This window comes from Dunckerocampus dactyliophorus, chromosome 10 (assembly GCF_027744805.1).
Source record: "Dunckerocampus dactyliophorus isolate RoL2022-P2 chromosome 10, RoL_Ddac_1.1, whole genome shotgun sequence".
Classification (NCBI taxonomy): Eukaryota; Metazoa; Chordata; class Actinopteri; order Syngnathiformes; family Syngnathidae; genus Dunckerocampus; species Dunckerocampus dactyliophorus.
Genome location: NC_072828.1, coordinates 24,908,943 through 25,197,300, shown reverse-complemented (window position 1 = coordinate 25,197,300; position 288,358 = coordinate 24,908,943). Strand labels below are relative to the sequence as shown.

At 39.9% G+C, this 288,358-nt stretch overlaps 13 protein-coding genes across 31 annotated transcripts in view; 2 read left to right on the top strand and 11 right to left on the bottom strand.

The window, feature by feature from the left end:
- kank3 (KN motif and ankyrin repeat domains 3) overlaps positions 1-4,941 on the bottom strand; it is a 38,212-nt gene extending 33,271 nt beyond the window's left edge. For 2 of the 3 annotated variants that reach the window (XM_054790183.1, XM_054790181.1), the window contains exon 1: positions 1-113. This exon is cut by the window's left edge and continues 21 nt beyond it. The gene's annotated coding sequence lies outside the window, so the exon portion shown is untranslated. Of the gene's footprint in view, positions 114-2,638; positions 2,831-4,809 lie in introns of those variants that run through there. The other variant, XM_054790182.1, reaches the window with a different exon arrangement.
- Positions 4,942-19,789: 14,848 nt separating this feature from the next.
- Positions 19,790-24,395, top strand: LOC129188894 (angiopoietin-related protein 4-like). The gene is made up of 7 exons (XM_054790023.1): positions 19,790-20,231; positions 20,309-20,419; positions 20,501-20,588; positions 21,923-22,036; positions 23,262-23,357; positions 23,445-23,729; positions 23,809-24,395. Exons 1-7 carry the CDS (start codon positions 19,806-19,808, stop codon positions 23,985-23,987), a joined length of 1,299 nt encoding a protein of 432 aa, XP_054645998.1. The 5' UTR covers positions 19,790-19,805; the 3' UTR covers positions 23,988-24,395.
- Positions 24,396-26,597: 2,202 nt separating this feature from the next.
- LOC129188893 (dipeptidyl peptidase 9-like) lies at positions 26,598-41,480 on the bottom strand. Of its 3 annotated transcripts, none has more exons than XM_054790021.1 (21): positions 41,332-41,400; positions 39,786-39,982; positions 39,561-39,651; positions 39,203-39,447; positions 38,879-38,991; positions 36,781-36,954; positions 36,500-36,668; positions 36,309-36,419; positions 36,087-36,215; positions 34,910-34,971; positions 34,742-34,842; positions 34,422-34,608; positions 34,170-34,329; positions 33,902-33,981; positions 32,760-32,930; positions 32,345-32,480; positions 32,058-32,203; positions 31,761-31,907; positions 31,463-31,615; positions 31,234-31,376; positions 26,598-27,647 (listed from the first exon to the last, which is right to left on the bottom strand). In XM_054790021.1, the coding sequence occupies exons 3-21, from the start codon at positions 39,614-39,616 to the stop codon at positions 27,299-27,301; spliced, it is 2,832 nt and encodes a 943-aa protein (XP_054645996.1). In that variant the 5' UTR covers positions 39,617-39,651; positions 39,786-39,982; positions 41,332-41,400; the 3' UTR covers positions 26,598-27,298. The 3 variants fall into 3 exon arrangements, with proteins under 3 accessions (XP_054645996.1, XP_054645995.1, XP_054645997.1); XM_054790022.1 differs by lacking the exon at positions 39,786-39,982 and adding an exon at positions 30,002-30,113 and having other exon boundaries at positions 27,410-27,647; positions 41,332-41,480; XM_054790020.1 differs by lacking the exon at positions 39,786-39,982 and having other exon boundaries at positions 26,612-27,647; positions 41,332-41,480.
- Positions 41,481-42,128: 648 nt separating this feature from the next.
- dazap1 (DAZ associated protein 1) lies at positions 42,129-81,037 on the bottom strand. Of its 5 annotated transcripts, XM_054789096.1 has the most exons (14): positions 65,973-67,801; positions 64,431-64,471; positions 58,478-58,644; positions 58,032-58,097; positions 55,818-55,925; positions 55,601-55,649; positions 51,642-51,724; positions 49,182-49,329; positions 49,019-49,051; positions 48,623-48,772; positions 47,778-47,942; positions 44,328-44,420; positions 43,205-43,244; positions 42,966-43,112 (listed from the first exon to the last, which is right to left on the bottom strand). In XM_054789096.1, exons 1-13 carry the CDS (start codon positions 65,996-65,998, stop codon positions 43,225-43,227), a joined length of 1,149 nt encoding a protein of 382 aa, XP_054645071.1. In that variant the 5' UTR covers positions 65,999-67,801; the 3' UTR covers positions 42,966-43,112; positions 43,205-43,224. The 5 variants fall into 5 exon arrangements, with proteins under 5 accessions (XP_054645070.1, XP_054645072.1, XP_054645069.1 ...); XM_054789097.1 differs by lacking the exons at positions 43,205-43,244; positions 44,328-44,420; positions 65,973-67,801 and adding exons at positions 68,638-68,706; positions 74,678-81,037 and having other exon boundaries at positions 42,133-43,112; XM_054789099.1 differs by lacking the exon at positions 44,328-44,420 and having other exon boundaries at positions 65,973-66,547.
- Positions 74,698-79,508, top strand: gamt (guanidinoacetate N-methyltransferase). The gene is made up of 6 exons (XM_054789101.1): positions 74,698-75,043; positions 76,599-76,744; positions 76,821-76,884; positions 76,987-77,054; positions 78,365-78,475; positions 79,270-79,508. Exons 1-6 carry the CDS (start codon positions 74,863-74,865, stop codon positions 79,408-79,410), a joined length of 711 nt encoding a protein of 236 aa, XP_054645076.1. The 5' UTR covers positions 74,698-74,862; the 3' UTR covers positions 79,411-79,508.
- A 154-nt stretch (positions 81,038-81,191) lies between the features above and the next one.
- On the bottom strand, positions 81,192-87,227 carry ndufs7 (NADH:ubiquinone oxidoreductase core subunit S7). Its single transcript, XM_054789100.1, has 8 exons — positions 87,169-87,227; positions 86,653-86,689; positions 86,255-86,326; positions 85,873-85,993; positions 83,757-83,936; positions 83,628-83,674; positions 83,424-83,512; positions 81,192-81,494 (listed from the first exon to the last, which is right to left on the bottom strand). Exons 1-8 carry the CDS (start codon positions 87,182-87,184, stop codon positions 81,397-81,399), a joined length of 660 nt encoding a protein of 219 aa, XP_054645075.1. The 5' UTR covers positions 87,185-87,227; the 3' UTR covers positions 81,192-81,396.
- Positions 87,228-89,102: 1,875 nt separating this feature from the next.
- On the bottom strand, positions 89,103-105,939 carry LOC129189184 (uncharacterized). Of its 2 annotated transcripts, none has more exons than XM_054790600.1 (5): positions 104,030-105,939; positions 98,532-98,811; positions 94,469-95,017; positions 92,619-92,832; positions 89,103-90,895 (listed from the first exon to the last, which is right to left on the bottom strand). In XM_054790600.1, the coding sequence occupies exons 2-5, from the start codon at positions 98,791-98,793 to the stop codon at positions 90,640-90,642; spliced, it is 1,281 nt and encodes a 426-aa protein (XP_054646575.1). In that variant the 5' UTR covers positions 98,794-98,811; positions 104,030-105,939; the 3' UTR covers positions 89,103-90,639. The 2 variants fall into 2 exon arrangements, with proteins under 2 accessions (XP_054646575.1, XP_054646576.1); XM_054790601.1 differs by lacking the exon at positions 104,030-105,939 and adding an exon at positions 100,782-100,828.
- A 137-nt stretch (positions 105,940-106,076) lies between these two features.
- ctdspl3 (CTD (carboxy-terminal domain, RNA polymerase II, polypeptide A) small phosphatase like 3) lies at positions 106,077-115,531 on the bottom strand. Of its 3 annotated transcripts, none has more exons than XM_054790602.1 (11): positions 115,221-115,531; positions 113,946-114,051; positions 113,718-113,858; positions 110,886-110,994; positions 110,629-110,740; positions 110,169-110,255; positions 109,787-109,849; positions 108,064-108,143; positions 107,851-107,977; positions 107,656-107,751; positions 106,077-106,543 (listed from the first exon to the last, which is right to left on the bottom strand). In XM_054790602.1, exons 1-11 carry the CDS (start codon positions 115,350-115,352, stop codon positions 106,478-106,480), a joined length of 1,119 nt encoding a protein of 372 aa, XP_054646577.1. In that variant the 5' UTR covers positions 115,353-115,531; the 3' UTR covers positions 106,077-106,477. The 3 variants fall into 3 exon arrangements, with proteins under 3 accessions (XP_054646577.1, XP_054646579.1, XP_054646578.1); XM_054790604.1 differs by having other exon boundaries at positions 115,149-115,284; XM_054790603.1 differs by lacking the exon at positions 109,787-109,849.
- An 11,746-nt stretch (positions 115,532-127,277) lies between these two features.
- On the bottom strand, positions 127,278-192,514 carry arid3a (AT rich interactive domain 3A (BRIGHT-like)). 2 transcript variants are annotated; one of them, XM_054788650.1, is made up of 9 exons: positions 192,077-192,514; positions 170,747-171,343; positions 170,391-170,673; positions 140,880-140,952; positions 137,306-137,489; positions 134,051-134,298; positions 133,610-133,894; positions 128,995-129,084; positions 127,278-127,552 (listed from the first exon to the last, which is right to left on the bottom strand). In XM_054788650.1, the coding sequence occupies exons 2-9, from the start codon at positions 171,079-171,081 to the stop codon at positions 127,407-127,409; spliced, it is 1,644 nt and encodes a 547-aa protein (XP_054644625.1). In that variant the 5' UTR covers positions 171,082-171,343; positions 192,077-192,514; the 3' UTR covers positions 127,278-127,406. The 2 variants fall into 2 exon arrangements, with proteins under 2 accessions (XP_054644625.1, XP_054644624.1); XM_054788649.1 differs by having other exon boundaries at positions 133,610-133,897; positions 192,077-192,512.
- Positions 192,515-193,946: 1,432 nt separating this feature from the next.
- Positions 193,947-206,865, bottom strand: r3hdm4 (R3H domain containing 4). Of its 3 annotated transcripts, XM_054788651.1 has the most exons (9): positions 206,648-206,865; positions 204,974-205,131; positions 204,540-204,664; positions 204,278-204,395; positions 202,809-202,894; positions 202,319-202,404; positions 200,745-200,804; positions 200,549-200,604; positions 193,947-198,308 (listed from the first exon to the last, which is right to left on the bottom strand). In XM_054788651.1, exons 1-9 carry the CDS (start codon positions 206,686-206,688, stop codon positions 198,205-198,207), a joined length of 834 nt encoding a protein of 277 aa, XP_054644626.1. In that variant the 5' UTR covers positions 206,689-206,865; the 3' UTR covers positions 193,947-198,204. The 3 variants fall into 3 exon arrangements, with proteins under 3 accessions (XP_054644626.1, XP_054644627.1, XP_054644628.1); XM_054788652.1 differs by lacking the exon at positions 200,745-200,804 and having other exon boundaries at positions 206,648-206,864; XM_054788653.1 differs by lacking the exons at positions 193,947-198,308; positions 200,549-200,604 and having other exon boundaries at positions 200,612-200,804.
- Positions 206,866-207,075: 210 nt separating this feature from the next.
- LOC129188558 (phospholipid-transporting ATPase ABCA1-like) lies at positions 207,076-258,819 on the bottom strand. Of its 4 annotated transcripts, none has more exons than XM_054789271.1 (51): positions 258,701-258,819; positions 257,835-257,936; positions 257,083-257,176; positions 256,300-256,441; positions 255,899-256,035; positions 253,210-253,331; positions 251,695-251,889; positions 251,511-251,606; positions 251,135-251,372; positions 248,520-248,659; positions 248,216-248,332; positions 247,007-247,204; positions 246,720-246,925; positions 246,313-246,486; positions 244,569-244,791; positions 243,060-243,281; positions 242,781-242,985; positions 242,419-242,532; positions 240,611-240,782; positions 240,215-240,346; positions 239,885-240,024; positions 239,664-239,801; positions 239,336-239,559; positions 239,149-239,206; positions 238,866-239,068; positions 236,942-237,059; positions 236,822-236,845; positions 234,433-234,578; positions 234,232-234,356; positions 231,778-231,879; positions 231,466-231,658; positions 230,965-231,059; positions 228,494-228,526; positions 228,312-228,414; positions 226,630-226,704; positions 226,323-226,492; positions 224,871-225,048; positions 224,093-224,208; positions 223,745-223,889; positions 220,905-221,028; positions 220,012-220,141; positions 219,788-219,914; positions 219,611-219,673; positions 219,087-219,193; positions 218,850-218,991; positions 217,866-218,000; positions 216,331-216,434; positions 216,091-216,183; positions 215,555-215,807; positions 213,032-213,215; positions 207,076-212,911 (listed from the first exon to the last, which is right to left on the bottom strand). In XM_054789271.1, exons 2-51 carry the CDS (start codon positions 257,898-257,900, stop codon positions 212,880-212,882), a joined length of 6,873 nt encoding a protein of 2,290 aa, XP_054645246.1. In that variant the 5' UTR covers positions 257,901-257,936; positions 258,701-258,819; the 3' UTR covers positions 207,076-212,879. The 4 variants fall into 4 exon arrangements, with proteins under 4 accessions (XP_054645246.1, XP_054645243.1, XP_054645245.1 ...); XM_054789270.1 differs by having other exon boundaries at positions 207,077-212,911; positions 213,020-213,215; XM_054789268.1 differs by having other exon boundaries at positions 207,076-213,215.
- Positions 258,820-261,757: 2,938 nt separating this feature from the next.
- Positions 261,758-272,906, bottom strand: LOC129188961 (amyloid-beta A4 precursor protein-binding family A member 2-like). 2 transcript variants are annotated; one of them, XM_054790130.1, is made up of 7 exons: positions 271,766-272,906; positions 271,171-271,683; positions 270,007-270,037; positions 269,784-269,929; positions 266,374-266,553; positions 265,805-265,984; positions 261,758-262,339 (listed from the first exon to the last, which is right to left on the bottom strand). In XM_054790130.1, exons 2-7 carry the CDS (start codon positions 271,309-271,311, stop codon positions 262,238-262,240), a joined length of 780 nt encoding a protein of 259 aa, XP_054646105.1. In that variant the 5' UTR covers positions 271,312-271,683; positions 271,766-272,906; the 3' UTR covers positions 261,758-262,237. The 2 variants fall into 2 exon arrangements, with proteins under 2 accessions (XP_054646105.1, XP_054646106.1); XM_054790131.1 differs by having other exon boundaries at positions 271,171-271,542; positions 272,816-272,896.
- A 6,496-nt stretch (positions 272,907-279,402) lies between these two features.
- LOC129188759 (serine protease HTRA1-like) lies at positions 279,403-283,513 on the bottom strand. The gene is made up of 11 exons (XM_054789730.1): positions 283,426-283,513; positions 282,394-282,474; positions 282,091-282,256; positions 281,899-282,013; positions 281,739-281,828; positions 281,439-281,624; positions 281,268-281,300; positions 281,062-281,161; positions 280,935-280,989; positions 280,650-280,745; positions 279,403-280,545 (listed from the first exon to the last, which is right to left on the bottom strand). The coding sequence occupies exons 2-11, from the start codon at positions 282,419-282,421 to the stop codon at positions 280,377-280,379; spliced, it is 1,038 nt and encodes a 345-aa protein (XP_054645705.1). The 5' UTR covers positions 282,422-282,474; positions 283,426-283,513; the 3' UTR covers positions 279,403-280,376.
- Positions 283,514-288,358: the final 4,845 nt, after the last annotated feature.

The following is a 288,358-nucleotide window of genomic DNA, read 5'->3' as shown; positions in this document are numbered from 1 at the left end:
GTCACACTGGGACTGATCATGCCTTTCGTGGAACGCAAGCTAGCAAGAAAAGTTTGGGAGGGCAAGAAAGAAAACTCCCCCGTCCCCCTTTTGAAGTTCATCTACAGCGTCAAGTGCTGCATGTGTGAGTGGTGTTTCCGGTTTGTATTTTCAAAATTAAACAAGGAAGCGCATGCTCTTGTCGGTCGTATGGCGACGTTCAAGTTATAATAAATAAAAAAAGATGTCAGATGTCCTGTTTTTTGTAGACTTCTGTTGACAACATCACGCATTGTATATATTTATTTATCTTTTCTTTTTATCCACTAGGCTCTTTTAAAAAGTTTGTATCAATTGTTATTGTATCATTGTCATTGTTATTAAGATAACTTTAATCATTGTATTAACCTGCCAAGGCATTACGGTTGTAAATCACAAGCTTTTAACTGTAATATATTTCAATTTGTATTTTATACTTTAAAAAAGCAATGAAGGCCAAACAGATATTTAAAATCCCCAATTTAACAAATAATTTACATTTAATACCCGCTAAATTAATTTAGATTTTAAAAAATTGTTAAAAATAAAAATACACAAAATTATGTACTAAATGTATACCGTAAAGCACCGTGTATAAACCGCACTTTTTTTCCACTGGTAAGAAGCAAAAAATCAGGGTGCGGTTTATACACAATGTCAGGTCTGTGACCAGATGCAGAAATGGACAAGAAGTCCATTTTAGTATAGCCGTCTGTGGGTCAGACAGTTGCTTTGACTTTAGCGCCCTCTGCTGTACAGTTGCTGAAAATGCTAGTGTATGCAACTAACTTATCTGACGGCTGTCTGTATTTTCACACAGTGAAACGATCTCTATATACACTGAAGCTAACCTAAGCTTCCATTAAAACATTGCAGATGATGTAAAATACAATACAATGTTGGAGTTTATTCAAATTCACACTGAAGCAATGCAATAAAATAATAATAGAGAAAAAGAGAAGCAGTGAAAGATATCAAAACATCTCTGAAAATTGCAAATTTCTTTATTTTGAATTTTTATTATTATTATTATTATTATTAATCTGTGCTTAGCCATAATATTAAAGATCTAGATGCCGAAGTTCAGATTTCTTTATTCTTCTTTTCGAAATCACTTAGTACCTTTACGCATGTTGATTTGAGATGAAGAGGTGGCAAGCATTTATGAACTAAAAATTTTTTTTTTCCCCACCATGAGCCTGAAAATAGGGGTGCGGTTAATACACAGGTGCGGTTTATACACGGTGCTTTACATTAATTATTTTAAATGTACTGTACTAGTTATTTAACGTGCGTTTTTCCTTGGGCAGCCACAATATATGCATGACAAATGAAGCATTAGATATTTCAATAGAATAATACTGTATATGAATCAAATACTTCAATTTGTATTTTATAATTAAAAATAAAGAAGGCAAAACAGCTACATTTTTAAAATCCATAATTTAAGAATATTTACATTTGATACATGCTGAATTAATTAGAATCTAAAAAACAGCACCAAAAAAAAAAGAAAAACAAACCAAAAAGTACACAAAATGATGTACTGAATGTATAATAATTTAAAATGTATTCAAGTTATTTGATGTGTGTTTTTCCTTGGACAGCCACAATATATGCTGACTATCAATGAATAAAATAAGAGAAAAAGAACAAATGAAGAATTCCTAAAAAAAAAAAAAGCAAAGAAGGCGAAACTGTTTTTTTATCCCCAATTTAACAATAATTTACATGAAAAAAATAGCAACAAAAAAAAAACAGGAAAAAATACACAAAATTATTTATTACATTCAATTTTTCCTTACCTATGCATGATGATAAACAAATAACGAACAAATAAAAAGAAGTGAAAAAGAAATGAAAAATCATATATTTCGATAGAATAATATAAGAATAATCAAATTCAATTTGTATTTTATACTTAAAAAATGCAAGGAACCCAAAAGGGATGTTTTTTTAAAATCACCGATTGAACAATAATTTACATTTAATACGCGCTGAAATAATTTTAATCTGAAAAATAGCAACAACAAAAAAATACACATAATTATTAACTAAATGTATAGTAATTTAAAATGTATTAAAGTTATTTGATGTGCGTTTTTCCTTGGACAGCCACAATATATGTATTTATATGTATTTATACATATATTTATTTATACATGCATTTATTTATATATTTAGACATATTTTATATTCATATTTCCGTATTATATACAGTAGTTATTTATACATATTTAAATATTTCAATTTTTATGTACTTAAAAAAACAATTTAACTTTCATTTACATTTAATACACACTCAATTGATTTTAATCTGAAAAGCAGCAAAAAAAAATTGGAAAAAACAAACAGAAAAAATAATTTATTAAATGTGGAATCATTTAAAATGTATCGTTCGGTGTTTCTCCTTGGACAGCCACAATATATGCTTGACAATAAATAACAAAATAAATACAAATAATTGAAAAGAACACGTTTATTGCATCCTCCAATTCCCTAATGGCTTTTCTGTGACGTTATGCTACTTTAATAATTGCTCCAAACAACATTACAAATGTATGAAATCAACGTTTGTCTGCTTTTATTTTACTAGCATATACAGTAATTATTTACTTACTTCCTGGAGCATGGATGTGTCTTTTTTTGACAGGCAGCACCATTCACCAATGAGAGTGAAGAATCCAGTGTGTCGGCAAGGGGGGAGGTCATGCACCCTACCATCAAGTCATGTGAAGGGCTGCATGGAGCTTGCGGTAATGGCGTACGCGCCGGTTAGACAGGGTTGGCGGGGTAGCAGTCAGTCACATGGCTGACATTTGGAGACACACAAAAGCATTAGCAAACACTAGTTCACCCTTAATGGAACATACATGTTAGAACAGCACCGTGGTGCTTGGAGAGCGGGCCTGTTATCACTGCGCTTTCTGTGCAGCCTCTATAGAAGCCTAGCATGTGTTGGATTTGAACACGTTTTAACTGCGTGATATACGGTATCTTAACGGCATGTGCATTTCACATACAGTATAGCATCCAATGCTGGTAGAGCACTGTTTAGTATCTGAGATGAGCTTTGTACACATTTTGTATCGTCTGACTTCCTTGAATTGTGCTTTCCAGTTAGGATGGCTGTGAAAGATTGGTGTCTGTGCTGATAAGTGGTGTGCACAAATATTTGAATATTTCAGCTGCAAGATAACCCACAAGGTTTCGGTGTTTTTCACACACTGCACTGTACTTCTGTCATCGCAGCAACAGAGGGCGCTGTTGTCTCTGCTTGTGGTCTTGTGCCTGCCAGGCAGCCCTGACTCCACGGTGAAACTCACAGTGTCTTCCAGGGATGGATAAATCACCTTATCATAAAAAGCCACACGAATAAGACATAATCATTGAGAAAGAGATAAATGGAAATTGAGTTGTGCAGTAAGGGTAGGCGGACCGTTCCAAATGTCAAAGCTGTTGATACCGAGGATAGTATCAGTGTCAGGTCGATGCTGGCGTGATGAGATCGGTGTTTTTCAGTTCTCTTCTGTGTTTATTTTTTCGCGGGTGGTCTCCGCATGTCGAAAAAGTAATTAAAAAAAAAAAAAGTAATTTATATGTCCATAAAAATGTCTATTTTTCACACATGGCGCAAACCCTCCTGCTACCTTGACATCGATGTTCTCCTCCGATTTCACATCAACATTTGCAATAAAAGTGACTGTTGTCATGATCAGATTAGCTTCAGCTCCAGAGCCTGCCCCTTCTCTCTTCAATTGCCATCATCCACCATCCTTATGTGAGACATGAACACATATGTCTTTATTTTCTGTGCGTTCTGATGATATAAAAACGGACAAAAATGTCATTACTGCATGTATGGGACATACTTATTCCGCCTATGAAGTCGTCGGAAAGGTCTCGAAAAAGCGGCAACAACGCTCCATTTACATATAACATCACGTGCCCATTAACCAAGCTAAAGCGACATAGTTATTGCTATTATTGGTCACACTTTACAATAAGGTACACAAAAATACAGTAGTTACTGAGTAACTAATGAAGAACTAATGAGGAACTAGTGACTAAAGCACATACATTTAGACCAGTTACTGAGGAACTAATGACGAACTCATGAGGAACTAATGAGTAGTGGTTAGGGTTAGCTAGTGTAATTTTGTGTACCTTATTGTAAAGCGTTGCCCTATTATTAACATTGTTATGCTGATCGAACTACGTTACTGGCGCACTGACACTTAGTCATACCAGCACTTAGCATTTTCAGAGGTAGGCACTCATATAAACACTACTACGCTATTATGCCGAGTGTTAGCATACTAACATTGGCATTCTTTAAGCCATTCAAACCCTTCCATGGTATGTTTCCATGGTCAAGGAATCTAAATATGCAGATAAAATAAATGTAGCGCTAATATTTATGGTGTAAATCACAATACGGGTGCTTGGCGGAGGTCTGCACTCTCCGAGTATTTTTCGAATTCGTCATGTTTTTATCTTACGAGATCTCGTAACACCCCTGGTATATGCGAGGGGGTCGTATAGCGATGTAATTGATCTCACTTAGTATGTATTGTGTAAAACTAAGACAGGAACAGCATCAAATTAAAAGCACAAAGTGAATACAGCCTCACCATCCACCATTATAAGCTTGGAGTTTGTTTTTCAGAGAGAAGATTAGCGCCGCTGCTTGATGTGTGTGGTAACAGGCACTGTGCTAGCATGAATTAACTTGAAGCTGTGCACACAACAAATATACACATTAGCACTCAATAACGTGTCAAACTTTACCTTTAGGCATTCCCACAGAGTATCAGCATTTGGGAGCAAATATGAAGTGAAAAAAAAAACGATAAAAATACAGTACAGTTGACAATCTGTGCAGAGTTGGAGAAGGCTAGCGCACGTACAATGGTGCGTTCAAGGACTGACATACAAAGTGGGACACTCGCAACAAACAACACAAACATGCAAAATCTTCAAACTATATTATTTTTATATTAAAAAAATGGCCCATATTTCCAAATTGATATGCATTTACTTAAAATTGTATTTAGTTATTTACAAAAGTATTTTTTTTTGTGTGTGTGTATTTTTTTTTTTTATCGTTGCCTGAAAGGTTTCCTAGGCCCAGTTCGGCCCCGCCCACGGACCAGTACTGGGCCCCGGCCCGGTGGTTGGGGACCCCTGATTTACAGCCCATGGCTGTTTTTATATTGGCCATCGGCACATTCTAAAAATACAATTTAACAAGAAAACTAAAAATAACATGTAAATAAAACCTGCAAAAATGTAAAAAAGAGCAGTAATTAAACGAAAATTAAAAACAAAATATTAGGAGAATTAGGTCATAATGTAAAAAAAATAGTATAAAGTTAATATTAAAGACTAAAACATGTAATTAAAAAAAAAGTCATAATATGAAAAACAAACAAAAAGAACAAAGTTGTAATTTTAGGAAAATTTAGGTTGCATAAAAGTCAAAAATTCAAAATATTAGGAGAATAAAGATACAGTAAGAGAAATAAATGTACGAGAAAAAAATGTTCAATATTTGTAAAAATAAGATAAACACATAAAAGGGAAAAACAAGGCAAGAAGCGTAACAAAAAGGAGAAAAAGTTCATTCATACCAACACTTAGGACACCCTTTGTCATCGACAACAGTGGCCCCCGCATCCTTTGACCTTTCAGTACGCAGCCCTCGGTGGAAAAAGTTTGGACACCCCTGCTTCAAACCCATTTAGCCCTGCATCTCCACTTTGAGGAGCATGTGGGAATCAAACGCTGAGCGCGCGTGTTGTTGCTAAAGACACGTCAGACAGGAAGTCTTGTCTCTCCTGTGACCCAGCACAACAATGCAGGGTTTGGCAGGGCGCTGTGACCTGGCAGAGACAAAAGGACATCTTAGAAATGAATCAGTCACGAACAACCCACCATCAGACCACAACAGGAAAAGTGATGCCTTTAACAGTTTCTTCCTCCGTGAAATTTAATTTTTACCATGACCGCTCCTTTCTGCAGCAGTGTGGAGGATCGTGCGTTGCACTTGCTGACTGGTGACCTGGTGACCTATGAGTCGGCGTACAGTTCCTCACAAGAGCAAGCATGTGATTGGCTAATCAGTGGCCGGTGCTTGTACTGTTTATTTATTCTAGATTATAAATATATAAATGTCATCACTGCTTAAGAGGACACTAAGCAGTTCACATGGAAGCTTCCATCATCTTTTTCCTCACGGTCAAGCTGACCTCTCATCCAGATGTTCTCCAAACCACACCCAAACACCACTGAGGAAGCTTTTCATCACAGCCAGCCAAAATTAATCTCACTTGGCTCGGTAGCGCCCTCCCTTTTAAAGGTGGAGTGTGTTTGAGGAATGTTCAGGAAAGAAGGAAACTAACAGTTCGTCAACACCTAAGTTGTACTGTCCGTGATTCTTGTCTTGGTGGGAAGACGCAGCATGACTGTGGGCCGGTGCCCAAAGAAAGCTCCTTAATGGAAGGCTTGGAAGAACTTTTCTTCTCTTCCAGGTGCAGTGAACACATCGTCCAACACTTTTGTCCATATCAATCAAAAAAAGTGTCTCGCTGACCATAAGTTGTTGGTAATTTATAAATATGTGCTAATCCAGGCAAAACGTCCTGTACAGCATATATGGACAACTGTCAGAAAGCCTGCTATTTTTTGCACGTTTGTCTTTATGCTTCACTGATCATGTTTTTTTGTCACACTTTGTCGTGTAGTCCTTGAATGCACCATAGTGTGCTGTTTGTTTGGCCACAAAAGCACAGTAATTCCCCGTTTATTGCGGTTAATTGGTTCCAGACCCGAACATAAGTGAATTCTCACCAAGTAGGATTTCTTATTTATAAAAGGAAAGGATTTTCATAGTTAGAGCATAGAAAACCTGTTTACGACCTTCTAAATACACACATTTTAACATTGTTAGAGCCCTCTAGACATGAAATAACATATATAGTAGACATAATAAAAGCAAATAAGCTGTAAATATGACGTCGTGCGCGTGTTGTTGTGTTCAATAAGGGAGCCTGACAGGAAGTGACGTAAGGGGTTCAGAGTTGAGTTTCAGGTTGGCGTGGGTTACGGCCGCAACAGCAGCCCGTGTTTTTATTAGGGGGTTTTATTAGATATATTGTGCCTGTCATGAGATAATTCAAACCTGCAATAAAAGCCTGGGGTTCCGGTGATCAAGTCTGGTGATCGAGTGTCTTCCCAAACATCACACTAACATTACTGACACCTTGTCACAAGTTTACAACACTACGTCAACGTCTTTTGAATGCCTGATGAGGCGGAACTGGCGTAACACGCACCTGTTACCTGTCACCGCTGATTACCTACCTGCTCTTAAGCTGTGGGAAGGCAACACTCGAGCGCCAGATTGTTCTCTGCTCTACGCCTGCAACCCACGCCAAACCTGACTTCCTGTTTCGCTGCTTATACCTTGTGTGTTCTTTCTAGTCCTTGGTAGTGAACACAACTTGATATATTATTGTAAGTCGTTACTGGAATTACAACAGGCAAGCAGTGTGGCTTGAAGAAACGCCTTCTCTAGCCTTTAGCCTGGCGACCAGGCTAAAGGCTTCACCGTGAATCTGGTATCCACCTGTTCATGAATTACTTACACTATCATACATTTTATACTTTAAATGTGTGAGGCACAGTTAGGGCTTTGTGTCGTGAGTGAACAATGGCAACTGTAGAGAGAAGGGCGGGGTTCTGAGGCTGAAACTAATCTTTTATTGCAACTATTGATCTGAAATCGGAGGAGAACGTCAAGGAGGGTTTGGAGAGGGGAGTGAAACGGCTGTCACTAGATGACCTGCATTCCCCTGCTTCGTGACACTTTGTACATGATGACAGATACTATACAGGCCAGACCTTGTCGGAAAAACAAAGTCGGAGGCCAAAACACCAGCAGATCTTTATCAGAACAATAAAATCATTTCCCCACTGAGCGCTACCACTGCTGTGCTGACAGGATGGAGATAGCGCAACAGCTGTCTGTCACCTCTGAGTGTGCATCAAAGTCCAGAGATGTTGGCAGCAAAACATGTTTTGGCTTTCCTGCCATAGAATCCAGGGCTCGAATCAGGAAGAAGTCATAAACACCTTTATATTGGTTTCAAGGTCAGCGTGCACTCAAAAAGGATAGAGTGGATAAAGCAGCAATAATTACGTACTGTAGCTGCATGTAACCAATAAGGCCAACGTTTTTACACAACTTTATCTAAGATCATCTGCGGTGCTTGGCCCCATGTGAGGACTTTTGAAATATAACAAAAAGGTAACACAATAAACAATGTAAGCTTCTGCATATAATGTGAACACAGAAAGTTGGCAGACCCTGTAAAATTCACATTTTTAACGCTAAAAATGAGAAACACCTTAAACCCCTTCGAATTCTGAGATTTTTTGGGGCGGGGGCTGAAACGCAAGTTAAAGTTAAGTAAAAGCAAAACTGTCCTTGAACTACTTGGAGTAGAGGTATGGGATGGGGTGCCACTTTTTATTGGCACGTAGCTTTGTCCCACCGTCACACCACACAGCCGTCAAAACAGCACACCTCCGGCCTTCAAAATACAACCACTGGGCGGCACATCCTGTCAGACAGCACGTGACACAATAAGGGTCTCAGAAATACAGCTTTTGCTGATAATGTGAGGTGAAAGTAAGCCATCTTCCTTTAATTGGTCATGATTCTTTTTTAACATTTGGCACTTTTTCTATAACATATTGCAGTACTCATCTTATTTTGTACAAACGGTGTTTACTTGTGAAATGCATCCAACGGCATCATCGTAAAAGAAGCATCACGTGTTCATTTATTCCAGTAATCCCTCATTTATGGTGGATTTCTTATTTATAAATGGGATATTTTCGTAGTCAGAGCATAGAAAACCTGTTTACGACCTTCTAAATACAGCTTTCAACATTGTTAGAGCCCTCTAGACATGAAATAACACCCCTATAGTTACCTTTACACTCATATTACCCAATATAATAGACATATGAAGACAAAATAAGCCATTTCAGACAAAAATAAAACTTGTGCATGTGTTCTGCATGTGTGGAGGACAGAACGTGACGTTGAGGGTTCAGAGTTGACTTTTTACATTGGCATGGAACAATAGCAACGATAGCCCGTGTTATTATATTGGATGATTTCTTCTTATTATTATCATTGTGTTATTATTACGGTGCCTGTTGCGAGATAATGCAAAGCTTCAGTAAGAGCCTGTTTGTCTTGTGTGTCTCAGCAAACATTACAGTAACATTACTGACACCTAGGGACCAGTATAGAGTACTACATTTCATAATTTGAACGCGTCTTCTGATTGCCTTATATTTGTATTTTCATTCATTTAGCCATTTTCATGCTTGAAAATGCAAAACTTCAGGCCACTTGGACACGGGCCGGGGTCTGATCAGCCTTTGCTGGGTGTCTGCTGTATGACCCGAATATCCTTTTTTTTGTTTTGTTTTTTTTTTACTAATAAGCCGTATTAAACCACGAAACAGCAAGATTTATGAATTGATGATGAAAAAGCCAAGAAGAAACAGAAAGAAGAAAATAATTCAGCATTAAAAAGTGTTTCAGAGAACCTGTTGTGTCCCACAAGGACATCTCCTGAAGTCAAAGTCTTTGCTTTGGGGAGGACTTTTTTTTTTTTTTTCATTTGCGCTGGTGTGTTTTATATTTGTTTTCTGTTTGGAGTTTCCACGTACACGGAGGCGGGGGTGTTGACTTTATATGTCGTGTGCACAGCAAAATATGTGAAATGATACCAAATAAGGCAACGGAGAAGCAGTGACATGTGAGAAAAATATGATTTTTTTTTCACACATTCCTTGGATTTGTGATTTGTAGGTAAAAGGTGAAACTGTGTGAGGGGAGGGGTGTGACCCGCCTCACAGCAAAGGTCACGGCCAAACAGAGTGTTAAGTTATGGGATAGACGTGAGGCCGCTGACCACGATAAGTGAATTTCTACAAAGTAAGAGTCCATATTAATAAATGTAATACGTTTGTAGTTAGAGCATAGAAATGACTTTCTAAATGTGAGTTTTAATGTTATTAGAACCCTGTAGACATGAAATAACACCCCTATAGTCACCTTTACACTCTGTTTTTCTTTGTTTACACCACTTTGCGCAGGCTACGGGATCACTGCACGGACAGGGAAGAGACGGCCGCCGCTTTAAACATAGCATGCTAGTGAGCTCACTAGTTAGCCTGGAATTTATCTATTCTAAATGTAAGAAAGGGTTTCGAACGGAGTGGGGAAGAAGGACAAGGTAAGAAGCCAAAAACTTACCACTTCCACACAGAACGGGAGAACTTTTTCATGTCGAACATGCCATGGCTGACTCCATGCAGTTTGAAGGTAATGTAATCTAACGTCTCATCAATGTAACATTACTGACGTCTAGTGACGAGTAAACCGCATATGATGTCATGATCTGGGTTGTCGCTCTGCTGCCGCCTTTCTGCCTTGTGTTGCAGTGAATGCGGTCCTGCTGAGGTGCAGCTGCCGGCGCACACCTGTGGCCACCTTCTTATACTGATTGTTTGCTTCTGCTCAGCGCCAGATTGTCCTCGTCCCTCGCCTGCTACTGTGCCTACCTGCCTAGTATCGTGCTAACCCTAGCTTTCTCGCATTTTTAGTATTCTCGGTCGTGAGCATTTCCATGCTTGGCTACTTCCAGCAGCACCCTCGTTTTTTGTGTATTTATTGCTCAGGTTATCGTCACCCGCTGGCTTGTCCGCAGTGATTTTTTATTCCTCGTACCCGTATTTAGATCCGGCAGCCTTTTGCTCGCTGTCTATTTTTGTTCTGCCTTTTTCCTGTGGTCTTGCCCTCCTGTGCCCTGATTTTTGTTGTCTGGACTCTGCTCTCAGTTTCTGTATTTATTTACTTTACTTTTTATTTACTTTATTGTGTGCATTGTGGGGTGCCAAACTCAGCCAGTTCATGACATATAACTTGTCTTTCGATGTTTTTGGACCAATAATAGTCCGTAGTCAACCAGGAAACAGCGGCCGTTTATTAATATATTTTTGGAAATAAAGCAAAAGAGTGAGAGAGTGATGTTTGAACCGCAATATAGCGAGGGATGACATATGTATTTTGGTTCATTTAACTATTCTTATGCTTGAAAACACTTAATTTAGGCACAAATATTTAAAATTTGCTTCAAAATGTGCATTTTTTATGATCAATAATAGGCCATATTCAACCAGCAGCATGATTTATCAATTATATTTTTGATAGAGCAAACTTGTGAAATTCAAACTGCAAAGTGTCTGGGGACGACTGGAAGGAAATGTAGGAAATTTGAAAATGAAAGGAAAAAAAAAAAAGAAAAAAATGACTGACTGTGCTACGCGATTGAATAAAAATGTTGACGGCAAAGCTGTTAAATGGCAAGCATTAGCATTTTGCATGGTATATCTATTTTTGTACTTTTGAATTTTATTTGTCGGAGAATTACCTGTCAGCAGTTTGCATTTTTTTTTATGTTTCATTTTCAAAATGAAACAGTTCTGCAACTGTCCTGTTTACTGTTCGAAAATGAACCCAAACCATGACCTTAAAAGTTGGGGTGCACCGATATACGGGAACATAAAAGTCCCACTTTATCCAGCCGTAGCAACAGAACAACATTCTACCCGTTGACTCATCTTGCAACGGGCAACCGTTGTTGTGATTTCAGTTGCGAGTTGCGTCATTTTTTTAATTTTTTTAATCACAGTCGGAATGCTGTTGACATGAAAGTTATTCCAAGTCAAGACGCGACTTGGCCCAGTGTCCTTCATTGACTTCATTTCTGTTTCACCCTTGCGGCTTAAACCGAACAACAAACACAAACAGAAATGGAAATACTTGGCAGTCAATGTGCTATTGTAGTACGTTAATATTCTCAACACTGTGTGCTACATGACAAACTGTCCAAGGGTGTACTTCAGGTGGAGAGGTTTCACACCTTAAACATGTTTACAGAGTATAGCACAGGCCGTAAAGAAAGAAAAGTACAGTCCTGCGCTCTTTTATCAGCAAGAGTAGATGCCTCAGGCAAACAACGTTTTGCTTTCTGGGTTAAAGTGCAAGCTGGAGAACAGGATTGTAAAAAAAAAAAAAAAAAAATGAGAGAGAATAGGTCCTAGAGCAAGCTGGGACACAAGGATACATACTCTGTATGTGGAATCTGGGTAAAAGGTCGTTACAATGGGAGTGAATAAGGGAAGACTCAACGTTTGGAGCGTAAATAACAGCTGCATTTAGTGCCAGGAGGAAATGAATGGCACATGGGAGCAACGCGTAACAATGCCATTTCACGTGCATCACGGCTGGATGTTAAAACAAGCAGAGAAGCACCTGAAATTACCTGGGAATTTTCTTCAAATATTTGGACGAGTGATTAAAAAAGAAAAGGCCGCTTTGCGCTTCGTGCTTTCACTTTATCAAGAACATATTCATTAACAAATCATGCTGTTTCGTGGTTAAATATAGCCTATTATTAGGAAAAAATGCAAATGTTACATATATTTTGCCTAAATTAAGCATTTTCAAGAACACAAATGGCTAAATGAAGTAAAATACAAATATAAGGCATTCAAAAGACGCATTCAAAGATGACACACTGGTCTCTAGGTGTCAGTAATGTCACTGTAACGTTGCAGTGACATTACCATTAACCTTCTTTTGCGGCCATTACCCTTGCAGAGCTGACACTCAACTTTCAGGTCCCACAGAGAACACATTTATAGTAACACACAAGAGCATGAGTCTCTTTTCTATCTTAAATGGCTTATTTTCTCGGAATATGTCTACTATAGTGTGTAATAGGAGTGTAAAATTGTCCCTTGAGGAGATACAGCATAATAAAATTGCATAATGTTTGATAAAGTATGTTTGATGTTGATACTGGATTATAAAAAAAACATTTTGGCCACGTTTTGTATTAGATGTCATTGCCTTGTGAGTGTGCAAACTTAACGTTAATGCAGATCCAGCTGCAGCACGTGTTTTCATCAGTTTGAGTTGCTTTCTTTTTGTGTGTGTCTGGTCACAAAAACGGGTGTTGCGGGGGAGGAATGGGGGGGGGGGGGGGTGCGGGGGTCTGATGCAATAGAGTAGGCACGTGACAGCAGGCTAACCTTTCGCACACTAACCCACTGGAAACATTGTATAATCTCCCCAACAGAAAGCAGCTCGTGTACCGTGCATGTGCAGATGTGATTAGACATGTTGCGTTGTTGTGATCCACACAGCAGCCCGGCGGATCGTTAACACCCCAGGAATGTTTTGGGACGTGTTAGAAGATGAAAACTGTCAAGACTTCTTTGAAAGTGTTGACTGTTGCGTTATCATCGGCAGTAAAATAATGATGGTTCGAAGAAAACGTCAAAATCACATCAGAATCAAATAAACATTCTGATTTCTAAATGTAAAGAAAGAATATAACACAAATAACACACATTTATGAACTGTGTTTCAGATAATCAAATGTAAATATTAGTCAACGACAACAACAACTGAGCACAAAATGCAGTTAAAAAAAAATCCAAACCTACATGGCCCTGTGTGAAAAAGTGATTGCCCCCATTAAAACATAACTTAACTGAGATTAATTGAGATTTATCAGTCTGGAAGAGGTTGTAAAGCCATTTCTAAAGCTTTGGGACTCCAGCAAACCACAGTGAGAGCCATCATCCCCAAATGGCCAAAACATGGAACGGTGGTGAATGTTCCCAGGAGTGGCCGGCCGACCAAAAGGACTCCAAGAGGGCAGCGACAACCCATCCAAGAGGTCACAAAAGACCCCACCACAACATCCAAAGAAGTGCAGGCCTCACTTGCCTCAGTTAAGGTCAGTGTTCATGACTCCACCAGAAGAAAGACACTGGGCAAAAACGGCCTGCATGGCAGAGTTCCAAGACGACAACCACTGCTGAACAAAAAGAACATTAAGGCTTGACTCAATTTTGCCAGAAAACATCTTGATGATCCCCAAGACCTTTGGGAAAATACTCTGTGGTCTGATGAGACAAAAGTTGAACTTTTTGGAAGACGTGCGTCCCATTACATCCGGCGTAAAAGTAACGCTCCATTTCAGAAAAGGAATCATCGCAAAAGTAAAATATGGTGGTGGTAGTGTGATGGTCTGGGGCTGTTTTGCTGCTTTAGACCCTGGAAGACTTGATAAATGGAACCATGAATTCTGCTGTCTACCACAACATCCTGAAGGAAAATGTCCGGCCATCTGTTTGTGACCCCAAGCTGAAACCAACTTGGGTTCTGCAGCAGGACAATGATCCAAAACACACCAGCAAGTCCACCTCTCAATGGCTGAGGAAAAACAAAATTTGGAGTGGCCTAGTCAAAGTCTTGACCTGAATCCCATTGAGATGCTGTGGCATGACCTTAAAAAGGCGCTTCATGCTGGAAAACCCTCCAATGTGACTGAATTACAACAATTCTGCAAAGATGAGTGGGCCATAACTCCTCCACAGCGCTGTAAGAGACTCATTGCAAGTTAACGCTTGATTGCAATTGTTCAACCAGTTATTCGGTTTAGGGGGCAATCACTTTTTCATAGAGGGCCATGTAGGTTTGGATTTTTTTCCTCCCTTGATGCGTTTTATTTAAAAAATGCATTTTGTGCTCAGTTGTGTTGTCATTGACTGATATTTAAATTTGTTTGATGATCTGAAACATTTAAGTGTGACAACATGCAACAACAAAAAAAAAAGAACTCAGGAAGGGGGCAAACACTTTTTCGCACCACTGTACGTAGAATAAGTAAAGATCCTTGCAGGTTTGGAGAATGTGTCAAATATACTATAAATATATATATATATATATATATATATATATATATATATATATATATATATATATATATATATATATATATATGTGTGAATGTTGAATTCTGCGATTGACTGGCGACCAGTCCAGGGTGTACCCCGCCTCTCGCCCGAAGTAGGGTCCAGCACACCAACGACCCGAGTGAGGATAAGCAGCATAGAAGACGGATGGACGGATGAATGATTCACTGTATTTAACTTAAACATCTTTAAACCATAATCACACTACATGCACTTCTTCCTGAGGTTTTGTCCACCATAATCACAGATGTCACAAACATCTCCAGACGCTGTGCAGCGCTTGAAGTCATCAGAGGAGAAGAGGTTGGAGGGTACGTGCGGAGCTGCAGCTGCAGCAGGGAAACGTGCACAGGATCACCAAGCCATGTCCTCAGCACACACACGAGTAAACAATATGTCCAGTATCAACATGGGGTACTGCTGAGGGAACTGGAGTACAATACAATTACAAAACCCAACCAGCTATGTTTGTTTGGCTTAGCTGTGTGATACTTCAAAGGGCTAAAAATACTGGGCAAATGTTGTACCACTTTTGTATTGCGAATGAATGTTTTCTAGTAGGGCATACAATACGATACCAGTGGTTTAGATGCTTACATTTAAGTATCAAGTACCATTTTGCATGCTCATCGGTCAATGGGGCATACTGTATACGTGTATAATTGATTCATTTTCTAGCATTCATCCCGTTCAAGGGCATAATGAGCTGGAGCCTATCCCAGCTGTCAGTCAGATTTTACATTCCAAAGAAGTGAAAACAGGTTTCATCTAGTATAAGCAATGAAGCAAAGTGGAGCGCAACAAGAAGTGACAGCACCCCACAGCATAGGCGAATAATAGCTGGACTAGCTGAACTCGCGGGACCAAATGAGGGGGTAAGTGCTCCACTCCACTGCTGATGGGGTGGTCATACAACTTCATGTGAAAAAAAAAAAAAAAAAAAATCCAAACTATCCCTTTAATATTTAGGCTGAAAAAAAACAAGTAAACATTTGGAAGCATTTCTCCCCTCCTTTCTCTTCTGGCAGCCTGATTTTTTTCTTTGCGGTGTTGGTCATTAGTTGAGTAAGGGGAATTGATGAAAAATAAAAAGAATAATGACAACATAACAAAATAAATTCAGTCGTCCCTCGCCACTTCGCGGTTCAAATTTTGCAGCTTGAAAAATCCCCCCCAGCAAATTTACATGTTATAGACCCTGTGTATAGCAGTCACCTGTCCAACGCAGCCAGCAGCCACCCATTTTGTCTCCCTTGGTCAATATCTGACTGCATATAGCAGCCAAATTACCGACTCAAGTAGAAGCTTCATGCACGAAAAAGTTTCATTTTTCAATCAATGAAGCCGTCGTGTGTAGACTTTAATTACTGAGTCCTAGCTCAGTCACAATCATTCACAAGATCCACACAAACTGTCAGTTGTTCCACATAAAAAAGCCGTCTTCTTTTGAGCTTGCTATTTCCTGGTCAAACATGTAACTTTAAGAGCATTTGCACCAAAACATTACCGCAAAGTAGGCTGGGAACAGGACGTGCTCCCAGCGACGCTACAATAAAAAAAAAAACATATGCTAGCATGCATGCGGCAGTGGGAGCAAAACTGAGCTCGGTTGTACTTAACTGAAGTATTTTATCAGTTATCAGTTATTATTAAACCTCTGGCTTCCTTTTAGTAAGTAAAAACCTTGGCTATGATTGCACTACATTGTCATGTAGACCTACAAAGTACACTTGGAAGAACAAGAGGTGAATAAATGTATTGCAACTGATGTGAAACTGATGAGGGGTAGGATTAAATAAGCTTTGCTTCTTCCTACTCCTTTTTGGACATGCAAAATTGTGAATTGTACTATGTGATGTGCTACTGTTTGACTCATATGCATGTTCAGGATGAATTAAAACCATGAACCATGATAATAACAAGCCTAGTAGTGCTGTACAACTTTTATCAGCAGTCCGCAGTGCCATCTACTGGTCAACATTATTATTATTATTATTTTCCCTTTTTTTTCCTCTACTGGTCAACATTCAAACTGGACGCCAACCTGTCTATAGAGGCCACCTGTCTGTAGCAGCCACTTTTGCAGACTCCCTCTCGTGGCCGCTATAGACAAGTTTGACTGTATTAATGAATAAATCATGCCGTTTTGTGGTTGAACACGAAAAATATGCATATTGAAGCAAACCTTTACGTATATTTTTGCCTAAATTAAGCATTTTTCAAGCATAAAAATGGCTAAATCAACTAAAAAAACTAGTATAAGGCATTCAGAAAACGCATTCAAAGACGCTGTGAACAATATGTAATATTCTACAATGTTCAGCAGGGTATCATTTCGCTGGAACAATAGGCTTTTATTGCAGTTTTGAATTCCCTCACAACAGGCACAATAAACCCTAATAAAAATCCCTAGTAAAAACACAAGCGACTGTTGCGGCCGTAACCCATGTCAAGCTGAAACTCACCTCTGAACCACTGACGTCACTTCCTTTCTGCCCGCCACTCATCTCAATTAGGGAAAATATTTACAGCAACACACGAGCACAAGTCTTGTTCATGTCTTAAATGGCTTTTTTACTCTTATTATGTCTACTATATTGGATAATGCAAATGTAAAGGTGACGACAGGGATGTTATTTCATATCAAGAGGGCTTTAATAATGTTTAAAAAAATGTATCTAAAAATGCTGGGCCCACACAAATATTCAATTTATAAACAAGTAATCCTACTTCTCGAAAATTAATTTATCATGGTCGGGCCTGGAACCAATTAACTACCACAAATGAGGGCCATATTTTCCCACGAACATAAGGTGGAAAAGCCGTGCAGCTGACAAATTCTGACTGTACAGTACTCCCCCTCTACGTAAGTCCAGCACTACACACCTTCATTCATGGTACGCGCTCTGGGTGGAGCAATCCTAAAATGGGGGCATTCCCTGTCAAATCTGGCCTTGTGTGTATTCTCACATCGGCTTTTTACTTTTATGCCTGCCAGTTTCTGTTAGCATGTCGCCAATAGTATCATGTTGCAGAAACATCTATTATACACCATGACTGTAAGTGTGACATCGTTATTTTTGCTATTCGGTCAATAAAATACAGAGAAACATCATACGCTGAGGCGCTGTAGTACTCGCCTCAGCCTGAAGGGGTGAGGGCATGCGTGAGCTGGGGGGTGCTTGTCACTGCCATCCTTCCATAGAGAGGAAAGCCAGCTTTTTTCTTTTTTTTTTGACAGGTCAAATGCATTAAAGACACGTTTGTGCTCTGCTGAGTGAATGGATACATTTGATAGCCAAGATGTAAACTATCAAAGCGTTTCCTGGAGGATATGTTGATGTACAGGTAAAAGGTTAAAAACTACTACTGTGTTCATAGTGTTCCTCTATGTTTAGAAAGCTGAACATTTTTTTTGTGTTTTGTTAAAAAAAGAAGGTTTAACTGGCTTACCACGTGTGTGTTTCAGTGATTTGCACAGCATCTGTACTGTGTCTGCAAACCACGTGACTTGTGTGTGCGTGTGTCCTCATGTGCATGCGATTGTTTTGGATTTTGATGAGTTCGTAAGAAGCCCTGCGGGATGAACTTTCCCCTACTTCTCACAAGGATGCATTCCCGATTCATGCTAGAAAACCAGCAACGACTGATCAACCCACCCCCACACCTACCTACACAAGTTCCCATCTACTAACAAATTGTTATGTTTTGATAAAGAGATGAATAAACTTTACAGTACAATCTAATATCATCGCTTATTGCAACATAATGCAAAAAAGGTTGGAAGTTTTACAGTGAACATTAGACACTGGATTCATAATATTTTGATAAACAGTGGAACCTTGGTTAGCGTCATTAATTGGTTCCAGAAGGTCCGACTCTAACCGAAACATACACTTTTTTCCCAGAAGAAATAACATAACACGTTTTTATAGTTTTACACGCAGAAAACACTTTGAAATGCATAAAAATCAGGAATGAAAGGGATAAATGAACATTTTACGCCAATTATTTTACGCCAATTTATTTTTTTGCATGTTTGTCACACTTAAATGTTTCAGATCATCAAACACATTTAAATATTAGTCAATGACAACACAACTGAACAAAAAATGCAGTTTTTAAATGAAAGTTTTTATTATTAAGGGATGAAACAAATCCAAACCTACATGACCCCGTGTGAAAAAGTGATTGCCCCCTATTTACTGTAAGTTAACTGGGATTATTTGAGATCTATCAGGCTGGAAAAGGTTATAAAGCCATTTCTAAAGCTTTGGGACTCCAGCGAACCACAGTGAGAGCCATTATCCATAAATGGCGAAAACATGGAACAGTGGTGAACCTTCCCAGGAGTGGCCGGCCAACCAAAATGACCCCAAGAGCGCAGTGACAATCATCCAAGAAGTCACAAAAGACCCCACAACAACATCCAAAGAACTGCATATATGTACTGTATACACTGTATATATAGAGAAAGAGACTTTAACAGACCGTCACTTTGCAGGCTTCACAGGTTTTACTTACCGTGTGCGTGTTTCAATGATTTCATGATTTGCAGAGCCATCTGTATGATAATCTAATAGTGTTTTAAAAAAAGAAATACTATAACGTATTGAAACAAGAAAAATGCTTGACATTTTTTTGGAATTCTTTTAACATCCCAGTGTCTCTGCCAGAAATTCAGAGCTTTCATTGCATCATCATACAACTGGTGGCCATGATGAATTGCTCCACGCCCCAACCTCCCTCTGTGCCCACCTCCAAACCCCTCCTCCGGCCAATCAGCAGAGCCCTCAGCTGCAGCGCTCAGCTATAAAGTCTTCCCAACAGAAACCAAGAGCAGCACTGAAAATCCAAAGAGACCAAAGATGAAAATGCCTCAGCTTGTCCTCCTCCTCCTCGTGCTGATGAATGCAGCAGCAGGCTTCCCTGTGGACAGAAGGGACAAGCAAGCCTCCTGGGACGACGTCAACGTGGTGGCTCACGGCTTGCTGCAGCTGGGCCAAGGTCTGAAGGAGCACGTCGACAAGACCAAAGTCCAGATGAGGGACATCACCGGCAAACTGAAAGCCTTCAACAGCACCATAACTGCACTTGAGAGAAAGCAGCAGGAGAAAGATGACGGCCTCAAGGTGGAAACCACTGAGGTGAAGGCCAAGGTGGAGGAGGTGATGAAGCAGAACAAGGACATCCACTCCCGCATGGACAGACTTGAGGAGAAAATGGAGGAAGCGCTTCAAGTGACACCTAACGCCAGCTTCAGAGATGCCAACTCAGCGATGCCATTTATTCAGGTGAGAAAAGCCTTGATTGATGACAGACGACAGGAAGAAAACAAATCATCCCAACTGTCAAAAACGTGCGTTTGCAGAGAGTCCTGGCTGCTCAGAACAGACGTATTGACCAGCTGGTGGACAAGATCAGGCAGCAACAAGACAAGCTGGAGAAGCATAGCTTACACCTGCAGGCGCTGCAGGACAAGGTGAGTAAAAGTGTGTCTCTGCCGATGCCTTCGCACCATCAACCTTCTCCAAAAAAAATGACAAGAGTGCCATTCCTCCAGGTTGCAAGCAAGAGGGTAAAATTCCACAGGCGGAGGGATGAGGAGACCACTCTGCGGGGCGACGCGGCACCAAGTGACACCAAAAATGGTACGTTATCAAACCACTGTGAAAGTCTTTTTCAGGTGGTGATACACCTTGCACTAACAATATCTACTCTGCACCAGTGCGCACCTTTGACAGTGTGATAAAGGTTGTGGATGAGAAATGAAACAATTGAAGGATGCAGGGGGGTCACTTTGATACATTTTATGCATTGAAGATGCGAAAAGGTGCATCTCAATACATTTGAATACCATGTTAACCAATAGTTTACAATATTGAAATTTTTGAGAATTTTATGATACTGAATTTGAGGTTTTTATTAGCTGGAAGCTGTAATCATCAAAATTATTAGGAAATACATTCTGGAAATATTTCACTCTGTTTGTAGTGAACCTATAGAACAGGGGTGTCCAAAGTGTGGCCCCTGGCTGTTTTTTTTTTTATTGACACACGGGACATTCTAAAAATGCAATTAACAAGAAAACAGCAAAAATGCAAAAAACAGCTGTAATTTTATGAGAATAAAGTCTAAATATTATGAGATAAAATAGTCGATAAGATAAAATAGATAAAATAGTCGTTTTAGAGGGGGGAAAAAGGTATTTTATGAGAATAAAGTCATAATATTATTAATTCAATTTTTAGAACCAAGTTGAAATACTTAGAAAAAAAATGTCAAATGAAGTTGCAAATTTAGGAAAATTAGGTTGGGGAAAAGTTGATATTAACAAAATAAAGTAATAATATTATGAGAATAAAATTGTCATCTTACGAGAAAAAAACACGTAATTTTATGAGAATAAAGACATACAATTTTGAGGAAAAAACACAATTTCTTGAAGCATGCAGTTGAAATATTAAAGAAAAAAGTTGTTATTGTCTAAAGTCGTAATATTATGAGAAACAAAACAAAGAATGAAAATTTTCAAAAATGTGGTTGGGGAAAAGTTATAATATTAGAGCATAAAGTCATAATATGATGACAAAAAAGTTGTAATTTTATGAGAATGGAGTCATAATATTCAGAGGAACAAACATGTAATATGCTATACTGGAGAATATAAGAGCGATCACGTTTTGAAATGAATCCCTGAAATAAATTAACTTTTATCAAAACATCCACATTTGTGTTACAGGTAACAAAGCAAATTGAGCCCCTGGGCCACAATTTGCCCATCCCTGATTTAAAGTGACAAGGTTAAAGAAAAAATTGACTTTGCTCCTGAGAGAATAAAAGTTGCCTTGTTGGCAGTGCTGTTTGCAGACGGTCCAAAGATCAGGAAAATGAGAGTATTGGCTTGACAGCACATCCACTCTTATCTTTCACACTGTCGACAACTTGCATCCTCTGATCAGAGTGTTTGTGTTGTTTTGCTCAGGCGTAGGCCGAGATTGCCACGACCTATTTGTCCACGGGCAGCGAGCCAGCGGCATCTACACCATCCAACCGCTCAACTCGCAGCCGTTCAACGTCCTCTGTGAAATCACCTCAGGTGAGTCGAGAAGGAACCTTATACAGTAATCCCTCGTTTATTGCGGTCAATTGATTCCAAATCCGACTGTGATAAGTGAATTTGAATATTTTTGTCACCTTTGTGCCTTCTAAATACGTTTTTTAACATGATTAGAGGCCTCTACAGTAGACATGAAACAACACCCCTCTAGTCAACTTTACACTAGTGTTACCCAATATAGTAAGTTTACAAGATAAATAAGACTCGTGCTCGTGCATGTTGCTAGAAATGTGTTCCCTTGGGGAGCTGAGTGGCAAGCGGACGACAAGTGACATCGGGGGTTCAGAGTTGAATTTTAGCTTGGGTGTTCCGCTGATGAAGTCTGCTGTTTTAGCGTTTGTCATCGAACATTACTGACATCGAGTGACCAGTGTAGAATGCTACTTCTCATCAACATCTTTGAACGTGTCCTCTGAATGCTTTATATTTGTATTTTAGTTCATTTAGCCATTATAGTGCTTGAAATTGATTAATTTAAGCAAGAAATGTCAAATTTGTTTCAATATGCATTTAGGGATGAGCCTTTTTGCCGAGTACAAGCATGAAACGAGTACAGCTCGTCATTATCCAAAATCGTGATGAAGGGAAATCCTCAGTGGGTAGCTACTTACAATATGTATTCACTCTTCACGTTCTGTGATTGGCCAATCACACACAGCGACCGCCCCTCCCTAGACAGACTCCCTACAGCCAGAGGACTGTGCAGTGCATTTGACAAGACAGAGCTGTAAACTTCGGTCACTGTCGGTGTTTTTTTTCATCTGCTTGCTTCTAATTTGGCTGGAAAACTGCTCGTAGTTCTGAATGCGGTGCTTTTGAGGAAACTACTGTGAACACGTCTGACAGATGATTTCACTTACACACATATGCAGTACATATATAGCTGAATAATAAACAATAAATAGAGCAACTTCTGATCAATCCAGTATTTCATACTTAAAATAATGTACCGATTTAAGCCCCACCCATTTTCGGTGAAAAAACAACACCCACGTCCGGCTTATGCCCCGCCCACTCTGAGTACAGATACGGATACAGATAGTGATGTACTAACATTATCCAACCACTAAACAAGCATGATTTATGAATATATTTTTGAAAAACCGTGCTAGTGAAGCACCAAAATTTTAACCATGAAGTGGTGCGGGATGCCTGTATCCTGTGTTGACTTTAGAATGACAAACATTTTTTTTTACCTTCACAGAGGGTGGATGGACCATCATCCAGAAGCGTCTTGATGGATCCCAGAGCTTTAATCATCTTTGGGAGAGCTATAAAAAAGGATTCGGGAGCCTAAACGGTAAGGACAAACTTTGAATTACATCAGAAATTTATGTCACAAAACTCCCGTGAGAAAATTGAATTGAATTCAGTTGTCCTCCCTCAGGTGAATTCTGGTTGGGCTTGGACAACATTCACGCAATCGCCCAACAAGGCCAGTACCTACTACAGGTGGAACTCTCCGATTGGGCGGGGCAGATGCAAGCGACTCGTTATCAATTCCGACTTGATGGAGAGGAGGAGAAGTATGCTCTCCACCTGGAACAGGAGTCTACATCAGGAGCTGGGGAGGAAGAAAGCATCCTGACAGGCGCCTCAGGTCTTCCCTTCTCCACAGTCGACAGCGACAACGACCTCGCTGCCGACGCCAACTGTGCCGAGCTTCACTCAGGTACGCTCATCATCTAATGTGTTTGCGTGGAGCGTGACACGACACACGCATTCTAAACCACCAGGTCATTTTCTTGTAGGAGGTTGGTGGTTCAGCGGCTGCGGCGCATCAAACCTTAACGGCAAATACCCCAGAAGGCTCGGCCTGGTCAAGAGGTCGCAGCCGAGGAGGATGTTTTGGGTGAACACAAGGGGAGAAAACAATCCACTGAGGACAACCCTTCTGAAGCTTGCACCCACGTCCATAAACCAACAATAAAGTCTCAAGCACGAGGCGCAATTAAATACTGGGAAAAAAAGCTGCCAAAGTTAAACCTGCACATTTATTATGTATTTATTTATTTATAAAGCTGTATATTATTCTCTTCAATAGTTTAATGCTGCAAATATATTATTTGTAAGAAATGAATGAAAATAAAGTTCTTTAAATAAATAACACACAAAAAGGAATACATAAGGCACATTTAGATTCGTAGATTTCGTTTTTTGTGTGTTATTTATTATTTATTTTTTTGTCATTGTTGGTTGATTTATTATGTTTTGGATATGTGTGTATTTTTTTATGGGGAAAAAAAAGAAGCAATGTTAAAGGATAAGATAATATGTAATCCATGTTAAGCTCATTGCAATAAAGTAACAAAAAAAGAAAATAAAGTTCTTTAAGTTATGTCTGTGGCCTTGTACACGTGACAACAAGTAAAAACCATTACAAAGAAAGGCATATTAAAAAAAAAAAAAAAAGTAGTGTGTGAGTCATAAACGAGTCGTTCAAAACGCACAAGTTAAAAAAACAGTTAAGGTGCCATTAATGGTGCAACTGTTACATTACACAAATGCAGTCTCAAACCAACTCTCCTTTCCCCTTCCTGCCCAAGCTGCATCGTGGGTGCTCAGCTAAGCCCCCTCAGCTAAGCCCCCGTTCACACGTGAATGCTCCTGGGTTTGGCGAGTTGAAAAAAAGTTGAAAAAACAAACAAACAAACAAGTAAACAAGTCAGTCAATAGTTGGGGTATCAGAAGACACTCAGTTCACGAGACGAGACAATACACGAGATTGGTTAAACGAGAACAAAACGAGACGAGATCTTAACACTACTTTTAAGAAAAACACAATGAAAAAATATGACAATATATTGCAATGTACTCATTTAATTTCTACTATGTTACACTCTTCTGCACTCTATGTGCATGCTAGCGGCCCCGCCTCCACCCACGGAGACAAAGAGATTATAACTGAAAAAAGTGCTCACTCCGTTCATGCCGTTGTTCTATGGAACAATAGTCCCAAGATGCTGTAAGCAATGCACAGAGTGATCCCTCTTCCTGCCTGTTTGGAGGCGAGAGACAAGGAAAACAGACATGCATGCACAAGGTAAAATACTGAGGCCGGCAAAATTAAAGACACACAGAAACACGTGACAACAAAACTTTAGAAGAAAAGGCACTGGCGCATAAGGTCCATCATCCATCCTCCGCTTGTCGTGCTCGTCTCGACCGACAACGAAGTGGAATTACTTGTACAAGTTACTTTGTAGGAGAAGACAATAGAATTTCAGGAGAATGTCGACTGGGAGTCGAAAAATTCAGATAATATGTTGGATTTTCGGCAGCAGTACACAACCGCTCACTACTGGCGACGTCATCATTCTCAGAACGTAGTGTTTTGCTTGTCCACGTGGCAACGACAAGCGGCGTTGTCAGATTTTCCCACCCTGGAAGCCATTTCCAAACACTTCCATTTCAGGGCACCCAGAACAGCGTCGTCGTGTGAATGAAAGGCTGAAACTATAAAATACTTTGCTGTTTCACCCTGACAACATTCCCTATGGATAGGCCCGAAGACTCGAGTTTCACTGACTCTCAGGTAATTGACAAAGGCACGAGTTTGGCTCGCCGAGCATCTACACCTCAACTGTTGAATTCAGCTGGTCCTTTTCATGTCATGTCTTGTTGACTGACTGTTCTGGTATCATAGCGTCTTATTATTCTCTCTTCTGCATGGGACAACTCTATAAAATGTATTTCTGTGGTAAAAATAGGACTGCAGTATTTTTGTTCCGACACAACAACAGTATTTGGTCACAGGTATGTATCACACTGGTATTTTGTAGGCTATTTCCACTTAACCCGGGGTGGCCAAAGTTTTGCCACCGAAAAACCTAAAAGGATGTGTGGGTGCTCTTTAATACATTTTGCACATTAAAGATGCTAAAAGCAATCCAGTGTAAAGCAATATATGATAAACTATTTGAACAAGGTTTAGCTTTGTGTTATAGGTGATAAATCAAATGAGTGGAATACAGTGGAATCTTGTTTGTTGTTAATTTGTTCCAAAGGGTCTGACAAAAACCAAAACGTATGAAAACCAAATTAATTTTTCCCATAGGAAATCATGTAAATGCAATTCATTTGTTCCCTAATATATATATAAAAATTTTTTTTATAGAGAACAATTATAGTTTTACATGCAGAAAACAAAGCAAAATAATTACAAATGCTGAATAGATAGAACTTATTGTTGATGTGAATTTCAATCGGCCACGCAGACACCAGTTTCGTACTTTGCCATGAGTTCTATCCTGAATTCAATAGTGTTTCTCACCTCGCAACTTTCTATGGCCCCGTGGCGGGTTATTTAGCAGCCGCACTCAATAAAAAAATGTACGGCCATTAAGTCAGCGACGTGTAGGGTGCTTTGTTTGAGAACTCGATTCCACGGAATGACACAATACAGGGAAAACACTACTTTGTTACGTGCTATATTGTACGAAATCAACGGCAAAAATTTTACTAAAATTGAATCATACAAAAGCTAGCGCGTACGAAAGCAGACGGTTGACTATATCTAATATATCTCATTAAATAAAGAAGAAATTGCATTTTTAGAATATGCCAAGGACTAATTAAAAATGAGCTTTGGACATCTCTGATTTTCTTTTCCCAAAAATAACACTGCATTAAAAGGACAGAAACAATGACAAAAAAATATTTTGACATGTATTATTTTTTGTAACACTCTTACATGTGCACATATTTTATAGCTTTATTTAAACATTCAGCAAAATATTTTGAAAAAAACCATCTGGAGTTTAGTATAAATCCCCATAATAACAAAGCCAGTGAATGTATTTACAGTTTATGGGCATCAGGCACAAATACAAAGCAATATAAAGCAATTATTTTAAAAAGTGGCACGTGTTTTACACACACTGCATGTTACATGTGACACATATGTGTCTTTTATGATTCAATCGCCTGTGAAATAATCTTAGGCAATACAGTAATGATTTTAAACAATAACAAAAACTACTGCCGGGTTACAATATGGTTATGGAAATTGATTAAAATATCATAGATGTTCCTACTGACCAATAACAGGACAGAGGTAAAGGACTCATGTATCTTCCATTTCCATTTACTTCTCAACTGCACTGTAACATCCACTTTAAAGAACGTCAAACAACAAATGGGGGACAAATGTGTTATCCTTTCACCAATTAGTTGGTTTGCTGATAAGTGTTTTTGAAATTTTAACTGAAAAATCTATCGATATTTATTTGCATGACATATTTATATAATACCTACTAAAAGTTGGATATAGGAACAAAAAAAAGAAAACCAAGACACTGCAGAAGACTGCAGACACAATGTAAACGATGCATCTTTGCCAATGGTTGAGACATTAAATAAAGGACAAATGACCAGCTCACCAAATCCATATAATGGAAGAACAAACCAGAATGCAAAGCAGTCGCCCCCTGGTGGAAACTCCGCAAAGTGAAAATTGCGCAGGCAGAAGTCAAGGGTGCTTGTAGAGAGAGGCCTATCAGAGGTTCTGCTGGAGGAAGTGGAGCAGTGTGATCTCGTAGTGTTCTCCAGACTCTGGACACCTAATGCTGTGTCGTTCATTGGGATACACCTAAAAACCAAAAAAATATTTTAAAAAGTAATATTACCACCATTAAATAATGTTTTTTGATGACTAGTGCATTTTACAACACCAATACCTTTTGTTATGATATAATCTGATCCACCACTCTCATACAAATAACAATTTTATAACTGATATTATGAATGCAAAGTAATTATTTTAAGTAGTGTGACGACTGTCCTTTGGGTTTTACAGACTATTTTGCCAAGTATCAGTCCGATGTTTGATGTGTTAGTCAGCAAATGAGCAGACTTGTACATAGTTCCCATGTTGGGTTGAATATAATATTCAGTCAAGTTTGTTTATGGCTTTGCAATATTTTCTTGAATTCAGTACAAATCCCACTCAGTTCCGATCTGCCTTCCAACAAAGGCCAAACTAAAGTAAGTGCAGTGTGCCTTCCTTCACCACAGCTTCGACTGCCGCGGCGATTTTGGGGGGATAAATTCACAATTTCACCGATTTTTTCAACCGCTAGTGCGTTTCAGCAGAAAAAGATGTGGCTCCGGAGGAGGATGCCCTCAGAAGAGCTGTAAATGTAAAACATAGTTCATTGATACTGCACAATGAATTTATCATCATCATCCTCACTCATACCTTTACCGGTGAGTCCTCATCATGGATTTAAAATATCTGTATTTTTATTCCATTATGTCATGTACAGGTGGTTCTCGGTTTACAAACGACTTCCGTACCTAGACTGTGATTTGAGTCAAGTTTTAGTTTAAGTCGGAACTTAAACGTAAATTAACTCCTATGTCACTCATTGTGTACATAGAACACATGAAGGACATACAAAATAGAGTAATAACTTTTATCCCTGTGGTTGTCTTGCCTTTTTAAATTATTGTTGCAGGCTGGTCTTAAAGGATAACCTCCGCTTCACCTCCTACATCTCCTTGTAACAGCACACAGAACCTAGTATTCATTAGCATTCAATATTATTTATCCTTAACTCATTCAATCCCAGCGTTTTTTCAAAAGGCAACCCCTTCAGTTTCAGTACTGGCCATTTTAGACGATTCTGACTCATTTTCAAGGCACACAGAATATTGTGTTCTATGGCTATATAAACATGGCACCTACCAAAAGAAAGAATAGACCCCTGTCTTTCATCAGAAAAAAAGGTTTGTTTCTACCTTTTTCCGTTCTTTAGTAATCAGCCGTAGAACACAGGTAAGTTTCAGGAAAATATCAGTTGCCGACCAGAAAAGGGAGAAAACTAGCTTTTTTTGAAAATATACATTTGAAGCATAACTTTCACTTTGACACAAATATTTTTTGCTTTTGTGACAGCTCAAAAGCATCGCTCAAATATCTAAACAACTATACCAACATAAACAACAAAAAAAGGGTTGTTTTACATCTAAATAACAATGTATTTACAAATATAGCATAACATGAACTATTTACAATTTTCACATTTGGAACTGAACTACGTGTGTGTGTGTGTGTGTGTGTGTGTGTGTGTTAAAATTCCCCTACAATGCATAATTTTTTTTCCCGTGTGGTACGCAATGTAACAACTGCCTTTATGCACGGGCTTCCTCTTCCTGTCGTGTGTTTCTCCTTACTCTCATGAAGCACTTCTGACACCTAGTGGCCGGTTTTATGGCATTAAAATTGCTCTCAAGCCTAATCCATTGGTGAGTAGTTGAATCATCACCTGCGCTAGCCTCGTGCGCAAAAAAAATTTAAACGACGTGTAAATACGTTGTTGGGATCTACGTCTTTGGTATTGAATCAGTTAATAGTGGTTACGACAGTCGAGCGGTTGCAACCAAAAGAGCGACCAATATTGGTGGGTGTTTCTCTTCTCTTGGGGCTTTTTATGATGTTCATTTTTGACTTTCATGGTGATGGCTTTCCTTTTATTTAGCGCACCGCCACTTGGGAGATAAAATGAAGTGCAAAAAGTTAACTACTAGGTGATATTATTCTTCCTCAGCGACACTGCATTCTTGCCAACTGCCATGTAACTAGTTGTCGAACGAGTCTCGTATTTATGTATCAAAATTAATTAAATCGTTTTTAATTAAATTAAATTAATTAAATAGTAATTAATTAATAGTTTAATTAATTTATGGAACCACGTTCGTAACCACGAAACACGGCACCTCGTAAATCGAGGACCACCTGTACTTTACATTTTCGTTTATGTTGATGCTTTCGTTTACCTTAAATGCGCTTAAAACCATTTTTCCGAGGGGTTATAAAGGCTGAAACTCGTCTTTAATGTGGGTGGTAGCTATTTCATGGATTTTCACAGATCTCTGGTGGTTCTGGAATGAAACTTCCGCGATGGAGGAGGGAACACTGTCCATTTAAGACAACTCTCCTACCTGAAGGCTGTATGGTTTCCCCGCCCGGATAAGTTGGGACACTAGGAAGTTGGTGTGAAAAAAGTGCACATTCTCATCTAGAAACCCATGCAGGATCAGCAGCCTGTTTGGTCTGTGGGGATTAACAGCAAGAAGTGATGTTTTATACATGCATCGCTCTAGAACAGTGGTGTCCAAAGTGTGGCCCGGGAGCCATTTGCGGCCTGTGCTTGGTTATTATTGGCCCGCGGCACATTCTAAAAATATAATTTAACAAAAAAACTCACAAAACAAAATACAACAGCAGCTAAAATGGAAATATCAGCAGTAATTTTACAACAATAAAGTAAAAATAAAACATAAAAAAGATGTATTCTAACAAGAAAAAGTTTACATTTTACGAGAACAATGTGGAAAATGAGGAAAACATTTTAGTAGCATAAAGTTGAAATATTAAAGAAATACGTTATTTTTTAAAGTCATAATATTATGCAAAGCAAACAATGAATAAAATTGTAATTTTGGGGAAAATTGTGTTGCGGCAAAAGTTAGAATGTAACAAGAATAAAGTCAAAATATTGTGGAATAAAGTACGAGAAGAAAATTTACAAGAACAAAGTTGAAAACCCAGCAGAAATAATAAAAAAAAAAACAGCTGTAATTTTATGGGAATAAAGTCTTGAAGATAAATAATAAGTCGTATTCTATCGAGAAAAAAATGTCGCAATTTTACGAGACTAAACTAGTAGTATTATTATTATACTAGCGTTGTGTTTAAATATTTAATAGTTGTAATGTTGAAAGAAACAAAGCAAAATAAAAATTAGGTTGGGGGGAAGTTATAATATTATGGGAATAAGGTGAAACTATGGGAATAAAGTCATAATATTAAGAGAAGAAAATTTACGAAGAAAGCTGAACTATTTGGAAACTTAAAAAATAAAACAAAAGCCAAAATGGGCAAAAAAGAGGAAAGACCTAAATTCATACGAATAATAGGCTGTTTTATCATTATCACAATGCAGTTTTTTTCTTGAAATATATTAAATGTTTTAGCATATCTCCACGTTGGTTTACAAAATATTGAAGTGGCCCTTGCATCCTTTCATTTGTCAGTATGTGGCCCTTGATGGAAAAGGTTTGAACACCACTGCTCTAAAAAGAAATCTGAATGATAGTGATAGCAGAAACTAATAACATGTTTGCAGCAAAGATTTGTGAGTGTATGTGTATGCTGAAATGACAGCTCTTACTCATTGGGGAACTTGTTGACATGCAGTGCAACAGAGCAGGCCTCGTAGCCCTTTTGGTTGTTTTCGGGGGTGTCCAAGTATCGCTCCGTGTAACCAGTGTCATAAGCCATCCACAAAGTCACTGGCGCACCTGCGATGGCAACCTGAATGAACCATAACAATATTCTCTTCATCTAATCTTTAGTAGCGAGTGAAAATTCAACAGTTTCTGCAAAAACATAGTATTTACCTTGAAGATATCGGGTCTATGAATGAGTCCCATGAGTGAGAGGAAGCCTCCATATGACCACCCATGAATGGCAACTCGATTCAAGTCCACAAACTTGTACTTGTCTGCTACGTAGTGTAAACCTTCCACCTGGTCTTCGATCTCCACCTGACCCTGAAAACAAGATAATACACCGTACAGTAGATGGATGCTTTGATGGCACAGTCTCTGTGTACAGAGATACATGTGTGCACCAACAAGGAAAAGCAAGCAAAAATAACTGACAGGTTGCCTGTAATTGAAGGAGCCAGCTAAATACCATTTTGTCCTTCACAGCTCCTTCAAACTTGAGTCCTCGCTGACAGGAGCCCCGCCCATCGATGATGAGCACAGCGTAACCAAGGGTTGCCAGTATGCTTAGCTGCTGGTACTTCACACCTTTATACGAGTTATTGACCAACTGGACCTGGCAGAAAAGGAATATGTCTCTGATAAAACACAAGCAAAGCGCATTCAACTGTCCATCGTCCCACAGTAAACACGCAACAGGTTCTTGAATAAATGATGACAATAATCAAGATACAAACAATTTGAAATTAGAATAATGAGCTCAAACCTGAGGGCCACCGTAGACAAAGACAACAGTGGGATATTTCCTCCCTGGGACCAAGTTGTCTGGTTTGTACAGGAGGCCATAAATCTGGAAGCCAGACTTCCCTAAGAAGCTGAAGATCTCAGGATGAGTGTAGTTGGGTGGGAAGCCTGTAAGTAAAAGTGGATGTATAGGAGAATGTCACTGTAACATACATAATAGAAAGTGTGTTAAACAAAACAGTACATGCTGACATGGAGAGAAAACATGCATATTTCATATATCATAAGTAATATTTATTATTTTAGTACCAGAGGGCTCCATCAGACTTGCCCAGAACTCAGGCTCCTTGTGCAGTGGGTTGTCATCAGTGGTATTCAATTTGTAGACATGCACACAGGGTGTGCTGGTCAGGCTGCTGTAGTGGCTCACAAACATGTCAAATGTCTGTGCAAATGGACAAAAGGGAGACTTAAAACACAAATGAAAGCTGTTTACACCGCCACGCTCATCACTCTGCATTTTGATGAAATCAGAGGACAAACTGACGAAATTACATTCTGTGCTAATATGGTGTCTGTGAATAACGTTTAGTATGTGCACCATGCTACAGTACCAGATGGAAAGAAGTGGAAGAAAAATAACCACACTTCATTGTGAGAGGAAAGGATGATTCATTCTGCAACGCAGCGTTATGCCTCTAGGAGCATGTGTGTGCGTACGTACATGGCTCACAGAGCAGCTGTGGGAGAAACCAGGCTTGGTGAGTCGCACAATTTCTCCCGGAGACTCGTAGCTCACGACATACAAGTGATGCTCCAGAGGTGAGTCTTTGGTTCCCTGGAAGTATACGAGCTTTTCTCTCTCATCCACCCAAATCTGAGGATTGGATGACCGCTGCAGCAAAAACAAACAGTACAACATGAAATAGAGGTCATCAGGATCTCAATTACTTTTTCTTTTGTATTATTATTATCTTTATTAAGCCTAGGCCTGTCAAAATACCAAATTTTGCTGGACGATAACTGTCCTACAAATTAGGATATTATTGTCATTGATGTAATAATACACTACTCACAAAAGTTAGGGGTATGCACAACTGTGATGCAAGAGAACAGCAAGTTGTGCATTATGAGTTATGTATTGAACATGTTGGAGATGTGCATGCAAAATTAGACAAGCTCAAATTAAGTTCACCTGTAAAGGTTATACTGTAGTATATTTTAGGTTCATCCTGAAATGAATCTGAAATATCCCTTACTTCTTATGAGTAGTATAAAAAAATATTACATGCAAAATACTTCAATTTCTCAAGAATATGAGAATGTCAAGAGCTTTTAAATAAAATCAATTCAACAACACAATAAACAAACAAAAAACAACAAAAAGAAAATGGACTCTCACGCTCCTTTAGCTAAAATTGCACTTAAATAAAAATCACAATCATAATATTTCTGATTTTCCCTCAGTGTCACTTTGATTATTGCTGAATACTGACAAATAGTATTGACAGTATTATTGACAGAAATAACCTGGAAATACTCTGAAGTTGACATTGTGTGTCAATGCAGACGCAGCTCATTTGCATATAACTTACATTACATAAATCATATACACTTCCTTGATTCACTTTTAGCAACATTGTGTGTGGAATACGCCGTGTTTGTTTAATGAAGTGTAACGTGTTAGCAGAGTTTGGTCGAAGTACATTTGGGATGCGGCAAAATGCATTTGGTGCACAATGAGGTCTTAGTACTTTGGGAATCCCAGCAGTTGAAATGTAACACAAGGACCACCTGTATTTAGCAAATGAATACATTTTCATGACTGCTTAATTTACACCACACAAAACCATATATATACACAACCTTTGCGCCTTGAGTGGCCAACACCTCCCACTCTCCAATGGTTAGTGCCACCTCCTCCTTGATTGGACACTTGAAATTATCTGGAGAAAGCATGCAAAACCAACATAGAACGCAATTCTTGGTTACATGGACAAAACATGTGTAAGCCTGTAGCACAAAGTAGATCTTAACCAAGTACACAAACTGTGGGAGACATAATCAACATGGTGTTCATTTAAATTTAGATGTACAGTATCTACAGTATATACACTTGCCATGAATAGTATACCTTCAGAGTGTGTGTAGCCTTTGTTCCAGTTGTAACTGCCGCGCTCTAACAGTGCGGTGACCTTGTACAGGTGGCAAAACCCTGTTTTGGACTCGTTTACTGTGATGAATGTAAACTCCTCATCACTGCTTTGGATGAATGGATGGAAGATATCATGGACCTAAAACAACACACATAATACATGACTTCCTTTCCATATTACCCACGTACACATGTGATTTTGATGGAAGTCCATGCATTCCATTTACAAACATTAATCCAGATGTCACTGGTCTGTTGGTAAATGATGAGTGGGTGAACAGTGTCTCCCAGACTCTCAAGGCACTGCACACGCTCAGGCCCAGTGGTCTTCTCCTGGTTCACAGGGATGAAAAGCAAAGGAGGCAAAAGGACCAACTTGAGATGCTGTTGGCGTCGGTCCATCATGGCTGCCCATGCACTGACAGAGGAGACAAAGTGTCAGCATATGATCTTGAGTATGTTTAGTGTTCTCTTCAGTATTTTGGAGCACCAGTTCATAGCAGGGACTACATAATCACAAGTACGTTACACTTTTATGTGAAGAAACTCACTATCGTCCATCTTTAGTCCACCCAGCTCTAGTGATGTATTCGGCACCCGGGAACAAAGTGGCGAAGGGCACAGGCAACTCTTTTTCCTGCGTGCTGACAATCTGGTGGGAAACAAAAGATTGATGAAAATAAAAACCATCCAGACTTCTGAAACGAGTGAGGACTCACTTTGCCAAGATTATCAGTCTTGATTTGAAGTAATTTCAGGGTAATTGCAGGATTCTTGCTGCCTGGAAATAAACAGTTTTAACTGCAGCAGAGAGTAGTTGCGCCTCCGTGTGGGAAAATTGGTGAATTACAGTTTCATTAAAACCTTTTCACAAAACAATCAAATTGACTAAGAGAGAGGTGTCCAAAGTGCGGCCAGCGATCATTTTTGTAATTGACCTGTGCCATGTTCTAAAAATACAATTACAAAAAAAAAAAGAGAACAGCAAAAATGGTGAAGAAATGAAAAAAAAAATGCTTAATGAAAGGAGAAAAAGTTGAAATGTTGATTCTAAAAGCTGACATGCAGGGTTTTTTCTTTAAAAAATACATAACTTGTTGGATGGATTTGTTTCAGCCTTTTGTGCAAAATGACACATAAAAATGGCCCCCACATCCTTTGATTTTTCAGTATGGGGCCCTTGGTGGAAAGTTTGGACACCCCTGGACTAAGAGATACAGTTTTAGATGTTGATGAGCTCTCAGTTACTGTATAAAAACCAAAGAACTTTTAAAAAGACATTCCAAATAAGAATGTTGTTCTGTACAGTGGCAAAAAGCAGCAACATCTAAACGCTCCAAGCACAGAAATGATCCAAAAACACACAAACACGCAACAGAAAAACACTGCAGGATCAAAATTAAATGCCAGAGAATAATTCTGCAAATGCCAACACACATACAAACCCCAAAACAGTTTCATGAGAGAAATGCAGCAAGTTCACAAAACAAAACAGAAGTTAGCTGGCAGTTAAAATATTATGTTTTCAGCCTTGAGAGACTGATATCTGACTGATAGGTCTGGTGCCCCCGGTAACCTGGCTAACTTCCTGGTACCCTGACTAACTTCTGTTTTGTTCCGTAAACTTGTGAACTATTTCTTTCATGGAGTTGTTTTTGGGGTTTTGTGTGTGTTTGTGTGGCATTTGCAGCATTTATATTTGATCCTGCAGCATTTTCCCATTGCATTTGTTTTATTGGTGTTTGTGTGTGTTTTCGGATTTAGATCATTTCTGTGCCATTTGCCCCTGTTGGTCACTATAGTGCTGCACAGAGAGAAAAACAAAAAGACGAGAGCCCACAGGAAGAAAGAATTTAACAGTAAGTCAACCTAAAACTGAAAGCTTTTACAAAGTACCTGCACGTGGATATCGGTACACATCGGTGTTGCACTCCTCCAGAGCTGGAGATGGAACGTGGATGACGTCAACCTCAGACTCATCAACTTCCTCATACAGAATCTGCATTGCTTTTCCACCATCTGACTCTGGGATGGGAATATAAACAAACAGTAAAAAGCCAAACAGAGTTTGAATTGCAACAAATTAACAAAGACATCATGCATATGCAGATTACTCACCATCCTGTGCAATTGGGGACCACCAGTATGCCGTGAAACGATTAAATTCTTCTTGAGTGACAAAAGAGGCAACACCAGCTGTTTTGGCATCCTCATTTGGTTTAGCACTCCCTAAAAGGTCATTTCCAACACATGAAACACATGAAATGTACAGTTGCAGAAGTGCAATACTGCAAGACTGAATTTCTGACCTTTATGGCAAAAGGTGAGCCTTTTTTCTTCACTCGTCTTGATGTTGGTCACCCAAATGTCATTATTGTGGATAAAGCTGATAACGTCGTCATCAGCGGGGCAGATTTTGGCATCCATGCGCGTGCCTGAACACTGGCTCCTTATCTCAAAAGGATCCATGGGAATCTTCTGCGTAGACACAAAACTGAAATCTTTGAACATGTGTAACCTTGTTTGATTACGGTAAAGGTAATCGATGAGATACTGTCTGAAAATATGATTTTACAATTTTGGAACTCACGTTGGCATCATTATTCAAACCATCAAAGCACCAGTACAGACTATTGTTGGCCTGGAACAGAAAGAGGCCCCTGGATGGGTGGTAGTCATAGGATGTGATGCCAGACACCCCCAAGCGCTTCCTCTCTCGCAGAAGCTCCTCCTCCCGAGAGATGGTCTTGTTGCAAGGGCTGGTCTGGGATCAGTAGTTAGAGGAAACACAAGTGATAGAAAACAATGCAAAGAAAAAAAATGACATGTTAAGGGTTCTGATAAATTAGCCGTCATGCTCAATGTCTTCATTGTGCAGGCATTGCTATACAGTGTTCCCTCGCTACAATGCGAGATTCACTTTCGTAGATTTTTTGTTCTGCGATCTAGCTGCTAGCGAGCGATCATACATGCTGAATGAAGGCAGAAGTTACGTGGCTGGAAGATGCCTAGAATACCGTAAATGAATCTTTGGATCATGGAAGACAACAAGGAGGAATATGTTTTAACAAGAATACAAAAACGCTACAGCCTAACGGTGCCAGGACAAGCCACAATCAGAGAAGTGAATACGCGTGAGTCACTTAATTTCTTGTATTGAATCTCGTAAGTTCATCATTTGAGAGTGTTTAAACAAGAGAGAAATGTGATCAAATGTCTCAGAAAAGTGTATCAAGTGTATGGTGACGGGTTTTAGAGCCTTAAAACATATATAATAATTGTACAAAAATATAGTTGGATACTTCACGGATTTCACTTATTGCAGGCTATTTTGGGAACCTATCCCCTGCGATAAACGCGGGAACACTGTAATAGATTGCTGGCAGTGACTATGAAAGGATCTGTGGCCGGTGGGCAACAAACAGTATGACAGGAGTAAATTCATAAATGTCAATAATCGACGCTGACGGAACAAAAAGACGGAAAATGAAAGTGCCGCCAAGACAGTTTATAGTGCTGCACCTAAGCGTAAGACGCTACCAGAATGGCTGAGCCTAAACTCCGACTCGCACTCGCTGGATTTAAAGCGAGCATCTGGGAGCACTTTGGCTTTCACGTAGTTGAAGGTAAAAATGAGCTGGACAAGAGCCAGACAATATGCAAGCTTTGTCATGCAAGCGTAAAATATTTTGGGATAAACGACAAATATGAGAAACCACATAGCACGTTTCCACCTGAACCAGGAGGAAGAAAAGCCAGCTGAAGTTGCTGCCAACCAGAGAACCATCGAGCAGGTGATAACTAATTTCCACCCAACTCGCAAAAGGCGAAGCGAATCACAAAGTCAATCGCAATTTTTAGTGTGAAGGATTTGCGGCTGTGTTCGACTGTTGAGAAGCAGGGCATTTGCGCTTTCTTGTGCACTTTGGAACCCAGATACGACGTCACAGCGCAATGTTATTTCACTGACGCTGCAAATGTGAATAAGAGCAGCCTAGTTTTTTGGGTTATTCATGATATACTGACGTCTGCAAGCATTATTCTTGTATGAGAGCTGCTGGTACAGAAATCTATATTTTGTATGAAAGCTGTTTTTGACTTTGCTATACAGCAAAAATCTTATTTTGTCAAAGATTCTATGCTCAGGATTTTAGTTTTAATTCCGAAGTCTGTTATTTATTTGTGAATAATGGAAGATTTTTATGTTGGTTACTCAGAATATGCTGGAGTTTGTGAATTTTTACATATGCTGCTACTGATGCAGTTTACTTTTCCTGCTGGTTCTGTGCAATGGGAAATACTGTATGTTGGTAGATGTAACCTTCCAATTATTCAAAGATAATGGAAGTAAATTAATCTGCTTCATGTTTACATTAATTGTGGATCATTACAAATATGGTTTGTTGTACACAGTGAGTAAAAATAAATTATATACAGAAAAACATTATGCATTAAAAAACTGACAAACTGTTGATCACTTAAAAAGATACATCAATAATCATTTTATAATCACATCGCAGGCCTCTGAATCATAATCGCATCGAATCGTGAGGTGGCCAGAAATTCCCACCCCTAAACACTATACGGACAAAAGTCTCGGGACACAGCTCTTGATTAAGTATAGTGTCCCAATATGTTTACGAAAGAATGAAATATTCCTAAAGTATTCAAGAAGCAAGCATGCACACCTTAAAGTGATCCAGAATATGCTTCCATGACAAAATAAGAAGGGCTTCTTTGCGTATCTTCCTGGGAATGTCGGAGTAGAGTAATGAGTTTTCCCTCCTGGGGTATGGCATGCCTACAGTCAGAGACAAGGGTTCAAACAATGACAGTGACTGTAAATTCAAGTAGCTGAATCCGCAGCAAACCACACTGAGAGCACCTAAACAGTCAGGCACATTTATGTTTTAACTCTTTAGAGCAACCTGGCATGCCATCACTCCTGCTTGAGAAGGACCAATCATTTCAACAATGTTATGACAGCCCAGCTTTTTGTCCATCCAGATTACCAAGGAAGTAGATGCGGTGGGAATGTGGACTGGCCTCGTCCTTCTGTACAAAGTGGAATTCATGTGGTGCCTTGCTGACGAGCAAGCTCGTGTTCTTGCGGCTCCCGTGAATGATTTTTCGCAGATCTGCCCACGTGTGCTTTTGCACCTGGAAGGGGGCTGAATTCACATCCTCCATCTCCACCACTTCTGTGCTCTCAGAGAGCTCGTCCAACACCGGCATGCCTGCCAGCGCCTCTCTGATGCTGCAAACACACACAGTTGCACTCAAAATTATTTTTAAACTTTGTGGTTTGCAGTACACCAACAAAACCAAAACAATTAAAATTGACTTTTGGTATTAAAAATGATTCCAAACCTGTCCTGGTTGTATTCTTTCTTGTCTTCAGTTTTCAGCCTCTTGACAAGGTGCATAAACCATTCGATAGCCTTGAACCAGTCTTGGCTCCCTGAAGAACAGACAGTTCATCAATGGAAAGGAGGCTGTCGTCAACTCAGCAAAAATAATCAGCATGACAAGAACCTGATCTAACTGAAAAAATAAACATTGATTGGGGAGAATAACACCCTAAACTAAGCTCACATGCTATCGACAGGTAAACTGTTGCTGTTACTGGGATGATGGGCCCGTTCAGAAAAGATATCCGTATGCTGCTTCATCGTGGAGCTGCGGCTCTTCATCCAACCACTGCCAGAAGTCCCGCAGGTTGATCCTACCAAAGAGTCTCACTGCGTGTGACTGCTGCATGACGCAGACACTTCGACGTCTGTGTCAGTATGCTGGAAAATGTCACATGCCCATGCCACATTTTACTAAGGCCTGTATACTGCAAGCTGTTTCGTTGCCTGGATCTACAAGTTCCATTCAAGGTCATTCCCAGAACAAACAATTGATGTGTGATCAGATCTGCCAAAAAAAAAAAAGCCTAAAAAATGGCAATGACTGTCCTGGAGGTCAAACTTAGACCTATAAACGTAAAAGACTTGAAAAGTGCTCCAAAGTGTATCATTGATGACGTTTCACACTTGTTCGGTGGTCCTTGAATGCACCAGTGTTGTGCTGTGATTGTACTAGATGACTCCGATTCCATCTATTCCTCGGTCATCTTACATGATCATTAATTAGTAGGGCGTACATATATATTTTATAATTTAAATGTGTTTAAAGTGTGTGAGACATATTTAGGGCTTAAACCTGGATTGTGGGTCGAGTGAACAATGGCAATTCAAGAGAGAAGGGGAGGGTTCCGGAGCTGTTGTTATAGTTGCATTGTATATATACTGTTGTATTTATATATTATTAAACTGTTCACAAATATGTTTGTTGAAAATAAATATTTGTGCTTTGTTTGCCGAAATTCTTTGTCTTGTGTTTTATTCAGGTTAAAATGATCAACAAATGAAAGGGTAACAAGTATCAGTAATACTGGGCCTGTACTCACTTGGTATCGGATACCAAAATTAGCAGTATGCCCATCCGGACTGACCGGCGGCTGGATGCCATCTTTAGCGAAAAGAGCAACATTGCGATGCATCACGGGACATGTAGTTCGCGGTCACTGTGACGCAGCAAAGACAATATTTTTTTTAGATATTTATATTGTTTGCAAACGTTTGTGTGCCCAATAACGAATCAAAAGGGAGTATGTACAAAGTACAGTATTTACAGTTATCATTACTAAACATAGACTAACAGTTGCTTTCAAATACAGGGTTTTGTAAATCTTTACAGTTCTGTGTAAAGTAGAAACGCTAGCTATTTCTTCAACCCGTTTATTTGATGCTGCTTCATAGTATTTATAAGGTTGTTTCGAGCCAGCCAAGAAACTTCTTGTTGTAATTTCAATTACCTGACACGGCCTACATAGCAAAATACGCCAAAGAGTGGTAAATGGCTCCCAAAACAATGTTTCGTTTTTAAAGTGTTCGCACTTGGCATAAACTCGTGGTCTGGTGGTGGCGTCGCTTTAGTGTGCATGTCTCAACAACATATGCTAACATGCTAATCTACCAAAACACGACTTTGAGAAGACATTTTTAAAAGTGAACCAAATTCTGGTTTTGCTCTCACACACTCCGAAGACTACTACTCCTACTCCTACTGCTCCTACTCCTAATACTATACTTACTCGACGTTGTCGTGTTACAGGTTGACGTCTACTACTGACGTCTGAAGAATTCACCCGAACACTCTATAAGCAAAATAAAGCAGGAAGTTCATACTGGAAGTGGACAGATTGATCCGAATATCGATATTGTCGATAATAGCTCAGTAGCGGTCATAGATCGATACTAGCGTGATGTGATCGATATTTAAAGCGCGAGAATGGTATTTGCTTATGCTCAGTTGTATGTAATGAAAATGGAATGGCAGTAGCGATTATTTTGTTGACATTGTTACATGTTCTTATAGTGTTGTATTCAATTGTGTTAAATTGTTGTTAGTGTGATGATACAAATATTGTTTCCCTAAAATCTTTTGTCCTGTGTTTTGTTCCGTTTATAATCATGAAATCAAATTTAAACGCAAAAATCATTCAAAGGTCTTCAAAAACGTCCACGTAAACAGTATCTGTATCGTCGATACTGACCCTGCATTTACTTGGTAACTGATCAATAACGACATTTGCATCACCCACCTCAATGGTTTATATCAAGGGTGTCCAAATTTTGAGATTTTTAAAAGGGATTTAAAAAATGTATATACACTGTGTATATATACTGTGTGTGTGTGTGTGTGTGTGTGTATATATATATATATATATATATATATATATATATACACACACACATACACATTTAAGCCTTTTTACAAATCCAAACATATGTATGTATATATAATTACATGTATAATTATATATAATACAAGATTTTTTTGCTATTAAAATAAATATTTAAGCCTTTGTCTCTTTACATTGAGCCTTTTTGCTTTATTTTTCAAATTGTTGCTGTTTTTTGTTTAATTAAAATTCTGCTATGTGCCGTGGATCAACTTCTGTGGACCCTATTGTCTGTTTTTTTTTTTTTTTTTAAAGATTTGCATTTTCAAAAAAGCAGCAGTTCAGTCAAATTCATTGGACAGATCATATCCTTAAAACATTTATTCTTTTTAAATAATTTGTCCTTTTTGCATAGTGCAAAATGCACCCAAAACAGCCACCTGAGGGAAGTCTACAACTTTAAATTAAAAAAAACAAGCAAAGTGTACATTTATAGTACAAAATTCCTTTTTAAAAAATTGCACAGTTTGTGTATAATATATATATATATATATATATATATAATCTCAATTTCAAACAAACTTGAAAGGCTCAGAAAGTAAACAATATTCACCAAATAAAAACAATTTCCCTAGAATTTAAAGCTGAGGAAATTCAAAACCCTGTTTTCATTTTAGTCAACCATAAACATACATATTTATATGAGAGTCTCTTTCCGTATAGTCTCTGTGCTAGTGTTTGACAAGACAATCAAAATTATTGCAAAGTAGTTTAGTTCTACTATAAAATATGGTTGGGGGATTGGAGATAAAAGTATCTTTCTGTTAAATTTTCCATAAATTAGGCAAACAAAAATATTTTTACAAGTTTTTCGACATAACCTACTTTCATTGTGGTTTCCATACCACAATGTGCATTCAAAAATTCCCATAGAACAATCTATCACACATTTCCCTGACATTTTTGCCCAGATTGTTTTTTGTTTGAACTTTACACAGGGCCCCTGCGACAAAGCGAGGGTCAACGTCGATATGGGTGGAAGCCTTGTACGTTGTGGTTCTGCCCTCTGCCAAACGCGCTGGCGGCGGGCTGTGGAGCAGTGGCGGGCTGTGCTGTCGGTGCCCCGTATGCCGTCGACTGGCTGGGGTCTGCAAAGGTGTGGCTAAAGGCCGTCAAGTCCTGGCCGTACCCTGGGGTGGATGATAAGATGTGGGGCGAGAGACAAAAATGAGCTTACTACTAACATGGATGTAAAATAGATGTTAAAAAATGACCCCCTTACCAATTTTGTCTGTGTGTACTTTATAGCCAGTGTTTTGTAGCTAGAAAGAACATTCAATGGTGGCGGTAAATGATTTGAAAATACACACTGACAAATTGCATTACAAGCATTCTGAATAAGCAGTGTGACAGTCTTCTGCTTGGACACTTGGTGGCACTGTCACTCTGTAAATGGTGAGGAAACCCTTAACACCCAAGAAAGCAAAACAATGAAAAACCTACAGCAGGGGCCACCAACGTTTTTTCTTGAGAGCTACTTTTAGAAAATGAAAATGGCCACGAGCTACTCATTTTTGTAAAAATGATTTTCATACCTTATATCAACCCAAACAAATCAAATATGCTTGTTTTACCAAAACATTCACAAAATGCTGGTATCCACAACTCACATTTTATGTTTCAGAATACATTTCTTTCTAGTGTTCTCACATTAACTGAAAACCTGAATGAAAAGCAGGCCTGCGGGCACCTCATGTGGTCATGGGGGGCTACCTGGTGACCGCGGGCACTGTGTTGGTGACCCCTGACCTACAGCCTGTAATGGCACACTACCACATTGATTTCTATGACCAACACTAAAATGAGGGTAAATGCAACAAACAAATATTTTTTTTTAGACTTTCTCATCTCAAAATTTGACTCCAAAGTACGGAACAGCTAAACATAAACGCATTGTGTCCTCTAAACTGAACTACATTTTTTGTGGCGCAAGGAGAAGGGGAGACCACTGGGTAATAAATAGGCTGTTGATACATACACACAACTGAGCCATGAACATATTTCTGACAATTAGATCATCCTTGTTTAAGCAGCAAAGCAATGCAGACAAGAGCAAAAAAAAGAAGAAAAAAATGGGAGGTCAAAGTTCATCTGAGTATAGTAAAGCAACAGCCACAGGGGAAGACACCTGGAGCGCTGACAAAAAAATGCGATGTCCTTTGAAATAGCTATGGCCGTGTTTTACTATACACGCAGCAATTTGTATGTACAGTGCATGCAAAATGTACGCACAAAATACTTTGCAGAGCAAACAAGATGCAAATAACTAGGTTGCAGCAGTATAAACACTTCAGTACTGAACAAATGCTACTTTGGGGGTTGGAGAATAGGATGCTGGCACCTACCTGCACTATATCCTCCCTGTTCATCCTGACCATAACTGTGAGAAGGACGCGTTGGTCCGTAGGCAGAGGGGTCCTGAGGGTAGTTACCCAAGCCTATCAGGGAGACGAGGAGACCAGGTTGACTGAACCCAGATACTGCTGGCTGGCTGACTAATTTGCACCCCCCTTTACCACGCTGACAAAGTCTCACAGTGCTACTCATTTACTGCGTCTACATTTGATCTCACCACGCCATTACATCAAAATATAGCGTGCACATGTCAGTAATCAGTTGGACTGGTTGCCTGCCTTTACTGTCACGCCAGCCTGGTCTCATGATTGTTTGTGAAATATGCAAAATAAAAAATTGTTATTTTAGAGAAGCATGATATGATACTATGCCTCAAAGTTAAATTCATGAGATGTATATTTCAATTAAACTTATACATCAAGGCTTCTTGACAAAACTTTGCTTTTAATGAAGTGAAACTTCCAGAAAATTATTAACAGCTAAGGGACACTGTACATTTGATCATTTTCTCCTACAGAGCCAATGTCTTTGTTGAGTATGGCTGCACAGAAGACTTTTTGCTGGGACCTGAATGTTGCTGTCTCTGCAAGGTTCTGGGAGTTAATTACTTTTAGGGCGGAAGGGCATTGAACGCGCAAGAGATAACTGGTTTGTTTAGGAGGGAGAGCTCTGGGTCTGTATTAAAAAGCATCTTTTGAAACTGTGGATCATACAACGCTACGCTGGGGGTGGTAATCGCAAATGTTTGCTGCATGTTTCCCAGTCAAAGATGTCTATAATACCTGTCATGGGTAAGTATGTTAGTCCTTTTAGTGCATACACACATCAATAGTATGAATATTTTGCATATTTGACCAAAATAAAACAGGCTGTTGACATTGAATGCAAAAAGCTGAAATGGAGCAAAGCAGGAACGAGAACATGATGGGCAACCCAAGACTGATAGGGGATAGCCACATCAGAAAAGAAAAAAGTCAGCTGTTAAAGTGGAATGTGCAGCTTAGTTATCCATTTGTCCCATTTGGAGGTGTTAAAAATTGCCAATGCTAATCCCTAAAGCGTAATGTAAATTCGATTGAGCTAGTGCATTTACTTAAATGCATTTAAGTTTGTGTCGAACTTCACAGAGAAATTAGTTTGTATCTTATGTAAATTATAACTGACATGCTTTCTTTGCATATGTTGAATTTTACAGTGCATCAAAATGAAGCTTTGGTAACTTATCTGTCTGCTGAGCAAGAGTCCAAACGTTAGCGGGAGCAAAATACAAAACCTTTGCAGACACAGCTTGTGTTGTGGATAAAAATGTATTGTTCTTGAAATATTCATTAAACTTGTTTTGTGCTGGCACACTGTTATCTGTGTGTTATCCACACTGGTCACTAGGTGTCAGTAATGTTACTGTAATGTTCAGTGAGACACACAAGCATCAGACTTGATTGCAGGTTGGAATCATCTCACAACAGGCACAATAATCCCTAACACAGGCTACAGTTGCAGGCGTAACCCACGCCAAGGTAAAACAACTCTGAACCTCCAGCTTCCTGTCCATCCCGCCACTCAGCTCCCCTCGCACCGGAACAAGCAATACACACGAGCACGAGTCTTATTTATGTCTTAAATGGCTTATTTTCTCTTATGTCTACTATATTGGATAATATGAGTGTCAAGGTGACTATAAGGGTGTTATTTTATTTCTGGAAGGTTTTCTATGCTCCAACTACAAAAACATTTGATTAATATACTTTGCTGTCGGAAACAACTAACCGCAATAAACGAGGGATTACTGTAGCTCAAATTCAAACTGCCCTGTCTTTTCATTAAATATAAGATATTTGAGAAATTTGAGTTGAAAAATGTCCACAATTTGCATCATGGCTTGCCACTAAGGGGTGATGCTGCGTCCAGCCAAGCCAGTTGAGAACCACAGAGTTAGACGGGACCCACGCATTTGATGTAAAATTAGACAGTCAAGATCAAAGACCACAACAGACATTTGTCAGAAAGTAATATGTATTAACACATTAGCCAAAAAATAACTTGGTTATCTATTTAAAATTTGCATGCATTGAAAAAAAAAAAAAGACAAACATCTGCATTTCAGCTACACAAGTGCAAATTTCTGGTATGAACAAATCCCAGACATGTTGAGAAATGCTGAAAGGCATTTAAGCAAGTTGAACATGCCTGACTCCAGAGGGCTTCATGCTGGTGCTGCTTATGGCAATCATGCCAAACCCCCACAAAAAAAGCCAACAAGGCTCTCAACAAGGAAGACAGAGGTGTTAGGGACCAGGAGGAATAGGTGCAGTATGGTTGGGCTTTCTTCAGTAAAGAATGAACACAAAAGCTAAGACAGCAAGCATTGCAAGGCAGGATGATCTAATTTAAACAAACGTCGACCAGTCTTTTTAACAATGCACAGGACTGCTGGAGAAAACTGACAAAAAATGAAGAACCCTTCACAGCTCAGTTGCGAGTAGGCTTCATGTATGCAAGAAGCATGTATGAATGGACTCAAGAGCAAGCTCCTGCTGGATTAAATGGGAGTAATAAGGAACTGTGGGTGTGACCAAAAAATATTCAGTGATTTAGCCTGGGCTCAGAGGTGCGTAAGGGTGCGTTCACACTTAGTCTGGTACTGTGCTCTGAAACATAGACACTTGGTAGTCACTTACAGTACAGACCAAAAGTTTGGACACACCTTTCTCATTCAATGCGTTTTTCTTTATTATCATAACTAGATTCTAACTGAAGGCATCAAAACTATGAATGAACACGTGGAATTATGTACTTAACAAAAAGTGTGAAATAACTCCAAATACTGTAGGTCCTATATTTTACATTCCTCAAAGTAGCTTTTTTGATCGCGCTGCAAACCCTTGGTGGTCTCAATGAGCTTCATGAGGTAGTCACCTGAAATGGTTTTCACTTCACAGGTGTGCCTTGTCAGGGTTACTTCGTGGAATTTTTGCCTTATTAAAGGGGTTGGGGCCATGGGGTTGTGTTGTGTGTGTCCAAACTTTTGGCCTGTACTGTAAGTGCGGTCTGGTTTGCGTTCACTCGCGTACTTTTGTCAGTGGATGCAAATGAGGCTCTCGGAGGACGTATGTGACGTGTACATTGTCCGACTACATGAAGTCTTCCATGTCACATACACTAGAAGGCCGTGCCTTTCTATGGCAGATTTTTACCAGCTGTGACAAAGAGGATACGTATGATATAAAGAAACAGGCAGGCAGACAGAGACCCAACTCTCAGGCAGTTCGGTCCTTATGGGCCTTGACTGCGTTAACACTTGACCAAATGAACTGGACTAGCAGCTCAAACGGACTAGAGTCAATTTTAACTTGACAAAAATTGACAAGTGTGAACGCACCCTAAAACTACAATGGAAAGAAAGGGCCATGGATGTGGTACTAACACAATACTTTTCTTACCATACTGGCTATACGGAAATTCAGGCTGCCCAACGGAAGCTTTGCTCAAGTCCTGAGTTGGTGTAGTGGTGGGAGCAAAGCCCAATGTTGCAGTTCCTGGAGTAGTAGGTGGAGGAGGAACCTGTGGAACATACTGGTCGGCTTGAGGAGTGCCAAAACTGTAACCTGTTACACAATAAAAAGATCATCTCAATTACCTTTCTCTAAACATGAATTGTACATCAAACAGCATTTGAGACAAAATATGAAGCGAAAGAAAAACTGTAAAAATCCAGTAAAGTAGTCCAACTGTGCAGCTGGGGAGAAAGTTAGCACACGCACAATGGTGCATTCAAGAACCACCAAAGTGGGACGGGTCACCGCTCGCAGCACACAAACATGCAAAAACTGGGAGTTCTAACTGTACTTTTAAAAAAGTATTAAAATAATGGCCCATATTTCCAACATTGATATGCATTTACAGAAAATGTTATGTCATCATTTGCAAATACATTTTTTGTACATATAAATATATATTTTTTTTTATCAATGTGCCTGAAAGTTTCCCACAAACTGTGGGAGGGGCCGAATCAGGCAACAGCCCGATGGTTGGGGACCCCTAATTTAAACAATAGGCAACATTTCAGCAGTAATGTTAAAAGTCAAAACATGCACATATTTATATTGTATTACAGATATTCTTTGATTATTGGCCACGAACAGTTTATGTCCCCAAAGTAGTCGAGCAGAAATGTCAGAAATTACTATAAATCTATAGTACTTCATTGTCTCTAGCTGTCATACTGTTTAGTATGTAACCACTGTGCATGTGGTTGCAACGTCATGAGCATGTTGGCACCACTCACCAAACTGAGGTGCTGCACTGAAGCCCTGCTGAGGGTAGCCCTGAGGTGCAGCAAAGCTGCCCGCTGGGGTTGTGACCAGGAATGCACTAAAAGGTGAAGGGGGCTGTGTGGGGGTTCCCCGGCCCGCTGATAATGGAGGTCCATAACCACCTGATTAATTAAAGAACAGGCAATTTTATGTATTTCTTCATACAATGTGGCACTAATTACAATGTGCACATTAACTGGTATGGCTTGGAACACTTAATGGCTAGTAGCCATTAAATGTCAACCTTTTCAATATATGAATAGGTATGCAATTTATTTCACAATAAATAAAAAAATGTTGATTATTTACCTATGGCTAAATAAAACAAATATAAATTAAAATAGGGCAAATGGATCCTGATTTCTTACCTATAGGCTGGCCGGCAGTCGCCACCCAAACTCCTTTTGGGGGAAAAACATTAAATTAATAAATAAGAGTGAAATGGCAATACTCTCAAATGAAAAAGTACACTTGTTCAGAGAGTAGCTTTTACCCCAAACACAACTGATGTAATTTCCCTTTCGCACTCACCCTGTGGCCCGTAAGGTTGTTGCCACGTCTGAGCGGGCTGCGCTGGCCAACCATTAGCTGCACTTAGGATGCTTCTGGGTGCCCACTGGCCTGGGCCAAGCTGGCCAGGAGCTTTATCGTCACGAGGTTCAGCCTTCTTTACTTCAACCTGGACAAAGGACAAGGAGAACACCTTTGGTAACACCAGGTAACAGCCTATCAAGTCCCTCACCTAATCATACCTGCCCTAACACAAATTTTAGGATTAATATCATATCGTTTGGGGCCAAATTGAATATTCACTTTTGGAATACAGCATGTTACTGTGTAACCAGGTGGCAAATACAGCTATGTGTATCAGGTACTACCAACCAAATGATAGTCACAATCCAATGGAGTTGGTAATGCCAAAGAAGTCTGAAACAGGTCTGAACATGTGCCTGTGTACCTGAACTGTACCTGACAAACATAGATTTGTTGGGGGTTTTTTTAATCAATGAACTGCCCTCTCTATATAAATATAGATGATAAATATCTAATGGAAAGTTACAACTTACCTTTCTCCACCTAATGCTTACAAAAAAATCTCAATTTATTCTATTTGGAATAAGTTTTAAGGGGGAAATGGATGTAAAGAGGAAATTGTATTTCAAATCTAATAGAATATCAAGGTAAACATGCAGAAAGAACAAATGAACAAATATTTTAAGATTGAATCTTCATACTGTGTCAAAAGAAAAAAATTCAAAAACTCCTCTCTTGAATTTAGGTTTTCTTTTTGTTCATTAGTTATGCCTCCTGGTATTTATTTGCACCATACTTACACTTATCTATTTCTTTACTTATGATTATCCTACTGTCTGGCCTAAGCGGGAGACACATTTTGTAAGTATCTGTGTGGCAAGGCACAGCAACAAACAGTTAACCAACTTAGGGAAACGGGTGAGACTAAGGGGGAGCTGACCAAAAATAGACTGAAGGGTTGAGTTATTGGGGTCACCTTGCAGGAGGAAAATGAATCACAAATTCCATCCAGCTATAAGGTGTTGCTAGCAACCCCAGCCTTCTCTCTTTTTTTCTCTGTCGACCCAATTACGCGCACATGTCTGGTACTGTAGTGGCCCCGCCGCCGCCGGCAGCTACCGCAGCGCTTTCTCCCGTGGGCATCACAGCTTCGTGTGATGGATACCATGACTTCTGTACAGTCCCCAACAGCAGAACTGGGATTTGCTTCACAGTTTGATGTGCTCCATTTTCTAATTTTGTAACTCATATCTCCCAAGCTCCCACAAGTCCCAGTGTCAGGTAATGTCAAGCCAAGAACAATGGATTAAGATGAGTCTAGATGCCTGCTGAAAAACCAGGGCAAAGTCAAGAGGGTGTCAAACTGGAGAGTTTACAGGTTGACCTCAATTCATTAACAATAAAATGGGATTAAATGGAAAAGTAGTATTTTAATGATTGAGTCATTCATTTAATGATAAAAAATTACACTCAATTACCTCTTTTATGTGTCACCCAGTGTTACCCAGAATCTATTTTTGTGCAATAGCCAGGATATAATGGATATTGCATTGCTGCAGTCTAAATGTTTCTTTAACTCCAAAGTGCTTCCCATTTGGCGCTAAACAAGATATAAGATACAGATATTGTAGTGTTTTACTCAAATGTGGTTCCAGGTGGGTTATGTTTGCTCCACAGAGCAGCCGCAATGCCAGAATCTAAGGCGGTGCACTTAAATATTACACAATGGTGAATTTATTTACTTTCTCCCAGTTGGGAAGCTTGCCTTAAACTGAATTAAAATTAACTGTGCACTGTAAACCTCATCCATCTGCCACACACACTGAGAAAACATGAAAATAATAATATTCTATTCTACTGTGATTTTAAAAGAGACCTGCAAATTGTATTTATAGAGCTGGTGGACACAGTATGGAGATTCTTTGATTGAGGTCACTCAGATTTATTTTTTTTTAAATGTAAAAAGAAGACATGTTGAAGTGAAAGTGACCTGACAACCAAATATAAAAAAAAAAAAAAAAAAAAAAAAAAGAGAACAGCTTGGACCAATCCTTTCGGAGAATTATATTCTGTAATACAGTATGTTGTGAATGACATCTTTTTTTTTCATTACAAATAAGTATATACATGTATAAATGTACAGGTATATTATTACTTATTTCGTTTTTCATTAAATAAATTGAAATGTAAGTCGTTAAAATTAGTACATCCTAAAGGAGTGGTCCGTTTTAAACAGAGCCTTGGGCGACAAGATCTGAAATATATAATAGTTATTCATGTATAACACAGAAATGAGTAAAATGACTGCAGAGTAAGATGTGTTTAGTCAGAAGCCTAAATGTGAGATGCTGCAGTGTGAGTAGAACGTGAAAAAAAGAAGTATCATGTTATATTGTAATTTCAGTCGCCCAAGCCTCTGTTTTATCAGAAGGTTAAAATAAAACTACAACTACACACTTTTTTGCCCATGATGTCGTGATAATGCATGTTGACAGCCTGGTCCACTGATTGTTCGGCCTCGAAAGTAATAAATCCAAAACCTAGCCAACGACCAAGAGTGAATCAAGGTAGCAGGGGGGTTGTGACAACACAAGATGAAGAACAGTATTGGGCTTTGGCAGAGTGAGGATCAGTCAAGACTGAGCAAGAGGCACCTGGGGTTCGGAGGATGTCGCACAAATTTAGAGACAAATAACAGAGCAGGTACACCATTTGATTTCATGTGAAAAATTAAGTTTGAGACTGACTGATAATAAATATCAGGTGATCCAATTCTACAAGACGCGGTTTCATCCAAACCCCACCTTGACTTGTCCTGGGTATTTTGCTGTGGAGCACACACGTGGCAGCTATTGTTAATGCATCACAAAAACATGGAGAAACACAAACTGTAGAATGCCTAAAGCTTTCTCCAAGCTTTCCCAAAATGTCATATTCTCTTTTTGAGTCAGCCAGGATAAGCCAAAATTGAACAATTAAAACACTGAAGATGGTAACACAAAGATATAGGCCATAATTGGTCTCCTAAAGTGACTTGCTGTTGAGTTGTCATGGGGAATATACAAAGATCATCATCAGGAGCCCAAAATACAGTCAGAGGGATGTGAAGATTAAGTTGAACGCGTCAGTCCCACAGATTCCTCAAACATCTGACAAACGGTACTTTTCACAGTGATCTACTTTCAAATCTGATTTAACTTCCCACTATTGCAGAACTGGGTTGTGTGCTCATCTCTACTTGGGGACCTAACCTGAATCTGCTTAAATGTCCTACGAGAGACAGATTTTAGAGACCTCCAGCCAAACATACCCTACATTCATGACCTATTGATATAATTAACATCTGTCAGTGGCCTGTCCTTAAGCTGAATTTAGATTAAGACATGCGCAATCTTTGTTACGCTACTTTGTGTTGACATTCAACTTGTTGCTATATAGGGACTGATTCTGTTACATTATCTTAATACTGCAGTTTTGTTTTGTCCATTATACAGTATATCAGTGCTTTGACTTGAAATATGTTTGGTTGGTAACCGCTATTCAGTATCCAAATAAAAAGCATCAGAATAAGTAACATTTTGCTAAACCAGACGCATTTTTGCTACTAAACGGTTTTATGCAAAATTAGTACTCTTCGGGACTGTGATGTAAGTCGTGTTTTGTTCTGAGTTGGATCATATGACTAAATTATAGCTAAATTAACTCCTAAGTCACTCCTACTGCACACACAACACATGAAGGACATAAAATACAGTAATAAAAATAAATAAAAGAATTAAATGAAACAGTAATACAAATAAAAAATAAACACCAGAGCACTAGCAGCCTTTCCACCTCAATAATAAGTCCACTACACTGCTCCTCTCAAAACAGAAGGATGCCTAATAGTTGTGTGTGTTTTGTGATTTTCGACCGGCCGTCAACATGACAGGCTGAGCCCTGACTGTGTGTGTGTGTGTGTTGCAGGTGGAGGATGGCTGCATGCAGAGAGGACAGTTGAATTTGCTGACGCTGTTTTGGCGCAGTTCGGTCGAGAGTAGCCCGTTTTGCTTTGCAATAAAGAGATTGTTGATCGAGCACGTTTTCGTCATCCTTACAACATCCGGGTAGATGTTACAATACAATCCTTATCGTTAATGACGACAGACACGAGTGAAGTGTCGAGAGCGGTGTGGCTCCGCATGAGTCACACAGTGTCTTCTTTCATTGCTGGAAGTAGTGCTCCAGTGACTTTTACTTTACAGACCAAAATTAAGTTTTTAATTAATTTATGAGAGTGCGTACGTAACCACAAAACACCCAAACTCTGAATGCCATAAACCGGGAAACACCTGTATAGGCAAACAGAAATAGTATGAGATACAATATCTAATATGACAGGATACAAACCTTCAGCCCAGTTTAAGAGAACTTTGTGTACACCCCATTTTTACTAATTGAGGCTGAGGAGAGTTTAAAAACTTTGGCCTGTACCTCTGTGGTACCAGTCAATGTACAGTAACCTAAAGGAGAAAAGACAGATCTTAAAAGACACAGTTAATCACATTCAAACAATTCACAAGGAGAGGGAGGACAGAGAAAAGAAAAATAGAAAGGGCTTACTTACAAAAATACTTAAGTTTCTACATATGGGGAGAACACACTATGCCATTTAAGCTACATGTATCATTTATGTGCAAAATTAGGGTGAAGAAAACTTATTCCAATGCTGAATATCTAATGATTTTAATGTTGTAAAAAAATATGTTATCAAATAATGTGCAATGGTGGTTACTGGTGCATTACATCATGTTAAATTCCAATGACAAACCATTCTGGGTTTCTCCCAACAGAGAGTAAATGAAGAGCCGGAGGAGGAGCGGTAACACAGAACATGTTGTGGGTCACTGGTCGCAGCACCATTGCAATGTAGGACAAATGTAGATGAAACAGATGTGACTGGAGCTCAGCAGGCAGTGGCTGACACCAACATTGCCGGTGGCGGGTCTGATTCCCAGTGTGGCCATTCACGCTAAAAGTGTCACTATACATACGAAAGAATGAAGATTTAACTAGCTGTAATTCTATGAGATGCTACTTCTACTGTCACGAAGTAAGCAGGGAGGTCTTTTTAAGTAGCAAACACATAAACCCTTGTTCTGGTGAAATACAAGATAACCTTCATCATTTAGGCCACTTTGAAGGCCAATCCCCCTTTGGAACGCAAACTGTTTTCAGTGCCGTTTGCATGTTGACCATCTGGCTGCCTCTAATTTTTCCCCTTTAAGTTGATGCTTTGCCTCCCAAAGCACCTGCAAATGACTTTCCACTAACTGTTTGCATTTTATATTTTTCCTGAGGTTCTCTAGCAGACAGAAATAAGGACAGGACTTCTTTAAAAAATGAATCTTTCTTAAACTTTTTTTTTTTTTTCAGAATAGCAAAAAGCTAATACTGTCAAACCTTGGTTTTTGGCGCAAATGTTTGCTAAAATTTTGCCTCGGTTGTCCTACAATATCGCACAACATGCCGACTCCCTGTCCATGCATTATTTTTTTTTAAACAAGTGTGACGACTGCTAAATAACCCACCATGGGGCAAAAAAAACTGTGATAGGTGATAAACATATCACATTGATAAGGTGAGAAACACTATTGAATTTGATCTCGCCAGGATGAACAGGAAGTCCGCATCAACAATAATTTCTATCCAGTTGTCATTTGTAATTTTTGCCAATTGTTTTCTGCATGTAAACTATATGTATTCTGCATAAAATTTATTTTATTAATATTTTTGGGTGTCTGGAAGGCATTAAATTGAATTTATATTATTTCCTATAGGAAAAATTGCCTTGGTTTCTGTCTGATCGTTTGGAACAAATTAATGACAAAAACCAAAGTTTACTACTGCATGATGTGTTTTGGGTGGAGTTTTATACCTCTCTAACTTGAATGCTGACGGTTAAATACTATTGCATAATCCAACAATTGTGAATTTAAAAACAGTTCAAACACATCGCTCACAAGTCAAATGTTTATGACGATGAATATTGAAATGGTTAATACATTTACATGAGGATTGTGAGCTAAAAAAAAGTTCAATGTCAATACAAATATTGAATAAAAATATATTGCATTTTCAGATGGCTCTCAGAGAGGCCAAGACATGCTTTTGTGATACCTTTTGACGTTGAAAAATGTAAAACATACAGTATGTACAGTATAAATGATACTTTCTATTTTGTGTATAAGATGTTTGGTATGATCTCAAACGCAGTGCCAATAAACATTAAGTGAAAATTATGAGCTGTGAGCAGTGATTAAAATGAATGTGATATCTACGTTTGAATGATCCGTTTCTCTAGAATAGTTTGTCATGAGATTTAAGATGGTTAGGTATGGAGAGGGGAGGAAAAAAAAAACGGGATCAGCTTTTACCTCGGGGCCTCTGCTTCTCCGCATCATACATCATTACCACCTCTGTGACCTTGAATTGGACAAAAGGGAAATAGTGGTTCCACTTAGAAAACCAGACAAGGCCCTTCATTTTTCCAATTAATTATTCTACCTTGATTAAGACAAAAGTCTAATTGACTTTCCCATTCCCCAAAATTTATAAAACCAATATGAATTTTATGTGATTGACAATACTCACCACTCCAAATCTATTGAAATAGTCCTTGAGTTCAGGCTCGCCACAGTTATGGGGGATTCCACCTACAAATATCTTCTTTGATTTATTGCTATCAGCTTTGCTGCCCTTCTGAAAGAAAACAGGGAGTGTATGGATTTCAGTGTCTGTTAAAGAATCCCTCTGGGAAGGGCCGGTTAGCCATCATCTACTCAGACAGTGCAGAAGAAATTAGGTTCTCCTCTTGCCCAGGGGTATAATTCTTAACATGTCATGTCAATGCAAACACTAGTCTCCACAGATCAGGGAACACGGCTTCCTCCACTCATTCTCTTCACAATTGCAAAGCACTGCATTCACACTGTAAAGGCTAGAGGCTGTTCCCCCAACAAAGATTTTAATCAAATGCATCTTTTGCTTTGTCGGTAAAACATTGAGTGCCAAAAGGGCCTCACTCAAAACACCCTTTGACATCCAAAGTCGATGCTTACTGCCATATATGTGATTTTTCTTATTGACAGCAAAAGGAACTGCTCATCATGGGCAAACCAAAGCACTGTGCATTCATTTCCATTTTTACGAGAAAACAAGACAGCAATAATGTTATATAAAAGCAACTGTATTATATATTGTCACTTTGATTCAGGTTGGTAAAACATTTCTGTCATGGCAGGGAAAATCAGTCCTTGTGTGTCAGACGCAAGCCAGTGCAGGCTGTTTCAGAGATGCGCTGATATCGCTTAGTCCTTTGGTCACATTTAAATATAGTAATACAAGTCCACTCTAGACACTTGCCGTAACATTAGGTATACATGCACGATCTGAGAAAAATTCTGCCTTTACAAAGATAATGTGGTTCAATAACCATCATTTTTAAAACATGCTAAGTGCAGTACAGTGTCGTTGTACACCACTTCAAACTACTTTAAATGTTTCCCTATACTGTACATTCATTTATTTGTGGCGTTCTGCCACAAATACATTTGGCGCTGCCTGTTTGCCCTCACTCATAAACACATTATAACACATCTGGTATGCCAGAGAATAAAGCCTGTTTTATGCTTTCCACACCCGCGAGGTCCATGCTGACAAGTGACGTCATTTTTGCAGCCACGCCCCCTCGAGCGGCCCTTTTTATGCGGAATATTCCCGATTCGCACACCTCCAAATTTTTTTAACAACGCGGATGGAAACACATGTAAAAATGGCAGACAAGCAGGAGATCCTCGCAGCTGAAGTACAAAAATATTGTCAGTTATATGAGGCAGCCTACCCTGATGCACAGCAGTTTAAGCATAAAGAAAAACTGAAACAAGCTGTGTTTTAAATCAAGTTGTTTGGTTTTTCTTTTCTTTTGCAGTGTTCTGCATGCCTTTTGTAAGCACATTCTTCTGCCGGGGTACATGTCCCTGTGCTGGGAGGAATGACGAGCTGCGATTGCAGCACTCCTATTCAAAAGGACCAGTGGACCACCTTCTCTTCCTTTTCAAAATCAAATAAATACAACACAATTCCTTTTCTTCAAGGAGTAGATGCGCAAGTGTCGCCATGTTGGAAGTCAAGTAGTCAAGTAATGGCAAACTATTTCCGCTCTAGTTTAGTACCGTGGTAGACGTGTGTTTTCGATACACTGCCCCCTGCAGTTTGGGAGCAGACGCCGTACGGAGTACAAAGTCACACACCGCCGCTCGAGCGGATTTCCGAGCGACTCGTTCGAGCGGAGAGTTTAACACAGCCTTAAGAAGACAGAGCAGGAGGGACCAGTGTTACCAACTTAGCGACTTTGTCACTATATTTAGTCACACCCTTTCAGATACACCCCCCCCCCCATCTAAAAGCACTAACAGGCGGATCTGTATTGTTTGTGACTTTAAAAGAAGAGACAGAATAAAGTTCACTTGTAGTTCTAAACATATTTGTTTTGCTTTTTAGCACTTTTTGCTAATGCGTCATAGCCAATTACGATTACGAGATTACATCACCCCCCCACCGCAATCCACCATCGCCACAAGTAGATTGCAGCTCTGCGGGAAACACTGATGGCCAACCATCACACAAAATGTAGCCTAGGTAGGTAGTAAATAGATTGACGCAAATATGGCGATCTACATTTTAGCTTCGGGGGACTCTACCAAGCGCCACTGGAATTATCTTTGTCCAGGCAGATTGTAACATTAAGTCTTACTCCAGGAGAAACACCTAACACTGTCTCACCAGAGGAAATCCAATTTTTCTTACCCATCCTTCTTTAGTTCGAGACTTTTCAGGTTGCATTCCTCGAGGAGTGCATGGCTTTGGGTCAATCTGACAGGAGACAGAGGACAATGTTTGACCATTGTTAAGGAGTCGACCAAATGTTCTCTATATACTTTGAGTTGTCTGAATTAATGGATGAAGAAATACTGCATTCATTGTGAGAAAATACTGGATAGAATTACAGAGTACTATGTTTCCATTCATCTGAATTCCAACAAAAACGGCCAATTTGACTTTGAACTGGTAAGGCTTGTTGGGTAAACAAATATCAGTCTTCACAAAGGGAAGCATCTGTACTAGTAGCTGGAGGCAACTACACAACTTAACAGCTAGTGACTGTGAGTAATGAAATGCAGTTTTCCTTCCTTCACAGTTGAGAAAATATGCACACATATTGTTTCAGTTGTCCTTTCATAAGAAATACTCACATTTTTCCCATCTAGAATGTGGGGCTTTGTCTCCAGCACTGCCCGTGCACAATTGGGGTCTTTGAATTTGACAAAACCAAAGCCTCGCGACTGATTAGTAGTTTTGTCCTTCATTATAACACAATCTACTACTTCCCCATACTGTGAAAAGTAGTTTCTCAGGGTCTCTGAGGGAAGAAGATAAAAAAAAGAAAATAAAGACAAAACAATAACACTTACCAAAAACAACACAGAAACACTGCAGTTATGAAAGATGTGACTCAGCCCTGTTTGCCTCCAGAACACAAGGGGTAGATGTACACTTTCGAAATGATAAATGATGCTTGGAAAATACCTTCAGTGTAGATGTTGAAAGGCAAATGAACAATTCATAAAATTATAAGGTTTTGTGCAGTATGAACTACAAAATAATATTTTAAAAACAGGTTATATCCAAACTCCTAATGCACAATGTCATCTTCCATAGCACCAAGCACAGCATATACACCACAGCATTGAGATGCCGGCCCACACCCACTGAGGCAAATGCAAGTTTGAACAAATGAAGAGTCTGTAATTGCTTTTTCTCATAGCTGGGAAGCCCTGCGGGCAATGCCAATGGAACAAGCTGAGTTTCAAAGTGCTGTGCTTCTGATCTGTATGGTACAGTGCTGTTAAGACAAGTCCAAAGCTACACAGTGGTCAAACAAGCACCAATGCACCATGGCTGGACACAGGCTAGACCAGGGGTCGGCAGCCTTTACACCGTGAAGTGCCAATTGAAAAGCTCCTTTTAAGTTAGTGTGCCACAACATTTGATATTATCAGTTCTTTAATTATGACACATTATCAAAAATCTAAGTCTCCAAAATGTATGTAAATGTATATGGAATGTCAGCAAAGTGCATAGCAACATGCCAAGTCATTTTTCTCCAAAAAGCAGCACACTGAACTAAGGCAGTGGTTCCCAATTGTTTTCTATCAAACCCCCCTACCGGATAGAAATCTTTACACAACCCCCTCGTCACACACTACAGACATTGACAAACACCTGAAAGAGGCCCTCCGATTTGTTTAAATAATTCAGGTGAGTAAGTTTCAGTTTACTATCACTTGCGTCATGTTATACATCACCCAAATATACGTTCCGTTATTTGGGCTTGAGAGCCAAGTCAGCATACTATGCTTGAAGAGGCGCAGGCTTCTGATACTCGCTCGCCCTTACATGAACAGAGACTGTTAACTAATAATGTAACAATGCTGACATTATACATGGCATTGCTCTCTTAAAGTCTCTGAGCTTATGTTATTTGAATGAAAACTTTATTTTTCCTTGACATTGTAAAGCAGGTGTCTAAAACTCGCAGCCAGACCATATTTTGTGGTTCCCTACTTGACATCAAAGTTTAGTGTAAGTGCAACCCGCGCACCCTTGGGAGTTGGTGAGAGGCACTTTAGCTTGCAGGAAGGCGGCTCTTTAATTGGGTAAGCAATAACCAGCACTGAACTTGCAGGGGGTTTGTCACTCACTGAAACTGAGGAGTTGGATCGCGGATCTTTTCTCAGTGGGTCGCGGGTTTTTGCCTGGTGGAGTTGTGATTTTGACGAACGAATCGGGCTGCAAACTAAATCACCCAAAATATTAATTGAAATATTTCACTCTGTGTGTAATGAGGTCCAATTTGGGTCGCTACTTGTCATTAAGGGGAAAGAGTGGGTCCCATTACCAAACCAGTTGCAAACCACTGGTATACAGAATAGTGCCCTCTGCCTCTCACATTATTATTATTATTATTATTATTATGACAATATTAAGAATCAATTGTTAATTTGATTGAAAATGTATTCGACTACCCATCCCTAACTGAAATTACATAACTACACAAAATGCACCCTAAAAATATCAAAATCCTAAACCTGAAAAATGAAAGCTGTGATGTTTAATTTATGGAAAGTATACAATTTTCATTTCAACATACTGTTCTTCTCCCTTCTGCAATGACTGCAATTAAATGATTGCCTTTGACGTTTAATATTTTCTTATCAACCTGTTCCACACAGTTGTATTGTGTTAGTTAAATACAAAATATCGAGTTGACTTAACATTAGCTTATTTTTGTGTTTAACATGTAAACAAGAAAATATTTAACTCAGTTTTCTGAGTGAAGCCACATTATGTCTGAAGCCACGTTTGCTCACTGCACGTCACTCTGACTGTTTACATAACACATAATGTGAATGCAAGAGAGGGAAGATGCCCATTTCAACTTGGTAAGGATGATTTTGCTCTCCACGACTAATAATTTTACATACTTTTGCTTTTCTATTCTTAGGCCATTGTTGACACCAACGTTTATGATTGCCAGCCCCTGGGCGAGACCATCTCTCAGAGGTCCAAATGAGGAGGTTGCATAAGCAGACTAGATACACACTGTAAACAGGAATACGGATCAGCAAAATTCCTGGAAAATACAACTGGACAAGCAGTAAGATTTTAATCATTTAAAAGGTCGCACATAGATGTAATCTGACGTGCTGCAAAACAATGCTCAACACATTAAAGTGCTCATGACACCAAAACACGTTAACCTTGTTATTTCCTCCGTGAAAGATAACATTGAAAGGCATTTTTTCTGTGTTAGATGTGTGGGCAAATATTGAAATTAGGGATGTCCGGATCAACATTTTTTGGCTTCCGATCCGATCCGATTTATTTTTTCAATAGTCTTGCCGATCCAATACTGACAAGCTTATTATTTTTAAATAATACATTTTTGTTACAAACATAAATTTGCGGAATTGAATATGGTTATTAAAATAGCTCTTGAAAGCATTAAAAACAATGCAACCAAAGTATTGCTGAATGTACATTTTTATTACACAGCATGACCAACAATATTGTTTGGCTTTTGTAGCAAACCTCTTTGAGTCAGGTCCCTAACTGAATAAAAGATCCAATACAAATCCATCCAATAAAAGATCAAAGTTGTTAGGGTAGGACTAACCATTTGACATGGTTATGGATCAATTGGTGGTGTGATTTAGAATATGACTTTTTTTTTTACAAACTCTGTTCAATGCAATAGTAATTTATTAGCGGTCCCTAGTATAAACACTTGTGGTCATTTTTTGTGTGTGTCATATCATAGTTATCACATCACAATATCAGTGAATGTTATTGTGTTATTGTTGTGAATATGTCACATTCTTGGCTTTGGTGTGAGTTTATGGTTGCAAGCGTTTGAATGCGGTTCCCGGAACGTAGCCTGTCAGTGACATCACAACCAAGATGGCGTTGGTTCAGAACACTCGCTGTCAAAATAGTGTCAAAATCACCATTTCATTTAACTTCTATTTCATAGTTGTTTATCTATGACAGCAATACGACAAAAATGTTACATCAAGTGAGTACTTTCATTTTGTTATTGTTTTTTGGGGTTTTTTTGGTGTCTTGAGTACTTGAAGTGTTTCCAATAAGATTATATGTGGTGGGATTTAGTCAGACTCAGGCCAAGTCAGGGGTGAGTGCTCAAGTGGTATTTATTGCCACAATCCCAAAGTGCAAAACACAGCAAAACAATGCAAAATATTAACAGTAAAAAAAGAGCAAGAATGTCCAAAAATATTTACAAGTACAGTATATACAGATGAGCCAAAAAAATAGTATAAAAATGAGTACTGCAATTACTCACGATTAACTAAAAAAAACAACAACAAAAAAACATTAGCCACGTTACCTGCTGTGTAACTCCATCTAGACTCTCCTACCTGCCTGAAAAGGCTCCCTCCCCTTTTACACCCCTATAAGCCCCTCTTATTGGGCGTCAACCGTTTCGTATAAAAAAAAAAATAGACATTTACATTGCAAACATTTATTTAGCAAAATAACAGGTATGATGGGCCAAATATACAGCTTACATAAATAAGAAATCAAAAACAATCAAAGTCCTTGTGAGGCACTGGAAAAACTTATTAAACGCGTCACATCACGTGATCGTCATGAAACTTGCATATTTAAAACACCCTGGAAATGCTGATGTGGTTTGGACGGGGAACACGACAAAGGTAAGTGACGTGTGTGCGTGTGTATCGGCAATAGAAGACAAATTACTCCCAAGTGTGTACACTTGGTGTATTTTATCAGCGGGGATGAGGGCAAAAAGATGCAGCATGTGTTTGTAGGGTAATGAATGGGATAGCGACATGGTGGGGGAAAACTAGCGAGGAGAGTAAATGTCGTGAGTGTGTGTGTGTGTACGTGTTTGTGTAAATGCAGCGCCGGTAGTTAGTGACGGCCGTGCTCCTTCACATTTTAGACTAGATATAGGTTTGGCGCTACCTGTTCGCCCTCGCTAAACACATCATAATGGGACTGACTTAGCGAAGAGACTTTTGGAGACGGCTCTCAAAAGGGTGAGATGTCTCCTGGGATTTAAAGGATTTAAGGGGTATAGAGCGTCTAGAAGTGCGTGTTCATGGTAAAGAACTCGTTTTGTCTTCTACTTGGCGGATTTATTAAGCTGTTGCAGCGTGGAAGAAGGTTATGTACAGTACTCGTTTATCGCAGTTAATTGGTTCCAGACCCGACCGTGACAAGTGAATTTCCACAAAGTAGGATTCCTTAATAGAGCCTTCTCGACGTGAAATAACAGCCCTATAGTCACCTTTACCACTCGTATGACCCAATATAGCAGATATAATAAGAGAAAATAAGCCATTTAAGACATAAATAAGACTCATGCTCATTATGACAGGAAGTAATGTCCAGGGTTCAGAGTTGACTTTCAACTCTACATGGGTTACGGCTGCAACAGTAGCCCGTGTTTTTATTAGGGATTATTGTGCCGGAAATATTTCAAACATGCAATAAAAGCCTGTTGTTCTGGCAACGGAATCTGGTGCTTGTGTGTCTCACCGAACATTACAGTAACGTTACTGATATGCAGTGACCAGTGTAAAATACTACATATCATCACATCTTTGAATGCACCATCTGAATGCCTTATACTTATTTGTATTTTAGTTCATTTAGCCATTTTTATGCTTGAAAAATGTTTCATTTAGGCAAAGAAATATGCAGCATTTGCTTAAATATACATATTTTTGGACTAATAATAGGCAGTATTCAACCATGAAACAGCATGATTTATTACTTAATATATTTCTGATAGAGTGAAGCCGCAAAATTCACAGGGCAAAGTGGCAAGGGATTACTGTATAGGTTTCAATTTCGCATCTAATCGCACGTAACTGGTGTGTTCAAGGACCACGGAACAAATGCTTAACGAAAAACATTAGCACCAAAACAAAAACATCAACGGCAAAATTGTGGGTTTTCTAAGAGACTGACATGAAAGCACGCACCGCTCTTCTCAGCGAGCAGTGAGCGCTGTTGTGGGCTGCTCTCCCATCTCATTTGTGACATTTTTAAAAAATGACAAAATGAAGCGACAGAAGAAAGTTCCTTTGTACTTCTAAACATATTTGTTGTGCTCTTCGCCACCACCACAAATAGATTGCAGTCCTGTGGATAACACTATTATTCCTGGTCCTCTTCAATACAACGTTACTGCCGCAGTCATTTGTGCTTTACCTGACTAAGACTGCATTAAACAAAACAGCTATTCAAATGACACTATATTCACAAATTTCACAATTATTTTCATAAGCCAGAAAAGCAAGTCCTGTAAGGTTAAGATCCTATAGCACACATTTGTTTATCGCCATTAGAAAAGACACATTAAAAAGTGCACATTCAGCTATGCTTTAAGTTTCTTTGCAAAAATGAGATACAACAATCCCTTATGCTTTTGTTTAACCTTTCACAGTCCTGGTAATCATAAAGCCAGCTCCTCCTGTAAGACAAACTACATCTCCATGTCCTGGAGACAAATGCCTGTTTCTTCACTGACTCCACGTTGCATACAAATGAGCTGAGGATTCACCTGTTTAAAAGGATATTTAATATACTTACCTTGTGTGGTGCTCCAGTCCAGTCCACCAACAAATAATTTTCTAACAAAAAACAAACAACAAAAAAAAGATCAATGAGCATCACAGTAGGAGAGTTCACGCACACTGAATAGAAAGAGGTGGTGACTGAATAAAGATGTACACTCGGGCTGCACGATTCTACATAAAATGTTAAATCACAATTTTCTGGGATGATTTTTTTCCCAGTGTGAGCGCGCACACACACACACACACACACACACACACACACACACACACACACACACATACACACACCATGTTCAAGGTCATGTGCTTTCATTTGAAAGAAATCACACTGTTTTTAATTATTATTATTATTATCCTCCTCATTGTCTTGTTCTACTTTAAATAACTTCTAATTGTCTTTTTTTAAATATAGAAATGATCACAAACTGAAAATAACCAAGTCAAAAACATGGCATGCTTGTTCATTCGACAGTACATTTATGCACGTCAAGTCAAAAGAAAAGTCAATGAATTAATGCAGTTGCTTCTCCTGCGAGCTGGTGAATGACTGACATCAGCGGGTAGAAGCAGGGCAGCGGAGCCAACTTGCCCTGGACGGCAAGGCTCGCAGTGTGGGTCCTTGAGCAAAACGGCAGCATTAAGTCAACAAAAACGTAGCCATTCAGAAATTAGATCTCAGGTTAGTGTGACTCGAGATCACATTTTTGTCGATTTTTTTGTGCAGCCCTAATGTACGCAGGTATAAGCAGCCAAATAGATGAGTTTACACAGTTAGGTAAACATGGGGTAAACTGTCAAGTACACAAATACTGTATAGTGTACCAGTACACAAATGGTGACAACATAAGGTGCCATCATAAAAAGACAATTATTTGAATTAAACTGTCACATGTTCTAATGATTTTGTATAGCCACTAAGGTATAAGACACAGTCTTTGGCCGAGCATGGTCCCTCCGGAGCGGAACAGAGAGGAGAGGTGCTCCCGGTATGCGGACCGGTTCACCCGGATGCTGGTTACCGTAGCGTATTGTACTTCAGCAGCTGTTTAGTCCGCTGTCAAGTTTCCTTATGTAGTCTCGTCATCAGACAACAGGCTTGACGGCTGTGCCAAAAGTGGAGGACTAGGGGGGAATAGGATGCTCCATCCTCCAGCGGTGCCCGCTAAGTGTCCTCTCCACCAAGTCCGTCAGACTTTGGCTTCGCGGGCAAGCGTTAGCTAGGCTAGCTCAGGAGCTGCCATAAGTGACTAATGTAACACTTTTGCACATTACCGTGACACACCTCGTGGCAGAACGCCAAGCCAAAGTAAAGCGTTTCTCCTTAAGCCATCATGTACGCGACTTCCATCAAAAGTTTCACTTTTTGGGCCGTCTTTGTCCCGGCTAGCGGTCCCGCTACCTTTCTGGAGCTAAGCTACTGTAGCTTGCTAGCTAACGCTAGCTGTCAAATGACAGCTTGACAAGAGGGCTGACAGAGTGCAAGTTGCAACAAAAAGAGAACAATTGAAAAGGACAAGACATCCATTGCAACGACGCTTCGTCAGAAGGAGCTTACCCGACTTCATCGCCGACTAAGTTCATCTCTGAGGCTAAAGCGGGGGCTATGGGAGATGTGGCCGGCTTCTCGCTTGAGTGCTGCCCCTCTCTCAGACTGAGAGCGGAGGAAGGTCACTCCGCTTTTTGGTTCAAACTGCTCTGCGCAATGACGACGCTGTAGGGCGCTGCGCCTTTAAAGGAACACTGCTCCTTCACAATGGCACAGCGACATGACCACATTAGCACTGAATCCTCAACATCATACAGATACTCTACTGACTCAATGGCAGGAACTGTCAATTGAAAACGACCAAGAGAAACCACATAGTATTGATATTAATTTCATATTAAATACCTTTTCTTGAATTGAATTGTTGAATCTTAACTGTGTCTTGCAAAGAAAACATTTTGCCCTTTGTACTGCAGTACATTAAATATTTTTACATTAATACGTTTTTCAATTTGTGGCAGCCCACCACAAATACATTTGGACCACTACAAATAGATTTGGCACTACCCGTTTGCCATCCCTCATAAACAAACATTACAGTAATCCCTCATTTATCGCAGTTAATTATTTCCAGCCCGACCGTGATGGATTTCCCCGAAGTAGGATTCCTTCTTTATAAATGGAATATTTTTGTAGTTAGCGCAAAAAAAAAAACAATATAGAGTAGCAGACATAACAACAGAAAATAAGGCACATCAGACACCCATAAGACATAACATAGACTCACATGTTAGCATTGGGAGAGTTCTTGTTTCTGGACAGCGTACTTCCTGCGGTGGCTATTGTCTCATCAATGTAACATAACTGACACCTCGTGACCAGCGCAGAACACTACATATCACGTATTTGAATGCGTTTTCTGAATTTTTAATGCATGAAAATGCTTAACTGGGAGCAAGAATAAGTACAATTTGATTAAATTGTGTTTTTTTTTTTTTTTTACTAATAATAGATCATAGTTTACCACGACACAGCAACAATTTATTTATTTATTTATTTTGAAAAACTGTGATAGAGTGAAGCCTCGAAATTTGAACCGCAAAGTGGCAAGGGATGACGACTGCATTGGGAACCGTCTGTAATGTAGCTTGTCGTTCTAACTCTGTACAGTAGATGGCATCGTAACTCTGCTTATCAACACACCTCAATCAGACCCCTCTAGATTGTCTTTTTTTATTTTAAAAACTACAAATGTAGTTGACACTGTTGGATTCGAACATGAAAGCATGTACTGCTCTTCTCTATGAGCAGCGGGTCCTGCAGTGCCCCCGCTTCCATCTAAAAGCATTCATCGAAGGGTCCATCTTGCTTGTGACATAAAAAAACTACAAAAAGAAGAAACAGAAGAAAGTTAATTTGTATTTCTAAACATGTCGGTTTTGTTTGTCATGTGTTTTGCTTACTTTTTGTCTCCCGCAGCATCCATAAAAATTACATGCACATTAGATGATGACATCATCTATTGAGTTTGTCATGGTCTCAAGAGTCCAGCTTTCCAAGCAGTCCGCGTTGGTATTTTTTTTCTGGGTCTCAGGAGGTTCAACAGTGAATCTACTCAGAAGAAATGTGATACCGAAATCACCACAGCACCGACCCTGCTTGGGAATCTAATGTTCTTCTTTGGCTGAGTGTATTTCCAAATAAAGTTAAGATCAAATCGTTATAAGAGACGGTGATGCAAAGACTGTACAGCTCTGAAGCCTTTGGAACGGGCGACAGGTTATATCGACCAGGGGTGGCCAAAGTACCGCCCAAGGGACATTTACGGCCCATAGCAGTTTTTTTATTAATTGGCCCACGGCACAGTCTAAAAACATAATTTAATTTAACAAAATTTTTAAAAAGGAAATATCAGCAGTCATTTAACAAAAATAATTTTAGATTAAGAGGAAAAAAGTGGTAATCAAACACGAAAAGTCGCAAATTTACAAGAATAACTTCGTAATATTGTGATGAAAAATGACCATTTTAGGTCATTTTAGTGCCATTTTCGTAGCATCAAGTTGAAATATTACAGACAAAATGCTGTACGTTATTTTAAAAAGTCGTAATATTCTGAGAACCAAACAAAACAATAATTAAAGTTGTCATTTTTGGAAAATTAGGTGGCGGAAAAAGTTATAACATTACAAGAATAAAATCAAAATATTGCGTGAATAAAGTCCAAATTACGAGAAGAAAATTTATAAGAAAGTTTAAATATTGGAAAATAAAAAAAAAAAAAAAACAGAAATTGAAAAAAACAGCTTTAACTTTCCAAGAATACAGTCGTCCCTCGCTACATTGCAGTTTCAATATTGCTCCCTCACTCTACTGCGTTTTTTCAAAAATGTATTAATGATCGCAGTTTCCCAGTTGACTTTAGCCTATTAGTCAAAAATATTGAAAGACAAGTTATATGTACGTAGTATTCTGGTCACTAGGCGTCAGTAACGTTACATTGATGAGACGTGTGACATTACCCTCACACTGCATGGAGTCAGCCATGGCATGTCTGACATGATAGACTGAGAAAAAGTTCTCCTCCAATTCTGTGTGGAAGTGGTACGTTTTTGGCTTCTTTGTCCTTTTCCCACTCGTTTTGAAACCCTTTCTTAAAGGGATATTTCTGATTTTTTGACATGAAGTTGTATGACATCCCCATCAGCATTGTAGTCCACTAACAGCGACTTACCTGCACTTGGCCTCCTAAGTCCAGTTCTGGTCAGATTTCCGTGATGAAGAACGTAGTTCCACTTAGTTACTGGGGACAATTAAGTAAAGACTTTGGCTTCTCAAAACAATATGCGTTCAAAAGATTAATAAATTTGCATCACAAAAATGTCTTCTCAAAAAAAATCAGAACTCACAAAACGCTTGGCGTTATACATTTGTCTCCCGCCGTATTCCTGCACACTGTCGCCTGCGCTTTCATGTGTATGTGATGAAGACGCTATTTATCCATTTTGTTATTTTAGTAGCATACATTCAAGAAAAATAAGTCATAATATGAGAAACAAAGGACAAAAATAAAGTTGTAATTTTTTCAAAAATACGGTTGGGGAAAAAGTTATAATGTTATGAGAATAAAGTCAAAATATTATGGGAATACAGTTGGAATATTAAAGAGATGAAAATTTACAATGATTATTTAAGAAGAAAGAAATAAGAAATAACAGCAAACATGGGGGAAAAAAGGACAGAAGCTCATACAAATATGCTTTTTCACCTCTGTCACCAAGGTGAGATGTAGTTTTTTCTGAGCATATCTACATGTGTTGGACTACAAAATATCAAAGTGGCCCTTGCATTCATTTTTCAGTATGTGACCCTCAGTGGAAACAATTTGGACACCCCTGTTCTAAAGACAAATCAGAGTCTGTAGCTTGCCTGGCATGGCTACGACCTGTGACCCTCCTCCTTCAAGGTCTCACCGAAGGCTACTGCCGCCTAGTGGTCAATTTTGTAATGTGCAAGTTAAATGTTGATATTTTTTTTATTATGCTCTTTTTATTATTTGGATGAGTGTGATGAAAACCAGCTTATCCTGCAATTTTAATGGTGAGATTTACACTATTTTTTTTTAACAGACAATCCACCGTTCAAAAGCATTTTTCTACTTTGACACAGCTTGTGTGGTGAGGAAATCCTCTGAAAAACACAAGGAGGTGATAATGATTATCTGGTTGCCCTTTATCACTAATTACTGGACATTATCTTTGCTTTGAGCTGGACAAAACATTGCTGAGGACACTAACATGTTAAACCTTAACCCTATAGGAGGGGAGGAGGATAGTAAAATATCTGTAGTAAAACATTAGAGCGTCCCGAGAACAAACTACGATATGAAAGAGCAAATAGGGGCTGTTTTGAGGTACACAAGATTACAGTAGTTAATGAGGAACGAACCTCCCTAACCCTAACCACTACTCATTACTTACTCATTAGTTCCTCAGTAACTAGTCTAAATTTATGTGCCTTAGTTCCTCAGTAACTACTCTACTCATTAGTTCTTCATTAATTCCTCAGTAACTAGTCTAAATTTATGTTCCTTAGTCATTAGTTCCTCAGTAACTACTGTATTTTTGTGTACCTTATTGTAAAGCGTGACCGAGCATATTTTAAAGGGATAGTTTGGATTTTTTGACAGTTGTATGACATCCTCATTAGCATTGCAGTCCATCAACAGTGACTTACCCCGCATTTGGTCCCGTTAGCCCAGTTCTGATCGGATTTCGGTGACAAGAAATGTAGTTCTGGTTAGTTATTGGGGTTACTTAAGTACAGAGTTTGGCTTCTCAAAACAATATGCGTTCGAAAGACTAATACATTTGCATGACAAAAATGCCTCAACAAAAATAAAATCAGACCTCAAACATCGCTCAGCTTTACTTTCTCGGACGTCATATTTATGCGCGCTATCGCGCTACGTGATGAAAATGGCTGCGACCCTCGCATCTTCATCTGCTGTGGAACACATATGTAAACAAGATGGCTACAACGTCGCGGCGGATGCATCTTCATCACACACACAACAATGGACAGCCGAAAGCGGGCATTAATACGGCATCAGAAAAAATAAAGACAAGCGATTCGTGAGGTCTGATGATTTTGGACGAGGCATTTTAGTCATGCAAATGTATTGCTCTTTCAAACAAATATTGTTTTGAGAAGCCAAACTCTTCACTTGAGTAGCCCCAACAACTAACAGGAAGTACGTTTCTCATCACCGAATCCGACCAGAACTAGGCTCACGGGACCAACTGATGCACTACACTGCTGATGCGGATGTCATGCAACTTCATGTCTGAGTGTGTTCTTGGCCCTTGTATTTTAGAGTAACGAACACTGGGCGAGAGCAGAATTTTCTGAAAAAAAGATAAAAGTAGATTTTTAAAAAGGTATTAACCTGGGATCTCCTAATGAACTCATTTCAAATTTTTTTTAGATTGTTAGCAACCGGCTTTTATGGCAGGTTTAAATTATCTCACAACAGGCACATTAATAGTCGATGGCACGACTACCACGGGTTACTGTTGTGCCGCCATAGCCCACAACAAGATAAAACTCAACTCTGAACCCCTGACATCGCTTCCTGTCCGCCGTCGATTCTGCTCCCCTTTCAGGTGAAATGTTTTAAATGGTTTATTTTCTGATTATATCTCCTATATTGGGTAATATAAATGTGTGTTAGTTCATGTCTAGATGGCTCTAATGATGTTTAAAAAATTTATTTAGAAAATCGTAAACACGTTTTCTATGCCAAAACTACGAAAATATTCTATTTATAAAGAACAAATCCTACTTTGCGGAAATTCACCTTTCGCGGACGGGCCTGGAACGAATTAACTGCGATAAACGAGGGATTACTATATAGCTTTACTATCCACTGAAAATGACAAATACACTTAAGAGTACATTAAGAGGACAATACAAACGAGGCATTCTTGAAGGCGAATCACACTGGCAGAATTACAAGGGGTGGCTTTCTTTTCTTGAATTTGGAGAACTGAATAGGGGGAGCAATTAAGGACACGACGTCTTATCATTTAACATTCATATGTCATTCAAAGACAACATATTTTTGCTGTGATGACGTTAGGTTTTGCCGATTTCACTGGAATTAGTTGTGAACCATCATGTCACAACATGAGACCGGCATAGTTTGTTCCCATGTCGATATTACTGCGTGAATGCAAGCTCTTACATTATTATTCAAAGCAGTGTGACTGGAGAGGCCCCAGTAAGAGAGGTAGGTGGATATAAATCGCTGACTGGATGAGGACCCTCAGTGAGGAGTAAACCCCACTCAGCCTCAGCTAATGCGACTCAAGTGCATGATGGGTAACGGTGGTAGAGCCGATGTGAAGCTGCTGAAGTGATCTGTTTTGGGCCATGATAGTCCCATTGTGTTGCATGTCATGTTGCACACATGAAAAGGTTAAGAATTAGAGACAGTGAAAAGGTTAGCTTACCTGACAATTAATGGCAAAAATATTACTGCACAGATCAGCACTACTTTTTGGTACTAAATTATATAGAACTGCAGATAGAAGATGGGTTTTAGTGCACAAGTACGCTGCTGCTGCTGCAAAATAAATGAGTCAAACACCTGCAACATTTATGTTTGCAAACATAGCAGGGTTATTATTCTTGCACACAGAGGGGAGGCATTTAAACAGCTGGAGCCTGGAACAAATGGGTAGTAAGTCTGAACTCTGTGGCCTACGCTTACTTTTGCATTATACTCTGCAACAGTTCAGCAATATCAGGTGCTATTGTAAGTGTATATTGTTATGTATTGGAATAGAATTGTTAAAAAAGGTATGTATTGTATCGTCAAGCTTTGTTCAGTTCATCAGGCTGCCCCAACCAACCGTGTTATGTAACAAGAGTACAATATATGTCTCTGTGTAGAATCCAATGGGGAACTTCAGCTGTCCTTGCTGCACTCAAAGAGCAAGAAAAGTGAATGAGTTCTCACTCTGATGCAAGTCTACAGACCATGAAGTTATCTGCTCTGGTGTTTTTATGCCAACGCAGAAGTGCCTGTGGATGTGTTTTAAGAGTGAATTGTTTAGTTGCAATTCCAAATCCAATATAATCTAAAACAGGGCTGTCCAGTGGCCATTTGCGGGCCGCAGCTGTTTTTAATGGCCCTCTGCACATTATAAAAATACAATTAAACAGGAAAAAAATAAAAAAAATAATAAAAAAACAGCAAAAATGGAGGAAACGAACAGTAAATTGGCCTTTTTGGCATTAGCAGTATTTTGAAGTTGCGCCATTTTCCCGTTGCATGTTTTTTTGTTTTGGATAATTTCTGTGTTTGGACATTTGACCCTAGTGCTTGACCTAAAAACAATACTGGAGTCCACAAGCAAGGGTGGATTGGCCATCGGGAGTACCGGGAGTTTTCCCAGTGGCCCAACCAAAAATGGGCCGATGGACGGCCATTATTTATTTATTTATTGCTGTGCCTTGCTGTTGCGCTACATTAAATTGAAATTTAGGACTAGGACCAAACCGAAAACGGACGCTCAAGTTGAAGACCGCCGACAAGCTCATCAATTGGCTTGCTAACGTGTGATTGGCCGTCATGCCATGAACCCATGAACATTCTCACAGCTGTTTTGCTATTTGCCGAGGTGGTCGTGTTCATCTCAGTCTGCACATTGTTAACATGCTGGCCGTTTGTTCTGTCTGGGTCAGGTCAACTAAACTGATTTTAATATCAGAGGTTTTATTTCCATTAATATTTGAATCTGTGTGCGTCCGTGTGCTTGGTGGGAGAAAACCAAGGTGCCATTGTAAATGGTTCCAAATTCTTGCTTAACTGTCTATGAACTTTACTTGATTATAACACCGTACACAGCAAACATGAGGTGGTGTGTTAGAACTAACTCTAGTTAACTAAACACAGTCACCCCTCGCTACATCGCGGTTCGAATATCGCTCCCTCAGTCTAACGCGGTTTTTCAAAAATCAATTAATTAATTAATTAATTAATGAGCCCTGTATTGAGGTTGACTATTGCCCATTATCAGTCCAAAAATATTAAAAGGCAAGTTATGTGTAGTATTCTGGTCACGGTGGGTCAGTAATGACTCAAAACGTTGTTGAGACATGACATTACATTGCATTACCTTTACACTGCATGTAGCCAGCCATGGCATGTCCGACATGATAGAGTGAAAAAACGTTCTCCTATCCCGTGCGAAAGTGGTACATTTTTGGCTTCTTTGTCTTTCTTCCCCAGTTCGTTTAAAATCCTTTAAGTTGAGAACAAATAAATTGGAGGCTAACTAGTTATCTCGCAGGCATGCTATGCAGCCGTGGCCGTCTCTTGTGCTACTGCAGTGATCCCATAGCCTGTGAATTAGCAACGTGGTGTAAACAAAGAATAATAGGGTAAAGTTGACTATAGGGGTGTTATTTCATGTCTACGGGGCTCTAATAAATGGTCAAATAAAGAGGTTTTCTATGCTGTACCATTTATTAATATTGCATCCTACTTTGCGGAAAGTCACTTATCGTGATGAACAGCGATAAACGAGGGACGACTGTATTGGAAAACAATAAGCATACCATACTGATTCATTGAGGAGTTGCTTTAATGAAGCACTTAAGTGATGCTTTAATCAAAGGATGCCACATTGCACATCTGAAGCTTGCATTTTCACACTTTGTAATAATTTCTACCTATAACGACATCCCCCAATCATGTCACCTGCAGAAATCAAGTGTTTAAAGTGTCAACATGCACCTTTTTTAGTGCCCGCACTTCAATTTGCGCCATGAAGGACATGACGTAACAATTTAAACAATATGTTTTACGTATTTTTTCAGCCAGTGTTAATGGTTTATTGTCCTTTCAATAGTTTCACATGATGCAGTTACAATGAATAAAACGCTACTGTAACAATAATAAAATCAAATCAGATGGTTATATTATTGTTTTCAAAATCCTGGGCCAAATATTTGTCCCAGTCCACCCCTTTCCGCACAATAAGTTTGAGAACCACTGATGTAGGCTATTTCTAGTTTATATAAAACCATTAATATAATTTGAAAGGCATTATGGTAGCATGTGAGCGCTTAAAATGATTATTGTCATGATTAATTAATTCACTGGTACAACTCGCAATGCTTCAACTGTGATTGATGGCATCTTTTGACCTTTGGTTTGCCAGGGCTCCAACTGACAAATTATTCACCAGAGTGAAGCATCTTACTTGGAAACAATCTTTGGCTGAGCGACCACCGTTCCCTCTGTTGAGCTTTTGACCTGTCGCCCAACTCCCGCAGTGTCAGCACGGCGCAGCCCAATATAAACCCCGGCCTCTCGCTTTTCGCCCTCCTCGCTGTGAAGACACAGTTTGGCGAGCCATCTCCCGGAATCGAAGCAGCGCGACACAAAATGACCTCCGCCGCCGGCCAGCCTATATTCTCAAAGGGAGAAGATTGCAAGTCGTCATGGCATGACGCCAACGCTGGCTACAATGACGCCGACACTCACCTGGAGATCATGGGCAAGCCCGTGATGGAGCGCTGGGAGACCCCCTACATGCACTCTCTGTCGACGGTGGCTGCCTCCAAAGGTAGTTGTGTTCGTCAGTTTCCATTATCGGACAATGGCGTTGTTTGACAGCGTCGTCCGATATTTGGTGTAGTTTCTCACAATTTGACCATGTAAAGTAACATTATGTGTATAATATGAATGAAACCTACTTTCATCACTTTTGATGCACTGTTTTGTGTCATATGCTTAGTATACGACGATTTAAATATGCATATTAACAAAGTTTTGCTTTTTTGCTGAACCCTCTGGTGGGGGTGGGCAATACTGCAGATTTTGGTATCAATCTGATACCAAGTAAATACATGGGCCAGTATTGCCGATACTAATATTAATTAGTTACTAATATTCCATTTGTTTTCAATGCCGCTTATCCTCATTAGGGGGTGTGCTGGAGCCCATCCCAGCTGACTTCAGACGAGAGGCGGGTTACACCCTGGACTGGTCGCCAGTCAATCGCAGGGCACATATAGACAAACAACCATTCATGCTCTCATTCATACCAATGGACAATTTAGAGCCACCGATTAACCTAACATGCATGTTTTTGGAATCTGGGAGGAAACCAAGCACCCGGAGAAAACCCACGCACGCACGGGTAGAACATGCAAACTCCACATAGAGATGCCCAAGCGGAGATTCGAACCCACATCTTCCCGATCTCCTAGTTACTAATATTATTAGTATTAATTAAATACCAAAAATTACACAATATAAAATACAACAAATGTAAGACAATGCAACAATATAAAAAAACTCTTTTATTACATACAATTGTGCAAAATAACTCTACTATTGGCTGTCATTCAAATTCTTTGGCTGTTTGCCCCCAAAGCCCTCCCGTGTCCAAAAACGTATTCCCCGAGTAAGTAAACAATATAAGAAAATCAACAAAAAATATATACATGTAAAATAAATGTAGAACATAATAAATACTGCTTGGATCAATTCGGCCACCCCTCCCCTGCGGAGCACATATGTGAAAGCGAGCTGCACGGTGCTGGGAGAGTACTCCAGCAGCTGTCACTGTGCTAGTGGAGGTTGGCCAAGATGTCTGCAGGGGGGAGGACGGCAAACTCATCTTTGCTTTGTGTGAAAATAGACCCTTACACACCCCTGTGTGTGTGAACAGTCAGTTAAGTCAGTACTTTTTATTTGACTGTCTTATCTTTATCATCCATGTATACATTATGCTGCAGATATTAAAGGTGTGACGATTTCTTTGAATATATTGTACTATTGTCTGCACTACAGTCTCAGCTCAGTGCACATTATATTGAAATTGCAATTACCAGTGTAAATGGTTGAAGGCCAATCAATCACAAGGAGCCGGGCAACGACAAATCTCAGGCCTCTACTCACATCTATTTTTATATTCTTGAAACCCTATGAGCTTTTCCAGCCATAGCCAACCAACTGGTGTGCCTTAAAGACACAGGGAACCATAAATCAAACATTTAAATCCGCCTGCTTCTTTTGTGTACTGCATGCACTGACAAAATGAAGACACAACATAATAAGGCTGCCAATTTAAATAAACTCCACAAGAAGGTTAAGGTGGTTATTTTCTCCAATAGGCGGTCGCGTTTTGGAGATCGGTTTCGGCATGGCCATCGCTGCCACCAAACTGGAGTCGTTCCCCATCGAGGAGCACTGGATCATCGAGTGCAATGACGGAGTCTTTGCCAGACTGGAGAATTGGGCAAAGTGTCAGCCACACAAGGTCAGTAGCACTCCACCAATATGCTTGGCGGTGAAACACGTAAAGGTGAGTGGAATGAGGTTGTGTGTCTCCGCAGGTTGTTCCTCTGAAGGGCCTCTGGGAGCAGGTTGTGCCCACCCTGCCAGATAACCACTTTGATGGTATGAAATCACTGCGTATGCAAATAACGGATGAATGTGGCTGCATCTGTTGACCTGATGGAAGTAGAAATGTATGTGCAAGCATCTTCCCCTCTTTTCCAGGTATCCTTTATGACACTTACCCTCTGTCCGAGGACTCCTGGCACACTCACCAGTTTGACTTTATCAAGGTTGGTAGAGAAACAGCTCAAAGGTTCAAATGTTCTGGCAGTACAGTAGATCCCTGCATATTCATACATTCTGTGCTTACTATCTTGGCCATTTATTTATTGGCAGAAAAACCCATCTCATTAGCCCTGCATTAGTAAAGCTTGCACAAAAAGTTGTCTGGGGCAAACTTCAACTTGCTTCAATAGGTGTTCTTTATATTTACACTCGCAAGCCAACAGGAGCTTATAAACCGCAAATGGCTAACTCACTCACGGTGCAATGAAAAATAATGTGTGGAACACACAATGTAACTGTACCACACGGACAATGTAGGTATTGAAATTAGGGCTGTCAAATGATTACAAATTTTAATCAGATAAATCACGGTTTTCAAATTAATCACGATTAATATCCATTTCACACTATGTAAACCTTTTTATATTACCATATCAATTTCCTATGCATTTTAAACTAGCAAAGAGTACATTTGGAATATAGGAAGTGATCACATGTATTGCAATTGATGTGAAAGGGATGGGGGGGTGTCTGAAAATCTATTTACCTAACACTGGTTTCTTTAATAGCAAAATATTTGAATCAGACTTTAACTGCGTTGTTACGAGAAATGAGGAGTTGCGTTCAAAGACACCACGTCATTTAAATTGTATTCACGTTTTGAGTGACTTTTCTGGGATGTCCGAGCACACTTAATTTCAGCAAATTGTACTTCTGCATTAAGAGTTACAAAGTGAGTGATAAGAATATCCACTTATTGACGTACGTGCATAATGAAAACGTTGTTGTAGTGTTCGGAGTGCCCATGAACGCATCTCGCGCTGTCTCGTGACAATGAGGAAGTGTTGTTGCATTGAAAGGACTAGAGACATGTTTGTCTGGAGTAGGAGATACATATAAGGTGTTGGAATTGCACTGCTGTTGATGTGTTCAGGTAAGAATAAAGTTATAAAAGAGGGTCAGACACTGTATGACTCTGTGGGGAGCTACACTGTGCTGTCGTCATAATAGAGAGCTGTGGCTTGCCATAATGTGTGTGCGTTAATTACGCTAAAAATTTAACGTAAATTAATTAAATATAATAGGTACCGCCGTTAACGCGCTATTTTGACAGCCCTAATTGAAATTGATGCTTACACACAAAGATACATGCAACACCATGCCGCGCACACTTCCCCAACAGGAAGTTACCCAGCATGCCTTTTGGTATGTCAAAATAGACATTTTGTTTGCCATCTGTGGGTGGTCCCGGATGGTAACCCCCTGGCAATCTACTGTACTGTACATGTCTGAATTGTCTTATGCATCTCTCTAGGGTCACGCACACAGGCTGCTGAAGAGCGGTGGCGTCCTCACCTACTGCAACCTGACCTCCTGGGGAGAGCTGCTCAAGAGCAAATACGACAACATCGAGACCATGTTTAAGGTCGGTTACCTTCATCAGCAAAGCGCCCAAGCGGAAAGGAGCCTTATAGTGAGATGTTGGGATCGTCACAAGCTGCCAGCTTTTATAGCCTCCATCTCCCCTAGCATTTCTGCTTGGTTGCCAAAATATCTGGGCCGCACTGTGGGGTCCCAGACATGGTAGGGCAGTTTATAGGGTGGAGCTAGACATGCTCCTGCCCATTGACTGGTTGACAGAATGAAAAAATATACAAATAGCATTTGTGTTGCTTGTTTGACCAGGTGAAGAAGTGCAATGCACCTTATACTAACAGATGTAATGGTGGTAGACATGTATAAAACAAACAAACAAACATGAGAGTCCACTACGAACATGCATGCATGCATACCGGTTTGTCCTATATGGGCCACTTTTCACCCTTCACAAGATTAACATGCTTATATAGGACACGTGTCAATGTCAGCAACTAAATGACCCAAAGCAAGACAAAGTCCAGTTTTGATTAGGGTTTTTTTTAAAGATCCCGTCGGCTGAACTATGACCCTGAACAGTTGGAATTCCACTGATTTCTTTTTAAAAAGGTTAACAGACTATCAGGAAAGTCAGTTGCTGTTTTTGCATGTTGCAGTCGATCAATATTGCATTTTCCAAACTGGATTGTTGTGTTTTATGATCCCCATTAAGGGTTCGTGCAGTGCACATTCATCCACATTGTAACATACAGCGACAATTTGAAGGTTATTGATAAATGTGGTGGCTGAGGCAGATAACGGCGCCTTCTCACGTGACTGAGCGACTCTTGTTAATGATTTCAGGAGACCCAGGTGCCCCATCTGCTTGAAGCCGGCTTCAAGAAGGAGAAGATAAGCACTACCACCATGGACATTGTACCACCCACTGAATGCAAATACTACTCCTTCCATAAGATGATCACCCCCACCATTATCAAAGAGTAAAGTGCAAAACACTGCTGCACCTTTTTTTTTTTTTTTTTTTACTACTACAGTATGTGCCTTTTCCTCTGACCGGTCCTAATAAAACCAAGTCTATTCCAGCTGTTTGTGCCTCCTTGGATTTCCAGGAAATGAATAAATGCACATAAAAAAACGTTTAAATCTTCAAAAATCTTATGTCACCTAACATCTTTTGTTAGCATGCGTGTGTAATAGGCCTCACACAAGTTACCAGATATTTCATGCATTTTCAGTGTTTCATGTGAGATGAGTTTGTAGCATCTTACTAGGCTACACAAAAGACAACAAAGTTGCCTTATTATATACACTCCCTTGAAAAGATAAGAGTTCATGTTAACACTTGACTCATTAAAAAGTGCTTGTGTGTGTGCCTCAAATAATAGTACAGTAACATTACTGACACCTAGTGACCAGTATAGAATACTACATACTGTACCAGGCGTGTCAGAAGATCTTGCGAGATTAAAACATGACAAGATTTCTTGTTGGTGGGCACTAGACCCGGGATGATAATTAATAAATCGCACAATAAATGAAAATTAACTTGATGATTTTCTGTCTGTTTTCCTTGTGTCCCGCCTCCAAACAGGCAGGAAGAGGATTCACACTCTGTGTACTGGTTTCAGCACCTTGGCACGTTTAGTTCCATAGAACAAAAGCATGAACAGAGTGAGCAGTTTTGTCAGTCTTAGTCTTACACACAGAGTACAGAAGAGCGTAACGTAGTAGAAATTCTATTAGTAGATTGCAATATCATGTCATATTTGCCATATTGCCATATTTCTCATTGTACTTTTCTTAAAAGTAAAGTGAAAATCTGATTTGTCTCGTTCTCGTAGACCCAATCACATGTATCGTATCGTGGCACCCCTACCACTACATACCATCCCAGTGTCTTTGAATGCACCTTCTGAATGCCTTACAATTGTATTTTAGTTCATTTAGGTTTAGTTCATTTTTATGGTTGAAAATATATAAAATTTACTCAAATATGCAATTTTTTGCCTAATAAGTATTCAACCATGAAACAGCATGATTTATTCATATATTATTGAAAAAACATGATAGAGTGAAGCCGCAAAATGGGGAGGGATGACTGTATATACTGTATTACGGTGGTAAGTTGGTTTATATTCATTAACGTTAAAACAGCAATATATAGTACTGTGTGGATATGATCTTTTACCGATGCTTTAATGTCTAAAATGTCACTCAAATTACTAACTTCATTTATTTCTATTGTGACCTGAAAGCATTGCTTTTTAAATGGCCAAATAACCACAAAAAAACCCCCCAAAACATCAGTCGTCCAATAGAGATCTCTTTTTTTTGCAGTAAAATTGGTTCTGGATCAAAAATGAACTAAATCTAATCCCAAACAATCTTAAACAAAAGGCAGGAAATTAGAGTATTGCTTGAGAACCTCTTCAGCTGCACAGTGGAGTATAAGATAATTCCCTTTTTGTGTTTGAAGTGAAAGACTGTGGCTGACATTTTTTTTTTTTACCAAAAGGGGGCTGAATACTTGCTCAATATATAGAGAAAAGTTATTGTTGAAAGCCTTATTTTAATTATTTAAAAAAATACATTTTCATATTGTTTGCCTGTATTTGTTAAGAGTGAAGCTCAAATGTAACATAAGGCGCCATCTGGTGGCTGAGCTTTTAGGTGACGTCACAGTCTTCGCATCATTGCAAAAGACGGTCCGTACAGTATATCCACGAGAGTAACAACGAACCGTATCCATGGAATAACACTGCATATAATTTGGATGCATGTTTTAATTAGGTGCTTATTATTATGGTCCAAACTTGCACAGTTGGCGGTTATGTTAAATAACATTGACTTTATTCAGGTGATTTCTTCACAGCTCTACATGGAGAAGAAGCTATATCCCAAATGAAACCAGAAATAAAACACTTACAGCCCAGGTATACGCACACTCATACATACACTATAAAGACCCAATCACTTCCGATACCAAATTGCCAACTTCTTCTCACGTTTGATCTTCTTCTGCAACTGCAAAGTTCCATACAGGAGAGCCTCTGCGGTTGGGGGGCAGCCTGTTCTCACACACACACACACACACACACACACACACACACACACACACACACACACACACACACACACACACACACACACACACACACACACACACACACACACACACACACACACACACAAATAATCCTCATTTCACTGCCAACTTCAGATGTTCCTACAGTGGCTCACTGGTTTGTGTACAAAAGACTTCAAAGATTTAAAAAAAAAAAAAATGATACCACTCCATGTGATTACCTTGCAGAACATTTCTCTCCAAATACATGATGAGTATCATGCAAAATGCAACCCCCACGGCCTTAACTGTACTCATGAGTATCTACATCATTTAAATTCCAGTACTTGTGAAGTTCAGGCCTCCGGCTTTGTGCACGTATTATTTCCACAACATGGAAGCATAATGGGTGGCAACATCGCCTACACTCCATCCATTTTCAATGGAACCTGCGCAATAGGGCGATTGTTGTAAATTAGCGTGCGTCATCGTGCACATGCTGGCTTGTGACGCGATCCCAGAAAGTTGAAACATTTTCAACTTTTCATTGCTGTCATCCAGACCAAGACCAAGCAGCGGGAGTTTCATTGATCGACCAATGAGAGGACAGGATGCTAATAAGTATGCTATACTTGCAGTGTCAGATTTCCCGGAGCTATTTGCCATTTCTACAAAAGAATATAGAGATATAAAGAAAAAGAGAGGCATGGAAACTCGTCTGTGCCAGAGTAAGCATAGCGGGTAAGTTTACATTAATTTACACAGACATTTATGTAAGTTTATCTTCAATACTAGCAAGATCCGGTACTACTTGTAGCAAGAGTACTCGATCAACACCGGCCTCTTTGTCTCCTCTGAACTACTGTGCGACCCCCAAATTCCCTCTACATCTAACAGCCAATCAAAACCGTGGGAGACTCGTACAATTCGCTGTAGATGTGAACACGTCGCTCACAGGCCTTGCTGGTCACAGACGCTTGTCGCCTCCCGTGTGCATGGTTCGCAACACGTTGGCGATGAGTTTCGCCAATCGCGGTCGCCTCCCGCGTGTGGCGCCCATTGAGGCGACATCGCCTCTACTCCGCTCGTTTTCAATAGAACCTGTGTGATAGGGCGGTTTTCGTGACTCAGCCAAGCGACACGCAAAATTCGTGCGTGTGAAAGTCTGCTCTGGTGCGTGTCACCGTGCACAAGATGGCTTGTGACACGATCCCAGGAAGTTGAAAAATGTTCAACTTTTCATCGCTGTCGCCCAGACGAGGACCAATCTGAGGGAGTTGAATTGATCGACCAATGAGCGGACAGGATGCTAATCAGTACGCTCTTGCAGGTAAACATGGGGGGTAAAGTAATACCTATTTGACATTTCTAAAAAAAAAAAGAATACAGTATATAAATATAAAGACAAAAGCAGCAGCATACACAGACATTTATGCAAGTTTATCTGCAATACTAGCCAGATCCGGTACTTGAGTACTTGATCAACACCGGCCGCTTTTCCTCCTCTGAACTACTTTGACACCCCCAAATTTGGGGAGTTGGAGAAGGTTAATTTTTATTTCTAAAACATATTTGTTTGGCTTTTCATGTTTTTTTTAACTCTCTTTCTCTCCCACAAAATGAAATGATTCCTCCCTCGTACAGTGTCCGTTACAATTACATGCACCTGCGTCATGGCCAGTTATGCAAATTAGATGACAACTTTCTCTAGCCCCCCCACCCTCCACAATATACACCTCCAAGTTTTGTTTTATATCCATTCAGTGGTTATGTTCTTTTACTTAAAACAGTGCCTATGCCGTTACTAAAGGTTGTATGATGACAACACTTGCACTGAACCAGTGTGGATTGTGTTTAGCCCCAGAGGTTACTGTGTGGTAACAAATGCACCGATTGTAATCTATGAGTAATCTATGAGTGCAGATAATCTTACCTGGAACATAAATGTCCACTGGTACAATGCGGTCACAGCCTCTGACGACAGCGTATGAGTAATGATAGTAGCCTCCCCCATTGGCACAGCTGGATGAGCAAAGTCGTGACAACCATGGGTCAATATTTTTATATATACTGTAAGCTGGAAGACTAGATATTCAGTAAATGGTGCTTTTATAAAGTCTTCACGTCGTCGTCGTACCTTCCCATGGAAATTACGTATCTTGGCTCAGGCATCTGGTCATATACCTGTTGGAAACAAGTCGCTTTATAATCTGTCATCTAAAAACTAATTGAAACAAGCATGGAAATAAGTGTTCTTCCCCCTCACCTTTCGCAGAGCTGGAGCCATTTTGTTGGTCAGCGTTCCGGCCACAATCATGACATCAGCCTGTCTGGGACTGGCTCTGAAGACGACGCCGAAACGGTCCATGTCGTAACGGGGCGCCGCCATGTGCATCATCTCCACCGCACAGCACGCCAAGCCAAAGGTCATAGGCCACAGGGAGCTCTGAGAGTGGATGGATATTTCATTTATCTCCAAGAGAAATCCACGTTTGGTAACAACAGCTCTAAAAGATAGCTTGATGGTGACTAAACATGCATTGTATGGATTTACTTGTCACTTCACAGAATGAGCACTCTCATGCAACCTGCCCTGATGTTACAATAGAAACTTGACAGAAATCACCTAATGGGACTTAATACAAGAGCCGTGTTAATAAAAAGACAATAATGCTCATTTATGGATGACAATGTCAGGGGGTTACTAATATAACAATAAGACTCTTATTGTGAAAAATTTGTTAAAAAAAAAAAGCCTCCAACAATTGTCGAATGTGGAAAAATAATGCAGGATATTCACAGTATGGAACAAATGACATTTTCTACTGAAAATACTGAAAAAAATCTTACTATGAGCTCAAATGTTGATTCTGCTTCGACCTGTGACTGATCTAGGTATATATAAGTATAAGTACTGTATGTATAGTGTAAGTATGTAAGTGCTTATACGTACAGTATGTATGTAGACATGTGCATATGCCATGTGCACTGAGCGGACCACTATGGACTCAAAAGGCAAGACTCATTGAGAAAACGATTGCACACATGCTGTAACACATCTCTGCTCATCACACGTCATGTATCTATGTAAAATCACCATTGGATGCTGTCAATTTAATAGTTACAAATGTCTGCCTGATTATTATTATGTTCTGATTATTTAATTGTTACCTAACAAGTGAATCATCCCAACGCTCTTATACTGCGATTGTTAAGAACATTAAGCATCATTTAATATTGTACCGTTTTAATACGCACATCTTTGGCATGAAAAGCGTCACTCTCAGCTTCATCTCTATAACTACTGCATTCTCTGCGGCTGACGCTGACACTGAGCATCTGGCTTGCTGTCGTCGTTTGTCGTGAAAAAGGTTGACCCCTTCGGTAGTTTTGATAAAAACTGTTTGTTTTCCTCTCGCCTTTCCACTGGAGTAACTCTGCTTCATTTTTCTCCAAACCGCACCAACAACTTTGCTTTACTACAGTCTTCCTGAATCAGTCTGCACATGCGCAGTAACACGGAATAGTCCATTACATGAGAAGGGTATGTCTGCCTTGATTGTGCATTTAGCTTGTTAGCGTCTGTGGCTAGTGAACAACGGCAATTGAACAGTGGGGGGTTCTAATCTAAATCTAATCTCATCTCATCTTTACAACCTTCTCTTTAATGGAAATCTTTCATCCCAAATCAGAGATGCGAGCATCTTTGTCAAATACACATGAACGCACTGTCGCCTGTGGGTAAGTCGCTGTTATTGGACTACAATGCTGATGGGGATGTCATTCAAATTCATGTCAAAAAATCCGAACTATCCCTTTAAAGTAGAAATACTCGGAGGCTGACTCTTTGATTTTCTGTATTTCAGTGTGAATGTATTTTGGACATTTTTCCTTATTTTCTCATTTTGTGCAAATAGTTTCGCACCCATGTGGGATGTTTTTACACATTGGAACAAACATCATCTGAGCACTCAGTTCTGACTTCCGCCTGGAGCTGAGCTGAGCCCCGCCACAGTCAAGCTAACTGGAGGGTTCTGGAGGGAGGAGTAGTGAGTCGTCTGTTAAAAACGCTTTTTTATGGATGTATAATGAATTTTCGCCATTCGCTGGAAGCTTTGGAACATAATTCCTGCAAGAAGCAGGGATCTGCTGAATGTGGAAAAATATATGACAAATGACTACATGTAAACAACAACAAAAAGCATTATCATTGTACATTTTTGATACAGAGCTTTCATTTGATCTCATGAGATGGTGCACATGTACCTAATGTTGTGGCCTGTGAATGTATGCCAGGCATAAGATTGCTGTTAGCTGCGACGTCAGTCCCATCAGACAGCAATCGCAATGCTGAAATTCGACAAACGTAAAAGACTACTCACCCTGCGTGCCCAGTTCACCAAATCATCCAGCTTGGTGATGACATACTCGCCCTTGCTGCTGGCTACAGATGTTGGTTTGGCAGCTGCCACCGCCGTGCTCTTCTCTCTGACAGGAACCACACTGCAAACGGATCAGTGAGACAAGCTTCACTCGCTGCGTGCGAAATGTTTCAAAAATCAGTCTGCATTTATGTGGCATTTCTTCCTTCAAGGCAACGCTTTTACAATGATGCTTCATTCGTACAATGCAAGACATGGAAGGAAAGCAAACAGCTCACACACACACACTGATTATGCAGCATCAGGAGAAAGTGAGTCACAAGATACTTGCTAGATGGTCACATAACACATGGTGTTTCTCATATGAGCACCAGTAGCTCACCTTGCAGTGGTGTTCTGGCTTTTAGCACTGTCGTGCAGGTTCCTCTGCTGAAGAACTAACACTGAAATAGGTCTGTAGAATGGAGAACAGGTACATAGAGTCTTACACACATGTATTCTAGTTACAAAGACGCTACATTAGAATTATTGTGCATGATTTAAAAAAAAAAAAGCCAATGCTGTTGCAGGGATGCTTTGAGTCGCTTGAGGTAGCAATCACATCTGTCATAATGACAGAAATGAACAAATAATTGGAGCAACCTAAGGTACAGTTAGCGGGAAAAGTAAAAATGGCATTTAACAGAATATGCAGTGAAAAGGGGGAGAGTTTTGTAACATGCTAAACAGGGGAATACCTGAGCAAAGGTGTTTTTTAAAAAAGGGGATTCGAGTCCTTACCTCTTACAGAAGTTGCCAAACATGGCTAGGCGAGGCACTGCAAAACAAAAGCATTGAACACACTCTGTAGTTACTCTGTAAGTATTTCATATTTATTGGTGTTATTGGATCAAAATTCCGTAATTGTCAGGTTTTGGACAAAGCCATGAATCAGAAGCATCACATGAAACACATTGCATGATGAGAAATAAACCCAAACTTGACTTGGATACGAACATACTCGTTTTTTGGAGTAGTTTATCAGGTCGTTTGTGTGGTTTGTCTGTTTATAACATTACCGTCATATTACAAAATGACCATCGTCAACCTAGCCTAGTTGTTAGCTTCCATGCTAACACAGACAGAGCAAGGTCAGCGTGCGTATGTACAAAAACATACTGCTCCGGATACCAACCAAGACCAAACATAGTACTGTGCTCTTTGGTGTGCTCGTTTTTAAATATAAACCAGAAACAACACATAAATAGCTCGATAAGGTTCACAAAAGTCTATTGTTTTTGCCAAAACATTACTTACCCACCAACGCCGCCATCTTTGGGATTCTGATTGCGTCACAGTCCTTTTGGCGTGAACTATCCGCTAGAGGGCGCTTCCGTAAATACCAACATATATATAACATATTTGGTCAAATACATTTTTTCAGCAAATACACAGATGGGCCTAAGACAATTAACTACATAAATAACAGCAAATACATACTTTTTTTTTATCGAAACAACGTCTTAGTATATAACAGTTAATCACAATAGGTCTTTGTGTTACGCCCCCTCGTGGAAAACAAGACAATGGCCTGCATGTAGAAAGGGTCAATTAATTCTACTGCAGTTCATCTATTGTAATTTTAAAATATAGATATTTTCTGTCAAATTTTGAACACCTTGTGTACTGATACAAGGCAACTAGCTAAATATAGTAAATATATGTTATTATTTGTAAATGCAAAAATGAAAAATAATATAGATTCTGTTTTGGGTAGAATGTTGTGGCCCGGTACCATCTTCGTAAAGTATATATAATATATATCAAAAATAATATGGCTGCTAAAAAACGTTTTAACAGCCATAATTCAATTTATTCATTAAATATCTTAACATACGTGAACAACACAATGCATGCGCAATTACAGCATTCCCACAGAGTAGCACAGAGTCTGACGCTCTTTTATAACTTTATTCTGACCTGAACACATCAACAGCAGTGCAATTCCTTGGAACAACACTTCCTCATTCTTCACCACACTCGCTCGAGGTGCATTCAATACACTCCGAACTCCGAACATCACAATATCGTCTTCATTATGTGTGAATGTGTGGTCTAAATAAACAGAAAGACAAAGAAAAACTGTAAGTGGAGATTCTTATAACAAACACTCAAAGTAGCTGAGTCTAGATGTAAAACATAATAATTAAACTCACATATTGGTTCATATAACGCATATAACACGTCCATAATTGTCTCCTTTCTTCCTGTCAGAGGAAGACCTAACTAGCACTGTGCTCGCCATGCTGGCCAGGTGCTGGCGACATGATGATGCATTCAATCACACTGCGTAACTTAATGCGGACGTACAATTTAAGTATGCTCGGCAACTCAACTTAAATTACGTGCTGTCTTTGAACGCAACCCCTCATTACCCGTAATAACACGGTTAAAGCGTGATTCAGATGTCCTGTTGCTTAAAGAGACTAGTGTTAAGCAAATAGATGTTCAGACATTTGTGGTAACTTTTAGTTTGATTAACATTTTCACATTTTGTTTGGAGCTGTTAACACATACGAGTATAATCATTTCCTGTCATTTACCTTTATGTTAAAATACAGTAAAAATTATATACATATTATTTACATAGTTATTAATTATTGACATATTACATAGTTGCAAATGGTGATTAATCATGATTAACTACAAAACTGTGATTAATCTGATTACAAATTTGAATCATTGAAATCATATTTATCGATATTAAACACATTTCCTTTGTCAACAACAAAAAGTCATCCTCACTTTTTCCACTGTGCCACATAATGAAAAATAGAAGAATGCAAGGCCCACTTTGATATTTTGGAAACAAATCAATGTAGATTTGCTAAATTTCAAGTAAAAACTGCATCTCAGCTTTGTGTATTAGATGAAAAAGTGTATTATTAGTATGAACTTCGGTCTTTGTTTTTTTTTCACATTTTTGCTGTTTTTTTATATATTTCAACTTTCTTTGTAAATAATCTTTGGAAATTTTCTTTTTTTAATATGACTTTATTCCTATAATTTCATAACTTTTTATCAACGTAATTAACTACAACTTTGCTTTATTAAGTTTGTTTCTCCTAATATTAAAACTTTTAAAAGATAACATATTCACATTTAATATTTCAACTGTATGCTACTAAAATGACATTTTCCTCATAACATGAAAAGTTTATTCTCGGAAAGTTGCAACTTTTTTTCTCGTTAGAATATGACTCTTCTCTTCATATTTTGATTTCACAAAATGACAGCTGTTTTTTTTTCCAATTCTGCTGTCGTTTCTTTCTTTTTATTTTCCAACTACTTCCTTCTCATACATTTTCTTCTCGTAATTGTGGCTTCATTCCCACAATATTTTGATTTTATTCTCATCACCTGATGTTTTCTGCAAACAAATTTTCCAGTGATGTACAGCTTTATTTGTTTTGTTTTGTTTGTCCTAATATCAGGACTTTTCAGAAAAATAACAGGTTTTATTTCATATTTCAACTTTATGCTACTAAATTGACATTATTTTCTTTCTTTTTATGTATGCATGTGGTCCTCGCTGGAGAACTTTGAACACATCCGGTCTCGGCAAAGCCTCGAAAGTCAAGACAATCATAAAGACTGTGTTTAAAATTGTGTCCACAATTCATCCATTTTCTATATTGCTTTTCCTCATTAGGGTTGCGGGGGCATGCTGGAGCCCATCCCAGCCGACTTCGGGTACAACCTGGACTTGTCGCCAGCCAATCGCAGGGCACATATAGACAAATAACCATTCACACTCACATTCATACCTATGGACAATTTAGACCGGAGTACCCGGAGAAAACCCACGCACGCACGGGGAGAACATGCAAACTCCACACAGAAATGAGATTCGAACCCAGGTCTTCTCGATCTCCAGACTGCGACTGTGTGGCCAACATGCTAACCACTAGTCCACCGTGCGGCGGGCCCACAATTCAAATGTTGTCAAAATGTGTCGAGAAGGGAGGGAGGTATAACACTTTGAAGCGGTTTAGTCAAGTTTGTTTTAAATGGTTGCTTTCACTTTACTGCTCCTTGGAAAGCGCATGCAAACCTACTTTTAATGCGTAACTTGAGTCAGAATAATTTTCTGCTATTAAGCTTATATTTTTATTAGTCTTCTGTTGGCCTCCTATTTTTGTTCTGGCCTCGTTTTGTGTGCCACATACACAGAGAGCAACATCAGTAGCAGCAGGGAGGAGGGCAGTTGCAGCATGATGGAGGGCAACTTGGAGAGCGCATAATGACAGTCCCGACGCTGCGCACACAAACACGTTTCTCCTAGAATAGCTCCTCGGTCGATGCCAAAGCAGTCAGCTTTTTTTTCTCCACAAGTGGATTTTATTCTGTCTTCATCAGAACAAACATTTTGTACTTTTAAAAACTGACAAGGAATAGTGTTTCGCCCACACATATAGTGAAGCTTTTAAGCTACTTTTCAAGTTCAAGGCATTAAATATATTGAAGGTACTGGAAAAGCTTGAAAGGACACGTGTTGGAAGACTCGGGCATGGTTCAAAGGAGTCCCCCCACCACAAGCAGGCAAAGAGCTCTCGAGTTTCAAATGATAAACAATAAAAAAAGTCCAGTCTAGGAGGAGTTAAATCACAAGTCGTCAAGGACAAAGAGGTTATCGTGGCAACATGTGTAGCTTTGCTGGACTGCAGACCACAGGAATGACTTATTTTTGTAACCATCTCCTCCTTTGAAAGAAGAGAGCACACGTCCTCACTGGGAGTCCAGGAAGTCTGTGGCCGGCACGTCTGGTTTGCCACTCGGGCTCTGTGACGTCTCCCCCGTCCAGGAAGACGGGGTGACCTGATTGAGGAGGACGTCCTGGGAGCCGAAAAGCGGCTCCTTAAGATTCAGGCTGTACAGGAGAAACAAGTTGAAAGCCACCATGGCCAGGAGAGGGAAGACGGTCAGGCCAGAACCGAAGCCTCGCCAGGAGCTGCACACATTCAGGCTTGCCCAGTAAATGAGCCTGTTGCGGGGAAGAACAACAAACCACAAAATGAACTGATAAGTGAAGAGTAAGATACATAAAAGCATTGACTCATTCTCGATCCCTTTCTCTCCCTGTTAGAATCCAGGAACACAGGAAGTGACCACACTTTCAATGGCAAAATGTAAAGCATATGCATTGCGTGTCAACAGCTGAGTGTCTGCATGTAAAAGAAATGGTGTTAATGAATTACCACTAATATACAGTACACAGAAAAGGGGTAGGATTGAATAAGCTCTGCTTTTGCCTACTCCTTTCACAGCAAGATCTGCTGCTCGTTGAGAAGAGCGATACGTGCTTTCGGGTTTCAAAATAAACAAGACCAGAAAAAGCCGCCGGATTTGTCGCTAGTCGCTTTATGGAAAAACTCAATCCAGAGGGGTCTGAATACTCGCAGAGTATCGCAACAAGGTCGCTAGCTTGGCAACACTGATCACTCCTGCTACGTCTTCTTATTCTCTGGCAGAACAGGTGTGAGGAAGCAGAGGTACCGTGCCATCTATTGTATGGAGTTATTACGTACTAGGGATGCTCCGATCAGGGTTTTATGCTGCCGATTCCGAGACCGATCACATAGATGAAGTGTACATTTTTAAATTTACTATTGGCTATATGATATGAAAAAGGAAACCATAAAATCACCTTCATTTAGACAAAAACACATTTGACTTGGGGGGTGGGGGCGGGTTTGTACATTATAGCAATCTAATTTATCTTATTTACGCACAATGGACATGCGTCAAGTGAGACGGATGTGACAGAGAATCCGGCCACTTTTCAAGATAAAACATTAAAAAAAAAAAATTGAAATAATGGCAATTATTTTTTCTTTCAGTCCGGTCCGCTACCAAATGACCCACTGATCTAGTCCGATGAATTCATTTATTTTTCAGGCTATTTGCTTTAGACTTCTGACTGTTACGCACATACGGTTGAGTGTCCGGCGTTGGATCGTGAGCCTTGAAAACTCACCATACTCGGTCAAGTGTTTGTTATTAAATTAAAGCTTTTTAAAGTGCTGTGCCGGGGAGATATTTTTTGTGGCGGTTATATCACTCACAAATGACAGGTAAGTCCCACATGGCAGACATGATTGTTTTAGGTTTGGCACATCCGCGCGGTGTGAAAGGAAGGAAAAAGGGCGGGAGACGCTCGCTACAGGCTGCATGCTGCAATAGTACGAGTCACAGGTGATCGGCTTCTGTGATATGCGTTGAAAGGCATTTATCGGCATATGGCAACCATGTGCTTTTTCACGGAAATCGTCCGATTTTGATTGGTGGCTGATCGATCGGCGCATCCCTAGTTATAACGACAAGCTCCATTCACAGACAGTCCCATTATAATGTGTTTATGAGCGAGGGAAAAAGGCAAAAAATATGTATAAAATTTGCTGAAATATGCATTTTTTTCTAATAAAAGGCAGCATGATTGATTAATTAATATATTTTTGAAAAACCGTGATAGAGTGAAGCTGCGAAATTCGAACCGCGATGTGGTGAGGGATTACTGTATGTACATTTCGAGCTAACAAGCTAACGAGCTAACAAGCGTGCTTATGGGCAAATGTGATCCCAACTGCTGAACTGGTGCAGCAACTCAAATCGTTCAAAAAAGAACACAGTATTCATATTGCAAATACCAATTACAGCATTCCCCATATCTTTATTGTGAGGTCATTCTGAACACTTCTAAGCCTTACCTTCCCAGCATGAACATGGCGACCAGGATTGGTACCAACTTGAGCTCATGCTGAGGCAGCAAGGCCGCCATGACAATGAGGTTGACGACGTAGAGGAACAGCAACTCCAAGGAGGCTGTGACAAACAGCTGCTGAACTGTGTGTCTCCTGGGTGGTGACTCCCTCCAACTGAAGGAGGCGCTGCAGAAGCGACACGCCGCACCTGCGAGCATTGCTGGACGGCGAGAAAGGGGCGGAGCGACGCAAGGGAAAACATGTTAGCAGACAGCAGTCATCGAAACCAGCTTTGAATAGACTTTAAATGGTAACGGGTCCTATTTTTATTGGGGTGCCAATCTCCTGTCCATTTTAATGGCTTTTCTTTATCTTTAGTTTATATCAGGGGTGTCCAAACTTTTTCCAATGAGGACCACATACTAAAAAATGAAAGGATGCAAGGGCCACTGTGATATTTTGTAAACTAATATGCAGATATGCTAAGACGTTATATATATTTAGAGGAAAATAAATTGATCTCAGCTTTGTGATGTACTGTAGGTGAAAAAGCGTATTATTAGGATACATAATAACTACTAATAACTACTAATAAAAACTCAATGTTTTTGCTTTTTTCCCCCTCCATTTTTACTGCTGCTTTTATTTCCAAATAATTTCAACTTTCTTATTAAACAATCTTTGTAATTTTTTTCGTACTACCGTATTATGACTTTATTATTACCCCCAAACTAATTTCCCCAAAATTTTAATTTTAACTTTATTTTGTTTTGTTTGCTTCTCATAATATTACTTAAAAAAAAACATTCTTTGACATTTTAACTCTATGCTACTAAAATGACTAAAATTATCAACTTTCCTCATAATATTATGACTTTTTTCTCGTAATATTTTGACTTTATTCTTGTAAAATTACAGCTGTTTTTTTTCATTTCTGCTGTTGTTCTTTTTCAAATTTTTAAACAATTTCAAGTTTCTTCTTATATAATATTGCGACTTTAGCCCCTTAATATTTTGACTTTACTCACGTTACATTATAACTTTTTCCGCAACCTAATTTTCTAAAAATTTAAACTTTTTTTGTTGCTTTGTTTTTCCATCCATCCATTTCCTATGCCAGGGGGGGGTATGCTGGAGTCTATCCCAGCTGACTTCGGGCGAGAGGCGGGGTCCACCCTGGACTGGCTGCCAGTCAATCGCAGGGGTTTTGCTTTAGTTATTGCAAAAATATTAGAAGTTTAAAAAAAAACAAACATCTTTCTTTAATATTTCAACTTGATGCTACTTATGAGATTCTTGTAAAATTACGACTTTTTCTTGTTAAATGACAACTTTTCTCTTAGTTCATTTTTCCAGTTTCTCCATTTTCGCGGTTGTTTGTTTTTTGTTAAACTATATTTTTAGAATGTGCCACAGGCCAATCAATATGGCCGCCAGGGTGCGCTTTGGCTTATATCATCTATATGTAGAGACATGAGGTGACACATGTCTGCCTAACAGCTGAGTGGTTCTGCGTACAAATCAAGCCTCTGCAGTTTGACAATGTCAGGAAACGATGTGAAGCTGCCCCCTCTTCCTGACTGAGGTTGGAAAATTTGTCCAATATTCCGCAACAATTAGGCCCGAGAGACCAAAGCGTCTCTCATTGTAGTTTCCATTCTAAGTGGCATGCAAAGCAAGAAGACGATGCTCCTCCCCGAGAGGCGTGATGAAGCGTCTGCTGCGTTGAGGTTGAAAGTGCACCAAATTAAAGGGGACATGAGACGCTGAAACATTCCACGACGAGGCGGCCAGACAAAGTGAATCCTTTCATAATCTTATATGCTTTGTGTGTGTCTGTTGTGAATGGTGCCTACCGAGCAGGACGGGGAGGGCGGCCACCACGCAGCAGCAGAGCGTGAAGACGACCCGGCTGGCCACGTCAGGGCAGTCGGGGGGTGTGATGTGGACGTAGAAATAGAGTGCATAGAGAATCCCGGCTGCACACAGGAGAGACGCCAGCACTGAGATGAAGGCGAGAACTCTGCCGCTGTGACAGCATCGACACTTGCAGCAGCATGTTCCACCAGCTGACGTCTCATGTGCACCCTCACAAGTGTCTACCGCGCCCCCTGGGCTCCACACCGTCAGCTCCACGCTGTCCGGGGGTAGGCCTATGAGGGGTCGACCCTCATCCGCAGTTGAGTCCAGATGAGTGGATTCTGGACTCCATCTCGGTGTGTCTGTGCCGTTGGGAATGTCTCCATGAGAAGCCAGGGTTGGAGTGCTGATGCAGTTTTCCGTGGCGGCGTCCAAATTGTGCTGTGTGGTGATCGGAGTGGAAAGAGTTTGATCCAGCGCTCCCTCGTCTGTGTCGCCAGTTTGCTCCTCGTGGAGGCCATCGTCGGGCCGCTGGAGGCAGGAGCCTGTTCAAACCAGAGCGACATTTTCATGCAGTGTCCAAAACCAAACAGTGGATTCAGCCCTTTGCAGGCTCGCACTCACACACAACAGTCACTGAGTTATTCCAAATAGACGCTCACTTCACATTGTAGAAGGGTGAGATCAGCTTAGAGGCCAAAAATGTTGGATACTGGAATATAATTATCACATGTTTACTCTGATTTCATGTGTTTGTGATTGTTTCCCATTACAACATCTGGCAAACCTTTAACATTTGCCAGCAATTGTATTTTAAGCACCTAAGTGCCCAAAATGGAAGTTTGAAACAGCTGTTGCCATGCCCCTGTAGAAAGTGAAAGTTAAGCTTGTGTTGAAGTGAGAGTTAAGCTTATGTGAGTGAGAACAGTGCCTCTATTGCCGTCTGTGTCTTCCAGTATTTTTCCCTCAGTCATATGTAACCGTGTAACTGCAACTCTGATAGTGCTACGCAAGTGTATGTGTGTCAAAGCCAGCTTCACTGGGAGGACACTGAGGCTGTGAGATGTAATCCCTCCAGCGTGTCCTTGGGCTACCCCGGGGCCTTTTCCCGACTGGGCATGCTCGGACCACCACCGGCATCCCGACTCGACGCCTGAGCCACCTCAGCTGGCTCCTCTTGATGTGAAGAAGCAGTGGCTCTACAGTCGCGTCGCGATGACACAAGTATTGGGTTTTCACAAAGTTTGCCGCTTCAGTGTTTTTAGATCTTTTTGTCAGATCTTACTATGTTGTTCCCCAGGCCACTTAGTTATCACTTTTTCTTTGGAAAGGCATTGTTCGTCACTAAACTGTACTTGGATGGTTGAAAGAAGTTGCTTTCAGAGGATGTTTTGGTAACATTCTTTATTCATGGTGCTCACCTTTCCTTCTCTGGAGGAGCATTTTTCTGGATGCCCCAAACAACCAGAAAGGGGATTCATAAGAGAAAATGCTTTTACCCCAGTCTTCAGGAGTCCAATCTCTGTATCTTTTGCAGAATACCAGTCTGTTCCTGCTGTTTTTCTTGGAGAGAAGTGGCTTCCATGCGGCCTTCATGACACCAGGTCATCTTTCAAAAGAGCTAAATCAACTTTCGGAGACAGTTCGGGCGCTCGCTGGACTTTCTTAGGTGCCCTGAAGCCTTCTTCACAACCACTGAACCTCTCTCTGTTGAAGTTCTTAGTGATCTGATAAATGGTTGGTTTAGGTGCCCTTCGACTAGCAGCAATATCCTTGCCTGTTCAGCCCTTTTAGTCCTAAGCAATGATGACTGCACCTGTTCCCATGCAGGTAACCACGGTTAACAAAGATTTATTTCAAGCACCATCCTCTCTTTTTAAAACTTTAGAACTTAATCAGTTATTCACGCTCAATCAGGATGGTAGAATCATCTCCAGCCTTTGTCCTTGCCGACACTCTCACCTATGTTAACCAGACAATCATTAACATGATGGCAGATGGTCCTTTTGTGGAGGGACTGGAATGCAGTAGATTTTGGGGGGAATTAAGTTCAGGTTCATTACAAAGAGGGACTTTGCATTTAATTGCCATTCATCTTATCATTCTTCATAACATTCTGGAGTATATGCAAATGGCCATCACAAAAACTGAGGAAGCAGGCTTTGTGTATCCGCAAGCTCGTTCTTTCGGTCACAACCCAAAGCTCATGACCATAGGTGAGGGTTGGAACATCAACTGGTACTTCGAGAGCTTTTCCCTCCACCTCAGCTCTCTTTTCACCACAACGGTCCGGCACAGCGACTGCACTACTGTAGACACTGCCCCGATCTGCCTCAAGCCTTCCCTCACTCGCGAACAACACTCCGAGATACTTGAACTTTCCCACCTGGGGTAAAACCTCAGTCCCGAAGGGTGCAATCCACCCTTTTCCAACTGGGAACCGTGGCCCGAGATTTGGAGGTGCTGAGTCTCATCCCAGAAGCTTCACACTCAGCTGCAAAGGCGTATTCCTTCAATACTTCTAATCTAATATCGCAACTCAAGAAGAATCACTCCAAGTCGCTCGCATTATTTTGGTACGTTTTTTCCACTGGAATTGCATATTGAAGTATTTGTCTTATTTTGCACAAACTCTTGCATCCAGTCAAAGAAGGATGATGTGTTCATTACGCAACATTAGTTTGAGGGAAGAGCTGCTGCCTTCACGGGCATCGGTAAGAAAGCCAACACTGAGCATCTCCAGTTACAAATGCATCCTGGAATGCTGTATTTCCATCTAATCACAATGAAATAAGCTTTCCAATTGGGACTAAAACCCAGACTTTATCATGAAATTCGTAGTGTCTGAAAGTCTATTTGTGTAACATCGATGTCTGTTATAAGCAGAACATTTGTAGCCTTTTCTGTGATGATGCTGATGAACGCAGCAGCAACTTGTTCCTGGGAGGTACATGATGCACTTGAATGCAGTCTTCTTACAAAAGGAACTAGCTGAGCACTGGTAGCAGTTTTGCTAGCATGAGCTTGCTTCCCATGTGGGGTATGAAGTGTCCATCCTTGGTGTGCGTTGTATGACTCAACAAGGTGAGTTTGATGATTCTTTTCTGCATTTCTGCATGATTTACGCTGTGTAGGAAGCTAAACGAAAGGTGGTTTGTTGGATGTGGTGTGATTGGGGGTACACTTCTGAGCCATGTGTTTGTGGTTGTTTGCTAGCTGGCTCAGTGACTAGCATGTGTGCTCTCACCTGTCTATTTCTTAGCATGACTTGATATGTGTATACTGTGCATGCCTTTATTTGTGTCATGTGAGTGCTATTGGGCTGCTTTATTTGGAATTTCATGTGTTCCTATTGTTTAGACCACACACATACAAGCCTTTGGACACACATCTACTTGGACAAACCCAATTTCAATGGACTAACACACATTTCTAAAGAGCCCATCCACCTACATAATTAAGATGATTAAATGATTCTCTTACCGGAATCTTTCCATGGTGTCCCAACTCTAAAAGAACCACTACCCCTTTCCCACAAGTAGACTGACGGCCAGAGGTGAACATTGTCATAAAGCTTTAATGCCCTACACTCGTACCAACTGTACCGGGAGGGCGGCAGGGTGTTGTTATGCACCTAGCACTCACTGGTTTCAAGTCAAAGTGAGGTTAAATGAATGGCTGACCGCAAAGATGGCCGTCCCAGCCATGTGCTCTTCTGAGTCGTCACAGAGTAATGTGATTCTGACTAATATGCGGTACATGTGGCTTTGACCAGCAACGTGGGGTTGTCTGCTATTTTAAAACAAGATACATAAAACATTTCTGAACTTGTCTTTTAACGTTCACAACCCTATGACCTTTTTAATACAAGCTGGTGGATTTAGACAGCGGCCCTTGCAGTAAGATCCCGCTCAAATCACAGCATTTTTTCCTCATAAGTTTAGATTTTGTTTTAAACCTATTTGGATCAAGTTCACCCGAGTTGACCTTTCTACCGTTTTCCTTCCCTCAAACCCCCAGTGCTCACTCAGACAATAAAAAGCAGCAGTAATAACTCACTCTTTGGCTCATCAGCCAATGGTGGAGCTTCAAGGGAGCGCAGCGAGCCGGAGGACGAGTGCAGCTCCTCCACTGAGGACTCGGGGCTGTCGGACACGGGGGCCATGCAGATCTGAGTGTCCAAGTCCAGGAAGGGGGAGAAGGAGAGTCTGGCGGGGTCGATGTCCTGGAGCTGGTTGATGATGTCACTGATGGATTCCTTCATGCTGTCGAGCTCCTTCGCGTTCTGCCCGTCGCTGGCCTGAAGCCCTGAGGTGCTCATAGTCACGCAGCCTGGCACCTGGCAGAAACAACACAAAGCTTTCAATCGGTCAGTCAAACTTTCAGTCAGCCTGGAAATGATGAACAAAAATAGCTCATTTGCTTCCAGATTCAAACATTTTTTACTTTCTCAAACGTGCGATGCAACACCGGAGCGATAATCCCAGAGAATTTAATAGAATATGAAAAACTATTCACAGTGGAGATGTGCTAATTAGGTCATGTGACACACGAAGTCCTCTATGACAGGTGTTCTCAAATGGTCTCAAACTCGAACCTACATTTTCAATCGTCATTAAGTTGGGACACACTTTTATTAAAGTCGTCTTTCATTTTTATTTTTATTATTTTCAACACTTTTATTTAAGTAATTTTTATTTTTTTTACACTTTAAGTCCTTTAAATTTGTATTTATTTGTACGATTTTTTTTCATTATATATTTTTTTTAGGTTTATTTAAGTCATTTTTATTTTATTAATTTTTTACGTTTATTTAAGTCATTTTTATTTATTTTATTTATGTATTTATTTACATCGTTTTTATTTTTATTTTTTTTATTCCTTCATTTATATATATTTTTAAAACTTTTAAGCCAAACCAAATTGACAAATGGTCTAAGTTTCGACCCGCTTCAGTTTAAGTCATCTTTAATTTTTATTTGATTATTTTTTAGACTTTTATTTAAGTCATCTTTAATTTTTATTTATTTGATTATTTTTTATAGACTTTTATTTAAGTCATCTTTAATTTTCATAACGTGATTACTTTTTTCCCCAGATTTTAATTTGAGTCATTTTTATTTGTATTTATTTATTTATATTTTTTTACCATTTGTATTTTTTTTTTTTTTAGACTTTTATTCAAGTCGTTTTTAGTTTATTTACTCATTTCTTCCTTTATGGTTATGGTTTAATTTATTTCGAGCGTGCATAGAGCACACATTGAATGCTTCATGTTACAAGTGTCAGTTTCACATGCCCGAAAGGAGTAGGAAGAAGCAGAGCTTATTTAATCCTGCCCCCTCCTCGTATCATATGGTATCGATTGTTAATACATACATATGTACACATACAAACGCACACATACTTACACACATATACCGTATATATAGATACACGAGTTCTTCTTAATTGCGCTGGCCCTTGCAACAATTATATCGAGGTTACTGTTATTGAAAGTAGTCCTTCTGGCTGCATTGGTCCGTCTTGTAGGGCGTGTCCGCCATCATCCTTATTGTCATGGCCATATGATCTTTGATATGTCTTCCATTTAGTTTGATGAAGATTTTAGCGTTGGTGCGCCAACTGCTTTGTATCTTTCCCCGCTTCCTCAAGTCTCGTGCTTTCTCTGCGATGCCGGCATTGCGTTTTGTCAGAGGCTCATTCGTGTAGACGTTTGTGCCTCTCAGCTTCTTTCCCTGTTCCAGCAGTGCAGTTTTGAATTCCCTGTTAGTGAACTTAATGATGACAGGTGTGGTGTTGTTTCTGGACGCAAGTGTCAATACTGTTGATATCTACGTCCACCTCCTTTGATTGTAGGAAGTTAGCAATCTGTTGCTAACTTGATAGAAGGAACATCATTCATTCGTGCATTCTGATCCATCTCGTCGATTTATATTTTCAGATTTACAGTTTTACATTTTCTTTGATATTCTCCTTTGCTTCTTTCTCTTCCTCAAGGGTGGTGCGAAAGGCAGCATTATCCTCCAATAGTGCCTTGATATCATCCTGGAGAATGTTCAGGATATCGTTACATAATGCTCTATTTTCTTCCGTGGGGTCTTTAGCGTCCTTAAGATCAGCACACGAGGCAGATTCCATAGGGTTTATAGCCTCCTTGAGAGCAGTGCGCAAGGCAGCGTTGTCTTCCAATAATGCCCTGATATCATCCTGTAGAACCCTAACATCCTTACATAATGCTGTATTTTCTTTAGGGGTTTCAGCTTCCTTAAGAGCAGAGCGCAAGGCGGCATTGTCGTTCAACAGTACCTTAATGTCGTCCTGCAGAGCCTTGATATCTTCCGTAGGGTATTTAACCTCCGTAAGAGCAGCGCTCCAGTCTGCATTTTCATCTTGCAACTCCTTGATGTCTTTTCTTAGTGCTTTGATAGCCTTGCTCTGTGCTCTATTTTCTTCCACAATGTTTGTGACACCATTACTGACATCCAGTATGACTTCATAGAGGCTACTGTAATCACATTTAATTTCTGTTTCCAGAATCGATAGATGCGTCCTTATAGTTGTACATGAAGTGAAATGTTTCTTTGATATTGAATGCAGATTCTCAATTGCAATTGTTGTTGTTGCTGCTGTTGTCCTAGTCTCTTGTCTCTCTTTTTTTTGTTTTTGTCCCCTCTCGCCCCCCCCCGTTTCCTTTTCTCTTCTTCTCTGTCCCCTCCTGCTCCGGTCCGGTCGCTCCAAATTTGCTTTATAACAAGCATCAAGGTCGAATAAATTTTGTATGACAGGGGAAGTATATATCACACTTCTCTCTGGCAGAGTAAATCTGTTGAGCACTTGACGGCATTTAGGTATACAATTCTATCTGCTTTAAAGGCTGGACAGGACAGAAAAGAAAAAAAAAAAAAAAAAAAAAAAAAAAAAAAAAAAAGATTCTCAATTGCTCCCATTATTTGTGGTAGAGGAATGGTGTCTTGCAAAAATCGTCAAATTCTGGAATTGTTATTATTTATCCGAGTCCTCTACAAATCATGGAGCCGGTATCATTTTGCTTTGTGTTCGGCATTGTTGCTAGGCAACTTCTTTGGACTTCAGCAATTCACTCGTTAGCTTGACTTGCTAGCAGGTATCGACACTTGTAACTAGTTTATTTCAAGGAATCTGTACCTCTCGCCTCTCCAAGTTAAAGTTGGGGGATTCAGCAAGCAGCGCTGATCTTGTGTTCATGAAGTGCAGTCAGGAACGTACCAAAGAACTTCACATTTCCAAGATCTTCAACAGAGCTCCTACCGTACACGTCCTTCCCAGTCAAGGAAACAACATTTTTTTTTAAATGATATTTTATGCTTTTTTTATGCTATTTTATGCTTATGCTTTATGCTTTAATATATTTTATGCAAGTGTATTTGCTTTTAAATTACCTGTTATCTTTTTCAACATTACTAGGCATGATTACAGGTCCAAACTGCATTTTAGAGGACTTTGTCAATGTATTTTGTCAAGGAAATGAGGAACTCATGATAACTGCATGCGTACAAATGACGCATCAATACAAATTAAATAAGATATTCCACTTATAATTTTGCAATGAACATATACCAAGGAGGAAGATGACTCAAATATTGCTCAATATGACTGAGAAATAAGTAAGGCATCAGTTGTATGTTACATGTTTTCATGTAATGTTCGACTTGCTGTCTGCGACCCACCCAGAATCGAACCGCGACACACTTTTGGGTCCCGTCCCACCAGTTGAGAACCGCTGCATTATGGGATTAAAAGCGACTCGTTAGCACCCCCACACTTTTTCCACAAGGCTCGCATATTGAAAAGCCAAAGTATATTGCCACTCTTTCATTTTGTTAGTCTAAAAAAGGTCTAAAAGTGATGTTAAATATGGATGTTTCCCCGCAGGGCTGCAATCTATCTGTGGTTGATGGTTGCTTTTATGGACCAAAAGGTGTACAACATGAAATGCAAATGAAATATGTTTAGAAATACAAATGAACTTTCTTCAGTTTTTTTCTGTTCGCTTTGATGCATTTGGTACGTTGAACAAGCGAAAACCAATCCATATACGTATGCTGCATGGACATCTTAGCTTTATGTGATAGCTGGCAAAGCAAATTGCAGTCATGCCTCACCATTTCGACCTTCGAATTTCACGGCTTCACTTTTTTAAAAAATATATTAATTAAAAAAATCATGCTGTTACCCGGTTGAATATAGCCTGTTATTAGTCCAAAAATATGCATATTTAAGTGCATTTTATGTATGTTTTTGCCTTATTTGAGCATTTTCAAACATAAAAATGGCAAAATAAACTAAAATCCAAATATAGCAGCCATTAAGAAGACGCATTCAAAGATATTGTGATATGTAGCACCAGACTTGATCACAGGCACAACATTTTGCGGGCTTGAACTATCTCACAACAGGGACAATAATAAAAGTAATACAAAAACATGGGCAAGTGCTGCGGACGTAACCCACGCCAAGCTAAAACTCACCTCTGAACCCCTGACGTCACTTCTTGTCTGCCCGCTATTCTGGGTAATAGGAATGCAAAGGCGACTATAGGGGTGTTATTTCATGTCTACAGGGCTCTAATAATGTGACAAAAAAGAGATTTAGAAGGTCGTAAACATGTTTTCATTGCTCCAACTATGAAAATATTTCATTTATAAATAAGGAATCCCTGCAATTGGCTGGCGACCAGTCCAGGGTGTACCTCGCCTCTCGCCCGAAGTCAGCTGGGATAGGCTCCAGCATACCCGCGACCCTAGTGAGGATAAGCGGCATAGAAAATGGATGGATGGAATAAGGAATCCTACTTATCACAGTCAGCCATGGAGACAATTAATCGTGATAAACGAGGGGTTGCTGTAACTCAATAATTGTTTATAATTAATGTTTTAGAATGAAGAACAAGGTATAAATGCCCCCCCCCCCCCCCCCCACACACACACACACACACACACACACACACTTTGGGCACCACTGATGACCACTTGAACATGAGACTGTCCTTTGTTAAATCTTTTTAAACTTGTACAAAATAACTCAAGTCACAAAAACTTTTTTGTTGGTTTTCGACTCCCCCCCCCCCACGCTGACTTTGATTGACATGTGCTTCTCACATTGCTCGCTGACGTTTTTGGCGCACAGTCGAGCCCCGCGCCAAGAAGAAAACCTGCGAGCAACTTTTCAGCAAACGACCTTGTCTCGAGACCATTTAGCAACACACAACTGATGAGGTATTGCAGCGCATGTGGAAAATGTGCATTTTCTCGTGCTGCGAGCGGGGTGGGGGGGGATGACTTTTCCCGCTGCCGTGCGGCTCTTGCAGGCATGTTGTTGCAATTCCAGCAAAAGTGGAGCTTTACTGGGGGGTGGTCTACATTGCTCGGGCTCCAGATCAATCAAAATGAACCAGTTCGTGTGCGTAAAGTCATAATTAACGCGGAAAGAAAGTCACAATGAAATGAAACAACGACACTTCTATTCGTCAATCACACGCACACACAACCACACACACGCGGAATAAACCAACTTACCTTTCCAGCAGGACTATTTGTTGAGTTACAAGAAGAAAAAAAAGCCTTTCTTCCCTCCCCCTCTCCAGTTAGCTTTTTGTCTTCCAGGATCCTGAACTTGTGAATCAAATTTCAGGACGGACAAAATACAAGGCTTTTCCTCCGCCCACACCACTCCACTCCCCCCACCCCCCCGTTCTGGGTACCATGTCAAACACCATATGGAGCAAATAAAGCGAAGGGGCTGAAGGAGGAGGAGGAGGGTAGAGGTGGGAAGATCGATACACATGTAGGTATTTTTTAATCGGACCGATACAAGCATGATGTGAGCGAGAACTTCAGTTTTCTTCTATGTTTATTTTCACAGGTATCTATTTTTTGTTGTGTTCATATTTTGTTTGCAAACTCCATACTTATGTTTATTTTGCATTATTGGCTTTATTTTTATGATATGCAGTGTTGCCTCGTTCTATGGCGGTTCGCCTTTCACGGATTCGCAGAACTTTTTAGACCAGTCCAGGGTGTACCCCTGCACCCCGCCGGTCACCCGAAGTCAGCTGGGATACCCCCGCACCCCCAGCAACCCTAATGAGGAGAAAAAATGGATGGATGAATGGATAATATTGTGAGAAAACAAAAAAAAGTTGTAATTTTTAGAAAATTAGTTTGAAGAAAAAGTTACAAGAATAAAGTCAAAAATATTATGGGAATAAAGTCAACATTATAAAAAGAACATTTGCAAGAAAAAAGTTGAAATAGTTGGAAAGTTAGAAAAAAACAACTGCAGAAATGAAAAAAACAGCTGTAATTTTATGAGAATAAACTCGCAATATGAGAAAGATTAATTTATCATTTACGTAGAAGACTTGGAATATGAAAGAAAAAAAAGACATTGTTCTTTTAAAGTCGTAATATTCTGAGAAACAAACAAAACACAATAAAGTTGTAATATTTGGAAAATTAAGGTGTTGAAATAGTTTTATAATATTATGGGAATAAAGTCACAATATTATAGGAAGAACATTTACAAATATTTGAGAAGAAAGTTGAAATAATGGAGGAAAAACACAGCAAAATGGGGAAAAAAGGCTACTGGAGCTATTGATTGGCTACAATAATTGATCATAATTAGATGAGCGTCATGTGACTCACATCTAAAAGGTGGCATACAGTAACCCCTTGCCACTTTGCTGACTTGAATCTGTCACTGTTTTTCAAAAATATATGAATCATGATTTATTAATATATTCTGCTGCTTGTGTCCACCTGAGGGAGCCAAAGGAGCCCAGAGGGAGGCTGACATCATTGCAGCGCCTGGGCAGCAATAACCAATGAAATGCTTTGTTTGAGAGAAAATGTATTATGGGATGAAGTTAAAATAGTTGTTAATTTTAAACTCGTATTGGTACTCTCCTTGTATATTTCTTACTTAGCTTTTGAGTGTTAAGTTGCTGTATGCTGATTTTAGCGTTCTTTGTAAGATGACACCGAGAGTCAGACTGTTATATTAAGTCACGACCTCTTCATTCGTGATTGGCTTATGTCAAGGAGCTGCCTGGTCCTCACAGACTTGTGCGCGCCACAATATGCCATTTTGTAACATGGACTTGTGTGGCTTATAGTCCGATGTGCTTATATATGTACAAATGTTTTTCTCTCTAAATTTAGTGGGTGTGGCTTACACACTGGAAATTACAGTAGTCATCCATCAAGAGTATTAAGCACAGTGACCTTGAGGGTACTGCAGTGACAAGCCGTTGTACTACTGAAGGTGCATAAATATACATTTTCCCCCCACCTAACTTTTCCATTAGCTCTCTCCTGCTGTACAGGAAGTGAGGTTTTATTTTTTAGAAAGCACCACAGCTGAAAACCCAAGTGAGAGGTCAGGAAAGTGTAGCAGCAGCAGCTTGAGAACAATTATGACCTACGTGCGATAGAGGATGGGGGGTGGGGGGGATGATGGCTGTTGAGAGTGACCACTTTCACTTTTATGAGCTATGTTGCTAAATGCCACAAATATTCCATATAAACACATGGGGGGAAAAAAACAAAAGTGAACTGAAAGTTGGAATTATTCCCCCCCATTAGGGTTGTTTTATTGCATTAAAATTGCATCTATAAAACATCAGATAATATAGGTGATTTGCAATATAATTAATAAATTAAAAGGAGAAGTATCTACAGCACATTTCAAGTTTGATCTCAGGGTGCATTTCCCTGTGGAATGAGTCGTCGGACATTTTTGGGATTTTTCGGGTGCTCAACAGCATGTTTGAAACACCCAGGTGACGTCCTTTAAAGTCATTAGGAGGCATGCGCGTCCACCACCGTGCAGCAGTTAGACAACTGCGACCGGATTCTGCTTTCAAAGCCAAAGCAAGAAGAACGCAAACGTAAGCTGCGAGAGTCCAATAGGGTTGTTAAAGTGGTGGGTTGGGTACGTGGGTGAGGGGGGATTTGGTCATGTCAGTCCTCTGACAGCAGCCGGTGGAAGTGATCCTTCCTCTTCTTCAGCACCTCCCGAAAATCCTCCTGAAAAAACACAGGAGATTGGATGACATGTGGAAGTGGAAAAGCTGCTGCAAGAGATAACCTGCTGTTGTATTCACAACTGGCTGGCAAAACCGTAGAGAAAAAAAAAAAAGTTCAGTGAAGTGTAAAGAGCGTAGATTTACAGATAACCGTTTTGTCACCGGGTGTAAAACATGCTAAAAGTGCAGTAAACACGTAGATCAGGGGTGCCTAAAGTTTTCCAATGAGAGCCGCATACGGTAATCACTCGTTTATCGCAGTTAATTGGTTCCAGACCCGACCACGCTGAGTGAATTTCTGTGAAGTAGGATTCCTTATTTATAAATAAAATATTTTCGCAGTTAGAGCCTAAAAAGCCCTTTACGGCCAAAACGGCCATGTTTTTTTTTAAACATTAGAGCCCACTAGGCATGAAGTAACACCCCACTAGTCACCTTTACTTTCATGTTACCCAATATAGTAAACGTAATAAGAGAAAATAGGCCAATTCAGACGTAATTGTTGCTATATACTCTGTGTTCCCTAGGGGAGCTCAGTGGAAGGGGGGCAGGAAGTGATGATTTTAGCTTGTTTTTAGAATGTTTTTATTGAGATTATTGTGCCTGTTGTGAGATAATCCAACCTGCAATAATAAAAAAAGGTCACCTAGTAGCACCTAGTTATCTAGTAACCAGTGTGGAATACATATCAACATCTGAATGCGTCTTTCTTATTTGTATTTCACTACATTTAGCCATTTTATGCTTGAAAATACTTAATTTTTGGAAATGTTTTCACAAATAGGCTGTATTCAACCACAAAAACAGCATGATTTATTATTTGATATGTTTAAAAAAAAAAAAAAAAGTGAGAGTGAAGCCGCAAAATTCGAAGCACATAGTGGCGAAGGACAACTGTAATGAAAAATCAAAAGGATACTGGATGCACTTTTTAATTTTGTAAAAAGGCCAAAAAATTCTGTATGAATATGCATTTTAAATACATTTTGTGTGATTATTAATATCAACATCCCATCCTTTTCTCTTGACACTGAATTTTTGCTCTATTTTTGGTTTGGTCCCCCCCCCACTTTGGACACCCCTGGTGTCGAGTGAATATAAAAACACACAAACCGCTGTAGACAGTTTCTCCATGTAGGGGATGATCTTCTGGAGTTCTCTGTCCTCTGACTCACCAGACCAGCTCTTGATGGGGAGAGTATTCATCAACTGCAAAACCAAAATGACACGTCCAGCTGAAACAAACTGGAGGAAAATCAACTGGATGGATAAAAACAAAACAAGAAGGAAAATGTGTGTACTGCTTACATGATAGGGGTATGTGTGAGGTGCGTTGTCCAGAACCACAATCTTAGTGAGATCCCTCCCGAGGATGCTGAGGTCTTTGATGTAGTGCCCGAGGACGCAGGCACACTCATCCTGATATAGACGGTGGCTGCAAGGACAACAGAGTTATGTGTTACATACAATATGTGAGGGGTTTATTAAAACAAGTGGAAGCAGATCGTCAGGGAGTTCTACCGAAAGAGCTTCCTCTGAGGGTCCAGGATGTCTAGAATCTTCTCGGCGTACTCCTTCTTTGCACAGGTGTACACAAAGAGCTGGAACACAAGAATACATGGAGACAATTCCACATCAGGAAGACTAGAAGAAGCTCAAATTTACTGCCCCAGAGATTATTCTATATACAGTATTGCTCTAGGGTCCCCCCTATAGTTGAGAAGGTGGCACATCAGTGTCAGAAGCAAGGAATCAATGAACGTTTAATCGTTTGAGCAAAGCTGGCACCTCTCTGACCACAGTGGCACGAGCACCAACATGAGGTCAGACCACCAATGTTATGCAAAACTAGATAAAGCAATTTCAGTAGAAATTACGTGCGAATGCTGAAGCTGAACTGAAATGTAGAATGAATGTTGAAATAGACTAGAAATGTGTTGAAATCAATTCAGCAGCTGATGATCGAAGCAGCAACCATCAGGATGGGCGAGAACCACGCTACCACCTGAGTCACGCCCCCGTGCACAGAATAAGCACAATGTGACATGTAAGGTTGAATGTAAAATCGATTTCCACCAATAGGGGCCGACATCAGAATTGTCCAGTTACAGTCACCTTTGTTTCTTCAGTTTATTGATCATTTTAATGCCTGGTACAACTAAAAGGTACATACATAGACAAAGCTACCACCGAGCCTTGTCATCCTGTCCAAACTTTTTCCACAGAGGACTGCAACATGCCGCGGGGGCCAATAAAGAAACTGCGGGGCGCAAATGACCCCCGGACTGCAATATGGACACCCCTGCTGTAAAATAAGTAGAATGTTAGAGTAATGTTAAATGTCACGAGACTTTTCACCAGTAGGGGGCACCATTTAACAGGTCCATTTGCTTTAGCAGACTAAAAACAGAGGAAATGTCAGGAAAGTAAAAATGCAGACGGGATGTTGAAATGTATAAATAAGTTGCATGATTACACCGGAGGAATGAGGATTGAACCAGCAACCATCAGCTTGGGAAACAACTACTCTACCAACTCAGAATAAGCAGAATATTACAGTAAAGGAGTGGTTCGCAATTATTTTGTCATGACCCCGCCCAAGGGGACAGAAATGTTTTCACGCCCCTCTGATTTGAAATACTATTGAGAAAATGATAATATCTATTTACTTATCTGTACTGTACACACTGAACTCGAAACTGAAACCAGGAAAATGCAACAAAATGGGGAGCAGTGAAGTATACACGCATATTCAAGACTCAAATTGTATGCCGAGTACAATAAATTTGTACATGTTGGCAGGTCTGCAGTCACATTGAAAGTACTCTCTGTTTCCCACACCCCCCCTGACAGACAGTTCACCATGCCTGCAACCCCACTATTTGAGAAGCACTGCAGTGAAGTAAAATGGGAAAAACATTTTCCACCAGTAGGGGGCTCCAAATAAATTCATTTTCGGCCCAAGTGAGGACAAGCGGTATAGAAAAAGGATGGATGGATTTTCCAATGGGAAAATTGTCATAGAAAATAAGGTAAATGTGGAATTGAAAAGAAAAAAAAAAGTCCTGATAGATACTACTGAACATTTTGACGTTAAATTGGTTTGGATCGGCTGACAACTGTCAGAATCAGTGGGGGCACAAATAGAAGGCTGATTTTGGCAATATTATAGACATAAACACATTGAGAATGTGGTAGACAGCCACGCGTGGTCATTACAGATCCAGGGAACTTAAAAACGTACCTCATACACTTTTGCCATGGACTGCAGAAACTCCTTTACATGCGGTCGCAGGATCACGTAAACCTGTTCGTGACATATCAGTCAGGACAGCGTTTAGCATACATTTCTTCATTTATTTATTTGTGGTGGTCCGCAACAAACACATTTAGACTTGTTCGCCCTCACTCAAACGCATTCTAAAAGCAATGAAAGATGGCTCTGTCTTACTTGTCTTACAAAAACAACCAAAAAAAAACACTAAAAAGAAGCGACCTAAGTGCTCATCTGTAGTGGTCTTGTTTGAATCCTGTACAACCATAAGCTCAACAACCACCACCAATAAATTGTTGAAATTACACCTCACGCTGTCCAGTCCACCTGAGTTAGCGAGTGGGAGGCTCACCTTGTACTGATTATGCTGGAAAGCTGTGTAGAAGGTGTATTCTGCATTGTCAATCATATTCAGAGAGCTGAACATCAGTGTTTCCTCCTGAAAGCAGAAAGAAGACATTGGTTTTAACATGATTGGCAGCGTTTCCCATACAGTCACTTGTGGCGCCACATATAAATTTGGCGCTACCCACTTTTCTTTTCTTTAAAGATTTGGCGTTACCTGTTCTCTCTTGCTCACAAACACATCATCATGGGACTGTGTAGCTTGTCTTTCCAACTCCAAATAGTAGCATTGTAACTCAAAAAACATACTGGCTGCAGTGAGTTGTAGGTCAACATGCCTATTATCCATTACAAATTGTACCGTGAAATGATCGCATGATGGCTGAGGAAAGAAAATCCCACATTCCGTCGAGTCTCTAATCAACTTAAGGCCTCTGCAGGTACCTCTTGCAGACGGTGGAACTCACCAGGTCTACCACAAGTGTGGCCTCAGGGGTGCTCCTTGTCTTTGGGGGGATGTCAGGCACTCTGGGCTGGGAATACTGGGACTGTGATGGCAGGTTCTTAATGAAAGTGAAGCTGAAAAGACAATTATCATTAGATGTGTTGGGGGAAGTGAAGTGATAAACACCATTCAATACAAAAGCATGCTTGGAGCTGGAAATGTCACATCATGAATCTGCAATTATGCTTCTAAAAGGATGTGTCTAAGTGTTACACTTACGGACTGAAGATGTGGTCGTCCTCGTCTCCCACCAGAAGGTCAATGGAGCCATAACCAAAGACCCCTTGTTCGGGGCTCATCAACACATTGTTTCCTGCGCTCTTGTAATCTAAATTAAAAACAATATTCACAGAGTGAAATGATAAAACAAAGCATGTTACTAAACATTGACCTTGAATTCCAATCAAGTTTTTATATTTCAGATTTCAAACGCGGTATGTTTTGACCAACGGAAGAACGTGTACTCCTCGCCAAACAGGCATCTTGATAAGGTCGTAGATGGACAGATGTGCTGCGGCAGCGATTTGCTGAAAAATTCCCAGATAAACCTGTTCCACATCACAATGCAGTTCGGAGGCGTGTTGATCATTTTAAAGAAACGGTGAATGATGCCGAGCTCTGTGGAATAACACCTGGGCGATAAACCAAAAATTTACCGTTGTCGAAATTGACAACAATAACAACAACCGTCATGGGGGGTATGCTGGAGCCTATCCCAGCTGATGTTGGGCGACAGGCGGGGTACACCCTGGACTGGTTGGCAGCCAATCGCAGGGCACATACTATAAACCATCCACACTCACATTTATACTTATGGACAATTTAGAGTCTCCAATTAACCTAACATGCATGTTTTCGGAATGTGGGGGGAAATGGGAGTACCCGGAGAAAACCCACACACGGGGAGAACATGCAAACTCCACGCAGAGTCTTCCCGATCTCCAGACTGTGACTGTGTGGCCAACATGCTAACCACTAGACCACCGTGCCGCCCCAAGTCCATACAAAGTGAATCAAAATAGAACAACATTTTGACACATCTGTATATAAATCTCTACAAGTCTCCTCCAACTTTTCTTGGTTCACATCGGCAATTTGCGTTGACGCTCGATGACATCTCAGCCGTACAAGCTGCACTCGCTGACGTAGCTAACTAGCTATGTTATCAGTTGGCTACTGTAATGCTACGGGAAAGATGACTGCTCTCTCTGACGTACTGTACTGCTTTCCCACTCATGCGCTAAAACACTTTTTTTTCCTGTTTGTTTGCATCGTAACGCCACTCCGAATGATACTAAAAACTAATAACACAAACACTTGACTTTAAATATATAGGTTTTAAGAGCCTTTAAAAAAACCAAAATATGTACATCATGGCCAATGATTTGGCCAATTGACAATTCACAAATAAAGAACAAGAAAATAAAAACATTATAAAAGCATTTCTATAGGAAACCATGATTCGTTTGCTGTTGGCCGTAGTTTTTAAGGATTCACGAATAAATGGTCACATGGCTACGAGAACATGTGAAATTCTCTTTTCATTGTGTAAATGATCATTTTGATGACGATTGATTTATATTGGGTTCCGCAAATACGATGTTGAGCAAAAGACAACGAAATGCAAAGCGAGTATGTAACCGAGTTGTAACCACCCAAAGCACATTATGTAAATGGAGCATTGTTGGCGCTTTTTGGAGGTTTTTTCAGAAGCTTTATAGGCGGAATAGGTGCGTCCCATTATGTGCATTATATTTCATTGAAAGTAATGTGTGCCAGTTGGTCAATAAATCAACGAAAAACAGTTAATTTGCATTTCTTGCAATTATTTTCAGATGGCAAAGTTATATAGTGGTCGGGGATTTATCGTGCATTTATCGTTATCGAGGTAAAACTGCCCAATTTATTGTGATATTGATTTGAGGTGATATTGCACAGCCCTAATATATATATATATATATATACATATATATTATATACACACACCCCTTGATGGGGTGCGGGGTAGATACTGCGCAGGTTCACGGCCTAGACCAAACATCTCAAATGTTTTTTTTTTTTTTGTGAGAGCTACGTTTACAAAATGAAAATGGCCAAGAGCTACTCATTCTTGTAACATTTATTTTACTAGCTTATTTCAATCCAAACAAACCGACAATTTGTCCTTTTTTTCAATATCTCCTCCTCCTCCTCCTCCTCCACCACAACGACGTATGCTCAACCACTCCTCTTCAAAGGTAAATATCATTTATCATTACGTATTATTACATAATTTTTATTATTGTTTTTTTCATTAATTATCCTCGTTTAACATTACTACTGCATCCAAACTCATATTTACATACATACGCATATACTGTATATATGTATACACGTACATGTAGTACCTATATCATTGGTAATATTCCCTTTTCCCCTACTTAAGAACAATTCGACTAGCTAACGGTCGTCTGGAACCAATTGTGTTCGTTAGTTGGGGACTTAGTGTTTGTTTTACCAGAACATTAACAAAATGTTGGTCTCCACAACTCACATTTTGTATTTCTGAATGCATTTCTTTCTCGTGTTCTCACATTATTAACCGAAAACTTGAATGAAAAGCAGGCTTGCGGGCGCCTCATGTGGTCATGGGGGGCTACCTGGTGCCCACGGGCACCGTGTTGGTGACCTATGCTCTACTGTAGTGTCAAGGTTCGATATTTTTTAAATCCAAAAAAATAAACTTTCATGCGTTTCTATTCTATTTGATTAAAATGACCAACATTTGTTTTAACTCCAAGGTACAGTTTGTTTTTAAATTCAGTGTATCTGGTAAAGTCTGTGTCACTGCATCTTGAGGATTATTTTGGAGGTGCAAGACTCAACTCAAAATTTAAACCGTCTAACAGTATTAAAAAAAAAAACACCCAACAAAATCACTGTATACAAATTTGATGTACTCATGCTGGGAGCTTACCACTAGCTACAAGAAAGGTGCTGAGGCCTGATAATGTGTCTTCAGTGCACGGTGGTAAGACTGTTTGAAGAAAAACAACTGTGCCTTCTACTCACTCTCTTTGCTTGGTGTGAGAAATCGTGCAATGGGTGTGTAGATCTTCCTGGCTGTTGAATTCGGAGGAGAGACTGGGTCTATCTCAGACAGTACGTGCTCATGGCGCAAGATAGGCCTGGTCGGAGTCTTGAAGGCTGAATCTTGAAGAACGGTGTCAGGACGTGAGCAAAACAATCAGTGTACAATCGCAATGTCAAAGCTTTTTTGGTGGCGGGATGTGTAATCACCTGCTTCTTTGTCATCCGCAGCAATGGCTCTTTTTCTTGGCCGACCACGGGGCAGCAGTCGCCTCGTCATTGTGGGAATTTCTTCAGCATTAGGTGTCTCTTCAACCTACACAGCAAGTAGATGTTACTTTTGGTCACTGACAACTTATTTTCATTTCACAAACACTTACGCCAACACAATAATTGCATAATAAAAATAATAATTGCCAGAACATACTGTACATCGCATTGTGACCGGCCCTCGCTCATAAACTCATAAAAGGAGCGTCTGTGAATGGAGCTTGTCTTCCACCTCCGTACAGTAGATGACATCATAACTGTGTTGCTTAACACATCTCATATGCACTGAATCGTCACTGAAACGGGATTATTTGTACAGTGTATGAGCAATTTATGCATGTAAAGCAAGTATGCAAGTTTGAGTGTAAATAGATCACATTCATTACATGCTGCAAAAACATTTGCTGTAAAATGTCACTTTTGCACTTTTGTATTGTAAAAAGTAAGACAATATACTGTAAGTATCTCATCTTTACAGCATGTGTCTGTGTGTGTGTGTGTGTGTGTATTACTAGTGCAGCGTGCATGGCGACCTACTTACTGGGACCCTCTCGTAGATCTGGACTTTTTAATCCTGTTCCTGTCTACACGCCATGATGCTTAACACTAAACATAGCAACGCCATCAACAGAACCACAGCAACCCTTATAACATGTAATAGCACAATATAATGTCATTTCCGGGCATGAGCTTTAACTAGATCTGATGATGAGAAAGTGACGACATTGAATGTTGTCTTTACTGTAAATTCAACGACACAACACAAAGCAGAATAGAAGGGGCACAACGTCATGGGAATAATTGTAATATTTTCACATTTAGCATCTATAACGACAACCTTAAAATAACACAAAGATGAAATGAGACGCCTCCATCGGTGAGGTAGATGCAGCTACTGTTGATCAGTTGTGAGGAGTCGTCTCGGTCTCATGATGTCAAAATGTGAACAGCGGTTCTCAATTTTAATTGGACCAGGGAATTTATTTGTCGAGTTACTGATGACACACACTTGTTAACTTCTCGGCCCAGCCATTAAATCTACCTGCTCGAGGTCACAACATTAGCATGCTAGCAACAAGCTACCTAGCACGACAAACAAAACATCAAACCAGGTTACAGTAAAAAGTAATGTATGTATCTTACGTTTGGAGCGAGTTATTTAGGTTGGCGGTGGTGAGAATGGTCGTAATAGCAGGTAGTAACAGTTTACGTTACCGTGTCTTCGAATGGACTTTCTGGCACCGATAGCCGCAGTCGTTTCGGTGTTGCTTTGTTACTGGACGGCGTGCGGGTTTTCCTCGGCGTCTCTGTGGAGGCCGTGATGGTTCTCTGAGACCTAAGTCTCATTTTTGCTTAACAGGTAAAGTTATTAACCACTAAATAAGCACAACATTACCGTTAATACTTCCTGTTCTGTGTTTTGCTGTATTCTGTTTTTTTTTTTTATCATTTGTTTCGACGAGTTCCTTTAGGCCCGCCCTGCTCATCCGCGCTTGGTCTCGAAACGTGCGCTCATTTGTGCTTGTTTAAATATGCCGGAGTGCGATTGGTTATGGACTGCTGACACTTTTTTGGGGCGGTGCCTCAGAAAAGCCCTGCTTCAACGTGAAGGCTCAAATTTGGTGTGGGCGATACTGCAAATTGTGGGGTCAATCCGATGCAAAGTAAATACTGAACGAGTATTGCCGATGCCAAAATGTCTGGCTTGTTTTCATTTTTAGAGATCAGTTGGTCCACATTTCAGTGTGCTGGATCACATATTGGTGACTTTAATAGACGGTAAATTAGGGACAGCTAATGGACATCGAGATCGGTCGTCTAATTGCCTAATTTGCATAATTGTCCATGACTTAGTGCATGTATTTTTTAATGCAAGCTGAGCAGTGAACAACAAAATGCAAATCAAAACGAATAACTGTATGTTTAGAAATAGAAATGACCTTACAAATGGTATTGTCAAAGCATTGGATTGGGACGATTGCTTTTGAGACATCCCTAATTTGCGGTGGTCCAAATTTATCCATGGCGGTCTGCCACAAATAAATAGTTTGGGAAACACTGGACAAGAAGTACACTTTAAAATGTGTTAGTGTTATCTGAGTCTAACATTTTGATATAAAAACAAATTGTTGAATCTAATTCTTTAATGACTATCGTAATACACAAACAGTACAGTAACTCTACATTTATCACGGTTAATTGGTTCCAGACCCGACCGCGATAAGTGAATTACCACAAAGTAGGATTCCTTATTATTAAGAGAATATTTTCGTAGTTAGAGCATAGAAAACCTGTTTATTACCTTCTAAATACAGGTTTTAATATTATTAGAGCCCCCTGGACATTAAATAACACCCCTATAGTCACCTTTACACGCATATTACCCAATTTCGTAGACATAAAAAGAGTAAATAAATCATTTAAGACATAAATAAGATATGCTCATGTGTGCTATGTATTCCATTGCTAGGCGAGCAGAGTGAGAGGAAGTGAAGTCAGGGGTTTAGAAATGAGTTTTAGCCCTGCGTAGGTAACTGCAGCAACACTAGCCTGTGTTTTTGTTAGGGATTATTGTGCCTGTTGTGAGATCTTTGAAAGCTGCAATAAAAGCCGATTGTTCCAGTGGTCAAGTCTGGCGGTTGTGCGTCTCACCGAACATTACAGTAACAGTACTGACACCTAGTGACCAGTGTAGAATACTACATATCATTCACAGCATCCTTGAATGAGTCTTCTGAATGCCTTATAGTTGTATTTGAGTTAATTCAGACATTTTTATGTTTAAAAATGCTTAATTTGGGCAAAAATAGGTCAAATTTGCTCCAATATGCATATTTTAACTAATAATTGGCTGTATTCAATAAGACAACTGAATGATATATTAATATATTGTTGAAAAACTGATTGAGTGAAGCCATGAAATTCCACTCTAAAAGTGGAAAAATTTAATCAGGCATTTGTTTGAAAATTGCGTCATTTTCAAGTACACAATGGAAACACAGAATTCCACATTTTCCCCAGTTTTACGCTTATCTCCAAACCACAGAGAAAAGTTTATTTTTAGACATACACCAATTACGACGGAGTATTAGGGCCACATTGAAAAGAACACAAAAAAGCATCAGCGATTTCAGCAAAGTCGGAAATTTACAAGAATAAAGTCGTAATATTACGTGTCAGAGGCAAAGTAGAGCGTGTTTACGTGTTTTTTCTCCAAAATGTACGCCTTTATTCTCAAAGTCGCCGATTATTTTAATAACAGCCTGGGACAGCTATGAAAAGCGGGGACAATTGTGACCTTTGGCCTTGGGCAAAGCTAACATTACGACTTTATTCTCGAAATATCCGATTTTTTTTTTCTCCAAATGTGGCCTTAATACTTGGCCGTAAACACTATAGGGTTACTGTGAATTGAAATAAAAACACAGTTTGAACAAGTGGCGACATTGAAGAAAGGTGATATTTTATTAATTTCAGATTCAAAATGAAAGTATTCACACAAACACATATTGAGTAAAATAGGCAAGAATAAATCTTCACCCATCAAAAACAAAGAAGGAAACAGTTGCGTTGGCTGCCCACTTCACTGTTACCGTGGTTACTAGGAAACCCATTCATCAAAATCATATCTAGGTAAAGAAGGAATAAGCACACATTAAGTGAACAGACTGAAAACTACTAGCAGTGCTAAAACAGCAGGACTGTTGAGCTGTGGGTTCCCTGCTGTTGGTCCTGGCATCAGCAGAAGCGTTGAGCTGTAACACGCCCTCTTTACGTATGTACCCACTAAACTTTAACATGACACCTGAATGCATCAAACTGGAGGTAGAGGTAGATTTTCCTGAGAAGTTTCAAGAGACAAGACACAAGGCCTCGCTTCCCATCTGAAGTTAGCTGAAGACGTGAGGAGAGAGCACGCGCTTCCAAAAACAAAACAAAACAAAAATGTCACATTATCATCATCATCTCTAAATGAATAAATCTGCTCTAAAATGTAATCTCTGTGTGCTGGATTGCTACGGCATACTCCAAAACAAAAAGCAAAGAAATAGCAAAAAACATACACGATATAAACCCCTAAAAAGCCACATCTATTCCATGAATCTTAGCAATACAGGTTAATTCATACAATTGTCACAGCAGAAGGCATCTTGTTATACTTTCTCATCATCAACATCATCATCATCGTTTGCAGTCCGCCTGTCAGAGTCAGCGGTGAAGCGCCGCAAGCACCCCAACCCGTAAAAGCCGTGGTGAATGGATTTACAGCAGTGACATGTCTGCAGCAACACGGAGCAAATGGATACAGTGACGGTGATTCATCTCCGACAGCCCTTTTGTTCAACTTCTGTTGTTCTTGTCCTGTTCCAGAATGTGGGGGTGGGTTGGCAGTATGGGGGGGGGGGGGGGGGGGGGGGCAGAAACTTTGCTATACAGAGTTAAGACTATTTTCCCCAGCAATGTTTCACGCTCACAAAGTCCTTCTTCATGCGTATGCACTGAAAGAGCTCTTAAAGCTGGGGTGTCCAAACCTTTTCCACTGAGGGCCACGTGCTGACAAATGAAAGGATGCGAGGGCCACTTTGATATTTTGTAATATACTGTAGATATGCTAAGAAGTTACATCGATTCCAAGAAAAAGAAAAACTGCATCTCAGCCTTGTGATATCAGTGAAAAAGCGTATTGTGAGTATTTTTGCTGTTTTTTCCCCCAAAAATATTTTCAACTTTCTTCTTAAAAAAGGTGCTTTTTATACTTTGTTCTTGTAATATTTTGACTTTATTCCCAAAATATTTGGACTTTATTCCCATATTATAACCTTTTCCCCAACCTTTCTTTTGTTTTGTTTGTTTCTCAAAATATTACAACTTAAAAAAAAAACGTTAATATTTCAACCCTGTGCTCCTAAAATGACATTATTTTTCCTCATAATGTTACGAGTTTATTCTCATAAAATTATGACTTTTTTTCCTCATTAGAATGCGACTTTTTTACCTTAATATTGTGACTTTATTATTGGAAAATTCCATCTGTTTTCCATTTCCGTCCGTTCTTTTCCTTTTCATCTACTTTCTGCGCCGCTTAATCCTCACTAGGGTGGCAGGAGGATGCTGGAGCCTATCCCAGCTGACTTTGGGCGAGAGGCGGGGTACACCCTGGACTGGTCGCCAGCCAATCGCAGGGCACAAATAGACAAACAACCTTTTCAAAATGTTCAACTTTCTTCTCTTAAAAGTTCGACTTTATTCCCATAATATTAGATAATTTTTGTAAAATTACTCACCTTTTTTTTTCCCAACAATTTCAACTTGGTCTCAAATTTTCAACTTGTACTTTCGACTTCACTCCCATAATATTTTGACTTTATTCTTCTAGTATTCTAACTTTTTCCACAACCTAAATTATGCTGCTAAAATTCTTTTTCCTCATAATATCGCAGCGTTATTCCTGTAAAATTACTTGTCATTAGATTACAAGAGATTTTTTCTCTTAATATTTTTGACTTTATTCTTGAAAAAGTACTGCTGATTTATTTATTTTTTTTATATTTCTTGTTATAGTTTCAGAAGGTGCAACGGGTCAATTAAAAAAAAAAAAACAGCCGCGGGTCGTACAAAACCAACATCTTAGCTGTGTGTTACTGGTGACAAAGCAAATGAGTGTGATATCAAACCCCATACAGTATCTCATTAATAAAAAAAACAAAACAAGCTCTGGTCTACAAATGGCTCCCGAGGCCGCACTTTGGACACCACTGCCTTGAAGCGTTTGAACGCTTTAATTGCTGCTTCCAGACAAGAACAAACACTGATTGTAATAATAAGGACAAAAGGTCGGATGTTCAAACCACTTTGCACTCAGGCAGGGCTGTCCAAACGTTTTCCATCGAGGGCCGCATAGAGAAGAATATGATGTCAACGGGGGCCCTTTTATTTGATATTTTTGCGCTTTTATTGACTTAATTGCATGCTAAAACTAATGCAATGCAGGTCCAAATATTTTAACTCAACTTTGTGTTATTGCTGACAAAGCAAATAAAGTGGAACCTCGGCTAGCGCACGCCCCGATTAGCGTATTGATGGTTTTTCGTCGCAAAATTGCCGCAAACATCGCGTACATACACTGCGTGAGTGCAGCGCATTAGAACCGGAAGTCATTGTCCCCCAGTTCCGTTGTTCGTCTATGATGCCATCAGCGTTTGACTCTGGTGTTCTTTGCTGACTAACAGTTACGCCAAAAGCCACTGCATTTTTTTTTATTGGTCACAGCTGCAAAATAACCCACAATGGAGTGGCAGCATTTTGATAAACGTGAGAAACGCTATTGAATTGAAGAAATAACTCATAGCAAAACACGAAGGTGGCGTCAGTGTTGATCTCGCCGCCTCGTAGCCGTCTTTCTCAACAATCACGTCTTCAGTGAAGGTAAAAGTCATGTTTAATGTTCATTTGTCCACTTCCTGCCACATTTACATGCATTTTGAATTGTTTTCTGCAAGTAAAGCTATATAAAAAAGTGTTTTGTGGTAACATTTTAGCTGTCTGGAACGTATCAAATGGTCAAAATTGATTGTGTTGCGAGTCTGACTTAATGACGCCGACCGAAGTTCCACTGTAGTTTGTGATTATTTGGATAACGGGCCACGGGCCAATAAAAAATGAAGCGGTACTGTGAACACACCTGCACTAAGGTTCCCTGCAGGTGATTAACATGCCCCTCAAAGTTAGGTTGGTTTGTGTTTCTCCAGCGTCTATTCGTCTTTGAGGTAGAAAGGTGTCTAAACGGTGGTTGAATGGATGTTCAAGAGTGTTTGGAGGTATGCGGTGTTGTCAGAATATTAAGCAAAAAGAGAGAGAACATAGCCGCTCGCTGTTCAAATACTTCACACACAAGAAACAGATCTATATGAGGTGGGGGCACATGCTCAAATGTTGCCTCAGGGGACAAAAGGTCAAGAAAAAAAAAATCTGAATCTGATCCTTTAGATTAGAATTGATTGAATTTTGCCCCCCCCCCCCCCCCCCCCCCCCCCCCCCCCCAAACAGATGCTTTTAAGTAGAGCGCCTTGATTTGATTGTCAGCGCTTTTCAGCACCGGTGACGTCTGCCACTCATGCTTTGTGTGCAGCGACTGACTGACAAAACCACAACTTTTTCCCATATAATATACAATATGTCTTCTTTATAATGTCACACGAAGAACCGAAAGCCTGTACTACCGCATGTGTACTATACTGTAGTAGCTACTTAGAAGGCACTTAGATTCTACATGGAGAATCGGACCCGTGACACCGCCTTTGTCACACAAGGCATATCATCATGAGGCTTATTTACACTTTAAAAGACAAGCAGGCGATGTTTGATTAGTCTTCCTGGCATCAAGCGCTAGCAATTAGCAGTTTATCCAGCTAATCGTGTATTTTTTTTTTTTTGTGCGTAAATGCACAAATGTGTCCCAAAAAACTGCACTTGTTAATCCCATATTGTTGGAACCTGACAGCTTAATCGGTAAAAGATGACAGTACTGTCGACTGAGCAGCAGAAGAGACAAAAAGTCACTAAACCGTATTCATCGGAACTCTGCCGAAGGCATGGAGAGTAGCTGGGAAAATAAATAGATTTCCAAATGCCTCACAGTTAACTCTCACAAAACAGTTGGTGTCGTTCTAACATAGGGGTGTCCAAAGTGTGACTCACATTAAGAAATAAAATTAAACACACAGAAACTAAAAAAAACAAAAAAACAGCAAAAATGGGAAAAATAAAGCAAAAAGTCACACTACCACACACTACACTACTCACAACAAGTAAGGGAGATTCGACTTTCGGTTGAAACTTCAAGATGAACTTAAAAAGCACTACTGTCCTCGCCACTTCGTGGTTCAAATTTCGCTGCGTCACACTATCCCGATTCTTCAAAAATACATAAATTAATAAAGCATGCTGCTTCATGGCTGAATACGGCCTATTATTAGCCAAAAAATATGCACCATCTAAATTAAGCATTATCACGTATAAAAAGGCTAAATGAACGTAAAGGCGTAAGGCATTCTGAAGACGCATTCAAAGATGCTGTGAGGCTATTCTAAACTGGTGTCAGTAACAAACGGCAGACTCGATCGCTTTTATTGCAGGTTTGAATTATCTCACCAAATCCCTACTAAAAACACGAGCCACTTATGTTGCAGTAACCCACGGCAAGCTAAAAGTCAACTCTGAATCCCCGACATCACTTCCTGTCCAACACCGGAACACATTCACAGCAACACACACAAGCACAAGTCTTATTTATGACTTAAATGGCGTAGTTACTTTTTTTATGTCTGCTATATTGGGGAATACACGTGTAAAGGTAACTACCGGGGTGTTAGTTCATGTCTAGACGGTTCTAATGTTAAAAATCGTATTTAGAAGGTCATAACTACGAAAATATTCAAACTATAAACAAGGAATCCTACTTCACTTATCACAGTTAGATCTGGAACCACAATAAATGAGGGATTACTGTATAACCTTTACAGGTGAACTTAATTTGACCAATTTTTTGATGCTTTTCTGTGACTCTTGCAGTCTCTCATGTATTACTGTTGCAATTTGCAGCTGACGCTGGAAGCTCTCTGTTCTCGTGACGTTTTCATGGCCATGAGCTTCGAGAGTCTTGACGCCTCATGATGTAAAAATGTGAACAGCATGATGAAGACGACCGTTTCAATAAAAATTCTAATCGAACCAGGGCATTTACTGGTTCATTCGAGGATCACACACTTTTTCTGTCCAGCTCCTTGTTAGGGAACAGCAAGTTGTGCAAAAAGTACTGAAACATTGAACAGTTCGACAATAAAAAGCTTAGGGGAGTTCAAATTAAGTTCACCTGTAAAGGTTGTAGTGCATTTTACATTGATTCTCAAAAGCTGATTATCCCTGACTTTTTGTGAGTATTTTACCATTTTGTAAAATTACAATATATATATATATAAAAATATCAAAGTGGCGCCCTGCATCTTTTGATTTTTCAACATGCAGCCCCTGCTGGAAAAAGTTTGGACACCCCTGAGCTAAAACTTGAGGGATAATGGAACTCATCATGTTCAATCAGTTCTTGACTTTTAGCCGTAGGTGGCACCTCATGAAATGTGACACCTGAAAAAGACACGAAAAGACTAATTATGACATGAAGAAGCAGCTGTGGCAGCCATGAGCAACTGCAGTTTATGCTCCTCATGCTCACATCTGGTCTGGCCATGACTGAACAGCGCCCCTTGTGGACAAGTGGCAGAGTTTCAAATCTAAGTTACTCGACAGCGCCCCTTGTGGACAAGTGGCAGAGTTTAAAAGTTCCCGTGAACAAGTTCTGGAGGCCACACTGAAAATCCAAAAGTCCCACCAAAAAGCAACAGAAAGAGTCAGTATTACAAAAATAGTCATCATGAATGTAAAATATTCTCACAGGAGCGTAAATTCAACAGTCTGAGTTCAGCGGCTACTGTTTCTTCTTCAATCAGAAACCCATGAGAAAATATCATTAAATATGTGGTTGATGACCGAACAAACCCAACAAAAAAATGCATTTGCATTAAACAAGGGGTGTCCAAACTGCGGCCTGTGACTGTTTTTTTTTTATTTTTTATTGGCAATTAAAGAAACCTGAAAAAAGGGGAAAAAGCAATAATTTTTGGGGAATAAAATCAAAATATATATTTAAAAAAAGTTTTAATATCAAGGTCCACGAGGATTTTTTTTTTAATTTAGCAGAATAAATTGAAATAATAATAAAAACAAAAGACATACTTTTTAAAAGTCAAAATATAAAAAGTAGGTTGGGAAAAAGTTAATAGTACGAGAAGAAGGTAAAAATATTATGAGATTTAAGTCACAATTTTAGGAGAAAAAAAAAAATCACAAAAAGGATGTTAAGATAGGTATACAATTTATAAAAACTGCAGCAAAAATGCAATGTAAGGAAAAAAAGTTCATACTATTTTTCCCCCCAGAAACCACTGCAGAATGATCATTTTCTCTAATTCCAAATAGAAAAAATATTGTCATGTAGAGCATTTATTTCCAGAAAAAGAAAAAACGTCCTTTATTTGCATCTTCATTTTTAAACAACCCAATACTAATGTTTCAACTTTGAGAGTTCAAAAATCAATACTTCCTCACCACTGGGCTCTTAGATTTCCCCACAGCAGTATAGAACTTCTTAGCATATCTACGTGGGTTGTTTTTACAAGCTGTAAGATGTTGCAGTTTGCAGCCCTTGGTGGACAAACATTGGACACCCCTGGTTTACAAAATCTAATTAAACCGCTCATACAGATGGTTGGCGGTGTTGAAGTGCCAAAATATTGCAAATTTCATTGTTTGTAAACTTAACCTGAGGACTGTTGAGGATTTTGTCAAATTGCACATTTAGTTGAATGTGGGCGTCCTGTTGTGTGCCTAATATTTTGACTTAATTCTCATAATTGTACAACGTCAAGTGTGGTCCTCCGTAACTTTCCCTGAAGTCATAAAACAAGTAAAGGCAGAAGTTCCAATTCACGTGTGAGCAGCGCAGCATTACTTTTGGAGCAACTGGTGGTGGTGGTGGCGGCCAAGGCCAGTAAAGCAAGGCCCCTGATCAAAGCGATCTGGTGATATTTGCCTGGAACAGTGAAAAGTGACTGCTGTACTCTTTAAGGCCTCCAAATAGAAGCTACATGCTTGAGCAGGAATGAGGTTGTTTGGCATAGTGTGGTATGGGATGAGGGACAATCTGAGGTAACAAAGGTTACAACGTTGAAAACGGAACTACTTCAAACTGCAAAGACATTGTCAAAAGCGCCTTTTAAGCAATCTCTACGCCTGAGAATGCTCTCAGACGGACATGGTCCTCCAGACAGCACAGGATATAAGAAGCACTTGGATCAGAAGCACAAAGTCATGCGGAAGAAAACAACAACAAACAAATGTATCTGACATCTACAAAACACAGAAAGCGCCAGATATGAGCTAAACTACCGTCAGGTCCTCTGAAGCACATCTCGCGCCTCCTGACACCTGATTGTCCAAGTGAGCGTCTCCACGACAACACAAATTAAGCAGATTGAAAGGAAATCACAGTTTCCTTTCGGCTTTATCCACACACACACACACACGCACACGCATCTGACCTTAAGACAAGCACTTCACGAGAAAGACGAGCTTAAAAACAGACAATGTAAGATAGAAACCGATCTTCCCGCGTAGCAAACGCGCCAGACACCTGAGAACATTCTTGGTACATTGTGTGGAACAGTGAAGTTTGCATGAACGGTCATCCAGCACGCCATTGAGGCCAGCAAAAGTGACAAAAAAACAAAGGCTTCATTATGCTACAGCGTCACAGCTTGCTGCTCTCCCCCCAAACCCTCCGGTGCAGCCTGGCGTGTACCTCCAAAAAATTCCAACCTTGCGTCAATGGCGACGCAGACCGCAGAGCTGCGATTGGTCGGCTTTTTTTGTACATCACATCCTTTTTTTCCCTCTCCTGGGAAAGCGTCAAAAAGGTCAGGTAGAACAAAAACAGATATGCAGTACAGTGGAACCTCTGTTAGCGTATGCCCTGGTTAGCATGTTTTTCGGTTTACGTCAAAAATGTAAGCCAAAACTTTCCCCGTTCGTGTACACTTAGCGTACAATATGGCGCGCGTCTTGTTATGTTATTAATACACTGCAAGAGTCCAACAGTGTTGTCAATGTATTTTTAATCACAAAACGTCCTTGTTGGCGGCATATTAGCACGCTAACAAAATGGAAGTCATTGTCTCCCAGCGCCGTCGCCAGTGTATGATGTCATCAGCGGTTGATTCTGGAGCTCTTCGCCGACTAACACAGTTACGCCACAAAAAGTCCCTGCTTTTCTTGTTAATCACGGCTGCAAAATAACCCAACAGCGGAGCCAAAGAAAGTTGCAAGTGCCAGCATTTAGGTAAAGACAGTGAGAAACACTCCTGAACTCAACAAATAGCTCAAAGCAAAACACGAAGATGGTGTCCGCGTGGATCCCTCTTCTCCTCCCTCGCTGCTCATCAACGCCGTCTTCGTCAACAATCAAGGTAAAAGGTGACGTTGAACGTTCATTTGTCCCCTTCTTTGGTCATTTCTATGCATTTCCAACTATCAAGCGATAAGAACACGTTTTGTGTTAATATTTTTGGCTTTCTGGAACAGATGAATTGGATTTACAGTATTTCTATCAGCGCACGTTTCGGTTTGAGTCGGATCCTCTGGAATGGATTAATGACGCTACCAGAGGTTCCACTGTGTGCAAATGTGAGCAGGTCTATGAATGTCCACATCGACCAGCTCCAGCTTCAGGAAGCTAAATGGGTAGTCCATGAGAGTTGCGGTTGTTCACTCTCAGGAAAACACTGCCCCTATTGTCTTGGCATGGAACTGCAAGTCACACGCTCAGCCCCGCCGTAGACCTAGAAGAGGACCAAGAAGTGACTACCCTTTAGCATAATTCAGCCTTAAGCTTGATGTACCCTACTGCGGAAGTGGAGAAAACAACAATGTACGAATTCAGCAGGGACGTCCAGCTACCACCTCGTCTGGTCGCCAGCACAGGAACCAAATATATTAATAGAATAAACATTAGTGCCGGCAGAATCTTCAAAAAAAAATCCTCCCGCTGGAGATTAGAGACATGTGGTGCCGATAGGACCGCAGGTCTCGTTTCCCAAAGCAGGAGACTGCTCTGTAACGGCTGCCGTGTGAATCTGGTTTTACACAGATGTAGGTCACAATGGTGCATTGTTATACGCCCCGAAGAAACCCTATATTACTTTTAAAGCTTTTCTGATTAAAAATAGAAGATATTCTGTACTTTTTTTATAGACCTCTAAATATATAGATGTTTTCCTGCAGTGAGAGGATTGATAAAGATTTAAATGATAAAAAAAACAATAATGAGAATAAAAATAATATAAACGACAAGTAAAATAAAGAGAGTCTAAAATATTACTGTCAGTCAGTAGCTGTGTTTGTGAGTGTAAACAGTGCATTACCCCTCCTCTGGTTATTACCTTCTCTTTTGTTCTTCCATAAGCTGTACATGTATGCAGAAATAAATAATTCACAGGTTGGACATACATACGTTTTTTTTTTTCTTAAACATATACTGGCTCTCTGTTGGGATAGTTTCCTCCAAAAATGATTGTGGCTATGAAGAACAAAAGAGGTGAATTGATGACAAAAAACCTGAGTGTGTAATTCAAGTGGCTGAGTTACAGTTTGTGTCCGTGTGTATGCTTTCTTCTTTTTTTTTTTCTTTTTTCTCTTTTTTTTTGGCATAGACTATGTAGAAAATGAGGTTGTTTTTTTTGGCTTCACTTAGCATGACCATTAAAAAAATAAAAGGGAAAGGCGGAGGCTTTGTTAAGACACTGGGTTGTTGGAGGTTGAGGTAGGTATGTTCTGCTGCTGCTGCGGCGGCTGAGGAGCGACGCGACTGCCCACAGCTTTGCTGGAGAGGGACGCACCCGACGGGGCTGACCCAGCTGCTGCCTGAGCAAAAAGGACACCTGCAAGGCAAAGAGAAGTTAGAAACCAGGAGGCGTTTACACCAAGTGAAATGATAATTTATCTATCAGCATATACTGTATATTGTATCAACGATGAGAGCTTCTATATGCTGTATATCAACAATAATTTATTATCAATCGGAAAATGATCACAGTTAACATCTTAATGTCATCTAAAGTAATCCCTTGTTTATTGTGGTGAATTGGTTCCAGTGATGGGTGAATTTCTGCCAACAGGGAATATTTTCATAGTTACAGCATAGAAAACCTCTTTTACACCCTGTAACATTGTGAGAGCCCTCTAGACATGAACTGATTTAACATATAAATAAGACTCGTCTTTGTGTGTTTTGCTATAAACGTGTTCCCGAGGAGAACAGAGTGAGTGGCAGACAGGAAGTGACGTCGGGGGTTCAGAGTTGAGTTTTAGTTTGCCGTGTTTATGGCCGCAACAGCAGACCGTGTTTTTATTAGGGATACTACTGTGCCTTTTGTCCATCCATCCATCCAACTTCACTTATCCGGGTCGGGGTTACGGGGGCAGCAGTGTCAGTAGGGAAGCCCAGACTTCCGGTCTCGGACCACCTCTCCCAGTTCCACCGGAGGGTGACCAAGGCGTTCCCGGGCCAGCTGTGAGACATACCGTAATCCCTCCAGCGTGTCCTAGGTCTGCCCTGGGGCCTCCTGCCGGAACACCTCACCAGGGAGGCGTCTGGACCAGCTCTGGGTGATTGGCCTGCAAGTGGCCGTGCATATTCGTTGTGTTTCCACTATACTTAACTTTTGTGAAACAGTTTTTGCATATACAGTAGCAAAGTCCGTTTCCAGCTTTGTTCCACCATCAGTGCTGTAAAACCCGAAATGCGTCCACACTTTTGACTTGTAGGCTGCCGGTGCATCTTTCAACTTCTGTTTTTCGCTCGTGTCCGCCATGTTCTCTCCTGTTGTGTGTTTACTTCGCCTGTCGACTTCCGCCGACAAACCAGCCGCTCCCGCGAGGCGGGCCCCTAACGGACCACCAAGGAATTGCACAAAAGGAACTAATAATGAATGAGGCAGTCTATAGCGAACCTACGTAAATCCAAATTATCGATACTTGGCGGGCGCATATCGATAATCGATCGGGAGATAAAATATCGCGATATATCGCCATATCGACATATTGTCACACTCCTACTCGTGTCGACAGGGGTTGTCAGCTTCCTCATTATCACTAAGCAGCATGAAACGACAACATAACTCCTGTCTAATTACACAATATTAAAAACGTACACACTGTGAAATGATCGAGTACTGGCCGAGTCGCTCAAAACTCACAGTTTTTTTAAAAATTTTTTTTTACTGTATTTATTGTATTATTTCATGTTGATAAAATCCATCTATATTGAGAAGAAAAACAGCCGTGAACAGGACATTCAGTGACGTATGATGGAGCAACTCACCAGCGTACATGACTCCGTTGAGCTCCACTGACATGCTAATGCTGTTTGTGCCATTGGTGGTGAGGTTCATGGCTGAGTCCTGTCTACCATCTAAAGCACAGAACAGGAAAAGATGTATTAGCACAAGACATGGACTTAGACGTATATGTAAAAAAAAAAAAAAAAAAAAAAAAGAAGTCTGTATTAAATGTTTGGTTTTGACAGATCAACCCAAAAGAGAATGTGTTGTGTCAAAGACTCAATACGGGGTGTAGATTCATAAAAGTCAAATCTATACTGAGACAGACATCTGCAGACGTGAAACCAACAAGTGAGAGGGAGGGAATCTCCCTCAGACACGCGTGTTTGCATGTTGGTTTGCACGCCTGCTACTTCTATGCGCTAAACAGGTCAACATAAAGGCCCACTAGTTCACCGTCAGGTGCTGAGGTCTGTGGTGACATGTCAAGCATGTCTTAGACTTCAAGATACCAACTGAAACCAACCAAAGAATGTGTGAACAGCAGGTCACAAAATTCTGAGGTAAAATGGCAAAAAACAACAACAACAACAACAACAACAACAACAAAAACCCCTAAAGCTCCATTTTTCTGTTACCATTCTTTCTTGTTAGTTGTGCTCTCTGATTGAGTACATGCATAAGGAAGTTCAAACAGTTAAAGAAAATACCCTGCAGTTTCTCTTTCATGCTATTCATTTTCCACAAACACAGTTGTACTTTTTAACCGTTTCTCTCAAACCGCATGACAACACGCTTGGACGTAAAACACAGTCGTTCCTTGTCACATCACGGTTGGAATTTTGCATCACAGTTTTCAAACATGTGTTAATTAAATCATGCTGTTTTGTGGTTGAATGAATACGGCCTATTAGTAGTAAAAAAAATAAATAAAAAAAAGGCGTATTTAAGCAAATTGTACTTATTTATTGCCCAAATTAACCATTTTCAAGCATAAAAATGGCTAAATGAACTAAAATACAAATATAAAGCATTTATAAAGGCCTAATACAAGCATTCAAATTTTGAATGTAGTATTATATACTATATTGGTCACTAGGTGTCAGTAATTGTTCTGTGAGACAAGTACCAGGCTTGATCTCTGGAACAACAGTCTTTTATTGCAGGTTTAAATGATCACAACAGGCACAATAATATAATAATAATAATAATAATAATAATAATAATAATAATAATAATAATAACGACTAGGGCTCTCAATCGATAACATTTTTAAATCGAGATTCATTTCATTTTGTCCATAGTTAACTCAATTAATTCCAATTAGAGCTGGGCGATAATTTTTATATACCAGTATAAATTTTTCCAATGATAAGAAAATGACTTATACAGGTATAAATGATAAACGTAAACAAGCCGAGCTGATGACTGCGCACCGAGGCAAACTGTATTTACGTAAACGGTGCACCACAGCCTGTAGGGCCGTATGTTTACCATGTTAACGGAATCACAGAATTGGCCAATAAAAACGGAATTTACTGTTAAACGCGGAATGTCGTGGAAATTGACACAATGTGAATGAAACGCTGTCATCGTGAGGAGAAGGAACATTTGTGTGGGGAATTATTTACTCGGCGGACCGCTCAGTCGTGGCATAAAATCATTATAAACACAAAACCACCTCGTCCCGAACTAAACAGGTTGAAATGGCGATAAACGCCGGCGAAGGTTGGCGTGACTTCCTCTTGCGGAGTGTGAATGGAAGCTAGCGGGTTTAGCTTAGTTTAGCATGCTAGCGCGGTTGTCAATGTGTGCGACTCGGGCTGGATGTGTACATAATTCACCACGCTGTGTTTTAACCGCTTTAATGTAAGGAGCGTTTTACAATGCCCGATGACGACATGCAGGTTCTGAGTGAAAAAAGACGGGAAGCACGTTTATAATAATAATAAAAATATATTAAAAATATAATAAAAACATTGTAAAAGTGTCTCTATAGGACAGACAGACAACATGGTGGAGTATCTCCAGAGCCTTAAAGGCAACAGTGGAAGCAAACACCTCTTCACTGGCCATCTGATCCAGAATGTGGGGCCTATTAGATCACCTGGGAGCAAGTACTACATCCCCGTTCAGGTGCAGGAGTCAGACTCATACCCTCCCTACTGTGGGGGTGGGGGTTTCCTGCTTTCAGGCTACACAGCTTTGGTCATATCCAAGATGTCTCGCTCCATTCCCCTTCTTCCCATTGATGATGTTTACATGGGGATGTGTCTGGCCAAAGCAGGACTTGCACCAAGCTCCCATATGGGGGTGAAGACAGCAGGACTGCACATCCCCTCCAGCAACCAAGATGGATATGATCCGTGCAACTATAAGGAAGTGCTGCTGGTCCACAGGTTTCTCCCAGCTCAGATGTATCTGATGTGGCACAGAATACATGACTCCGCTTTGAAATGTGGTTCCTAAGTCCACTTCTGGATAAAACTTTATGGTCCTGGGATTCAACTGGATAGGATTCTCAAGAACTGAGCCTCCTCATCTTCACATGGATGGCTTGAACTGAGCTGGTGAGGCTGATTGTCGTCATTGGACTCTGTTAATGGACATGGACAATTTAATGTTGACAGCTGTCACTAGAGTGACTCAAGTCAACTCCTTCTCATGATAAATTAGTAGACTTGGCCTTGCTGACTGCTGTCAAGGTGGACAAGCTCCCCCACAGACTAAACACAAGGGCGCAACATCATTTGTGCACACCATTCCTCTGGCATCTCTCCTTGCCTGCATCCCTTCTCTGTGTAATACATGCAACACCATATACTGTACACAGAAGAATGAGGCATTCTAATTCGTACAAAAGTTTTAAAATAACACAAAAAGCCAGTAACTACATTTCAGACATGATTGTCCAGCAGCAAAAGCCCCACCAGGAACCCCTGAAGTCGAAAAGCACTGACAGTAGTAGTAGGAGGAATTGTTACCCAAAACTTTGCAAGATGTCAACATATCTCATGAGAGCTCAGCACGACAGGCCAACACGTCATATCCGTTGATGTTCTTCTTGTTCAGGTTTATGGCGGGTCGCAACCCACGTCTCGGTGCATACCGCCACCTGCTGTACCGGAATGTAGACGCGGTGCCCATATGTTGACGCGTTGTACACATGTGCAGTGACAACCCGGTAGTCAGACTGTTCAATCATGAATTCATCTGGCGGTCTTACAGTAGGAAACAGGGCTGTTTCGGATAAGACGACAATCAATGAATGTGAGGTGAGACGTTGCAGACATGAACATGAAAAGCTGAAGCAAAGCAAAAAGACAGTAAAAGCTTTCAGAGGTAAGAAAAGATTGGATAAATACACAAAAGCCAAAACAATCGCCACCGAACAGAAGATGAAAGCTTTTATAGGTGGACCATTGTGGTGTCTCAGATTTATGAGACGAAAAGGAAACAGTTACAAACTTCCGGATATACACAAAGATAACCGAGAATTCCATGTGACAAGATTACATAAATACGCAGGGGGCGGTTCTAGCTATGGGGCACATGCGCAATTGCCCAGGGCAGCATTCTGCATTCTTACCAAGAAAGGTGAGTCAAGGTGAAAGGTGAAAACAACTGGACACGAGAGAACGCATTTCACATTTGTTCTGGCCTGCACAGCATCTGGACAAAATTTCCACCAATTTTTTTGATGACGATGCCAAAAGAAACACATTTGGAAGAAATTGTTGTAAAAGTAAACAATAAAGGGTGGATGATGGAAAGCCGAGAGATGCCGAGAGCGGTAACCAAAGAGAGAGAGAGACCGAGAGAGATCGGCGGCGTATGTGAGGAAGGAATTATGATGCTGTTCAGTTCAGGTTTTAGTTCCCAGGATGACGGCGGAGAATGTCCTTTCTGGTAGGCTACTGTTATTTATGTTCCACGCACGAGGCACTGCTTAATACCGTAGCCGTGTCCTGTTTTGAAATGTTTCCAGCTGCGGTGTTTACCAGTAATTAGCCTTGTCCTTAGTCGTGTTCTGCACTGTTTGGCAAGCACTCTTTGGGGGGAAAACACACTTATTAAAAGTTTAAATGAGTATTTTAACTCAGTAGTCTTCTGCTTCTTCGTATTGACTCGTATTCAAAGGGTATTATAAGAATTTATTTTCATGTACAGTGTATCCTGTGTATATCGATGCTTTTATTTCATACAGTATATCAGCCGTTACAGCCGTCATCGGCCAATATTTCAGATAACGGCCTGTGTATCGGATGTCGGCATGGGTTACGGCCACAAACACCAGTGTAGAATACTCCAGATCATCACAGCGTCTTTTGAATGCCTTATATTAGTATTTTAGTTCATTTGTACATTTTGATGCTTGAAAATGCTTAATTTAATTTGACAAAAAAATGTAAATTGGCTTAAATATGCATATTTTCTGACTGACAATAGGCAGCATGATTAATACATTTTTGACAAACTGCTAGAGTGAAACTGCGAAATATGAAGTGCAAAATAGCAAAGGATCTCTGTATAGTGTATATTACAGATGAGGAATAATTGTAAATCTGGATTTTACACCCAATCTGCCTTTTTCCAAAATTTCCCAAATATAAGCACAGATGCTTAAGTGCACTTATCACGTGCTGTGTGCAGTACCTAGTTGGTTGATGCGGACGTTCATGGGTATCTGTGCTGTCATGGCCAGCAGGTTGTGTTGCAGTGCTCTCTGCAGTAGCCGATGGTGTTCCTCAGCTGGCAGTGCCATCTTCTTCTCCGGTGGCTCTCCGGCCTCCAGTTTGTCCCGCAGCTGCTCCAAAGCTGCCACCTGAGCTGCCATGGCCGCCTGGGCTGCCGCCGCCTGCACAGCAGCCACCGAGTGACCTGCCAACGCTCCTGCTTGTAAGCGAGGCACACCAAGCCCCACGAGAGGTTGACCACCCTCTTCTAGTCAGAAGAATAACGTTGTGTCAACACAATGTGTCAGAAAAGCTCAGAGGTACATCAAAATTGTCCTTGTTACAGAAGGAAAATATGTTACTGGCTATGATTTGATAAGTTTAAATCACAAGAATGCATTTAAACAAACAAGGTGTTCACCTTTCTTGATCTTCTGAATGGTGGTGAGTGAGGCCCCATTGGTGCCAACTGTCAAGCCCATAGTGGGTGTGGAGAGCTTTGGTGACGACAGCATGGTTGGTGTCCCGTTGGGTGAGTAGGTGAAGAGGGAGCCACCGAAGCTCTGCCGGCGGCCTTCCCGCCGATTGCTGTCAATGGCCGCTTGGAGTTCGTTGGGGTTGCTCAGACCCCTCTTGTCACATTCATATGGGTACAGGTACTTCATGTACCTGAGTGGAAAAAGCAGAGTTATTAAGAACATTTTCGCTTGGAAAACTGACTCGTAAAAATGCTGCCAAAGCTGATGGAAATGGACTGAACCACGGATAAGAAATCCAGTGACTCATGTAAATGATAAGTGATTGCAATCAAATAAGATGAGGGGACGGGAACTAACTACACAAGATAACTGAGTCAGGTGGTTCACATCTAATAGACACACGTTTTTCCATACGTAGGTGAGAGGGTGAATGGCTGTCATGTGACTGGCTGGCAACCACTCCTGGGCGGGTCTGGAGCCAATTAACCACGATAAACGAGGGATGACCTTACAATTAAAGACCTTAAGCCCACATCAGAGCATTACAAAGGTTTGGCACAACAGTAAAAAGAAACAGGTCTCCAGGAAAAGTTAGCATATCATTGAATGCATATGTTGACCTACAGCGCTTAACAAATGTATGAGGTCACCACCTATTCATCCATTCATTTTCAAATGTAGTTTGAGGGAAAAAAAACAGATAAAATAGCAGCACTATAAATAGTAGCACATTATTTTTTCTTTATAAATTGTTATATACTTGAATTCTTGAACAGAAAAAGCATCTCAAGCCATTAAAATTATACATTTTTTGGTTGCTATTCGTGGCAAACGACTACTGTGTTGCTTCAGTTTTCTTTCCAAATAAATAACCATAATATTTCTAGTCTTAAACATGTTTTGATATTTTCCACGTTTTCTCATGTGGCCTTCGGTGGAAAAAGTTTCTAACCTCTCTCTACAATTTTAATAAAGTTGGTAAATAAAGGGGGCAGGCCCGAGTGAGGTATTCTGCCCCCTTTTTAGAGCCACAACAGTTAGGTTTCATTTCCTCATTTTTTGAGGACTTTTACAATCGGCGAAGTGTATTCATCAGCACGGGTTTTACACACAGAAGAAAATGTTCTAATATCTATATTTTGTTGAGACGTTGATGTTTCTCTAAAATTTTGTGGATTCCATCAACTTCCCTAAATGCAATACATTGAAATGCACATATAAGGACTAAACGGGAATACACTTAAGGTAAGAGAATGTACTCGCAGCAGGCACATAGAAGACATGAACTTAAACCAAAAAATACAAATAACCCCCCCCAAAAAAACTGCCTACAGCAAAAATAAATTTTAAAAAAGGGCAGGGGCAGGGGCAGGGGCAGGGGCAGGGGTGTTGTAACTACAACAAGTAGAAATGTTGATACGAATATAACTAGAGAAGCAAGCACCATAGTTTCCCCCGTATTGTGATTCACACCAAAATAATAATCCTACATTTTTTGGATCAGTCTTTAATATTTTATAGAACCTGGTGGAAACTTTATAACAGCTTCTTTTTTTTTTGTGCTCTGACCATTTTTTTGTGGAGTTATATTCACAAATGCCGAAAATGGTCCTCTCTCGCAATGTTAAAGAATCCTTTAAAAAAAAAAAAAAACTTCCTGGATGCAGACGGTGATCCGGATCACCCCCAAAATTTCATCAGATCTTCCATATCCCGTTTCCGACAATTCTTGAAAATTTCATCCAAATCCATTCAGAACCTGAAGTTATTTTGAGCAAAAACAAACTGATAAACGCCGGCAAAATCATAACCTCGGCGCTAGGTAATAATACACTTTGTCAACTACAACAGGAAGCTGGCACAAACTTTGGTTTTGAAATATATATATGTACTTTTTTAAAAACTGCAGTAAAAATTAAAAAAGCAAAAAGGCGTAACGTAACAAGAAAAATAATGTTGACACTAACACTAATAATACGCTTTGTCACGCTTTAGAACACAAACCTGACAAAGGTTTTGTATTGAAACAAACGCAAAACATGTGAATTCAATTCAGTCTGCGGTGTCTTGGAGCACAACCCCTCCACTGCTCATAACACGGTCAAAGTGTGATTCAATGTTGTGCTGCTATTAAAGAGACTTGTGTTAGGCACATGTGTCATGTCTTCTAGCTTGATTTCAATTTTCAGTTCATTTCGAGCTGTTGATACACACAAACATAAATAATCCTGTCCTGCCATTTAGCTTTCTGTTCATAAAATACAATATAAATGGGAATATTTCAGACATACAGTAGTTGCAAATGGCGATTAATGAATACGGTGATTAATTTGGTTGAAAATGTTAATCATTGGAATGCGCTTTTTTGGGAATTTTGCCCATTATCCACAATCCTAATGTAAGACATGAACACATACCGTATGTCTCTCTTTTTGTGCATTCTAAAAGACATAAAAACAGACAAAGACAGCTCAGTGCTGCATGTAAGGGACCCACTTATTCCGCCTATAAAGCCTTCTGAAAAAGACTCCAAAAAGAGCTAACAATGCTCAATTTACATACAATGTGACGTGCATATTACCAAGCTACAGCAACATTGTTATTAACATTATGCCAATCGAACTACATTACTGGCGCATTGACACTTCACCACAGACTCGGCCGCAGCGCGTCAGCGTCGCGCTCAGAGCGCCTCATACCACTACAAAAAAGGTAAGGCTACATATTTGAGCTGACACCACTGCTGCTGTGTTATTGTTTGGAAAAGTTAACGCTAGGTGTAGGTGTAGGTGTAAACACTTAAGTATTGCATGTTGTCATGAACGTACCTGTTACTACATGTTCACAGTATGTATATAAAACCATAAAACCTTGTTAAGCTGTCTTTTTCTTTTTATATCTTAAGAACGCACAGAAAAGAGAAAGACGTGTGTTCATGTCTCACATAAGGACTGTGGCTTGATGGGCTACATTTTTTTGAAAAGTGCAGTCTTCCTTTAAATCTAAAATGTCTTTTTTTTATTTTTTATTTTTAGCCTTTTTCAAAATACGGTTTACTTTTTGATTTTTCAGTATGTGGCCCGTTTAGACACCGCTACTGTATGTGAAGTTGAATACAAGTTAAATGGCAACAAAATCTAGTCATGGAGATGAGTTCACACCAAGTAGATGGGAAACAAGGCTTTGTGAATACTGACTGTGTGCGGAGGGTGAAGGCTGCGCTGGTGATTGAGGTAGGCAGGTTAAGTCCCTTGGTGATCTCCCTCCACAGTTTCTTGTTGATGACCTCCACCAGGCCGCCCTTCTCTGTCACCAACCTGTACAGCATGTACAGATCCAGCACCTGCTTGGCCATGATGGGAATACGATTCACCGGGGTGCCTGCAGCAAGATATATGAAGGTAACCTCATTTTCCACACACAATAAATTGGGCTGATCACGCGCACATAACACATTTGAACCTGCAGAGGGCGTACCCAGCTCCTCCGAGCAGGCTCGACAGACCCGCCCAGCTATGGTTAGGGCGGTTGTGACACAACATGTAGTGGCAGTTTTTTTCATTACCAGCAATTGTCTCACATCATCTATTGCTGGCTCCTGCTCGATGTCAGCCATGAATCACCAACTTGTCACACTAACAAAGCACCTGGTATTTATGAAGGGGGACTCATCTACACGGAACCCTCCAGCATTTCTGCTACCAAACTGGAAAAACACTGCTTATTTTTTTGCCCCAGTGTAGAGACAGTGTTTGAACTGTTGGGTAGGATGGTAAAACAATCCCTTCCCAGGAGTTGATAACAATGTATTCGCTTCAGTTTGCGCCCATCCTGGGAACCAGACTGTAGGACCATAAAGCAATCATCTCTGAATTGAATGAAAACCCCACCCATCCGAGTGAAAGATGAGCACATAGTTCTGGGTCGCCTCTGTGGCGGATCACCCTCTCTGTATCAGACTATAAAGAGTCACGGTATCTCTGGGACAGTGCAGGCTGCACATAATGTGAGGAGATCATATGTGACAAGATAAGAATCAGTTTCAGTGCTGCCATGCCAATCACACAATACTGCTTTCAGAATGGCACAAAATCAACTCAAGACACCACCGCTACAAATAATAAAGCAGGAAAAAATCTAATTTCTATTAAAAGAGCTTCAATTACAGCTCCACTTTTAATCTCTCCCCCCCGCTCCAAAAAAGTTAATTTCGATACATATTGTATATCAGTGTGTTCCGGCACAACTATTTAGGTTGTCCAATGGATGTGTGATATACAAAATAAAAAAACTGTGTGAAACGAGGGCGCCGCCAAGAATTCTGGGTCCCATGAAAACAAAATTACATAGGCCCCCACTGGGCAGCTGTGGTCACTACATCACTAGGACTTAACTGATTGTTAAAAGCTACTTTTATGTCATTTGCTATTTAATTTGATTATGCTATTTAATCCTATTGGCATTTTACTATTTTTGATTCTCACGGTAATATGAGACAAATTGCTTCCCCTTTGAACTCAAAACAGGACATGTACTTTTGTTTCTAAATACTGGATGATTCAGTTTTTCAACTATCCAATCTCCTTTTGCATTTCTTCCCTCTCCTTTCTCACTTTCCTTTTTGAAAACCAGATTTGATTTTAGTACTTTGCACCCATTTCATGCAGACACAGGAGGGTGGTCGGTTGATCAATATGGATGTTTACTTTTTGATCAATGTGGATTTAACTTTTGCTGCCAAATACAAGTAAAAACAAAGGTATCGCTTTAAGACTATATTTGGAAAAAAAAAGTATCTCAACACAGATAGCAACATCTTATTTTAATTTGGACCTATTCTTGGGCCCACTGTCAGTCAGGGGCCCTTTGAATAGTCCTAATAGCCCCTTTATGGCACCCCTGGTGTGAAACACTTAAAGGGGACCTATTATGCTTTTCCTCTTTTCTGACCTATAAATGTTACAATGTTGTATTCTCGTGTTAAACAATGCCAACACGTCAGATAATGAAGTTTGCGCATTTGGAAGTGAGACATGAAAGCAGTTTTGGATGCACACTATGTTTTACAGAGTTTTTTTAATTATTATTTTTTTCTAAACACCAAGTTCCATTGACGCTAATGCAAACCCGGACTTCCTTATATGGGCATGCCCAGGCAAACGCTGGAAGCTTGCCCTCCCTCCGCTCTGCTTCGCTCTGCTCTGTTCAGCGTGTCAACACATATGGCTCCCAGGAAATGTTTGTTCGGGTGTGCCTAAAGAAGCAAGTATCAGGCAGAAGTGATTGGAGTTGTTGATTCCTGTATTACAATTGAACAATATGGTGTACACAAAGAATAACAGGAGTGTAAAGGTGATTACAGGGGTGTTATTTCATATCTACAGGGCTCTGATAATGGTAAAGATTGTATTTAGAAACTCATTAACAGGTTTTCTATGCTGCAACTATGAAAATGTCCCATTTATTAATATTGAATCCTACTTTGTGGAAATTCACTTACCATGGCTTAGTCTGGAACCAAATTAACCGCGATAAACGAGGGATGAATGTACATAAATCTAAAAAGTCAGCCACAAATACATTTGGTGCTATCTGTTCGCCCTTGCTCCTAAACACATTATAATGGGATTATGTGAATGTGTGAATCAAATCAAGCCAAATTAAAGTTTATTTGTATAGCGCCTTACAACATCCCAAACGGTTGCTCAAGGTACTTCACAAAACAAATATGAACAGTATAATTGGTATAATTGAATAAAACATACATCTTAGCTCACTAGAACTCTGTACAGTAGATTGCATCGTAACTCTGCTCCTTAATACACGTCATACGCACCTGGTCTGCCAGAGAATAAGATCAGTGTTCACAATTTAGCAAGTATATTTAGCGAGTATTTAGACCAGGGGTCACCAACACAGTGCCCGCGGGCACCAGGTAGCCCCCCACGACCACATGAGGCGCCCGCAGGCCTGCTTTTCATTCAGGTGTTCAGTTAATAATGTGAGAACACTACAAAGAAATGTATTCTGAAACATAAAATGCGAGTTGTGGATACCAGCATTTTGTGAATGTTTTGGTAAAACGAGCATATTTGATTTGTTTGGGTTGAAATAAGGTATGAAAATCATTTCTACAAAAATGAGTAGCTCGTGGCCATTTTCATTTTCTAAAAGTAGCTCTCAAGAAAAAACATTGGTGACCCCTGGTTTAGACCCTTCTAGACTCTCTCTCAAAAAAGCAACTTGAGACAAATCTAGTGAATTTTTCTGATCTTATCGGACACCTTTGGAGACTAACGTGAAAGCATGCGTCGCTCTTCTCCACAAGCAGCGGGTGCTGCTGAGCCCTACCCATCCAATCTACAAGCACTCGGTCTGCTTCGTGTTGTTTGTGTAAAACAAAACACAAAAAGAAGCAACAGACGAAAGGTCGTTTGCATTTCTAAACATTTTCGGTGTTCTTTTTTTTTAAATGTTTTTTTGTTCACTTTTTGTTTATCCCACAGCATCCATAAAAATGACACGTGTTGTTGCCAATTGTGCAAATTAAGACAATGACTTCTTCCTCCTACTTTTTGGACATGTTGAATTGTGCAACTCAAACCATGTGATGTTGCTTCATGTAACTTTGTTAGGAATGTCCAAAACAAATAAACCAAACCAAACCACATATACACACACACACACACATACATACAAGCATAGCTGCAAAATACTGTATATATTTAAATGATTAACATTTAGTCCAACATGGCCCCTCTTTCTGCTTACCTCTCTTCTGCATGAAGCTGAAGAGGTCATCCAGAAATTCTTTTCTTTTTGGGTCTCCATCCAGTTCATACAACTGTGGAGAGGAAGAAGAGGGCGACAGATGAAGATGAAGTGTTTGCACTTAAAAAAAAAAAAAAAGACAACGGGATACTATGAAAAGCAGAGCAATAGCAACAACAAAACAAAACAGAACAGAACATGGTTGTAATTAGGCGTGAGCGGATCGATCCAAATATCGATATCAATCAAATATTCGATCATTACGAGCATGATGGGATTGATATTTTTCAGTCCCCTTCTATGTTCATTTTAGTATATGTCTTTTTGTTGTCTTGTTCATATTGTTACATTATTGATATTGTTATTTGCAGTATATACGGTTATATTGTTCACAAAAACTCACAAGAGAGCTTTGGGGCAAAAATGAATCAGAGCCAATCATAGTTTTTGTTTGGTTATTTTTCCACTATTGACTTACTTTGGACAAACAATTGTGTGCAATAAAAGTGAATAAGTGTATTATTTTATTAATACTGTTAAATTGTCTTATTGGCATATTTACCGTATTTTCCGGAATATAAGTCGCCCAGGAGTATAAGTCGCACCAGCCAAGAATGCACAATGAATAAGAAAAAAAACATAAATCGCACTTTATTTTATAAAATCAGAGCCGAAGAACAGACGTTTTCTGTTAACGGCTTCTGATAACGTAACGTGAAAAGGTGATATGCTAACGTAACATTAAGTTATTCCGATAACGATAGCCTAAACAACATAACATAACTAGTTTACTTGCAGCTTGTAATCTGCAGAATAAGATTTTCTTTTTGGCGGCATTTGTGTTCGGTCTTTCTCAGTTGTCTTTATATGTTCATGTTTACATTGGGAATATTCAGTGGTACAAGAGTGATAGGATTAGCAGATACTGGCACACAAGCCTAAAGCACCGTCTCGTGGCTGTCAGTGTGGGGGGGAAAAAAAACATTTAAGTCGCTCCGGAGTATAAGTCGCAGGACCAGCCAAACCATATAAAAAAAGTGTGACTTATCCACTTATCCTTGCGGGTATGCTGGAGCCTATCCCAGCTGACTTCGGGCAAGAGGCGGGGTACACCCTGGAATGGTCGCCAGTCAATTGCAGGACACATATAGCCAAAAAAAAAACAAAAAAAAACATTCACACCAATCGACAATTTAGAGTTGCCAATTAACCTAACATGTGGGAGGAAACCGGAGTACCCGGAGACAACCCACACACGCACGGGGAGAACAAGCAGACTCCACACAAAGATGCTCAACGGAGATTCGAACCCAGGTCTTCCCAATCTCCTGACTGTGTGGCCAAGGTGTTAACCACTAGGCCACCGTGCGGCCCTGATTGTAAATATGATCAACAAATAAAAATGCAAAAATCATAAAATCACTCAATGATCTTGCTACATTTCAAGTAAAAAGCATCGGTATCAGTTGCGGTATTGGCAAGACTGGTCCTGTATTTACTTGGCATTGGATCGATACCAAAATTTGAAATATCCCTCATCCTGAGTTGTAATACCACAGTCGGCACTGTGGCAACCAGTGTCAACATGATTGCAAAGAAATGCACAAAAGAACTCTAATGATCTGAAATGATTTGGACCAGCCAGATTTGATGAGAACCTCATGCGGCTCCAGCTGCTGGCAGGGCCCCGAGCTCCGGAAAGTTCAGTGAAAGTTTGCAGTAAAAGTGGGGCGCCCACTTTGAGGACTACAAGGAGCCTATTGAGTCCACGATTGTTTTGACCGGTCCAGTTTGGCTGTGCAACCAGTAGTTATTGCGTGGAGAGACGTGTGGTGCTCAACCTTTTTGTCATGTTTTTCTTTCTCATCAACGACTAAGTGATGGCAATGGAGCCTCATGCTGACCCACATGCGCAAATATCACAGGAAGACATTAACCTCTGACCATACATGACACAACCCACCATTAGGCTCTAGAGCTGAAACGACTATTGATTTTCCGACTGATGGAAAATTAATCTTTTATCAACCATTCTGATGGTCAATGAATCAGTTTTATGCCAATTTCCTACACACACTCAGCTTCTCGCATCATTAGTGTATTATTACTCTCATCTACCCTCAAATGTGTCAGGGTTTTGTCTTAAGTTGTGACAAACATCACATTATAAACAGAATGTTAGGCAATAAATTCTGGAAGAGGATTTCACGTAATGATTGCTACTCGGTTAATCTTTGCCCTTGTGAAATGTTCATTACGCTTCCACGTGTATATTGAGCATATGCACATGCAACTATGACACCAGTGAAGCTGAAGAATGTTTGATAGATTTGCGAGAAAAGGAAATAAAACAAAATGTTCAACAACTCTAGTCTTTATTTAGCAACTGAACCTTTCTTGTAACTGAGGCATTGCACAGAGTTACCAGCAAAGTAAACCCAAACGGGTCATTTATGGGAGGAAAGGAATACTTGGAGTTGCATATTAGGACTTCTGCCTTTTATGTCTGGGAGCACAGTTAAGGGTTGTGTGCTCGCCTAAAGCTGCCACCAAGAGAAAATGAAAAGCTTGTACAGCTAAAGTTGTGTAGGATGTGACAGAAGTGACCTCTAACCAGTAACAGACTGGCCCTCATTGTGGCATTCAGCCCTCATTAGAGACTTAGAGCTGCCATCAGATCTTATTATCTTGTGTGTGTATGTGTGTGCGTGAATGAGAGGGGGGTTGTTGGATTGAAGAGGCCTAAATGAGATGGGGTGGTGGGGGATTCCTGCTAATGTACAGGGCTGCTGGAGACAAGGGGGAGTTTTAATTACAGGATGCATGCATTTTGTGAAGTGCCGCACCATAAATCTTGGAAATGACCCCCTCACACCCATCCCCCACCGGCCAACTATTCTTTATTTGCTCTCCATCCCTCCCTCTCTGTCCTAATCACACCGAACAAATATTTCCCAAGTGGCTGCTGGTTTTGCTGTCACATGGAGACATGCCTGAGTGCTTAATGCAGGCTTATTAATCTATTTAAAACATGCAAAAATAATGCATGTGTTCTGTACAATTAGATGGGAGATTGAGCCTTTCATACATCAACCGGTCACAGCACTAAGTACAACTGCACAATATAATGTGATCCAGTAAAAGACCTGTATAAAATTACAAACATAATAATGCTCGGATTTGATACAGTTCACCAAATGGTTTTTATTGTGGTTGTAATTTGCAGTGGTGTAGAACTTTGCCGCATCATCTGGACAACTATTGTTACCATTTTTATACCATCGTGGACTATACCCACAATATTAAAAATATACATTAATCCCTTTTTTATCTAAGTTAATTGGTTCCAGTCCAGACAGTGGTAAGTGAATTTCCGTGAATTTCCTGTAGGCATGAAATAACAACCCTATAGTAACCTTAACACTGGTATTAACAAATATAGTAGACATAATAACAAAAAATAGCCAATTAAGACATAAATAAGTCTTACTCGTGTCTGTTGCTAAAAATGTGCTCAGGTGTGGACAGGAAGTGACGTCGTGGGTTCAGGGTTGAGTTTTATTTTGCCGTGGGTTACGGACGCAACAGTAACCCACGTTAGGGATTATTTTGTCTGTTGAGAGATCATTCAAACCTGCACTAAAAGCTAGTTGTTCGGGTGATCAAGTCTGGTGCTTGTGTGTCTCACCGAATACAGCAGAACTGGCTGCTGGTTGGTGGTTGGTGAGAAAAGAGATACTTGATTTCATGTTAGAGTCTCCAAAAGTAGATTAGAGCAGAAAAAGTCACTACATTTAAGTCGCTTTTTTGAAAAACAGAATCTAGAGAGTCGCTGTGTTGCCACCACTGATCCCTCCTGCTACATCTTCTTATTCACTGGCAGACCAGGTAAGTATGAGGTGTGTTAGGAATCAGCATTACAATACCATCTATTTGTTGTTGTTGGAACTACATGCTACATTCACAGACAGTCGCAGTATAATGTGTTTATGAGGAGGGAAAACTGGTAACGCCAAATCTATTGGTGGCGGTCCAAATTTATTCGTGGCAGGCCACAAATAAATTAATATTTGGGAAACACTGGAATTAATACCATACCCGACAGTGTCCATCTACTAATAAACATTATGATTTTTGTATCTATATTTATTCATGAGTAGGCGGTCGGTGTATGATGAACGGTTAGTTTGATAAGAAGTCAAGTGTGTGAATCGCACAGTATCCCTTTAGTTCTGTATCCAGTTTCAAGCACCATTCAGTAGTCACTGTTAACCCAGACATGGACACGCATCCTGCTTTGTGTCGGACTACATGTGACAATAACAGAATGCTAAACCAATTAGGCGGTAACAGAGCCGTGAAAATGGAACATCCGGAACGGTGGAGCATTTCATTGACATTGTTGGCTGTTGTTCACCTCTATTAACAAATGTCGGATACATTCTGGGACTGCAGTTTGCCGCCAGTGATTGACTAGTTATGCGTGAGCTAGTGAGCATCGTGGTAGGCTCGATTTTACACTAATGTTGGTGTATTTTGCATTTAATTGAGGTGAGTAAATGATAGATACTATCGAAAAAAGAACTGATCGATAAATGGCAGGGCTGGGAATCAAAGGGAAAGTATACTTGCAATGCAAAAAGAAAGACACGGTTTTAATGCAACGTAACTGTAAACAAGATTTTTTTTTGTGGAGAAAATAGTTCCACTATTTCAAAACAGACAGAACACATGAGATGCAGAATCAAATCAGATCAAATCAAATCTATTTGAAGTTTCTATACATTTTGTATAGTAAATGAAGTATTTTATGCTTGAAAAACGATTAATTTAGTAGGTAAAAATCATCTTTTTTATTAACTCATTCAATCCCAGCCATTTTTCAAAAGACAACCCCTTCAGTACCGCCCATTTTAGACGATTTTGACGGCTTTTTCAAGGCAAACAGAATATTGTCTTTTATGGCTATATAAACATTGAACCTACCAAAAAAAAGATGAGACTCTTGTCTTTCATCAGAAAAGCATAAATTCAAGCATTCACTTTGACACACATTTTTTGCTTTTGTGACAGCTTAAATGTCTAAACAGCTATACCACAACATTAACAATACAAAAAAAGGTTGTTTTATATCAAAATAATTTATTTACAAATATAACACCATGAACTATTTAGAATTTTCACATTTGGAACTAAACTGTGTGCACATATGTGTGTGTGCGTGTGCAAGCGTTAAAATTTCCCTACAATGCGTAACCTTCTTGTACTCTACACTCCTCTATGCTCTTCCACTTCCTCCTTGCTGTCAAGTGTATTTTTACATGTAAAAGATCCATGCCGAGCACTTAAATGCACTTCTGCCACCTTACGGCCGTTTTTATGACTTAAAACTGCTCTAGAAGTGACAACTTTTAGTGCGCAGTTGCATCGTCACCTCTTTTTGCCTCTCACGCAAAAAAACATAGTCTTTGGGATCGGGTGTTCATGTTTATAAAAACATAAATACGTCTTTGGTATTCAATAAGTTAATAATCAGCCATATTCAACCACAAAACAACATGATTTATTAATGAATATAACTTTTGAAAAACTGATCGAGTGAAGCCATGAAATTTGAACCGCAAAATGGCGAGGGACAACTGTACTGTGGTCTGAACCAAAAATTGAAAAAAAGATACTCAGTGGTCACATTAATGCGGCCCAGTTTGCGTTCACACTTGTGCTTTTGTCAGCGGACCAAATAATTGCCTGATAACACTTTACCAGCTGAGATGTAATAAAGACAATATGAATGACATAAAGACACCAAAAAGGTTACCAAAGATGTGCTGCAAGGAGACGACTTCACTGAACTGCAATGAGCAACACAACCCCTTTGTTAAAAAGAGCCAAGTATGTTTAACTACTGGATTTAAGCTTCTGGGCTTACATTTTGGATGACTTGGATGATTTTCACTCAGCTTTTTGTTGGGTGTTGCAACCCACCGCCTGCTTATGCTCGCATTTGGTGACATGGTCATGTTGGTGCGGCCGGCGTTCATAACTGCCTCACTCAGGACTAGAGTCCACTGGCAGGCAGGCCGAGGCAGTCTGAGAGATGGGTATCTTTGGCCCATACCTGTCAACCCTCCCTTAAACGTTGATAAGTGGAACCAGCTAGCTCCTTCTCGCCCTAAATTATACAGATAGGACAATCAGAGTGGGACATCTGGTTGACCAAAGATAACCAATCAAGATCGTCCTTAACAATTCAACTCTCAACCCTCAACTTTTCTAACCACTAAACGTGCATGTCAACCTATTGCCTGCCTCTTTTCTTTTATATTCCTTTTAGCTTCCCTTTTGTCTGCTTCTCTTTGTATTTTCCATTTGTTCCCTCACCGCTTTATGTTGCATTCTCACCAGTTCAGTGACTTTAGATTCAAGATTCAAGAGTTTTTATTGTCATATGCACAGTAAAACTGGTGGTTCTGCTATGCAATGAAATTCTTGTTCTGTTCATTCTCCCAAAAAAGAAAGAAAGAAAAACACAAGAAAATGAATAAGAACAGAAGAAACATTAATACCAATAAATTAAGCAACAACACAACAACAACAACATAAGAGACATTAATACAAAAATAAATAAAGTGCTATGAGTATGTGCCCCTGATGCGCATTTAAACCTGCTTACCACCACCTACACCCACCCAGCACAAATACCCACACACATACTTTATAGCTGGGTGTGGTTGGTGTCGGCTTATATAGGTTTTCATGTCTCTAATGCAGAGGCCCCACCTGGATTAAAGCTCTGCTATTCAGATAAACAAGAAACTAGCTGAACGACTAGAAACTGGGCCAACTGGTATTGCCTGGAGTCGGTTCATGTCCCTTCAAGAAATGTATTAAAACATGAAGAACACAGCACACGTGAATGGCAAAAAAGACGTCAACACTGCAAAGGCAACATTCATTTGCTGTCATTAGATGCATGTGATTTTAATGTGATTTTTAGAATTGCATCAAAGATGGTGACAGCTTGGTGGCAATTACGACTGCACAGCTACAGATGAACAAGAATTTGGTGTAAAACAGGCTGCTCGGTTCCCACCCTGGCTGTGTATGTAGGTCAGCAACTACTTGTCTGCTGATAATTTATGAGGAAGCCTCAGACCCAGAAAACAAAGTTGTTTTATGCTGAAAATAATCAGAAACTACATGTTGCTGGAAGATAATACATTTTGGGGGGGGGGGGGGGGGTTGGGGGGGGGGGGTTGGGGGGGGGGGGGGGACAAGTATCCTCCTCCTTTGTGCAAATGCACGTTAGTTAAACAGTCACACAAGTGTCACGTAGCACATAATAGAGGCTTTGAAACCAAAAACCAGAACCGAAATGAGAGCGGAGTATCATCTACATCTGTGGTGTCCAAACGTTTTCCACTTTTTGATATTTTAATTTTGTAAAAAGGCAAAACCAACCCATGTCGATACGCTAAGATGTTATACACTCCTGATGAAAATTTTAAGACCAGCTAAAAAACTGCAAGAATTTAAATTTTGCACTGTTGGATCTTAAAGGGGACCTATTATGCTTTTCCTCTTTTCTGACCTATAAATGTCGTTACAATGTTGCATTCTCGTGTTAAACGATGCCAATGTGTCAGATAATGAGGTTTGCGCATTTGGAAGTGAGACTTGAAAGCAGTTTTGGATGGCTCTGCACGCTGTGTTTTTTTCTTAACACCGAGTTTCACTGACTTCAATGCAACCCAGACTTCCATATATGGGCATGCCCAGGCATGCGCTCTAGGCCTGCCCTCACCCTGCTCTGCTTCGCTCTGCTCTGTTGACCGTGTTAGCACGTATGGCTCCCAGGAAATGTTTGTTCGGGTGCGCCTAAAGAGGCAAGCGTCAGGCAGAAGTAGCTGGAGTTGCTGATTCCCGGCCAGCAAGAGAAAAATATGACCATCTGTCAACAGCACTTCACACGGGACCACTCTGCGAACATTGGCCAATATGAAGCTGGACTATCCGCCAAACTGTTGCTGGAGTCCGACGCCTTTCCAACGTTACTTGGTCATGTTGAAGAGTTACAAGAGCAAGCTGGATGCAACGGTTGTCTGTGTAGCATTATAGAGTACGCATACACCAAGCGGAAGGAGTGTGACCAATCAAAGCGGAGTGGGCTCGGCGAGAGGCGTGCCTGGAGGAAGGCCGGGGGTGGAGTAAATTACACACATCGTTTGGGCGGGAGGCAGGAAACACTGCACAAAGAGGTGCAGAGTCCGGAAGATCTAGAAAGCTTTCTGTGCGGGTTACCGTGTGTAGCTGCTCTATAGGAGTCCAGAATGCAATACAGAGGCCCAAATATGAGAGGAAATGGAAAGAATGACCGAATGTGAAGCTAAACGCAGAGCTGAGGGCAGCAAAATAGTGTCAGCCGTAACTTGGATTTATCATCCAAAGATGACACTATTGTTGGGAAGAAAGGTTACTCAACGTCGGTTGTGTAGCAGTGGTTTGAGTATCACCAAAGTGATGTAAAGCAAGTCAAGGCGATGTGCAAGAAAACTGTCAACGCAATAAATCGGTTTAATCATTTTAAAAAGTACCAGCCAAGTGGTACAGCACTAGTAGCGGTGTGGCCACCACACCAAAAGCAGCAATCAATAGTCTCAATGTAACCTGAAATGGTAATGTTTACATTTTAAAAGGTTTTCCTTCATTATTCCTGACGGGGCAATTTGTTTACTTTGGGTCTTGCATGCCTGAGCAAACACTCAAGACTGCAGACTAGTTCAATGTGTTATTTGCTATTTTTCTACATTTCTTTTAATGTTGAGTAAAAAATGTTTATATTTTTCTATGTCCATCTTATTTAATTTGCTTTGTTCCTTGCTTCATATGTTAAATTTTAGTTTTTGGTACAGATTAGGGCTGCAACTATCGATTATTGTCGTAGTCATTTAATCTGAAGCTTGTTGTTTCGAATAATCGAGTAATCTGTTCGAACCTAGACGGACCAAATCAATATGAACCAAACACAAACAGTTAGTGGTTTGGTCCGCAACATATCAGAAAAAAGGCAAAATGTAAATCATCGTTTTCCTAACTCAAAGCTGATGTGTGTGAATAGATTGCTTTGCCTAAAACACAAAGATAATCATTCTGTTCATTCTAAAAAAAATGTGACAGTAAAGGAGATCGGACGGTACGAAAAAATATATTGTGATCATTTTTTTTGCCACATCGTACAGCTAGCTACAGGCCACATATGCCCCCTGGGCCGCACGTTGGACACACCTGGTCTACAGTGACGTGAGGCCAACATGCTCTGTCCACAAGGTCAAATCCGAGGCATGTGAAACTTTGTAAAAACCTATCATGGCGAAAAGTTCAACATTTTGACCATGGATTCAAAAAGGTAGGTTGTCAAAAGTACCCAATAACTGTGGTGAGGCATGGTGACTGACTTTAGTCTTATCTTACTGGGTGGTAGGAACTATAAACTGGTCCAAAACATTTAAACACAGTGATGACAAAGATACTGTTGGATTAGGACAAACACTCAAAGAATAAATCCAGAAACTTGACCCGGATCCAATTTAAAAGTGCTGTTCACAAGAGAACTGAACCTGGTTATAAAACCATGTTTAGGATATAATATATTTCTTGTTTTTTCATCCATGTAATTGCGCATATTTAAAAATGTTGTGACACCAAAAACCACAGCAGTTTACATGGGGCTGTTGATGTTTTATTTCCATAGTAGGGTTTGAGTAAAGACTGACTACAGTCATCCTGAAACGTCATTGCCTTCTGGACATTTAGTCTATGGATGTTCTTGCAATGACTCAAGCTATTTTGTTGCGTCGCCTTGCGACAGCTGCTGTCGAGCGCACAGGATGTGATTTGTGTGTTTTAATCAAAGTCTATACTGCAGTTGTTGCACAACAGAAACCAGATTGTTCCTGGCATATCATCACTTTAAAAAGTCACTGCCAAACCAGTTTCAAAATTTCATAATCAAAGTACGTGATTCTTTTTTCTCCCCATAAAGGAGAGCGGAAGCGTGTCTGCTGAGATGAAAACATGCTCAACTGGAATGTTGAAAAAAAAAAAAAAAAAGCTCCATGAGTAAACTTAGTAAATGTACTAAGTGACTCATAAAAGGTGGCGGGTACAAGGATTGTAGGGGTGGGTTGGGGAGCTGATACAGGCCTTGAACACATGATCAGCCATTCTCTCTTTCTGGATGGAAATTAATCTACCTAAATAAATGTAAAAACATTCTTGCAGCATACATTCTTTGGCCATGGCACATTTATGAGGGATAGTAAAACATTGCTATGCATGCATGTTCAGTGTGAACAGAGTGCTTCTCCAAAGATAGCTTATATATTGTTTGTTGTTTAGCCTCAGTGAAAAGAGGAACACACAAAGTTTTTTGTTGTGTGTGTAGGCAATTGGGTTACATGGAATCCACCAATTCAGTTGTTTTGTGTGCATGTGAATGCGAGAGTGTAAATGAAAGAAGACCCTTTAGTGACCCTTTAGAGCTGATGGGGCTGCCTGTCCTGTTAGCGGGGAGAACGTGAGAATGTCACGCCTCTGTGATTAGCGATCTGGATGTAATTTAACGAAAAGGCCGCCGTCAGAGGGGGCGAGTTTTGAATCACAGAGAGTCTGGATTGTAGCAAGTAAAAAGTGTGTTGCTCTTTCTTTTTTTTTTTTTTAAATGTACAGTCATCCCTCGCTACTTTGTGGTTCGAATTTTGCAGATTGACACTATTCCGGTTTTTCAAAAATATATTAATAAATCATGTGGTTGAATATGGCCTATTAGTAAAAAAAAAAAAATATATGCATATTAAAGCAAATTTTACATTTTTGCCTAAATTAAGCATTTTCAAGCATAAAAATGGCTAAATGAACTAAAATGCAAATATAAGGCATTTAGAAGATGCATTCAAAGACGTGATGTGTAGTACTCTACACTAGTCACTAGGTGTCAGTAATGTTACTGTAATGTTTGGTGAGACACACCAGTGCCAGGCTTGATGCCCAAAACAACAGGCTTTTATTGCAGGTGTAAATTATCTGATAAACAGGTACAATAATCCCTAATAAAAATCCCTAAACAAACACAAGCTACTGTTGCAGCCACCCAGGCCAAGATGAAACTCAACACTGAACCCCCGACGTCCCTACCTATCCACCCCCTCACTCAGCTCCACTTGCACCGGGACAGTCTTATTTATGTCTTAAATGGTTTATTTATTCTTATGTCAACTACAGGGTGGGCCAATAAAATGTTACCACTTTTTAAACATACACAAGTTTTTGAAATGAGAACCGAAATGAGAAAAATTTTATGTACAGATTTGTAACAGAAACATCAAATAAACATTTGATACCAAAGGTTTCCCACTTTGTCTCTTGTTTTCTACACAGCTCAATAATTGATGACATGTTCAATCCACCCTCCTCTTCTGTGGATTACAAATGCAATGCGCACATTTTAGTTTGTGATGACATTGACACACATCTCAAGAGGGATTCTCCTCAATGGCCTGTGGGTTGTTGCAGTACACACTCTCCTTCAGGTATCCCCACAGAATGTGTGGCAATTACAGCCAATTACAGGCTGAGTAAGTTTTTGCATTTCATGTGCTCATACAATACTGTCAATATTGAACTCTGACCATTTTTCAAATGTTATGAGATACTAAATTTGGGGTTTTTATTAGCTGTAAGATATAAACTAAGTTAAGAAATAAAAAAAAAAATACATTCTTGAAATATGTCTGTAGCGAATCTACAGAATGAGAGTTTTCACAATTTATTGTCATGTACCTGTATTTAATGAGGTAAATCATAAGTACAAATGTTTTTAATAGATTCATATTTTGAACATATAACCACAAACCTTGACTAAAGAAGAGAATGCATTTGAGTATTTTCTGTCATGACACCTACTGAAGTTTGCTTCGATAACTGAAAAAAAACAAGCTCCTTCCCTTGATTGTGTGATATTACATCATTTCCTTACGGATTTGAATGTAGCTGCTAAGCTGGAAACAGTGGACCAACAGCAGTGTGGCAGAAACGTCTCGTATGGGACTCCATAAGCTGACATCGATAATGAATCCATCTTTGTTTGCTCCACTCAGTGTGCAGCACGCTCCTCCCCCTCAAGCACACAATTAACAGCAACAATAGATCTGTGTGAATGCAGTTGCATTCAACATTGTTTTATTGACAGGCGGGATCAAACATCATAATCCGCAGTGACCAGCTGACCTCATAAATTCAAACACATTGACTGAGGTTGAGGAGCCGAGCTGCCTGCCGAAGACAAACACAAGCACTGTGACTGACTGATCTGATGCTCTGATAGCTCTGCTTGGGATAATAACTCTTCTTGTAAGAACAGGATGGACGTGTACAGCAGATGTTAAGGAAATCTATGTGTCAAACAACCATGATATCCACTTTTTACATCTACTATATTCTGTAACACGTGTCCAACAGATGTAATCAGAACTCTGGCGCGTTCAAGGACCTCTGAACATTGTGCAAAAACGTTTGACGACAAAACATTATCAATGAAGCATCAGTGAAGACAGAAACATGTACAAATTTGATACTGATTTGTGTTATCACATATTTATTAACTGCCGTAAGTTGCAGACTGTAGAGCGCACGGATATGTAAGCCGCACTTACAAAATTTAAAGAGAAAAAAAGATTTGTACATATGAGGTGCACGTGTCCACGTTGTAACATGGATATTTAGTAGACAGAAAAAGATGTTGCACAGGAAGATTTTTTAAAACTTCTAATTAAATAAATGCTCCCCCCCCCCCAAACAGTGCAGAACAGTGAGTGTAAGACGGCTAGTTAAACAGTGGCCTACCAGAAAAGTCATTCATTGCTATCCTTGTCGTTCTCCTGGGAACTAAGACCAGGAGAACCTGAGAGCTACAACCAAATCTGTGGCAGAGCAAAGGACACTGAGGAGGCTCCTTTGCATCATGGATAACCAGCATCATCTCCCGACAGAAGAGCAGTTTCAGTGGCAGATTACCATCACTGCCCTGCTCCACAGAGAATGCGCAGATCTTTCCTCCCCTACGCCTTGCGACTTTTCAACACAATAGAAGGGAAAGCAATAAAAACACACAGGAATAGACTTAATAAGTTATTTTGCATTATTATGTATTATTATTTATTATGTATTACCAAAATTGAAGTGGTCTGTTACGTATTTATTTATTCTTATTTTATTTTCTTATTTTTCTTAACTCCTATTTTGCTGTTTGAAACCTCATCAAGGACAGCACACATCCACAACACTCATTATTCACACTCCTACCGTCAGGCAGACGCTACAGGAGTTTGAAGTCCAAGACCACAAGACTGGCAAACAGCTTTTACCCACAGGCCATCAGGCTTCTCAACAAAGCACTCACACATGCCGCACACAACACACGCACACACTCATAGCACTATGTATTTATTTATTTATTTGTATTAATGTCTCTTCTGTTGTTGTTGCTTAATTTGTTGGTATTTATGTCTCTGATGTTCTCATTCATTTTCTTGTGTCTTTCTTTCTTTTTTTGGGAGAATGAACAGAACAAGAATTTCATTGCATAGCAGAACTACCTGTTTTACTATGCAAATGACAATAAAACTCTTAAATCTTGAATTTCTCTTAGAGATAAATAAAGTATCAATATCTATATCTATATATCTAAAGTCACCCTCTTCAAGTGTTGGAACCGTACAGAAAAACAATTCCCTCGCCACACACGCCGCCAGTCTCTCTCCCTCTTTTGTTGTTGCTCCAAGCGCCACCCCCGCCCCGAGACAACTCAGTATCCAGGCCCGTGACACCGCTCCACGCTGTCAAGATCCACCGGCAGACCCGAGCAAAAGCCGCTACATCGATCGCCTTCAACCTGAAAGCCGCATCACATGCACTTCTCCACGTCTTCTCCATGATGAGTAGCAATGTGCAAATCAACACTGAAATATCGATACCGGCAATCTTTAGGCTCTAAAATCGATTCTCAAATCAAAATATCAAATACTTGGATACTTCAGTCATTTGGGGTCATGCATATCATTACCAGGAACACATCTAAAAGTAACTCAATTATTGAGACCTTGTCTAAATGATATGCAGTTGTTTAAAATAAATGAATAAATTACTTACTTTATTTTAAGAGCTATGCTATCAGATCGGTATCGCTGATACCAGCATGAATGTTACTCTACCTAATCGGAAACAGAATTACTGGTATCGCACATCACAAATGATAAAGGCATTAGTAAAAAGCACACCAGATGTCGCGAGACCAGAACGCAACCACAAATTAGCCGCATCACTGTATAAGCCTCAGGCTTCAAAGCGTAACCGGAAATTACAGTATCGCCAACTTGGGTGAATGAGATGTGTGGGGGGGAAAAATTGCCTATTTTTGGAGAATATATATATATTTTTTTTATGAAAAATCTGCAAATTTACTGGTACGTGAATGCTGAATTGCGAATGTGTATGTCAAAAGGAGTGCGACAGAAGGACACAAACTAGCACAGTTACGCCAGCTAACGTTACAGTCACATTGTATCAGCAATATTATGCTAGGTGAGGATACAGTATGTGCTGAAGAAAAACTAAATGATAAAAATTACAGCTGCCACCTTTGTAGCTGATTGACAGATAGTTGCCAGATGTCCAGGCATTAAGATGTGTGGCGAAGCCTGTTTTTTTTTTTTCCACCAAAGCTGTCCTCGGTGAAGAGGTAGGCTTATGTACGGGCCAAGCTCATCAAGGAGCGGTATCATGTCCATGAGGAAGGAAGGTTTTTCTTCATGACATCATGAAAAGACGGAACTTCAAAAAGGAGACCGTTTGAGCGCCTCCTCCTTCAAAAGTGGTGGTCATACACAGGCTCCAGGGACACATGTGATTATACACTGTATTGTGCAAGCCTTCAATTTTACAGATACTGCAACTGCTCACACGAACAATTATTGCAGCATTTAAAACAAATAAAAATAATAACCTGTGTTGAGACATGTCTGCATTTTTGTGTGCACAAACATCCACAATGATACTGTTTCTTTTTAGTTAAAATGATTACATCACATTTCAATGTGCTGACATAGGCATGAAGACTGGGCAGAATGAGCATGTACTCCATGCTTGTGTTCCCCCACACTACCATCAGATAGGATGTTTTAGAGATTTGGATTGGAATCAGAAATAAACAGCGGCCAGCTTTCCCAGAAACCTCCCCTGCCCCGCAGCCCACCCACATAACATGGTATATCTGTGGGCAATCTGTTCTAACTACACTGCAGATGACGATCATCCCAATCATAGACACCAAAACTAGGGCACGGGACAGGCTAGGGTGGCGTTTTGGTCAAATGGTTTGACTCTTGAAGAAACAAGTCATACCTTCCTTTTATTTTTGCAGTCGATTATCCTAACATAAGAGGATTCTTCAACCGATTCAAAATTCCTACACAAATCTGTCCGATGTACCGTAGGTTCCCGCTTTTCACGGTGGTGACTTTCAGTGACCACCAGCCCCACCCATATACAGTAGGCAAAAATGCCTATGTTTGACACTCGGCTAGCTCCTACCCCTCCAAACTCTCCTGCTAGCATGACGTTGGCGTTCTCCTCCTATTTTGCATCAATATTTGTAATAAAAGTGATTATTAGATTATATTCAGCTCCAGCACCCTCCCCTTCTCTCTTCAATTGCTTTTGTTCACTCGCGGCACAATCCAGGTTTAAGCCCTGTACCTCACACACATCTTAAATGCATTTAAAATGCTAAATGTATAGGTACTCAGCACTAATGAATGATAATGTACGATGATCGATGAAGATATGGACACAGCTATGATACCTTCAAGGACCCCTGAACGAAGTGTGAAATCTCAATGCTTCACGAAAAAAATCAATGAAGCATAAAAAAACGGTGGGCTTCTTCACAGTGGTACATGTATGCTGTACATTTTACTTCTGTTGTCACGTATTTAAAAATTATACTGACTTAAAGTGAATGTGAGGGCTTATTTTGATGGCTTACTTTCGGATTTAAAAATTAAATACATAAAAATCCACAATTTTGCGTGGCAGTGAATGCCGAATCGCGAATGTGCGAGTAAAATTACCGTAAATTACCGTAAATTCCAAACGACAGTAGTCCCTCGTTTATCGCGATTAATTGGTTCCACACCCGACCACAAAAATTCCGCAAAAGAATTTCCGCAATTTTTTATTTTATTTTTATTTTTTACATTATTAGAGCCATCTAGATAGACATGAAATAACACTCATATAGTGAGTACATTCGTATTACCCAATGTAGTCGACATAATCAGAGAAAACAAGCCATTTAGGACAGTTTACATTGTTGGGGAGCAGAATTGATGGCGGACAGGAAGTTCGGAACTGAGTTTTAGCTTGTTGTGGGCTGCAACAGTAACCCACGTTATTATGGTGATGATGATGATTATTATTATTAAATTATGTTATTATTATTGTGCCTGTTGTGAGAACATTTAAGCCTGCAATAAAAGCCCGTTATTCAAGTCTGGTGCTTGTCCAGCGTTGCTAACACAGTAAGGAAGGAAAAAAGTAAAATGAAGGAGGAAAAAAATTTCCTCCTTCCTCCTCTCCTGCTGCTCAGGTTTTTATTGAAATCACATGAATTTTTACATATTTATAAATAAAAATATATATTCATTCTCTTCAGTAAATAATTTGTTTCATCAAAGGGTACGCACTGCACATAACTTTATTTTACACTCAGCTCAGAGCTAGTGAATACATTGTATGCTGTCTTTCTGTGTAAATAGCCCATGTTACAACACGGACACCTGCGACTTATAGACAAGTGCGGCCTATCTATGTACTAAATGTTTTTTTCTCTTTAAATGTGCGACTTCCACTCAGGTGCGTCCAATAGTCTGGAATTGACGGTAGGCCTCTTTGATAAAAGATATTCATTCACAGCCAAAGCAGGAGACATGAAGCAGATAGCTGGGGAAAGCAATGCCATACCAGATGAAGACATCTACTGTAGGGAGACATTTAATCTAACCTTGGAGATTTTGGTTGCACTGTGTCGCTCAAGAGTGATGAATGACGAGTGCATTCAGTTTAATAGTTGACAGACCAGACCTTAAAACCATATCTGCCTGCACGCTGGCCAATTATGTACGTGGCTCATGGATATGTTGTGGCCACAAGGCCAAGCCCACCACTAATCAATAGGTGGGGGCTCCGCAGTTTGACCTCAGGCAACTACTCAATTTGTTCTCTGAAGGCTGGTGCACAAAATCAAACCAAATCACGTATGTACGGCATTTAATTCACATTTTAAAGTTGATACTCCCTCATGAAATGATTTAGTGCACTTCTGACATCCTCATGAACAAGCTATCATTCTGCTTCTTTCCCATACTCACTCCATCCGTCAAAGATTAGTGCTGGAATTTCATGGCACTGACACTTGCACTCAAAAGAATTCAACCCCCACTATAAATATAACAAGAAACAAACAAAAAAATAAATAATAATAATAATAATAATAATAATAATAATTTAAAAAAAAATAAAAAAAAACAGCAGCAAAAAATGAAAAACCTGTGCTAATTTTACAAGAATAAAAGTCAAAACATTAAGAGAAAAAAGTTGTAATCTAAAAAGAAAAAGTCGTAATTTTACGAGAACAACATCATAATATTAGGAGGAAAAATAATGTTATTTTAACAGCGTTGAGTTTAAACATTAAAGTTTTTTTTTTTTAATGTTATGAGAAACAAAGTAAAATAAAATTGTCATTTTTGGAAAATCAGGTTGGGTAAAAAGTTACAATATTGAGGGAATAAAGTAAAAATATTATTGGAATAAAGCCATAATGTTACAACACAAATTAATAAGGATTATTTAAGAAGAAAGTTGAAATATTTAGGGAAAAAACAGCAACAATGGGGGGAAAAAAGAGCAAAGAGCAAAGTTCATACTAATAATATGCTTTTTCACCTATCACAAAGCTGGGATGCAGTTTTTTTAAATATACACTAGGTCCCCAACTTACGAACATCCGACTAGCGAACATTCGCGGATACGAACACAACCCGACTGGTCTATATTTTATTTTATTTTGCCTTGTAGTCGCTCAATCAGTATTTATACTGCTACTGTACATGCTTGACCAGTAGAGGCACTGTGACACTGCTAATGGGACCAACACAGGAAGCGTTAGAGCTAATGGGACCAACAGAGGAAGCGTTAGAGCTAATGGGACCAACAGAGGAAGAGTTAGATGCTGGGGACATAAAGCTAAATGGAAAGCTAAATTGTAGCTCTATGATACAACCCGGACAGAGCGTGTGATTAAAGTTTATGAAGAGTTAATAGGCCTGCTTATTTCTACACCACCCACAGAACACTACCTCTTTTAGAAGAGTCTAACGACTACGACCATTTGTCCTTTTTTTCAATAACTCCAACTCCACCACAACGACGTATGCTTGACCACTCCTCTTCAAAGGTAAATAACATTTATCATTACGTATTATTATATCATTTTTATTATTGTTTTTTTCATTAATTATCCTCGTTTAATATTACTACTGCATCCAAACTCATGTTTACATACATACGCATATACTGTATATGTATACATGTACATGTAGTACCTATATCATTGGTAATATTACCTTTTCCCCTACTTAAGAACAATTCAACATAAGAACGGTCGTCTGGAACCAATTGTGTTCGCAAGTTGGGGACCTAGTGTATATAACTTTTTAGCTTAGCTACATGTGTTGGTTTACAGAATATCAAAGTGGTCCTTGGATCCTTTCATTTTTCACGATGCTGGAGGAAGTTTGGACACCCTGATATACAGTATATACTGTATACTGTAGTCTGGTCTAGTCACCTACAACACACTCAAGTATTGGGGGCGGTCCGGAGGGGACTGAAAACTAGTCAGGATCTGGTGTGACCACTATTTGCCTCAAATACCTTATACACCGATCCAGAGCATCCCAAACATGCTGAATGGGTGATATGTCGGGTGAGTATGCTGGCCATGCAAGTACTGGGATGTTTTCAGGTTCCAGGAATTGTGTACAGATTCTTGCAACATGGAGCCGTGCATTGTCATGCTGCAACATGAGGTGATGCTTGTGGATGAATGACAACAATGGGCCTGGGGATCTCGTCACAGTATCCCTGTGCATTCAAAATGCCATCAATACAGTAAAATGCACCCATGGTATGGGTAGGCGCGTATGTTATGGGCAACAAACACAGGTGCATTTTATTGATGGCATTTTGAAGATCGCGAGCATGTTTGGGATGCTCTGGACTGGTGTATACTGTATTTGAGGCTAACGGTGGTCACACCAGATACGGACTGGCTTTTGGACCCCGCGGGGTCACCCCCAATGCAGTTAAACTGCCCAACCTAAGGCACACCTCTGCAATAATCATGCTGTCTCATCAGCATTCTGATATGCCATACCTATGGAGGTGGGTGAATTATGACTTATAAACGCTCACCAACAGGTTTAGGCAGATCTGTGAAAAATATTTGAACGAGCTCGGCCTTTTGTGCACATAGAAAAAAAGTTTTTGATCTTTGAGTTCAGATCATGAAAAATGTGTTATATTTTTGTTGAGTGTTCATATGTGAAGGTACATCATCTAATCACTGAAGTGTGGGTGTTTTGAAAGAAAAGTGGATGAACAAACACCTTGTCTTGACAATTATATAAGATCAAAAGCCTAATAGGTTTCTTAGTGACAATAAAAAGTTTGCATCAATCATGTTTGGGCTTTTCTTTGTGCAACCATAATGAAAACATGCCATCTCGTCCAGTGACACTGCGAACAAAGAGCGTCCTTGAAAATGCTCGGTTAAGAATCTGTTTGACCTGGACCTTAATTGAGTCTTTCAAGACTGAAACCTTTCAGCACACGCTACCTTTTCATGGACATGTGACGGCAACATCACAATTTCAGAGCTTTGGTTCAAATGAATGCCTTTATGTAGGTTATTGTTTGAGACCGTGCACTTTTGTCTGATAGCTCCATGCGTACATACGTCTTCTTCTATGCTTGTACTATAACACGAGGCCACAAAGTGAGAAGACAGGCAGCACCCTTTGTTTTTTGTTTGGGGAGAAAAATCCTTGTGACACAATACGGTGGTAAGGACAATGGAGGATGTGAGGCATTCGAAAATGCTCATTTCTTAGTTCCCTAAGACAGCGCTTGGAGGGTCATCAGGGAGCTTGATTACTGAAATTAAATATTATCGAAGAAAACACTCAGCGTAACTTAAAGACATAAGGATCTGGACTCCAACTTATCGCAATCTTTGTTTACATTCCTACGTCAACCCCCACCTTCCTTCTCCTAACTGAGTGGCTGCCAGTTTCCAGAATCCATTTGGCTGCCTTGACATCAGCACTACACCACTTGCAAGGCGCAGGACGTGGTTCAAATGCTGCACAGTGCTTCTGTCAAAACGGCCTTGTACGACACACTCTACTTGGCACTATTTCAAAGCACAACACCAACTGGCAGTGGTATTGTTGCTCCTAACCCCCCCTCCCCCCCACACCCTTTAAATTCAACAGGAAGACCCTCACGGGTCCTCCAGACCGCTCACTTTGTTTTTCAGGTCTTTTGTTTTCATGACATGAACAATAACCATTAAGCCTTGTTTTCCTTTTGTTAAATCCAGATCGCTGCACAGGGGTGTGTGCAGGCAATTAAATGGCCTGCTGATGACGCACACAAAGAAAAAGGATGCAGATAAGTCAGACTTCACAAATCGCTCTGCGTTATATTTGTCTAACAGAGAGCGATGAGGTCTGAATTTTTTGACGAGGCATTTTTGTGATGCAAATTTATTACTTATATTCTTTTGAGAAGCCAAATTCCTTACTTGTGTTGCCCCAGCGACTAACTGGAACTATGTTCTTAATCACCAAAATCCAACCAGAACTGGACTTAGGGGACCACGTGGGGGGTCTCATTTGCCGGACTACATTGCTGATGGGGAAGTCATACAACTTCATACCAAAAAAATCCTAACTATCCCTTTCATTGGTCCAGACCTGACTGTGATAAGTGAATTTCTGCGACGTAGCATTCCGTATTTAGAAATACAATATTTCATAGTATATTGTAGAGCATAGAAAACCTGTTTACGACCTTCTAAATACGTTTAACATTAGAGCCCTCTACACATAACACCCGTATAGTCACTTTACACTAGTATTACCCAATATAGTAGACATAAAGTAAATAAGACATCTACAGTAAGACATAAATAAGGCTTGTGTGTGTTCCGACAAACATGTTCCCAAGGGAAGCAGAGTGGAGGTTAGTGGTGGACAGGAAGTGACGTTGGGGGTTCATCTTGGAGTGGGGTACAGCCACAGCAGTATCCCATGTTTTTATTCGAGATTTTATTAGAGATTTTTGGGTCTGTTGTGAGAAAATTTAAATCTCGAATAAGTCTTTTGTTCCGGCGATTGAGTCTGACGACGTGTGTCTCACCGAACATTACACTGACACCTAGTGACGAGTGTAGAATACTGCGTGAACATCTTTGACTGTCTTTAGAATTAGTACTGTACTTCATTTCACCCTTTTAATGCTTGAAAATGTTTAATTTTGGTCAAAATTGTGTAACGTTAGGTTAAATATGCATACCTTTTGACTAATAATAGGCAATATTCAACCACGAAACAGCATGACTTATTCATGAATATATTTTTAAAACACCATGATAAAGTGAAGTCGCAAAATTCGAGTCGCGAAGTGGCGAGGGACGACTATATTTTGAAATGCTTAGCATTCAATTATCAGAATACTGTGTAGAATTGATTAAAATGTTTTTGGTAACTCAAAAAAAGCATAATTTCAGTGCATATATTGGGTAAATGGAAGTGGAAACCGTCACAAGGCAACAATAACAATAAAAAGATCGACATCTGTTCCCCAGTGTTCCACTTTCAGTTATCAAAATTTAGAGTGACAATGCACAAGTTTGCATAAAACGACACAGTCACAGGAAGTCAAGACAGACCAGTCAGGATTCCGTGCAAACTGCAGTGGAATACAAACCCGACAGGCACTTATCAGACAGCTGTATCAGCAAAAAGCCAACGGGCAATCCCAATAAGTGTCGCTCCCACTTGGCTCCTATTCAAGCTATACTTCCTGTAGTCCCAATCAACCCCATCCCCCTTCTCACAATGGGTGTGTGTGTGTGTGAGCAATTTAATGTTTAATGCCAAATGCCCTCCACTCACCCTGATCATGGTGAGTGCCATGAATTTTTAAAGACATCCCTTCTTTACTGTCCATCTGGGCTCCATCTGTCCTGCTGCTGGTGTTTAAGGCCGACACAGAGAAACTTCAAAGGCTATGCGTGGCCTCTGGACCTCTTTGGCCTGATGAGGATACTGCTTATTAGGTCGCATGGAGCATTTATATGGGGTGTATGCGATTGGAGCAAAAACAGAAGGCATAGAAGAATATGTATATTAAATTTATATGTGTGTTGCTGTTGTTAAGATCACCTAATTGATTGAATTCCTACACTGACAAGGGAAGGCCTGAGCATCTTGAATAAATAAGGATACAACTGGACAAGCTGACATAAATAACTGACAGATTCCAGAGTCTGTTTATCTATAGTTTCGAGCTGCAAGAGTCTATCTCGGGCTAAATGTTGTGCACGCTCACTCCTATACATCCTCAACCCGATGGCCCAGGGTCAAGGAGACATGTTTTACGGTTTGGATCCAGTTTGTTTAATAATTTCATCGACTAAAACAAATAACAGAAAATGACCAAGCTTGCTCTCAGAAAAACGGCTACACACCCCGGACTTTAAAATGTGCATGCACATTTGGGCTAAGGTAGTATCGAGCGTGACCTCTGTAATTGACACACGATTGATCGCGTGCATGCTGTCATAACAAAAATAGTCACTGGGGGTGCAGAAAGGAGGCCCTCAAGGCCCACTGATGAAAGCTTTTTGTTTTACACTAGTGTATACACTAGAGTATTTAGCTGTGTTCTTTACCAATATCTTAAAAACAGAAGGAAAACTGCACTTTTAAAATTTTTTATGTGAGACATGAACACAAGTCTCTCTTTTCTGTGCGTTGTAAAGACATAAAAATAGATAAAAGACACAGCTCGTTACTGCACACACCTATGCCTCCCACAAATAACACTATTAAAACACTTGCAAAAACCTCCAACAAGGTTTCATGGTTTTATATGCATGCTGTAACAGGTACAGTACATTCATGATAACATCTAATACTTAAGAGTATTTCGCCATATTTTGGTCCTTTTAAGCATTACGGGAACTTCCTCCCTGGGCGCATTGATTTCGCATAGCAACATAGAAACAAACGCCTACACCTAGCATGATTAAAAAAACGCAGCAGCAGTAGAGGCAGCTCCAATATGTAGCGTTATCTTTTGGTAGTGGACTGAGGCATTGTGAGCGCGGCGCTGATGCGCTGCAGGCGGGTGTGTGGTGAAGCTAGTTGCTAACTGGCTAGTAGCTAGCTGGTGTAGTGTGGCAAGGGATCAATATGCCAGTAACGTAGTTCGGTCGGCTTAACAATGTTAATAACATAAATGTCACTGTAGCCTTGTTAATATGCATGTCATATTATATGTTTTCATACGGCTTTATAGGCGGAATAAGTGTTTCACATTAAGTGCATTCTTAGCAAAGTCTTTTTAGCTGTTTTTATATCTTTAGAACGCACAGAAAACAGAAAGACATCTTCATGTCTCATATAAGGATTGAGGCAACATTCCAGAAAAAAAAGTGCAGTTTTCCTTTAAAATTATAGCTGGTGAATCATTAGGTTAGTATGTTACCCAGAAAGCCCAATTTACCCTTTTTCCCCCTTCTAAAAAAACCTCATTAGATTTAACAAATGTTTGGTAAAAATGTTGCATTAAATAAATTTTAAAAAAATACTCAACACCACTACTCCTGCTAACTCATTAAATTAACATCAGGAAAACAGTAGTAATTTTCATAACAAACCAGTTTATCATAAATCCTACAACACTACTTGCCTCACGTTCATTATTTGTCTCTATTTTTCAATTTTATTTGGATTAGTAGTGGATTCACGTCAATCCTTTCATGAAGGTTCAACCTATTGCTGTAAATGACAGTGAAGCATAAAAAAACAAAAATCAACCTTTCTATTCTGTTTCCCCCATAAAGATGTCGTGTGACGTGATGTGTAAATATCGTGCCTTAAAGAAAAGACAGAAGTTTTCAGTTTGGCAGAACTACAACTGTATTCGACTGATAGACAGACGTACAAAAGGTTTCTGCTGAGGATTTGAGGTTCCAAGTGGCCACGCTATCACCCTCCCTCAGGCACATTCCAGCAGCCTCCACCCACCTGCCCAAAAATAAACTAAACATTTTTAACTCTTTCCTCTCCACCTAGTGCCCCCCCCCCAATGTTCCCAACCTAAACATTAAATCATGTGCTGTGAGCACTGAGTGGTGTATTTAGGTTATGTGCAGCCAGAAGTTTGAGCAGTAAAGTGCCTTCAAATTGCCATGATTGCAATTATAAACATATTGTTTAGAGCCTGGACAAATGTTTTTAATACACTGCTTCCCCACTTTCCATTGTGTCATTGCTGAAGTCTCCACGGGCTGGAAATGGCACAGGGAAGTAGCAAAGTGGCAAAAGACTTCAACAAGTTGTGTTAACGATAATAATTAAGTCGTTTTTTGGTTTTTCTTTGATACAAGGTGTATCAAAAAAAGTAGACTCTCCAAAAAGTAGCCACTAACGTTACAATTTAATATTTTCATGAAATGTCTTTATTTGCATATGTTGGTATGGACATCAACCTTCGGTCCATACCAAAATTTATTGCATAATTGCATGCATGACTGAACACAGGCCCGTTTTCCAGTGGGGGAAAAAAAAAAAAAATAAAAAAAAAAAAATAAAAAATTAAAGGATTAAAATTTAAGGAACAGTCTTAAACTGTGATGCAAAATGAGAATTGTTGTTCTTCTCTATGTAAAACTATAATTATTCTCTATAAAAATGTATGTTTTGTCCATATTTTTGGGTGTTTAACTGGATGAACATTATTTCTTAAGGGAAAATTTGCTTCGGTTTTCGCCTGGCTTTTCTGAACGGATTACTTATACCATGGTTTCACTGTAATTACAAAAATAATATTTGTAGAAGATCACTCTGTATCCCACTGGGCATCTGGAAATTGTTTATGATACCGTGTGCATATAACAAATGTACCTTACTAGCTGAATAAACCGCTGTCTTTTCTAATGCTAATGTATGTACCAAAGAATGTAAACGTTCCATTGAGCCGCTGAAAACACTCTTTTGTGACTGCGCCTGTGCAGTTTATGAAACCAACAGAACATAGGGAAGTGTTCTGAATAACACTTTATGTGATCAAATATGTCACAACAAACACAATTGGAATGTGATCCAAATGAAACAGGAACCTGTGTTCTCTGCATAAAAATCTGACGCAATGGACTATGAAACCCCCTGAGGAGTAACAACTAACAATGTATATATATTTTTTTATAGATATCTCAGCACAGTAGCTTACAGTCTTTTGCCATTTCCTTCCGTTATTTACATCCAGAAGACAGTTAAACACAAAATTTGGCCAGGGTCTGAAAGATGTGTTTTTCGCCTTAATTTGTATGTCTTCTCATTGGCAGTTGTACCTTGGAGGATACCAACAGCATGCACAAAAAAAACGACGCCAAAATTGCTTGATTTTGAACAACACGACTCCACTTTTTGACTTTTTGACTCCACTTTGCATGATTAGAAGAAACCACAGCATATGAGCAACCTAAATCATGCCACAAACTACTAGGAGTGTCACGAGACAAAACGATAAACGAGATTGGGTCGATGAGACGAGCTGAGGTTTTAGCATTACTTTAGCATAAAGTAAAATAAAAAAATATATGCCAATATATTGCAATCTACTAATTCAATTTTTACTACGTCACACTCTGCGTGGATGCTATCTGCCCCGACTCCACCCCCGAGACAAAGAGACTGTAACTGACAAACGGCTCACTCCATTCATGCCTTTGTTCTATGGAACAACCACACCGAGGCACAGCGTGAAACCTCTTTCTGCCCGTTTAGAGATGCGAGACAAGCAAAACAGACACACATGTAAATGGCAGGCAAAATTACTGAGTTCATTTTCATTTATTGTGCGATTAATTCATCCATCCATCCATCCATCTATCCATCCATCCATCTTCTATACCGCTTCTCCTCACTAGGGTCGTGGGGGTATGCTGGAGCCTATCCCAGCTGACTTCGGGCGACAGCCGGGGTACACCCTGGACTGGTCGCCAGCCAATCGCAGGGCACATATAGACAAACAACCATCCACACTCACATTCATACCTATGGACAATTTAGAGTCGTCATTACATTTATTGTGTGATTAATTCATTAATTTATTATTGTCCCAGGCCTAGTGCCCGTGAGACATTTTATTTCTGAACGAGAAATCTGTTTTAGTCTCGCGAGATCATGTGACACCCCTACAAATTACACAGGATCATGGAAAACACTGCCCGGACTATCACAGACACAACCCGGATTATTATCACTGGTGACATTTACAATTATCAGTAAATAGGTCAGTGTGAATGTGACTAATACTGGATGTCCACTATTGCAAAGTGTGTTGTGAGATCTTAACCAGAAGAGATGTAATAAAACACACACGTGACGCATGTCTTCAGTTTGTCTCCTCCTTGCCTGTCTCTATAGTCACAGGAATCTGACCCGGTGTAGGCGTCATTTAAAAAAAAATCTGCACTATCTTGTCAGCCAAGATGCTGGCTGTCTCGATACACAACCGTCTGCTGAGACGCTGACTGACATGTTATGATAAAAACATACTAAACCCGATGTAGTATGGAAACTGCCGGCTGCAGTGTCTAGCATTAATCCACCACATTCCCATAAAGCTGGAGGGAGTGGTGGGCTATTTACAAAAGCAAAGCACATGTCTTAAAGGGGTTATATTCCATACGCTCTGTAATCACAAGACATAGGTCTGAAATTACAATCAATGGTTAGGTTTAAAAGCCAAACACTGGGTGCGCGTGTTGAATTGCATATTACACATACTCTGAAAAGAGCTCACAGAGTACAGAGACATACATTTTCTACTAAAATGATTTTGCTCCACATGCACGCATGCAAAGAAAGTGGTGAAAAATAGATCATGGTTTAGATTTGACCTAGAAGCTGGAGTAGGTTAAAAAAAAAAAAGATGAAAACTACTGGTCAAGGATTGTTGCATTTTGTAAATGAATGAATGACTATATCAGTAAATCAATACAATGACCACTCTTTGTGTTAATTGGTGATGGAAAAGTTCATTGTGACAACACCATTTCTGCAAAATGGGCCGTTTTATTGACATTCAGTGGAATGATTCACGCACATGGTCAAATACTAGGGGTGTCACAATACAAGTTCTCGCAAGATTGACATGTGACAAGATTTCTCGTTCAGAAGAAAAATGTATCATGGTCACTAGGCCTGGGACGATAATAAATAAATCACATATTTTTTACATTTTTTTGTACTTTTCTTAAAAGTAATGTTAAAACCTCGTCCCGTCTCGCAGACCCAATCTCGCGTATCGTCTCGAGTGTCTCGGCACATCCCTGGCAAATACACAAGAATAAATGCTTCTTGTGAGCAGATTTTAAACCACTGCAAAGTTGTTCTTTTCACTGACAGCAGCCCTGTAAACTTAGCTGATGACAGATCCAAATGTCTTCTTGTAAACACAGCCTGTATTATTCCACCAGGGCCTCCCTCCCGTATGATATTCAACCCACTTGCATATTTACAGTAAGCACTAGCATAGTAAAAGCCTTAAGCATAGTAAAGATGTTAACATGCACTCTCCTGTCGCTTCCCTCTGCACTCAGTTTGTGTTTGTGACAGGAACTAGGGCTTTTTCCTCTTTAGATATTATGCCACAGCAGTTTGGAAATCTCTGACCTTGCCAAATGCCTCAACACATGTAATTGATCACAATGTTAGGTGTCAAAGACAAACACAAAAGGCCTGGATGAAGGTATATCAACATGCCTTCAAGCTGGTGGTTATGACTGGAGCCGTGCGAGGGTCAGCTGTAGCTTGACGGCCATTACCCAACCTTAACTGTGCTACACTATTTAAACATATTAAAAAGGTCTACTGTATATCAGGGGTGTCCAAACATTTTCCACTGAGGGCCACATACTGAAAAATGAAATGGATGCAAAGGCCACTTTAATACACGTCGATATGCTAAGAAGTTCTATACATAAAAAAAACAAACTGGGTCTTAGCTTTATGATATAGGTGGAAAACCGTCTTTTTAGAATGTACTTTGGTCTTTGCTCTTTGTCCCATCCATTTTTGCTGCTGTTTTTTTTTTTAATATTTACAAATATTTCAACTTTCGTCTTAAATAATCTTCATAAATTTTCTTTTCATAGTGTGATAACTGTTCTTCCCAAGCTTATTTTTAAAAAATTACAACTCTATTGCTTTTTTTGTTTGTTTGTTTCTCTTCTTAAAAAATAACACATTTTTTTCTCTTATATTTCAACTCTGTGCTGCTAAAATGACATTATTTTCCTCATATTACAAGTTTATTCTCGTAAAACTGCAACCTGTTTTCCCGTAAGAACTACAACTTTTTCTGTCAATATTTTGACATTATTCTAGTAAAATTATAGCTGTTCTTTTCTATTTCCGCTGTTATTTAAAAAAAAATAAATTTTCCAACTCTTTCAACTTTCTTCTGGTGATTATGACCTTATTCCCATAATATTTTGACGTTATTCTCAGTGGCAGAGCCATGGGGTGGCCGTGGCCACCCTTGGTCACTCTCTGGCCACCCCAGTGGCCACCCCCACGGCTAGGGGACAATTTAGACAAATGTGGCTCTGTGGTGCAGAATAATTAGTTCAGCCTAACTGCCGTTACTTCTTGGACTCATTTCAATGCAGCACACAACTTTCCGTGTGGAGAAGCTGTCAATAAAACAGCGTCTGGCATGAACTGCAAGCGGTAGGTAAGTTTTCCATGATTACTTTGGTCGGTTCCAGTCAATTTTTGTCACTGTGTTCACTCTGACTTAAATTCTGAAGTGTGATTCAGCACGTAAATCTGTTAATAATGGGAGAGTCCAGAGTTACAAACAGGAGTGCCGATCGGCATCCACTACCGTATTATGCCCTGAAAACGCATTTGTTGCCATCTATTGAAAAGTTTCAAATACAAGTTATTTACAATTGGGGTTGAATGGTTTTTACTGCCACTGTACATGTATAAACAGTTGTGCACACAAATGAAGGAAGTATGATCCTACCTGTCTGAACTGCTCCTCATAGGTCCATTCCCCATGGTCTTGGCCCCCTTGGTGGCTGTGTGTGGTGTTCGGAGGCAGGATGGCTACACGTGGCTCTTGGTCAACGCTGGGCCGGGCCTTCAGCAGCTGGGAGTGAGGGTGGAGCTGGCGGTGAGGCAGCAGGAGGATACCTTTCCCAGGAACCACTGCATTGTGGCCTGTTGGCAGACCTTCCTCCGCTAGGTCGTCATCAAAGTCTTCTTCCATCTCGCCTTCAAAGTCCTCCTCATCCCACTTCTGTTTGCTGTGTGGAAGTTGAAAATAAACTATTGTCTTTTAAAAAGCAATTTAAGTGAACAAAGATATCTGGTACTTACATCTGCTCCTCCTCATCAGACGCCATCATATCTTTGTATTGCTCCTCTCCTTCATGATCGTCTTCTTCACCTTCCTCCTCACTGCCGCTGCTGCGCTCCGACATGCGGCTGTCAGACACCCTCTGTAATCCAGCCGCAGCCGCACGCATGGCCGCCAGGGCCACCAACTGGGCTTGCTCATTGTCAGGGGCCGGGCTGTTTACGGACTCATTGCCCGTCCCTCCACTGGTGTGGATCTGAGAGTGCTGGAGTGCTGCTTGCTGCTGCTGCTGCTCCATCATTAGCTTGGCCCTCTGCTGCCTGTGCAGGTTCTCCATGACAGCTTGCAGCTTCATATCTGGGGGGGAGCGGCACAATGTTACGCTGCCTTCCTTCCCCTCCCTCCCCCACTGAGGGAGCACTAGTTGTGGGTTCGTCTGGGGATGGTGGTTGGTCCTTTTGCCCAGAGAAAACAAATGGTACTAGTGGCTAGCAGGAGGATTGGAGGTGATGGGAATGTGTATAGTGTATTTGTCTTGTGAGGTCTTGATGTCAGAGAGGAAGGAGGGAACCGACCACAGGTAGGAATATGAGACTTTGTTGACAGACTACAAAAACCTGTGGGTGAGAAAGTACAATTGTGTCAGACTTCTCCTTCTTAACATTAGCACCTTCATTTGAAGCCAGAAAAACAGCCTCATCTGAAAAGCAGTATGCACACGCACATGTCTTTTCAAACTAATATTAAATGCCCTCACTCGCATGAATGAATCTCTTCTGATTGTTTCAGATATGTTAAATACTGCATTTTGGCATTAATATTTATGCTGTACTCACTGAGAAGTAAAGGAAAACATCCACAAAAAAGCCCCAATGTGCAACATCAACAAAAGTGAAAATAAATTCCCGGATCTGCACAAAATGTAATGGGTTGTTCCTGTTACCTAACAAACTGTTGAAAACATAACATGCTTGGTGGAGAGGTAAGCCACGGACTTCATGTCCTCCGTACGACATGTGCGAGATGACTCACACAAAACAGCACCAGACCAAAACATTGCAAACTCAACAAGAGGAAGTGAGCACTCAGAGAACTCATTCTATTTACACGGTTGGCTATTAATCTGTGCTAACTAGTTATTATGTGTTTGTTTGGGTATCGCTTGATATTCCATTAGTAGGAAGTCTAGAACAGTCAGTGACATTCAGTACATACTGTCAGAACATACTGTACATACTGTGTCTATCTATAAGGACTGTCAATTGTCAAGCCTGATATATTCCAAAATTGAAAATACTTTACGTCAGGGAAATCCTTGCAGATAACCAAGACAAGTACTGGACTGTATAACTACTCAAAGGGAACAGACTCAACCACGCCAAGATTATCTTACTCGCGGGGAGAACCGGAGGGACGCACCAGAGTTGTATCCCATACCGCTCTGGATACGCTCTCCGAAAAACCTCTCTCTTTATTTGCTATTGGGCGTTCCCAAGTTACAGGAGAGTTCAGCTTCTCAAGGAAGGGGCCTACTACAGCTGAACTCTGTGTCTCTAGCTATGTGTGTGCGTCAGTGTAGTGATATCATACATGTGTGGTTTAATTAATTTTCTAACATCACAGACTGTGAAGAGGAGCAAAAGACCTTGAGCACCTCAATCTCCTCCATGTCTCTGAGTTACACAAGACTGATCCCTTTGATTGCCCTCACAGGGCCTGCTTACTCCCTTCTACGCACAAGAGTACAACAATAATATATTTATAAAGTGGGTGATAACGTATATAGATTTCTCTAACAAGGCCCTGTTTTGAACTGATGCTGCAAATTGCAGCTGCTCTCGTTCATGGTCACATCACATTTTCACACGTGAAAACGTGTGAGCGTTTAGTACATTTTCATAACAAAACCTTCACAGCAATAGAAACACATTCTTTCACACTTTGACAGTGTGTACTGTAGCAGTTACTGTATGGCAGTTCTAACTAGTGGTTATTACAACTTCAAAGACGTATGGGGTGGCTGCCGCTGGAATCAGTCAGTCAGACCGAGGAAATAAAGACAGTCCAAATTGTAAGTGCAAGCTGTGAACATGCCGATGTAGCAGTCGTGACTGCTACGGAGCGCCATCACTCATTTTGTGAAACTGACTGGCAGTGTGTCTTTAACACAATCTTACACTTTTGCAGCCAGGCTGTGCAATGAGCACACTGACAACATGAATGATGAGGCTGCTTGTGAAAGACTTGATAATGCATGATGCATGACTTTTTTATTGCACTGTATATAAAGCACGGATCATGCACAGCTAATTACAATTTTTTTTTGCATGGTTGTATTATATTTTATTATAGGTTTATATATGGCAGTGTTTCCCATACATTCATTTATGGGACACACAAATAAATATGGTGCTACCTGTTCGCTCACACACACATTTAGTGGGCCTGTGTGTAAATGCAGCTTATCGTTACAGCTCCGTGTAGCAAGTGGTGGCGTGCATCGTAACTCTGCTTCTTACCACACCTGGTCTGCCAGAGAATAAGAAGACGCAGCAGGAGGGATAGATACTCTTTTTCAAGTGACAATTCGAGCAACTTTTTCTGGTCTAATCGGATACTTTTGGAGACATGAAAGCACGTATCGCCCTTCTCAACAAGCAGCGGGTGCTGCTGTGCACCCCTCCCCCATCTAAAAAGGCACTTACAGGCGACTCGGTTGTGTTTGTGACATGAAAAAGAAGCAACAGAAGAGAGTTCATATTTGTTTTGCTTTTCATGTTTTTACTCACTTTTTGTCTCTCCTTGTTCCTCTCTCCTACAGCGTCCATTACAACTGCATGTGCATCATGGCCAAAGTAATCTAACCCCCCCACCACAAATAGATAGCCGTCCTATGGGAAACACTGGCTGATCACCTGAGTATGATGCACTGCAGTTAAACATTACTGCAAACTGTCACATATATTCTCATAGACCTCATTTAATTGTGCAGGTGTGCATCATGAAATGCCAGTTGAGTGCATACATGACTGTAGAGATTAATTAATATTTAACCGAGAACTATCGCACTTTGGTTAACAAGGGTTATGTTTTCTATAATCCTGATTAAAATTAAACCACTAACATAACAAACCACAATAAATACATGACCTATACATAGATATTTCTGAGATAATAACAACCCAGTAACGTCAGTATTTCTCTGCTAAACAGCCAAAGAGGCCAGCCTGCATGCACAGTGCACAGCTGCACTGTGAAACAGCTTCTCTCAGGAAGAAAAACAAGTTCAGAGCAACTTAGTAATGCAACGCTGGTGCTTTTTACGGTTAACTTTTTCATGCAGTTTCCAAGAGCATAAAATAAAAGCATGAGAAATGGAAAAAAATCTATTAAATCAATACAATAAATTGATGACCCACCTAAAATGAATTCCTGTTACTGCTGCTTGTCATTTACATTTCATTGTTACCTGTCACGACATCCCCTATTGTTTGCACTTCCTGTTTGACTGTTGCTTTACAAGCGCTATCTGGTAATCAGGCTGCAAGTCAAACCATGCAGCCCGATTTGTGAGCTTAATAACAACTGGAATGCAGTTAGTAGTGTGTGCAGTAATGAAAGCGCAATCTCACTGATCCTTGTAGGGGAAATTAAATTGTTCACGCTGTTAAGTAGTGAACATGCTGCAAAAATAAGCCCCAAATATACGCATGCACAGTCCATTAAAGAATGCATGCCCTGGATAGTCGGGGGTTTGGTAATTTGCTCAAGGGCAACTTAACAGTTCTGCGGAAGCCAGCTGGCACCATTCCAGAGCAAATCCAAATGGTTAAACTTTATTCTATAACTACACTAGACTAGACCCCCCAACCTACCTACACACACACACAAAAACCCTCCACCAAAACCCTCGGTACGATTCAAGAAAGTCATATTTGCATGTCGTCAGTTACAAACACACCTTTAAGCCCCGTTTCCCTGAAACGTAAAGCCCCTGCAGCACCATTCTATTTCACACGGCATAGGAAATGTGATGCAAGGAAATAAGAGCTGTGTGTCTTCAGAGACTGAAGGAAGTGACAACTGACGGAGCAGATGCAGTCAGGCAGCCTATAGATATTCAATATTGATTCAGTGCATTATTCCATCTTGACAGAAGCGCCACTGAATGCTCAGTGCCTGCAGTTGTCGGATGGTCAGCTGCACCAACGAGAGCAGACTAAGACGACTATACTTGGAGCTATTAAAATGGAAGCTGGTTCGAAGTGCACACACATGCAAATGGACAGTCCTACGACTACATTTCAGTATTGTCTGTACTTCTGCATAAATATTAATTTGGACTAAAAACCCTTTGTAGATCAACCAAATGTCTAAGACACATTAGAAAAAGGATAGCATAAAACATAGTATACTCCCTACGTGTCCTTTAAGTCATCCAAAAAGACACAAGTGACAACACTAAAGCTATTATGTCATGTTGGCTCTTCCTGTACACGAGGAAGCAGAAGTGGTTGCTTTCTTTTGCGCCTCGCTTCATCCTTCATGATTTTCCCTATATGCGAAGTGGTGCAAATTACATTGGGCCTTGACACATGTGCTCCAGGCCTCCCCAAATGGAAACAAATATATATATTGCTGGGTTGAAACCACGTGACCTAGAGGCAGGCAGTTCACATCACTTCCAGTGTCCGGATGGGGGAGCGAACATTTCAATGCGGTCACATATATGGTCATTATCTTTGTACAACTTTTTCCACTTCCGATCCAATACACTAGGTCACCAACTTACGAACACAATTGGTTCCAGACGACCGTTCTTATGTCGAATTGTTCTTAAGTCGAGGAAAAGGGAATATTACTAATGATATAGGTACTACATGTACGTGTATACATATACAGTATATGTGTATGTATGTAAATATGAGTTTGGATGCAGTAGTAATATTAAACAAGGATAATTAATGAAAAAAAAACAATAATAAAAGTGATATAATAATACCTAATGATAAATGTTATTTACCTTTGAAGAGGAGTGGTCGAGCATCTGTCATTGTGCTGGTGTTGGAGGAGGAGTTATTGAAAAAAAAAAAAATAAAAGGACAAATGGTCGTCGTCGTTAGACTCTTCTAAAACAGGTAGTGTTCTGTGGGTGGTGTAGAATTAAGCAGGCCTATTAATTCTTCATAAACTTTAATCACACGCGCTGTCCGGGTTGTATCATAGAGCTACAATTTAGCTTTCCATTTAGCTTTATCTCCCCAGCGTCTAACGCTTCCTCTGCTGCTCCCATTAGCAGTGTCACAGTGCCCTCTTCTGGTCAAGCATGTACAGTAGCAGTATAAATACTGATTGAGCGACTACCAGCCAAAATAAAATAAAATATAGACCAGTCGGCTTGTGTTCGTATCCGCGAGTGTTCGCTAGTCGGATGTTCGTAAGTTGGGGATCTAGTGTACCAACGTTGCAGCCCTGAATATCGTCCGATGCTGATCTGATAATACAAATGATACGTACTTTTACTATTTATTTTGTAGTGTGGAATATTAAAAAATGCATTAATCATAACTACTTTTATGACTTATTTTGTAGTGTGTAGCATTAGAAAAGGCTTGATCAAGTCATATTGCTCAGAGAACAATAGACGGCAACAGAAGGTATGAGAAAAACTTACCCATTTACTTCTTTATGCCTGTGTTGTATCCACCATATAGTGGAAGCCAGGTATGATAGAGCAAGGTTCGAGCTGCTCAATGAAGCATTTAAACCCGGCATTGCTCACCACTGACAGGGCTCGCTCTTTTCTGTTATGGCTAATAACTTTTCGCCGTCCCGTGGGAGTTTCCCGCGTGATGCCGCTTCATGTTCACGATGAGGTTGGTCGTATTTAACTCCCCAGATCTGTGCCACCACAGAAAAAGTTGTGCATGACAAGTATTGCCCTCAGGTGCAACGTCATTTTACTGCCACACGGTTGACATCACTCCTTGCTACTTTGTTAGCACGCTAGCTAATACTGTGGTTGTGATCACATGGGTCTATCCGGTCGCTGCTGGATAAATGCAGTGGGGCGGAGTCTGGAATAGACTACTTGTATCCGAGTGCCAATATCTGAGATTTGAGATGCAGGCCGATGTTTTTTTGTTGTTGCTGGTATCAGCCCGATATCTGATATCAGTATCGGATAGGGACAACCCGACTTTGTACACAATGGCAGGCATATTAAATTAAACTAAACAGCGCATGACATTGAAATGATTTATTCCGCTTCTGTGAGTGTGCATGGTGTGTTGCATGAAAGACAAGAAATAGTTCAAAGCAAGGCAATCAAACAGCAGTGAAAGCTTATCTTCCGCATCCAACATAATTAATGTAGCAAATGAAAATACGCTTGTTTGAGCTCCAAGTGTTTGCCAGTGACAACTGCAACCGGATGTGACATCGTGTGCAACCCAGCAATTATAATGACCAGCATTACTGATTAGATTAAATTGGCACATATTCTAAGAGTGTATGTTGTGACTACAGTGCCTCAACCAAGAAAATTATGTTTCATCAGTCTTTGACTTACCAGTGAATATACACATTCACCCAGGTCATTGTATTGTCAGGGCGATGAATCGATAGCAACTGGGCAGTTCAGGTTGTCTTAGAAGACATTTCGCCTCTCATCCAAGCAGAGCTGTCCTATCTAGTCCAACTAGTGTTTGTCCCACCTAGTCATTGAGCATGTACTGATGAAGCCTGCTCGGAAGAGAGGCGAAACGTCCTCTCAGACAACCTGAACAGTCCAGTTGCAATCCATTGTTTGACCTTGATTTTTTGAACATTGTGCTTCAATTCCATAATAATTCATTAAACCTAATGGTTATTCAGGAAGTAGGTCTGTTTGTCTGTAGTACCATGACCTGGGACCTGCAAGTAGGGGAGGTGTGTTACAAAATGACTTCACCCATACAATACCCCAACCAATCAGCTAACACCTTAATTGGCTCAAGTGGCGTAAGCTAACAGGGGTAGCTGGAATGTTCCTACATGGGGGTGGGGAGGAGTGACCAGGATAAAGATGTAGAAAAGATGACAGTTAATGGGTTAATCCTCTCTCGCTCTTTTTTTTTTTTAAACCCACATCGGAATAGTGGAAGATTGCAAGGTCTGAGTAAACAGAAAAGGGTGATAAGAAGTTGGGCTAAGGGTCTAACTCCAAGTAGATAAAGGGACTGCACAGCCTCACATGCATGCACATACTGGGCATATGTTCACATGCATATGTAATACCACTTGCTGGCACCTGGTACTCTAACATAAAGCCTCCCAGTGATTGTGTCTGAATGTAGACTGCATTTGTCACGCATTTAGTGTCACAACACAGAAAATACACTGTACGAATTCACTAAGCTTTGTGCCGCTAACCAAAGCAGTTGTAAATATTTCTTTGAAAAGCAGCAATTTCTGAGATTGCATGTCGACAACAAACCATGTCAAAAGACATGCAAGCAGGCCATGAGGGAAACTTTAGGCCTACGACGGATAGTGCCGTCACTCACTACTGTACGTGCACTCAAAAAAATCTGAATTGTTGCATGAAGTCGGTTGAAACCAGCTTTTTAAAAATGCATGTAAACACTTTAATTAGGCTATGTTCACAAATTTTACATACCGATATAAATCCTTCCAATGATGTTGATGACATGTTTCCCCTGCGACTGCGACTGCGCGGCGCACTGTACACTTTACGTTCACTAGCAACGTCCAGCAATGGCAGAGAAATCAGAAAACAACAAAACAACCAAAAGAGAGAAAATGAGCATGGCTGAAGGTAGAAGAGAAGCGGAGACTATAGACGAAGAAATAGTTGGTAAAAGCGGAGGTACCGCTGTGGAAGTGGTTTGGTTTCAATAGTGCAGATGTGGCAAAGACATGTGAAGTAGCTGAGCGACTCAACAATATATTAGCCTCACCGTCTGCTACATAACCAGTGACTGGACTTTGAAGTCGTCCTGTGTCCAGACAAGTTTTTTCCCCCCCCATAGGAACACACAGGTGAAAACATGGCAAGTGAGTTGAAGGAGTTTCTCCAGGAATGGGACTTGGATGAGAAGAAACAAGTGTGTATAACTACTGACTGTTGATCTAATGTTGTTAAAGCAGCTACCCTCAACAACTTGCTTTGGACCCTCGCTACATAGTGGCATAGGTAAGCTTACTTAAATATGATTACTTTTAATTATGTGGGTTGAGGTTTGTAGCTATTTATACAAGACTGCGCTGAATTTAATTAGATCGTCATATCGTGATACATTCCAAAAGTATTGAGATACAGGTCCACATCACCTAACTCTAATGCCCAATTCAGACTATTTGTTAAAATACAATGGTTTTTATGTAGTCGGTCACATTACAGGAAAAAAATGCAACTTATATGCGGACGTGAGTATTACTAATCGTGTGCAATGTGAATTCAATGCATGGTCCCAATTCGTGGTACCAGTGCTGGCGCATTTGTGGCAATTTCAAGGATTTCTTATATAAATTATTTCTCTTTGGAGATTAAGGCTACGTTCACATTGCAGGTTATGATGCCCAATTCAGATTTTTTTGATGAAATCCGATCTTTTATGTGGTCGTTCAAATTGACAAAAATGCGACTTGTCAATATGAATGCAAAGCGTCGGGGAAATGACGCTCATGCGCAAAAGCACAACACCGCACAGATGGCTGTGTGCTTACGGAAGTGAACATTGCTCTCCTTGGCGCGTGTGTGGCAATTTGAAGGATTTTCTGCAACGGAAGTGAACATTTAACCAAATGATTTCACATTTTAAAAAAGGGAAAGACTTTTTGCTGTGGCAGTTCGTGGAGAACTTTGGTCAGGGGTCAGTGGTCGCGGGTTGGCTCCCACCCCACTCAGCAAACAGTAAGGAATAATTGAATATAATTGGATGAATATTGGCGAATCTGGCGTCGAACTGTGCTTTTCCCACAAAACATCCGTCTGTCAGTGAAATTGCGAGCATGGAGGAGCAGTGACCGTGAGGTAGATGGTCTTTAGCTCCCCTGAAAACAAAAGAATCTTCCCATTACTGCCTTACCCTGGTTTAGATACACAATTCTTACATCCGAAAAAAGACACCAACACAACTAAGCAGTGGTAAACACTGGGCAAGTGACAAGTTATGACATGAGAAATTCAAAAGATGTGTAAATCTCGTGATGTTCTCGTACCCGTCCGTTCACGAGATTTAGGATTCAGGAGCGTCATAAAAATGAAACCAGGGAAACCTAAAAAAAAAACAAAAAACAAAAAAACACACCAACCTCACGATATGGCACTTCCACATCATGTAGAGCAAGAGTACAATAATTTAAACATAAGTCTAAAAGCTGCAAATGTTGGATAGGGCCCCTTTAAAAACGTCTATACATTGTAATTTATTTACCAACTAAATAACGCGTATTGATGCCCCGAGGGAATCAAAAAGCACATATTAGTATTAGAGGAAGTCAGGGGAAAGACCTTCAAAGCTAATAAACCAGAATCCAAATAACTGCTAGGTTGTGCACACAAAGCCCTATTTAGTTTATTTCAAGCAACAGGTTTGAACTGTTGCCTGTGGCTAAAGTCAAGAAACTGAAGAGGCATGCTTGTTCGCTTTTTTTTTCCCCTTAAAAAAAGGGTTGGGCCAACTGCACATTTGCACGGGTGTATGGAAGGGTCGAGTTCACATTTTCATGGGGTGATCAAATGCACTGTCATGAGGATGCCGGTCTGACAGCTTGCATATCGAGTGACAGAAAAGACACATTTTATACTTAACATGTGTTTAGCTAAGTGAATACAAACAGCGGGCAGCATGTGAGTAAACAAAAGCTTACTCGGTGCCAAACAGTAGCCATTTATGATCCTCTATTATTGTGACAAAAAACAACATCGGGACTAGAAGTCGGTCAGTGGTGCTGGTCTTGATTATGCATCACTCGCTCACATTCCTTGCAGCATTACCTCGCATGGCAATAACACAGGCTCCATTGAGCTTGACTGCACCAACAACAAGATCATTGAGGAAGTGTCGCACAGGCTGGTCACGCACTTTCCACTGACCTCTTCTATAGAGCCACAGCAGCACTGTAAGGCAAATCTGATTAGCCCCAGCTATTCTATAAATTAAGTGGGAATACAGCAAAAATAATCTTGCGATCCACTTCAGGGCGATCAAATCAGACTTGATTTTGTCCAAACTTTTTCCACCAAGGGCGGCACACAGAAAAATGAAAGGATGCATGTTTTTTTGAAACAAACCCATGTAGCTATGCGGAGATATTTTTTTATATACTTTTTGAAAAAGCAGTCTGCATCTGAACTTTGTGTTATCGGTGACAAAGCGTATTATTAATATGAAGTTTTTCTCATTACATTACAAGCTATTCATAATATTTAGACTTTGTTATTGTACTATTATAACTTTTACCCAACCTAATTTCCCTCATATTGCAACTTTAGTATTTGTTTTGTTTCTCATATTACGACTTTTTTCCCCTTTAAATTTTTCAACTTTATACTATTTTTCCTCTCAATATAATGACTTAATTCTCCAAATTTTTCGTGTTAATTCTTGTAAAATTATTACCCTTTTTTGCAATTTATTTTTGTTTTCTTGTTTAATTGTATTTTTAGAAGACAGCTGTGGGCCATGACTTACAATACAAAACCTGAAATAAGAAAAAGAAGAGGGAGAAACATCTGCTGGGGGCTTATATTTTGTGTATAATAATAATAATAATAATAATAATAATAATACAAAATAAGAATATGGCTATTACATCAACATTATTAAATAATTATTTATTAGTACTTTTCATTTATGGAGGATCTAGTTTTTATCTTATTTGTTTATAAAATTAGTATTTTTATTGTATTTCAATATAATAAACCATGCAATCAAAAATAATTGGTGTTAAAGTAATACCTTTCTAACAATGTCAATGAAAATGAAGCATTAGCTTGTTTTTAGATTATCTTGTAATATAATCAAATCAATCAAATCCAATTTATGTATTTAGTATTGATTTTATGGGATACAGTATTACTATTAGAACCAGCTTCTGACACAAGGGCATTGTATTAACCACAAGGTTAACCAGATAAAAGGGGAAAAGGGTTTGCCGATTCAGCTGAAATGTTGTGCCGTTTATTGGTAACTGCTGCGCGGGTAGCTTTATCGACCGCGCCTTGTCGAGAACCTACCATTAGCTTCATATGGAGACTGTAGCACTGTGTGGGCAAACATAAATCTTGTGAAATGACAGCCAGTGTGGAACTACATGGGAAACTCAGAGGGAGTTGATCACACGTCCAGCAATTTGTGTCAGTTTCTCGACAGTTGAACGTAGGCCTATTGTGTGGGACTGTACTGTATATTTAGTGAAGCACTTTTGCTGATTATTTGACACCGGTCAATAAAATGAGTTCATTTGAATCTAAGGCAATACATTACATTCTTCCTTTTTTCATTTCACTTTTAATATAACTAGAGATTGTATACTTTGCCACTCTTATACAATGTTAGCGGTGTGCTCAGTGTGAGAGGCATACAAATTCCTCGTTTTAGAGGTGCTGTTGCCATTAAAAGAGATTCAGGACGCAGCCTGCATGTTGCAGCTCGCATTCGACACACTGCTGGTAACTCTAGACGCCATGATGACAGTACAGCCAGTGAGTACGGGAGAGGTGGAGGAGGTGAGTAGGGGGGGGGGGACTCAACTACATTTGGAAAGGCATAAACATCCCAAACTGGATTAACTTGTTTTGTTTTTTTGCTTTTACATTCAAGCCTTTTGTGCGCAGAAAGGAACATTTTTAGATAGAGATTTATGTTGTTAACAAAACCGGTCACTAAGAATCTGTCACGCTGCTAAAGATTATTTTTTCAGCTGATTAATTTGAAGCTTGTCGTTTCCTTTAAAATCGAGTAATCGGTTAGGCCCGAGACCGGAGGTTTCAAATGGTCTCAGCCTGGGACCCACGTTTTCCAGTGGTCAGCTGCAACACACTTTTAAACAAATACAATGAGTGTTCTCTCGTCCCTCTGGATGGCAAAATACTAATGCAAATGCAAATACAATTGTTCACAACATACACCTGAAGTTCAACAACACATCTACCTCCTCACATGCCGGCATGCCGAACACTCACCGGGGAAGGAGGAGGGGTAACGAGACAAGGAACAAACGTCCTTACCTTTGTTATGCGCACTTCTCGGACCCCTTCTCCTCCTCCAGCGACGAGCTGCAGTAAGGTGCGTTCCTCGACCCTTCCCAAAGACAGGGAAGGCCCCACGTTGGTCATGGAGTGGGTCGAGGCAGATCGGGTGCACACAAAGCTTTATTTTCTGAGCTCAGGATGTCACACAGAAAACAGCGATACAGGTATCAGTGGTCTCTGTAAAATGACACACCAAGCGATACCATCCATCCCTTCTTATACTCTTCTGCTATGCTTCCTGTTTTTCTATGGTTATAAAAGTTATTACGTTGTCATACAACTGAAAGGATGTTTTTAACTGAGATGCAGGTCATCATGACTTATTGCTGCTTTTAATATCTTATAATGCATCCTGTTTTCTGGCTGTTGTTCACCAAGTCACACCACATCCTTTATCCCAAAACTGACCTCAACCTATTCATATAACTGTTCTATATGTGAATATATCCAATGAGTACATGTTGTATTAATTGAAACCCTTCGGTCATTTGAAGTTTTTATTGTTTTTTTTTTACGCCCATTTGATATTTATATTTTTATTTATTTTGTTATTTTTTTCCACTTTTAAAGTCATTTTTATTTATTTGTAATTTTTTTACACTTATATAAGACATTTTTAATTAATTTAAAAACATTTTTTACACTTTTATTTAAGTCAATTTTATTTCTATTTATTTATTCCTTTTTTTAAAAAATACTTTTATTTAAACCGCCTGTAATCTTTTGAAGCATTAACACACATAAAGACATAAATACATGTCCAAAGTGCATTTTAGAGGAATGGATGACGGCATTTTGTCAAGGAAATGAGGAAGAACATGATAACTGCATTCGGGGTGGCAATCTCTGGCCACTTCACGACTTGATGCGATTACGATTCAGAGACCTGCGATGCGATGATAAAACGATTATCGATGCATCTTTTTTGTGGTCAATACTTTGTCAATTTTTTTCTATATATAATTTCTTTTTACTCACTGTGTACGGCTAAAACAAAGCATATTGGTAATTATCCACAATTAAAAAAACAGATGAATTTACTTGCATTATCTTTTAATAACTAGAAGGTTACATCTACCAACATATTTCCCATTGCACAGAACCAGCAGGAAAAGCAAAGTACACCAGTAGCAGCACGTATAAAATTAACAAACTTCAGCGTATTCTGAGTAACAAACATAAAATATCTGCCATTATTCACAAATAAATAATAGACTTCGGAATTCAAACCAAAATCCTGAGCATAGAATCTCTGACAAAATAAGATTTTTGCTGTATAGCAAAAGTCAAAAACAGATTATAGATTTCTGTACCAGCGGCTCTCATACAAGAACAATGCTTGCAGACGTCAGTTTATTATGAATAACCAAAAAAAACAGGCTGCCCTTATTCACATTTGCAGTGTCAGTGAAATAACGTTGTGATAGGACGTTGTACCTGGGTTCCAAAGTGCACAACAAAGCACGAAAGCCCTGCTTCTCTGTGACGGAGTGACACACACACACACACACACACACACACACACACACACACACACACACACCTCCACTCCAGTTCCCGCATTCAGTTTATCAACGCGGCAGCACACTCGGTGTTCCAGCCTGTTATTACATCCATAGCATTCATTTCTGGTTCCAACAAAGAAGCAAAAAGACTTACCGTGCGTATTCGCGGCAACTGGAATCAAACATGGCACACGTCATCAGACGTCCAACAACATGAAAGTGCTTCCGCTCGCTTTAAATCCAGATTTGCTAAATTACAACATAATCTTTATTTTCTTATATCATATCCATGGTGCAAGTGTATAATTTATAAGTCCTCTTTTCCTGGTTCCATTTTAAGATTTTTCCGCCACTGAAAAAACCTCTAGCTGAATCTTCGACATGAATCCATCATTGCACTCCGCTTTTGGTTGTTTACAATCAAATATAACTGCATTTTATGGGTTTTAGTCTGTTTATTTACGTTTGTTTTAAGTAACCGGATATGTCGTTTACATCTGTGCTACGTGCATTGCGTAACTTTTTACGTAGCTCCATCTTGGTGGCGGTCATAATAGAAATAGAAACATCCGCTTGCTACCGAACTCTTTTAATAATAATCACTAATAAAACAACCCCCCCAATATATTACATATATGAAGTATGGTTATTGACCATTTATGTTCATACATTTAAAAAAATAATAACAACCACACCGCGTGACGTCTCAGAAGAGGTCGTAAAAATGTGCTAAAGGAGCAAGTGACGTAGGTCTCGCGCAAGCGTAGAAGTGATTGCGATGGATTGTGCAGTGACGAGCGTGCACTTCCGCTTTCCCTCTTCCGTCAGCATCGATTATTGACATTTATGAAATGATTAATAATCGTCAATGTCCGCATCGCAATGCATCTAAGAATTGATTATTTACCACCCCTAAACTGTATGCATACAAATAATGCATAAATAAAAATTAACTATTAAAAAAAGACCACACAATAAGATAGGAATATGGAATATGACTAAAATATTGCACAATTTTACCCCTGCCCTAGACGGACCAAATCAAAATGAACCAAAAACAGTTAGTGGTTTGGTCTGCAACATATCGGAAAAGAAACAAAAACGTTCATCGCTGTTTTCCAACGTCAAAGCTTACATGCGTGAAGATCTTGTTTTGCCTAAAACGCAAAAGATAATTGGTCTGCTTTCATGGATGACTATGGAAATTGAAAACTATTCACATGTGAGAGGGTGAAACCAGAGGATACCTACATTTTTACAACCAAAATCGATTAATTAAATACCAGAATAGTTGTTAATTGGATAATCAATTGACCATCATCAATTGTTGCAGCTCTAATTTGATTTGATAATCCGGCGGTTCTTACACACTACGAACTGCAAATGCTTCATGCTTGATGGACATGTCAAGCATGTTGCAGCTGTGTGCTGGTCTCCAGGCAGACAAGTACCAGGATAGAACATTCTGGCTGGTACACATCTTGGTGTCAAACACGGACTGGAAACAAGACCTACAACTGTTCCCACCAGCTGGCTTACAGAACTGCGGGGCATCCCAGAACTGCAGGCCTTTCCTTTGACTGCTTGCGTCACCGCCAGGGATTCCCCCGTGGCTCCGGCCCAAGCAGTGAAGTAACTTGCGCTTTTTGGCAGGATAACACAGTTATAACGCCACGTGCTGCACAGGCCCTTCAGAAAAGAAGCTTTTGGCACAAGTACAGCTGAAAGCCTGCCAAGCTGCGCTGCTTCCGACTTCTTGAGGGCAGGAAGAAAACTTGTATTTGCAGCCAACTCACATTCAGTGAAATACAATCCAGTGTTACACACACACACACACACACACACACACACAGAAGGGGACTGACTGGAACATTCAAGTGAGTTTTGGCCCACACCCTTAAAGCGTGGAGGGATATTTGAATGTCGTGACAACATAACAAAAGTCTGCACAAAAGATAAGAGTTTGATAATAATAAAGCTCACGTCGTCGGACCAGTCAGTCTAGTCTGCACATGTTTGGGAGTCATTTATTCCTAGACACTTCCCAGTTTGAGGCCAAATGTGCCCCACTCACCTCACTGAGCAGCATGTTTGCATATTACACCCGCTGCTTTCTCAAATACCCTCCAGATGAGATCAGAAATCTGCCACGGCCGACGGCTGTTTGACGGAAAACAGCCGCATGGAGTCTTCAAATAGACATTGAACTAATTCAAGTCAGCAAACATCAATGAACGAACAGACCACATGATACGACGCAATTCATTCCCAAGGTGGATCTCTTGACTTTTTTCAATTCAGCGCAGACCAATCCAAACACTAGCTTAGAAAAAGAGACCAAAGGGAGCTGTTTACATGTCGAGTGGAGGAAGGAAACATAAATACACTCCTGGGAAATAAGCAATAAGCAATCGAAATGCAGAGCTGCACCAGCAGGAACAGTTAAAAGCAATGTGGAACATAATTCAATTCTTTGTGCAGCCTTGATGTACAGTAGTGGCTTTTGTCTCATGTGAGGCAATCATCTTGTATTACCATCAGCTAAGGTTGATTGGGTGCTGCTTTTAACATAAAAAGAACCTACAACAATCCTGAAAACAAATATATAAAAGGTAGGGATGCAACGATAAAAAAAATTCATGGTCCGATATTTTTGTGATACAAAAAAATAAATAAATTTGTGCCTTTTAAAACTTGAATTTTCTTGAAATTACCGATCTTTGTTTCAACTCCAAAAGTCCAGTTTTTAAATGAAATTAAATGCATCCGGTGAAAGCTGCCTCGTTTTCTGCTGTGCATACTTATCACAATAAATAAAACAAAAACAGCACCTTGTAAAAATGATAAAATAAATCAATATATAATACACAATTCAACATAGCAATAAAGACAATTACCGTACACATAATTCATCAATAGTTCTGTTCATAGATTCATTAGCATTTCAATCAAACTACATAGTATTCATTATGTCTAGGGTACACATCTCATTTGCTTTTAAACATTACAATTATAAAACAAACAACCACGGTAGTGACAATACAGCCAAAGTCAACGCAGCACATCAAAAACTTAAGCCAGAAGAAGACTTTTTAATTATTCATAAAAATAGCAAAAAGAAGTAAATGTAGAAAAACACATTTCTTTAATGGACTTCAGGGCGCACACGGCACAAGGTTTTGCCCGCTAACTAACCGCTACAAATGCAATTAGGGATTTTATTACATGTATATGCATCTTAATGATGAGTTATTTTATCCAAAATTTGGATGAAAAGAAGATGAAAAATACAGTTTCGCATGCCACTTGAGACGCCGGATGCCGGGGGGGGGTGACGTCATCAGCAAATTAGCATAATTTGTCATGACGCACTAGCAAAAAGTGACTTAAAAACATGAAAATGAAAACAAATACGTTGAGAACTACAAGTTAACTTTGTTCTGTCGGTTTTTAAATGTAAGAAAAAACTGATCCACCTGTGAATGCTTTTAGATTGGAGAGAAGCCCACCGCAGCACCCGCTGTTTGTTGAGAATAGCGATACGAACTTTCATTTCAGAGTCTCCAAAAGACTCTTCACTAGATTTCCGGACGGGTCTGATTGCTCGCTAAAAGTAGCGACAAAGTGGCTCCGTCCTTTATTCTCTGGCAGACCAGGTAGCACCAACCTATTTGTGGCGAGCCACAGTAAATAAATGAATGTATGGCAAACACTGCCCATCCATTTCAAATCATGCATATGCAGCAAACTATGCAGCTTATGAAGCACACTTCTTCAAACCTAGAGAATCCAGGAGGTTCGTCATGTCAGCATGGTTTTAAAACAAGACGTCAAACTTGGCTTAGGTGGAAAAAGCGAGTGCAGTCGTCCCTCGCCACATTTTGGTTCAAATTTCGTCACTTCATGCTATTACGATTTTTCGAAAATGATGACAAATCATGCCGTTTCGTGGTCGAATACGACCTACTAGTGAAAAAGTATGCAAATTTTACATATTTTTTGCCTAAATTAAGCATAAAAATGGCTATATGAATTAAAATACAAATATAAGGCATTCAGAAAACACATTCAAAAACACCATGAATGATATGTTGCATTCTGCACAAGTCACTAGGTGCCACTAATGTTACTGTAATGTTCGGTGAGACACACAAGCATCAGACTTGATCACCGAAACAACAGCCTTTTATTGCAGGTTTGAACGATCTCACAACAGGCACAATAATAATCGCATAATAATCATAATAATAATGCAGCCATAATCCACTCCAAGATAAAACTCAACTGTGAACCCCCTGACGTCACTTCCTGTCCTTCACGTGCCCGGAACACATTTATTACAACACACACAAGCCTGAGTCTTATTTATGTCATAAATGGCTTATTTTCTCTAATTATATCTACTGTATTGGGTAATACGAGTGTAAAGGTAACTATAGGGGTGTTATTTCATGTCTAGAGGGCTCTACTAATGTTAAAACTATGTTCTCTATGCTCTAACTACAAAAATATTTTATTTAATTTAAATTGTTATCTTTTTTTATAGTGTCTGTGTTTGTTATTGTGTCTTTGTGTTATCACAAAATTGGAATTCAGCAGTTCCAGCATGACGCCAACACTTTAACCAGTCATCACAACATTCTGTCACACCTTTCAGTCCCTCTGACATCTCAGCACAAGACAAAAGCAGCACACCATACTCAACCGCGAACAGCTCAAAAGATGCTGCAATTCACATTTTCTCAAGTTCTATCATTCGTGTGTCTTGTTCTCATGTCAAAATATCCTTTTCGTGACATTACACGTATGTTAAAATGATCTTTCAACATGCCTAGGATATTTCATAACCGTGTTCCCATCAAATGAAATACACAGCAGAATGAAAGTCAGTTGTTACCCAATTGTTACACAATAAAATGCACCGTCTAGCCATGAGCTCCAATGATAACATTTCAGTAGAACTGGCTATTTTCAATTTAAAAGACATTACTTTTGTCGAAGTACCTCAGCAAGACCAGCTTCCAACGCCCCCCAAAGTGAAAAATTGTGACACCAACCACAATCCAAATGCCAGGTGGTCCTCGGTTTACAATGTTTTGTATTATGTTTCGTGTTTTACGAAGGCACTCGCATGAATTAACTGAAATTAATTTTGGTCTAGAACTAGTTACAGCACCCACCAGTGGAGTAACACGCACCACGGGCAGCACAAGAATACAGTGTGTAAGCTTTCTGGGCTTCATTATGTCTCCCAAGTGGCAGTGCATCAAAGAAAAGGAAAGCTATCATCATGGGAGTGAAAATGAACATCATAAAAAGCTCAGAGGAGTTGGCTGCTCTTCCCAAACGCTCGACTGTTGCGGCCATCATTAAGGATAAAGATGACTGAATTCTAATAAATGCTGGAGTCGTGGTCATGGATTCCGTGTCCACATGAAGATCTGGGAGGAGAAGAGTTTATCCTCAACCTTAAAAAGGTTGGACAACCACAGGGATAAAACTAAGGAGTTGTTCTCTATTAATTACACTTTCATTTAATTATTGTATTTAATCTTTTTATTACTGTATTTTATATGTCGTTCATGTTTTCCGTGTTCAGTGTGACTGACTCGGGAATGAATTCAAGCATCATTTATGTATAAGTTCCGACTTACACTGGAACTCAACTTACATCACGGTCTCGGAACGGAACGCGTCCAGAGGTCAACCTGTGCAGCATGAGCCTGTGACAAAGCTGCCTTTTAAAAATAGCTGGAAACTTTGATCTGAGATATGTTTTGTCTGCGGTACATAAACAATTGGAGGATGCCTGGTGAGATACATTGTGGCTGTCTGACATTTCTCTAACAACACTTACAAACAGAGGAATTTCCCTCCCACCCTATCGAAACCGTAAGAGGCATCCCCACCTCTCTCCTGACATGTTGCACTTGTCGAGTGGATGTTTTGACTCGACTCGTCTTAATCTCAGTCACTTGTGAATAACTGACTTTTCACCCACCCACTCCCACTTTGCCTCAAACTTTACGCGCCCTCAACAGTTCTGGGTGGTGGGGGTGGGTCTTATCTTTGGCAGAGCAAAATTACATTAGCTGGAGAGGGTCTTTACCAAATCTACATCATTGCGTGTTGGTTTAATATTCATTCCTGGAACACAACTGACATTTGCACTGTTTGTTACAAACGCTATCTTACTATTATTACTTTAGGCTGCAACGCATAATGTGTGGGGAAAATAACTTGGACAAGGACACGCTTAAACAAGAGGAGCTCATTTCTGCTCGAGTCTACATGAATGAATCCGTTTCAGCAGATTTCTTGTCAAAAAAACATAAACATAATTTTTTATTTATTCATGGCAAAACCCTGCCCATTGTGGCTTTTTTTTCCTCAAAACACCGATCTCATTCACCCCAAGATGGTAATAATTTAGAAACGCACGCATGTGATCATGTTTTTCTCTGCTCTATACATCGGTAAATGATAATAGCATGAGATCACTATATTAGAATACTACAAGATCTACCAGCAAATACCAATTTCACACTCTCCCCCCTCATTTTCCACACCGTTCTAGGGTGTCGTGTCTCATGACGTTGCAGTGCTCTGTCGTCTTGCGCTCTCCTGTTGGTGTGCTCGCAACTGTGCAGTGTGTATAAGCCCTCTCTCCTTCCTGCTCAGTGGCGACACATAGGTGCCACGTATTTTGACCAATCATGTGCAGCTTTAAGAGAAAAACAGCCGATAAAAACTGCTTATTCGTGTCAAAAAGCCGGGTCCCGTCGTTCACCTCAAAGAGCGGGCTGTAAGAGCCGGATCGTTCACGAACAACCCTTTACTAGTGAGAAGGCATTGTACCCCGAAAGAATGATAGACGGACAGATATGTAGATAGACCTTTGTACTTTATTTGCATCTGACATAACATTAAGTGCATTTGATATCAGGCTGTGGATGACACTGAGATTAACACAATTTTATGGCACATGACGTTTGGGAAAGTCAGCGACTTTCAATCGGTGCCTTTGAATTCGAGCCAGCAGCTGCATGGCAGCGCTCTCTGAGCAATCACGTTAATTAGCCCTTTTACCCTCGAATCCGATACAGGCAAACACATGAGCGGTTTGTTTATCGGTTTTCTCGCCTCTAGCTTACTAAGACTGTTAATAATAATCTGCTTGGAGCCAACCTGTGTTTGGACACTATGTTGGCGTCAAGTGAGATGTTAGCTTGTTAATGCTTGCACCCGTATTTACAGGGCGTAAACAGGATGACACGGCCTAATCAATTTAAGGCTGTATTCTTTGAGAATTCGACCACGTTTAAATAATATTTAAAGTCCCCTTTTTGTGGGATTAACTAGTGCGATACTCGGCGTAGGTGCAAATTGTATATGCGAGGTGACATATGGCACTGGCTACATCCGCCGCTTTGGCGATAGGCTATCGATCTCCATCAGGCTGTTTGATAACGTATCGATGAAAAAATACATTTAAAATGGAAAACAGCACTAACTCCCCGAAACGACAGCATTACATAGACATCGCAACATATTGACGGTAAATTAAAAAAAATGAAACTCACCACATCGACTTCCGCTGTTTTTTCACACGCTTTGGGGCCGGAAGAAGCATTCCTGATTTCCCTGACACTGACCCCCTTCCTAAATGACACACAGCGGGCAGAAAAAGCTCCACACGCAGGAAGAAGAGAGGTGGCGCTTATGTTTATCTGCTACAAGTAAACTCGTTGCACGTGACTGCATGATATCTACTCCCGGCCTCCAGCTTTGGCGTGTAATTGTGTTTTCAGAGGTTGGCTGTCGATGTGAGCGCACACGGAGGCGTGGGGAATAGTCTCCAGCCGACACACACGGTATGGCCATTGGTTGACAAACAGCAATCAAATGCAAATTCCTAACCTCTGAATCAGCAGGGGCCACCCCCACCACCGAGAGCAGAGGGGTAGAGGTGGGCGGATCGATCCAAACATCGATATCATCTATACCAGCGTTGTAATATTTGTGTTTTTTGTTGTGTTCTTATTCATATATATATTGCATGTGTAAATATTTTTACATTGTTTACAAACTCCAGGAATGAGCTCTTAGACATAGGAGCGCTTTGGAGACTTGAATGAGAGCCAATCGTTTTTGCTTTTGTTGCGTTGTTTAGCACAATCAACTTTATTTAAGCGTAAACAATTGTATGTAATATAAGGGCATACTATTGTTTTAAAATATTGTTATATTGTTTGTTTTAGTCCGACTATAATCACGGGCAACGCAAATTTCACGCACGGTATCGGCTTTACTGGTCTTTTATTTCCTTGGTATCGTATGTATACTAATATTTGCAGCACAACATTGTACCAAGAAACTTAAGGGTGGGCGATGCTGAAATTTCGGTATCGATCCGAAACCAGGTTAGCGCAAGGAAAAAGATTCTTCAATGTGTTACAATGATTTAAATCTACAACAATTTAAAAACACAACTGACTAAATACATTAAACTGTATGCGCAGGTGTACCTCTGTACGTCAACACACTTCAGCTTGACTATACGTCGGTAAAAATAGCAGAATATAAAAATAACCAATGTAAAACTATACAAAAAAGTGTTAAAACTATACTAAAAGTGAACAGGAAACCTCAACACATACTGACAAAAATCTGAGTCGATATGCACGTTATTGAATCCAGTAGAAAGGAGTACATCTATTTACAATTAGGTATTATGTAAGGTTCTTTTCCCGGTACATTGGTTGTATTTATAAAAAGGAAATGAGCTATCAATATGAGTATTATTTCATTACAAGGATGAGAAATCTCAAACCCAATTTCTGGATATGCAGAAGATCTCTAACTCAATTACGTCATTTCAATTAAAAATGATGAGGAGCAAAGCTAATTCAATACAAAAAATAGACACGTAAATATGCACACGAAGCCGTTTCAGCCATTCAAGCAAACATGGTACAGGAAGCTGTCTTCACAATAGCTGCTAAAAATCTGTTCATCTACTTCCAAGTGCAATTTTTTTACACTTAAAAATACAATAGCTGGAGAGTGCCGACTGGTCCATGCAGCTAAATGTTCTCAAATAAATCAATAAAAGAAAGAGATGGTAAAAGTACATGGTATATGGTAAGACAATCAATATTCAATTAAAATCATATCTCACTTTTAAATAAAACTGCAATTTTATATAGTTCCAAGATTACAGTGGTGTGAAAAGTGTTTGCCCCCCTTCATCATTTCTTTTTTTGCATGTTTGTCATACTTAAATATATACTGTACAGTATATAAGCTTGATACGTTCAAACACAGATAGCAGATGCAGATAGTGTTGTGTTCCTTTGCACAACAGCAGCCCCATGTGGAGAGAGTCGACATTGCAGCCCTCCCATCATTTAAGTGTGGTTAAATCATCATTGCAAGAGGGCAAAGAAGAGCTTAGTTGAAGTAATGTTTATTAAACTGTCTTTTCAGACATGGCTTTAAGCATTCTCATGCACAAAATCAGAAGAGAAAAAATATATTGTTGCAATGACAGTTATAAATAAGCACCATAACACACACCACCACCATTATGTACACAATCTTGTGTGTAAAGCTATCAGACTTAAAGGTTTTTTTTAGCCCAAATGTTGGCACAAGATGAGTATTTACAGTATAAGTTTTTGAATATGATGGCAAGTAAAGTTCAGGGGAGCGGGGGCACAAGATCATATTCAAGAGTGAGTGCTGTACTGTACACAAAAAGTGACATTCAGAGTGACAAAATGATACAAGCCTGAGAAACTTGATTTCCACACAAACTTTGGTTGTCAAGTTTTGTTCTGCTGCCAAAGACAGTATAAAAGAACCTAGGCTTTTATTTTGTTAAAACAAAAATAACCTGGATATGTGCTTCTAAAGTCTGGTAAAGTAGAAATATATGTAGAGAAAAACATTGAAAGTTGTGTTCCTAAGGCAGAAGTGCTTTATCATGATTAACGCTAAGCAGGGTATGGCATCATAGCAACACGATAGGTTTCATTGCAAAACCTCGCTTCCTGTATGGATCAACAAGGGCCTTTAGAATTTACAGATGTAAACTGGTGGTTGGCGGAAAAACAAACAAAAACACTGAACTGTAAATGACACTGACACAGATAACATTTGACTATCACTTCCTGTCTTGCCAGCAATGATAGTGTGGCTGTGTCCCAAAATGCACACTTACTGTACGCTTAGCATTTTGAGTGCATATGTACAGTATGTTAAGTGTGCAGCGATAGACCCCGACCATCCTCAATCATTGCCAGTGGTTGCAATTAAAAAAGGAGAGAAGAAGAAGAAGCGGTAAGCGCACAATGACAGCAATGGATTTGGGATAGCACTGTTAAAATATGCACCTTCAGGAACTAAGTGCGCATATTGAAGTGTATGCAGAGGTGCGCAAATTGGAACACAGCCAGTGTCTTTGACTTCAGTCAGTGTAAATATACACAACTAGCACCTTAAATTAAATCATTCTCAAGTCTGCAAAAACGGCAATCAGTATGTAAAGGCAGACATTTAAATACAGCTTGTGTATAAGATCTGCGATTGTGTATTTATCGAACTAAATTATTTAAAAAACGGAAAAAATGCTCCTGCTAAACATATAGGACACATTTCCCCAGGTATCTATGAAGCTATAGAGCAGGGATGCCCAAAGTGGGGCCCGGGGGCCATTTGCGGCCCGCGGCTGTGATTTTATCGGCCCGCAGCACAGTCTAAAAATGTAATTTAACACTTAAAAAAAACCCAACAGCAGCAAAAATGGGAAAATCAATCAAAAGTCAAACTATTAAGAGAAGAGCTGTAATCTAGCAAGGAAAAAAAAGCCCATATTCACAAGAAGAAAGTAATAGTACGAGGAAAAATGTCATGTTAGTAGCATGACGTTGAAATATTAAAGAAAAAAAGGTTGGGTGTTTTTTGTAAAAAAAACTTTACAAAAAAAAGTTTTTTGTAAAGACAAAAACAATGAATAAAGTTGTAATTTTTTTAAAACTTAGGTTGGGGGAAAATTTATAACATAGGAATAAAGTCAAAATATTAGGAAAAGAAAATATGTTCAAGAAGAAAGTTGTAATGTTTGGAAATTTCTACAAGAAAATTAAAAGCAGAAATTTGACCAGAGTAAAGTCTAAATATTAAGAGAAAAAAAAAAGTTTTGTAATGAGAAAAAAGTTGCAATTTTATGAGAATAAACTTGTAAAATGAGGAAAATGATCATTCTAGTAACAATGTTGAAATAAAGAAAAATACATTATTGTTTTAAAAGATATAAAGTTATAATTACGAGAAGAAAATTTACAAGAGGAAAGCCGAAATGAAAAAAAAAAAACAGCAGAAATGGAAAAAACAGCTGTCATTTTACGGGAATAAAGTCAAAATCTTAAGAAAAAAAAGTCATAATCAAATGAAGAACAAAAGTCGCAATTTTCCAAGAATAAAATTGTATTATGATGGAAAAAAACATAATTTTTAGTAGCATTTCACCAATATTACAAAAGTGCAATGCTGTTTTTCTTGAGCTACATATAACTTCTTAGCATATCTCCGTGTGTTGGTTTACAAAATATCAGTGGCCCTTGCATCCTTTCACTTTTCACTAAGTGGCCCTTGCTGGAAAATGTTTGGACACCCCTGCTATAGAGCAAACTATATTGTTGCACGTCTTTTTTTTTCTTTTTTTTTTGAACAAGTCAAGCAAACCTTGTCACATACAATACTACTTTGCCTACAATGAGTGGTGTGGCTGCTTATTGCAATGACCAACGATCATGCATCTCGTCATTCAAGCTCGTGAAGCGGTTTCTCTGTCTTACACCCTCCGGTGTACTCAACAGTAAACATTTTAACATACCGTGTTATGTGTATCATGTACAGTTGACTGTCCTCATTTAGTTCCCCAATGAGAAACCTTCCTGTACAAGATGACTGTGGGGACGCCACCGTTGGCAAAACACATTCAAAACAGTTCTTCAGTAATGTTGAAACGGACGCACGGAAAAAACAAGCAGATTTTTGATAAGCTAAACCCTATAATGCAGTATGCCTCTCAGAAATATTAAGCACGTTTAAAAATATTTTTTCCACATTAAGAAGAAATGACAAGAATACAATATACGGCAGGGGTGTCCAAACTTCTTCCACCGAGGGCCACATACTGAAAAATGAAAGGATGCAAGGGCCACTTTGATAATATGCTCATAACTTAAATATAGAGTGTATTCCAAGAAAAACTGCATGCCAGCTTTCTGATATCAGTGAAAAAGCGTTAACGTCTGTCTGTGTGCTTTTTTTCCCCCACCCATTTTTCTGTTGTTTTTTTTTTATTTTTCCAAATATTTAAACTTTCTTTTCATAATATGAGTTTATTCTTATAACATTCAAATTTTTTCATATTTATTTTGTTTTGTTTGTTTCTCATAATTTTCACGACTCTTTCAACTCTATGCTACTAAAATAGCATTATTTTTCCTAATAATATTACAAGTTTATTCCTGTAAAATTGCGACTTTTTTCTTTTAAAATATTGACCTTCTTCTTGTAAATGTTGTTGTCGTAATTATGACTGTATTCCCATGATATTTTGACTTCATTCTCGTAACAATATAACTATTTCCGCAACCTAATTTTAAAAAATTACAACTTTAGTTTTGTTTCTCATAATATTACGACTTTTGAAAAGTAACATGTTTTTCTTTAATATTTCAACTCCATGCCATTTGTCCTCATAATATTACGCTATTCTCTTAAAATTACAACTTTTTCCTCTTTAGATTATAACTATTTTGACTTTGAAATTACTGATTTTTACATTTTCGTTGTTTATTTAAAAATGTAGTTTTCTTGTAAAATTTTGTGCCCCGGGCCACACTTGGGATACCCCCGATATACAGTATTGTACAGTGGAACCTTGGTTTGCATCATTAATCCGTTCCAGAAGGTCCACCTCCAACCGAAATGCACAGTCATTTTTCAGTATGTGGACAAAGTTTGGACACCCCTGGTATACACTGTACCATCCATCGGTAAATGAGAAGAAGGGAGCTCATTCATTAATACGTTCACAAAATACACGGTCGATGATATATCCCACTGGATAGCTTCTCCATTTTCCCATGCATTCAATTACGCAAGCAGATAAATTAGAGTGAAGAAGTTGGTAAAATACCGAAATTTGAAGATCGTGTTGCAAATAAATCTGTTCACAAAAGAGTAAAATCATGCGGTTGCAGCAAACATCACGGTGGGTCACATACAGTATATTAACATCATTAATAATTTATTTGTCTTTTTTAGTCACATGAAGTGCATTACAGCCTACTCACATTGAGTAGGGGGGCGGGGGAGTGTGTCACAATCACATGCGTGCGGAGACATGATAATGTCCATGTGACACAGTCAAAGTGTTGTGTGTAGTGTATGATATGAAACACTTTTGGATTCACTTACACGATTAGGTTTTATTAGTGGGTTTGTTCTGCATTGTGACCGATGCTGTGTGACACACAATGGACTAATTTAGTTTATAGGTGTATTCATAATTGAAAGCTGCTCAACAGGCTGACGGGCCAAACAGAACAGTTTTCTAACCGGAGTCAGCCTTGCAGACGCACATGTCGCAGGATGCGGTGTACTTTAAGGCCAGCAGGTGAGCGTGGCCCTGGTCTCAGCACCTTTGGTCCAAGTAGGCCGACAGCAGCGGTGTGGGAGGCAGAAAGTCCTCTTGTTTGTTCACCACTTCAGTCTGACGCGAACCATTCAAGTCGGAGCCTGGGGGTTCAACAAATAGAAGAAAGCCTGGGCAAATATGTTCTACGCTAACGTGACAGTTTCCATCTTGACAAACATTGCCTATGGAATATATGGTTTTATTTCGACACGCACGGAATGAGTCCTAACATTTTAGGAGTGCAGTTGTCCCTCACCACTTTGCAGCTAGAATTTCACAGCTTCACTCTGTCATGGTTTTTCAAAAATATATTTACTGTATATATCATGCTGTTTCGTAGTTGAATACAGCCTATCACTAGTCAAAATATGCATATTTAAGCTAATGTTACCTATTTTTTGCCTACATTAAGCATAAAAATGGCTAAATGAACTAAAATACAATTATAAGGCATTCAAAAGATGTAATGTTGGGTGAGACACACGATCACCAGACAGAACAACAGGCTTTTGTTTCAGGGTTGAATTATCTCACAACAGGCACAATAACCCCTAATAAAAATCCCTAATAACAACACGGGCTATTGTTGTGGCCGTAACCCACGGCAAAATGAAACTCAACTCTGAAACGCCAATGTTACTTCCTGTCTGCCACTCACTCTGCTCCTCTCGGGAACACATTTATAGCAACACACATGAGCATGAGCCTTATATTTATTTCTTAAATAGCTTATTGCCTGTGATTTTGTGTACTATATTGGGTAATACAAGTGTACAGGAAACTATAGAGGTGTTATTTCACGTCACGGGGGCTCTAAAAAGTATATATAATATTCTACATTGGTCACAAGGTGTCAGTGATGTTACTGTAATGCTTGGTGAGACACACAAGCACCAGGCTTGACTGGCAAAACAGCAGGCTTTTATTGCAGGTTTGAATTATGTCACAACAGGCCCAATAATCCCTAATAAAAATCTGAGCTACTGTTGCTGCTGCAACCCATATCAAGCTCAAACTCAACTCTGAATCCGACGTCACTTCCTGTCTGCCCACTAGCACTGCTCTCCTAGCACTGAAACATATTTATAGCAACAGCATCTTATTTATGTCTTAAGTGGCTTACTTTCTGTTATGTCGACTATATTAGTAGGGGTGCTCCGATAGATCGGCCACCGAGGGGCAGCAGGTAGCCCCCCACAACCACATGAGGCGCCTGCAAGCCTGCTTTTCATTCAGCCTCAGTTAATAATGTGAGAACACTAGAAAGAAATGCAGTGTGAAATACAAAATGCGGGTTGTGGATACCAGCATTTTGTTAATGTTCTGGTAAAACAAGATATAACATATTCGTTTTGTTTGGCTTGAAATAAGCTATGAAAATAAATGCTGCAAAAATGAGTAGGTCTTTGCCATTTTCATTTTCTAGAAGTAGCTCTCACTAGAAAAAACATTGGTGACCATTGATATAGCCAATAGTATATTTAAAAATGTGCACTTAATCTATGTGACCGATATCGGTATCGGCCGATTTCACTCACGGATGATCGGTATTGGTATCGGCAGCATAAAACCCTGATCGGAACATCTCTATATATTAGGTAATAAAGGTGTAAAGTAAAGGTGACAATATGGGTGTTAGCTCATGTCTAGAAAGCCCTAATAATGCTAAAAAAAAAAAAAAAAAAAACATATTTAGAAGGTGGCAAAAACATTGTCTATTCTTTAACTACAAAAATATTTAATTTATAAATAAGGAACCTTACATCGCAGAATTTCACTTATCCTGGTTGGGTCTGCAACCAATTAACTGCGATAAATGAGGGATTTCTGTATACTTTTTGGTCACGCTTGGTTTGGGTTTTCTCCGTTCGGTCATTATTTCCTGTTCGGTACTTATATTTTGTTGTTTCTGTTTCCTGTTTGGAATCGTATGCATGACCGTTACTCTTGTATGGGGGTGCTGGGAGCGCACCTGCTTGGGATTTGTAATTTAAGTTCTATTTAGTTCAGCTGGGGGCTTCCGCTAGTTAAGTTTATCGTCTTTGCTTCGTTTCTCTTTGGACTCTCGTACCCGTGTGTTCGATGCACCCTGGGAGAAGTTACCAGTTCCCAGGAATTATTGTCCTTTTGTGCATATTCCCGTTTCCACCTCCCACGGTGAGTTGTGTTTAGACTTAGCGGACCAACCAAGCTTTTCTGTTGCTTTAGCACTTTGCATTGTTTGTGTCGTGCCACTCCTTTTGTTCCTTTTAACGTTTACATCTTAGAATATCATTATTCTGTGTTGTGTGTGTTGTGACACATTTGGAAATAAGGAAATGCCAAAGTACGTCACACTCACTTGAAGAGACAAGGTCCATATACTGGCAGACGGCATGGAGCAGCAGCCTTTCAAAGCTGAAAAACGACAAAATGAATCATTTACACAAGCCAATAACTGCAGTTCAACCTACTGTTGCACATGTGTAAGATATGACACATGTTCTTGGAATGTTGTTGCTGTAGATGCATAGTTTATAGGCTGCACTCGGCCCCACCTCAAGTAATGACAGAAAGCAGTGACGTGTGACACCACTGATTTCGTTTCCGATCCGATACTGAGTAAAAACAGGACAAAAATCATATCAAATATGTGGAAATTGTATTTTAAACACTAACAAATAACATAAGTAAAACAATAAAACCATAAAAATAAATGAATAATTATTAAGAACTATTATACGAATGAAAACTTTATTCACAATTCACACATGGCTCCGTTTACGGTCGGTAATTGTTTCAACAGACAAACATTACCTCAAATGACCCAAGTATCAGCAGTATCATTATTTTGATTTGACATTCGATTTTAGAGCATGAAGAGCTGGTATCAGAAGTACACTAGGTCCCCAACTTGCGAACACTCGCAGATACGAACACAAGCCGACTGGTCTATATTTTATTTTATTTTGTTCAGTATTTATACTGCTACTGTACATGCTTGACCAGTAGAGGGCACTGTGACACTGCTAATGGGACCAACAGAGCAAGAGTTAGACGCTGGGGAGATAAAGCTAAAATGGAAAGCTAAATTATACAACCCGGACAGAGCGAGTGATTAAAGTTTATGAAGAGTTAATAGGCCTGCTTAATTCTACACCACCCACAGAACACTACCTCTTTTAGAAGAGTCTAACGACGACAACAATTCGTCCTTTTTTTCAATATCTCCTCCTCCAACTCCACCACAACGACGTATGCTCGGCCACTCCTCTTCAAAGGTAAATAACATTTATCATTACGTATTATTATATCACTTTTATTATTGTTTTTTTCATTAATTATCCTCTTTTAATATTACTACTGCATCCAAACTCATATTTACATACATACGCATATACTGTATATATGTATACACGTACATGTAGTACCTATATCATTGGTAATATTACCTTTTCCCCTACTTAAGAACAATTCGACATAAAAACGGTCGTCTGGAACCAATTGTGTTCGTTAGTTGGGGACCTACTGTATCAATATTTTATTTTTTTTATTATCCATCCGCACATCACAAAAAAAAGGTACGTTTTAATCACGAGCATAAACAGAGCATCCAGCCATCCTTTTTCTATGCCGCTTATCCTAGTTAGGTCGCGGGGGTATGCTGGAGCCTATCCCAGCTGACTTCGGACGAGAGGCGGGGTTCACCCTGGACTGGTCGCCAGCCAGCCGCAGGGCACAAATAGACAAACAATCATGACAAAGCAACGTTATTTAAAATGATTATTTACCACATTATGAAAACCTATTCTTTGTGTCTCTTCCGCACCTTTTCAGAAAAAAACAACACTTCAAAAGCACATGTGGAATGGTGATATGTTTCGATTAAGCAAATAAAGCACTTTTAAAAATATAATATATTATAATATACGATCCCCACATCAGCATCTTACATAAGACACGGGGCATTTGAAATGGACCCATCTTTTGCAATAAGCATAAACTGTACAGTATGTCTCTAATTATCTTTCACCAGTGGAAAGTAAAACCACTTAAGGACCTGAACAATGTATGCAACGTACAGTTGGACGTCAGATGTTAAAAACTAAAACTTTCAATATCAAGTGCACACCTGCTGGAGAGGTTGGTTGTGTAAACTGAGTGAGGCTGAGCCATGAAGAAGCTCAAAAGGTTTTCTTCTAGCACTTCCAGAGTTCCCTGTAAGGAGAATAGAAATGTGAAACAGGAGGAGAAACGCAGTCGGGAAGCTTTCCTTTGCACGACGAATTCTAAATAAGACCGCCAGGGGTGGTTTTAGCTATGGGCCACATGGACAATTGTCCCCAGCACTGCTCACATGAAGTCGATAAACCCAACCGAGTCCCAAACTTATTTGGTCAAGCTTGAGTCGCACAGAAAATGGTCTTTTCACTTCCCGGACACTTGGCTTTCACATTCACAAGTCGCATTTTTTTGGTAATGTGAACAACCGCGTAAATAGTAAAAATCCAAATCGGTCATCTTACCCTGCAGTGTTAACGTAGCCTTAGGGAGTTTAGGGTCCAACCTTGCACGCAAGCATACAGTATTACGTTTTCCAAAGAGCACGAGGAGCTGCTCACCACTGGGATTTGTTTTCGTCTCAAAGTTGTTCGCAGTCTCCGGTCGATTCTCTGGAAACATTCCTGAGCTGTGAAGGCAGGATTTACTGTGGAAAGACAATCAATGAATTAACATCCATTTAACTGATCGGCACAAACCACAGACCGCAAACTTTCCTATTCAGGCGTTTATTTGCCTGCCAAATACATTTGGACCGCCACAAAATAGATTTGGCGTGGCCTGTTTGCCTTGCTCATGTTAACACAATTGGGGATAAATATAAAATAAAAATCTGGAGTGTATTTGTGTTTTGTTAGTGAGCAAGGTGTTCCTTTCATGCCATGCTGACTCAAACTGTAAAAATAACTTTCTGGATAAACCTCTTCATCTGGATCCTCGCCAAAATCGAATGTCTTTCCTTGGTCTATATAGCGTCACTCTCCAAAGTTAGGTGGATGTATACATATTTTTATTTTTAGTGTGAAAAACCTGCTAATTGTGTCTGTACTTCTACTTACTATTCTACTAGTTAGCCGGAGACTCCCCACAGAAGACATGGCTGGGCGCCAAAGTTAATCTGTCTTGTTTCTGCATTTTACACGTTATAACGTAACAGTTTCCAGTTTTTCCAAAATGGCTGCTATGAAAAAGTAAAATCAAAACAATCAAATTAGTGCTGCCTAAGACTTTTGTAGTTCTCTGTATAATATTGTAACGGTACAGTAATTAATCAGTTCCAGACCCGACCGTGATAAGTGAATTTCCACGTAGTAGGATTCCTCATTTATAAATGAAATATTTTGATTTTAGAGCAGAGCACCTGTTTACGACTTTCTAAATATAAATATTTTTAACCTCATTAGGTCATATTTATTATTACAGCCCTCTCTCATGAAATAACACCCCACAGTCATTTTTCCACTCGCATTAGCCAATACAGTAGACATAATAACAGAAACTAAGCCATTTAAGACACACATAAGACTCATGCTTGTGGGTGTGGCAATAAATGTGTTCCCTAGGGCGTGGGTTACTGCAGCAACAGTAGCCCGTGTTTTTTATTATGGACTTTTATTAGGGATTATTGTGCCTGTTGTGAGACAATTCAAATCTGCCATAAAAGCCTGTTGTTCTGGAGACCAAGTCTGGCGTTTGTGTCTCACCGAACATTACTGACACCTAGTGACCAGTGTAGAACATTACACATCATTCACAGTGCTTTTGAATGCGTCTTCTGAATGACTTATATTTGTATTACAGTTCATTTAGCCATTTTTATGCTTGGAAATGCTTAATTTAGGCATAAAAATGTAAAAATTTGCTTAAATATGCATTTTTTTTTTTATAATAGGCCGGAGTCAACCACAAAACAGAATGATTTATTAATAAATATATTTTTGATAGAAAGCAGCAAAATTCAAACCGCAATGTTTAAGGACCTCTGGACACCTGTTGTAAAAGCTAGAACTTGAAAGCAGTCAAACATTACCATTCCTCTGGTCTTTAAGGAGATGACTAGCGTGTTTCTTTTTGGCCACTTCCCTCTCGAGCAGAGACAAAAGTCTCTCCTGCTCTTCTCCGGAGCAATTCATGAAGTTGCTCCATGGCTGAACAGGAGGAGGAGGAAGAGGAGGAATACCAGTGGGTTTACAAAGCCTCACATAGTTTACTGTTAGATACTCAGCTGCAATATTAAGCCGTCCAACAAAATTCAGTATATTGTCAGTGAAAAGACAACGCAGATGACGCACCTCAATGTAGTTGTCATTGGTCCAGGCTTCCGTGAAGATGGATGGGATTGCTGGACTACTGCAAACCTCCAGATCATCTTTGGAGCACTCGTCGTCCCTCTCAAGAAGATTGGCAAGATAGCGCGCTGGTTTTGGTCATGTTGAACATTCAGAGTGAAATGTTAGTGGTGCAGATCATTGTTTGCTAACAGCACACCAAGATAAGTCATTGGCCAAAAGAGAACATTTAATTTCCAGATAAAAGTGTGGATACAAGAAAAGCTGTTGCACACGCCAACAAAGATCTCAATAAGTTAAACATGGATTTTCATGACAAAATTCTGATGGGTGGGAAGGTGGTCAATTTGGTGCTGATCCAAAGTAGAAATGTTATCGCTTTCCTGCATGACTCGGCCAGCTTCTAGTGGGATCATATCAATGGTGAAAGATCTTACTGTTCTCCTGTCGGCGCAGGCTCTTCTTGCCTTTGGCTCGAGGAGTGAGGTCAGAGTTGCGGATGGCTTGGTTGATGTAGAATTGTTTCTTTTTGGTGGGACACACTCGCTTGGCTGGAGAGTTGGGCAGGGAGGTGCATTTACGCTCCTCAATCAGGCTGCCAAGCACAATAAAAACACCTTCAATACCAACTATCACTCAGCCTCCACTGAGAGAAGATAATACGTTGGGGGGACGTCCCTCTGATCGCCGGGAAGAAAATATTTTCCAGCATTATTTTGTGGAGTTCTCTGGAGTTTACTCGCTTCATTTAATTTGCCTTTGAAAAAAGATTTTCAGATGTTTTTCTTTGTTTTTCTCAAGCTGCTGCGCTTCCCCTGAAGCCTTCTTGAACTTCCTAGGGGAGACGCGCCTCACACTTTGAAAACCCTCTGATTTATATACAGTACTGGAATTCAAACCCTGCTGGCAAATGTATCTCCAGTGTTTCCCCATGCATTCATTTACTTGTGGCGGGACACCATAAAGACATTTGGACTGGCACAGATTAATTTGGTGCTACTTTATTTTTTTAGATTTTATGTTACCTGTGCAATTAGATAATAAAGTTGCCACCACACCCGCACAAGCCAAAGCCACAGGTAGATGGTAGTCCTGTGGGAAACCGTGACCGCAATTGAACATTTACGTTTACTTTGCGTTCCAGTCAAGGATTTATTCACATTTGTGTGCGTGACATTGGGAGGCATTGCACAAAACTTTTGGCGCAAAAACTAAACCAGAACATTCTCCCAATTTTTTTCATGTTTTGGAGGGTTTCTTATGTGCGATATTCTCTCACTAGAACCTGTAATGTTATGTGCATCAATTTAAATTTTATAATACAAGAGTACAGTAGCAATATCTGGTGTACACTGGTGATACTTTACGTAACACCACACAGTCAAAAGGCACTGCATCCCCTGGTTAAATAAGAACAAGTCACTTCCAATAGTGCCAGTAAAATGATTAAAAACTCGCTGGGTACACTTTGAAGCCTTGACGTAATATTGTAATGCTCAGTTTTAAACGGACAGTTGTTTATTCCTGTTGTAGTTTGCAATGATGAAGCACTGCACTGCACACTGACAGCTGTTTGTAGTTTTGGTGACCTTGCTTGCAAACATGTGAGTTTATTCAAATCAATAACGTAAAATAACGAGCAAAACTGAGAGACTGTAGGCAAAGTTAATCTACAGCCGTTGTCTTGGATCTTTTCAAATTGTGCGCGTGTACCTAATGAAGTGTCCAGTGAGAGTAGGTCAGGTAATGCAGTGCTTAGCTGATGCAATGTTCACCCTTTGGCCTAGATCTTGACTACAAGGCAGGAAAATGATTAAGTCGGGGTGTAAAAATAAAGTTACAAAAGAATAAAACGATAACATTTCATATTTTGTGTGTTACGCATAAAGATGACAGTGACAATGTTTTCCCCCAAACAAAAACAATGAAAGTCTGCTGCTGTACATCGAACAAGAACAAGTCAAGCGTAACAAAATAAAGGCAATATAATTTATTTTCATTTATATTGCTATCAGGCTAATTCAACGTCAGTGCAGCTAAAGACAGAAAAGCTTGTCCCATTTAAAGGTACATTAGCAGACCAGCTAATAACACTCGTAATTTTCACTCACATATAATCCTGCTCTTCATTGTCTTTTGTCAAAACGACCATCTTATTGAAAGATCAAGTCGGGGTTGGAGGTTAGTATCAACCTGTGAAATAAATATGACAGCACTTTGTGGGCAAAAAAAGGTTTAAGAGTGGCTATAGTGTAGCTGATGATTAGCTATGGCTAATCGCTGCTAGCTCGGACGGAAGCCCGACGAACAAAAATAACTTCTATGGCCCGTACATGGGCCCGCCCCCTACAGGGACACGAAGGCGGTTAAGAGCGCTCAGTCTGCCTCTGCCACCAAGACATCACCTCACCAGGGCATGACAGCCCGTGACAGTAACAAAAACATTTTCGATGCATTCATGTTTTTTTATTTATTAAACATTTTTACACAGGTTTTCCCCCTGCTTTTTCCACGTTTCTTCAAGTCATATGTATACTGTATTATCGCCACTCAACCACACGTGTAACAGCTTTCCTATTCAATGGGGAGGAGTGGCGTTTGTGTGCATGCTATAAATTTTGCTAGTAGTCCGATACCAATATTTCCCTTATTTGCACTTACGGAAATTGCCCCTTATTTTAAAATGCAATTATTGACAGACAATAGGAAGAAGTCTTCTGAGTTTAAATGAGAACATTAGTTTTTATTAAATAACCAACAATGGAAATTGATTGACTGCAATAGTTGAAAAAACATGAAAAAAAGGTCATTACAAAAGTTGGAACACAGCACCGGTGCTTAATTTCAAGTTTTCAAGCTTCAGATTGTTATAACAGAAGCAACATACTTTGTGTAATGACTGAAAAAGAGGATATGTAACTGTCAAAACAAAAAAACCCTGTACCACAGTAAGTCATAAAAGGATGAATAAATACAAGTACAATAAAAGTAAAGCAGTAAACAGTTTTGATTTTGATGCATCATCCTCTGCAGTGATACTCTCCCAAATGGCCGATCAGACATTCATGTCGGACAGGAGTGTCCAAACCTTTTCCACCGAGGGCCACATACTGAAAAATGAAAGCATGCAAGTAGATATGCAAAGAAGTTATGTTTCAAGAAAAAACTGCATCTCAGCTTTGTGATGTAGATGAAAAAAAACTTATTAGGACAAACTTTGGTCTTTGGGCTCCCCCCATTTTCCAAATATTTCAACTCAATATTTCAAATAGTCTTTGTACATTTTCTTCTTGTAATATTGTGACTTTATTCCTATTATTTATAACTTTTTCCCCAACCTAATTTTCCAAAAATGACAACTTTTTTCTTGCTTGTTTGTCATATTACAGCTTTTTAAATATAACACATTGTCTTTAATATTTCAACTCTTTGCTACTAAAATGACAAAATTTTTCCTCATAATATTCCGAGTATATTCTCATAAAATTACAATTTCTTTCTCGTTAGAATACAAATTGTTTCTCTCGGTAGTTTATTCATGTGAAATTAGTATCATTTCGACTTTTTTTTCAGCTATTTCAACTTTCTTCTTGTAAATTTTCTTTATATTTATATTTAAATATTTTTGACTTTAGAGTGTTCCCTCGTTTATCGCGGGGGATAGGTTCCCAAAATAGCCCGCAATAAGTGAAATCCTCGAAGTAGCCAATATTATTTTTTTTTTTTACAATTATTGTAAAAACCCCTCACCATACACTATATACACTTTTCTCAGACAGGCAATAACATTTCTCTCTTGTTTGAATTTGAATGATCAACATTAATGATCAACACAAGAAATTATTAAGTCACTCACTCATATTTCACTCATGTGGCCGTGCCTTTCTGTCCTGGCACCGTTCTGCTCTACTGTAGCGTTTTTGTATCCTTGTTAAAACATATTGCTGCAGACGCAGCCAAGATTCATTGACAAGCCAACATGCAAGTTGCGATGACACAGGCCTGTAACAGCGTTCACACACTGTAACAAAAAAGAAAAACTGCGATAGAACGAGGGAACATTCCCATAGCATTGTAACTTTTTCCGCACCCTAGTTTTCCAAAAAGTACAACTTTATTCCTTGTTTCTCCAAAAAAAATCAAATTTAAAACACTTATATGAGAGAACAAGGCTGAAAACCCACAGCATTTCTGTATGGGGAGTTCAACTATGGAATGGATTGAGTAAGGAAGTCAAACAATGTACCGAGATGAGCAAACACAAAAACCAACACAAGCAGGAGATGTTTTCTAAATACAAAGCAGAAGAGTCTTGATCATTACACTGATTGTTCTGTCATGCTTGTTTGTTATTATTATTTATTATTACACTGATTATTATATGGAATAATATTACATGGAATGCAGGAAGTGAATAATATGTACTGTACAAGATGTGGAATGGAAGAGGGGGAAGGATGATTCTTCCTACTCCTTTTGGACATGTGGAACTGTGAAAGGATGATTCATGAGATGTATTCCATTGTAACCTTCATGCATGTTCAAATAAAACTAAATTAATGTTGTCCCTTAATATTTCAACTTTATGCTACTAAAATAACATCATTTGTCCTTGTAATATTACCTTATTCTTGTAAAATCATAACATTTCTCATTAAATTACAACTTGTTTCCTATTATTTAGAATCTATTCTTGCACAATTACAGATTTTTGTAATTTTTGCTTTTTTTTTCCTTGTTAAATTATATTTTTAGAAGATGCTGAGAGCCAAAAAAAAAAAAAAAAAAAACAGGCACGGCCGGTAAATGGCCCCCGGGCAGCACTTTGGACACTCCTGATATAGGACATATACAGTACAAGCGTTCTCTTCATTAGTATGTTTTCAGCATCTAGTGACCAGCCGACTGACTACATGTAGACGAGCCAAACAATCATGCTTCAAGTGCAACTATGTAACAGCTTAAAAAACATTCAGGGGTAAATGTTTTCATTCCGGAAACACACATTTGTACAACAAGTTCTTGTTATTTTTTTTTCCTCCCATCAAGTCTGCAATCTCCAGCGTGACATCACAGTGTAGTTACCTATTTTTGGTTGGAAGAGAATATTTAGACACAAATTAAAAAAATGTCTTACAATAAATAGAATAATAAATATGTAACAGTATTATTATAATTTTTCAGACAAGATATTGCAGCAGAGCTCCATGCACATCAATAGTAGTGGGATTGAACAAATTGTCAGAAAAAACAAACTCGTAATCTGAAAATTAAATAAGAAAACACAAATATCAAGTGATGCTGTCCCACATAAATATTTTAGAAGTTCAAGTCAAAGAAAAACACAGACAGTGGAACCTGTTTAAGTCGACGCCCCACGGACTGGCTGACATAAGCGGTTGTCGACATAATCGAAAACAAAACTAGCCATTGCTTGCGCTTTTACTTTTGACTGACTTTCTCCAGAGGCATAAGGAGAATGGCGACAATATACTATTTTTGAACTTACGGCCATTTGTTCACATGAGTTTCCTACATTCCTGTTTTCATGCAATATTTTATACTTGCCTTACTGTACTACTGCGGTAATTTCTTTGTATGTCTTGACGACAATGACAAAGCTGTTGTACATACGCCAATCTTTAAACGGGTGCATTTTGCTAGTTGCTGGTAGAATCCAGGTTGAAGCTTACTTTTCGCTGAACAGGAAGTCACTGTGAGCATGTTTCAATACCGTGTGACGAGACAGACCGATGTTTCGAAGAAATGACCCCTTTTAAGTGTCACATTTTATGCGGTCGACCGTGCTCGCCGACGTAGGCGTAAGCGGGCGCTTTATAGTAATAAGAAGAACACGGTGGACCAAGACTTAATGAGTTGGTCGACAGACAGTTTGTTGGCTTAAAACGGGTTCCACTGTTTGATGAAAAGAAAATACTGGAACCTCATTTGTCCCACGATATAATATCAGAGGTATAATTTTGAGTGTTTACAGCCTTTTCCTTTTTAAAGTGCAAAAAAAAAGGTTGACATTGTAAGAGGTCTAATGACCAGCCCCTGAGGAATGCCGTTCACACACGACTTAGGAAGCATCAAATCTGAGTTTGGAGTGAAAAGAGCAAGCAACAGAAGAGTGCAAAGCTAAAGCTGTGATAAGGTTTGAACAAGGCACTGAAGTCATTACTGGAAGCACCGCGTCTCAGTTCTACAGAGGATGACATGCCACTGCGGAATCAGTATATACAGTCATGGCGAAAAGTTTTGAGAATGACAAATTTTCATAAGGTCTGCTGCTTCAGTTTTCATGATGGCAATTTGCTTATACTCCAGAATGTTATGAAGAGTGATAAGATCAATCGCAATTAATTGCAAAGTCCCTCTTTGTTATGAAAATGAACTTAATCCCCCCTCAAAAAACATTGAACTGCATCTCAGCCCTACCACAAAAGGACCCGATGACATCATGTTAGGGATTCTCTGGTTAACATACAGTAGGTGAGAGTGTTAACAGGGACAAAGGCTCGGTCATTCTGACTGAGTGAGAATAACGCATCCATCTTCTTCCGCTTATCCGAGATCGGGTTGCGGGGGCAGCAGCCTAAGCAGGGAAGCCCAGACTTCCCCCTCCCGGCGGATCCTGAGGCGATCCCAGGGCAGTTGCGGGACAGTGTCTCCAACGTGTCCTGGGTCTTCCCCAAGGCCTCCTACTGGTCGGACGTGCCCTGAACACCTCACTAGAGAGGCGACCAGGGGGCATCCTAACCAGACGCCCGAGAAAACTAATTTCAGCCACTTGTACCTGCGACCTTGTCCTTTTGGTCAGTACCCAAAACTCATGACTATAGGTTAAAGTAGGAACATAGATCGATCAGTAAATTGAGAGCTTTGCCTTTCGGCTCAGCTCGCTCTTCGCCACAACGGGCCGATGCAGAGTCCGCAGACATCGCACCAATGCGCCTGTCGATCTCGCGTTAGTGAGAATAACAGAAAATCGTCCTTTTTCCGCTTTTAACCATGGTTTCCTGAAAGGAAACACATGCAGTCGTCATTACTTTGCACAAAAAGGCAATGATTTTGCTGCGACCAGTCAACCAGTCAATAGTTGGTTGATTGTGCCTCAACCAACCATTTATCAGATCATTAAGAACTTCAAGGAAAGAGGCTCAACTTTTGTGAAAAAAGCTTCAGGACGCCGAAGAAAGTCCAGAAAGCAAAGTCTGAAAGTTGATTTAGCAGTGGGATCAGGACACCACCAGTGCAGCACTTGCTCAAGAAAGGTAGCAGGCAGGTGGGAGAGCATCTGCTCGCACAGTGAGGCAAAGGCTTTTGGAAGATGGCCTGGTGTCAAGAAAGGCGCATAGAAGCCACTTCTCTTTAGGAAAGCAGGGACAGACTGGTATTCTGTAAAATATACAGTGATTGGACTCCTGAAGGCCGCACGGTGGTCTAGTGGCTACACAGTCACAGTCTGGAAATCGAGAAGACCTGGGTTCGATTCTCCCTTGGGCATCTCTGTGTGGAGTTTGCATGTTCTCCCCATGTGCGCGTGGGTTTTCTCCAGGTACTCCGGTTTCCTCCCACATTCCAAAAACATGCATGTTTGGTTAATTGGCGACTCTAAATTGTCCATAGGTATGAATGTGAGTGTGAATGGTTGTTTATCTACATGTGCCCTGCCATTGGCCGAAGTCAGCTGGGATAGGCTCCAGCATGCCCCTGTGACCCTAATGAGGAGAAGTGGCATAGAAAATGGATGGATGGACTCCTGAAGACTGGGGTAAAACCGTTTCCTCTTATGAATCCCTTTTCTGTTTGTTCTAGAAAAAAGCTTGTCCAGAGAAGAAAAAGTGAGCACTACTACTAGCCCTGTGTCATGCCAACAGTAAAGCATACAGAAATCATTCATGTGTGGGGTTGCTTCTCAGCCAATCACAAATTTTCCTAACAACGCAGCCATGGATAAAGAATGGTACCAAAACGGCCTCGGAAAGCCACTTCTCCCAGCCATCCAAGAACAGTTTGGTGACGGATAATGCCTTTGCCAAAGGCAAAAGTGATAGCGAAGTGGCTTGGGGAACAACACAGTAACATCTGACAAAAAGAGCTTAAAACATCAAAGCAACAAACTTTGTGAAAACCAACGCTTGTTCAAAACTTTTGGCCACAACTGTCTGTGCTGTAAGATAGATCCATGTTTGTAGTAAATCCAGGAGCTGTAAGATAGGTCCATGCTTGTCGTAAATCCAGGAGCTTTCCGGGCTCTAATATCTTAACTTCCAGGTTGGCTCCACATTCCAACTGAACACAGACATAAACAGAGCTCGTAGCTGAATTCTGACTTTGTCACAGCGAGGTGTCCTCTGTGCTGGTGCCAACTATAAAGAGAGCAAAAGGATCTTTACGGCTGTGATTTGACAGACTCACCGCTCCCTGAGTGCCACCATCCTCATCGTTACTACCACTCAAGCGTCGGCGGCTTTTACCTCTTTTTCTACCTTTCTTTTCTGCCTGATCTTTGAATGGCCTTTGCTTCAGCGGGAATGATGGCGGGGAATGGGTGGTAGGAGGGTTAATCTGAGGTTGCGGGGAGCCCGGGTTGGTATGTACTTCCCCATTACTGATGATCACGTCTATGAGCTGGTAGTCATCAGTCTGCTCCTTTGCAAAGTTGACAAAGACCTAAACAATGGATAATATGTTTGTATGGTTAATTAACATTTCAGGCATCAACATTTTGCTGTCACATTTTGAGAAACAAACAAACCCTTGTGGAGTTGCAACAATTAATCAATAAATCGATGATTAGTACTGTAGATTATCCAATTAATCAACACTTATTGTGGTATTTGATTAATCGTGTATTTATTAAAAAATGTAAATATTGTGATTTCAGTCTCTCAAAAGCAAATTTTTTTTAAATTTCCTTGGTCATCTATGAAAGCAAACCTATTATTTTTGTGTTTTAGGCAAAACACGATCTTTATGCTCATTAGTTTTGACTTTGGAAAAACAGTGATAGACATGTTTGCCTCTTTGCCGGCCAAACCACTAACTGTTTGTGTTTGGTTCATATTGATTTGGTCTGTCTGGGGCGGCTGTGTTGAAACCTTTTCCACTGAGGGCCACATACTGAAAAATACTTTTTCCCCAACCTAATTTTCAAAAAATGACAACTTTATATTATTTTGTTCATAAATTTCCCACTTTTTTTCTAATTAAGAATACAACATTTTTCTCTTAATATTTGGACTTTATTCTCATAAAATTACAGCTGTTTTTTCCATTTCTGCGGGGTTTTCTTTCCAACTATTTCAACTTTGTTCTTGTAAATTTTCTGCTCGTAATTATGACTGTATTCCCATAATCTTCCAGCTTTATTCCTGTAATATTTTCTGCAACCTAATTTTCCATAAATGACAACTATATTTGTTTTGGTTTCTTTTTTCTTTAATATTTAAAATGTATGCGACTAAAATGACGTTATTTTTCCTTATATTACGTCATTCTCGTCTTTTTTTAAATCATTTTTGAAGGACTTTTTTCTCTTGATATTTTGACTTGATTCTTGCAAAATTACTGCTGATTTTTTTCATTTTTGCTCGGGTTTTTTTTTTTTTTTTTTAGTTTTCTTGTTAAATTCCATATTTTTTAATGCGCTGCCAGCCAATTAAAAAAACAAAACAACTGATTACTCGATTAATCATAACAACAAGCTTCAGATTACTTGACTAAGAAAGTAATCGTTAGTTGCAGCCCTAAACATGAATACGATATGTTGCTGCATCAGCATCAGCTCACACCACACAGAAAAATGGAGATTTATAGAATTTTTATTGATTAATATTTAAATATTTTATAAGCCAATACATCTCATTTTTTCATATATGTTAGTATATGATGGATTGTTTTTGAATTTTTTTTTAAATCCAGGCTAAAAAAAAAAAAAAATCCTGATAGTCAATTAAAGGTGATTATAATTGTAGATGACGGCCTCTGTGGTTGTTTTTGAAGTTGTTTCATTTGTGATTTTCCTCATTCTGCTGATTGTACTGTGGTGACATGGCTCAGGAGTTCGGGTGGTTGTTTCCCAACTCCATGGCTGCTGGTTCCGTACTCATGTCGTCATGTTGAAACTTTTCAAATGCCACAGTTTTTTTTTGTCCGCTAAATATACTCACACATTCCTGAAATGCTTCAAACCATTCCAACATCGAAATGTTAAGCTCATTCAGGACAACACTTTTCTAAAAATTCCCACATTTTCTGACATTTTTCCCATTGAAATTGAATCGTCAATTTCAATGTCGCCCCCTATTGGTGGAAATTAATTTTACATTTAACATCGCATTTAACGCTGCTTATTCTGTGCACAGTGGCATGGCTAAGGTCGCAGAATGCCTGTCTCCCAACCTAATGGTTGCTGTCCTGAAGCTGTGAATAGATTTCATCACATTTCTTGGACAATTCAAGATTCATTCTACATTTCAATTCTGCTTTAGCATTCACGGGCAATTTGTACTTAAATTGCTTCATCTAGTTTAAATTATTCTTCAATATCCAAATCGAGGTCAGTACTTTTTTTTGGCTTTCACATAACAAACAGCATTTTTCTCGTATCTTTTAATTTATGTCTTTTCAGTGTGGCCCTAATGCATCTTAAAAAAACAAACAAAAAAAAAACAGCTAAGGGCTGCAAATGGACGCCGCGCTGGACTTTGGACACCAGTGGCTCATACAAGGCTGATGAGTTGATACATAGATAGCTATGGAACATCTACATAACTACAACTACATACACTGATGAAATCAAATATAACAATTCAAACTTTTGATTGGAAATGTCACACAGGTATTGATTTACCAATATGTGTATTATTGTCCATGTTTGCAGTGGCTCCCATTGGACTCCTCTCACACTACTACCCCAAGACTCGTTACCTCTAATTTCACACCATCAAAGCATTACCACAGCATTTTGAATTTCCAAAGTTTCATTGCAGTTTGTGTCATGTCCTCACCTGGTCCAGGGTGGTTTGTGAAACAGAGAAGTCACTGATACCCAGCTCCTCGTAGTTGTTGGCCAGCACGTCAAACAGTCGAGCCAGGCAGCAGGCGTGCGAGGGCAGCTGGTACTGCAGCACGTTCTGGTGCTGCTCCTTCAGCTCGATGGCGGGAAAGGTGTGAGTGATGTAATTGTTGATGGGGCATGAGTCTGGATCTGATTTACTGGTGTCTGTCAGATGAAGAATGATGGTGTAGCCGTCGCCAAACCTGTTTTGTTGAGAATGTGAGGTTACTTGCTGGCTTTTCTGCAGCAGCAAATGTTAAACATGTATCTCAAACTCCACCATTCTCTGTGTTTGTTGGTTGTTTATTGAACGTTTTTGCCTTTATATTAAATTCCCTAAATGAACAATTTCCTGCAAGCATGCGGCATTTGACTACCATAATGCTTGTGATGTAATGTGCAACCCAGGAATACAAACTACCTGTATTCACTTTAAATATGTTTAGTCTCAGTCTAATTCATTGAATTAATGTCACACTTAGTTACCTGTTCTTCAAGTGCTGCACTGAGCCAAGACACCGGAAACTGCCATTGACCATGATGGCCATTCTGGTGCAGAGAGCCTCACACTCCTCCATACTGACCATACAAGTACAAGATAAACACAATTACATATCTATTATACTTTGACTTTATCATGTGGCTTAAATATGTCAAATAAAATCGCTGCTTGATCAGCGATGGTGTTGTGATGTGTTTGAAAGGTATGCAAACAGCCCCCTCTACCTGTGGGAGGTCAGAACTACAGCCCTTCCCTCTTTGGTGACGCTGAGGATGCAGTTCCACAGGAACCTTTTAGCTTTTGGGTCCATGCCAGTGGTGGGCTCATCCTGACAAGAATGACAAACATATAATGTTTTGAGAACGCAAGAGACGATGATATGGGCAATTTTACTTTTGATTTCTTTAGGTTCTCAAACTGGGGTAAGGCCATTGTCATTGGGGGTTTCTACGTTAATAAAAATGAAAAACAATTAGCGCCTAACGCTTACAATTACGAGCGCACCTGAACGCCTCATAGCACAGAGCGCAAAGAAGGAGGCGCCACAGCATGAAGTTTTTCATTGCTCTGTGTGAGTTTTATGAACAAGTAAGTAAGTTTGATGATTATGTTGTGTATTAAGAGTGTTTCATCTTGAAAGCTGAACTAAATTGGTGTTCCAATCTCTGCACTGTGAAAAGCTGTCAATGTACTAAGTGTGTCAGGATGCGAGAGTGGAGATCCCCCTCAAAATGAGGCTTTATCGCTGCTTGTATGTATTTTTGTACACTGGATACTGCTTTATCATGTTTGTTCAACTTTCCCTTTCAATTTGATATCAAATTAATGTGCAGATTTAAATCACAGCGATTGCAAGTGGACGAAAGTGAAGCTCAAGTTCAACCCAACATCCGGCTGAAATAAAAGATATGTAGGGCGAATACTTAGATACTTTATTTATCTCCAAGAGAAATTCACATCTTATCTATTTATCAGTGCTCATGTAAAACTTATCAAAATTTGACCATGCCCAATACACATTTTGGAACCAGAATTACTTACTGTAAAATTAATTACTCAATTAATCATGTTTAATATTTCAATTTAATGAAATGTATAAACGGTTAGTGTTTTTTCAGTGACGAGCAGTAGGGGGTACGAAGGGGTATGCTACTAAAAAGTTTGGGAACAACTAGCTCCAAATTATTCATATGCTAGTACCGTAATTTTAATAATTGCCACAGTAATTGGTCATTTTGATTACCAGTGTATTTATGCTTCGCTTCATTATTTTTTCTCCTATTTATCCCATTATTACATTATCTCATTCATTTTCAGTGTATTCAACTACGTACAAGAGAGTGTATTTGGAATACAGGAAGTGAACAAATGTATTGCAATTGATGTAAAACGGATGGGGGGTGGATTAAATAAGCTTTGCTTCTTCCTACTCTCTTTGGACATGTGGAACTGTGAATTGTGATATGTGATGTATTCCAATGTAACTCATATGCATGTTCAAATAAATTAAACCATTACTTTCATATTTTTTTGTCCAAAATTGGCATACTCTTTCTACACAATAGGCATGTGCAATGTTCTAAATCTATAGTTGAATTATAATACTGTATATTATGCTAGAATTTGCCAAGATCCTTTAGCAAGGTGCAAAAGCTTGCATTTCCTCAAAATTGTTAAGGATTTGAATAATCTTCAAAATATATTTTATTAAATCGGTGTTATTCAAAGCCTGCTGTTGGTCATCAAGTTCAATCTTCACCAGAAACAAGACAGGTGGAGCTCCGATCAAGGAGATGGCAGTGGAAAGCTTTCTCTTGTTGCCTCCACTGTAGCGCCAAGCCTCTTGGTCAGCATACTGGCTCAGTCCCAGCTTCTTCACACCCCACTGAGCCACCTGAAGCACAACAGACAATGTCCAATGCTGCTGAGTGACAATCCCTGTTCCAAGCGATAACTCAAGGTGCTCAAAAGGCTATTTTCACATCCAGTTTATCACTTGTCACTTCACGCTTCTAATATTGTGGCTTCACTCTATCACGGTTTTTCAAAAATATATTAATTACCAAATCATGCTGTTTCGTGGTTGAATACGACCTATTTGTTATCAGTCAAAAATATGTAAGTTGAAGCAAATTTGACTTATTTTTTGCTTAAATTAAGCATTTTCAAGCATTAAAATGACTCAATGAACTACAATACAAACATAACGTATTCAGAATACACATTCAAAGATGTTGTGAATGATGTGTAGTATTCTACACTGGTCACAAGGTGTCAGTAATGTCACTGTAATGTTTGCTGAGACACACAAGCATCAGACTTATCGCCGAAACAACAAGCTTATATTGCAGGTTTGAATGATCTATGTTGCGACCATAACCCACGCCAAGTTAAAACTCCCTGATGTCACTTCCTGTTCGTCTGCCACTCTGATGTCCTTGCACTGAAAACACATTTATAGCAACACACATGAGCATCTGAGTGGCGTTACGTCTACTATATTGGGTAATACGAATGTAAAGGTGACCATAGGGGTGTTATTTCATGTCTAGAGGGCTCCAATAATGTTAAAAAAATTATTTAGAAAGTTGTAAACCATTTTTTTATTCTCAAAACATTTCATTTATAAATAAGGAATCCTATTTCGTAGAAATTCACAGTCAAGTCTGGAACCAATTAATAGAGACAGGGGATTACCGTATTAGGTTGTTGTTTTTTTACCTGTGACCTGTGTTTATGGTACCTTTGTGACTGACTCCTCGGTCACCCCCCGCAGACGGGCGTACAGCTCCAAATGTTCCCTGCCAGTCAGCAGGTCGCAGATAGCGTCAAACTGCGGGCAGTAGCCCATCATCTGGTGAACCCGCTCCATCTCTGTCAGGACACTAAAAAACGCAGGAAATGTATATTTGATGGGGTTGATGACGTCAGTGCCTTCGAGACAATGATTGCCACCTGTCAAAAAGGACAAAATGTGTACCTGTAGTGGTTGAGGAGAGCCTCTCCAGAGGTGATGGGTGTGTCTCCTGTCAGCATGCGAAATGTTGTCGTCTTTCCTGCTCCATTGACACCAAGCAGACCAAAACACTGCAGGACAAATAAATAAGACTGATAACATGAAATAAAGACAGTATATTTCACACAACATAAAGTGTGTGTATATCCCACATGAAAAAGATCATGTAGCTGTAGATGATTATCTTTTTGAGTACTAGTTAATGTATTTTATGCATGGTGATAACAGCGCTTTCACTGTGGCATAAACACTCCCTGGACTCAACATTAAGTACACTTGCAATCGAATACGAGCACTGCAACTACTGGGTCGAAAATTCTTCCTTTGCAAAGATAATAATGCTCAATGTGTTGTTAATTGTGAATCCAAACTGAGCTTTGATAGGGCATAATTGAATGTATTGGATCTCATTAGATTGTGGACGTGGTCACAATGTTGTGGCTGGTTGTTTAATGTTGCTTTGGATTAATCAGCAGTACATCCCTCACCTCGCCACGAGGAATCCCCAGACAGAGACGATTCACTGCCGGCTTCCTGCCAGCTTTATACACCTGAAAGGAGTATCAGTATCAACAGGATTTAATGTACTTTCAACCTGAAGTGGCCGGTACTTTAAGTGTTTGCTGTTCTTCATTCAAAGATGCTTAACAAGGTAAATTATGTACTTTGCTCAGGTCCATCATGGTCAGAATGTCAGTGTTCACTTCGCCACGTTTGACCCGCTCTCTCTCCTTGGCCACGTCCTCATCTTCTGGGCCGAGAGGAGGGATCTCAGACACAACCCACCATGGTCTAGACACCCAAAACCAAACTCTTAATTCTTTGACGACATCCTTACAATTTTTGATGCAAATGAATGTACAGAGCTGGGGTGGTGTTATGGATGTACCTGCAGCGCATGAAGAACTTGTACTGCAACAGTATGGTGAAAATAAAGAAGACAACACCTTCTACTGCCATAGCGAAGAGGTTCTTCCCGACAAAGTCCCACTGGAAAGGGTCCAGGGTCTGCGTGGTGCCTGAAGGAGTGATAGCCACACAAGACATTCAAGGACCATATCAAATATCATGTATTATGCCTGCATCTGTGCTATACAAATACACCCTTTCCATCAATTCAGCCTTGGTGGAGGGGGAAACTAATGTATTCATTAATTACATAAACATTGTTAGCGTAATGCATGTGCATCATGGCAAGCCACACGTGAGTCGCGTCCTCAAAGAGTCGCACAGGTTGGCGCTTTTAAGAACTTTATCCTGACCTGAACCAGTGCAATTGCAGCGCCATATTTGTATCTACTTCCTCATTCTCAAGGTGCATTCAATGATCACAACATCATCTTTATTATGCGTGAGTGTGTGGTCTAAATAAACAGCAAGACCGCGAAGAAGAATAAGTGGATATTCTTATCAGTATATGCTGGAAATTCCCAGAAACATTTGAGCTATTAATGTATACAAACATATGTAATCCTGTCTTGTCATTTATTTTTAATAAAATGCAGCAAAAATGCGCATATTTCGAATTCCATAGCGGCAAAGGTTGATGATACATTTATTAAAAATTATTAAAACCCATGTAATAATTTATGTATATATATTTACAGTATATACTATATACAGTATATCACATTTATACATATCCAGTATATACTGTATATTTAACATACTACATAAAGGTTTTAATCATATATATATATATATATATACTGTATATGTATAACAGGTATAACATATATGTATATAAAATTTCATAAAGGTTTGAATAATTTTTCGTTGTACCCAGTCTCTGAAAGGCCTCGGCCATGGCTTGGTTCTTAGCCATGTCGATGAGTCCTCGTCCCAAACAGAAATGCGGGAAGATGAGGAACATCTTCTTCAGGACTTCGTTCACCTTACTCAAATGCTGTTCAAAGGCACAGTCACGCAAAAATCAAATCAAATAAAGACAATATTGCATAAACATGGACGTCACCAGGTCTGTTTGAGGGTGGCTGAGCCCCACTAAAAGTGGATTTTTGTATCATGTAAGAAATTAGTTTAGGCATGCGCTTAAAGCAACTGCATGCAGCCAGTTCCTCCAGCTGTCTAGAGGGCGTCAACGTTCCAACGTCTGCAAGCCATTACATCCTGCCTTTTGTTGTCTTGAGTATGTCGACGTAACATGCGCACAAATTTAATTTGTTGTCAGCTGATGATAGCAGTTTGGCAAAATTTAGCTACAGACGTTAGCTATCCTTGAACGTACAGCCCGGTGCTTCTCAAATAATGGGGCGGGCCCTAATGGGGCAATGATGTTAACTTTTTACTTGTTACAAAACAGGTGCCGCAAAGCGTGCTGGAAAGCCAGAAGCACTCGATGGAAGTGATGCCGGCTCCCAGCAACAGCTGTTGTTTATTATTCCACATAGTAGTAGTAGCAGCCCTGTGTGTGTTTACTTACCTGTTACAAGTTACGTCATTTTTTGTGTTGGCACCATGCTTGTAGTTAGTGTTCTCCCTCGTGCAGGGATGTCCAAAGTGTGTCCAAAGTGCGGCCTGGGGGCTATTTGCTGCCCACGGTTGTTTTTTTTGGGGGGGGGACTGCTGCACATCCTAAAAATATTATTTTTAACAAGAAAACTAAAAAAACAAACCCAGCAAAACTGTAAAAATCTGCAATTTTACAAGAATAAAGTCAAAATATTAAAGGGATAGTTTGGATTTTTTCACATGAAGTTGTATGACATCCCCATCCACAGTGTAGTGCATCAGCAGCGACTTACCCCCAGCTTGCTCCCCTAAATCCAGTTCTGGTCGGATTTCGGTGATGAAGTGATGAAGAACGTACACTAAGTCCCCAACTTACGAACATCTGACATGCAAACTTTCGGAGATACAAACACAAGCCGACTGGTATATTTTTTCATGTATTTTGCCTTTTGGAACTCCATATTTATACTGCTACATGCTTGACCAGTAGAGGGCACTGTGACACTGCTAATGGGACCAACAGGTAGCGGGAGAAGAGGAAGAGGAGAGAGGAAGGCTAAGTTGTAGTTGTATGATACAACCCGGACAGAGCGTGTGATTAAAGTTTATGAAGAGTTAATAGGCCTGCTTAATTCTACACCACCCACAGAACACTACCTCTTTTAGAAGAGTAACGCCAGCGACGATTTGTCCTTTTTTTCAATATCTCCTCCTCCAACTCCACCACAACGACGTGTGCTCGACCACTCCTCTTCAAAGGTAAATAACATTTATCATTACATATTAATATATCACTTTTATTATTGTTTTTTTCCTTAATTATCCTCGTTTAATATTACTACTGCATCCAAACTCATATTTACATACATATGCATATACTGTATATGTATACACGTACATGTAGTACCTATATCATTGGTAATACTACCTTTTGTTGGACTTACGAACAAATCGACTTGCGAACGGCCGTCTGGAACCAATTGTGTTCGTTGGTTGGGGACTTAGTGTAGTTCCAATCAGTTGCTGGGGTTACACACGTAAGGAGTTTGGCTTCTCAAAACATTCAAAAGAGTCATACATTTGCATCACAAAAATGCCTCCTAAAAAAAAAAACAGACCTCACAAATCACTCAGCGTTACATTTGTCTCCCGCCGTATCCCTGCGCACTGTCACTTGTCCATTCTTGTGTCGCATCTTCTTCCGCAACGCTGCGTCGCAGCCATCTTGTTAAAGAGTAAGTTCCACAGCGAAAGAAGATGCAAACTACGTTCTTCATCACCAAAATCCAACCACAACTGGACTTAGGGGACCAAGTGGGGGGTAAGTCTTTGTTGATGTACTACACTGCTGATGGGGATATCATACAACTTCATGTCTAAACTATCCAAACTATCCCTTTAAGAGAAAAAAGTTGTCATCTAACAAAAAACTCGTAATTTTATGAGAATCATGTTGTAATAATATGAGAAAAAATGGCAACATTTTAGTAGCATAGAGTTGAAATATTAAAGAAAAAAACAATTTAAAAAAAAGTTGTAATATTATGAAAAACAAACAAAACAAAGTTGTCATTTTGGGGAAATTATGTTACGGAAAAAGTTTGAATGCTACGAGAATAAAGTCAAACTATTGTGGCAATAAAGTAATAATTGCGAGAAGAAAATTACAAGAAGAAAGTTTAAATAGTTGGAAAATTAAAAAAAAACAGCAGAAATGGAAAAAACAGCTGGAATTTTACGAGAATAAAGTCAAACCATTAAAAGGAAAAAGCAGAATAGAGATGAAATAGTAAAGAAAGATTAAGTTCCTTTTTAAAAGTCGTAATATTAGGAGAAACAAACAATGTGGCCTTTGGTGAAAAAGGCTTGGACACCCCTGATCTGATCTAGTGACCCCCCCGTTCATTTCACTGTGAACAAGCTCACTGCAAGGTCAGTGCTGGCTGTAGCTTGCCCAATTGAAGAGCCGCTTCCTTTCAGCAAGCTAAAGGTGCGCAGGCCACACTCACACTAAACTTTGATGTCAAGTGGATGATCCGCGGGCCGCGAGTGTGAGACTCCTGGGCTAGAACCCTTTGGATCCTAGTGACGTCCCCGATTTAAAACCTCAAAACATGAAATGTGAAGTCACAAAGTTCAGTTCATTTTACCTCATCTTCAAACAATTCCAGGACAAATGTTGCAATGCTGCCATTGATTCCGATGAAGAGGTTGATGCAGGTCAAAAAAACATAGGCCGTGCTGGGAACGCTAAATACAAAGGATGCTGGGTACATCAAGGGAGTGATGGACCACCTAAATTGAGTGATGAGATTAGCAATACATAAATACTGATACACTGATAGAGAGGTATCATCCTACTGACAACAGAACAATGGTTTCCCCCAATATACAGTATATCGTTCCATTCAAAATGTTGAGAAATACATCAGTGAGGACTCCTATGAGTCACACCATGATGACTGGACGAAAGTAAGTTAAAGGTCGCTTGAACGCACCCATAGAGGAGGAGAAGCAGGATGAGAGCCGGCAGGTTGGTATCCGAGACGTAAGCCTGCTGCTGGAAACAGACGAAGATCAGCACAACCATGACAGCCGGGACCGTGTAGTTCAGCTAGTTCAACAAGGAAGAAAAAAGAAAACCTATTGTTCATTTTCATGTGCAATGCCGATTACTGTGAGGAGCAAAAGGATGAGGTCTTGCAAATTTGTGCGGAATACGGTGTTCAATTGCAATGCTATATTTTAGCACAAATACAAAAAACTTTATCACAATCTTAAGCTTCTTCAAAAACATTGAGCGCAAACATTTATTAACGAAATTTTAAGTTGGATTTCAAATATTCCATACAGTTGCAGGTTGTGCTTCCGTATTACAATTACAATTAGTATTACAATTTCTTGCTGGGAAATACAATTGTCCCCAGGATACAGTTTGCGGCTTCACTCTATCACGGTTTTTCAAAATAAATGAAAAAATTAATCACTGTTTCGTGGTTCACTATGGCCCACTATTTGTAAAAAATACAAACAAATGCATATTTAAGCAAATTGTACGTCTTCTTGGCCTAAATAAAGCATTTTCAAGCATAAAAATGGCGAAATGAACAAAGGAAGACGCATTCAGAGACGTACTATGTAGTATTCTACACTGGTCACTCGGTGTCAGTAATGTTACATTGATGAGACAATAGCCACCGTAGGCAGTGGGCTGCATAGAAAAAAATATTTTTTCTTAATTATATGAATACCGACTTATTTGGTATCTGTACTGACCATGTCCCAAGAGAAGTTTGTCACCCAGTAGAGGATTGGTTTGACGCCACTGACAAACTGGAGGTGTTTGGCTTTACAGGCTCGCTCCTCGATCAGGAAAAGGATAAAACTGGCTGGCACCAGGGACATGGCAAACATCACACAGACAGAAATAATAAGGTCCACCGATGTCGTCTTCCTGATAAAAGGAAAGGCCATGACATTAAATACATTCATTTATTCATTTTCCACTGCTTATCTTGTTCAGGGTCACGGGTAAGATGGAGCCTATCCAGTGGACTGTGGGTGAGAGGCGGGGTACACCCAGGACTGGTCGCCAGCGGAAAGACAGCCATTCACTCACTTTCACACCTTTGGACAATTTAGAGCAGGGGCGTCCAAACCTTTTCCACCAAGGGACCACATGCTTAAAAATGGAAGTATGCAAAGGCCACGTTGATGTTTTGTAAAGCAACACTTGTAGATATTCTGTGATATAGGTGAAAAACACCTCATGAGCATGAACTTCGGTCTTTGCTAGTTTTGTTTCCATTTTTGCTGATGTTTTTTCGTTTTTTTTTCCCCAAATACGTTAACTTTATTGATAAACAAACCAATTTTTGCAAATGTTCTTCTCTTAACATTCTAAGAAGTTATATATATTTTAAAAACTGTATATTAGCTTTATGATAAAGGTGAAAAGGCATCTCATTTGTATGAACTTCAGTCTTTGCTAGTTTTTTCCCATTTTTGCTGTTTTTTTATTTATTTTCCAAATACGTTAACTTTGTTGATAAATAATCTCTGTAAATTTTCTTCTCTCAATATTTTGACTTTATTCCCATAATATTATACGTTTTTTCCCAAACCTAATTTTCCAAAAATTACAACTTTATTTTTGTTTTGCTTCTCATAAAACTACAACTTCAAAAATATGTATTTTTTCATTAATATTTCAACTCTATGCTACTAAAATGACCAATAATATTTGGACTTTATTCTTGTAAAATTACTGCAGATTTTTAAATTTTTGCTGCTGCTGTGGATGTTTTTTTGGTTTTTTTTTTTTACTTTGTTTTCTTGTTAAATTATATGAAAAAACAGCCGCTGGCCACGAATGGTCCCCAGGCCACACTTTTGGGCACCCCTAATTTAGAGCTTCCAATTCGTCCAACGTGCATGTTTCCCAGTACGGTAGAACCTGCAAACTCCACACACAGTGATCAGAGTTGAATTTCAAACCCAGAACCTCTTGAGTGTGAGGCAGGTATGCTAACCCCACTTCCACTGTGCTGCCCGCAAACTAAATACACCATAGGGGGGAAAAATATTTTTCTGGCCTGTAAAGATTATTTTTATTTCAGTGAATCCATAATAAACTTACTAAAATTCCTGCCAGTCAAATGGGAATAAAAAAGCAGTAACTGAGCAAATTATCAGCTGTCTATGAACTTCAGCTCCTAGTGTACTCACATGGCCATTTGGCTAAGCTGCTCCTTGGTGAGATTCAATGGGTGATTGTAGACAGTGATACCATGTCTCAGTCTCTGCGGACCGCGTGTCAGGCCGGCCCTGAGAAGGCCGTTGTTCATCACATTAACAAATGACACCATAGCATGCCAGCCTTTGTTATTGAACCACACCTGGAGACAGCAGATGAACAAAAACACACCAATCAGTAAGACAAAGCTTTATAGCAAGTTTGCATGCCTGTGTTTTCACTTGTTTTGTGGTGTGGGTCATTCTTGAATGATATGAATCAGACAAGAAATGAAGCTACCTTGACATTGTTTGGAGTGTTAAGTCGTTCCATGACACCAGGTAGCTTGTTTAGGAATTGATCCAAAGCACTACCCTGTGAAGAACAAAAAAATGTGTTACTTGTGTTGCAGTGGGACCTGCTTATTTCAACACCCTCATACTGATGTCAACATTGGCGGATCGCAACACAGCCAAAATTGAAATCAAAACTATGGTAACCGTTGCTTGCACAATGGAGAACAGAGAACGGGTGACAATGGCGGATTTTTTAACCTATGGCAGTTGTTGACATGATTTTCCTCTATTTATGCATTTTTGATTTTGATTTTTCAGTTTTCATATGATTTTGTAGCGACGGGAATATTTTGTATGGTTCAGAGGTGTGATTCAGGGGTTGGGTCATATAGGGGGCAGTGGCGTTTGCATGCTAGTTAAAGGAAAACCACTTTTTTAAAATTTTGCCCATCATTCACAATTCTTATGTGAAACATGAACGCATATTTCTTTCCCTTTTCTGTGCGTTCTAACAACAGAAAACGAGTTAGTATGAGCCAGCTAGCAATGCACATCACGGGAGGCGCCTATTTTGATGCTAAAGCTCCAACAAATCCACATAAGGATTGTGGATGGTGGGCAAAATTCCTAAAAATGTACAGTTTTCCTTCAAGAGCAAATCGAAGAGAGAGTTGCCAAGCCGTGTTGACTGCTTTGAAGTGTGGACTGATATAAAAATTACAGGAATGTTACAGCATTAAAGTCAAAATATTATGGGAATAAAGTAAAAATTACAACTAGAAAATGTACAAGAAGAAAGGTGAAATAGTTACAAAATTAAAATTTTTTTTTTTTTTTTTAAATGGTGCATGACACATTCTAAAACTATATTTGAACAAGAAAACTATCAGAAAAAAACAACAGCAAAGCAGGTAAAAATCAGCAGTAATCTTATACAAAAAAAGTCAAAATATTAAGAGAACAAAAATTGTGATCCAACAAAAAAAGGTGTAACATTGTGATATTATTATTAGGAAAATTAATGTATTTTTGTAGCATAGAGTTGAAATATTTAAAAAACAAAAGTCATACAATTATGAGAAACAAAAGAAAATAATCTTGTCATTTTTTGGAAAATTGAGTTGGGGAAAAAGTCCTAATATGACGCGAATAAAGTCTATTTATGGGAATAAAGTCATAATATTATGAAAAGAAAATATACAAAGATTATTTCAGAAAGTTGAAATATTTGGGGAAAAAAGAGCAACGAGTGAAGTTCATGCTAAAAGTACGCCTTTTCACCTATATCACAAAGCCGAGATGCAGTTTTAAAAAAAAATATGTGTAACTTTCCCGTATGTGTTGCTTTACAAAATATCTAAGTGGCCCTTGCATACTTTCATTTTTTAGTATGTGACCCTTGGTGGAAAAAGTTTGGACACCTTTGCTGTATGGTATGCAGTGGTATTTACAGACGCTAATAAAAGGTAAAGTCATCCTGCCTCATCATCATGTCGAGAAAAGTGGGCGACCATACACGTCGGTATGTATGTCGACACCGACTTAAGAACACATTTTTCAATGGTACAGTAGTAATCGAGTTGTTCGACATCGACAGGTTGGCGACGTAAGCAGGACTGACTCAAGTGGGTACTACTGTACAAAACAACGCTTGAGAAAGACAGCTGGGGTGGAAACATACAGTACCTGTGGAATAGAATATTGGGTTTTGAGTGCCTGAATGGAACTTCGAACAGACAATTCAGATGAAGACGGGATAGTATTTCCTCCCAGAGAGAAACCACCATACCTGGAACAAAGTCATTTCAATCATTTCCACACATTAATAGAATATGTTTGGACTTAAAGTTTTCATCCTGGCAATTTACCTAAATTCATTCACCCACTTCTTGGTCTTCAGGCTGTGAGAAACACAAACAAGCTTTTGGCACATTCTTGGTTTCAGAGAAAATGTTTGTGTCACATGATTGTGTTAAAAAAAATAAAAAAATCAAGCCCTAAAGTGTCAAAATACACTATTATAATTCAATTGTAAGGCTGAAATAAAAACAATTCTTGATCAATACTATTATTGATCAGCTCAAATGTCACAAGTAAAGCAAATACAGTGGAATCTTGGTTAGAGTACGCCTCGGTTAGCGTGTTTTATGGTTAACGTTGAAAATTTAAGCCTAAATTTTGGCTCTGTTTGTGCACATTTTCTGGCTAGCGTACAATATGGCGCATGTTTTGTTGTGTTATTATCTCATTCAATCCCAGCCATTTTTCAAAAGACAACCCCTTCAGAACCGACCATTTTAGACTATTTTTCTTTCAAGACGCACAGAATATTGTGTTCTATGGCTATATAAACATGGAACGAAAACGAAAGACTCCTGTCTTTCATCAGAAATGAAAAAGTTTGCTTGTACCTTTTTTTAGAACATAGGTAAGTTTCAGGAAAATATCAGTCGCTGACTAAAAAACACAAAGGGTTGTTTTACATGAAAATAACAATTTATTTACAAATATAACACATGATTTACAATTTTCATTTTTGGAACTGAACTGTGCATGTGCACGTGTACGCGCGTGCGTGCTACACTCCTCCACGTTCTTCTGTTTTTATGGCTTAAGACTGCTCTAAAAGTGACTTCTATTTGTGTGAAGTTGCGTCATCACCTCTTTTTACCTCTCACGTAAAAAACTGAAAGACATATAAATGCATCTGTGGGATCAGGTGTTCGGGTTTATAAAAACGTATAAACACGTCTTTGGTAATGAGTGAGTTAATACACTGCATGAGTCCATGTGTTCTTAATGCATTTTTATCATAAAATGTCCTTGTTAGCAGCCTGTTAGCTTGCTAATACATGGAAACAGGCAGTGGAAGTCAGCCCCGTTGCCCGTCTGTGATGTCATCAGCGGTTGACTAACACAGTTATGGAATGCAATGGACTTTCACTTGTATAGCGCTTTCCTACCTTTTAAGGCAGTCAAAGCGCTTTGACATGTTCCTACATTTACCAACTGATGACGCAGCATCAGGAGCAACTGGGGTTCAGTATCTTGCCGAGGATACTTAAAATGAACTTTGGGAGACAACTACTCTGCCACCTGAGCCATGCCGCCCCCCGATTACACCACAAGTCTCTGCTTTTCTTTGATTACGACTGCAGTATAACCCGGGTTGGGAGTGAGGTCCTGCCCCAGGTGGAGGAGTTCAAGTATCTCGGGGTCTTGTTCACGAGTGAGGGAAGGTTGGAGCGTGAGGTTGATAGGCGGATCGGCGCAGCGTCTGCAGTAATGCGGTCGCTGTACCGGACCGTCGTGGTGAAGAGAGAGCTGAGCCGGAAGGCAAAGCTCTCAATTTACGGATCGATCCATGTTCCCACCCTCACCTATGGTCATGAGCTTTGGGTCGTGACCGAAAGAACGAGATCACAGATACAATCGGCTGAAATGAGTTTCCTCCGTAGGGTAGCTGGACTCACCCTAAGAGACAGGGTGAGGAGCTCAGTCATCCGGGAGGAGCTCAGATTAGAGCCGCTGCTCCTTCACATTGAGAGGAGCCAGTTGAGGTGGCTCGGGCATCTAGTCTGGATGCCTCCCGGATGCCTCCCTGGTGAGGTGTTCCGGGCATGCCCAGCCGGGAGAAGGCCACAGGCCAGACCTAGGACACGCTGGAGGGATTATGTCTCACAGTTGGCCTGGGAAGGCCTTGGTGTCCTCCCGGTGGAGCTGGAGGAGGTGGCCAGGGACCGGGAAATCTGGGCTTCCCTACTGAGACCACTGCCCCCACGACCCGGACCCGGTAAAGCGGAGGAAAATGGAATGGAATGGAATGCAATATAACCCGCAATGGAGCCACAGAAAGTGCAAGGGTCAGCACTCTGATAAAGAAGGTGAGAAAACACTATTGAATTCACCGAATGATTCACAGCAAAACACGACGTTGGTGTCAGAGTGGATCCCGCTGCCACACTGCCGTCTTTGTCAACAATCAAGATGTTAAATGTTCATTTTCCCCTTTCATTCATCATTTACAGTACAGTATATGCACTTGAATGTATGCATCTAAAACGAGAATTGGACAACTTGAAAATTGTGTTTTGTGTTAACATTTATGGCTTTCTGGAACTCATTCATGAGATTCACATTATTTTTTATGGGAAAGATTGATTCGGTTAGTTTTAAAACGTTTCGGTTAGAGCTGGGCCTTCTGCAACGGATTAATGATGCTAACCAAGGTTCCACTGTATCAGCAATGAAAATGGATTGTGCTAAATTCAATCTGGCGAAAGAGACAACAGCAAACTGAAACACCATCTACGTCTATTGTTAGTAATATGTGAAATACCTCCTCTTAAGGATTTGAGGGTAGGTCTTCACCAGGTAATCTGAGATGTTATAACTGGTCAGATTTTGGAGAATGTCACCAGTCTGCCTCTTGATCTGAAATTCCATATGAAGTTCAATAAATGAATTTACATGTACAGTAAGTAGCAACTGAAGTGCACTTAGAAATTACACATGAATTATCTATCTTAATGACATGAGTCACATGCTGTTGTCAAGCTGAATTGCAGAGGAAAAAAATGTAATGATGATTTTGATAGTGGTTAAAACATCACAGCGTGGTGTAATATCCAGATAACATGCAAATATGTGCTTAGGGGTTGTGAGTAGAGCAGAAATTGCATTTGAGCAAGCGCTTTGAATGCCATAGAATCATTTCCACATCATTGCTTATCCTCTGTCAAAAAAAAGTTCCAAGTTTTATAACCGATTACTCGGTAAGTATCAAAGTCAATAAACATTTAATGTGTGGAAATTAGTAAGGATGTGACATCATGCTTGCCTGTGGTGGCGGAGGTCCGCCTGCCCCCTCCGGACAATCAGGGAGCATCCGTCTTAGAGCCTCTGTGCTGCATTGGCAGTCAGGAGAAGTCTTCTCTTTGGTCCCGTTGCCTTTATTGAACATTTCCCAGGTGGAGTAGGAGATCTGAGGCCGCATGAACATACGTCCCGGCTGGCTGTCACACAGAGGGCTCCTGGTGGAACATATGAGTGGACAAGGCGGCAATTTTACCAATTTATACCGACTTATTCTGGTTTAGTTCAAAGCACAAATGCATGAACTCTTTGTGTTTGTTAAAAGGAGTTGTCTTACACGCTGTTGTTTTCCTTCTCCATGCACTTGGTTCCAAAACCTGGCTGGTCCAGCAGAGCGTCCAGTAGGTTGTTCATGGTTTCATTTCCAGGAGCATCATTGCTTTAAAGATGTGAGCAGAGGTCAGAATAACAATAGCATGGTGTCTAGATAAAACATAATGACAAGCTGATCTTGTTCCAAGTTCAATCGTGTTCCAAGTGTTAGTTTAGTTTGCAGCAGAAGTAACCCAAACGTAAGGTCTTTGGCCATGGAGCAGGAGGGCCCCAGTTGGAGACAAAGAGAGACGCTAGTCTGCTTCCTGACTACTTCTGGGATGCACTTGAGAAAGGCAACGTCAGGTCTGATACAAAGTCATCGTTTATGCTCCCCCTCACTCTGATATCTCTCTTTGCATGCCTGCATCTGAGTGGTGTGCACGGTAATAATAATGCCATATATAGTAGACTAGTGATTCTTAACGCGGCCCAACCAAAAGACATATGTTTTGCACTTGTGGGCGTTGAGGGCCCCAAGATGCTCACATGTGATACACCTTCCCACCACTTGTGGCAGTAATGCGCTAGTCGCATAACAAACATGCAGAAGTTAAGAGGGGAGCCTACAAAGGGAACGTTGAGTTGTGACTGTTATTGTTCATTTGCCACATATATAAAAGAGCAAATTCTGTCTCCAGCATGCAGGAACAAATTTTTGTATCTATTTGCAGATTATAAGGCTGTATTTTTATTTGAGTATTATAATCAGCAAATTAATGTATTTGAAACGATACCCCTTTACTGTAACTAAAAATAAATCTTTACAAAACAACTGTGTATATACTATACTATAGTATATATACTGTGTATAGAGACAACTATACTGTGTATAGTTTTTCGGCACTGCTTTGTTCTCTATAGCTGATGTAATGTGAATTACTCCTGTGTGGGATAAATAAACGTAGCCATCTGTGAAGATCCAATACATGGTGCCTAACTGGTTCCCAAGTTTATTAGTGCATGCGTGAATGTATAAACAAGAGGCATTAACTGAAATTTCTTTGTAGAAGGGTGCCTTATGAAAGTAAGTACAGTTACTTGTACTCATTTACAGGGCAGCCTTGACAGATCCAGTATGGCGGCAACGTTAACGTACGGCTCAACGCTGGATGTGCCGTCTAAGTATATATGTCTATGGTTACAACAGGCCGTTTACATCATGTCACAGAAAAGGAGCTCTTGATTTGCTTACGCTAACCCACCTACAGCACAGTACAGGTAATTTCGCCCCATAGCTCAGTTGGAAAAGGGTGGATTTCACCCTCTGGGTTGGGAATGAGGTCCTGCCCCAGGTGGAGGAGTTCAAGTATCTCGGCGTCTTGTTCACGAGTGAGGGAAGGTTGGAGCGTGAGGGTGACAGGCGGATCGGCAGTAATGCGGTCGCTGTACCGGACCGTCGTGGTGAAGAGGGAGCTGAGCTGGAAGGCAAATTTACTGGTTGATCTATGTTCCCACCCTCACCTATGATCATGAGCTTTGGGTCGTGACCAAAAGAATGAAGTCGCGGATACAAGCGGCTGAAATGAGTTTCCTCCGTAGAGTGGCTGGACTCACCCTAAGAGATAGGGTGAGGAGCTCAGTCATCCAGGAGGGGCTCAGAGTAGAGCCACTTGGCTCGGGCATCTCGTCCGCCTCCCTGGTGAGGTGTTCCGGGCATGCCCAGCCGGGAGAAGGCCCCGGGGCAGACCTAGGACACGCTGGAGAGATTATGTCTCACAGCTGGCCTGGGAACGCCCTGGTGTCCTCCCGGTGGAACTGGAAGAGGTGGCCGGGGACCGAGAAGTCTGGGCTTCCCTACTGAGACTGCTGCCCCTGCGACCCAGACCCGGATAAGCGCAGGAAAATGGATGGATGGGTTTACCATAATTCCTCATATGTATGTATGTGTTGGTTTATGTCCATCCATCCATTTTCTATAACGCTTCTCCTCACTAGGGTCGCGGGGGTATGCTGGAGCCTATCCCAGCTGACTTCGGGCGACAGGCTGGGTACACTCTGGACTCGTCGCCAGCCAATCGCAGGTGTTGGTTTATGTTGAAATGATAAATATCTTTGTGATGAGCACATGTTTTTTTTGTCATTTGACAAGGCCTAAGTTTTTAAGTAGGTTAGCCATAGCTATTCAATCCATATCAAATAAGAATATTTGAATGGGCCGTGGATCCCTCTGTACTGGAAAGGTTGGGCCTCAAGATGAAAAAGGTTAAGAACCCCTGTTGTAGACCGTTTAGAAAAATAAAAAGTCACGTGGCTGTTTATTACAAAAGAAATAATGATTTGTTTGAGTAAAAGCACGTATTTGTAGAGAACAGTATTCTCCGTAGACCAATCATAAGACTGCGGCCAATAGATGGCGCCAAGAAAGAACTAAGAAGAGCTGCTGGTACAAAATAAGTTAAAAGTGAAAATTGTCTACCTGAAGAAAGTGTACTGTTCTCCATACATCCATGGCTGGAGCTGCAGGGACGGATACTTTCCTGGTGCTGGTACAATGAGACTGGCGATCAGAGCGACCAACACAAACACAGCAGGCAGGACAATCTGAAACACATATAATAGTAATACTTTGCATCTGAGTGACTCAGATCAGATTAATAAACAGAAGAGACTGCCTCACCTGAACAAAGACTCCCCGACGACTCCTGCGAGCATACAGCCATCGTTTGATGAAGAGAGCTCTGAGCTGCTGCCAGGCCAGCCGCAATCCAGTCAAGGGTAACCCACCTCGACCATCTCCACTCAGCATGTCCGTCTCCAGAGGTTCTGTGACCGCACAATGTAAACACTTACACTGCTATAATGACAGTAATAAAATTGTTAATGACTTTGTTCTTCACTAACAAAAAAGTACCAAGTATTGCAGAGTAAAAAGGCCAACATCCATTTCAAACTCAATTAAAATAATCAGGCTAAAACATGGGCTGGACATAGCTGACGCCAAACAATTGCACAGTGTTTAATGTCTCAATTATCCGGGTCATCGTATTCTCAGGGCATTCAATCAGTCAGAGCTGAACTTGTTGGCTACGTTCACACTGCATGGTATGATGCCCAATTCTGATTTCTTGTTACAACCCGATCTTTGATGTGGTCGTTCATGGAAGTGAACATTGCCCCGGTTTGTGTCTCCTTGTGGATTTTGTGCAACAGGAGTCAACATTTTTAACCAAATGATTCACATAGGAGATTAAGAAGGAAGAGAGGAAGACTTTTGGCTATGGCAGTTCATGGAGAAGTCGATGCGACATCTGTTCCGAGGAGCATGTGGGTGGATGTGTTGGAGCCAGTAGTGGTGGGACATTGACGTGAGCTGCTTCATAGATTTCTTCTTTTTCCTACATCTGTGAGTAACTTTATTCAAGTTTCACACAGCCTTTCGATGGCATATATGTCGGACATATGCGACCTGACCGTTCAGACTGTAGTAAATCAAATCTACATACGAGCAAGGTCTGACTCGTATTTGAAAAAATCGGAACTATACTGTTAACACTGACATGAAAAAAATCACGTAACAGTCACATAAGAGCAAAAAAAAAAAGAAATCGGAATTGACCTACAGTGTGATCATAGTCTTAAAAACGTTTCGCCTGTCATCCAAGTAGGCTTTCAGTTCAGTTTATGTTCAATGACTAGGTAGAACAACCCTAGCCTGACTAGATAGAACAGCTCTAGTCTGAGAATTTGGTGCAGGATCCACAGTATTTATCCTCTCATGTAGAGCATGTCCAGACAAGAATGGTTTCGCTCTGAAATCATTGCATTCCTCACCACACTGGACAGCATAAACCAGATTGTTTTTCTGGGTATGGGGTATCCGTTCTTTGGGGTGGAGTAGCCTTTGTCTCCAGGTGTTACGGGATGAAAATGGTTTTGTGTCTGCTACGGTTTTCTTCCTCATCCACCTTACTTTGTGTTGGCTACTATTTCATCACAGTCCATTGACTTCTGGATGTGATGTGGTGTTTTGCTTCCAACGGTGCTAAGTTTTGGCCACATACTTAGCTATATTGTAAGTTACATAGTTAATTCTGCTGACAATGGGTCTAAGAGGAGCTCCTTCTATAATGTTTGCAGGGCAGGGACTCTTGTATCCACTGGTTGGGTCTCTTCAGTCTTTCATATGTGCTGACATCACAGAGAAGAGTTACTCGCTTGTTATTGTAATTAGTTGTGTTAATAATTACTGCGCATCTCTATTATTGTACTACTATTGTAAATGATTATAAATGACAATAATTAAAGGCATACATGAACATTTAAGGTTACTTTTACCTTCATTGAAAACGTGACTGTTCCCAAAGACATAATGTGGCAGCAAGATCAATATCTTCCTCTTCAACACCACCTTTCTGTTTTGTCAGGAGTTTTCTTGAATTCAGTGGTGTTTCTCACCTTCTCTGGCAAAATTCTGGCAGCTTTCTTTTGCTCATCCGTTATTGAGGTGTGAAACTCTAGTGAATTAAAGAAATAACTCCCAGCAGAACAGGAAGGTGGTGTGGCTTCAATTAGCGTCCGTTTCGGTTAGAGTTGGTCTTTCTGAAACAAACGCTAAACACTACGCTAAACAAGTTTCCACTGTAGTTGTTTATAGGTATTGTAAATGGTTTTGGATATATATATATATATATATATATATATATATATATATATATATATATATATATATACACATTTTTTTTTTACTTCGTTATTGTATAATGTAAATATAGATTTTAGATAGAGTTATTGTGTGCAAACTGTGTGGTTATTTATTATTATTAATTGTTAATAGAGTTATTTATATGTTTGATGGTGATTGCTACCCTAACTCTAACCACTCCTCATTAGTTACTCATTAGTTCCTCAGTAAGTAGTCTAAATTTATGTACCTTAGTTCCTCAGCTGAGGATTGTAACGATTTGCTATAATTGTTTAACCAGCAAAGTCCTGATTTCATTTCTATGTTTTGCAATGTAAGTGAAATGCATTCAGTTTCTTTTTCTCGACTAGAATTTGGAAAGTACCTTGATTACGAAGCCACTTCCTTCCTGGCAGCAGTTTGGAAAATAAACAATCAGATGGAGCATTGAAACACAAGACTGACTCAAAACAAAACACCCTGTGCAATACAAACACAAACACACCTGTCTCTGGTTCTTCCGAATGTTGCCTCTGCTTTGATGGGTGAAGCCGCTGAGAAGGATTGGGGTCCGGCGCTGGTTCAGCATCAACATCACTTTCCTCTGCCACTCGAAGGAAGATCTAGGACAGCCTGGAATTAGTTTTCTAATTCTGAAGGCTAGAGGTTACAGCTTCACCCACTGCTTTGATAAATGCGTTTGTGTGTTTTTTTTTCGAGTGTTTTTTTAATATTACAGGTGGTCCTCGGGTTACGGTGTCCCGTGTTACGCTGTTGCGTGGTTGTGTACGCGCTCCCATAAAAAGGTCATTCTGGTCCATAAACACTGGACTTGTTCAAGAACTAGTTACAGTGCAGTGCGTGTGGAAGTATAGCACTTGTCTCAGTCGCTTGACTCTCGCAACCACGGTGGAGCTGCTCATTGCTGAGTTCTACTGAGAAATTCTTTTGTTCTGATTTGGAGAGTTTTCTGTTATTTTTTGAGCGATGGTCTTTAACTTTTGATCAGCTGATAAACAGCCTATTTCAGTTTAATTGTTGTTTTCAATAAATTACTTTTTCAAAGTGCTTTTTGTCTCACTCCCCCTTTTTGTTTTTGCATATTGTAGCTCTACTTAAAACCTCATTAAGATCCAAATCTTCAAAATGCAAATTCTAGTAATTTTTCAAGTGGTCTTAAGATTTTGATCAGGAAAAAAAACAAAGAATGAGGCCGCGATGTTCGAACCGCAGTGTAGTGAGGGACAACTGTACTACATTTCATCACTCTATCAACATCTTTGTATGCATCTTCTGAATGCCTTACATTTGTGTTTTAGTTCATTTCGCTAATTTTATGCTTGAAAATGCGTAATAAAATTGGTTTTTTTTCAAAAATCGATTAATAAATGATAGCTGTTTTGTGGTTGACTATGGCCCATTGTTAAAAAAAATTTGAAATACAAGTTGCTGTATATTTAATATACTGGCCACTAGGTGTCAGTAATAATACAAAACATTGATGAGACACCACATTACATCACATTACAGTCACACTGCATGGAGTCAGGCATAGCATGTCCGACATGACAGTGAAAAAAAGTTCTCCTCCCATTCCATGTGGAAGTGGTTAGTGTTTGGCCTCTTACTTTGTCTTTCTTCCCCACTCCGTTTGAACCCGTTTCTTAAGTTTAGAATAAATAAATTAGAGGCTAGCTAGGCGATTGGCTCGCGACCAGTACGGCGGTGTACCCCGCCTCTCGCCCGAAGTCAGCTGAGATAGGCTCCAGCATACCCCCTCGACCCTAATGAGGAGAAGCAGTATAGGAAATGGATGGATGGATGGATTTTCTGGCTTTTAACTCTGTGCGAGTTGTGTGGTCTTTTGTCTTTTCTTTTTTGCTTTTTGATTGGTTCTACTTATTTCAGGGATATTTTGTTTTATCTATTTTCACACATTTTTATCAATTTTATTTCTTGTTGTGTGTAAACGTTTTTATTTGATTTGCTGACTTTTAATGTTTTAATTTGTACTTTTACTTTTAGTTTATTGTTTTGCTAGTTTGTGCAGCACTGTGGAGAAAATGGATGGATGCATGGAGGCTATTCAACAGCGCGACCACATACTGTAGCTGCCAGGTCAGCGACCTCTGAAAGTGACAGTAATAAATTTGTAGTGTAGTGGTCTTATTATTGCAATGGAAAGATTGCTAGTGCTTTGACTTTTGTTTCTTTGTCTTACTATTTCATTTAATTATCGTATTTAATGTGTAATACTGCATTTCCTGTTCATTTGTTCTATGTACAGTGTGAGTGACTTAATAGTGATTTGTCTGAGTTAATTTTGGTAGATTTTCGGTGTAAGATCTGATTTACACCAAACCAGAAGTCTAGAAATGGAGGTCGAAGTAACCCGAGGACCACCCCTAGTCATTCATGTGTGGGCTTACTTCTTCCAAAGTGCTGTCAGACAAGCCGTAGCTGCTGATTCCAAGTTCATCTAGGTTCCGATCCAGTTCAGACAGGAAGACAGCCAAGCTGCTGTTCTTTGCGGCTTCCTGGGGTAGATTTATCAGTGCCTCACGACCTGATTCTTCCACCAGCCTTGCACCAGGAATGTGGTGTTGTGCCAAAGAGAGCAGTGCAGCCACATCTAGATCAAGTTAATCATACCATTGCTTTATTCAGAATATTTTTCCACATTGTATCAGATTGAAAAAAAAAACCACTTACGTGAGGTGTTGCCCTCACTACCCGGCCCGATGTCTCCCCAAATGAATAAACTGCTGTCCTGAAACACAACAAGATCCAATGCAAAACTTCAACTAAACAGAATTTTTGATAAAGCTGTTGTATTGTTGGACCTAAATCGTAATATATCACTGCTTGACAGACTGCTGAGATGTACGTAACATCAAACCTTGGTTAGAGCAGGCTTGTCCTTGCCGTTTCTGGTACTGGTGGGTGTGCTGGGGTTCAACTGTTCTTTCTTGACCACAGTCAGATAGTAGCCAGATCCCAGTTTAGATTTAAGAAAGAGTGGCGAGCCACAGCAGCATAGCTTCCCGTTGGAGATGATGGCGATCCGATCACCAAGTAGCTCCGCCTCGTCCATGTAGTGAGTGGACAGGATGATGGTTCGGTCTGATGGAAGAAAGTAGAAAACAACATAGCAGATTGTTGTAGTTGTTAGAAATTAACATTGACACTTATTTTTTGCCACCTTCAAAGTGACAGCTGTGGTTCACCTTTGCGGTATTTGAGCAGCAGGTCCCAAATCCCCCTGCGGGCGTACGGGTCAACCCCTGCTGTAGGTTCATCCAAAACAACCACCTTGGAGCCGCCAACAAATGCAATTGCCACAGACAGCTTCCGCTGCATGCCACCTGGTAGGGAGAAGGCAATGCTTCGCTTTGCAGCAGGAAGTATTTTTTTCTGAGGACTATCATCCTGCATATCATCTACTCACCAGAGAGGTTTTTGGTCTGTTCATGTCGCTTGTGGAGCAGACCGACATCATCAAGCAGAGAGTCCACTTCTGCCTTCACCTGTGCTTCAGGCAAACCCTTGAGACATCCATAAAACCACACATGCTCCTCCACTGTTAGACTGTAAAGAGAGAAAACACAGAAAATAAAACATTTAACTACTCAAGTAATACAACTATTAAGCAGATATGGTATACATTCCAAAAGACATAATTTTTTTATAACATACCCACGTATTGATTCGCATTAGAATTTGCAGGTGTACCTAATATATAGCTGGTTGAGAGTAGGATAAGTTAAAAAGTCCTCACGTGTCAAACAGGACATTGTGTTGTGGACACACTCCTAGGGTCCTTCGGATGACATCCTTATCGTAGCGGATGTCCATCCCGTTAATGTACACTGTCCCCGAGGTAGGTGGGAACAAACCCGTCAGGACAGATCTGAAACATATCCCACACACGCAGACACGCACGCACGCACACGCACGCACACACACACACACACACACACACACAGACACACACACACTACTAAGAACAACTTGAACATTATTGGATTTCAGTAGCTTTTTAGCGTAGTTTATTGACATGAACAATACATTTTTTTGCATTGCTTAAACTTATTTAAAAATTGCATAAGATAAGGTGACACAAATGGATGGATTCAGCCTAAAATCTGAGATAACTAAGTCAGTCAGCCTTTACATGGTAGTAGTTTTGCCTGCTCCGTTGTGGCCCAGAAACGAGGTGATCTGCCCCTCATAGAACTTCAAGTTGAGGTGGTTGACTGCCAACTTGGCTCCCTTCTTGTAGATTTTCACCAAGTTTGATATGTTGACACCAAGGACCAGGTTACCTGGTTCTGGTTCAATGTGATCTACAAACAGAAACATAACTGATGCGATCTGACCAAAAACTCCTCTCGGAACAGTATCTCACAAAAGTGAGTAAACCCTGCACATTTCAGCAATAGGGACAATACTAAGAAATTAAACCTGATACACACCTTGGACACTGTATAGTTGTACACTAAATTGATCATGCTGAACCAGCATTATCCAAAGTATATCAATGTTTAATATAGTATGGTCATAGTATTGGCCCTTGAGAAAATATACAGAAAATATAAATATAAAATATACTTATATCCCTCGCCACTTTGTGCTTTGAATTTCGCGGATTCATTCTATCACGGTTTATCAAACATATATCAAGTATATCATGCTGTTTTGTGGTTGAATGCGGCCTATTATTTGAAAAATATGCATATTTAAGCACATTATACATTATACTTCTGCCTAAATTAGGCATTTTCAAGCATAAAAATGGCTAAATAAATTAAATATAAGGCATTCAGAAGGAGGTTTGAATTATCTTAAAACAGGTACAATAATTTGTACTACTAAGCCTACACGGGCAACTGTTGCGGTTGTAACTCACGCCAATCTTAAAACCCAACTCTATACACTCAACGTCACTTCCTGTCTGCCTCCCGCTCACCTCACCTCACACCGGAACACATTTACAGTAACATGCACGCACGCATGAGTCTTATTTATATCTTAAATGGCTTATTTACTCTTATAATGTCTACTATATTGGGTAATACAACTGCAAATGTGACTATAGGGGTGTTATTTAATGTATGGAGGGCTCTAATCATGTTAAAAACAATATTTAGAAGGTTGTAAACTACTTTTTAACTGCTGTAACTACAAAAATGTTTGATTTATAAATAAGGAATCTTACCTGAGTAAGTAACTCAAACAAAGCACCAAGATAAGCGATTTCAAGAAATAATACAAGCAGTTGATGTTCGCAAAATACAAAGATGAAGAGTCTTGAACTTGTTCTGTCTATTTGCATTTATTATTATTTTTTTATTATTACACTAATTACTAAATATGATTATTATTTATTATGATTGTGAGAAAACCCTGACATTTGCTGTATATTACCACATGGTTACATTACTTATCACATTTGTATGTATTAAAAAGATCACATGAAATACAGGAAGTGAATAAATGTACTGCAAAACATGTGGACATGTGGAACTGCGAATTGTACTATGTGATGTATTCCATTGCAACTTGTATGCGTGTTCAAATAAAATTAAACCATTACCATTACCATTACTTTGCAGAAATTCACTTATCACGATTAACTGCGATAAAGGAAGGATTACTCTACTGTAGTAAAAACGGTTGCTGAAATGTGAGGGGTGTACTTACGTTTGTGAGTTAACATACTTTATGTTTATATTTAAATACATAATCACAAGCACAAATTCTGCTCTCACAATCATAAAAACGAATGCTGAGCCCCCCTTTTATCCTTTCTACCTCTTTATTAACGGGTGTATGTCAGCAGTTTTCACACAGATCCCGCAAAGTTGTCTCATTACAACAACAGTAGAGATGGCCTTTGCCTTTTTACACAGAACCAAAAAGCATATTGCTGTAATTGTGTACGTTCACATGGTGATTTGATAAAGAGAAAATCAGCTTCACCTTCACCCTGGTCAGGAGGGGCAGGAGGGATTGGCATGGCGGCCTCCAGGGGCATACCAATCCAGTAGTTGATATGAAAGGCAAAGTGCCATGGTTGGGGGATGCCATAGTCACCTTAGGAACACACATATATCCACACACAACGTGGGTTAAGTTATTTTGTCATAATACCATAGCAAATACAATTTTAGAACGTGTGCACTGTAATGCTAACACATAAGCACAAACTATATGTGTAGGTTACTTAACTGTATGTGCACAATAGGTTATATGATCCACCTTCTCAGCTTGGAAAAGTGCTAGTATTGCATTTTGAGTAAGTATTACACAGATACTGTATTATTGAAAGAATGCAACCATACCAGGGAACACGGCTTCGATGTACAAGGCTGCAACAGTGTAGATGAAGGCATCCACCCAAAGCATAACTATAGCCGTACTGAAGTTGTATGAGTTTCCTTCCACGGGACTGGACTGTAAATTGTACCATTGGATACCGATGCCTTGCTCCTCGTATTGAGAGAAACACTCACAGCCAAACCCAAATGCCACAGGTGACAGAAAACTCTGAGAAAAGCAGGTGGAAAAGACTTAAGAAAACTGATAACTTAATGTCTCTGCTTGTATATGACTTTACTTACAGCAAAGACTTTGTGAGTTGTGTTGAGGTGGTCTTGCCAGGCCACACACAGTATGTAGGGAAGATAGAGGCTAAAGTATATAAGCCCTCCACATGCAGCGGCCATGTTGGCCTTGGAGAAGAAAGTCGAGATGAGGAAACACTGCGTGATAGTGGCAGTGGCAAATGCCAACAGGAAAAAAAAGACGACAGCCGGGTTGCTGTATGGCAGGATTTCACCCAACTAGAACAAAGACAGGGGAAACAAAAGTTAAGATTCAGGTTTAGGTGTACTTTAAAAAGGGGTATTGTTACACCCGGTCATTAATTACACAGTCAGTTTCCCCTTTGCACCTGTTACGGCTCCCGTGTACGGCTCACTGTTCCCTCAAGTATTGGAACAGTGAGGCCAACACCTTTATTTTAGACTGCTAAGAAGACAACAAACGATGACTATGAGACCAGAGAGCAACATTTCAGCTTTTATTTTTCCGGGTATTTACATCTGGATCTGATGCCCAACTTAGAGGATAGCACCTTGAACCTTTGAACTCACCAATCTTTCATGTGAGCACAAGTATTGGAATGTGTGACTTGCCAGGTTTGTTTTGTTGCCCAGGTGTGTCCAAGTACATTGCTTATTCAATCAATAAATAGCAGTGAATGTCAAAGCTCAGTTTCAGATTCGATAGGGTTTGCCTGCGCAGACTGCATTTAGAGGTGAAAACAACATTCAAACCAGAGACCCTAAAAAATTAATCGGTCCATAAGATATTGGCTAAAAAATTTTTAGACTCATCTCAGTACTATTTGGCAAATTCCAGCCTGGAGTGGTTTGCATCTTCTGATGTAGCTACTACTTTTGTTCATGAAGTCTTCTATGAACAATCGAGAGTGAGAACTTCACAACTGCCTTTTGCAGGTTGCTGCTGATGTCACCGACAGTTGTTGTAGGGTCTTTCTTTATAACTCTCACAATGTTTCTGTCATTAACTGCTCATGTTTTTCTTGGTCTACCTGTTGGATGTCTTTTACTTAGTACATAGTACTAAATGGTTGTACCGACTATAGCCAATTGCTTGTTTTTCACCCATAGACAGCTCTCTGGTTTTCATGTTGTTTTTGCCTCTAAATGCAGTCTACACAGGGAAAACCTATCCTACCCAATCTGAACCTGAATGTAGACATTCAGTGCTATTTATTGATTGAATAAGCAATGTAATAGTAACACCTGTGCAACAAAACACACCGGTCAGTTGCGTCTTGTTCCAACACATGAGCTCACATGAAAAGGGGTGGGATCAAACAAAAGATGCAATCTTCCAAGTTGGGCATCCGATGTAGATGTAAATACCTGGAAAAAATAAGCTGTGATGTTGCTCTCTGGTCTCATATTTATCCTTTGATGTCAACCCAAATGTTTTAAGTAATGCAAGTGGGTCAGTTTTCCAATACTTTTGGAGGGCTCTGTATTTCAGTGGTGTGCATATTTTCTATAGTACTTTTTACGCGGACTGAGAGCTCTACTTGCCTTCATCACAGCAATAAGGAGTGCAGCAGAGAGCAGGAAAGGTGCAAGGCTGCTGATGAACCAGCTGAGCCACAATGTTCCTGTATTCAGACCCATAATTTTCATGGTTTCTTTCAGTCTGGCTTCCTTCTCATACACCACACCCTTGACGATCATTGCCACTGAATAGATCCAGGCCAGTATCATGAAGAGGGGAAGGGTGCGGTTCAACACTCGGAGGAAACTGAGAGACAGGTCAAGAGGATACAATTTTAGTTGAGGAAATTTTTAAATAATTTACAAACGGAAGCCATCAAAGAAATAATCCCAAAAAGAGTTGAATAAATTGAATTAACTGAGCCGGGTTGCGATACAGCAACATACCGAATACAACACACTACAACATACATACTAGGAGAACATAAGATACTACAGTACTGTAATTTCTTGTTTATCACAGTTAATCACTTGAATTTCCGCAAAGTAGGAACAACATTCTAATCACAGTTTTAAACATTAGAGCCCTCTTGACATGAAATAACACCCCTATAGTCACCTTTGATTAGGAGTCTGTAGGGACGTCCTTAAAAATGACATTTTTTCATTTGATATCGGGTGTATTTTAATTCGTATACATGTTTGTTAGGTAGATTACGTCTTCCTCTTCAATTTTGTATCGGATTTAATGCTGGACCACATCGAGTCATACGAGCGCTTCAAAAGTTAAGCCCAACTTTAAGCCTTTCAAACTCATGGATCGGAGCTTCAGGACAAGATAAAAGGTACATAGGATATTAATTCATTTACTTTAATTATCTATCTGCAGATGAAATCTCATTAAAATCTGATGGTGTTAAATATGTACATTTTTCCCCGGTATTACTACGTGCATGCAATCTGTAGTGTGACGTGGAAGAGAATGCATGTTCTCCTCGTGCGTGCGTGGGTTTTCTCCGGGTACTCCGGTTTCCTCCTACATTCCAAAAACTTGCATGTTAGGTTAACTGGCGACTCGAAATTGTCCATAGGTATGAATGTGAGTGTAAATGGTTGTTTGTCTGTATGTGCCCTGCGATTGGCTGGCGACCAGTCCAGGGTGTACCCCACCTCTCGCCCGAAGTCAGGGATAGGCTCCAGCTTACCCATGACCCTAGTGATAAGCAGCATAGAAGATGGATGGATGGATGGGTTATACTTGCCAAGGTTCGTGGGTCGATCACAGCTTTTGTCTTGACTTGATGTTAAAGCAATGGGAACCTAAGGCACTATTTCCTGGTAGGAAATCTACTCTAACTTCTTTAACACTTGGGGTGGAGAAGTGAATGAGGTATCAAATTAAAGTTCAAGTCACGTTTTATCAGATAGAGTTAATCACAGACTTGATTTGATATATTTCAAGATTTTGTAACTTGTCTTTGACAAATAATAGGCCATAGTCTATCATGAAACAGCGATCATTTATTAATTATTATTTGAAAAAACACTATATAGTGAGAAAGCGATATTCAAAATGCAATATAGCGAGGGATTACTGTATTTGTATTTTTATTTTAGTTCATTTTGCCATTTTTACGCTTGAAAAGGCTTAATTTAGGCAAAAATACATTTAAAAATTGCTTCAATATGCATATTTTTATCCTAATAATGGGCTGTAAAAGTCCAACCACAAACCAATATTTATTAATATATTTTTGAAAAACCGTGATCAGGTGAAGCCGTGAAATTTGAACCGTGAAGTGGCGAGGGATGACTGTATATGACTCACACATCGTCCACAAAGCATGGGTACGGCATCTGCTGAACGTAGATGCCTGTCTTTTGTGGTGCTCCAGTCAGGATGCGTGTCAGAGCTCTCTCCACCAGGTCCTGAACATACACAAAGCCACCCCAAATGTAGTGCATGTTAAAGGGGTCAGCTGCCGGACCAGGATCCCAAAACCTGCAGCAAAAAGAATTCAACGAGCACTCAAAACATCAGACTTTCACACACAAATATAATACTTAAATCAAATAAGGTTGATTTATCTAGAAAACAAACGCTAAAAATGTGGTGATCAGTGGGAAATTGTGACATACATAGGGGGTGACAAAAAAAATGTTACCTCAATTATCTTGTGTCATATGGATGCAATTCAGAATGGACATGCTATTGTCAAAAAAGCATCAGCCTACTTGTTCTTGATCTTATGAGTACGGGTAACATCATCGATATCCATTCGGATCTTGTATTTGACATGCGGCGGCAGCTCAGGAGAAGAAGAGTTAGGAAGCAGAAACACCACGCCTGCCCAAAACTGCCTGTCCTCCAGGAGCTCCAAAGCCCTGCTTATCAGCTGGTCTTCACTGTTGAACCCCTCCAGCTTGTTGGTGGAGAAACACTGTCGGGAGGTGAGCGCAAAACACCCATGATAAGATGCAGACTCGACTCACTGTAGAGGAAGCAAGTGCGACTGGTAAACCTGAGAGACTTGTGCAAGCGAGGTGATAGAGTGGTTGAGGTGATTGTATAAATCCAGCCAGGTTGAAAGTTCTCCAGGCCTCCGTGGTGCATATGACGAGGGATTGGATAGGAAACGTGCAATCTGTGAGGCTGTCCAGGACGTGTTCTGCAGTTGCAGGTTGACCGCCTCAGCATAAAATGGACGCTGAAGCAAACGCTGGCCCCCACAGAGCACACACACACAAAAATTACAATAAAATAATATACAATTAACGACAAATACGGTAAAAAGTAGGGATGCTCCGATGAGGGTTTTATGCTGCTGATTCCGATACCATCATCCAGGACTGAAATTGGTCGATAGCAACACAGATCACATGGATTAATTATACATTTTAAAATGTATTTATGATGAGTGCTATTGGCCATGGGTGCTGTATAAAGGGGGAAAGTCAGGACAAGGTCCCTTGACTGCCAGGGGGCCCAAAAAATAGGTCTACTCATAAAATTAGCAATTAATAAGTGGGGGGGACCCAGAATTCCTGGCTCCACCCCTGCTACATGCGATATGATATAAAAAAAGGACCACAAAATCAACTTAATTTAGACAAAAACATATTTTACTTAGTATTGAAGACAACATATATCACTCGTGAAACATCCAGAAGATGATACACCTTTTTAAGGAGAATTTGGCAAACCCGGTGTCTTCCACCACTGAGAAAGGCTGCTCTCGTCTGCTCTCGTCTGATGAATTCAATTATTTTTCGGGTTATTAGCTTAGCCTTCTGACTGTCACACACATACAAGGTGAGTGTTAGCCACATGGCTGCGTTAGCGGCCGTTTGGCTGATGATCACATCGTGAGGCTCCAAAACGCACCATACTCCGTCAAATGTTCTTCAAATGCCGTGTTAAAGCTTTTAACGTGCAACCCCACAAGATAGTTTTCGTGGCATGTGCGCAGACATGATTGCTTTTGTGTTGAAGTAAAGAGGGAGGCCCAAGACAGTAGTTAGAGCACGACACTACACTGCACGCTAAAGTCGCTGCGGGCTGTAATAGTGCTAGCCGCAGGCAATAGGCCGTTGAAAGGCGTATGCCCATCACACGATTTTTTACGGAAATCGGCCGATACTGATCAGTGGCGGACCTATCGGAGCATCCCTAGTAAAAAGCCATGAGTTTACAGGAACACATTTCTATCATCTAGTCTTGGGAGTCTGACCTTCAGTTGCTTAACTTCCACACTAGTCGTCATAAAATTCTTAATTTTGGGCCCCAGCTCCGACCAAGCATTGGATAGGTCCTGCAAGATCTGCAGGTCTTGAAAAGTCCGGTTAACCTTCAATTGACATATAATACAAAAAAAGAAATTATTTTGAATCTAAGCATTTCTCTTCTTCTGTTGCTTTACAAGGAGAAGTGAGTGCACTCAAAAAAGCCCAAGATAGCTTTGCCACAACACTTGCACACTATTCCTGGTGAAATAAGTTAATACTTTTTTCCTCCATGGACTCTCCGGAGTTTACCTCTTTCATAACTTGTTCAACTGCAGGTGTGTTGGGTGTGTACAGGAGTTTTCCAATGAGAAGAGGTTTCATTGCTCGCCATGCAATGCGAGACAGGGGATTGGATTCAAGATCTTGAATAAACCTCTGACAAAAAGGAGCTTTTGGGGGGAAAAGCAGACAAAATTCAAATTCACTTCACTGATGATTCTCATCAATGACATCTCATTTGAAATCCACTAAAATATTACAGAGCATTTACCAGGTTTACCCCTCTCCAAAAGTCATGTTGCACAAGGGAAAGTGTTTGTTCGATGTACAGTGGAACGTGGTTTTTTGTACACCCCGGTTTTCACATGATTCTGTTTTCAACGAAAATGATTTCCAAAAATGTCTCCGTTGACGTATGGCCAAACAGTGTGCCAAACAAAGCATCTACGCGTTGATGACTCAATCTCCTTGAACAACGGATAGTTCATAGTTCATTTGTCATTTATATGTTCAGTAATCCCTCATGTATCGCAGTTAATTTGTTCCAGCCCCGGCCGTGATAAATGAATTTTCGCCATGTAGGAATTTTCGCTAAGTAGGAATCCTTTTAGAAAACTTGTTTACTACCTTCTGAATACGGTTTTTAACACTTATCAGAGCCCTCTAGACATGATAGAATACCTTAACACGCGTGTTACCCAATATAGTAGACATAAGCGTGAATAAACTATTTAAAACATAAATAAGACTCGTGTCCATGTGTTGATAGAAATGTGTTCCATAGCGGAGCGGAGTGGCGGCTGGTCTGGAAGTGGGGGTTGAGTTTGTTCTTGGCGTGGATTATGGCCACAACAGTAGCCCGTGTTTTTATTAGGGATCAATGGGCCTCATTCGCGAATATCTTCTTAAAAGTCTTCTTAAGAACTGTACTTAAGAAGGCGTGGGTTGGAAACTGCCCCACATTCACGACACGTTCTTAAGTAGGGATAATCGTTCGCACTGGTGTTCTTAGGTTGATGAATGCACGTGCATGTGAGGCCTAATTTGCATAGGTCACCGCCTATCCTATATAAGGTAAAAAATGTGCCGTGCGCAACAGGCAGCTGGAGGCGGAGATGGCAACGCGCAAGGGGGAGACTGAGAAGCAGCTGGACAACAAACGAAAGAAAAACTTCAATTCTACTGCAATAGAGGTGCTTTTACAAGGAGTGAGCGAACACAAGACCACCTTCTTTTCACGTGTATCCACCGGTCATCAGGCCATCCAAAAAGAGTCGGCATGGAGCACCATTGCAGGAAACATAAATGCCGTTTCCACGAAGAAACGCACCACCGCAGAGGTTAAAAAGAAGTGTTTTGACTTAAAATAGACAAAAAAAAAAAAAGATTGGACTGCACCGGAGGGATCTGGAGGAAACTGGAGGTGGGCCATCAATCAGAACCCAAACCATTTCAGAAACTCTAAAAGATATTTACACAATCATGATGGAAAAATAAAGTCAAAATACATAGTTTGTGTGTGACAATGTATTTTTTCTGTGGTTACATTTGATTAGACGCTGCCTAATTAATACAGCAGCCCCGTGCTCTGGCTCAAGACGTGGCTGGGGGCGCATGTCGTTATCTACGTGCGCAATAGGCACACCACGTTTCATTGCGATGTTATTCTGATGATCCTGAACACCTGCAACAACAGAGAGGGAAGCCTGAAGCCTGAAGCGGGACATCAAATATTCGTGGCTTTCAGCAAATAAATCTAATGGTCCCTTTACATTCTCTCTCTGCGCAGCGCACGTCCAGCCAGCTACTTTTTTTTTTGATGAATTGGGATTTAAATATATATATTTATCGATGGAGTATATTTTAGTTGTTTTGATGATAAATAATTGTTGGGATATTTTATTTGCACTACATTTTTTGGGATCAGGTTGCAAAATCCATCATGAGGGCGATTGCGCATTGAAAGTGCAAGCTTTGCTTGTGCGTAAGAGTCCTCCTGAGCGTCCGTGGAATTTGTTTTTAGATCTAAGAACTGAGTTAAGAACACATTTCATGAATGCCAAAAATCTTCGTAAAAAGGCTTTAAGAACACATTTGGCCGTAAGAACGTTTCGTGAATGAGGCCCATTGTGCCTGTTGTGAGATCATTCAAACCTGCGATAAAAGCCTGTTGTTCCGTCAGTCAAGTCTGGTGATGTAACATTACTGACACCTAATGACCAGTGTAGAATGCCTCTTTGTGTCTTCTGAATGCCTTATATTTGTATTGTAGTTCATTTAGCCATTTTTATGCTTGAAAATGCTTAATTGAGGCTAAAAGTATGTATTGTTTGTTTCAATATGCATATTTTTTAAACTAATAGTAGTACTCAACCAACCAACAGCATGATTTATTTATTTTTGAAAAACCGTGAGACGTGAAGGAAGCCGCGAAATACAAACCGCAAAATGGCGAGGGACGACTGTACAGTATTTTGCTTTGTTTTCTGCATGTAAAACTACAATTACTCTTTAGAAAATGTATTTTTTATACTTATTTCTGGGTGTCTCGAATGATTTGGTTTTTGTGACCTTTTAGAACGGGTTAATGACGAAAACCGAGGTTCCACTGCATTTTTAATGAAGGTATCGAAACTTTTACTGACTGAAGGCATCACCACGATGACGTTTCTTGTCTTCACTGCTGTTTTTCCCCAAGAAGGACTTCATGTCAATGTCTTCATACCAGTTGAGTGAAGGGATGGATTCACCGGCAGGACCAGGACGACTACACATGATCTTTGAGAAAGCCTGAAAACGCTGCCGGCGTAGAACTGTCTGATCCTCAGTAAACATAAGGCGGAGTTCCTTGCTCATATCTATGAAACTGGAAAGGGAGGAGAACTGATGGAAGGCAGAGATGTAAGAGAGAGGAGTGGTATGGATGAAAAGGAGAGAAAGATGATTATTTGATTCCAAGTAGAGTAAAACTCTTGGGCAGAAATGTTCGTAATATGTCCCACAGTGAGTGTGCATTCTTACGGTATCCATGATGCCATTAACCTGCTGGTAAATAGTGTTGGTGGCTTGCATGGTGTTCAACCGGTCAGCCACATTGGCTGGCATGACATTGCCCGTCTGACGAGGGGGTGGATGGAAAACAATAAATGCACTTATTCCAGTGTTTTATTTTGGAAATATTGATTTCGTTACCACTTTTTCCTACCGTTAACGACATTAAGTCCTGCTGAGTGAGAAGGAGGCGCTGTATCTCGTCAAGGATGCCAGCAGGCAGTTTACACAGCTGAGTTTGCAGATCAACCAGCGCTGTTTCCCCTTCCTCCACAGTCAGAAACTCTCTTACTGCATTTAGATCGCACACCAAATCCTTTAGATCCACCGTAGGTCTTGCCAGAAAATTCTAGAGTGGGCGAGGTATAACTTAAAAAAGAAGTTCAATAACAAATGAAATAGAGTATACAGGCATTGGGGGGGAAAAAATGGATATTAGATTACACATTTTTTCTTGAGCAAAAAATTAAAAAATGAGTTGCTCTTCTGTCAATTAACAGTGAAACCTCGGTGAACGTAAACCCTGGTTAGCGTGTCTTTTTGGTTTACATAAAAAATTTGCCACAAAATTCTGCCTCTGTTTGCGTACGCTTTCCAGTTAACGTACAATATGGATCTCGTATTTTGTGTTCTTAAAGCTTTCTGTCAAAACGTCCTTGTTAGCAGCCTATTAGAACCGGCAACGCAGTCAGCGCAGTCGTCCGTCTATGATGTCATCAGTGGTTGACGCTAGCTTTGCTAACTAAAAGTTACACCATAGACATAGACGCCGCATCGAGTGGGTTTGTCCACTGCGGCGATACGTCAACGTCGCCACCAGGGATTAACTTCAATTTCTTTGTAGACAGGCGCTTTATGAAAGTAAGTACATTTACTTGTATTCATTTACAGCGCAGCCTTGACACATCAAATATGGCGGCGACGTTGACGTGTGGCTCAGCGCTCGATGCGGCGGCTATCCTTGTCTATGAGTTACACCACAAGTCTCACAAATGTTGACATAAAGCGTGTTCTTTACACGCAGACAGCAATGCAAAATACATAAAAATGACCAGTGAAAGGAATAAATGAACATGTAAGGTTACTTTTTCTTTGACTGAAGGCGGACGTGTAAGACAAATGACGTGGCAGCGAGCTCCTTTGTTATGTCTTGGATTCAGTCGTGTTTCGCACCTTTTTTCTTATCAAAATACTGGCACTTGCAACTTGCTCTCGCTCCGTTATGGGTTATTTTGCAGCCGTGATCAAAATAAAAGCAGAGACTCGAGGTGACTTGTGTTGATTGCCGCATTGCCATCTAGCTTTGTCAACAATCACGTCTTTAATGAAGGTAAAACTGACGTTAAATGTTCATTTATCCCCAGTTTTGGCTTTCTGAAATGGATCAATTGGATTTACATGATTTCTTATGGGAAAAATTGATTCAGTTAGAGTACTTTTCGATTTGAGTCGCACCTTCTTGAACGGATTAATGACGCTAACCAAGGTTCCACTGTATATCTAAAGGTGATGAAATTGCATCAACTTGTCTTTGACACGTGATGTACAATATTAACTAAATTATTTTTAAAAAGCAAACCAAGAGTAAAAGCAAAAGAATAATCTCTATTTCTAATCTGTTTGAAATCCTATGATCAGATGCATCATAATGGATGATAAAATACATCACCTGAAAATTGAGGCGAGCCTTTAGCAGCTGATCAACAGCCGCAGGTGAAAGCCCGGCAGTGTTGCGCAAATAGGTGGAAAATGTCTCGTTGGCTTTCAGGAACTCTGCTATTGTGGGATTTTCTGTGGATCATAAAGATTAAGTTATTGTTCGAACAATACAACTTCTGTCACCAGTTGAACGCTGAAAACAACGCTGAAAACCCACAGCATTTCCGTGTGTGGAATTAAATTATGGAACAGATTGAGTAAAGAACTCAAACAATGTACAGAGATGAGCAAATTCAAAAAACAATACAAGCAGTTGATGTTTGCTAAATACAAGGCAGAAGAGTCCTGATTGTTCTGTCAGGTTTGTTATTTTATTTATTTTTTTTATTTATTTTTTTTTATTTAATTCAATTTTATTATTTATTTATTTTTTATTTTAATTTTTTTATAATTTTCTTTGTTGTGTATAAAAAAAAAAAAGAAAAAGCTTTGTTCTTATTTATTTATTTATTTAGTATTGTCATCATTATTATCATTATTATGAATGTTCTTTCTTTTTTGGGGGGGAGGGCTATCTCACCGTTATCTATTATGTGTTATCCTGACTATCACTGAAAACATGACATGGAATGCAGGAAGTGAACAATATGTACTGTACGAGATGTAGATTGGAAGGGGGGTAGGATTAAATAAGCTTTGCTTCTTCCTACTCCTTTTGGACATGTGGAACTGTCAAAGAATGATTCATGAGATGTATTCCATTGTAACCTTCATGTTCAAATAAACTAAACCAAACCAAACCAAACCAGTGACGCGTAATATACAAATACTGCACGTATTTGCATTGTAGTTTGTTTAGCCATTTTTATGCTTGAAAATGTTTAATTTAGGCAAACAAATGTGTAAAATTTGCCTAAATATGAATATTTTTGACGAACAATAGGCCGTACTCACCCACAAAACGGCATGATTTATTACTTAATAGATTTTTGAAAAACCACTGATAGAGTGGACGACTGTATAGCCCAGGGGTCGACAACCTTTAGCATCAAAAGAGGCATTTGGGCCAGATTCCACCAAGTAAAAACCTATTTGGAGCCACAAAAACTATGACAAAACCGAAAGTAACGCTTAAATGTCACATTCCTTTTTTGTCTTCCTGTTTCTCCTGTTACTCCAGAGTGACGAGCCACACCTGTTGCCAACTAGCAAATAGCCATGTTTCTTACGATAGCCCTTTGGACCAGTTTGGTGTGATATTATCCTCTCTCTATTATTATCCTGAGCCATTGTTTTGCCACACATCTTGTCCACCACTGTTGTCCTTTACTTTCAGTATTTCCCTGGTTGTTGTTTTTTTTTTGTATTCTATCCACAGCTTGTTTATGCTCCCGAATTGAGGCGAGCTCTGTCCTCGCAAACCCTCTTGCGTAGTGTGATGTACACCTCCATACAGAGCATCATGGCTGTAATTGGTCTAATACGGCCCACCTTCACCAACGCCGCCTCCACCGATTTTGGATGAACATTTGCAATAGAAGTGTTACCACATCAATTGCTTCCAATTTTAGTACCCCGCTTTGTCTCTCTTCAGTCGCCGTTGTTCATTAGCGACAAAAGAAGCTAACAAGCTAAATAGTTGCCCACCAGCGTCATGGTTTCTCACCAGTTGACTCGCCAGAAAACACAGCCCCTAACACTTTGGCGGATAATTGCATGGCACACGCTCAACTCTGATGTAGAACAGCTTATGACGGTGTCAGAAGGGACGGCATAGTCACTACACAGAAGCATAAACCAGCTGGAGCCACAGCTGAGAGATGAAAGAGCCGCATGCGGCTTCGCAGTCTGCTGGTGGCAGACCCCTGGTATACCTTATCATACCTACATGCATGTAAATTGTTGTTCGCCTCTTTGAGACTTCTTTTGTGTGTGTGGATATGTGACTAATCATCTTATTCAGCGCTACGCCAACTTTTGAGTTTAAACCATAACAGTGAAAAATATACAGTAGACTTTTTTTGGTATAATCAGTTCATTTAAACAAATGATTGGTAACATATGCTGGTCGGTGATGGTGTTCTTAAATGTTTTGGTTGAAAAAAATTTAATCTTGAGCCAGTTGCATACCGTCCCTTTACAGCTATTTTTTTTTTTGTGGCCCACAGCACATTCTAAAAATATAATTTTGCAGGAAAACTGGAACAAAAAAACCCCAACAAAAATGGAAAAACCTGCAGTGCTTTTACAAGAATGGAAAGTCAAAATATTAAGAAAAAAAAGCAAAGAGTTGTAATATTAAATAATTTTTTTTTTTTTAAGTTGGAATATTATGAGAAAAAAAATAAAGTTGTCATTTTTGGAAAATTAGGTTGGGCAAAATGTTGGGAATATAGTCAAACAATTATGAGAATAAAGTCATTTTCTTTAAATATATATAACTTCTTAGCATACCTGACATGTGTTGCTTTACAAACGATCCTTGCATCCTTTCATTTTTCAGTAATGGCCCTCAAAGACACTAAACAGCCGGTCTGTGTCCAGATCAGTGGACAAAAATTCCCGATATCTGCCTTCATTGTACATTCATTTATGTACTTTACCGTGGTTGCAAAATACATGCACTTTTCAAAGGCATTATTTGTTTACAATAAATGTATCAATGTGACTTCTAGGATTCAAAGTAGTAGTAGTAGTACTTGGCAACATTCCAGGCAACATTCCAGGTATGTCTTTCAGCCTATTGATGCTGTCCATCTGCTCCTGCAGGCCTGAGAATCCCTGGTTTGCAGTCCGGGACAAAAGCGCCTGTGCGTCCACAAAGACACGAGAAATTCTGCAAGAGACAATAAATGGGATGACAAATTGTGCCACACGCAGTGCCATAACTTCCCACCTGTTCACTTGATTCCACATTGTGTTGTAAATCATAATAACATTAGATACCACAGCAAAATTTGAGGACAGATGTTCATACTGGTAAGAAATGCCTTTCAATAAGGCTGACCATACAAAAACTCCTGCCATTCATCATGTTTAAATGTCAATGTTTGGAGAACACTTACGGACTTGTCCAGGTTTGTATCTCCAGTAAACTTACATGGAGTTGTCATAGTTGCCAACTTGGCCCGGAATCTCCCCTGCAGTCGTGCTGTTGAAGCAGGGATTGTTGATGTTGCAGATTATACCTTGCATCCAGGGCAAGGTGCCTGCTGATGGCAAAGCTTTGTTACGAAAGTGACCTGCAAACAAATGAAAAGAAAAAAAATCTGCATCTGGACGAGGTGAGATTAAAAACTTGAAAAGAAAAACAAATATGTTTCAAAATACAAATGAACATTCTTGTGCACAGCAGGACCTGCTGCTTGCTGAGAACAGCAATACAAGCTTTCATGTTAGGAGCCTTCAATAGTGCAAAAAAAAGACCAGAAAAAGTTGCTTGCCGCTAGTTGCTTTTATGAAAAACTGAATCTAGAGGGCTCTGAACATTCTCAAAATAGTCAGCAACACTGATCCCTCCTGCAGCGTCTTCTTATTCTCTGGCAAACCAGTGTGATGTAGAGCAAGGAGCAGAGTTATGATGCCATCTATTGTACATCAACATCTACTGAGTTGGAATGACAAGCTACATTCACAGACAGTCCAAATCTATTTGTGGTGACCCAAATTTATTCATGGCGCACTGCCACAAGTAAATGAAAGTATGGCAAACATTAAATATTTCATATTATGTATTATTCATTTGTTGTTGTTTTTTTTAAAGAATATGTCAAGGGCCAATAAAAAAATGAAAATGGTGCCCTGAGCCAAACTTTGGACACCCCTGGGTGGTTGGTTTAAGGTTATGACATTCAGAAAAAAGAGGTGGTAACATATTACTTACATTGGCCTTGTTCGAAAGGAAGGTTTGAACTGCGAACAGCAATGAGGATGAGAAAGAGCAAGAGCGGCCAGAGGAGTTCGATGGTCAGTTGAATCTGCAAGGGGGAGAATGCGTGTTACGTTCAATGACGAGTGACCTCCAGTGGTATCCACCGCCACAACCCCACCGCCTAGCATGACATCAAAGTGTGTATTTGCATCAAACTTCAAATGATGATGCTTATGGAGTCAATTTGTGGAGCCCATTGTGGCAAACGTCAGTGCTCCAAACTCAGAAATGATCTAAACCCAAAAACACACAATGCAATGGGAAAATGTCGCAAATTAAAAGTACTACATTCTTATAAACACCGCGAAAGCAAAAACAAATGCAAAAGAAAAATGCCAAAGAAAACACAAAAACCTCAAAAACAACTGCATGAGAGAAATGCTGCCAGTTCATGGACCAAAACGGAAGTCAGCCAGAGACGTGAGCGAGGTGGCCAGAAGAAAGTTGGGTGACTTTTAAAGACGAAGCATTTCTCTCATGCACCTGTTTTTTGATCTTACAGTGTTTACGTGATCGCAGTGTTTACGTGATCGCAGCATTTTTCATTTGCAGCTTGCATTTGTTTTATGGCGTTTGTGTGTTTTTGATTTTGGATCATTTCTGTGTAAATATTGCTGCGTGTTTGCCCCTGTGGGCCAACATTTTGAGCAGTTGTGTCTGTTGTGCTGTGAATCAACATTCATTTCTGTGAACATTTACAGCACCTTGTTTCTCCTGCGGAAGGTGATGTTCTTCCAGAGCAGGAGGTAAAGCTGGCGAAAAAAAGCCATTGCTCTCAACAGCTACTTGACCACGGTGGTCTACAGCTAAAAACACAGCACATGGTGAGAAAGGTCCATCCTTATCTTCATGGCACTTTGATTCAAATTCCAAGCATGCCAATACCACAGCTATTGCATATGATTACTTTAATGCACCAGCCAAAGGGATCAAGAAAAAGTCACTATTGTAAACATTTCTCACATTGACTCGCTTCGTTTTTACTAAAAACACTGAAATGTAATTGTCAAGGGATCATCTTAAATGACTCAGATTTGCTTTGTGCAGTTGTCATATCCACGTCTGCATTGTAAGTTAAAGAAAAACCACGTTGTTGTACATTTCATTGGCGTAAAGGTGGCCTTATGTGGCCACGTTATCTGCTCAGGGTTGACAATCCTCAATTCATCCTCAATTTAATTCTCCTGATCCCAGAAGTCTTAATGAATTTTGCTGGGAGTGTCTTCAAAGTGAATCAACTCTCGTGAGCTATATCATTAATAATCTGATCTGAGGGTTTGTTGACAACAAGCGCTTTGCATTGAGTGTTGCTAATTCTGACGTACGACTTTGTGACGTCATTGTGTCCTTTATAAATCATAGGAGCTAATGGCTACGTTTTTTAAAGTGTTTATTATTTGGTGTTAACAACAAATAGCAAAAACAGTGAGTAAAATGACAAAAACAGTGAGTAAATATTGCATTACGCTAAACATATGTGACATTATACACACTATTCCAAACGTTACATCGTGATGCAAAGTACACATCCAACAACCTTGTAAACCAGAAAGCCCTAATATGTTATTACCTTTGTAGAGTACAGAGGAGAGTGTCATTCGGGGTTTTTAAAGCTCAGTTGTCCGGAAACGTCTCTATTTCCTTACTACTAATACTTGCAAGCCCAAAGCTTAAAAGTACCGCCCCTAGATGACGTTGATTGGTCAATGCAGTTCCATAACCGGAAGTCCAAAAAGCCGGTAAGAAATGTAATTGGTCAACGTTAATGTTTTGGAAAGTTCAGTTAGCAGATGAGCCAAGTGGCAAAACAAGGTGTACAGGGGGCGCTAGTGACACACCTTTTAATACATTTACACAATAATGATACATGATTAAAATTAGTCAAAACTAAAAAGCGATGTATTGGTGGTCATATGTGATTAACTCTGTATTGTAAGACTGTACATTACATAAAAATGCTATGCAATATTTTCTTCATCGTCACATAGATAATGGCATGGTGTGGTATAAGTAAGTATCACCATTTTCTAATTAAATAGAAAATAACAGATCATGTATCAGTGGATAGGTATTGTATGCAGTGATGAAGGAAAAAGTGAAAAGGTGGAATGTAATGGAATACTGTATAAATAAAATACATACTGGAGTAAAAATTTTGACAGAAACTTTACACACAATTTGTAAATAAATGGTGGGTATACGTTAAGCAGTGATGAAGTACGGAAGGAAAAAAGGAGAGGTGTTGGAAAAAAGTAAAATAAGCCAATTGGAGTTTAGAAATAATTAATGAGCTATAACTCGTGCTGTGTTAAGGAAAAGAAAGAAAAATGTTACCAATAAGATACAAATAAAAGTAAAATGTAGTAATATGAGTAACAAAAAAGTATTAAATATTTAAAGATAAATTCGAATAAGAAATGACATTCAAATAAAAACAAGTGAAGACAAAAATATAAATACTGGAGTAAAATTTGGACAGAAAGGCACAATTTTAATTTACTTACAATCGTAAGTAAACACGGGGTATATATCGCCTATGCAATATGCACTGGTAATGAATAATGAAATATGAATATGAATGAAATATATTGCTTACTATTGTTGAATTTAGCACAATCCATGTTATTGCAGTATTGCAATAGTCACTCACAATCAGCACTTCTGGTTACTGATTGGCTGCTAATGAACCAATCACAATCAAGAAATGATGATTACGTCTGTCCCTTGATTGAATGAAAGTCGGCAAGACGATCATGACGAATCGTATTCAAAGACGCAAAGACGTGAGCACTAATTTCGATCAAAAATGCATATGTATGCTCATGCTAGCCAAGCGAACTTGCTTTCACTCTCATTTTAAGGGTTACAAGTGATAATATTCCAGGTTATTTTTAAAATATATCATCTAATTACCTTAGAGGAATTTTTGTAATCCTTTTAGGATTTTGCAATCCAATTTTTTTGCCACACAGTGGACATCGGCGGTAACGCTTTGACTCGTGATAATAAATTGTTTTCATATATTTTTGTACAAAATATTATATTGAGCATCTGGTAAATGGGGATTTGACCAAACTCGGCTCCTTGGGTTCAGAAAATGAGCAGCACGATGAAATAAGCGGTAAGTTTATAAATCTAGTATGTGACGATGTTCCGGGCACGCTTGAAAATGTTGATGTGGTTGTTGAGAATGAGGAGATAGACGGTGTAGTGACAGAGAGGATGACAAGATTATAGCAGGTGTGGACAGTGGAGGACAGGAGGAGATGACAGTAAGCAGAAAGGACCAAAGGACAAGGACAATGCTGTGTAACAGCTGGTTGGCGTACAGGCTGGCCACCAAGACACCCAAAGCAAAATTCATGCGTGTTCTCCATTTCCAAATCGGATGTAGCCAAGTGTCTGGTGAGAGTGACAAAAAAAAAAATAATGGAAGACCCAGCATGTCTCCAGAACCGCCACATGCGCACCACAGACAAGTTGATGATGTTCGGCCTCCATCGGATGTGCTGCATGACCTGGTTGACCACATGCCAAATTTTGATGCAAAGGCAGGGGCTACCAAATGCGAGATGCGAGACTAGAAATGGAAAACACACACCTATAGTGACAAGTGCAACATCCATTTTGCTGCACCGGAACTGCTTCATGGCTGTTCATCGAAAACAAGAATTCTTTTCATGTTCAGGCCCCATCTCAAAAATGAAAACCAGGCAATCAGTTCATCAGCCTACTGTAAAAAGTATGGTTATGTGTCGCAAGTTACATCATTTATTGATGCCAAAACTACAATCTCCTGCAATCAAGTGCATGTTGAGATAGCGTCAAATCATTTCCCTTTTCTTTTGTTCCTTATCCTTGCTGTGATCACGATTGCCAACTCCTCAGTCAGAAAAATAGCTATTGGCTCAAAGTCACAAAATGATGTCATTGGCTAATTTGCATATGATGTAACATACTACAGGAAAAAAGCACAACTTTTTGAATAAAACATCTTAATTACATTTGGAACTAGAAAGACTTGATTCTTTGTTCATTTGAAATTGGCCGTCACTTCTTCAAAATAAAATAATTTAATTTATCTCTTTCGAATCTCCATTGGGCATCTGTGTGTTTAGTTTGCATGTTCTCCCTGTGTGTGCGTAGGTTTTCTGCGGGTGCTCCGGTTTCCTCCCACATTCCAAAAACATGCATATTAGGTTAATTGGCGACTCTAAATTGTCCATAAGTATGAATGTGAGTGGTTGTTTGTCTATATGTGCCCTGCGATTGGCTGGCGACCAGTCTGGGGTGTATGCCACCTCTCGCCCTAAGTCAGCTGGGATAGGCTCCAGCATACCCGTGACCCTAGTGAGGATAAGCGGCATAGAAAATGGATGGATGAATGGATCATTTCTCAGCCAGCGTCTCTCAAAGTCTAGACAGCATCATAACTACCCGGCCTCACCTCCAGGCTCCACCCTTTGCAGTCAGGACTACTTGTTTAACTTACCACACATTACAGGTAAGTGACCGAGTCCGAATGAGACTTGAGTGTAATGAGGAGTAATTTAATGAAGATTTAGATGTTACGGACAGTCAGGTGAAGATCCCAAAATGCGGAGCCAGACACAGTTCAGGTCAAAAATACAGTCTTTAATGCAGGTGGAGCAGGAACTAAGTAAAAAAAAAACCCACAAAAGTCCAGAGTCCAAACTGAGGTAGAACGGTGCAACTAAGGAAGCAAAACCTCAGGCACCGTGGGAAAAGGCAAAAACTCACTGGTGTGCAGGACGGCGTCACATGGGGCAAGGAGGACGTGGAACAGGCTCTAAACACACACACACACACACACACACACACACACACACACAGTAGCCTTACAGGTAAAAAAGAACAGCAACATACAAACTGAAGCTTCACAAGCAGCATGCAGACCAGTAGTCCCATGTCGTCCTCCTGCAGCCAGATGGTTTAAGAGCCCTATTTATTTGTATGAATGTCTCTTCTTTTTGTTGCTGCTTAATTTATTGGTACATATGTTTATGTTTATGTTCTTATTCTTTCTTGTGTTTTCTTTCTTTTCTTGGGAGAATGAACAGAATAAGATTTTCATTGCATGGTATTACTACTGTTTTACTATGCACATGACAATAAAACTCTCTTGAATCTTGAATCTTGATGGCAGAGTGGCTACAGGTGACGCCGCCCACTCAGGGAGTGAAGGAATCTAAAAGGAAGCACATCAGAGGTAAAAAGTTGACAACACAAAATGAAGCAGAACCACAAACAGACCCTAACATAAACATTTACGTTTCAGATCCCGCTCTGTAAAAACCCCAGTGACATCACGCCTCATGTATGCGTGATTCACGGATGCGTGGAGCTCCACTATGCTCTGTGTTCTGCGGGAGCTGACAGTACACTGACGACTTGTGTCTGCTTTGGGGCAGGGCGTACGTCTCAGAACATAAACTGCAGATCAATATCGCTTTCACTTTTAGGTCCCCAAATACCGCAAAACCCCAACGACGGCAGAAATACTAGCTAGATTTGTCCCTAGAGGGTTTGGAATGTCGCCACATTTAGCGACAAAGTCACCAAGTTGGCAACACTACCTGTCAGGTTTTACTCAAGTTCATGTTCATGCTTTTCATGTTGAAAATGTTAACTATCAACCTGGTGAATGTATGACATGTTACGGCCATATTATCCTTGGGTCCACTGGTGTGCACATGAAAAGAAAAAAGAAAAACATCAATGTGAGAGTGGAGTAAAAATCAGTAGATTTTTTTGCCCAGCAGGAAAAATGCGGGTCTGAACAGGTTAAAGGAGTAGCTGAATTTGTATGACACCCCCATCAGCAGTGTAGTGCATCAACAGTGACTCACCCCCACTTGGAGAGCCCAGTTCTGGTCAGATTTCGGTGATGAGGAATGTAGTAAGTTGCTGGGGCCCCTTCAGTAAATATTACAGATGTTAAGATGCCTACATCTATAACAAAAGTTATGTAGAAAAAAAATGCAATGTTTGATGGCTTTGCGAAATGTTATTTTCTCCACACTTTTGTTTCTTTGACTATTATTTCATGATTTAATTGGAAAATGTTACCATTGCTGAAACCTCTTTAATATGTTGTCTTGACATCGGCTGCATTGTCTTTTGCATAATAATCTTTATTTCTTGTATATCTATAATGTTTGATGGCAAATGCTAACTCAACGTAATGCATGAAGTGTGTGTCTAAAGAAAGCTACGTAGCTATTTTGACTGACATATTACCAGTGCTCAGGTTAGGTACACAACTATTGAGGAATTATGTGTAATTATCTTTATTGTCATAATGAATTGAATTGTCAATTATTGAATGATATCAACTAGTTTGATTACCTGTGAAGGATGAAACAACAAGTCGCATTTTTTTGTTTAAGTCAATGACCATATAAAAAATTGGATTTTAACAAAAAATCCGAATTGGCTATCATACCCTGCCGTGTGAACATTTAGACATCATTTAGACATTTTTATCCTTAATTTAAGCAAAAAATATGGAAATGTTTCTTTTTTTACTAATAGGCCGAATTCAACCAGAAACGTTATCATTTATGAATGAATACTAGAATAGCACTTGGAGAGCGCAGACCTCCGCCAAGCGCCATAGTTCCCGCCATATTGTAAATTACATTATAAATATTAGTCCTACATTTATTTTATCAACATATTTAGATTGCTAATGTTAGCATGCTGGCAGTGCTAATATGCTAATGTTAGCATGCTAACACCTAACATAATAGGTGTTTATATGAGTGTCTAACTGTGAAAATGGCTAAAAATGCTACTATGCTAATTATAGCATGCTAGCAATGCCAGATGCAATGTACCAGGAAGGCTAAATGTCCCGCATGAGTTGAGAATTTTGATTTTGGAACTGTCTGAATCGGCTGAAAAATGTGGAAGTACATAGTTGGAACTCTTTAGATCAAATGCATTTTGCATTCTGAAAAATGGTAATGTCAAGAAAAGTGGCAAATGGTATGAATGTCTTTATTAGTTCAAGGCTTTGATTTTAGGAATGAGGAAGTAGGAAGATGTTTTTACAATATATGATGTTGTGTAACTGCACATTTTGTAGGTACAATACTATAATCTACTATACTACAATCTATACTGTATGCCTCTAATTCAGGGGTGGGCAAAATATTTGATGCGCGGGTCACATTGTGTTAAAAAAGAGGGCCCATCAATAGATAGGTGGCATCAAACAGAACATACTTGCTCACAGTGCAACGGAAAAAAACCCACAACCCATCCAAAGCAAGTTCACGCATCACATCAATCAACTACTGTGATAAACAACAACTAAGCGCGAAACATAACACGACAACTTAAAACTGTTATTTGCAAACGCCCGCAAGGCATGCTGGGTACTCCAGCTGCAACAACAATATGAACTATGGACAATAAAACACTGGATATCAAGAGTGAACTCCTCGTTTACTTCTCTGACGACCTCCTCTACATATGTCGCAATCAAGCAAAAATGCGACAAACACGTAAAAATGTACCACAAGCTGCTCAGCATGCCTTGCGGCAGGAATATATGTGTGTTTTTTTGGCATGGGTATTGTGTGATCATGTGGAGATATTTGTTTGTATGCCCACGTGGTGCAGCAGAAGAAAGAAGAAGAAAACGCAACACCATGCAGACATGTACGCGCTGTACCGTGGTGAAGTTAGTTTCACGTTGGATATTCGGCTCTGTAGCTACAGCGGTAGTTCTCTGTCACTGTGCCTACACTGCTGCGTCATGGTGCGGGGAGCTTGCACAGGAAGTGCCACTCTTCACAGCTGGCTGTTTATACTAGGGGCTGTCAATAAATTACTATTGCACTGAAGAGAGTTTGTTAAAAACAAAAAGTCATACATTCTAAATCACACCACAAACTCATCTATAACCATGTGAAATGATTCGTCCTACCCGAAAGTATTTTCCACGCCCATTTCTTCCAATTTTATCTTTTATTGAATGGACTTTTATTGGATTAGGGACCCACAGAGTGACTCACAGAGCCAAACAATATTATTGGTCATGCGGTGTAATAAAAGTAAATTCAGCAATACTTTGGTTGCATTATTTTTCATGATTTAAAGAGCTTTCATAACCATATTCAATTCCATATATTCATGTTTGTAACAAAAGTAAAAAATAAAAAAGGATTGCTATCAGATCGGCAAGACTATTAAAAAAAATCAGATCGGAAGCCAAAAATTGTGGTTCGGGATGTCCCTATTATCGGTGTCGGTCTTGAGAAGCAGGAAGTTATCGGTATCTGTCAGCTTGAAAAAAAAAAAACTGTGGTCTCCATATTAACAGTGACAAGTCGTTTTTACACTTATATGGCTTCAATATGTAAAATTGTTTTAAAAAACTTGATGGTCTACTTGATGCACTTTTTAATTTTGCCGACATTACATATTATTTCTATTTTTATTACTTTCTATGGGGAACAGTTTTTCCAAATCCAATCAAATCCAGAGGTTGACCTGCATTCTGAAACACTGTATTCCTCCACCTCCGAAGTTCCACTCTACTTTCAGGATTCATCTTACACAAATAAACCTTGGGCGGTAAGGGACTAAGAAAAGTTGTCTTCATGAAAAAGACCAGTTTAGCACCAGTAATTACTCTACTTACGTCTCTGATGTTCTGAGAATCAGAGAAGTGGGCCAGATCTCCATTGTAGAGCTCCTGACTTTCCAGGTAGTCGCTGTACTCGCCAGGCCGCAGATCACTGGCCTTGATACCATTGACCTGAAGGAACTGCTGGTAGGCCACCCCGAATGCCTGGCCAATAGCCTGAGCGATGACCTGAGCCTGCATGGAGACATATCGGGGTGGTGACCAAACACTCACATCTCAGCATTGTAGTCTTCAGGGCAAGAACAAAATGACATTTGTAAAATTGAAAAAATATTAGGTAGTGGGATCAAAAAAACTGGGATGGATACTGGCCGATGAAGAACCTAAAAGCATATATCCGGGGCGTCCAAAGTGTTTTTTTACTGGCTAGCAGCACATTCTAAAAGTCAAAATGAACAAGAAAAAAAAGAAAAGAAAAATTGAAAAATATTTTGAAAAAAACATAAAAAACAAGCAAAGATCGAAGTTTGTGCTAATAATACGCTTTGTCACCAATATCACAAAACTGAAACTCATGAGTCAACGTGCGAATGCAGCACAAAATTGTTTCCATCCTAACTCACATCCTCAGAAGAAAAGACGTGGCAGACCATTAAGCACTTCTGAGCCTTGGAGGAGGAGGAAGAGGTGGCAGCGGCAGTGGTTTCTTGCTCTTTACGCTTCCTACGTGCCATCAGGACAACAATGTCGCCAATGTCTGCGATGTATGAAATCATCTGCAAAGCGTGATCCATCATGGCCTCCTGGGTGAACACATGGCACATGGACGTTAACTATGTGTAAAATAGGGCAGGAACGTCTGGTTATCTCTTCAAACACGCCAAGCCACTACAATGTAATAGGTTAAAAAGTTAATTAAAGATTTACTTAAATCCAACATTAATCAAAAAAATCATTTTGGCGTATTTGGCAGAAAACATTTACAGAAGGTTAAATAATTTGATGAATTGGACAACATTAATCAAGTTAAGCATTCATTCGTCACTTTAGGGCATTTTGATGATAGTAAACAGCATTTTCTAACAAATTAGCAGCCTTTCTTGTATTTCAGGACAAAGTACAATTGCTAATGCATACTTTTTCTAAAGATATAGACAAAAAGATAAAAATAACCCGTAACACTTAGGGGCACATTTCCCATCCATCCATCTTCTATGCCGCTTATCCTCACTAGGGTCGCGGGTCACCAGCCAATCACAGGGCACATACAGACAAACAATCATTCACACTCACATTCATACCTAGGGACAATTTAGAGTCGCCAATTAACCTAACATGCATGTTTTTAGAATGTGGGAGGAAACCAGAGTACCCGGAGAAAACCCACGCACACACGGGGAGAACATGCAAACTCCACACAGAAATGCCTAACAGAGATTCGAACCCGGATCTTCCCGATCTCCTGACTGTGTGGCCAACATGCTAACCACTAGGCCTGAGGTAGATTTTTTAAAAGAAGAAAAAAATAAAATAAAATAAAATGAAAAAAGTAATCATGACAGGTTAAACACTGTTGCAGCATTCTTCCAGAAAATCCCACCTGTGTGTCAGCAGAAATAACTTTAATCCTCTGAGTGGAGATGAACAGATCCACTTCTGTCATAGGTTGGGATTCCCCTTCTGGTTTGGTTTGGTTTGGTTTGGTTTAGTTTATTTGAACATGAAGGTTACAATGGAATACATCTCATGAATCATTCTTTAACAGTTCCACATGTCCAAAAGGAGTAGGAAGAAGCAAAGCTTATTTAATCCTACCCCCCATCCAATCTACCTCTTGTACAGTACATGTAGTTCACTTCCTGCTTTCCATGTCATGTTTTCAGTGATAGGATAACACATAATAGATAACGGTGAGATAGCCCTCCCCCCGAAAAAGAAAGAACATTCATAATAATGATAATAATGATGACCATACTAAATAAATAAATAAGAACAAGGCTTTTTTTTTTTAACACAACAAAGAAAATAAAAAATAAATAAATAAAAATTAAAATTTCATTAATAAAAAAATTAAAAAATAAATAAAATAAAATAACAAACCTGACAGAACAATCAGGACTCTTCTGCCTTGTATTTAGCAAACATCAACTGCTTGTATTGTTTTTTGAATTTGCTCATCTCTGTACATTGTTTGAGTTCTTTACTCAATCCGTTCCATAAATTAATTCCACACACGGAAATGCTGTGGGTTTTCAGTGTTGTTCTCGCATATAAATGTTTTAGGTTTAATTTTCCTCTAAGATCATATTTCTCCTCTCTGATTGAGAAATACTTAATTAGGTTTTTGGGTAACGCGTTATTATTAACTTTATACATTATGTACTAAATCTGCGAATTTTAATATCTGTGATTTTAAAAATAAAGGGTTTGTATGTTCTCTATACTTGGCATTATGAATTATCCTCACAGATCTTTTTTGCAGTACAGTGAGTGAGTGAAGATTGCTTTTGTAATTATTTCCCCATATCTCCACACAATACGTTAGATATGGTAATACTAAGGAACAGTACAGAGTGTGGAGTGATTTTTGATCAAGAAGATATTTTGCTTTATTCAATATATAGATATTTCTCGCCACCTTTTGCTGTATATATTTAATATGAGATTTCCAACTCATTTTTTCATCTATTATAACCCCAAGGAATTTATATTCTTCCACTTTTTCAATATCCGTTCCATTAATTTGTATTTGGTCGTACGTGTCCTTTCTACTATTACCAAATAGCATTATTTTAGTTTTACTTAAATTCAGAGACTCCTTCTGGAGCCTGAAACGAACCAGGATGAATAAGGCCCTGTCCACACCGAAACATACCTGGGATTTTATTTTTAAAAATGTATGCGGGTTGAAAAAGATTCGCGACCACACGGTGACAGATTAGTAAATAGTCGCATCCAGGCGGGAATGGCTCACTGGTTGCAAACGATGTAATATACAAGACAAACCTATGTGTGGCGCTGTAAACAGACACGCAGATGCAACCACGTGATACATACGTATACACTCAACTAAATTATAAACAACACTGTTTTTGCTCCCATTTTTATGAGATGAACTCAAAGATCTAAAACTTTTGCCCACTCAAGTCGGTTATGGCGACAAACTGGAGTCAGGTCGAGAGCCTGATGAGGACGACAAGCATGCAGATGAGCTTCCCTGACACTGTTTCTGGCAGTTTGTGCAGAAATTATTTGGTTATGCAAACCGATTGTTTCAGCAGCTGTCCGAGTGGCTGCTCTCAGACGATCTTGGAGGTGAACATGCTGGATGTGGAGGTCCTGGGCTGGTGTGGTTACACGTGGTCTGCGGTTGAGAGGGTGGTTGGGTGAACTGCCAAATTCTCTGAAACGTCTTTGGAGACGACTTATGGTAGAGAAATTAACATTCAATACACGAGCAACTGGTTGACATTCCTGCTGTCAGCATGCCAATTGCAAGCTCCCTCAAATCTTGCAACATCTGTGATAAAGCTGCACATTTCAGAGTGGCCGTTTATTGTGGGCAGTCTAAGGCACACCTGTGCACTAATCATGGTGTCTAATCAGCATCTTGATGTGGCACACCTGTGAGGTGGGATGGATTATCTCAGCAAAGGAGAAGTGTTCACTATCACTGATTTCAACAGATTTGTGATATTGTGTATCTGGAAAAAGTTTTAGATCTTTGAGTTCATCTTATAAACAATGGAGGCAAAAACAAAAGTGTTGCGTTTGTTTTCTAAAAACAGCAGTTTTCCTAGTCTACATGGAAACGACAAGCCTGCGTTTTGAGATTTTTTTTCCCACTCCGGAAGCCGTTTTCAAAGAATACACTTTCAGGGCACTCAGAAAGCCATTTCTTTGTGGATCAAAGGCTGAATTGATCAAATACTTTGCCATTTTGGCCTGAAAATGTTTCCGTGTGGATAACCTCTAAATCAAATGAGCGGAACTGCTCAAAGCGTCCACAGTAAGGGTTGTCAGTGGAGTTTACCTTAATTCGGTCTACTGCCTCCTGAGCCTGGGCCATGCGGGCATTGGTAGATGGGTTCCTCTCTGATTTGATCTGGGTGGAGCCCAGGTACTTGGCACCAAATATGACTCCATCCAAGAGATCTTCAGGGTCACAAGGACCAGGTACTGGAAGATAAAGGTACAATAACATGCATCATATCTGACCTTCTGTCTCTCAATCAGAAAAATAAAGTAAGACTTACCATCTTTATATGAAGGATGATCGTCAGCATTCTGTATGACCACAAAATCAGATATCAGTCACATTTTTTTTTTTTTTTTTTTTAAAGAGTATTTCTGATTAGGTTTTGCCACAGCCAATTCTGACACTGATGATCTCATGTCACGTAGTAAAATTAAGTAAAAAGCCCAAGAAGAAGGATGCTGCATTCCTTTAGCCACTCTAACTTCAAATATACAGTAGATGACATCAGACACAATCTCCTCTTTAGACTAAAAATGTGAAGGGCACATTACTTCCAGCAGTTTGAAACATACTTTCAATGAAGAATATAGCCTTTGCAAAAAATACAGCTAACAAGCATTCAATATATCACACATTCTCAGAACGTGCGGACTAAAAACCTGACAAGGGGGGCAAAATTTAAAGTTGAGGTGCGCTCAAAACATGCTTGTTTTTTGCAGCGTTCAATCACCGCCACGTCGTAAAAAACATGTAGTCTTACAATGTTAAGTTCATCGAAAATGGTGGAAAATAAAAACTTGCACTGGCCAGACATTCATGTCTGTGATAACAATGGCGATGATTGGACACAACATTATTTTTAGATATGGATACAAAATTAACTTAACAGTTTATTCAAGTGGAGTCATTTGGCCCCATAACAATAACCTAGCTTCTTGCTTCACGGGCACTGTTTTAATGTGTAATTAATTCATTAATGTAATTAACGTGTGTGATGGAGGTGGCCACAAAAGGTAACGATTCTTATTAGATTTTCAAAGTTCCTGTACTTGGCCAATATCATTTGTGCAGCAGAAATTGTGTGGATTTTGCCAACAGCACATCAACAATGAGTTCCACTGCAAATCATTTTACAGGATGCAGTTTCAGTTCATATCAGAGACACTCAATAAAAGCATGATACTCCTCAGATTTTTGTGTCTCAGAGTCTGACTTGTAGACACATTTGGAGCACGAAAAAACAGTTTTCTGATGCATATTTTGGACAGACATAATGTTATTTCCTCCAAATGACAAGCTTAAAGGCAAAATGACAACATCAGGCTTGCCCTATTTAGATAAGTTAATCAGTTTACTGGGCGACTGAGCATGCCATCACCTCAGTGGTGTATGCTATTTAGGCCTACACAATATAAATCACTACAATGTGTTTCAGCCTTACGTATCGCTCATTCAGCATCATCTTTCTTGGATGTGTCGTGGAAAATATGTCCACCACTTCCTCCAGGTTGATAACCTTTTTGTAGTGAATGTGGAGAAGTGCCAGCGAGGTCAGCCGCTGTTGCGTCATACTGGCCCTCATGTAGGTGTTCAGACGGTTCAAGGTACTGGCACTTCGCTCACATTCACACCATGTTACTGGGATGGTACAGGCCAACTGAAGGAGGACCCTGATGTTGGGGAAGTGAACGGGATTGTGTAGCCGGTCTGTGCCGAAACTGTTAAAAATTCATTCTGCGTTGTGTTCTTTGACGTGGTGAGTGATGAGGAGACAGCTGCAGTTCTCTTGCCAGCCAGAGGGGGCGTTTATTCTCTGTGCAAAACACATCAAATGTACAGCAACCTGAATAAGCTTCATGCACACGTCTCCTAAAAAAAGAAAACCACATGAAAAACGAACTACCCTAAACGACCTTAATGAACAGCAGTAACTTCCGTGAGTTGTCTTCAAATGCTGTACATAACACAGAGAGCACAAAATGTCTCTTATATTCACATTAACACATTCAAACATTGTTGCCACCAGACTAACATACCTCTCTCCTCAGCAGTCCAGAAGGCGGCTGAAGAGGAGCGCGCCAGAATAGCAGGAAATGACATCACGGCGATGTCAAAGTTCACACAACAAAAAGAACGCAAATAAAATAAAGACTGCCCATAAAAAGGTGCTTATAACAACAAATACATACGTGAGAAATACAAAATGAATTGTCGGTGAAATTAAATTAACTGAATTAACACATCGGTTACAATTGCACACCTTGATAGCAGCTTTTTTTTTTTTTTTTTTAAACCAAGCGGACCTTTGGTCGCCCGCAGAACCCCCCCTGGTTACGGGCCTGCCAAAGAACTGTGTCAACATCTAATAAATCACAACTAACTGGGTTTCCGTTGCATGTATTTGCATTTAGCCTTCAAATGCGTTCTACCGTGCCAATCAAAGTCCAAAACAACGGAGTTCAAACGCCTCAATTTAGCGATTCGATTCTTAGATGTCAATGCACTAGAAGAAAATATACAGTACTCATTGTACAGAATCACAGTAACAAAAGATACATTGTAGAACCACGACTGACGCTAATGACAGGGAGAACTTGAACTAACAAACACAGTGAGCTATATGGTTAGCATTGAGTTTACAGGAGACTTTAAATGGGCGCTACAGACAAACAACTATTTTAACTGTACAACGAAAACCACAGTAAACATATTGGGAAGCTATGACCTGATATTTCGTGTAGGTCTGACTTTCCTTTGTGCTCACACGGATGTTCCTTAAGGTGCCACGAATTGATGTCTGCCGAGGTCTTATCCAAAAAGGAATTTTATTCGTCATACTAACAACGGAATTGCCATGAAATATGATAGTTTCACGCCATTCGATGGTCGACCGCTAAAGCACAAAGCCTTTCACCATGTTTCTCTCTTTAGCACACTACTCGTCTGTATTATTTGTTGGCTGTAGCATAAAATATGGGTGCATTCTAGTTTTGTAGTTTTCCCAATGGCCCACCCACGAGAAAGCTTCGTAAACCAAATAACAGCTTGTTAATACAATTAAATGGAATAGTATGTATTTAACTCACTCAGTAGTAGTAGCTAGGGGCTAAATCATTTTATGCTCCATTTTTGCAAGGTTGGTCACTTGTTAAATTGATCAATTAGAGACTCTATGAACGCAACAGTCACTAAATAGCCTCTTCACCAGCGAGGATCAGCCCTGCTTAGTCGAGCAAGAACACATCGATCTACCCTGAAAATTATTTTAGTAGAATGAGCTGTTTACTTCCCCTTTCATTAACAAATGTCTGACATCCGGTTTGCTCAATACTATTTTGCTGACGACCCATAGGCCAAACAACTAATAATGGAATACGGAGCTAACTGTTGTTTGAATGTATTTCTTTTCTTCCCTCAAAACAGAAATGCTGTTTTAGCCACTGGACGTTTGAATCCCTGTTTCTCTGCTCAATTTTGTACCATCTGCAATTTCAGCAAAAAATTTTTTTTGACATTCTTTATTAAACCCAAGAGAAACTCACACTCACGGTCGCTTGATAAAATCTAGATACAATAAAAGGCATGCAAGTGAAACGCGATAAAAATAACAAACATAACACAAAATAATAAATGATGAAAACTAAAATGAAGTAGCAATTATAATGAAAAAAAGTGTGCAGATATTATATGAAATAAAACAGGACTAAAGACACAGGCCTGCAGAACTCCGTTTTCTGCACTTGGTGAATCTCACTGTTACCTGCATCTTCTTTTGTCATTTGGCAAGCAATTTTTCAGTGTGAATTGAAAAGGCATTGTTCTACGACCCTTTAAATGGTATTATCTATTAGTTTCGTTCTTTCTAGTGCTCGGAGGTCTTTGTAGCACACCAAGGACACGCCTCGAGGGGCCAGCACTGCCCCACCGCCATAGTGGTCATGCTGGAGGATGTTGCAGGTGTGCAGGAACGTGACACAAGAGGTGACAAAAGCAAAATAACCTGAGTGAGGCAGTAAAGGCATATTGCACAGAAAGTGAGGTATGAATAATTACAGTGTTAAAAGGGTGTTTCTAGAATTCAACCTTCTAAAAGCTGCTGGAGCCAAGAATTTGCAGAGCAGCGGCATATGTGATATATCTTCTCTGGCACATTCAACTAACTATACGACACATCTGGCCTCTCCAGAGCACCACATTTATCTGAGTGCAGGCTGCAAACAACTTACAGAAGCAATACAAAAATTAAAAAAAAAAAAGACGTGCAAATGCATATATATTTTGGAACTAGTCTATTTTTAACAAATCTATACAAAGAAACATATTTTACTCTGTCACATCACATTGTGTGCTGGGAGAAGTCGGTCGTTTTGTCAGTGGCGGTTACGTTGTTGTTGCCATTCTCATCTGAGATGGAATCAGATGGAATCAACCCAACCTGTCCCCCACACGCATCAAACCATGCTATTATCATTTTCTCATGCTTCAGTAAATTCAAAACCTCATTTACTGTTGCCCTTCTTGCCAGTACATTGGTGTTTTTCAGCTTGTTGTAAACGAGAGAATGTTTTGTCACACACACCGCACGTGAACGGTTTGCCACCTTCGTGTGTTCTCAAGTGTGTCATTAAATGTTCCTTTTGAGAAAAACTTGCAGCACAAGCTGAGCAGGAAAATGGTTTTTCTCCAGTGTGTGTTCTTAAGTGTTTCATTAAATTGGACTTCAGAATGAAACCTTTAGCACAAACTGAGCAAGTAAAGGGCTTTTCTTCAGTATGTGTTCGCTTGTGGTTTGTTAAACCAGTCTGGGATGTGAATCTATGATTACAAACTGAACATGAATATGGTTTTTCTCCAGTGTGTGTCCTCATGTGTGCTTTCAAAAGGTATTTAAAAAAATGTCCTTTCCCACAAACTGTGCAGGAAAAAGGTTTTTCTTCTGAATGTTTTCTCATGTGTGCTTTTAGAAGACAATCCTTAAGAAATGATTTGCCGCAAACTGAACACAAGAATGTTTTTTCCATAGCGTGTACTCTCAAATGTGAGGTGATGTTCCTCCTCTCTGAGGATGTTTTACCACAAAATACACATGCAAATGTTTTTTCTCCAGTGGCTGTTGTGTGTGTTGTCATGTGTGTATTAAAGTGTTTTTGCAAGTGTCCCATTAGTTGGAATCTTTCACTACAAACAACACAGGCAATTTTAAAATGGTTAGCAACACCTTGAGAAGCTCTTTTGCTCTTGGGATGTTCTTGAGCTCCATCAGTGTCTTCTCTCTCAGAAGAGTCTGACCCCGTGTCATCATCAGCTTGGGAATGTGGACTCAAATGGCCGTTTGCCTCTGATCCCCACAACTGGTCTTTACGAGCTTTTGTTGTTAAGCTGTAAATTGACACCTCTGCCATCCTGGTCTGCTCACTTTTACTGGGATGAAGTTGTGAATACTCAACTTTAGCCTCCTTTAGTCCTTTTGCTCGTTTATCCTTTTCTTCTTTAATGTGAGGGGGCTTTGGCTCCGTCTGCTCCACACCTATAGTCCTCTCCTGCTGGCCATCAGGAACCTCTTCTTTAATTGGCCGCTGCTGGTGGACATCTACAAGACAAAAACATTGATGACCTCGTTCCCATGTGCAGGTCATATGTTCAGTGATGAAGATATGTTCATGATCTGTTAAGTTGGTGGTTTGACGCTCTACTCCAGGAGTGTCAAACTCAATCGCACAGGGGGCCAAAACTCAAAGCTTACTTTAGGTTGTGGGCCGCAATGGGCATTGCCTCCCACCCCACCCCCGAACTTGGTTTCTTTCTTATTATTTATCCTTGTATATTTGTGCAAACTGAAAGTATTAAAAAGCTTAAAAAGTTCTTGTCCTTTTAACCAACAAAACTGGTGAATGAAGCCCACTCAAATGCATGACCAGTGGACACACACACATGCTTGTTTGAAGTTGCCAACATGACAAGGTGTGTCCCAATAAAGCAGGCTGAAAAGAGAGTTGGTACGGTCAGAATTCGAGAAAATGTTACACATTTCCCAGCATGCTTTGCTGTAGTTAAAATGATCACTTTTAACTGTCTTGAAAAGGTGTTTTTTTGTACAGACAGGGGAATAATAGTTAAAGTGCAGGCGTTTATAGCTGTGTACAGTTAAATTATTATAACTTTTGGTCTGAATCTGGCACCCTAATTAAGAATAGTTACGAATTTCATGCTTTATAGTTTGTTTCCACTTTTAAAATTAAAATACTCAGGAGTAATTTAAGCACTTGGTTTGATAAGGTCCATGAGGAAGGCCAACTCAATGCTATTTTCCAAACAGTTCCGCGGGCCGGATTTGGCCCCCGGGCCTGAGTTTGACACATGTGCTCTACTCCGACTGTGATGAAGCTGTAAATACCAATATTCACCTTCAACATTCTTCACATGCATCAATGACAGGTTGGTGACGGCAGCCTTCTCCATTCTTTGAAGCTGATGTCCCTTCTGATTGGATCAGATTGGTTCTTCTCTTCTTCAGTGTGTGGCTGGATGCAAGAGAACACAAACAAATTACACAGCATGCACAATGAGACACATCATATTTTTTATGCATCATAATTTGGCCTGCCGGATAATCGAAAAATCGATTACTCAAATGGAAAAAAAATTGAGTGTTTGATTATCGGATGTCTCAAAAATAGGGTCACCAAAAAAGGTGGTCGGGTCCAACACTTGCAAATATTAATTAAGATCAATGTTCGCAATTTTTAAAAAGTCAAATGGCACAAAACAAGCAAACATTGCAATCCCCGCACTGTGTGTCTGTATGAGAGAGTACTGGGGATTCCCTTTAAAATGAGGCTTTATTGCTGTTTCCATGTACTGTAATCCCTTGTTTATCGCGGTTAATTGGTTCCGGACCCAACCATGATAAGTCCATATCCGTACTTATTTATTTGATTTTGTATTTATTTATTTATTTTAGTAGTATTTCGTATTTATAAACTGAATATTTTCATATTTAGAGCACAGAAAATCAGTTTACTACCTTCTATTCGAGCCCTCTAGACATTAAATAACACTCCTATAGTCACCTCTACCCTTGTAATAATACCCCAATATAATTCACAAAATGCTAATTAATTGCACAAATCGTGATACTCGTGAAAATCGCGAGGAGGGACTTACATTTCACAGGTAGGTAAATGCTTATAAATAATAAAAATAGTAAAAAAAATTGATACTTTCAATCTGTAAGCATCTTTTCATAATCTTTTAAGTAGTTATAAATGACCCTTTATTCTCCTTTAGATTTCCACACTGCAATGCTCAACTTCTAAAGCAATGGGTAGTCAATATGCGGAGAGACAGGTGGATTCCTGCAGCAACTCTGTTAAAGTCATTTCACCGAGAAGAACTTCGACAGGACCGGCCAGACTGTTAGATTTCGACAAAATGAAGTTCCAACAATATTTGACTTTTCTGATCATCTTCTAAAGGTATGCGTTGCATTTAACTTTGATACTACATAGATCCTTATCACAACAAATACCTTGTGAACACTGAAATTGAGTTGTTCTGCATTGTAATTTCACACCATAGAGGTAGGAAAAAACTTAAACTGGAGGGAAATTTTGAGATTTGGGTCTAGTAAATTTACTCTGTTTCATTGTAATTTTTGTTAATTCGTGTTAATTTTTATATCGAACCATAATAAATGTAGTGAATGAAGATACATGTGTGTGCATGCGTGTGTGCTTTTTTGGGTGAAGCAAGATGGCCGACCAATGGCTTCATGCAGTCAGCCGTGACGCCCCTTCCAGTAGTATAGAGTTCAGTGTCTTGTTCTTGTTCTTGTTCTTGTTCTTGTTCTTGTTCTCTTCTTCTTCTTCTTCTGGTGTGCATTACCACCACATTCTAGTAAGGAGTGTGGATCGAGACACTCCTTTCCTTGACCCTAGGTGGCAGGGACGGGCCCTGTCCACACGGAATGGTTCCTGGGTTTTTTGGGGGGGGTTTGCGGGTTGAAACATTTAGCTTCCACAGTGTGAGACTACACCCACTGTAATTATTTCAATATTTGTGATCATTCATTTCAATCATTGTGGATAAATGACATTAGATGTTATTTACAGTCTCCCAAATACTATAGACGTACAAAATAAACAGTCCATATAAATATAAATACACATCTCCAACATACGAGTTATACAGTCTGATGGAGTTATATTAAGTCAATTTCACTCACATATGCAGTCAATTTCACCAACAATTTAAAATGTAAACGGATTCATAAACAGAGTGCGACTGCGTTTTCGGAGATGTTCATCGTGCTGTATAATGTGGATGTGTACTACATTACCCAGAAGGCTTAGCGCCGGACAGGAAACCGGAAATGTACAAGCTATTGAAGCTACGAGTAATGGCGTGCTAATCAAGCAAAAAAGAGTTCAGAGATATTACTGTACACCGCCGTTCCTAATTTGTTGAACAAACAACAAAAATAATTTTAATTAACTATTTTGATTTCAATTATGGTTTCAGGGGAGCATTGAGTGTGTATTTGTGTACTTCTTCAAAGTATTGCAGATCGCCCCTCTAATACTTTGCCACGTTTTCTCTCATTGTTTTATGACTGTGGCGGCGTTGCCTTTCTTTTTTATTTGCTCTCTTGCCTCCTCGTAAGGCACGATGAGGATTTACGCTTCCGTCGGAGTACGCCGCTCTCGTTGCCATGGTGAATCGGTGACTCTGTGATCGATAACGGGGTCTATTTAAGGAAGCCACGTACGCGCACGGATCCGGGATTGGCGGCACCTGGCTAGATTAATCAGTGTCTGCACATCCTGGATCCTATATTTGTACTGGATGATGACTTTTAAATGTAGCAGTGAGTTCCACTCATCTGTACGAATAAGTCTGGATACACCAGACGCCGCACGCGCCGGTGCAACCGCTGAAGCCACAGAGAGGCCATTTTACCACTCACATCTCGTTCGTAGCAGACTACATTCGCCCAGCGTACATAGTGTACAAAGCAGACAAAGAGGCTCGCAGAACATCTATATTTTAAATTAAAAAGCGGGGAGATTCTCCCATTCCTTCAAGTATTTGCTTTCTTGCCTCCTCGTAAGGCACGATGAGGATTTACGCTTCCTTCGGAGTACGCCGCTCTCGTTGCCATGGTGAATCGGTGACTCTGTGATCGATAACGGGGTCTACGCGCACGGATCCGGGATTGGCTGCATCTGGCTATTGATCAGTGTCTGCACATCCTGGATCCTATATTTGTACTGGATGATGACTTTTAAATGTACCAGTGTGGTCTCTCTGCATGACCCGTAGCCCCGCCTCCACAGCAGCAGCCATCAGCTGCTAGCAATGGACACCACTACTTTGACGTCTGCAAGGTGGCGGCCAGGGCCGCCCCTGACCAAATTGGTGCCCAAAGCAGAATTTTATTCACCTGCGGGTGACTCATTTCAACTGGTGTTGAGGAGATTTGCCTGGTCACTCGGCAGCATCAGCAGGGTGCCACACTCAGCAGCACTGCCGGGGTTGATGTTGAGAGATGCTTGTAGAAGGTCATGGGTCAGAAGAACCAATAAAAGTGTTTTCAAAGTTATTGTGCAGGAATAATTCTAACTTTTTAGTCATCAGCATCTTGTCAAAAATGTGTGAATGTCCACAACAGTAATTTGGAATGCTCAGGAAAGGAGTTTATTGCAGAATTCAGCAAGGGCAGTATAAAAATACAAAACCACACAAAGCAGCTGTAATAGTAACAGTCAAATACATCATAAAATTTGCTAATTGCTGCTAGTACATTTTTCAATCATTTTTATCTCCTCACACACTCTTTTTTCATCAAAATTTTACCCCCCTTATCACTCAACCCTTATCATCTATGCCAAGGGTTTTGAAAGTGAATTGGTAGGTGGTGACTAGTAGTAATTAGCAAAAATAGTCAAACATGTAGTCACAACAGCTAATTGTAATGAAAACAAATGTAGGGCAAAACTAAGGATAACGGCTTGAGGAAAGAAATGGTTTATCGGGAGTTCAAATGTTGAAAGAAAAGGGGGAAAATTTATTTTGGCTGCAGCCTATCCCTCACCTGATGTTGCTCTCCTGGGTCCTTTTTACAATCACATTGCTTCATACTTTCTTGTCACTTACACACACATCTTCTTGGAACATGGAACTCTTTACATCACACGTGTCAAACTGGTGCCCTGGAGGGCCGAGACGCTGCAGGTTTTCTCTCCAACCAGTTTCTTCAGCAGGTGATTTAATTGATCAGCTCCTTCCCTCAAACTGAAGGTGTTGATCATTAAAATCACCTGCTTTAGTGACTGGCTGGAAAGAAAACCTGCAGTGTCACGGCCCTCCATGGCACGAGTTTGACACCCCTGCTTTACATGAAAAAAGATCATACATTCAGCTGATATCAATGATAAGATACGTAAGTATAACACTTTTGCAGATATATATGTGTGTGGATTTGCTTAGCATTTCTGCACGTAAAAAGCAAGACAAAGGTCAGTGTTAAAATTGACGAAAGGAAGAAGGTTAGTAGACTCAGCAGTGTCCCACAGTGCCACACCAGGTGGAGTCCTGTGGACACGCTGACAGTGGCTAGCAGTCGTGCTCGCCAGAATGCTTGCAGGGTCAAGGGTCAATCTCCTTGGGCACGATGGACAGATTGACATCTTCGTTTCCCCGCTTCACGACCACAAGAAGCGTGTCGTCTCGCATCATGGCGGCATCGACGTCGCTGGCGGACTTCACAGACTTGCCATTGACGGCGACGATGACATCACGGTACCGCAGGCCGGCGCTGTGATGCAAACAGAAGAAACACAATTAATACAAACACACTCTCATGTGGCGTCAGTGTGTGTGTGTGTGTGTGTGTGTGTGAGTCTGGTTGCAAGTACTTACGCCTCGGCAGGAGTCCCCCCGAAGATGTGGACGATGTAAGCGCCAGAGATGACGTCTGGGAAGTCCTTCAGTCTGTCCTTCAGCTCCGCAGCCAACCTGAAGGCATAACAATCCCCTCATCATCATCATGGACTTTTGCTGACTAAGGCAGCCATATTGCTACCATGTGAGAATTAATATACTACTGTACGGGTGGGCTAAATCAACACAACCAACATTCCTCTTCAAGGTCGCCATTGGGCAGCAGAGGTCACATACTGTCATGTTTGTGTGTGTGACACTCACGCTGGTGTGAGGCTCATCATCTTCATGCCGATGTACTTCTTGTTGCCGTTTCCCCCTGCTCAAAACAACACAAACGTTCATCCTCATGTTGACCTCACGTTGACCTTAAGGTGAACGTCACACCGACCTTTGGCGTGGGCCAGGAGTTCACTGATCTTGAACGAAGGGATGGCACCGTCCGAAAAAGACATCACCCGTCGAGTGTTCATGCCGACGACTTGTCCGTCCTGCAGGACAAAAACACCCTCATGGGTTAAAGTGAAGGATGGCAGCATACATTCAGATGAGTTTGGTGTGGAGGAGCTGAGCTGACAGACAGAAGACATCACTCACCAGGTTTACAAGAGGACCTCCTGAGTTGCTGGGCTGTCAGGAAACAACAAATGGAGAACAAAATCAAGATGGATTTCAAACTTTAACTAAATTCAAAGTCATCATCGGGACCAGCATCAGAACCCGAGAAACACCAAACACTCCAAAACAAGCAGGCATCACGTGACTCACATCCATGACGATGTCCGTCTTGATGTAGAGTATGTCCGAGTTCTGGAGGTCCATCTCCTTGGCCTCCCCCTTGACAATGCCGGTGACCACATTGAGCTGGTGCGGGGACTTTCTGCCGATGGCCACCACAAACTCTCCAAACCGAAGGTCCGTCATGTGGTCGAGGAGAAGAAAGGGCAGACTGGTCTGTGATGATAAGAAGAGTTAATGTTACCCAGGAGGCCATTTTTGGCATCTCATTTTTTATTGGCCGTCTGTGTATAAAATAAATAAATCCATTATTCCAAACTTGTCACTCACGGCTGTGTTGATCTTGATGAGAGCGATGTCGAACGCCTCATCCACGAGTTTGACCTTTGCGTCAAACAGAGCACCACCCATCAGGTCCACCTGCAGACAAAGCACTTCCTGTCACATGATCAGGTACCACCTACGTTTACGCTTTTCCCATTGGACATACCTTTATTTGATCCTCATTGACCACCGTGTGGGCCTTGGTAACGATGAGTCCATCCTCTGACACGATGAAGCCAGAGGTGCTGGTCACGGTGACTTCCTGCTCGGGGTTAGGAGGGCTGTAAGGAAAGAGAGCATCTGAGTGAAGGTGACTATTGTCATACACGGTACTGTTGTGTTATTAAGTTCTTCATACTTGTGGTAGAGTTTGATGTGCACAACGGAGGGTGTGACCTTCTCCAACATGTCATTGAGGGGGGTGTATTTCAAGCAATTTGGCATGACGTGGTTGAAGTCATCTGGCACTGGACCTGGCACTGGACTTGGACCCACCAGTGACCCAAATAGAATGCCACCTATGACTGGTATTAGTATGTTGCCACAATGACAGGGTTGTCCAGGGTCAAAGTTCACAGCAGTGCAAGACTTTAGCATATCTTCATCTGAGCATATGCTAACATCATGTGACAGCACATAGGACATGAAGTCACTCACTCACCAAACAAAGGAATCCCACAGAAAACCATGGCTTAATGTCAACAAGCGATCCTGACCGATGCACTGTTATGGAAAAATGGACCTGAAAATAAACACCACATGACCTCACTAATAATTATCAAAGCTTATTCATATTTTTATGACTTTAATACACATCTTGAATAACTTAATACTACTATCAATTACTACTATGATATGATTGAGGTGATGTTGTCTGGCACCTTAACAACAATATTAATGTATTCCAAGTCATCATCATTGTAGGAGACAGGTTATAAATTTGTGTGTTTAGGCTGCAGGGGTGCAGAGGGGCGTGGTCACATGGGCACAGGAGGGTGTGCGTGCTTATGCAAACAGATGGCGCACTTGCTTTTGCCAGGGGAGGAGGAGAGAGCAAAGGCTGGGAAGCAGTAATTTTTGCTGGACTTATTTTGTCACACATTTACATTCGCATTGTCCTGTTCCTTACACCGCAGCCATCGATTTCACGTGCAAAATATCTGTTCCGGTTTGGTCTGATCACTATCTACTATTATAATAAACCTGCACCAAGCCAAATCCTGTAAAAGGGGTAAAGTAAAAGGGGGCCACAACAATCATTATAGGTAAGCATTAGCAATGAATAACAGATGAATAATTAAGTCATGCATACGTTCAACACGGAGTATAATCATTGTGTGTGTGTGTGTGTGTGTGTGTGTGTGTGTGTGCGTGTAAGCGACTTCTGCACCAAGACAAACACCCAGCAGCAGAGTGACAAAAGAGGGACAAGTATAAATAAAACAAAAAAGATGAGCCCCGCTAGCCAAGCCACGTTAGGTCAAATCAATTATTTACAAATAAATATATGAATAAATAAAAACATGTCCACACACAGCGCATTTGACCATAGCAGCCGTACAGGCTATACTACCGTTAGGACAATTCCAATTCAATAGACAATTCAATAGAAATCTTATGACAACAATTTCATGGGCCCCATAATTCCTGGCAGCTCCCTTAGTAACAGCAATTCAATTATCAATATACTTACTGGAGTTAGCTGATATGGCGCCCTCTAGGATCTTGTCAGCCTCAAGTTCAGAAAGGTGAGCGGATACATTGTGCTCGCTGACGGCCTCCTCTTATGGCAGTCTTTGGTGACGTCATCATCACGCGATTTCTCCTGAAGTCATGGTGTTTGCGTCCTTCTTATTGTCAGCATTTTCTGAGAATCATGACTAAGCTCTTTGCGCTTTATTAAAAAAATGTTTGTCCGGTAGCTCGCAACAATTGTTGCAAGCATGCATTTGCAAATGAGCAGGTGTGAGGTGATATCTGGCTTCATGTCACCATGGAATGAAACTTTCCATTAGGTCGGGGTTGTCCAAACTTTTTCCACCGAGGGCCACACACTGAAAATGAAAGGATGCGGGGCCTCGTGGACATTAAAGCACACGTAGATATGCTAAGCTAAGAAGTTCTATATATTTCAAGAAAAAAGTGCACCTCAGCTTTGTGTTATTAGTATGAAGTTTGGTCTTTGGTCTTCTTTTCCCAGTTTTGCTGTTGTTGTTTTTATTATTTTACAAATATTTCAACATTCTTGTCAAATAATCTTTGCAAATTTTCTTCTTGTGATATTATGACTTTATTCTCATAATATTATAACTTCTGGTGACCAGTCCAGAGTGTACCCTAAGTCAGCTGGGATAGGCTCCAGCATACCCCTGCTTTTTCTGCTTAGTAGTACCGTACAGTACAGTAGTACAGCACAGTGATACAGGAGTATAGTACAGTACTACAATACACTACTACAGTACAGTGGTACAATACAGTCATACAATACACTACTATAGTACAGGAGTACAATACAGTAGTACAGTACAGTAGTACAATACAGTAACACAGTAGTACAATACAGTAGTACAGGACACTAGTACAGGACACTAGTACAGGACAGTAATACAGTACAGTAATACAGTACAGTAGTACAGTACAGTAGTACAGTAGTACAATGCCAGGAAGCCTGGACTTTTTACTGAGACTGCTGCCCCCATGACCGGGATCCGGATAAGAAGGTGAAGAAAATGGATGGATGGATGGATGATTCTGAACTGCTCCAGATGATGTCGTAGTGTAGTGGTTTGGACTTGTCTGAACCCCTAACACTGAGCCGTTCTGTTTACGCTTGTTACATTCGTCCGAGTGTCAAATTTTCAAGTTGTGTACCCTGATCGAGTTAGGCTATACTAGTGTATTTTGTCATGTAATGTGCATGTTTTACTCTCCAATGGATTAAACGATGACATTTATGATTGATTAGGTTAGATGTTGAAAATGTACTAATGCAGTGTTATCTACTTTGACATTCGTTAGATAGCTGCATGCAAGTGAAATCCACGCTACGATAATTTGTCACTCACACAGCTCGTACAACGGGACGCACAACTCGAATAATGGAAATCACCTGATATAGATAAAGTGCTAACTGGGTTCCTTGTCCTATCAATGGTACCATCACAACCTGGCAGGTATGTGTAGTGTTAAGAGGTTACCTGCTACGTGTGGTTCAAACTTACATAAAGGGAACCCCTGCTGTAATGCCACGCCTTGTTCTATCACGTTTTTAGATATATTATTTATGGTTTGTATAATTGTGACGTGATAGTCACACTCAAGGCCCAGGTACCAAAGCCACAGCCTGCCACTGATGAATATGCAGTACATGTACTGTATGTTAGTGCATAACTACAACCAATGCTGGTTAGATTAAATGGAATTTTGGTCAAATAAAAAATTACCATTATATTTCCCCCTTTCGATCATGAAACAGGATGAAAACCGAAAGGTCTGACCCGGTCAGCACAAAGAAACGCCCTGATTACGGCAGGCTCAGCAACATATTTGTTGATAAGGGCCCACACGAAGGTCAACAGAAAAATACAATATAGTAATATTTAGTATTTAGTTTACAATGTTGCTCTGTGTTGATAGAACATCTGCCATGAAGGACAAATTAAGCTGACGTTGACTTTCTGTAGGAGCTAAACTATTGGGACACAGCTCATCTAAATGTGAATCTTCATTGAGCACTTCCAACTTTGTGGAAACACTTTGGGGAAGATTTTCAGTTTTTTTCTGTTCTCAGTCAAGGCGTACTTGCAGGAGTTTGACCTTTGGGCACAAATTCCCAAAGACTCACTATAACCATCTAGTAGAAAGTTTTCTTACAATATTGGCAGCTACTAGAAGCTACAAATATTCCTTATTTTCACTTCCTGTAGATCAAGGGTGTCCAAACTTTTCTTCGTGGGTCACTTTAATCCATTTTATACATTAAAGATGCTAAACTCCATCCAATGTAGGTCAATATGTGCTAAGCTATCAAAATAAAACATCATCTTAGCTTTGTGTGAGAGGTGACACAACTAATTAGTTATCAGGGCATTGAGTCGATCACAACTGGACTGTTCAGGTTGTCTTAAAAGACGTTTGCCTCCCGTCCGGCAAGGCTTCGTCAGTTCATGCTCAAAGACTAGGTGGGACACACACCAGCCAGACTAGCTATAGGACAGCTCTACATCTGGGCCCACTTGGCTGCGGAGGCCGAAGCTGAGACAAAAGGCAAAGTTTGAGGACAAGCAGAGACATTGATGTTGAGTTTTCCAGGGTTTTTTTTTACCTTCCTCCTCAATTTGGGTCTGTCGTCACCACGATTGACGCCTCAGTTGCTGTACATCATACCATCAAAACCAAAATATTGGATTTTGCATTTGGATGAGCCGCCTGGGTCATTGTCTTCCTGGAGGACGCCCACAGAAACAATGGTGACATTGCACTTGGAGACGGAGGAGGGGTGCAGCGCAGCCTCCTCCCTTGTGAGTGCTGCTAGATGTTGATGTCAGGGTATCTGAAGCCAAAATGTTGCAAGCAAAATTGCTGGACTCTGTGGCTTTGGAGGAGGCCTGCTTGCTTGGCCTCCTGTGTGTTCAACAGTTGGAGTTTCTGACAAGCCCAATGACATTCAAATACTCTGGCTTCCTCACTGTTAAACTAGTTGGAAACTCTAAATTGTCCATAAATGGGAATGTAAGTGTGGCTAGTTGTTTCTCCATACAGTGGTGTGGTAAAAGTGTTTGCCCCCTTCCTGATTTCTTACTTTTTTGCATGTTTGTTACACTTAAATGTTTCAGATCATTAATTTTAATTTTAGTCACTGACAACACAACAACTGAACACAAACCGCAGTTTTTAAATGACACTTTTTATTATTAAGGGAGGAAGAAAATCCAAACCTACATGGCTCTGTGTGAAAAATTGATTGCCCCCTAAACCTAATGACTGGTTGGGCCACCTTAAGCAGTAAAAAGCTCAGCTTTTGTCTCGTCAGACCACAGCGTATTTTCCCAAAGGTCTCGGGGATCATCAAGATGTTTTCTGGCAAAATTGAGATGAGCCTTAATGTTATTTTTGTTCAGCAGTGGTTTTCGTCTTGGAACTCTGCCATGCAGGCCATTTTTGCCCAGTGTCTTTCTTCTGGTGAAGTCATGAACACTTGGAGTCATGACCTTAACTGAGGCAAGTGAGGCCTGCAGTTCTTTGAATGTTGTTGTAGGGTCTTTTGTGAACTTTTGGATGAGTTGTCGCTGTGTTTTTGGGGTATTTTTTGGTTTCAGGTTATTTCAGGTAAAATTTTTAAATTGTGATTTTATAATTATTGCCTCATATCTCCACACAATAAGTTAGATATGGAAATAAGAAAGAACAGTAAAGAGTGTGAAGTGATTTTTGATCAAGAACAAATTTTGCTTTATTCAATACTGAAGTATTTCTCGCCACCTGTTGTATATTTTTGATATGAGATTTCCAGGTCATTTTTTCATCTATAATGAGCCCCAGAAATGTATTTTCATTCACTCTTTCAGTGTCCACTCCCTCTGTTTGTCGTACGCATCCTTTCTACTATTTTCTAATTATTTATAAGCATTATTTTAGTTTCACTTAAGTTCAAGGGTAATCTGTTTTTATCAAACCATGTCTTTAATATGACCATTTCATCCTTGACTTTTTTAAATTAGTTCTTGTGTGCTTGTGGTGTCATCTGCAAATAATACCAACTGATGTCAGATGTCATTGATATACAAATTGAACAGTTTTGGTCCCAGTATTGAACCCTGGGGTACTCCACATGTGATACTTGCAGATGCGTATTCTCCTAGCTTTACAAATTGCTTCCGGTTTACAAGGTAGCTTTTAACCCAATTCAAAACTAATCCTCTGATTCCGTACCTTTCTAATTTTGTTGCTAAAATGTTGTGATTAATTGTATCGAAGGTTTTTGTAAGATCCATAAATACTGCAACTGCACACTTTCTGTGGTCTATTGTAATTTCCTCTGTGATTTAAATTTTTTTGCAGTGCACAAATCCTTCAAGTACACCCCCTCCCAGCCCACCTTCTCCCCACCTCAACATACTTCAATTTTTTCCAACTACAGAAAGGTGTTTTATTTCACAAGGTCAAGCTCCCCTTAAACTGCATTTGACTTAAATCCACATTTACACAACTAAAACTCTCAGTTAAGAAAACAAATGAACAGCAGTTAGTCTATAATCACCAAGTAATGTTAGCTCATTTGATCTGTTTTGATTCCATAATGTGGTGTACATAAAGTGATGCTATAGCGCCACACCTTTATTTTTGGCCCATTTCTCCTCTCCTTATTTCCTCTTCTTTCTAAATTGTGCACCTGATGGCTTTGAGTTTGTCTTTTCCATGTTTTGTTAACACAAATTAACGGCACTTTATTATCATCTCCCACCGTCCCAACTAGCAGTCAAGGCCAAACCAACTCACATGAACTCACAATTCCCTCATTTTTGTTTCACATTTTCGTTGTGAAATAACATGTTTGAGACTCTTGGTCTGCGATATAATTCATATAATATTAACAATTAAATATGTTTCGTTTTTGAGCAATTAAT

Excerpts from the sequence above, each read along its gene's own strand:
- LOC129189184 (XM_054790600.1), bottom strand. The coding sequence starts at position 98,793 with ATGAGCACCTCAGGGCTTCAGGCCAGCGACGGGCAGAACGCGAAGGAG. Across the intron at positions 95,018-98,531 it reads ATTGGCTGATGAGCCAAAGA|GCTCCTGCCTCCAGCGGCCC; the intron begins GTGAGTTATTAC and ends TGGTTTGAACAG. Across the intron at positions 92,833-94,468 it reads CGCCCTCCCCGTCCTGCTCG|CAATGCTCGCAGGTGCGGCG; the intron begins GTAGGCACCATT and ends CTCGCCGTCCAG.
- arid3a (XM_054788649.1), bottom strand. The coding sequence starts at position 171,081 with ATGAAGCTGCAAGCTGTCATGGAGAACCTGCACAGGCAGCAGAGGGCC. Across the intron at positions 133,898-134,050 it reads CATTCAGAAGATCAAGAAAG|AAGAGGGTGGTCAACCTCTC; the intron begins GTGAACACCTTG and ends TCTTCTGACTAG. Across the intron at positions 129,085-133,609 it reads CGTCCGCATCAACCAACTAG|ATGGTAGACAGGACTCAGCC; the intron begins GTACTGCACACA and ends TCTGTGCTTTAG.
- LOC129188558 (XM_054789268.1), bottom strand. The coding sequence starts at position 257,900 with ATGGCTTTTTTTCGCCAGCTTTACCTCCTGCTCTGGAAGAACATCACC. Across the intron at positions 243,282-244,568 it reads TCCTTATTGCTGTGATGAAG|TTGGGTGAAATCCTGCCATA; the intron begins GCAAGTAGAGCT and ends TCTTTGTTCTAG. Across the intron at positions 219,915-220,011 it reads AAGTTCTTCATGCGCTGCAG|ACCATGGTGGGTTGTGTCTG; the intron begins GTACATCCATAA and ends TTGGGTGTCTAG.
- LOC129188893 (XM_054790020.1), bottom strand. The coding sequence starts at position 39,616 with ATGCACCTTGTCAAGAGGCTGAAAACTGAAGACAAGAAAGAATACAAC. Across the intron at positions 36,955-38,878 it reads ATATTCTGGATCACTTTAAG|ACCAGCCCTTGCAACAAGAC; the intron begins GTGTGCATGCTT and ends TACTGATCCCAG. Across the intron at positions 31,908-32,057 it reads TTGTCTACGGTGGCCCTCAG|GTCCAGTTGGTCAATAACTC; the intron begins GTTTGAGCTCAT and ends CTTTTCTGCCAG.
- LOC129188759 (XM_054789730.1), bottom strand. The coding sequence starts at position 282,421 with ATGGTTTTCTGTGGGATTCCTTTGTTTG. Across the intron at positions 282,014-282,090 it reads CACATCAAACTCTACCACAA|CCCTCCTAACCCCGAGCAGG; the intron begins GTATGAAGAACT and ends CTTTCCTTACAG. Across the intron at positions 281,301-281,438 it reads AGACGGACATCGTCATGGAT|CCCAGCAACTCAGGAGGTCC; the intron begins GTGAGTCACGTG and ends GTTTCCTGACAG.
- LOC129188961 (XM_054790130.1), bottom strand. The coding sequence starts at position 271,311 with ATGAGGGCCAGTATGACGCAACAGCGGCTGACCTCGCTGGCACTTCTC. Across the intron at positions 266,554-269,783 it reads AGGCAGTAGACCGAATTAAG|GAGGCCATGATGGATCACGC; the intron begins GTAAACTCCACT and ends GTGTTCACCCAG. Across the intron at positions 262,340-265,804 it reads ATTCTCAGAACATCAGAGAC|ATTCCTTCACTCCCTGAGTG; the intron begins GTAAGTAGAGTA and ends GCTTCCTTTTAG.
- gamt (XM_054789101.1), top strand. The coding sequence starts at position 74,863 with ATGACCTCCGCCGCCGGCCAGCCTATATTCTCAAAGGGAGAAGATTGC. Across the intron at positions 77,055-78,364 it reads ACCAGTTTGACTTTATCAAG|GGTCACGCACACAGGCTGCT; the intron begins GTTGGTAGAGAA and ends GCATCTCTCTAG. Across the intron at positions 78,476-79,269 it reads ACATCGAGACCATGTTTAAG|GAGACCCAGGTGCCCCATCT; the intron begins GTCGGTTACCTT and ends TAATGATTTCAG.
- LOC129188894 (XM_054790023.1), top strand. The coding sequence starts at position 19,806 with ATGAAAATGCCTCAGCTTGTCCTCCTCCTCCTCGTGCTGATGAATGCA. Across the intron at positions 20,232-20,308 it reads CAGCGATGCCATTTATTCAG|AGAGTCCTGGCTGCTCAGAA; the intron begins GTGAGAAAAGCC and ends GTGCGTTTGCAG. Across the intron at positions 20,589-21,922 it reads ACCAAGTGACACCAAAAATG|GCGTAGGCCGAGATTGCCAC; the intron begins GTACGTTATCAA and ends TGTTTTGCTCAG.
- r3hdm4 (XM_054788651.1), bottom strand. The coding sequence starts at position 206,688 with ATGGTCGTTTTGACAAAAGACAATGAAGAGCAGGATTATAT. Across the intron at positions 205,132-206,647 it reads AATGAAGAGCAGGATTATAT|CCTGATTGAGGAGCGTAAAT; the intron begins GTGAGTGAAAAT and ends TGTGCTTGGCAG. Across the intron at positions 200,605-200,744 it reads GCTTTCTGTCATTACTTGAG|CTTTGAAAGGCTGCTGCTCC; the intron begins GTGGGGCCGAGT and ends GTCGTTTTTCAG.
- ctdspl3 (XM_054790602.1), bottom strand. The coding sequence starts at position 115,352 with ATGAGACTTAGGTCTCAGAGAACCATCACGGCCTCCACAGAGACGCCG. Across the intron at positions 114,052-115,220 it reads AAAGTCCATTCGAAGACACG|GTTGAAGAGACACCTAATGC; the intron begins GTAACGTAAACT and ends CTTGCTGTGTAG. Across the intron at positions 107,752-107,850 it reads CTCACACATACCCCTATCAT|TTGATGAATACTCTCCCCAT; the intron begins GTAAGCAGTACA and ends TTGGTTTTGCAG.
- dazap1 (XM_054789094.1), bottom strand. The coding sequence starts at position 65,998 with ATGAACTTAGTCGGCGATGAAGTCGG. Across the intron at positions 58,645-64,430 it reads GGACTGGAGCACCACACAAG|AGACCCTGAGAAACTACTTT; the intron begins GTAAGTATATTA and ends TTCTTCCCTCAG. Across the intron at positions 49,052-49,181 it reads ACAACCTTACGGGCCACAGG|GAGTTTGGGTGGCGACTGCC; the intron begins GTGAGTGCGAAA and ends TTCCCCCAAAAG.
- ndufs7 (XM_054789100.1), bottom strand. Across the intron at positions 85,994-86,254 it reads AGCCAGAACACCACTGCAAG|TGTGGTTCCTGTCAGAGAGA; the intron begins GTGAGCTACTGG and ends ATCCGTTTGCAG. Across the intron at positions 83,513-83,627 it reads TACGTAATTTCCATGGGAAG|CTGTGCCAATGGGGGAGGCT; the intron begins GTACGACGACGA and ends TTGCTCATCCAG.